General features: G+C 42.9%; 2 protein-coding genes, 1 long non-coding RNA gene and 1 pseudogene across 6 annotated transcripts; 2 read left to right on the top strand and 2 right to left on the bottom strand.

The window, feature by feature from the left end:
* Positions 1–37956: 37956 nt before the first annotated feature.
* On the bottom strand, positions 37957–43245 carry LOC132657882 (uncharacterized). The gene is made up of 2 exons (XR_009596654.1): positions 43137–43245; positions 37957–41044 (listed from the first exon to the last, which is right to left on the bottom strand). It is a non-coding gene; the product is annotated as an uncharacterized LOC132657882 (long non-coding RNA).
* Positions 42554–247333, top strand: LOC105602333 (uncharacterized). 4 transcript variants are annotated; one of them, XM_015101100.3, is made up of 5 exons: positions 42554–42842; positions 96574–96665; positions 96786–96913; positions 136452–136695; positions 246894–247333. In XM_015101100.3, exons 4-5 carry the CDS (start codon positions 136478–136480, stop codon positions 247276–247278), a joined length of 603 nt encoding a protein of 200 aa, XP_014956586.2. In that variant the 5' UTR covers positions 42554–42842; positions 96574–96665; positions 96786–96913; positions 136452–136477; the 3' UTR covers positions 247279–247333. The 4 variants fall into 4 exon arrangements, with proteins under 4 accessions (XP_014956586.2, XP_014956588.2, XP_014956589.2 ...); XM_015101102.3 differs by lacking the exon at positions 96574–96665; XM_015101103.3 differs by lacking the exons at positions 96574–96665; positions 96786–96913.
* Positions 56777–57165, top strand: LOC114118447 (translation machinery-associated protein 7-like; annotated as a pseudogene).
* A 6041-nt stretch (positions 247334–253374) lies between the features above and the next one.
* Positions 253375–266270, bottom strand: RCN1 (reticulocalbin 1). The gene is made up of 6 exons (XM_027979591.2): positions 265715–266270; positions 261062–261255; positions 259896–260074; positions 258177–258237; positions 255412–255611; positions 253375–254550 (listed from the first exon to the last, which is right to left on the bottom strand). The coding sequence occupies exons 1-6, from the start codon at positions 265966–265968 to the stop codon at positions 254443–254445; spliced, it is 996 nt and encodes a 331-aa protein (XP_027835392.1). The 5' UTR covers positions 265969–266270; the 3' UTR covers positions 253375–254442.
* Positions 266271–273226: the final 6956 nt, after the last annotated feature.

Here is a 273226-nt window from a genome sequence, read left to right as displayed (position 1 = left end):
GACTATAGCCCCGCAGGCTCCTCTGTTGATGGGATTCTCCAGGCAAGAGTACTAGAGTGGGTTGCCATGCCCTCCTCCAGGGGATCTTCCCCACCCAGGGATCGAACCCACGTCTCTTTCATCTCCTGAATTGGGAGGCAGGTTCTTAATCACTAGTGCCGCCTAGGAAGCCCTGTGACTGGATAGCTGGACTGAACTCTGAATTTGCTCATCTCTAAGGTGGGAAGGTAACACTGACCTCAGGGACAGTCGTATGGGGGTAAACCTGATGAAGTGCCTGGCATGGGGCTTGGCACATAGTAGGAAGTTAGTTAATAAACAGCAGCTTGTGCTTGTAATTTTGTCTTTGACACGGTAGACTCCCATGGGTGTTTGGCTTGGCATGCCCTGGAGAATCTCTTGTCCTTTCCTGGGCACCCATTGTCTGCTGGTCAGGGAGGGGAGCCCAGGAGAGCCAGAGGATGGTCGGTGTGGGCAGGGCATTCAGTCCTGGTGGATCTGACAGCCCCTTTCCCGCCACAAGCATTCCTTGCTGACTGAAGGCGGAATGCAGACCCCAGGCGAGTTTGGTACCATGCCCCAGCCTGCCAGCACGCACTCCTTGAAGCAGATACGTGCAGACTCCAGCCCATCAGAAGAATTCATTAGGACAGTCAGTGATATGGTGCTGAAACCGGAGGCTCATTCGGGTGGGCTGGGGATAGGGAAGTCTTGTCCCTGCTGAACCTCTCCAGCTGATAAAGGCAGCCTCCGCTGGCAGATTTCATTTTTCACTGGGCCATCTGCATCCAGTCAAGGATAACTTGTCTTTCTGAAAAAGCTCCTCGTCAGCATCAGCCCTGCAGAGCGTCCCCCTCTGTGAGTCAGGCACCGCTCCTGCCGCCTGAGGTCATGGGGATGGGGTGGTGTCAACAAACCAGTGTCATCGTAATATACACGGAAGCATTGAAGTGACCGAGTGTTTATGTGGTTGATGCCCTGTTGCTTTTTATCAGCCCGAGTTATTGCCGATTTAGCTCTGTGTTAGCTGGCCTATAAATCTTCAGAGCAGTGTTTTTATTTTCTTAATTTTGTCATTGCTGTTATCAGCTTTTATCACCTGTTTATGTAGAGAGCATTACTGCTCTCTGCAGTCATTCTTATTCTTTATCCTTCCTCTCTCACTCCTCCCACTGCCTTTCATTCCCTCCCTCTCTCTTGCAGGTTGGAAAGTCCCAGTTTGAGAGAGTCAGTCTAGCCCTTCCTCTGATGCTATGGTTCTCATGTCAGTCCTGAGAGGACATCTTAGAGGACACAGTCCATCCTTATGGAAGGCTCATAGGTTTGAAGGGAGCTTAAGGGAACAATCAGGTTCTGGCCTTCAAATCCACTCTGTCCTTCAAATTCACTCTGTCCTCTACCTTTTTGTGATTGCCAAAAAGTTTAAGACCAATTGTAGTGGTTGGGTCTCCCAAACATCCCTTTGGAGCCAAGGTTGACCAGAGATGCTCTTGCCCTACAGCGGGCACTTCCTGTCCACAGCTAGAGAAAAGACATACCCTGCTAGCCACTGTTGTCCAGTCACTACCATTAGAACCGCTTTTATGGACCTTCTGGAAACAGGGACATTTAAACTAGGTTAAGGAGTGATGTCATTCACGGCCTGACTTAAGGTCAGAGATAAATTTATTACATCATTCATTTAGTAGTCACATATTATGAGCCTTTTATGTGTCTGACCCCTAGTTCAGAGATGAAGCAAGCATGATCTTCTCCCGAGGGCCTCACAGTCTAGTAAGAGAAGCAGAAACTAAAGCAGGTAATACAGGTGTGGGGGAAGGATCAATAATGAATTTTGCCTGAAGAGGCTAGGGAAGGCTGAGCTGTCGGAATAGTTTTCAGCCTGGACTTGAAGGATGCATATGAGTTTCTGAGAAGGAAAAGAAGGGGAAGAACTTTCCAGGTGGAAGGATCTACAAGAATTAAAAGGACCAGGAGGACTTCCCTGGTGGTCTAGTGGTTAAGACTGAGCTTCTAGTGCAGTGGGCATGGGTTTGATCTCTGGTCTTGGAACTAAGATCCCACATGCCGAAAGTAAATAAATAAATAGAATACACATGTTGAGTTGTGTCTGCCTCTTTGTGAACCCATGGACTGCAGCCTGCCAGGCTCCTCTGTCCGTGGAATTTCCCAGGCTAAGAATACTGGAGCGGGTTGCCGTTTCCTCCTCCAGGGGATCTTTCTGACCCAGGGACTGAACACACATCTCTTGCATTTCCTGCATTGCAGGCAGATTCTTTACTGCTGAGCCACCGGGGAAGCCCATGTCTGTACTCAGAGTCAACTACTCCCTTCTCCCAGAAGCCCTCACTGTGTGCTTCTTCAACAGCTGCTCCTTAAGAATGAGGTCAAAGAGAAACAGAACAACGATCTCTGATTCTTTCTGTTTTGAAGATGGCTTGGTTTGCCAGGGCTATGTCCCTGCCCATATTCTTGTACTTCCTCCCCCATGCCTGTTCTTTTTTTAAAAAAATATTTATTTATTCATTTTATTTATTTGGCTGTGCTGGGTCTTTCTTGCTGCACGTGGGCTCTTTAGTTGCAGGACAGGGCCTGAGTCTCTGGCCCTGGAGATCCCAGCACAGCCAATGGCAAGAAAGGAGTGATTTTTAAAGAAGTATTTTTTTTCTACCTTTCACTGAGTTTACCAGTCATTTCTTTGCCAGCTGTCATAGCCTTGGCCTTGATAACCTCTGACCACAAATAGTTGTCCCAGTGCAGTGATAGGAGGAGTGAAATGTAATATATTCAGACCACTGCTTTGCTGCTGACCAGTGGTGGTAAATGTATATGAGTTATTTGGACTTCTCTGAACCTCATTTTCTTCATCTGTATAATGGGAATAGAGTGACAAGCTCACTTAGAGTTTCTGTAAGAATTAAGCTAGACTTTGTATACAAAATGCCTGGCTTTGCTGCTAATCAGCTAGTTGCCCTGACTACTCCTACCCCCTGCCTTAGCCTCATATAGTGATAGAGGTGATGATAACTTAAAAAAATGACGCATCTACCTACAGTTCTGCTGGATCGCATTCATCAAGTTAGGGGAACAGTCAGTGACCCACCTGGAGAGAATACTGTAGCTGTGGCTTTGTTATGACTATGCTCCATATGCTGTAACATTGAATAGCAATGGGTTTGCAGTGAGAATCCTAAGAGACAATGCATTTAAGGTGCTTAGCAATTTTCCCAGTACATTGAGAGCCCTCAACAATGGAAGCTGCTCTGATTTAAACTGCTCTGATGAAATAAGGCTGAAAGGATTCTGAGTCAAAGGACCATAGCACTGGAAAGGAACTTAGAATCTAATCTTCTTGTTTCCAGAAAAACAAAGGGCCACATAATGAGTGGCACAGGCAGGACTCAAATCCAGGTAGCCTAACTCATAGTCCAGAGTTCCCTACATCTAGTCATCTAATCCAGCAGGAAATGGTTAATCCTTGCACAAGGCTTTGTTTTTCCTACAAAGCTGGAAGACCAGAACAGCCCTCAAGGAAGATAATTATTATTGGGATTTTGTTATTTTGAGGCTAATTAGGACTCACATTGCTGTGTTTCCCAAGGGAGAAACTGTAAGAGGAGGCTGGGGCTTCGTTTCCAGGAATATGGAAGCTGTTCCATGTTGCCTTTAAGCAAAGCCCCAGTGGGGATCAGAGTCCCTGGGAGCTAAAGGGACATACATCATCCAGAAATCTGGCTGCCTTGAGCCAAATATTAATACAAATACAAGCAAGACCCCAAATTGGGATTTCAGCTCTCTTTAGCAAAATGAGGTATTTTAGCAGATAAGACAAAGCTGGGGAAATTTGGCAAAAATCAAATATCAGCCTCAAAACAATTGTATTTGGAGCAGAATATTGACCAGATGTACAGAGTGTAAAAGTGATTTTTAAGTAGAATTTTTTCTGTTTTCTTTTCCTGTGTGTTTACTTTGGCCATTAGCTCAAGATGACTATTGAAAATCTTCCTCTAGGAGCTGGCCTCATTTTCACATTTTTTTATCCTTGTTTTAATCTGAAACACCCAGGATCCATAAGCATAGGAAAGGAGAGGGTGAAGGGAGGTGAGCCCATTGCTCTGTGTCTCATTGGGTGTTTTTATGTTGACTCCTAGTTAGTGGAGCAGATGGTGAAAGTCAAAGGTTTTAGAGCCCACAGTCCTGGGTTTGTATCCCACTCTGCCATACCCCTCATATGATCCTGAGCAAGTCATGCAGCCTTTCTCACACTCATTCCCTTATCTTCCAAAAGGAAATAATAATAGTACTTGTATCCGTTTAAGTCCAATCAGGAGACAAAAACCACACAATGATTTGGACAGGGGTGGCTTGCTCTCAAGAAGTATTAAACTCAGATATTGGTGCATTCAAAGATATGAAGAGAATCCTAAAGGGTAATCCAAGGCTGAGGGAAACTGCTCAAGGAAGGACAAACATGGGCTGGGAGGCCTTCCTGAGGCTGATATGCCGACCTGGTGGGAGAAGGTGTGGCTGGAGCCCACTGGGCGGCAAACAAATCTGCAAGGTTGTTTCGTCCAGAGCTGGTCCACAGTGGCCAGGCAGGAGAAAACAGCCCAGGTACAGGTGAGCCAAGGTGGGTGGGCGAAGAGAAGTAAGGTGATGGGAGTCCACTTCCTGGCAGGTGACACTTGTCCTGGAATCAGTGTTGGTATCAGGAGGCCTTGGGAAGTGATTGTCCAGGGCGCAGGCAAGCAGAGGCTGGTGGGCAGAGGTAAGGGGATTAGGGAGCCTGGGAGGGGCCTGGAGTGTCTGTATGAGGAAGATCAGAGGGAAGTGGTCACTGGGCTCTGGGTGGGGCTCCAGGTTGCTGAGGGACTAGGCACCCTGGGTGGGATGGAACACCAGTGGACATCTCCACACATGCATGAGCAGAGCAGCTGGAGCAAGCAAAAGCAAAACAAGCTCAAGAAAGATTTTCCCCCGGTAATGTCTCTCTGTTGCCCTCTGTTGACAAAGCTTAACCAGGTGCTCCGTGTGAAAAAGAAATACTTCAAGAATCCCGTCTATCATTGCAAAGCAGGTACTGAAGGGTGAATTTGGAGTTGAGAGGCAATAAACTGATTAACTAGAACAAGACGTCAAAGAGTTGTTTGCGAGATTAAATGAAAGAGATCATGGAAGGTCTTCGTCACAATGCCTGGTAACTTGCAGTAAATGCAATCTGTTCTTGGATGTGAGAGTTGGACTGTGAAGAAGCCTGAGAAGAATTGATGCTTTTGAACTGTGGTGTTAGAGAAGACTCTTGAGAGTCCCTTGGACTGCAAGGAGATCCAACCAGTCCATTCTGAAGGAGATCAGCCCTGGGATTTCTTTGGAAGGAATAATGCTAAAGCTGAAACTCCAGTACTTTGGCCACCTCATGCAAAGAGTTGACTCATTCATTGGAAAAGACTCTGATGCTGGGAGGGATTGGGGGCAGGAGGAGAAGGGGACAATAGAGGATGAGATGGCTGGATGGCATCACTGACTGGATGGATGTGAGTCTGAGTGAACTCCGGGAGTTGGTGATGGACAGGGAGTCCTGGCATGCTGCGATTCATGAGGTCGCAAAGAGTCGGACATGACTGAGCGACTGAACTGAACTGAACTGAAAGGGTATTCATCCACATTTTCCAAAATGTAAATGGTCTTTAATTTATTTAGTAATAAACTCCACTGTTTAATGAGAAATCAGCACAGAAGGACAGCCTCAATATCCTATAAACACTCTAGATGAAAGCATTCCCATAAGCTACAGGCTTTGTATGGTGAAAATTAACAAGTAACACCTTACGGATGCTTTTTGGGTGGCTGCCGCCTGGCTACTCTGGAATAGGATTGCAATGACCTGTCTCCCATCCACCAAGATTTACAGAGGTGCTGAGGTGTTCCCAAAAAGTGACACTTGTTTGGCCCCATTTATACCCTTTCCCAGCCTGTTCCATGTCTCCTGATGGCTCATTTTCACATTTCCTTCCATGAAAGAAGCTTCATTGGCCCCCAGAATCTTGGGACTAAAGTGAACTGGATCTTAGAGGCCACCTGTCCAGACTTCATTTTTCGGACACATTTTCCCAAGCTTGGAAAGCTGAAGTGGATTTCCCAAGACCAGCCAGCTCCAGGCCAAACAGCAACTAGAATCCAGGCTGTCTGAATGCACCACGCCATCTACAAAGGGCATGCAACAAATGAAGCACGTATTTTATAACCCAAAATTGAGTTCCCCAAAATGAGTGGATGTAAGTATGTGTATTTGTTTGTGTCCTCCCTGGCATTCAGAATATGACTTTATTCAAAAATAGGGGCATTGCAGATGTAGTTGGTTAAGATGAGGCCATACTGGAGCAGGATGCATCCTTACCAATGTGACTAGTTCCTTATAAGAAGAGGAGAAGAGAGGCAGAGACACAGGGGAGAATGTTATGTGAGGATGGAGGCAGTGACTGGGGTGATCACAAGTCAAGGGACATCAGGGTTGCTGGCAACCTCCAGAAACTAAGAGGCATGCATGAACAAATATTCCCCCTGGGCCCTCGAGAAGAGCCCAATCCTGCTGACACCTTTATTTCAGACTTCCGTCCTCCAGAACTGTGGGAGGATAAATTTCTGTTGTTCTAAGCCACCCAGTTGTGGGAAACTGAATACAGTGGGCAAAGATGAATGTCCAGTGATGCTGTGTGCCAGCAGGTCTTGCGCCCAGTGTAACTCCACCATTGCTTGTCTCATTTCACAGAGATTTTTATCTCAGTTCCTCAGTTTGACCATCCAGATTCACCAGGTGTCCATCTTCTAGGGTTATTTGTTCTGTCCTGTGGGAGATGCTGAAGCTTAGAGAGACAGAGTAATTTGCCAGCTTGGAAGGCTGGTGAGGAGCTGAATGATATTTGGAGCAGTTCTGTTTTCTTCCCAAGTCAATGTTTATTCTACTGCACCATAAATCGTCTCTTTATAACATAAATATCAGCAGTGGGAGGGATGATCTGGTAACTGAGATTATTGTATGAATTGAATTCGGTTTTCTCCTTAAATCTGACAAGGACACAGCACCGCCTTCACCAAATAATTTAAACTTATTATACTTGGGAAAAGATACAAAACCTGTGTAACAAATGTACCAATTAGAATAAAGCAACACCTATTTAAAGAACTGTCCAGCATGGTTATATAAGTCTTATTCTGGCAATGGAAGATGTAATTTGTAGAAATTAATTGTTGTTGTTCAGTTGCTAAATTGTCTGTTCAGTTTCTAAGTTGTGTCCGACTCTTTGTGACCCCATGGACTGCAGCACTCCAGACTTCCCTGTCCATCACTGTCTCCCAGAGTTTACTCAAATTCATGTCCATTGAGTCAGTGATGCCATCCAACCATCTTGTCCTCTCTCATCCCCTTTCCTCCTGCCTTCAGTCTTTCCCAGCATCAAGGTTTTTTCCAATGAGTTGGCTCTTTGCATCAGGTGGCCAAAGTATTGGAGCTTCAGCTTCAGCATCAGTCCTTCCAATGAGTATTCAATGTTGATTTCCTTTAGGATTGACTGCTTTGATCTCCTTGCCATCCAAGGGATTCTCAAGAGTCTTCTCCAGCACCACAGTTCAAAAGCATCAGTTCTTTGGCACTCAGCCTTCTTCATGGCCCTACTCTCACATCCGTGCATGACTACTGGAAAAACTGTAGCTTTGACTACATGGACTTTCACCACTAGCGCTGCCTGGGATGCTGGAAACTATTAATTTCTTGTTTAACAGAAAAGAATACTTATTACTTACTTAATATTTATCTAGTAAATACAACCACCTTGAAAAATTGTTATTTTCCTTGGTCAAACTCTTAAAAATTTCATAGGAAGCGTTTCTTCATACATCCACACACACCCACATACATACACATGCAAATTAGTAAAACAATTGAGATAACATTTCACATTTACCAGAATAGAATAACACCAATTAATGGAGATGATGTGGAACATGGGAATTCTCATATACTGCTAATAAAAGCATAAAACAGTAAAGTCATTTGGAAAACTCTTAGTCCATTCCTTATAAAGTCAAATATACATCTACCCTGTGACACAACAATTCCACTCCTTAGTGTCTATTAAAAAGAAATGGAAGCATAAATCCACAATAAAAGTTGTACAAGAATGTTTATATCATCTCTATTCACAACAGTAAAAAACTGGAAACAGCTTAAATATTTATCAGTAGGAGAAGGCACAAAGAAATTAATTAGGACACATTCATACAATAGAATGCTATGCAGTAATAATAAAAGAATGAATGAATGATCATTGCAACAAAATGGATGAATTTCAAAAATTTTTTAATGAAAGAAGCCAGAAACAAAAGTGAATGTATTGTATGATTCCTTTCATATGAAGTTAAAGATAAGGAAAAACAACTCATAGAAACCAGAATTGTTGTTGCCTATGGAGAGTGTCAGACTTTATTTTTCTGGGCTCCCAAATCACTGCAGATGGTGATTGCAGCCATGAAATTAAAGGACGCTTACTCCTTGGAAGGAAAGTTATGACCAACCTAGATAGCATATTCAAAAGCGGAGACATTACTTTGCCAGCAAAGGTCCGTCTAGTCAAGGCTATGGTATTTCCAGTGGTCATGTATGGATGTGAGAGTTGGACTGTAAAGAAAGCTGAGTGCCGAAGAACTGATGCTTTTGAACTGTGGTGTTGGAGACGACTCTTGAGAGTCCCTTGGACTGCAAGGAGATCCAACCAGTCCATCCTAAAGGAGATCAGTCCTGGGTGTTCATTGGAAGGACTGATGCTAAAGCTGAAACTCTAGTACTTTGGCTACCTCATGCGAAGAGTTGACTGATTGAAAAAGACCCTGATGCTGGGAGGGATTGGGGGCAGGAGGAGAAGGGACGACAGAGGATGAGATGGCTAGATAGCATCATTGACTTGATGGACATGAGTTTGAGTGAACTTAGGGAGGCCTGGCATGCTGCGATTCATGGGGTTGCAAAGAGTCACACATGACTGAGCGACTGAACTGAACTGAACTGATGGAGAGTGGGGAGAGAGGATCTCAGGGAATTTCTAGGGTGAGAGAGATGTTCTATATCTTTACTGAGGTTTTGATTACTTGGATATATACATTTATCAAAAGTCATCAAATTGTGTGCTTAAAGTTGGTGCATTTTATAGATTTTGCCTCATTTAAAAAATACTCCAGTCTACCCAACAATCTTTGAGGAGGATGAAGAGAAAAGAATATTTGGAGTAAGGGTCAGTAAATAGAATAAGAATTTTTATTGTTTGTTGTTCAGTTTTACTAAGTCGTGTCCAACTCTTTATGACTTCATGGATTGCAGCATGCCAGGCTTCCCTGTCCTTCACTATCTCCCAGAGTTTGCTTAAACTCATGTCCATTGAGTCAGTGATGCTATCCAACCATCTCATCCTCTGTCACCCACCTCCCCTTGTCCTCGATCTTTCCCAGAACCAATGTCTTTTCCAGCTTGTTGGCTCTTCGCATCAGGTGGCCAAAGTATTGGAGCTTCAGCTTCGGCATCAGTCCTTCCAATGAATGCTCTGGAGGTGTGTTAAAGATTGTTGAGGCTGGATGTTGAGTATATGGCAGTTTAGTGTCCTTTTCTCTCTACTGTTATGCATGCTGAAAATTTCCATGATGCTTTTAAAAAATTAAGTGCAAAAGCCAAGGCATCCTCAGTGTGGAAGAATCCAAGAAATTCTCTTTCAGAAGGGAAGCAGACAAGAATGTCTCTCATTACCACGATTATTTAACAGAAATTAGTAACATTGGCAAGAACTAGTCAAGGAAAGATAAAGACAAGAGATATGAATAATAGAGATAAGACACAAAACACAAAATAAAAAAATTTTGAACAAACATTTCATCAAAGAAGATGTATGGGAAAATACATCCAAAATATCACTTATTTGTATTAATAGATTATATAATTATATATTTTGCTGATCTCAGGAAAGCATCCACGAATGATTAGTGAGAGAAAATGAGTCCAGCAGCTGAAAATATAAGAAAATTCACTAGAATGGATTTTATTTGTGCATTGCATCTGAAATGCGACTTTAATAGAACAAATACTCTTCAACATTACACTTTAAATATCAAGACATACAGTTGTCTTAACCCCCAAATTGTGGTATTTTTGTCGATTCTCTTGCCTTTTCTATACTTAAGCTTATCAAGTCCTCCAGTTTTTGAATTAAGGAAGATTTTACCCTCCAAAGAAACAATTTCATTATCCATGTTTGTTCATAATAAGTTTGTTCACAACATACATTTGTTCATAACATATGTTTGCTCATACAAACACTTCGGGGGTTACCTTTGGTGTGATTGAGTCTAAGTATAAGACTTTCTACAAGACTGATGAGACCCAGTGAGCTTTATTTATGTCCCTGTATCTCAGGGTTCCCTGAATTCAGGTTGCACAGTTCCTAGTTTGTCTCTACTCACAGAGGTCTGTATACCTCACAATCTGCTACTTCACATGACTGGCTTTTGCGTTTCTTTGATTCGTAAGATATTTAAATGTCTCTGGTCTAGTATTAAAGAGCTCTAACCCTAACCCTTACGGCAGAAAGTGAAGAGGAGCTAAAAAGCCTCTTGATGAAAGTGAAAGAGGAGAGTGAAAAAGTTGGCTTAAAGCTCAACATTCAGAAAACGAAGATCATGGCATCTGGTCCCATCACTTCATGGGAAATAGATGGGAAACAGTGGAAACAGTATCAGACTTTATTTTGGGGGGCTCCAAAATCACTGCAGATGGTGACTGCAGCCATGAAATTAAAAGACGCTTACTCCTTGGAAGAAAAGTTATGACCAACCTAGATATCATATTGAAAAGCAGAGACATTACTTTGCCAGCAAAGGTCCATCTAGTCAAGGCTATGGTTTTTCCAGTGGTTATGTATGGATGTGAGAGTTGGACTGTAAAGAAAGCTGAGTGCCGAAGAACTGATGCTTTTGAACTGTGGTATTGGAGAAGACTCTTGAGAATCCCTTGGACTGCAAGGAGATCCAACCAGTCCATTCTAAAGGAGATCAGCCCTGGGTGTTTTTTGGAATGAATGATGCTAAAGCTGAAACTCCAGTACTTTGGCCATCTCATGCAAAGAGTTGACTGATTGGAAAAGACCCTGATGCTGGGAGGGATTGGGGGCGGGAGGAAAAGGGGACGACAGAGGACGAGATGGCTGGATGGCATCACTGACTCAATGGACGTGAGTTTGAGTGAACTCCAGGAGATGGTGACGGACAGGAAGGCCTGGTGTGCTACGATTCATGGGGTCGCAAAGAGTCGGACATGACTGAGCGACTGAACTGAACTGAACTGAAACTGGGTAGAATCCTGCATTCTTTTAATATTTTTCCAGTGTTGGAGTCCAACGACACAGAAGAGATATTGAAACAACACCCAACCCAACTGGATTCTGGATATTTCTCATTGCATTGTCTGACCTTGTGCTCACAACTTCCAAAGTTATCCTATTGATGAGGAACATGGGACAGGAAATTTGAAATGTTGTAACTCTTTAGAGGGAAATGTTCCTTGAATTCCGTTTTTCTCTTATGAAGTTGCTATGCTCATAATGATAATATTTAAAGGAAATAAACTGCGTCTGTTACCTCATAAATCAAAACTTTCCCTTGTAGCAAATGGTACTTTTGCCCAGGGAAATTAATTCCTCTCTCTGAGGGACAAGTACTAATTAATTCCTCTCTTTGAGGGGAAAGTATTAATATTAAAACCCTAGGAGAATTTGCCCCAGACTTCTTACATGTACTTGTGTGCGCAGATATGTAGATGGAGAACTCTCTTTGATGACAGTACAAGATTGAAATCAGAGTGAAGAAAAGAATCAACTCATTGCTTTTGTTGCTGCTGTTGATATTGCTGAGAAAGAGCTGCCCCCACCTCTGACGCCCACCCAGCTTCCCATCAAAAACAAACCAGCCTAGACTTAATCCTAGCAATCGACCCAAGTTTCCCTCCTGGCTCCTCCTGGGGATACTGGCAAATTCCTGAAAGTGCACTCAGGGTAGTTTTCTTTTCTCTCTATTTGCTTAATGCTAATTGATGCCTCCACTTAAGCAAATGGCCATCCTTCCTCTGTTAATCCAAGGGACTTGGAATAAAAGCATGGACATGGATAAGCTATGGATCACTCTTTTCCTTGCTCTGCCTTCATTTATTTGCCCTTTTTTGTTCCCCTCTACCCACCCTCCAATGACTCTCAGAGCATGGTTTATTGAAGCATAGCCCAGATTTGAATATAAAACTAAATAATAATAATAATAACACCTCATTTATTAAGCACATAATTATGTGCCACCTACTAGGCTAACTGCTTTCCATGGACCGTTTAATCCCCACAACCCATTGACAGGCTGCTTCCCAGGCATCTCCACTTGGGTCTTCCATAGGAATCAGCAAATCAATATGCTCACAATGGAACCCATCACCTTCTTTCCCAAGCCCCCTCCTTCTCCTCCTCAGTGGCTCCAACCAGAAATCTGGGAGTCGTCCTGGACTCCTCTTTCCTTATGCCCCTACCTGACATTCAATCAAATATGGAGCCCTAAATCTAAGTCTAAACCTCTCTCCACTGCCTTCCCCTGTCTCCAGCCCCCACCCCTAGGGTCTGTCTCTCGATTATCATTACAACCTGATAACTGCTCTCTGCATCTCCAGTCTTGCCCTTCTACAATCTACACTGGATCAGCAGTCAAGAGGGACTCGTCTAAAAATGCAAGTCATCTCACCTCATGGCCTGTTTCCCTTAGGATAAAGCCTAAACTTCCCAGGGGTTTAACAGGCCTTTGAACACCTGGCCCTTTCCTTGCCCCCAAAGTCATAGCTCCACGAATCTACCTTATCCTCTATCATCTTTGAGCTTTTGTTCTAAAGTGAAAGTGAAAGTCGCTCAATAGTGTCCGACTCTTTGTGACCCCATAGACTATACAGTCCATGGAATTCTCCAGGACAGAATATTGGAGTGGGGAGCCTTTCCCTTCTCCAGGGGATCTTCCCAACCCAGGGATAGAACCCAGGTCTCCTGCATTGCAGGTGGATTCTTTATCAGCTGAGCCACAAGGGAAGTTTTTGTTCTAAACTTTGTCTGAGTTCTGAATTCCTCTCTCTATAGCTTCCTCTTCCCATTTCTCCCAAATCCCATAACTCTTATTCATCCTCCAGGTCTCAGCCTAAACAGAGAGGCACTTCCTGATTTCCAGCCTTCTATCTATGTGACCCCTCACAAATACTACTTTCCTCCTATGATTGCACCTACCATACTACTCTAGACTTTAAACCCCCTACTGCAGGCTGAATGATGGCTTCCCAAAGATGTCTCTCAATCCCTAGAACCTGTGAATATGTTACTTTATGAGGTGAATGAACTTGGCTGATGTGATTAAGTTAAAGAGTTTTAAATGGGGAGATTATCTTGGAATGGGCTTCCCTGATGGCTCATAGGGTAAAAAATCTCCCTACAATGCAGGAGACCTGGGTTTGATGTCTGGGTCAGGAAGATCCCCTGGAAGAAGGGAATGGCAACCCACTCCAGCATTCTTGCCTGGAGAATTCCACGGACAGAAGAGCCTGGTGATCTGCATACAGTCCACAGGGTCGCAAAGAGTCAGACACGACTGAGTGACTAACACTTTCAAATTTCTTCATCTTGGATTATTGAGGTGGGATCTGCATATAAACAGGAAAAGAGACAGGAGAAGAGACAGGAAAAGAGAAGGAGATGTAGTAAAGGAACCAGAGCTCAGAGTGATGTGCAGCCACGAGCCGAGGAATGTGGGCGGCCTCTTCCTTCCTTCTTTCAGTTGCTCAGTAGTGTCTGACTCTATGCGACCCCATGGATTGTAGCCCACCAGGCTCCTCTGTCCGTGGGATTTCCCAGGCAAGAATTCTAAAGTGGGTTGCCATTTCCTCCTCCAGGGGACCTTCCTGACCCAGGAATCAAACCCGCATCTCCAGTATTGCAAGCGGATTCTTTACCTGCTGAGCCTTCAGGGAAGCCCATGTGGGCACCCTCTCAAAGCTGGAAAAGGCAGAAGGAAAGCAGTCCTGATGAATCCTTATTTTAGTCTAGTGAAAACCTTTTTTTTTTTTATTTTTTTAATTAAAAAAAAATTTTTATTTTTACTTTATTTTACTTTACAATACTGTATTGGTTTTGCCATACATTGACATGAATCCACCACGGGTGTACATGCGATCCCAAACATGAACCCCCCTCCCACCTCCCTCCCCCAAAACCATTTTTGACTACTGATCTTCAGAAGGGTAGTATAAAAAAATTATGTTGCTTTAAGCCACTAAGTTTGTGGCAATTTGCTATAGCAGCAACAGAGAACGAACACATCTTCTGTGCAGATTTTGTTCCCCTCTATATCAATAACATGTTCAGTTCAGTCCCTCAGTCGTGTCCAACTCTTTGCGACCCCATGGACTGCAGCACACCAGGCTTCAATATGCCAGTAACATGTGGCAGGATGCTATTTTGGGGAAATTTATCCTCATTTTTCTCCTAGCATTCTGCTCTCCCTCTTTCACTCTAGCATCTAGTCCTTTTCGTTTCTTCAGGATAGTATGACTATAATAGGAAAGAAATTTTGTGTTCTATTACAAGTTAATCATTAGAGGGGTGTCGCTTATAAGCTTCAATTATACATGATGGCCTATCTCTGGGAACCCTGCTTTCCAGGTAGTGAGCATTAAGCTAAAATACTTTAAAAACATTTAAATATTTATTTATGTATCGCCGTGTTGGGTCTTCTTTGCTGCACGGGCTTTTTCTAGTTGTGGAGAGAAAGGGCTACTCTCTAGTTGTGGTGTGCAGGCTTCTCCTTGCAGTGGCTTCTCTTGTTGCCCCATGGAATGTGGAATCCTTCTGGACCAGGAATCAAACCAGTGTCCCCTGCATTGCAATTCCTGACCAGTGGACCACGAGGGAAGCCCCCTAAAATCCTTTTGTTTTTCTCACAGGAAACATCCTGACCAGCCCCACCAGTGAGGGACCGCAGGGAAGAAGAAATGAACACATCGCCATGGGTGGCTGATGGGAACCAAGAAGTGTGTTTGACTTGACTCTCTCTCCTTTTAGTGAAAAAGAGCCTGAATTCTAACTCAGGCAAGAAGGTTCCTTGGGGCATGAGCCCACCATCTTCTCGGTTTGCTGGCTTTTCCGAATAAGGTCATTATTCCTTGCCCCAGCAGCTCATCTCTTGATTACTGGCCTGTTGTGAAGCAAGTGGTATGAGCTTAGACGCAGTAACATGACGAAAGGAAATGGCCAGCTGGTCCCTCTTTTGAATCTTTATGTATTTTTATGTTTGTATTTACCAAAAAAAAAAGAAAAAAAAGAAAAAATCATGAAGGGAATGACTCTAAGAGGAAATTACAAGGTTTAAAAGAAGAAGGGATTTCTCTTGAAGACCAGAAAAACATTCCTTCAGGCAAGAGGAGGTATAAAGAGAAAAGCGCAGCTTAAGAAGAGAGAAGGCAAGACCCCAGGAAAAGGAGTGATGCATCTTAGGTAGTCAGGGTGGTGGAGTGCCCTACGTAGCCCAGCTGAATATCTAGTGCCCTATTGGTCTGGAGGGGCCAAGCAGACAGGGGAAGTGTCTCAGTGGATACCTATTATAAATGCACAGATTCCTGTAACACCAGAAAGACCACCTTCCAGGCTTTGGCAATGAGTTTTCTGAAACATAGACTAGGATTTTGAACATTGACCAAGGTTAGACCTCAGTGATGTGGGAGTTTGATACAGGAATTAAGTTCCATTCTAGGAAAATAAAGTTATATTTCTTGTGCTCTTGAACGTGTGGGTTGGAATCCAAACCCAACACATGCATCCATCAAAGGAGTGAAACACCCCCATGGTTTACTGTCTGTGCTTATTGCTTTCACATATCTGCAAAAGTCAACCTTGCTATGAGCTTAGTAACTATCCTGCCACAAGGCCAAATTCTTTCTTAGCTGTCAAAGAAAATATCTTTTAATATCCCATATGATAGTAAGTGTTCTAAGCCTATTTTCTTGAGTTTTGAAATGAAAATTTGCATCTCTTCTTCATTCGCTCAATGAATTCAAATATCAAGGTTATATAGTACATTATGAGCAAGTACTCTGTTAGACGTAAATCCTTTCTCTGACTCTTGCTGGCCGTGTGACCCTGGGCAAATCTCTTAACCTCTTTACAAGAAGCCCATGAGTTAGGCTGGGCTTCCTGGATGACTCAGCATGTAAAGAAGTGACCTGCAATGCAGGAGACGAAGGTTTGATTCCTGGGTCAGGAAGATCCCCTGAAGGAGGGCATGGCAACCCACCCCAGTATTCTTGACTGGAGAATCCCATAGAGGAGCCTGGCAGGCTACAGACCATGGGGGTTGCAAAGAGTTGGACACAGCTGAGTGACTACACTCACATACACATATGCATGAGTTAGGCTAACTCAAAGGTTTCTTGTTAAGATTATTTGAGTTAATATAGGTAGAATACTTCATTTGGGTATGCTATCTAACATACTTTGTGTTGAATCTTTTTAAAAAAATCTGATACGTGCATAGAGATTAAACTAATGTCTATGTTGTAATTGGAGATAAAAGAGATGATAACTTGATATGAAAAGCACCCTGCTATTGAGTTTGGATAGTTGTTTTTGGCCTGTGCAGGCTCTATTGTAGATACTGGGAATTTCAATGAACAAAAAAAATTCTGCTCCTCTGGAGCTTACATTCTATTGGGGGAAATAGGAAAAAACATGAAGAACTAAACTAAATGAATATTTGTACTAAGTCAGGTGAAGAACAACACATCTGGGTAAAGGGGATGTGTGTTCTGTTTTAAATAAGGTGGTTATTTGGACAGAGGCTGGAGGGAAGTGAGGCAGGAGGGAAGAGAGCTCCAGGCAGAACAGCCAAGTGCAGAGGCCTGGGATGGGGCATCATTGTGTACCTGAGGACCAGTAAGGAGGCCATTTAGCTGGGGCGAAGTGGGCAAGTAGTGGATGAGAAGTTGCAGAAGTCAGATCGTGAAGGGACCTTGCAGGGAATTGTAAACATTTTCGCTTTCATTCTGCCTGGGAAACCACTAGAGTTTTGAGCAGAAGAGTAATATGATTCGACTTGGAAATGAAAAGGATTGTGACTCAGCAATTCCAATGCTATGTATGTATGAAAAATATTGGAAACAGATATTCAAACAAAAATTTGTATGAGAATGCTCATAGAAGCTTTGTTCACAGTAGTTAAAAGGTGGAAATAACCAAACATCCATCAGCTAATGAATGGATAAATAAAATGTGGTCTATCCAGAAAATGGAAAATTATCCAGCTATAAAAAAGAATGACATGCTAATACACGCTATAACATGGATGAGACATGAAAACGTATTAAGTGAAAGTCACATATTTGTGATTCCATTTAAATGAAATGTCCAGCATGGGCAAATCCATAGGAAAAGAAAGCAAATTAGTGGTTTCCAGAAGTGGGGGAAAGGGAGGACAGGCCGTGACTGGGCGTCGGTTTCCTTGTGGGATGATGAAATGTTTTAAAAAGGGATACAGGTGATAATAGTGCAATGTAGTAAATGTACTAAAAGCCACTGCCTTGTGCACTTTTAAATGTTTAATTTCGTCTTATGTGAATTTTAACTTTTTAAGAAACAATTTAAAAGATCCCTCAGGCTTCTGTGTGATGAATAGACTAAAGTGGGATAAGGACGAAGGTCAATGAGGAGGCTCCCGTGATAATCCAGGAGAGGTGGCTTGGAGGAGCCGGTGGTGATAGAGGTGGTGAGCAGGAGGCAGATTTGGATACATGATCTGAAAGGAAGTTTCCTCAGCGTCCGCTCAGAGGCTCTCTCGGTGAGAGCTCTGGTATTTACTCAGCACTGAGCAGGACTAGATGTAGGAAGCCTGAGTGGTGCTCATCTCAAGGCAAATACTGGGCCCGAGGATGGCCACAGTGATGGGGTATTGTGGGCCACAGAGACCTTTTATCTGGGACAATATGCTGGGGTCCCATTACCCCAGATAAAGGATTACACTCCACTTAAAAGTGGATTCCGTGCTAAATCTCTATATAAACTGTTTTCTTCTGACCCATCAATAAACATCGCTGTGAGAGAGAGTGCACCAAATGAATGCTGGATCTTAATTGTCCAGAACAGTGACTGAGCCCCACTTGGTCAAGATTTTCTTGACTTAACAGCTGTCCAGAAAGTGACAAATTTATGATTTGAGAGCTGCTTCGTTTTTCTGCCTGAATCACACAATAATTTGTGGGAATTAGCTCCCTGATAAGATAAGGGGGTGGGAGTGGGGAGCTGGGGAGGGGAGGGCAGAGGGCATTCAATGCCCCTCAGTGTTCCAGGGAGGGCTGTGGAATTTTCGCTGCAACCCTGGACGTACTGCAGGGACCATTAAAGGATTAACCAGCCCTGGTGGGGCGGCTGTGCAGCGGTGAGGTTAGTAAATCACGGGAGGCCGGGTCATTATCCTGGGAGTTCATTCAAGTTGTATCCGCAGAGACACCGGCGATCCTCTGGAGTCTCCAGGGAGAACAGCAAAACCCCAACCTGAACTCCGGGACTCGAAGGGCTGAGACTTCAGGTCACAGGCACCGGATTGCTTTCTCTTCTTGGCACAAACCCTCTCCCAAGTCTTCCATCCCACCTTCATTATCAGCACATTTTTGTGGGGGCAATCCACTGCAAGTTGACTTCTCTCTACCAAAATTGTATCAACTTTACATTGAGTTGCTTTAGGAAAAAAATGTTCTTTTCTGAAACACAAGGACAAGCATATTGAACAAAAGGAAGTTTTCTTTCCTGGCGTTTGTCAACAAAGGCTTAGGTGGTTGCCTTTCCTCTTTCTTTGTCTGTGGTTTTTCTTTTTATCAGGCAGAGGCAGGAGTCTTATTTCACTTAAACATGCAGCTATTAAACAAAGAACTCTAATTCATCTGGCACTATGGAATATGGAGGTTCTTGACAAAGGCAATAAGTGAAAATAAAAAATGAATTTGAATTGCTTGTGTTTCACTCCCCAGATGCCCAGCAAAACGGCAGCAAATCTTTTCCCCTGACCCTTTTCGGGACATTTATTAATTATGCTGCCGAGTGAGACTCTGTTTGAGAAATCTGTCTCTGTGTCCTCGTGGACTCTGACCGACATCTGAAAGATCAATTTTGCAGAAAGAGGATTTTGCGTTGCCGGTTTAAGGGCTCTCTGGGCCCTAAACGCGCCACTGCTGAAGGGGTGTTAACAGATGAGGAGGAAGTATTCTGCTCGATCCAATCAACTAACCTGCTACCAAGCAAAGGTCCTGAGGGCATCGGCCTGGGGTGGGTGGCCTGATAAATGAACTGAGGGACAAGCCCGCTGGGAGTGAGAGGCAAGTGTGTGGTTAAGAGTCCCACAGCCTGGATGAAATCCTGAATGCCACCACTTTTTGTCTGTGACTATCGGAGAAGGCAATGGCACCCCATTCCAGTACTCCTGCCTGGAAAATCCCATGGACGGAAGAGTCTGGAAGGCTGCAGTCCATGGGGTCGCTGAGGGTCGGACATGACTGAGCGACTTCACTTTCATGCATTGGAGAAGGAAATGGCAACCCACTCCAGTACTCCTGCCTGGAGAATCCCAGGGACGGGGGAGCCTGATGGGCTGCCGTCTCTGGGGTTGCACAGAGTCGGACACGACTGAAGCGACTTAGCAGATGGACAAGTCGTTTGATGCTTCTGAGCCTCAGTCTCTCCATTCATAAAGTGAATAATAGTACTTTCTATTTAGGGTAGTTTGAGGATCTGTGTCTGACATGGAGTAAGAACTATGTAGCTAGGTATTATTATCTTTGCTTGGGGAGCACAGGATTGCTTCCTTTACTGTGTCCAGGACAAATGCAGACCATCCCCAGGGATGCTTTCTGGTTCAGTGCTGGACTGTTCTTTGCCTGTGGTCCCTTGCCTATTTCATCTAGTGGAGGAGAAAGAACACTGGACTTGGGGGTCAGAACTAAGGAGATAAGTACACTTGGGAAAAATTCCTTATTCTGTCCAAGTCTCAGTTTCCTAATTTGTCCAGTGGCACACTCACCTGGGGCTCACTGATATATTTGTGAGACTCAAATTAGATAACTAATTTATACTGCTGTGCTGTGTAGGCTGGGAAGCACTCTATGGATGGAAGATGGTGGTAGCAAGGGATGAGATATTGGATAATGGGCTTTTGATGTCAGGGGCTGTCCCAGTCCCTTCTGATAGCCTTGGTCTCAAGGAGGAACTAGGAATTAAAGATAGAAGGGGTCAGAATGATCCTGACTCCATAAATGCTTCACTTTCTAGAGGTGGGACAGAAGCGTCATCCTCACCCGAGATGCCAGGTTGACCTTTGCAGGACTAGGCACTGACTTACAGCAGCTCTGCTTACATCACTAAAATCACACCGTAATAGCTAACTTTCACTGTTCACTTTCATGCATTGGAGAAGGAAATGGCAACCCACTCCAGTGTTCTTGCCTGGAGAATCCCAGGGACGGGGGAACCTGTCGAACACAACTGAAGTGACTTAGCAAGCAAGCAATAGCTAACTTCGTCACCTCATTCCCCTGCCTCCCCTGGAAGAGACATTCTGAAGTGTGATGATTAACCCTGTCCAGATTTAGCTCAAGAAGCCTGGCTACATGCACACTAGATGGAGTGGCTCCAATAAATGTAGCTGGATTCCATTCCCCAAGGCCAGAGGAAACAGCAGGGGCCCCACTCTTGCTCTCAGGAGCTCATGGTTTCTCAGTGGAAGGAAAGCAGCAAAGACAGACCAGGAGTTAATTTAGAGGACGGCCCGGTGTCTGTCTTCTGTGCCCGGCTGAGCTCCCTTTTATATACTGTGTGATATGCTAAGCTGTATGGTTTTGCAAAAACCCGCCCTCAGAGCAATAAATGATCCCTAAATGCACAGTGCCTTTGTTCAATGCTTTACTGTTGGTTGGTTTGGCCTTGCTGCACAGCATGTGGGATCTTAGTTTCCCCACCAGGGATCAACCAGAGTGCCCTGCATTGGGAGCACAGAGTCTTAACTATTGGACCACTCGTGATGTCCCCTTAATACTTTTATCTGTTCTACTCACCACCTTAGCAGGGAGCAGCTCTGGGTTAGATAAGGGTCGGCGGGGGCGGGGGCGGGGCGCGGTGCAGAGAGGGATCATGGTTTAAAACATGAGATACCCAATTTCTCTACATCATCAAACACCCCCAGATGTGAGCCTTCCCTGGGAACTGTGCCCAGGTTTGGAACTGTGGAAGCTGGGTTCACCACCCCCTTGCCTGTGTCAGCTCTGCTGCTTTCTGATGAGGACTCATCCTTGGCTTCTCCTGGCACCAGTCTCTATGAACAGAGATCTTTGATCAAAATGCTTTTGTGTTATAGACCTCCGCAATGTAACCTAAAATGATCTAAGGAGACTGTTCTACATGATTAAATTGCTCTTTCCTCAACTTAGGCAAATATGCTTGGAAATGTATTTCCAAGTTATTCCATGGCTTCCCAACTGAACTCTTTTAAATCCAGCAACCCTCTATCTAAAGCGCCCTGAGATAGACCATCCACATGACCTCCTATCCATCCCCTTCTATTCTGATCCACACCACAGCTTCCTGTATGTACTGGTTCTCAGTCAAGATCAGCTGCCCAGAAATGGTAAATGAGCATTGTCTGATTCAGTCACAGGCATGATTCCTATTTTTGAAGGCTATATTTTAAAGAAAATTACTTACAAAAGTAATGTGTCTGCTATCTGAAATAATTCAAAATAAAGTATATAGAATAAAAGGTAAAAGTAATTCTTACCCTTTATCCCACTCCCATCAGGTACTGAATGTTCGTGAATATATAACATTTAAGTGAAAATGGAATCATGCTGTATATCCTGTCTGCAATTTATTTTTTCATTAAAAATACCTTGGATATCTTTCCATGAGTATAAATTTTAGAGCAGGAAACAGGGGTCCGTGGATCCCCCGGGAAATCCATGGATGGACTTTAGGAGTTCATCCACCCTGAAATTTTATGTGAATGCACGTGTATTTTCCAGGGTTCATGACACCTCATAGGTCTCAGAGGGTTCAGTCACCCCCAAAACGTATAAACAAAAATATCCCCACCCCATATTCAAGGCTGTTTTTGTACTGGCTGCTCTAAAATCACAGTTAAAACTTTTAGACATCATTGTTGAATTGCCATTGTGATATATTAGGCTAATGATGACTTTTATGAAATTGCTTTTAAATGCTAAGTATCTTCAAACATAGAAGCTTGCTCTAACTCAGTAACCTGCTCAGTAGATCACATTGTACCTCTCTTTGCTCTGTAAATTTTGCAGCAGCCTTGGGCCAAAAGCAATAAAATCTGACCTGGACAAATCTGTGTAGTAACAACTGAGCTATTAATGGGGTCTCTGTGCTGGGAGGCTGTGTGACGTTCCATCCAAACAAAATGGAAAGTGAAAAGCGAGTGAAAGATAGTCCTTAAATCAGGTAACTCTTTCAGAAAAGAAATGGTGAAAGAGCTTGAAGTCTAGGTTGCAAATCAGTTTCTAAGTCTTTACTTTCTCCGACCATAGCCCAGGATAATGCTTGTTAAAAGTCTCCTAGCAACTGTCCAGCCCTGCTTCATCACAACTGGAAATTATCTCATTAATTTATGCTTCCTTGTGTATTATTTGTGGCCACTGGCACCTTCTTGGTGGTTGCTGTTTCCTCAGTTGCCTAGGAAAGTGCCCAGCAAACAGAACTTAATCAAAATCAGTTGAATGAATGAATAAATCAGTGAATGAACACTGCCCTGCTCTCATCAGTGAGAACTGAACACCTGGAAAGCGAGGTTAGCGTTCTGCACCCTTTCTAATTGTCAAGACACAGGCCTGCATTCCCAAAGGAACAAAAAAGAGAAGGTTGCCCGTTTGCAAGTCCACAACTGCAGCTCAAACCTCAGGAAACTGTCAACTTCAGCTTTAAGGGGGGTAACAAGGACGAACATCTTTTCCATTCCTTGATTACGGAATGGGGGAATGATGCTTTTTTATTTTTAACCTTGTCTTCGTTCTAAGATGACAAACTGCACCAGTGTGTACCATGCAGTGATTTCTGCCCCTGACACAAGTGGAAAGGGCTGAGTGGAGACACGAAGCAGCTGTTCTGCTCTTCATTGGCACCCTGACCCTGTTCAGACCCAAAACAGTCAGCAGACGGTCCTCGGGGCCTGCTAGGTGAGGAGCCAAGGCTCTGAGTCAGGGGGGAGAGAAGAGGCTGCCCCCACCACCCTCCCCAACTCCGGCCCTCCGCCACCCCCTCGCTAGCACAGCCCTGTCGTATCTGGGACTCATAAATCCCAAGCCAGTATTTGATCCCACAAAGCAAGATTGCGGTTATCTGGGTGGATGGGCCTGTCATGTGGCCTGTAGACAAACCGCAGCCAGGCCGGGCCGCCGCCGGATCATTAGTCACCAGGACAGAAGTTCTGTACCGGGTCAGCCCCAGGGCCAGTCCAGCTCGGGCTTCAGACGGGGCCCCCAGAGGACAGCTCATTATTGTTCTCAGGGACTCAAAGTCAAGCCTTCCCGTTCTTTGGGAGGTGAGGCGGGGTGGTGGTGAGTAAATAAATCTCCCGCATCTGTCGGCAGGGCTTTCTCAATGCTGGTGTGCATAGGAATTGTCCTGGAGAGTGTGTTATACCTGCAGATTAGTTGACTCCATCTCCAGAGATTCTGATCATCTTGTTCCAAGATGACCTGCCACCTCAAGGCTTTCTGTGCTGTATCCCAAACACTGGTATCATGTTGTCTAGGCATTCTCCCCTCCCTCCACCCACTCCCCATGCCCTGGGTGGGAGGCTGCAGGACAGTGACAGTGAAGGGCTCTCTGGACTTCTGGCACAGGGGCAGTCCACACCTCCTGGTTTAGCTCTCCTGCCCTGGCCCGGACTGAGACCAAGGAGTAAAGAGGGCCAAGCCCGGAGCTGGCAGGGCCAGACCGTGGGAAGCAAGTCAGCTTCTCGAATGATAGCATTATGAACAATGATAACACTGGTAACTCTTTGGGTTGGGAAGATCCTCGGGGCAAGGGAGTGGTAATCCACTCCAGTATTCTTGCCTGGAGAATCCCATGGACAGAGGAGCTGGCAGGCTACAATCCATGGAGTTGCAAAAAGTTGGACATGACTTAGAAACTAAACAACAACAACAACATTGGTTACCACTAACTGAGTGCTTTTACACACCAGGTACTGTGCCAAGTGGTTTCTGTGAATTATAAGGCACCGACCCTATGTGATAGGAGCCACTGTGAAGCCCGTTTATCAGATGAGGTACGGATGAGTCACTTAAGTGACCTTCTGACCTCAGCACTATGATTACAGAAACTGTGCTAAAGCCACTCTCTTTAGGTATGGGCAGGGGAGCTGTCACAGTGGTATTTGAGATGGTTTTCAAAATATGTCCACTGAGTGTTGATTCTCTTGATACCAAGGAGTGGAGCTTAATTCCTCTCACCTTCAGTGTGGGCTGGAGTTAATGACTCTCTTCCAATGAACAGAATATGGCAGGAATGGTGGTCTGTCACTTTGGGGATTCTGTGTTAAGAGATTGCGGCTTATGTCTTCCGGGAAGCCAGACCATGAGGGGCCCTATGGCTCGGCCACATGGTGAAGAACTGAAGACTCCTGCCATCAGGGACTGACTGCCTGAGCCTGGAAACAGAGGGCCCGGTCCCTTCGGAGACTGTTACTTGCCACCACTTCATGAGCTGGCTCGTCACTTCATAGAAAGTAACAAGCCACAGTCTTCCTGCTGAGCTGCTCCCAGATTCCTGACCCTCAGAAACTGCGTGGGATATTAAGTATTTGTTGTTTCATACTGCTGAGTTTTGGAGTAATCCCTTAGCCGGCATAGATAACTAACATAGCATCCTCCGGGAGCCTTCAAGAAATGCAGGCCTCAAGCCTCACCTCACAGTTGCTGCATCAAAAGCTGCAGTCCTGCAAGGCCCGCCCCTCCCCAGGTGATTCACATGCACCTTAAGTTTGAGAAGCATTGTTCTAAGCCACCCCATTCCCAGCCAAGAATGTTGTCATTTAGTTGCTGAGTCATTTCCAACTCTTTTGCGACCCCACGGACTGTAGCTCATTGGGCTCCTCTGTCCATGGGATTCTCCAGGCAAGAATACTGGTGTGGATTGCCAGTTCCTCCTCCAGGGGATCTTACCCAGGGATCGAACCCATGTCTCCTGCATTGGTGGACAGATTCTTTACCACTGAACCACCTGGGAAGTGCTCAGTCAAGAACAGAAAAATTATGAATGCACACTTACCTCTCCCAAGGAAAGTCTTTTAATTCCCCTCATCTTATGTCTTCTCTTCTGCCCTTTCTCATTTCCCTAAGCAAAGTCAGTAGCTCTGTGTATCGCTCCATCCCTGCTACGGTGTCCCCTTATCCTGCTGAGAATCCTACCCTGCTGCTCCAGACCCAGCAGGTGACAAATGCCTCCTGGCACAGAGAGCTCAGTAACCCTTTACAGGAAAACCCCCAGGGGAGTACTTTAGATGGGAACCCCTGGGAGAATCGAGAATCACAGAGGCCAGATAACACTGGAGTTGGGAAAAGTCCCCGAGGGTTGAGGGTTGTGTTGCCATAACAAAAATGTGTGAGCTTGATTCATTTCCTTGATATGGGGCCAGCTTGCCTCTAGGGGTCTCCTCCCTTTGGGGGAGTTTTCAGTGACTTCAAAGGCCAGGTCAACAAATGGGAGAGGTAGTAGAAAGAGGGAGGAAGCGGGTGTTTGGATTTCAAGTCGTGAACGTGGGGGCACCAAGAGAACCTGTATCTGGGTGGTTTTCCTTGCGTCATGGCTGACGGTGTGCGCCTGCTCTGGGTGTGGGGCGCAGAGACTTCCTGGAGGACTGAAACCAGCCAAGTCAGGCCTTCAGACTGGCGGTGGGGGCGGGCAGCCCCACCAGCAACGGGAATCGAGGAAGGAGCCCTGGCTGCTTCTGAGTCCACGAAGGTGGCGCACGTGATAAAGCACTGTTACTATTGCAAACAAGGCTTTTTTCTTGAGACCTATGCTAGTAACGTTGGAGTGTTCTGGCTAGTTCAGGAACCCCACAGACTAGTTGGAGCAGGTGGGTGATACTGTGGCTTTAGTTAGCCTTTTTACCTGTGTTTTTAGCTAGTCTCTACTGGGCACTTGGAAAAAAAAAAAATTGAAGTGTAGTTGTGTGACAATGTTGTGTTAATTTCTGTCGTACAGCAAAGTGATTCTGTTTTCTTTTTTTTATATCTTTTCCATTATGGTTTCTCATAGGATACTGTATACAGTTTCTGATGCTTGTTGCCTATCCACCCTATATATAATAGTTTACATCTGCTAACCCCAACCTCTCACTCCATCCCTCCCCCTCACTTAGCAACTGCAAGTCTGTTCTTTGTGCCCATGAGTCTGTTTCTGTTTCGTAGATGGGTTCATCTGTGCCATATTTTAGATTCCATATATAAGTGATATCGTATGCTATTTGTCTTTCTCTTTCTGACTTATTTCACTTAGTATGACAGTCTCTAGTTGCATCCATTTTGTTGCAAATGATATTATTTCATTCTTTTCTGTGGCTGAGTAGTATTTCAGACTCTTCGTGACCACATGGGCTGTAGCCCACCTGGCTCCTCTGTCCATGGAATTCTCTAGGCAGGAATATTGGGGTGGGTAGCCATTCCCTTCTCCAGGGAGTATTTCACTGTATGTATGTACCATGCCTTCTTCGTCTGTTCATCTGTCAATGGACATTTAGATTGTTTCCAGGTCTTAGCTATTGTGAATAGTGTTGCTATGAACAGAGGAGTGCACATATCTTTTTGAATTATAGTTTTGTCTGGCTATATGCCCAGGAGTGGGATTGCTCATTCATGTTGTAACTTTATTTTTAGTTTTTTGAGGAACCTCCCTGCTGTTTTCCATAGTAACTGTACCAACGTACATTCCCACCAACAGTGTAGGAGGGTTCCCTTTTCTCTAAATCCTCTCCAGTATTTGTTGTTTGTAGACTTTTTAATGATGGTCATTCTGACTGGTGCACTTTTGTTTATTTATATTTTTTACTACAGCCAAATGGAGCTGTTTTCCATTCTTCAAAAACATTGTGCATTTCACATCTAGACCTTGAAGCCACTATTTCTTCTGCTTACTGTCTCCAATTTACATGACTAACTTCTACTCAACCTTCAATTCCTGGCTCTCTACCTCTGGGAAACCACCCTAGATTCTACCACACTGGTCAGGTATCCATCCTCTATGCTTGTTTGTTTATTTAGCTCTGCAGAGTCATACCTGCAGCATGTGGGATCTTTAATTGAGGCATGTGGAATCTAGTTCTTGGTCCAGGGAACCAAACCAAGATCCCTGCATTGGGAACCTGGAGTCTTTGATAGCATTCTCCCTTATATAGGTCCGTCCCATAGTTTTCCTTAGCCTGGAGACAGGGTACTTGTCTTAATCACCCACAGGCAGCACCTTGCTTTGCAAACAATAGATTCCTTTTTCTTTAATGAATGAAAGAAGATACCTTTATTCTTTCCTTCTGATTATAAATTATTACATATTTATTATAAAAACTTCAAGTTTCGTAGAGATGTTTCAAGAATGAAGTCCTTCTTCTGAAAGTCCCTATGCTGTTTTCTCTCTGTAATTGCTGCTCTACTTATCTTCCCTCCTAGACTGGAAGCTCTGTGAGGGGCGTGTCTCAGCCATGTTCCATTCATCAGAGAGCTGGTGCTAGTGGTAAAGAACCCACCTGCCAGTGCGGGAGACATAGAGACGTGGCTTCGATCCCATCCCTGGGTCGGGGAGATCTCCTGGAGGAGGGCACGGCAATCCACTCCAGTATTCTTGCCTGGAGAATCCCATGGACAGAGCAGCCTGAAGGGCGGCAGTCCACAGGGTCGCAAGGAGTTGGATATGACTGAAGTGACTTAACGTTCACGCAAGCTGGCACAGAGTCAGTGCTCAATATTCATGCTTGAATGAATACATGAATGAGGAGTCTTTGTGCCTAGAACAGTTCCTAGCTCCTAGGTACATGTTCCATAAAGGTTTACGGAATGAATCGTCTGCTGATCATTTGTCTGGAGAGGTGGAGAAGTGGTGGAGCTCTTGAAGGAAGACCCCAGAAACCTAAGGAGGCCCCTGGAAAACGGAAATCACTCTGCCTGGGTCCCTCCATCTCACACTGGAGTCGCTGTAGGCTTAGCTAGTGCCCTGCTTTCATCATGCTTGTTGCTTCTCTCACTCCTCTTTGACTTGATAAATAGAGCTGAACTTTCTGGTCTGAAAGGTGCTGCGTTATTGATTCAAAAGCTGGCAACAGTGACCCCCGCACAGAAACATTTCCTGGGGATCAAATAACTGGCTCCTTTCAGCCCTCATCAATCTGCAGCCCGGCTACACGTCCACTTACTCTAGGACTTACTACCTGAACCCTAACCCTAAGTCCCCCAGGCCAGGGGATGGCCTGAATAATTTACTAGCATCTCGATTTCCCAGGGCTGTAATTTAGAAGGGCTTGCCGTTAGAGGGAAAACAAAGCTACACTTTGGTTCACTCGAGGTTCTGAGTGGCGCTATGTTCATGGAATGAAAATCACAATCCCACATCAAAAATGCTTTTTACATAATTTTTCTTATCTGGCTTGCATAAAAAGCTAGAGATAACCATTAATATCTCCAGTTCATGAATAAGGAAATAAGGTGAGAGAAGCTAAATAAATGAGCCTCAAGCCACAGATACAATACTACTGCAGGTGATAATAGTAAATAAAAGAGTGATACTAGTGTTTTTTTAGTGTTTATTGTGTGTCACACTGCATTGAGTACTTTTTTTTATAGATAATCTGATTAAATGATCACACCATTCTTATAGATTATACATGACTAGTATGTTCATCTGACATTTGTAGGTACTGAACCTCAAGAAAAAACTTAAGCAACTTGCATGGGAGAGTGAAGTTCTGGTTCCCCTAATTGCTACTCTGTAAACTCCATTAGGAGAGGGACCACATCTACTTAGCCCTCTACTAAGCCCTCATTGGCAGCACAGGGCTAGACGTGATAGGGAATAAGTGCCTAGTTCTTCTGCTTTTGAACCTGAAATTCTTTCTGATTTTCTTTTCTGCCTCAAACATGAAGAAGGCACATTAGTGCCATGTGTCCGAAGGCCAGTCAGACCCATTTTCTATCCATTGCCAAGGCTCTTTATCTTCTCAGCCTCAGCTTGCTCACCAAGAGCACGGTCACAGTCCACACGCAGTACTGTGCAGGCACCCTGTGGGCCTTGACTGGAGCCCCCACGCCCCCCCTGCAATGGGGGCACGACTACTTCTGAGACAGGTCAGCTATGGTTCATAAAGTTGATAAGCGGCTGGGTCACAGTCTGAGATGGAAGCCACATTATTGCCAAAAGCAGACTCCACAGTGTCATCTTTCTCTCTCTCTCTTTTTTTTAAAAACTTTATCGTGTACAATAAACCACACAATATGCCTATTTGATGTTTAAAATTCACTGGCTTTTAGCATAGTTACAGAGTTGTGCAGCAGTCATCAGAATCAATTTCAGAACATTTCACTACCCAGAAAAGAGACTCCTTCCCTTTGGCCACCTGATACTCCAACCCTACTATGCTCACTTAGCCTTAGGCAATGGCACGTCTACTTTCTGTCCCTATAGATTTGCCTGCTTTTGACATCTTGTATAAGTGGAATCATGATATATGGTCCATTGTGACTGACTTCTTTCAGTTAGTCGAATGTCAAGATTCATCTAGGGTATAGCACATATCAGTACTTCATTCCTTTTTTATTGTCCAATAATATTCCATTGTATGGATATACCATAGTTTATTTATCCATTCATCAACTGTTGGACATTTGGGTGGTTTCTGATGTTACCTCTCTTACCACCCTATTTGCCTCCCAGGGATGTTCTGAAGACCAAATAGAAATTAGACAAGAAAGCATTTTCTATTCTAAAGTGCTGTCCAAGTAGGAGGCAGCAATTCTTAGTGAGCTGATGGAAACAAATGAGGGCAAGTTGGCTTATGTTTGTTTGTTTCCAACGAGGCACAGTGTATCCTTCAGTAGTTGGAAATTTAGTGAAGGACTAAGAACTGTTTGTGTTCTTATCATTGCTAGTGCCTCTTCAGCATGCCATTCTGTGATAATAGTTTCTATCTTGACTTTTATTTTTTGCTATAAAACAAATGATAGCAAGTGACTCTTTAAGGGAATGTTTTTTATTTGGAGTGATTCAAAAGTCTGGCATTTCACTTTTATGGAAAACAAATCTATCTTCTGTCACTAAATGAGGGAATTGTTGACTGGAAATAATCTTACTAAACCAATTAAAAAAAAAAAACTATTCATGGATCTTTCTCATCAGCAGCTCAGCAATTCATATATCTTTTAGATATCAGAAAGGGCTAATCATGTGTGTGTTACTAAGGAATCCACTGAGTATATTTTGTAAACACACTTAGATGAATCCAAGAGGAAAACCAGGACAGTTGGGAAACTTGCATCCTCTTTTCTTCCTTATCCTGGGGTGAAATGAAACAGAAGTGAGAGATTACGTTCTTTAACTCATCTTAATTTAGCGAACTAGGAATTGTTTCAACTGAGTCCATAAAGATGGCACACGCTGCACAAATATTCATCGTATATAACACAATTTCTAGTTAGGTGGGTTTTTTTTTTTGGCAGTCAGTATGAAGGCAGTGTAAAAATGTTCCTGTAAAATCCTTCCTGTTTTCAGCTAAGGCTGCTTCCACTATTTTCAAAGGAGCCTCTACACAATTCAACAGATTTATTGGGTGCCGACTGTGTCTGACAAAGGACATGGAGACAGACATATGAAGAGATACCAGCTGGAGCATGAGGAAAGTGATCATCAAGACAGGAAGAAAGAACTAGAGTGGGGCAGAGGGAGAGAGAGAAAAGAGGAGAGGCTTTGTTGGGATAGCAAGCAGAAGGGCCAATGAGATGTGCAGAAAACACTAACAGCTAATATTGTTGTTTATACGTTTACTGTTTGCTAGATACTATGCCAAACACTCTACACATATTTTCTCATCCAGCTCATGACAAGTGGATATCACAAGTTGGTATCATTATTAATGCCCCCTTTAAGATGGAGACTTACTTGTCCAAGTCATACCCTTGTGAAGTCACGGGATGCAGGCTGAGTTCCTAACCACTGATTGAAACCACCTCTAAGACAGAAACCTGCCTACTCAGGATGCTCCATGTAAAAGAGTAGATACTTTCTTTTTAAAGGAAAATAAAGTCCAATTTTCTCACTGTAAATTAGACAGTCTAGCTTGGAGATCTGGGTGTTGAATATGAAAAGATTGGAGTTTTACACTTTTACCATTTGAGTCTTCTTGGGATGCACGTGTTATTTTGGTGGCCCTGGGTAAGGCTTGGAAGAGGGTGACTTTTATTTCCAGTGTTCAGAACTGCTCACTCATCCTCTACCACCTTTCAAATGACCATTTGGCTGCCCGTTACACCCAAGCTGTCCTGTGTCTGGATCTGATATTTATTTTCTGAGGTTGTAGAGGAAGTAGGATCCGGAACTGGAAAAGACTGATATTATCTGGTCCAACTTTTCCATTTTGCAGATGAGGAAAACTGAGGCTCAGATGAGTGAATGAGCCCAACTCACAGTTGGATAATAGGTCTTCAGTGGTTGTTCCTTCTTACGTATAACTATTGCTGCTTTTTGGAGAAACATGGAAGAGACTCTCAGAATCCCGCAATGTCTGAGATGAAGAGCACTGGCAGTCCTCAAGATGATTTAGGTGATGTTCAACAGCATTTAACTTCCTGTCGATCCTGGTTTAAGTCAAGGAGATAATTTCCATTTGGCCCCTTGTTTAACACCTAACACTTGGTAATCTCTTTTCATAACAAAGAGAGAACAAAACTCAGGCTCAGAACCTTTCACAGGCAACTAAACAGCAAGATTCTCATAACCTTGCTTTGTTTTCATTGTAGTTATTATTATGCTACAAATTTGTGGCAAATGATACTGACTCTCTGCTTACTGTACTGATACAAAGTTTCCCCTAAAATGTATCTATTGATGTTTATAAACATTGATTTAAACTCTTGAGCAAATTATATTGCAGATGGTTTGCACATATGATAAAAATCTTCATAATATTGAGTAAATGACTTAAAATCAGGAGACATTGCTATACCATTTGAGTGGCAAATAGTAAAGATGTGGGGCTCTGAACAGGCCCCTGAGGGCAGGCCTATCTCAGATCACACTGCCTAGCTCTTGCCTACTATGAGAAGGGCCATCTTTGCTTGAGGATTAGGGATAGAGTCATGTCGACAAATTACTTAGCCCCAGGATCCTAAGGTTCCCATGGTCTGGCTTTTCTCTGGTGTGCCCATTTGTTCCTCTGCTCCCTCACTCTCCGATTCCCTCCAGTCTTGCAATAACCTCCAAGTTTCCCTCTCTTCCCACTGTAGACTCTGACGCTAAAGATGCTGGATATCTCACAGGGAATTACTTCACACAGGAGAACGGTGAGTCACTGTGGCCTCTGGGACCAGGCTTCAGTGAATGAAAAAATGCTGTGTGGGGCAGTGGAATGATGTTGGCCTGGGGGCTCCTGGCCCTGCCTCTCAGGAACGTGGGGGGCCTCCGTCTCCAGGACTGAGTTTCCTCAGCTCTACAACTGCCCCACCAGCCAGGAGAACTGTGAGTTCAGACAGCTCCGTCCCCCATTTATCTTACCTATCGGCTCACAGGGAAGGTGGGCTGAAGAAAGCAGGAAGGAGCAGAGAGGAAATGGTGAGGGCACGGGGGTCTTCCTGATCTGTGAAATGAGACAGACACGTGTAAATCAGAGGTCGAAACTCACAGAGGTGTTGTGAGGATTAATTAAGACAGTGTTTGAACATGCCATGCCACAGCGCCCAGCACACAGTAGGTGTTCAAACGTGGTGGCTCGTCTCATTGTCATGGGACTGGTGAAGAAACGAGCCAGCTTCTAGACACAGTGGAGGATGCTGAGAGGCCACGGGCTTCACCCAGGATCCTCGAGTGGTGGAGTCGCCCCTTACCTGGACCTGATGGAGAATGGGCCTGTCCCCTTTCCCCGGGTCTGACCAGGGACAGAGGGCACAGTCAGAAAATTAACATCAGGAAGACAGTGAGGGGTTTGGGGGCCCCTGTGTAGAGGAAAAAAAAAAACAACAACTAGAAGCCAGTCAAAGGTCAGGAAATCCATTTTATTTTTCTCCTCACAGATCTATAAGTTGAGAGGTTTGTAAAGGTCAGTGTTGTTTTTTTAAAGTACCTTCAGGATTTACATCCTGAGTAACACTTGGTTTCCTCCGTGGTAAACATGAAGATCCAATTAGTTTTCCCTATAATTCAAAGAGATCCGAGAAACAGGGACCTTTCCGGTTGGAGTCAGTTTGGCTATAAAGTTTCTTGCTACATTATTCTGAGGATGAACTTTAATCCATATCTTATCTTCTGTTTGAAAATGAACATCCCTTCTCTTCTTATCATAATGTTTCTGCTTTCTTTTCCACTTTTTCCCCCCTTTCCTTAGGAGCCTTGGCCGTGTTCCTTTTTGGCAGTTAGAGTGAATTCTTCATACTTCGTCATGTGCTGCGCTCAGTTACCTTAAGAATTTTTCTCCCTGTCTTGACTCCAGAAGGCATTTTAAGGTCCTGTCAAAGCAGAATGTTGCTGGAAGCCGAGCTTTCTGGGCCTCGATTCTCAGTCTTTTACAGCGATGTGAAATGGTGATCACTGAATATTTCTCTTTTTTATGGCATCTTTGGCCAGGGATGAAATCACTATGCAGCCGTTCCGTGAACCCTGATTACAAAGGCTGCTTTTCGGCCTCTGGGTTTCTCCTTTTCCCTCTGGGCTTACTAAAACCATCCTGGTCTTTCCCCAGGGGACTGTGGGGTAAGGTGGGCAATCGCCAAAAACAGACACCTTCCAGGGTGAGATTTCCCCCTACAACGGGCTGTTGTGCTGCCCTGACCAGGGCTAGTTCTGGATTCCGGGGGTGAGAGGATGGGGGTATCCTTCACCTCCTTTCATGGAGGGGGAGAGTCAGTGTTCCAGGCCCTTCTGAAAGGCAGGACTGACCTTTGAGTAAGAGATCTGTCTGTGAGCTAAGGAGCTGAAGGGCTTCGAGCTCTGTAGCCATCTTATCTTATTCTCTTTTGAGCAAGAGAAGAGGCATGAGCTCTTCAGTTACTGGATGGTGTCTTGTACAGACATCATTTGGAAGATTTGATAGGAGACACGGGTCCTCTCTAGCACAATCCCTAACTGACCTAAGATCCTGATAATCATAATAATTAGCGTCTACCGAGCGTTTACTATGAACAGGCCCTGGAGAGGCACTTTACGCATATTATCTCATTTAATCTTAGATCAGATACTATTATGGTTTCCATTTTGGGCATATAGAAACTAAGGCACAGGCAGGTTAAGTAACTCATCCAAAGCCCAAAAGAGTAAGCGCTGGAGCATGGCGCACGTGGCAGTTCAATACATCATATATATATATATATTTCTTTGATGAGGGAAGAAAAGGATGGATGACCATGTGAACACCTAGCTAACATGGCTCATTTACAGAGTTTTTACTTTGCCTCTAAAAAGATTGCCATTTGGTTTTCCTCTTTGCCTGTCGCCTAACGGTCTGGAGAGAAAGTATATCAAACCAGAATGCATTCTGAAGTTGCAAAGAACAGAGAATCCAACTCAAACTGACTTTAATAAAGGAGATTTATGAACTCATGTAATGGCGAGTCCAAAACTACAGTGATCCAGCATCTCGATGATGGGTTAGTTTTTTTGTTTTTGTTTTTTTTTTCTGTTTTTCTGTTCTGCCTTCCGAAATGTGTACTTCCAAAGGCTGATTTTCGTCATGGTGGCAAAGTGGCTATAGCATTCTAGGCTTCCTATGTGAGTAGTTCAGAAGGGAAGAGAGCATTTCTTTTTCAGTATTCTGAGCAAGACCTGAAGGTTCACTTTTGTTGGACAACTTAAGTTGCAGCTAACCCTTGAATCAATCTCCATTCAATGCCAGGGGAGTGGGATTTATTGACTGAACTTAAGCCAAACACTGATTACCCCCGTAAACAAGGGCCGAATCTATTTCTACTTCCACCACGTGGGATACACAGAGAGGTTGGATACCCAAATAAAAATCTGGGTATGGTCAAAAGGGGGAGAACATTGAATGAGCATTGGGTAAATAATTCATATCTTTGAATCATTTAAAGATAAAGCATGCCTTTGGTTGAAAGTGACAGAATGCCAAATGACTGAAATGTATGAGGTGATTAATCTCACTTTGTATGAAATGTAGAAACAGGCCATTCCAGTGGGTGTAGTGGCTTAATGATATCTCCTGTGCCTTGAGCTTTTTCTCGCTTTCATATTCAGCAATGGTCATCAATGGCTGCTGGAACTCTTGGCATTACCTTCTCAAGTGTGACTTGAACAAGATGGAAGCCAGAAGGATGGAAATAAAAAGTCTCTCTACCTATGCATCTTGTCTGTCACTGAGCTAAGAAAACCTTTCTCCCAAATCCCCCAGTCATCTCTCTCTTCATTGCTGCTGACCCAGTCTGGATCACATGGCCATCACTAGCTATATAGGAGGCTGGGAAGGAGAATACTTGAAATTTTCAGTCTCTATCACGGGAAGCTGGCGAGAAAAAAAGTTAGCTGAGAATGGCCTTGGGTAATCATCTAGTAATGTCTTGTTTTGGTAATTTTGAGCAAATGAAGTGAAAGTGAAAGGAAGAAAGTGAAGTCGCTTAGTTGTGTCTGATTCTGCGGCCCCATGGACTGTAGCCCACCAAGCTCCTCCACCCATGGAATTTTCCAAGCAAGAGTACTGGAGTTGGTTGCCATTTCCTTCTACTGTCCTAAGATTTTACTAGTTAGAATAATACCGAGATCTGGCTTAATCCATTAAAGAGAAAATACCAATATCTGGCTCAGTCTCAAAGTACTCTTTAGCAAAACTCAGACTCACAGTAGTTAGCATTCAACCATACTATCTTCAAATACAAAGTTCAATGCAGCATTAGGTATTCAAGTGTTGAAATCAATGAGAGCTTTATCAGAAGCACATTTAGGCATCAGCCTGCTTCACATTGTCAGCAGTCAAGGAACACCTCACACCTAATTAAAAATCAGACGTCTAAAGTAGGCCTATAAAAACTGGAAATTCCAATACAGACTGTTAATTAATCTGGTTTGCTTTTTCAAGATGGCAAAAATATTTCTCTACTAATTAACTGCCTCATCTTCAGGGCTATAAGCTCAGTCTCAAAGTACATTACAAATATCCTATCACTCAATAAATTGCAGCTAGTATCAGCAAAATATTTTTGGCTTATTTGAGGACTGGCGCAACAAGGCCAAGAAAGTGACTCAATAGATTAGAGAAACGGTAGAGTGAAAGATGCTGAGAACAATCTGATTACACGAACATACATCCATTATGTTTTCAGTTTCGAACTATTCCAACTGCGGACATTTATTTTTTTCCTCCTGACTTCCTTTCAAAAACGACATGAACAAATTTTTCACTGCAGTTGGAAGCAGACTCTGTTAGAAGAAAGAGGCCAATACCCGGGGAAACTGTGACAAATGAATCTGCTAGGAAGAAAGAAAAACTTAAAACATTCAGAAAGCTGAGCATCCAGGAGTAATTGCAGTTTGGCTGGGCAGGGCCAATGTAGACTTACATTTAGTACTGACTTACAACCAACATTTCATGGTGCTTCAGCATTTATGAGACATTTTTACTTACTCTGCCAACTGGCCCAGGTTCTAATAAATCTCCACTAGAACATATTTGGTGTGTACAATTAAACTGGATGTAATAGGTATTATTTTTGGCAGCCCAGCAGTTTATTCCCCATCTTCCCTTTTCTGGCAGCCAGCTCAGGTCTGGCCAATCACAGTGTCCATTCACCTGGACCCATTGAGGGCCAATCGATGTCTTCCCCTGGGATTCTGATATACAGCCAATAGAGTTATTCACCCACCTCATCACCACCCCATGCTGCAAAGCTAGAAAGTGAGACTGGAGCTGCAGAGGAGAACAATGGGAGATGGAGAGAGCTTAGCAACTCTTTTGGAACTAGGATCAACATTTGCCTGATGCCAGACCCCTTGGGATATCTTAGCTAGGTGAGCCAAAAAATTTCATTTCAGGCTTAGCTAGTTTGGTCTGAGTGTCTGTCACTTACATACAAAATCCTGATTGATGCCACCATTTAAACTGTGTACAATCCATCTTTGCAGGTTGAGCTTGAATTGAGACTCTTTGACAAAGTCTTCCCTGATGACTCTCCCTGACCCTTCTTCTTTCCAGTAGCCACATCACTCACTGATTGTACCAGCTGGCACAGTGTCAGATGTAATTGCAATATTCTATGATTTTTCAAATGTCTTTTCAGCTGTGTTGTATGTAAAGTCTTATGGGAATGGATAATACAGTCCCCAATCAACAAACAGGAGAAGTTCTGAAAGGATTTTTGGAAGTTGTTTGGTTTGAACTTGAAATACATGTCTCCAGAGAAGTAATATAAGCAATGGTTAAGTTCCCAGGCTAGCTCACAAAAGCCTATTTTATAAAAATGTGTATACAATGGCAGAGAATCACAGAGGAGTCGTGCAGAAAACTACTGCTTGGAAAAAAAGTAGGTTTGATTGGAGAAAACCAGGAGGTAGAAACAGACTTTTCAGGACTATCTGGAAAAGCTTTAGAATGGTATTGGTCTTCTTTCTTAAAAATTAGTTTTTATTTTTACCAAATTATACATCCACATTGTTCTCCAAGGTTTACCACAAACAAATAGCAGTTCCCAAGCTACTCCATCTCCTCAATTTTCTGATTTATTTTTGGAGGGAACTACTTCGAATCTTATAGTTGTTTACTTTGGTATTTAACACATATGTCTAAACCACTTCTTGAGTTTTCTTTTTTAGGCATTTTCTGTTGATTTCCATGAAGGCATATAAGCATTTAGCGTCCATCTTCACCTGCCCACCCTGGTACACAACACTCACACCCTCATCTTCTTGATGCAGGTCTAGCATAAAAGTTTGGTTAGATCAATATTTAGTGTTCACATTATCATGACTAGATAACACACAATTCACTGCTGAGCCATGTAGTACAAAAAGTATGAAGATCACTTTTCCTTTGACTCACAGCTCTAAGTTGTCTTAGGAATAATAATTACATTATTTTCTGTTTGTTTGCTGAAGTTTTTATGTAATTATTATGGTAGCCTCAAAATTTCCCCCAGTTGGCTCTGTATCTTGCCAACAAGTTTGGTAAACATGATATCATTTCTTGTTACCTATATCTTTTATCCCTTAGTCCTTTTTTTCCATATAGCTAATGTCCAAGAGCTCTGCTTTGTTCTCATTTCTGCTTTGTATTTTTTAAATAGCTTGTACTATTTTAAATACCTTTAACTATTTCCTCAAATTCAGTTCAGTGCTGCGTTTGATAGTACTTTTTGATAGCTCATGGATGCATATATTCTTTTATTTCTCTGAGAATTTTAATGAAGAAAGCATACTGGTTTTCTTCTCCCTCAATAGCCTTTGTCTTTTCTGTTTGTTCTTACCATCTCTTTAACATTAGAATCTTTCTTCTAACAGCAAGTGATTCTTGGTATTCAAGTGGGGGGAAAAAAAAAAAAAGAACTAATTGGGAATTGTGAGGATAGGGCTTATCAACTAAGGGCTTCACCACAGGGTGATCTTATTGGATCTGCTCATAAGCCTGTCCTGTCAGCATCTTTTCACTTTGTTCTTTTGTTGTGGACCATTAAAAAAAAATCTTTATTGAATTTGTTATCATATCCCTCTGTTTTATGTTCTGGCCACGAGGCATGCGGGATCTTAGCTCCCCGACCAGGGATCGAACCTACGTGCCAAACCCACATGTCCTGCATTGGAAAGCAGATTAACCACTGGACTGCCAGGGACATCCCTCTTTTCTTTTTGGCTGGCCAGATTCATCAGAGAAGAATTCTGCAACCTTCTCTTTAGAAAATATACGTCAGGCTTTCAAACTACTAGAGATCAGGGCTTGGGCTGTATCTAAATTTTCATTTAATCCTCTTGTTTTTAATGCACTTAGCTTCCCCAAGGAATAAACCTCCAGTATTTTGCTGGTAAGACACAGTCACCCAGGTGTAATGACCTGGAGAGGTTATCAATTTACTTCTTCAATAGATTTCCAACTACAGCTCTATGTTCTGTTTCCCAGTGCTGCAGTGCAAATTAGGATTCTTTCCAAAGCTCACTATCATCAGCTTGCGAGTCTGATTTCTTGGGTCTTCTGTTGGTTATCACTAGACTTTTTACTTTTTTAAAACAAGAATGGAGCAATTGTTCATGTTGCAGTGTTCACTTTACTCACCAAGAATATCATTCCAAACCAATAAATAGTCCCTAAACTACACTCATGGTTCTCTTGTATTCCTTCGTATAAATGTACCACCATTTATATAACCCACTTTCTACTGCTGGATAAATCTGGGTTATTTCCAGTTTCTTTATATTATAAGCAACTGAGTTTTGAGTTTTTTTTGTTGCAAATATTCTGTCTATGCCTTTAATTATTTCCTCAAATTCAGTTCAGTGCTACTTTTGACAGTATTATTTTTGATAGCTCATTAATCGCACAGGATGTTTCATGAAATAGGTTCTGCAAACAAATATATTTGGAACTGCTGAGATTCTGTGTGTATCAGTATTTTAAAAGCTCCATAGATGCTTTTGTTGTGCAGTTCAGTTTGGAAACCATCTTGATCACAGACTCTGCTTCCATTTTACCCAAGAAAAGCTGTGCTAATTGAGGCTGAGTGAAGCAGTAGAAGAAAAACTGGCAGGTATCTTACTCCCTTTGGGCTGGTATAATACACCACCATAGACTGGGTGGCTTATAAATAACAGAAATTTCTCACAGTTCTGGGGGCTGCAAAGTCCCAGATCAAGACACAGGCAGGTTTTGTGTCTTTCGAGAGCCCAGTTCCTGGTACATAGGCAGCCATCTACTAGCTGTATTCTCACACAGCGGGATGGATGAGGAAGCTTTCTGGGGCCTCTTTTACAAAGGCACCAATCCTACTGGGCTCTGCTTTGATGACCTAATCATCCCCAAGGTCCCACCTCCAAACACCACTGCACTGGGGTTGTTGTTGCTGTTAAGTCACTAAGTCATGTTCAACTCTTTTGTGGACCTATGGACTATAGCCTGCCAGGCTCTTCTGTTCATGGGATTACCCCAGCAAAAATATTGGAGTGGCTTGCCAGTTCCTCCTCCAGGGTACTGTCCCGATCAAGGGATCAGACCTGCATCTCCTGCACTACAGGCAGATTCTTCACAGCTGAGCCACTGGGGAACCCTACCCTGGGGATTCAGTTCAGTTCAGTCACTCAGTCGTGTCTGACTCTTTGCTATCCCATGGACTGCAGCATGCCAGGCTTCCCTATCCATCACCAACTCCTGGAGCTTGGTCAAACCCATGTTGATTGAGTAGGTGATATCATCTAACCATCTCATCCTCTGTCTTCCCCTTCTCCTCCTGCCTTCAATCTTTTCCAGCATCAAGGTCTTTTCCAATGAGTCAGTTCTTCAAATTGGGTAGCCAAAGTATTGGAGTTTCAGCTGCAGCATCAGTCCTTCCAATGAATATTCAGGACTAATTTCCTTTAGGATGGACCGTTTGGATCTCCTTGCAGTCCAATCGGGACTCTCAAGAGTCTTCTCCAACACCACAGTTCAAAAGGATCAATTCTTCGATGCTCAGCTTTCTTTATGGTCCAGCTCTCACATCCACACATGACTCCTGGAAACACCATAGCTTTGATTAGACGGACCTTTGTAGGAATGTTTCTGCTTTTTAATACGCTGTTTAGGTTTGTCATAACAAGGAGTAAGTGTCTTTTAATTTCATGGCTGCAGCCACTACCTACAGTGATTTTGGAGCCCAAGAAAATAAAGTCTGTCACTGTTTCTTCCCCATCTATTTGCCATGAAGGGATGGGACCAGATGCCAGGATACACTGGGGATTAGTGAATTTGTGGAGGGCTGGGGGCGGAGGTGGGGCGGTGGTTGGTGGTTAGGAGGCAAATCACAAAACATTAAGTCTCCAGCAGCAGAACAAGAATATCTGTGGTTCAGAATGATGAACAGCCCAACATTAGTTTTTGTTCACTCACTAAGTCGTGTCCGACTCTTTGCAACCCCATGGACTGCAGCATGCCAGGCTTCCCTGTCCTTCACTATCTCCCAGGGTTTGCTCAAACTCATGTCCATTGAGTTGGTAATGCCATCCAACCATCTCACATAGTATCACCCATCTACTTTATTATCAGTATGTGCTCAGAGCTCTATACAGTGGGACGTAATGCTTTCGGCATAATTTCATTTTAAAAATTCATGAAATAAGGAAATAAAGCACAGTTTGTTTGCAGCACAAACTTCATACTCTACACTTGGGGGAAAAAAAGAATGCGTAATACTGTTGAGAGGGAGGGTTCCAGATGGGAAAACAAGCACCATTTTAGCAATGTCAAATAAGAGCCAAGTCTAGTAGTTCTCAAATTATAGTGAGCAGACATTTCACAAGGCAAGCTTGTTAAAAATGCAAATTTCTGGGCTCATCGCTCTTAATCTAACTTGTCAGCTACAGTGTAAGCTCTAAGCTCTAAATCCTGAACATACAAGGATTCCCCCAGGAATCTAATGGAGGTGGTCTGTGGGCCAAAATTTGAGAAACTGGTGTAGGCAGTATTTTGCCAGAAATCATTAGAGTAGCTTTAATCTGGAAACTTCTCTGAAGTTTACTTGTTAATTGTCACAGGATCTTGGGGTTAAGGCTGAGAACACTTTTTCCCATCAAACAGGGCACCAAGGCCAGAAGATGTGCTGGAGTGATCCACTTTGGAGTGATTTTTACAGAGCCCAGTGTATTAGGCAAACATTTGGGATGGGCTGGGTTTTCTAACCTCGTCTGTTTCCTGAGGTCACTTAAAATTCATGCAGTCCCTCAGAAAGCAAGGCTGTCAGGCTGAAAGGTTATTAAGACCCTGGTAACTGGGCTTTAAAAGACAGCAGTTAGAGAAAAAGAGAAAACAGGCTGGTTTGATGTTTGGTCCAAGGAATAGGAAATAGCCACTCAAAAATCGGAAGTACATATTTTGGGGTCTCTGTTCCCCTCTGCCCCTTAACTTTTTGCTACCTGACAATGCTCCTCTATCTCCTGAGGCCTGTTTCTTAGTCTGAACACTCTAGAGTCGGATCAAAGCGCCAGTACGCCAATCTTTGACCCAACTAAGTAGCCAACGCCCTCTCAGAGGCTGGGCCGGATTCGAGCTTCAGGTTGCGGGGCGAGGCCCTCAAGCTAAGCCCCTTGCTGGGCTCCCTAATCTCTCGGATCAAGAGTCGCGGGCAGAGAACCGCACAGCGACCCCGCGCCGGGCAGCCCCGCGCCCCCGGAAGCTCGGGCTCTCCGGCGCCGGGCTGCGGCGGCCTGGGCGGGCGCGCTGTGCGCTCCGCGGCCCGGGTCACCGCGTCACTCACGACCGGTCGCCACAAGGGCCGTCCCGGTCTCAGGAGACTCGAGCGACACCGGCCACCGAGGGTAAGCGCTGCGCATCCGGCGGACGCTCTGCAAGCAGGCGCGGGGCTGCGGGCGAACCCCGGGAGGGAGAGTCGGGGTCTCCGGCGGCTCCTGCGGCGGTCTGGCCCGAGTCCGCCGCCAGCCCGGGTTTCAAGTTCAAATGCACGGGGCCGGTGCGGCTTCCCTCCGCTCTTCTTCCGCCAGGCCTGGGGGCCCGCGGTCCCCGCTCCTGCGTGGCATGGAGCGGGAATGACCCAGGTCCCTGGGTGTTTACCCCCCTCCCCGCCCCCAGCCTCACTCTCTGCCCTTGTGCACCTTGCCCTTGCACAGCCAAAGCCGCGTGCCCGTCTCGACAAGGTCACCCCCGCTTGCCCGGCCAGGACCAGTTGCCTGCTTTCTCTTTGCTCTGCTCGGAGTTCCCGCTAGAAAACACACCGGAAGGGGGAGCTTTGGGCCCAGAGAAGGCTTTTCTGTCCAAAAAGGCCCGCCTCCCGCGCACCTGGTTTTAATAAGAGCCTAGGGAGAAATATGGCCGGCGGGGCGGGGTCGGGGGGGCCCTGAGGGCTCCCCAAGAAATTCTGTCTAGAGTGAGAAAGAAGGGTGCACATGGATCTTACGTGAGCAGGCTCACTCGCTGCACAAGGGTGGGTAAAGACCTCGTGCACTTTTCAACTTTGCGGCTTGGAGCAGATGTAAGATAGTAGTGATGTTAGAAATGGGATATAAACAACAGTGAAAAACACGTTTATTAACATCGAGGACAAGAAGATCGCACAGTGGTGCACAATGTATTCTTTTCTCCCCAGTTTCAACAACAACATTGAAATGTTTTAACAACAATATTGAAAACAACCCTACCCCTGTCCTATATCTCCCACTGCCTAGGTCCATGTGCACACATACTTTTTACATAGTTGCATTTAGAGGTACAGGGCATTCTTATTTCAAATTCTAGAACAGGGAGGTTAATTACATCCTAAGAAAACAGACGTCTTCATTAGTTCAGAGAAAAAGATCGCTCAATACATGAGCTAGAAGTTAAAGATTGTATCACACTTTCAACCTATGTTATAAAAATTTAAAGGATAAAGGACACGAAAGGCTTTCTTTAAAGACCCTTGTGAGACATGTAAATATATATTCACACACATTCTTTTTGCATCATAAAGCCGAGAACAAATTTTCCAGTATAGCACTTTGATCTTTGCACTCTAAAGAACTCAACTCTACCTAGTACTAGACTTTAGAGAACATAATTTTTTCAGAAAACGTTTCTTAAACCCCCAATCAGCATTAAATCAGAGACCTCACAGTTGTACTGATGTTCCCTCTGCTTGGGGTGATTATTTCTTGCCTTTGCTTTGCTTGCTTGTCCTTATTCAGATCTCTGCTTTCAAAATCCATTTCCCTGCCCACCCTCACACAGCAAGGATATTTTATTTCTTCAAAGCACTTATCATGATCTGAAATTATTAATTTGATTATTGCCTGCCCCCACTATGATAATTTAAGGAACTTTGCTGTTTTACTTGCTGTTATTAATAACATCCTAGTACCATACCAGCCACCTCCCAGGGTCTGCCAGGACTCATTAGTAAATATTAAAAAAAAAAAAAAAAGTTCAGAGTGTAGGGCATTTGCCTTGGGAGCGTTTGCTAAGTGAATGTGACCCTCAAGGAAACATCTCCTGGCCCCTCTACCCCCACCACCTCCTTTTCCCCTGGGTAGCTTGTGTGCAGATGCTGTGTGACCCACTGGCTCTTCTAAGGGCCCCACCCATGGTGACCCTCCCAGTCTCAGGAAGTAGGCCCTGGTGAAGCTGGGGCTCAGGCAGTTTTTTGGGGGCCCAGATTTTGGACTAGAGAGCAAGTGGGATTCTCCCCCAGAGGCCTGGGACTGCAGGCCGCTCACAGCCCCTGACCCTTTTAGCACTTCCTAGCGCTTGGCTGCATGCGAGGTTCCCAAGTTCACGGTGGGAGGTGCCCGTGAAAGATGCGCTGTTATTGTTGGACTCCCAGCACAGGGAGTAATTAGGGGAGTGACATGCGCTTAAGTCGAGGCCTTTCCTTGTGGGCTGGGTCACTTACGAAGCCGCGCCTGGCCTCTTGCTGGCAAAGGCTGTGGATTCCTGAGGATTCCTACGTGGTTCGCTTCTCGGAGGAAGCCTTGATGAGGAAGAGGCTGGGAGTGGGGGCAGAAAAGTTTGGAATTTCCCGTGGTTCCTTGGGGATTGATTGTTGTTGAGAACCACCCTGGGCAACACCAAGGTGGAGTGTCTGGGTCTGCTGGCCTTTCTTCAAGGCCACTCTGGGCTCCCAGGGTCTGTCAGGCGGCCCTGCACGCTGAGGGGTGGGGTTAGAGACCGTTGCGCAGGGAGGAGCCGGGGGAACTGCAGTTGCCCTCAGAGAAGCAGCTTTTACTTCAGCTCTGTGGTGCCCAGCGTGATGTTCGGCAGGTGGTGTATGTTTTTAATAAATGTTCATTCAAGTACACAGCATGAGAGTGCGCTTCAAATTGTGTTTCAAGCCTGGCTGTGTCGGTGGACAGGGACTCTGGTGGCCCACTAGGAAGCAGGGATTGTGTTAATCACTCGGTTGTGTCCAAATCTTTGCGACTCCATGGACTGTAGCCCACCAGGCTCCTCTGTCCATAGGATTCTCCAGGCAAGAATACTGGAGTGGGTTGCCATTTCCTGCTCCAGGGTATCTTCCCGACCCAGGAATCGAACCCAGGTCTCTTGCATTGCAGGCAGAGTCTTTACTACCTGACCCACTAGGAAAGCCCTTAAAACCAAGGAAACAGTGGCCCACTTCCTGGGTTCAAATCCTGGTGCCTCCACTTACAGACTGTCCCTCGGCATCTCTGTGGCCCATGGTCCTCACGTTTAAGAAAGAAAATGTTATCCACTTCATGGAGTGCTTACGATGGTTAAGTTGGAGTAAATTTTGGAAAGTACCTAAAGCCTGGCATATATTGCTGCTAAGTCGCTTCAGTCGTGTCAGACTCTGTGCGACCCCAGAGACGGCAGCCCACCAGGCTCCCCGGTCCCTGGGGTTCTCCAGGTAAGAACACTGGAGTGGGCTGCCATTTCCTTCTCCAATGCATGAAAGTGAAAAGTGAAAGAGAAGTCACTCAGTTGTGTCCCGACCCTTCGCGACCCCATGGACTGTAGCCTACCAGGCTCCTCCGTCCATGGGATTTTTCCAGGCAGGAGTACTGGAGTGGGGTGCCATTGCCTTCTCCGCTGGCATATACTAGTGCCAGGGTAAGTGCTAAAAATGAAAAAACAAAAAACAAACAATGTGGGAAAGGTAACAGTTACCTCGTAGGGGAGAAAAGGTGTGGGAAGGGCATGCTGGACATTTCAAAAGTAACTGTCATCTTTCTCTTTCTTAACCTGGGTGGGTATGTGGGTTTTGTGATGTGGCTATTTTTTGTACATCTTATAAATATTTTAGTAACTGCTCTATATATGATAAAACATTAAGATTGCATACTCTGATTCTCTTATATACTATGTTTTAACACACAGGACCATTAAAGCATTAATTTGTGTGACCCATCATCTTTTTGCACAACCTTATGAGGGAAGAATTATTTTTATTTCCAGTTTACAGATGTGGCAACTGAGGCCAAATAAGTTGCTTAAGGTCTGCATGGATAAATAGGATATCTTCGTTTTAAATCAGAGTCTGTGTTCTTAACTGCTATGAATGGCTTTTTTAATGTGTTGCTGATATAACAAGTTATATTTGCACTTTAAAAATGAAATTCTTTACCCTATCAATGATCCACTAGCGTAAAATTGCACACTATGACTTATCTATGTGACTTGGGATAGTCTCAATTGTGTGAAACCAAGTCAAAATACAGAAATAAGCTGGATCCAGAAATGACTGATTGCAAACCCTCTACTTCAAATTTTATGTTCATCAAAACTGCCTACTATTCTCAGTACACTTAATAATGAGAGATGCTAAAATGCTGTACATTTTAATTTAAAATAAATGCATATAAAATGAGATGCCACTTATATGTTTTATTTCCTCTTTATCTAAAAACACATATGAAATCTTTCCATAAAACATATATTGAGATTCCATCTAAGATTTCAACAGAAGAATGGTCCAGGATGCAGGGAAAAGAATATTGATGATTGCTGGCTTAAGACTATAATAGAGATTTAAGAATTTGATAGTGTGAAACAGGGCATTCAACAGACATTTATTAAACATTTTTATGTATAAAGCCTTGTGTTAGGCACTTAGGGAAAATACAGAGATGAATAAGACAGTTTGATATTCAAAGTTGTTTGTAGTCCTTCAGTGTGTAACATGTGGATATACTATTGATTGTTTTGAAACGTGACACTAATCAAAGCCGGTTGTATTATGAGATTCCAAAAAGTGAAGTGTTTGGGAGAATGCAAAGAAAAGATCAGTGATTTCACAGTGATTCTAGTTTCTGAGCTGGATTTCAGAGTTCATAGAAGAGCGCAAATAGGGGGCTGGTAAGAAATCTTGAGGCCTGTAAATAGTTGAGTTGACTAGAATGTTGGGTGGAAGATAAGACCAGGAGGACAGCTTGGAGTGAAAAGCACAGAGGACCTCACCGAGGGGTCTGGCCTTCCTTAGCCAGTTGGCACTGGGGAGCCATTGAGGGTTCTTAAGTGTAGTTGTGACATGCCCAGCACTTTGACTTGACCTAGAACCATTCCTCTGATGGTGGTTGTTACGAGGGAAGAAAACAAGATGTGGAGACCAGCGAGGAGGCTTTTGGGACAGTCAAGTGGGATGATCATAAGGATTTCAACTAGCATGATGGCAGGAGGTATAGGAAAAAAGAAGTTTTGATGGGAGAGGTGTGGCTGGAGCCAAATTTCTAGTTTGAGGACTGATGGTATATGTTGGCTAAAGGAAGAACAAAATAATAAATAAATAAAAGACTCTGAAGATTTGAGATTGGATACCAGTGACAAAATAGAGAAGAAGAAGAGCTAGGGACATTTTTAAATGATCAGTGGGTGAGGATGTGAGAAAGCTGGAGTTGAAATTTCTATTCTGCAGGACTTCTCTGAGCCTTTACAGAATGTATTGTGCAGCATTTCCCGAGCTGACCCCAGAAAGCCCCTTTCCTCCAAACAGAGTTTGGAAATGTATCAGGAGGCCAGGCCTGCAGGGAAAGAGCAAACAGAGTACTGTGGACCTTTAACATCAGTCCCACAGCACAGCCAGGCCACAGCTCCCAGGCCACCTCACACCCAGGACACGGGGTCCTGTGGACCTTTAACGTCAGTCCCACAGCACAGCCAGGCCACAGCTCCCAGGCCGCCTCACACCCGGGACACAGGGTTCTGGGGCCCAGGTCAGTGAGCACTTGCCCCTATCTTCAGGCTGCTATTCTAGACACTCCCTGCTTCGCCATGCCTCGGACTTATAGCAAAGGGAAAGTGCAGTATCCAACTTTGAATGGAAGATAAGTGGGAATTTCACACTTGTTCCTGATGGGCTGGGAAACTTGGGGGAGAGTTTGAATTTCCTTAGGAATACTTTACGCTTCCTTCTGATAGGGCTAGAAGAGGAGGAAGCCCTGTTTCTATTATTCGTCCACTTATTTAGACACTTTTATTTAGAACAGGGGTTTTGAAACTTCATGTATGTGTTTAACACCAAGTCATCCAAATGGACTCATCTCTCGGTTTACTGCAAGCTCTCCATGTGACAGGGACATCAGTGTGCCTGCGTGCACAGTCATTCAGTCATGTCCGACTCTTGGCGATGCCATGGACTGTAACCAGCCAGATCCCTCTGTCCGAGGGGTTTTTCTGGCAAGAATACTAGACTGGGTTGCCATTTCCTCCTCCAGGGGACCTTCCTAACCTAGGGATTGAACCCTCATTTCCTGTGACTTCTGCATTGCCAGGAAGTTTCTTTACCATTGAGCCCCCTGGGAAGCCTAACATTTAGGGACATAGTCTGTGCTTAGTCATTCAGTTGTGTCTGACTCTGTTCAACCCCATGGGCTGTAGCCCGCCAGACTCCTCTGTCCCTGAGATTTCCCAGGCAAGAATACTGGAGTGGGTTGCCATTTCCTTCTCCAGTGGATCTTTCCAACCCAGGGACATGGTTCCAGTTAAATCAAAGGCTCCCCTTACCATAAAAATCATCTCCATGATTTTTAAAAAGCTAATTTTAAACATAAACTTATTTTAAAGTGTACAATTCAGTGGTATTAAGGGCATTTACATTGTTCAACAACCATCACTATTATCTAACTCCAGAACTTTTCATCTTCCCAAACTGAAACTCCATACCCACTAAACAATAACTCCTCATTCCCACTCCCCACTCGAGCCCTTGGCAACCGCCGTTCCATTTTCAATGACTTTAATCTCAGGGGACATCATGTAAGTAGAATCATACAATAATTGTCCTTTTGTGTCTAGCTTATTTCACTTAGCGTAAAGTTTTCAAGGTCCATTCATGTTGTAGCCTGGTCTGTACTTCCTTCTTTTTTAGTCTGAATAGTACCCCATTGTATGTGTATGCCACATTTGTTGCTATATATGGATATTTGGGTGGTTTCCACCTACTTGTTACATTAAGTTCTTTAAGCAGTTCCTGCACAGAGCTTCCTTCCGCACAAGTGGACGATGACTTTGGGGTTTGTTTTAATTATATTTGAATTGATAATAGAAAATCACCAATCATCTCATTAAATCAAGATGTGAAACTGGATTCATTCAACTTTGGAGAAAAAATTCTTCTTAGTCCCCATTTCAAGTGGATTTGGATAGTAGCAGTTCTTGAACTTGATTGGAGGGCTTGGTCCCAGGAGCTAATTGGTGATTCCTGGCAGGGGAAAGTTCTTTTCGATTTGGAAGGGACCAGGGCTGGCTCATTAGAATCTCCTTAGATCTTTGCAAAGCCTCAAAACAGTTGGGTAGAGAGATGGAAAATTCAGTAGGATATTTGGAGATTCAGGCTCAGAAAAACATGGAGAATAATTTGGGTGTTTCCCAGGGACATGCTGCTTTGGAGGCTGCTCTTGGTACTCAGTTTTGAGTTGGAGGGAAGAGATTAGAAGAGGACTTCGGTGGAATGAAACTTTTAAAATGGGGTGTTGGAGAAGTCTCTTGAGTGTTCCTTGGACTGCAAGGAGATAAAACCAGTCAATCATAAAGGAAATCAGTCCTGAATATTCATTGGATGGACTGATGCTGAAGCAGAAGCTCTCATACTTTGACCTGCTGATGCAAAGAACCACGGAATCATTGGAAGTGCTGGGCAAGATTGATTGAAGGCGGGGGGTGGGGGGGGCGGCGACAGAGGATAAGATGGTTGGATGGCATCACCAACTCAATGGACATGAGTCTGAACAAGCTTCAGGAGTTCGTGATGGACAAGGAAGCCTGGTGTGCTGCAGTCCATGGGGTCGCAAAGAGTCGGACACAACTGAGTGACTGAACTGAACTTGGTGGAATGGGGACAGGTGGAAATTCTCAGCCTGGAGGTCAGCTCAGCTTCCCACACCATCCTATTACCTTCCCAGAAGACTTTGGTTCAGAGAAAACAAAGTAATTTTGACTGAGCTATTAGGTTGGAATCGTTTCAAGGAAAATTTAATGAGGTTTCTTCCCCTTTCACCAGCCTCACAGAAAACTACCAGCTTTATCTTGTGAATCTGATTGCCAAATTGTGCTCTTCGCTGTTTTGAGCTGCTGCAGTGCAGGCGCAGGGTGCTGTGAGATATTTTAAATTTTTAAGGAAAACAGAGCTATACTGTGCAATGCTCAAGAACCACTAGCTCGAGGTGTTCATAGTTTCAGCATTAGATCGTGCTGCATTCCTTTAATGATTTATCTGCAGAGCTGGGTTTTTGGTGGCTGCAGTGGTAAAGTCGGTCATGAGGTGGAACCAGCGTGGAGTAGGAAACGAGGGGAGCAGTGTCCAATCTGATTCCAATGTTTAAGAAGTTGCACAGTGTGCAGTAGGTGTACAACAGTCCATGAATAAGTGATTGTGCTCATTTAAGAAGGAAATTCATTTTTTTCAGTCTATGCGTATTATTCTTTTAAATGGCTATTAAATTACTAGGACATAACTAATAAGTTGTTTGAACTCAACGACTTAACAAGTGTTACCTGTTAGGTATTTCTTTCATTTCAGGGGTCCCATGAAAAATTACTGAGATACCACTGACACAGCATATCAAGAGATTTTGAAAATCTTTGCTTTAGTACATCAGAAAATTCTCAAAGTTGTGTATTTACTTTCAAATACATCAAATATGGAGATGGAGATGAGATGAAAAGAGAAACAATAAAGTAAATAGGTTTATTTTTCAATTATAAAATTAATATGTATTGATTATTTTAAAAATCCAGAAAAGTACTAAGTGAAAATAAAATCCTCCATATTACTACCCTCTTTTCCCCCCTCCCCTGCTAGAGATAACAGGTCATAACATCATGATGGATATTCTTCCAGACTTTTACTTTTCCTGTGAATGTTTAAGAATGTACTGTATGCATGCTAAGTTACTTCTGTCATGTCTGATTTCTTTGTGACCCCATGAACGGTAGCCTGCCTGGCTCCTCTGTCCATGCGATTCACCAGGCAAGAATACTGGAGTGGGTTGCCATCCCCTCCTCCAGGGGATCTTCCCAACCTGGGGATCGAACCCATGTCTCTTCCATCTCCTGCACTGGCAGGCAAGATTTTTATCATTAGCTCCACCTGGGAAGCCCAAATAGATTTTTATAAAAATTAGACCATATAAATTCTATTTTGCTTATTCCTTTTAAAAATTCACTATATTGCACCTATCTTTCCATGTCAACATGAATAGAGTTGTAATCACACATAATGCATATATATTTATTTTAAACAGATTTACAAATACACTTTCAAGGGAGAAAAACCTTTCAATTCTAAAGACAATATTACTGATTGTAGGCTGATTCCACCGTTAAGAGTAGCTCAACCATGCCCCCTTGTGGCCTAGAGCAATACTTAACATTTTTCTTCAAATCTGTGTTTAAAGCCTTGTATTCTGACATGGAGGATACAAAAATGAATGAAATCAGATCTTTTTAAGGAGCTTAGAGTCTGTTAAGAGAAGATGAAATATATAGTTAAATAACTATGAAAGGAAATAACATGTAATTATGTGTATCTTAAGACAGCTAAAATTAAAAGAGGAAGGGGTTGGTTCCGTCTTTGAAGATTAACGACTTCATGGCAGTAACAACAATGATAACAGATAATATTTATTGAGTGCTTATGAACCAGGAACTGCTCTTTGCACTTTTTATAGAAAAGATGGAATTTCTCTTCTAAGCCTTTAAGCATGGATCGAATCTTGTCTTAGAGGGTTGAAAAGGAGATGTAATGAGGACAGGGAACAGTACTCCAGGTGGGGGGACTGCAGGGAGTCTGTACTGAGAGGGGTGGGCCTTGCAGATTGCTTGGAGTGATGTAGGAAGCGACACTGGAAAGGGGCAAGTGCCTTGAATCCCAGACTAAGGAATGTGATCTTAATTCTGTTGATAGGCAATGGGAAGCAATGATTCAAGTTTTTTGATCAGGGGAGTAATTTTATCAGAGCTGGACTTTGGGAAGATTAACTTTTCAGCGGTGTGAAAAATGAGAGACTCAGGGCAGAGGGGCCAGTTTAGAGGCTACTGCAATGGTCCAGGCAAGATACAATACCACTCTGAAGAGGTGCAACAAGAAATGGAGAGGAGGGAATGAATCTGAGCTTGGTTTGAAAGCCAGCAATGATAGAATGTCTTTCTAGAGTTTGACATTTTTACTTTTAATGTAAAGCAGCACAGTAACATTTGGTGAACTTCGAACGAGGTCTTCATACCCAGTGGGTTTATTTCTACATGAACTAAACGGATTGATTCATCAGCGTTCACATGCCGATTTCCTCCCTCTCCTCCAAGAAACTGCTTCCCTTTAGGACACCAGGTAGAGCGCCTGATTCAGCCTCTCCTCTGGTAATTTTGGCAGTCTCAGGTCCTCTGGTAGGGTCCACTATTCCTAGTCATTCTCTAAGTTTGCAGTGGTGGCATAGTATTTGGAGAATGGTGTCACAAGATACTTTTCCCCCCAAAGAATATAAAACCAGAGGGAATCTGCTGAGCCTAAGCAAATGGGATTTGGATTAGACCTGAGGAGTGGAGTCTGAGGATGGAGCTGCTTGGAATTACATGATCTAGGGGGCGGCAGCACACTATTCTGTGGCCACTTAAAAAGATGAGACAGTTAATCGTGATGATTAGAATTTAGTGTGTCTTCCAATATAATTCATTTAAATTACATTTATAAATGCTTATAAAAGAAACCCTGCCTGTAATATTATTCATACCTAGAGCAGTGGTTCTCAGAGTGAGGTCACTAATTCATTGGTGAGCCATCTTCTTCTTGATGGGTTCAAGCTGGATAAATGTTGTTGTTGCCCAATTGTTGTTGTTGTTGCTCAATTGCTCAGTTGTGTCTGACTCTTTGCAACCCCATGGACTGTAGCCTGCCAGGTTCCTCTGTCCATGGAATTCTCCAGGCAAGAATACTGGAATGGGTTACCATTTCCTCCTCCAGGGGATCTTCCCAACCCAGGGATCAAACCCTCGTGACTTGTGGCTCCTGCGTTGGCAGGCGGATTCTTTATCACTGTGCCACCTGGGAAGCCCCATCCCATAAATGTTTAGGGTGTTATTTTACAATAATGAGTAAGATGCATAAGCTCACATTTACCTCTTATAAAAATAATGATAAATGGATGAGACATCTTCCTTCCAGGTCTTTCTTATCACTGACTTTCCTGGGCCCATGTGGGCATATCTCTGTGGAGTCTGATATAGAGAGAGGTGATTCTTTTGTTGTTGTTTACTTGTTTACTTACTTTGTCTTTGGCTGCGCTGGGTCTCTGTTGCTGCGCCGGCTTTTCTCTAGTTGCGGTGAGCAGAGTCTACTCTCTAGTTGCAGTACGTGCTCTTCTCATTGTGATGGCTTCTCGTTTCCGAGAATGGGCTTAGGGCGCCTGGCCTTCAATAGTTGTGGCTCCAGGGCTCTAGAGAACAGGCTCAATAGTTGTAGCACAGGAGTTTAGTTGCTCCATGGTGTGTGGGATCTTGCTGGATCAGGGATCGAACCTATGTCTCTTGCATTGGCAGGTGGATTCTTTATCACTGAGCCACCCGGGAAGCCCTGGAGAGAAGTGACTATTCTGATGCTCCTTGTGCATTTTCCCAGTAACCAGTGAACATCTTTGTACTTCATCACTGTAGTTCAGGCACTCAGTTGTGTCCGACTCTTTGTGACCCCATGGACTACAACACACCAGGCTTCTTCGTCCATCAACTCCTGGAGCTTGCTCAAACTCATGTCCATTGAATCAGTGATGACACCCAACCATCTCATCCTCTGTCTTCCCTTTTTCCTCCTGCCTTCAGTCTTTCCCAGAATCACGGTCTTTTCCAGTGAGTCAGTTCTTCGCATCAGGTGGCCAAAGTATTGGAGTTTCAGCTTCAGCATCAGTCTTTCCAATGAATATTTAGGACTGATTTCCTTTAGGATGGACTGGTTGGATCTCCTTGCAGTCCAATCGGGACTCTCAAGAGTCTTCTCCAACACCACAGTTCAAAAGCATCAATTCTTCGGCACTCAGCTTTCTTTATAGTCCAACTCTCACATCCATACATGACTACTGGAAAAACCAAAGCTTTGACTAGATGGACCTTTGTTGGCAAAGTAATGTCTCTGCTTTTTAATATGCTGTCTAAGTCAGTCATAACTTTTGTTCCAAGGAGTAAGTGTCTTTTAATTTCATGGCTGCAATCACCATCTGAAGTGATTTTGGAGCCCAAGAAAATAAAGTCTGTAACTGTTTCCATTGTTTTTCTATCTATTTACCATGAAGTGATGGGACCAAATGCCATGATCTTTGTTTTCTGAATGTTGAGCTTTAAGCCAACTTTTTCACTCTCCTCTTTCACCTTCATCAAGAGGCTCTTTAGTTCTTTGCTTTCTGCCATAGGGTGGTATCATCTGTGTATCTGAGGTTATTGATATTTCTCCCAGCAATCTTGATCCCAGCTTGTGCTTCATCCAGTCCAGCATTTCTCATGATGTACTCTGCATGTAAGTTAAATAAGCAGGGTGACAATATACAGCCTTGATGTACTCCTTTCCCGATTTGGAACCAGTCTGTTGTTCCATGTCCAGGTCTAACTGTTGCTTCTTGACCTGCATATAGATTTCTCACGAGGCAGGTAAGGTGGTCTGGTATTCTCATAGCTTTAAGAATTTTCCACAGTTTGTTGTGATCCACACAGCTTTGGCATAGTCAGTAAAGCAGAAGTAGATGTTTTTTCTGGAACTCCCTTGCTTTTTCAGTCATCCACCGGATGCTGGCAATTTGATCTCTGGTTCCTCTGCCTTTTCTAAAACCAGCTTGAACATCTGGAAGTTCATGGTTCACATACACGGTTCAGGAAGCCTGGCTTAGAGAATTTTGAGCATTACTTTGCTAGCGTGTGAGATGAGTGCAATTGTATGGTAGTTTGAGCATTCTTTGGCATTGCCTTTCTTTGGGATTGGGATGAAAACTGACCTTTTCCAGTCCTGTGGCCTCTGCTCAGTTTTCCAAATTTGCAGGCATGTTGAGTGAAGCACTTTCACTGTACTTCATGGGCCCTCTTAAATATTTTCTTGAGCAACTGTCTTGAGTTATACCATGTTTTAAAGATAAGTTGAATAGAGAAAACTAAGTCGGGTTTCTAGGGCATTCAGGTCCTAGAATTTAAAAAGATTGACATGGCCCATTTTTTGAATGTTTGAGAATGTGTTTCTGCTCATGGGCAAAGAGGTGTGAGTGAGTATAATATATAACATAATATGAGGCAGTTCTTGAATTTGTGGATCACTAATTATCAGGCTTGAGCTATTTCAAACTTTGCTGGAGTCATAATCCAAAACTGATTTGTCATTGGTATCCAGCAGTATCATATTCCAAACCCTATCAGATTATAGTTATGTACTTTATCACTTTTTAACCATTTAAATTACATTCCTGTTAATAGAATCTATGTTTTAAAGTCAAGGGCGAATTGGTGGATTGCATGGTTCATGTCTAGTTGAGTTTTTATGGCTAATTGGGCACATATGTACTAAGCTAACCCCTCTATTTAGAAGTGAAGGATTTTACTAAAAATGAGCATATTTTTATTACAGGCAGCTTAGTTTCATCTGCTTAAGTAGTTTTTAAAACATGAACCATTTTTCAGTACAACTGTATCGTAATGTGTTAACTGTATTTTTTAAATGCAGATTTTTTTTCTCACTAGCTTAATGGGAATTCAAAGAAATCATAGCCTTTTAATTAAAGCCAATATGTTTTGGTGCCAGACATTCTGAAGGATTCCAATGAACCAAAAAAGAACACATTTCTGCACTGCAAGTGTGCATATGGGACCCTTCAGAAGCCTGACAGAAATGCCTGATGGAAGGATTCGAAACAGGAAAAAGATTAATAAAAGAACGTCACAGTAGGTTTCAGAATAGCTTAAATAATGTGTGTAGTGAAATGATTTTCTACACCAAAGGATGGTTTGATTGAAAAATTGTGACTCTTGCCTAGTCTTAACATTATTAAGTCTAAATCTAACTTCAATCCATTTCAACTAAAAAAGAGTTATATTTTTCAAACCTAAATGCTGATACAAGTGACTGTATATTCAGAACTAGTTCAAGCGGTCTGACAAGCAAAATTTGGTAGACAAAGGAATGGAATATTTGAAACTGAAAAGATCCTTGAGAGTCTGGGCTATACATTGTACGGGCAGCTGGAAGGAAATCGCAGGATACATTCGGTTGCAGTTTGATCAAACAGAAAAAGCCTGGGACCAGAAGTCAGATGATTTAAATTTTAGTTCCTCCGCTTCCAGTGGCAGGGTCTGGGGAAGGGGCGGCAGGCTCCATGTCGAGCCTCGAAGGTGGCAAGAAGCAGCCTCGAAGCAGCCCAAGAAGCAAGCCAAGGAGATGGACGAGGAAGATCAGGCATTCAAGCAGAAGCAGAAGGAGGAGCAGAAGAAACTCGAGGAGCTAAAAGCAAAGGCCGTGGGGAAAGGGCCCCCTGGCCATCGGTGGAATTAAGAAATCTGGCAAAAAAGTAAGCTGCTCCTTGTGCCTGAGGCAGTGATGGCCCTTAGTTCCATTCCTGTTTAAACACCTGAATTCCCTGCTATAGTATATGTTGCCACCGATAGCTAGAATGAAGTGTTGTCTTGGAACCTATTGTACATTTAAGAATAAACTTTTGTAAAAAAAAAAAAAAATTTTTTTTAATTCCTGCCCCGTACTCAGCTATCTGTGGGACTAGACAAGTCATTTAAGCTTGCCGTGCTTCTGTTTTTTCAGGTGTAAAATAGTGATTATATCTACCATAACAATCTTACGACTGTGAGCATCCTAATGAACTATTGTGTATAAAAGGCTTCTTGAAAAGTAATGCTAAAGTTTTATACAAATGGAATTATTTCTGTGGTTTTTGAATACCCATGGCCAGACAGAGAGCATGCTTTATTTGTCATTGCCTTGCTCGAGTGCCCCTGGTAAGGAAAGGTTCTATAGGCAGAGCTGAATGCATGCATGAGTGAATGAATGGTTTTTTTCGCTCGTTTCATTTTCTCCGTCAGAGACTTGGGTCAAAAAAATAAAACTAAATGTGTGGCTTGGGATTCTTTAGAGTTTTACACATGTGTACGTTCTGGTACCCATCCAAGTCCAAGCCACATGTATAAACACAAACATAATCTGGTAGACATCCTAGTATTACATGTGTGCAGGGTGTTTGCTGGAAGTCCCCCCGCACCACCACCCTCCCCCCCCCCCACCATAGTATTGGACTTGGCAACTAGAGCCCTAGTTGAAAATGCAGATTTTAAATTAAGTCAGTGAGAGCTGTGGCCCCTCCCTTTCCCATCTCCATTCCTTGCCTCCCCTTTATCCCCTCCTTCGGGGCAGCCTACTTGGTCCTTTACCTTCACTCGCTGACCCCGTCTCCTGTCTCATCCTCAAGGCCTTTTATGGAGGTTGTGGGGGAAGAGAGAGAGGGCGAGAGTCTTTCTGATTGCAGCCTTTTGGAAAAACAAAATTCATGATTTTCTCTTCTTTCCAAGAGGGAGAGACAGAGACTTCCTTCAACAAATTTAGTGAGGGGGGACATTCCTTCTTGTTTGCAAGACAGGAAAACTGGCTTTAGGTTTTCCTCCTGGACACCTGCTTGATCTTGCTCTGGAGCAAAGCAGAGCAGAGGGCTGGAGAGGCACGGCAGGATGCTGACGGGGGACTGAGGTGGTGAGGATGCCCCAGTTTGTCTTGGTCAGGTGCGCACTGTGCTGAGGGCTGTAGCGTTTGACTCTCTTGCTGGTTTTCCTGCCTGTGAGGATGCCCACTGGGTGAGGAAGCATTCTGAAGAGTCACGCTTCCAGCCTCAGCCTGCCCTGCAGGGGAGGGAGGTGATGAGGTTCCAATTGAGTCAGTTTGACATTGCAAACTGAACTAACTAGCACTCGGTGACAGGAACACAGAGGTGATGGAACTTGCTTGAGATCCACTACTCTGGTTGAGAAGGGAGATTTGGCAGCAGTGATGAGAAGACAGAAAACAAAGCAAAGCCTAAACTGTTTCATGTTTGTCTGGCACTGAGCAGAGCGTCTTCTATTAAAGTTATTACACTAATTAGAAACGGTCCTCATGTGGTTTGATTTCGATTACTTAATCACAGAATCCAGAGTCTGAGCAGAAAAGATCTTAAAGATAAGACTCCTAGGCCAGTAGGCTTCAAATGATGTTCCAGGAAGTCCTGAGTGGGAGTGGGAGCCCACGGAGGTTACCAGGACCCTCTGGGGAGGGGTGAGGATGGCTTTAGGCAGGAGGGGGTATGGAGGAGGGTAAAGCTGCTGAGAAGGTACATCCTCTGGTCTCTCTCCTCACCTCAAGCTAGAAAATACATTGCTTTTATCTGCTTTCAAGGTCAGTTTTTGTTACAAGATTACTTTTGTCCAAAGAATTCCCCAGTTAGAAAAAGAAGGGCTTCATTGAAATCCATTTCTGAGATAAGTAAACTGAAGCTCAGACTGTGGAAGTGACAAGCCAGCTAACAGAACCCTGAGTGGCAGAGCCAGGACAAAGGTCGTCTCGTTTTGACACCCTGCCCCTAACAGGGGTAGAGTTAGCCTTGCAAATTCGAGGTGCATTTACTAAGCAGCTACTAGACAAGAGTCACGCTGCACGGTTTTCTTCTTCTTCTTCCTAAAAGATTAATGCAGTTATTGCATCCATTTGGTGCCTTTACTGCCGGAAAAATAACAGCCAGCAGGGGCTTTCTTGGGTTACCTCGGTAAGAGATCTCTGCAAGTCAAACACTATTAACTTTAATGAAGCGGCTTTGATGGTGGGGAAGAGACAGCTGACACCACATTTCCCTAACAATAAACCACTCTGACAGATAAAAACAAACAGGCTCAAGATAACATATAGCATTTCGAGAACAGGGCCAATAATGAATGCAGACGGATGTGAGTTGGGGTTTCCTCTAGGCCGTGTCCCTCCATCTGTTGTGGAAACTTCTAAAAGGCAGGGCAGGACGATCTAATCTGGCTTTTACAGAAACCACTGCCTGGGTTATTATAAGGATGGCCCTGGGAGGAAATTTTAAATAAACTGAATCTTACCCTGAGCTCTTACTGAAACCCTCTTTGCTCTGATTTAGCCATCAGATCTGAGCGCCAGTGGTGTGTTTATTCAGTTGTAGTAACCTGGGTCATATATATACTCCTCCACCGTCCCCGCCCTGGGGTGACCCAGCCTGTTGCCATCCGCTCCCTGGGACTGAACTGTGACTGGTGAGCACTACCCATGGGGCTGCCACGGCCCATTGCCTCTTGGGCAGTCCCCATGGAGAATTCCACCTAAAACAGAAACAGGAACAACAGCACCCAAAGCAATCAGGGTTAGACAAGGTTTGGTGCTAAAGCCTGTTACCAGCAACACAGAGGAAAATGGTGTATAATTTTGAGCTCTGACACGATTTGGTCATTAGTCATTAAATCTAGGTTTCGGTTAGATGATGGTGAGTAACACATCAATTTTTAAAGACTGTTTTTATTTCAGTTTCCTCACCAGACTCTGTCACTTTGCAAAACACCCTATATGGTCCTTTCACTGGGGACTGCTTTAATGTGTGCAGTGGAGGAGTGCTGTGTGCTTACTAAGCTGTCGTGTCTGACTCTTTGCAACCCCATGGACTGTAGCCTGCCAGGCTCCTCTGTCCATGCAATTCTCCAGGCAAGACTACTGGAGTGGGTTGTCATTTCCTCCTCCACGAGATCTTCCTGACCAAGGGATTGAACTCGCATCTCCTGGGTCTCCTGAATTGCAGGCAGATTCTTTACCACTGATGCATCAGGGCAGTAGAGGAAGGATTGTTATAATTATACTTTTGAATTTGTAAATCATTTGCTACATGTATTTTCTCATTGGATCTTTACAACTTCTCTATTGATGGAGATTTTTGATAGTCTCACTGATTTGCCCAGGTTCATCTAGGTGCCCTTAGAGTCAGCACTGGATGGATTTCAAGTTTTGTTCCAGTCTGATCGGAAACTCTTAGAGTTTTCTCCAAGTGTGTGTGTTTCTTGGGGGTGGGTGTGGATATAGTGGCTAGAAAGCAGAAGAGCCTGCCTAAATTACTTATTGCAATCCACTGGTAATTCCAGAACCCTAGTGTAGCCTTACACGTGATGCCATTTTCTCTGTTAACAAGTTACCCAAGTACCTGTTTGCATCACAGTGATAACTGTTACTCAGCCAGTGTCCATTTTGTTAGGTACTTATGCAAATACATAATCATATCTTTACTATTCACACTAGTTCTAGAGATGCTCTTAGTACCTGCCTGTTCTCCATGAGGAAAATGAGAGACATTAAGTAACTTGTCCAAGGCTGTGGGCTTCTGAACCAGTGTTTGTGCCACTGTACCACACCATGCTTGGGTTTGGGTGTGACTATATGGTCAAAGCTGAACAACAGGAGAAAACGAGGCCCTAAATTGATGAAACTGTACATTAATAATAATAAAAGCAATAATAGCAGTAGTTGCCATATGCCAACTCCTGTGCTAATGTCTCACCCACACGATCTCTTTCACTTTGACAGTGTGCCTTGCGGGTGGAGACTCCTACTATCCTTCAATGCCTTCTACCCCGTGGTATTTAGCTTTAGATAAGTACCCCTCTTCCTTTGTGATCTGACCATGAAAAGATATTGTTTGTTAACTGCATATAGTTCACCCTGGACATCCCCCTCTCCCTGCAATCTAGAGATTTGACTTAAACCTGGGAGAGACTCAGACTCAACTGGAGATTCAGAGTGATCCAAACAGGCTGAAAGGTGCACTGATACCTGTAAGAAGAAAAATATACTGTTCTAAATTCAGGGCACATTTTCATTTCGAGGCAATGGAGGCCTGCTTTAGGATTAGCCCCTGTGAAAAGATGTAGGGCTCTTAAGTGTCCACAAGCTTAAGATGGGCTAGCAATGTATAAGACATGGCTGATGAAGCAGCAGATGGCAGTCCTAGGAATAGTTTTGAACCATGAATTGTCCTGGGATCCCTAAGGAAACTAGGGTAAAATTTTGTATTATTTTACGGATGAAACCAAGCATCTATTTATGAGGTCACAAGATTAATTTGGAGTCCTTTCCAGGTGATGGGCAGAGATAGACTTGTTTAGGTTAAGGTCACCCTCCTTGACCTCACAGTTTCTGGTGGAAAAGCAGACCATCCCATGAGATGATGGGCAGACAGAGCCTGCAATTAGAGGCTGACCAAAAAGTAAAGCGGCACTTTTGGCTTTCCAGGGATTACCGCATGACCACATTCTGGCCTCTTGGAGATCCCATGACATAGTCAATCTTATTCTTACCTTTTAATAAATTGGGAAACTGAGGCTTAGAGCAGTTGGACAGAGGCTGCGGGTATGAAAATTTTAATTATACCTGGTATGGGACTCTAATGCAGAGTTTGAAGGACAGAGAAAATTCCCATTGCCCCTTCCCACACCCTTAGCTGAGATCAGATTTCTCTGATAGATACGCTAGGAGGGCATGGGTTAATGAGGACCCTGACTGCAGGGGTGGTCAATAATCACTGGGAATTAGTTCTCACCCTGTGTTCAGGTCCCCAGGCAACGAAGGGACTTGGAGCGCCGGGAACATATTTCCTTGTCTTCCGGCGTAAGAATGCCTTGTAGGGGCCAGAGTGACCTCTGGGTTTTGTGGGACTCTGTGGGAGCCATCGTGGCAGCTGAGGACTGATTGAGAGCTGCCCACTCAAGACTTCTCCAAAAGGCACCGTTTTCTCTGTATCACAGCCGCCCTCAGGATGCGGCCTCCAGCCTTGACTCTGGCCGCTCCAGGCTTACAGCCCAACAGAGGCCAGTGAGAGTTTGAGATGAGGGCTGAAAATACGGGTGGCATTAGGCGGGGAGTGGATATTCCTGATATCCTGGCTTTTCTCACCCAGTATTTTTATATGCAGATAAAATGACAGTAAAATGGACAGCAAGGCCTTGCTGAAGGCGGGGAAGGACTGCTGTGAAAAGCAGTCCCAGGCGCGTGAGTGGAGTGATCGGTGGGCAAGGTGTTGTTCCCCAGGCAGCGGAGGAAGCCGGGGCGTCCTGTGTCTGAGCCTCCGCTGTGTATTGCTCCCCTTCGGCTTGCAGCGCCCCCTTCTGGCCTGCCCTGTGTCAGGCAGTGATTGAGCTCCCCGTCACCGTCCTGGTTTCCTTCCACCAGGCTTCCCTGGTGGTTCAGAGGGTAAAGCGTCTGCCTACAATGCGGGAGACCGGGATTCGATCCCTGGGTCGGAAAGATCCCCTGGAGAAGGAAATGGCACCCCACTCCAGTACTCCTGCCTGGAAAATCCCATAGACTGAGAAGCCTGGTAGGCCCCAGTCCGTGGGGTCGCAAAGAGTCAGACACGACTGACCGACTTATCTTCACTTCACTTCCATCGGCATGGTTTCCTTCCACCAGGAGGGATCCTTCAAGGGTCTCTTGCCTGTTTTGTTTTGTGTGGACTTTGGCCCAGGGGAGACAGTCACAAGCTCTCCAAAAGCGCGGTCACAGCCATTCTTGTGATTACCCCCTCCTAGACGCCCAGAAACTGGGCTGGTTGCGCAATTAACTAATTTCAGAACCTCACAAAGCTCTGCCCTCTAGTGGGTCTTTGGGAAACACTTCAATTCCCCGGAGAAACAGAAAGGAAGAAAGCAACATTTAATGCTAACATGCTAAGGGTGTTTTAGATAGAATGGCCGGAGAGCGGGAGCGCCTGGAACTTGACAATTGAAATCTCTTTCTGCTTCAGTCACCCTTTCCTGGCACTTAACAAGTTAGGGAACTGTCCAAACCAACTTAAACTATTTTAATAAAAAATGAAATGACACGTCCCTAAAAACAAAACTTGGTTTGGATTCCTTGTTCTTGCTCAGGACACTGCCTCTGCAGCCGGTTAACTTGTAACTGTGGTTCGTTTACATTACTGACTGATAACACAGTTGATTTTTGGATTGCATCAACTTCCTCTCTGTTTTCTTTATGAAACATCCCATTGACATTTTTCATCCTATAACAATTTATCTATTTTCCTGTATGTAGAGCAGAAAATGCCTTTTGTAACATATGTATGTTAATATTTAATTTTTTTTCCATTTTTTCAAAGTGAGGGCAGATCTTAATTTATATGGCAAGCTGAACTGTGTGCTCCCTTCCTAAAGTTTTTAACTTTACCCTTAAGTTGACTCTTGCCTACTCAGTGACCTCACACCCTAATTTTTCCGTTTACTTCCTGTACTGCATTTGAAGTGCCTATAAATCACATCTTAGGTCAACCCTTTCCTTAACATGAATAATATTTGTATTCTCGCTGTGCAACACAATTTTACAGCAATGCCCGTTTATTTTTTGGCAGTCTAGACTTTTATTCTTTTTTCTTTTTCAAAACCCTGTTAAATTTCAAGCCTCTCTTTTAGCACCAACTTCTCGCCGCTCAAGGCATATCTGGAAAATGCCACACGCGAGGTACTAGATGGGCTGACCCGATTTCATAAGGGCTCAAAGCAGCGTTGGGCCCAGTCAGGCTATGATGTGGAGGCAGAAGCATGAGAAGGGATTGGTGAGCCAGACCATGGAGAGTGGATTCTTACCTGGTACTTGGGTTGGCTGCTAACTGGGTTACTACCCGTCCCTGCTCCACGTAGCACCCTCCTTTAATTAAAATGACATACTTTAATGATCTGTAATCATTGGTTTGTTTCCAGAAGCTATCAGGTTGCATGTGGAAAAGTCAGTGGAGCAGAAACAAGATCCACTGACCTCATCGCCCCAGCATGGAGGAGGGAAAGTCAGCATTTGGCATAGGGAGGATACATGCAGTTAGAAATTTTATTTCAATCGTATCTTCTGAGCTTGGCTTTTATGATAAACTCTGGCCAGTTCCTTTCTTACTATTCCTCCCCCTTATGAAAAATCATTCAATTGTACCCATTTTTACTTGTGTTCTTATGAGCAGTGTGTGTATTGGATGTTCTCCGTTGAAGGTCTTAGAGTTCTAGTTATTTGTGCCCTTAGATGGTGTAAAGTCAGTTTGCACCTACCCAGCAGTCGGTCAGCAGTATTTACAGATCTGTGGGAACTCAGGACTTCAGAGTATTATGCCTTCCATAAAGTCATGAATGTGGCCCAGTTTTTTTAAAAATTGAAATATAAGGACTTCCCTGGTGGTCCAGTGGTTAAAACTCCACATTTCCATTGCAGGGGGCACAGATTTAATCCCTGGTTAGAGACCTAAGATCCTGCATGCTGTATGGCACAGCCCAAAGAAAAAGAATAGTGGACTTGCAATAGTATATTATGATTGTGGCCCAGTTTGCCTTTCAGGGAGACGTAGCAGAGTGCTAAGGACCCTTCAGTCAGATGAATTTTCTCTGACCAAGAGTATGTCACTTATCCTTTCTAAGCATTATTTTTTAATCTGTAAGATGGAAAGGAACAGTGTGACATTGGATGAGGATTAAATGAGGTGCATATAAAGCTCCTGGAGAAGGGAAGGGCAATCCAGCCCAGTGTTCTTGCCTGGAGAATCCCATGGACAGAGGAGCCTGGAGGGTTACAGTCCATGGGGTCGTACAGAGTGGGACATGACTGAAGCGACCTAGCGCATATAAAGCTCTTAGTACATAGTGCTCAATAAATATTAATTATTATATTTGAGGATCGAAGATCCTTTATCGGATCAGCTTGTGTGGGATGAAGCTGGACTGAGGGATGAGAAAGGCCTGACTCTGGACTCCTAACTCACGCCTGTTACCGCAGTGACTCTGGACACCCCTACGGCCACCTGAGCCTTTATGTTCTCATTCTCTAGTGAGTGACCATATCCCACCCTCCAGGGGTATTGTGAGCTGCAGGATGTACTAGGCTTGGCACTCAGTTCAGTTCAGTCGCTCAGTCGTGTCCGACTCTTTGCGACCCCATGAATCGCAGCACGCCAGGCCTCCCTGTCCATCACCAACTCCCGGAGTTTACCCAAACTCACGTCCATCGAGTTGGTGATGCCATCCAGCCCTATCATCCTCTGTCGTCCCCTTCTCCTCCTGCCCTCAATCCCTCCCAGCATCAGGATCTTTTCCAATGAGTCAACTCTTCACATGAGGTGGCCAAAATATTGGAGTTTCAGCTTTAGCATCAGTCCTTCCAATGAACACCCAGGACTGATCTCCTTCAGAAGGGACTGGTTGGATCGCCTTGCAGTCCAAGGGACTCTCAAGAGTCTTCTCCAACACCACAGTTCAAAAGCATCAATTCTTTCGCACTCAGCTTTCTTCACAGTCCAACTCTCACATCCATACATGACCACTGGAAAAACCATAGCCTTGACTAGACCGACGTTTGTTGGCAAAGTAATGTCTCTGCTTTTTAATATACTGTCTAGGTTGGTCATGACTTTCCTTCCAAGCACTAGAACTTAAGAAATGTTAGCTGATCTCCAAATCCCTGTCTCCTAAGGTCACGTGTATTATCTCCAATGGACACTTCAACTTTGTTTTACTTGATATGGGTCAGAGGTAAAGAAAAGACAACCCCTTAGAATGACACCCGCTCTCCAAGTTAAAAATAATCATTTAGCACTTCCTTTAAGACACCTTCAAAAGCCCAGGAGTCTTTGGCTCCACAATTTAAAATGTTAACTTAACTGAAACAAATATTGCTGTTCTGTTAAAATTCAGCGCTTGCATATCTTGTTACAAAACAGTGGATTGAAAGTTTTCCTAATCATTCTGCTGTGGAATGAAACTCCTTGGTTGGGAAATGGTACACAAGTTTTTGGGGCACCGAGTGCTTTGGACATTAGCACTCTGGCTGGAAAGATGTCATCTGCCACGTACCTGGCTCGAATGTACTAGCACAGCTCTGGGCAGAAGTTTTGCTTAAGAGCAGCCCAAAGGACTTTTTTTCTTTTGTAAATAAAGAATTCAGCTGATAATCAGTGCTTTCTGGGGATTGTAGCGGTGAGAGAAGGGGTTCAATGATATGGGATCTACATGAAAGCTGTTTTCTGTCTGCTCCATGAGCAGGTCTGTGAGAAACGGACCTGCCAGAACACCCGCCCTTGGTGTGAGCGGTCTGTTTTCTGCTTACATACACAGACTTGATTTATAATCCCAGTCCGGACAGCATCTGAGTCTAATTACCTGGGTATATGAAAGTTCAGGAGATCGCAACTAAGTTAGCAATTCAGGGATGCGCTTTACCAGAAGCAGATGGAAAAAATAAAACACTTTAGTTTATGACTATTTTTCTATTTGGGGGAAGGAGAAAGAACAAAAAGAGTTGCCAAATTGATCCTTGTCAAGCACTAATTAAATATTATTCATGATTAATTTTGATGTTGATGTATTCAGCGTTTTAGCGGTGTCATAAATATCTGAAAGAATGAAATAACTCACTTTGTGTAGCTGTAATAAATCATGCATACCACAGTCCCCACGTGGCCTCCTGAGCCAGCCCCTTATTATTATTTTTTTAGATACATATACTTTTAGTGACTTTTATGGTATGTTATTAGAGATGTGAGGAAATAATTTCCTAATTGTGCCTTGCTGCCATTACACTTAATTAAAAACAGATATTTGTTAAATTACAAAGAATGAATAGTTTCTATTGTTTAAAGATAGTTACTGAAATATTTACAGATGAAATGATATAAAACTGGGGATCTGCTTTAAAAGAAAATCCAGGGTGTCTGGAAGAGGAGTGAGGGGTTGGGGATATAAATGAAACAAGCGTAGCCATGAATTGATTATTTGTGATGCTCAGTCATGGGTCCATGGAAGTTCATTTTAATATCCTCTATTTTTTGTATATTTTGTAATTTTCTATAATAAAACTCTAAATTGTATTTCTTTGGGAAGAGGCTCACGTATATCCCTCAAGAGTGACCTAGTGGGTTTTCACTGTAAGCATGTATTCTTTCAGTTACAAACCATGGCTCAGAAAATGGGGTTGATAGACTAATAACGATACTAGTGATGAACATACCAATACTAGCTTCTGTTTAATTGAACATCAGCACGATGCCAGGCACCCTGCTATTTGCTTTACACATTTATTTATTATGCAGTTTAAGTATTTTTATCCTTATTTTGTAGATGAATAAACTGAGACTTAAAGAGACTCAACTACTTGTCAAAAACTACTCTGTAACAGTAATGAGGTCTCCAAGTTTTCAAAACTAATCTTATTCTCTTTCTCTTTTCTAATTTATGAAGAGACTGCTTAGTGAGGCAGTTTGGCTAGAACCATGAATTTAAGTAATCTGAGCAGGAAGGGACTTTTGCTCACGAGCTCAGTCATTCTATTGTATCTAACTCTTTGCAACCCCATGGACTGTGGCCCACCAGGCTCCTCTGTCCATGGGATTCTCCAGGCAAGAATACTGGAGTGGGTTGCCATGCCCCCCTCCAGGTGTCTTCTCGACCCAGGGACTGAACCTGTTTCTCTTATGTCTCCTGCATTGGCAGGCGGATTCTTTACCACTGAGCCACCTGGGAGGCCCACAGAAGGGACTTTAGAGACGGCAAATAGGTGACATGCCTACTCCCTGCTCCTGAGCCTGTAGCGGCAGACGTTGCTAACAGATTGGGGCATGCATTGTGTCCCAGACCGCTCAGAGCTGGCATTCAGATCGAGGTCTATCCATCCTCTTATTCTCTCACCACCAGATGAGAAAACTGGTACCCAGGGAGAGGCAGGGCTCACTCAAGACCTCCTAGCTGGCAGGGGGCAAGGTCCTGATGTACGTCCAGGGTTCCTCCCACCATAATGGCCGTGTCCTTCCAGATCAAACTTTCAATGATGCTCCATATGTTCACACCTGGAACTGTTTAGAACAGTGCTAAGTGCATGAGTGCTCAATCGTGTCTGACTCTGCGACCCCGTGGACTGCAGGCTGTCAGGCTCCTCTGTCCATGGGATTTTTCAAGCAAGAATACTGGAGTTGCCATTACCGCCTCCAGGGGGATCTGGGACTGAACCCGCATCTCCTGTGCCTTCTGCCTTGGCAGGCAGACTCTTTGCCACCAAGTCATCTGGGAAACACGCGAAGTACTGGATCAATGTTAGCTACTATTACTATAAGGGGGGAAAATGTAAAATATACCAACTCTAAGATATAAGGGCTGTAAACAAAGGCACATCCATCTTCAAAAGCATCTGCTGGTGTCCTAAAAGCATAGCAAAGCCCTGAACTGAAGCTGGCCATGCAGCTGCAGCCTCAGGCCCCAGGGCTCCCAGCAACACAGGAGCTCCCCTCAACTTCAGTTCCCAGACAGTGCTCCTCAGGAATGGGCATGGAAGGTACCCTTCTCAGGGCTCTGTCCAGTCTAGATTGATGACGTAAAGCAGCCGACCTTTTAGCCTCGCCTTTGTACGGCGCCCCACCATCCTCACCAGCACAGCCTTGGCAGACCCATCCACCACTGAGTTCCTGCTCTGATGTGGCATCCTGGTTTGAGCTTCTTTCATAATCTCAGGTGTCGCGCTTCTGCTCTGGACGACTTCTGAGTCCTTGGACAACTCTGACTAACACAGAGTTTCGTGTTTACCTACACCTGCGCACAGCAGAATTTTATGCAAACAGAAAATGTTCTTCCCGCAGCCTTTGTTCTTCAGTGGCTTTGTGGGTTGGTTCTGCCTTCCCGAGGAGATCCAGGGATGATGCAGATATTGTGAATGGAATTTGTGGTTGTTGTTTTTTAATTTGTGAATTAAACAGCTAATAGAAGCCCGTGTAATTTGTGTGACAAGTGACAGCTTGTGTGAAAATAACTTACCCAGATCCTGTTACGCATTTGCATCCATTATGCTGGGGAAAGCCGTATGTCACTGGTAGACCATTAAGTCTTAGTCACCAGTGTTTTCCTAGGTGAAAGGGTAATTATTTTTGCTGTTTGTTCGTAATTTATTAATAGTGAAGAACATTAGGGTAAAGGATTATTTCAAACAAAGTGACAGATCAGATGTGTGGAAGGCATAGTGATCCAAAGGTTGATAAGAGAAGCTATTAGTGCAAAGATAAGCTTTAGTTTGGGATCTGCTTGTGCTACCACTGATTGGCATTTCAGATAAATTAGGTGAATGCAGAAGACTGAACAGAAACTACAGAGAATATTTCCTCTTTGGATGGAATCAGCTGTGCTCTAGAGTAAAAGCATGATTTCCTATAATGTTACATGCATACTACTGGTAGTATACAAGGGGATTTGTTAATGGGACACAAAAATGTATTTTGTTTCAATAATAATGTATTCATCTTAATATGCTAGGAAGACATGAAAGCATACCAAGTCTGTGATTTCTTTGCTTATTTATTAGTTATTTCGCTTAGGCTTAGGTTAAGCTAGATATTTATGTTTTAAAAAGTGAGTTAAGTAAAAGGGAGTCAAAGTAAATATATCAATAATAAAGATGGTGTTCAAATATGACAAAAATTGAGGTAATAATATGCAAAGCAATGATGTTTAAGGAACATTGAATATATGATTCAAAGCAGGTATTGGGAGAAATTTACTGACTTTTTATTCTGAGTGTGAGATGAAAAGATTCAAGTCTTGAAGGTATGATTGGCTTAAATGTGAGCTGAGGTTTTGTCTGAACGCTTCCAACTGCTTCCTAGTTGAGCTCTGGAATGACTTCAGCCTGGACCTCAGTTTCCACATCTGTAAGCTGGGAGGTTGAGATGATCTCCAAGTTAACTTCCAGACCTGCGTTTTTGGTTCTGTCTGGTAGACTGAACCAAAGATTCTGGGAGACAAGAAGAGTGTTGTCACCCTTAGTGGTATGATGTTCTGGGAAGTTTAATGTATTTCTTAGCCTTCTAAGAGGGTTACTAACACCATAAACCCAACTGAGCTCTTGAGATGGACTAATGACTTCTTTAAAGGGGACATCACTCATTTGGAATGTAAATTTATATGTGCTTATTAAAGCAATGATGGTGCCCCTTCTTCTCCATCATACCCAGAATCTTCTTGGTAACTGGCATAACCCGCTCCAGCTCAGAGAGAGGGTCAAAAATGATTTCCCAAGTGAGAAGAACTCTAAAGCTGATTTTTTTTTGAAGAGAAGGAGTTAGTTAGAGGAATGGGAAAGACACTTCGATCGGAGAGGAAGAAAGAGGACGTGCCTCATTTAGGGAGATTCAAGTGTTCAGTGATACGGCAGATGATGATTGCATTGCCTCTCTGGGCGGGCACTGTGACTTAGAGTGGGGAGGTCAGGGTGGACACTGGTTTGGTCAGGCTGCAGTCCTGGTGGTGGGGAGGGAGAAGATGGGTGAACTGGGTTGGTTCATGCCGTCATGAGGCCCGTCTTCATGAAGGAGCCTCACGAAGGGGCCTCAGAGGCCTTGCTGAGGGTTGGGACTTCCAGCCAGCCCCTGTGCCAGTGAGGAGGCAATGGTTAGGAAAGCTCTGTGATCAGAAGAACTGTGGGGAAGATGGAGGCTTTGTGATGCACTGGCCTTTGTTTAAAGGGTGGATGTCTAGACCTCCTCCACCAGCTCGGTGCCTGAGGGGGCCTTTCCTGTGAGGGGATCTTTCTACCTCTGGTGACTGGCAGGCCCACTTCAGCCCCTGATGATAAATGTCCTTGTCCCCCTGGCGGGGGCAGCAGGAAGCAGTAATCCCACTGCCTCCACCGTGGCCTCAGCTGCTGATTCAAAAATCACTTACTAAACAATTTTTTTTTTTTGAAAGAAAGCTGACATTTTCCTTTGAGCTTCTCTGCTTGGAGATATTTCTCTGGATTAAAAAACAAAACAAAACAGGGGTGTGTCTCCTCTTACAAAAATACTTCAACTTGTAGTTGGTTTGCACAGACCATGTAAGGTATGGCTCTAGTGACAAGTAGCTTATTCCTTCTGATGGTTTTAGACACAAGCAGCCCATTCTTTCCCATCAGGCAGATCTGGATAAGCCATTGCCAGTTTGATGAAAATGCAACATGGGGGTGTAGGAGACAACTGCTGAGCAGGCTGCCAGAAGTGGGCTGGGCTTTCCAGAAAGAGTATCTGTGTTACGGAGAGGGGATAAGAGAACCTGGGAACACAGCCTTGTCCTTGATTCACACAGTGGTTTAAAACTGCAGTACAAAGGAATGCACCACCGCCAAGACCAAAATAAAGTTTTCCCACCACTACTCATTTTAAGCTTTGCATTAGATATCCATCATTTGAAGAATTAAAACGGAAGGATGACTGCTTGTTTGATGCACTTGATGGATGCCTAAGTTCAAAATCAAGCTCTGCTGCTTACTAGCTGTGGGGCTCTGTGCGAATGCTTGAATGTTTTTTTATTTCATTTCCCCTCTGAAGATGCAATGATAATACACCTTCCTTATAGGATTTTGGGAAGGAACAAATTTTAAAGAACTTGGCAAAACTCTTGGTAAAGTGTTCAAGGAATGCTCTTATTATTATCTGGTGGGCTTTTTTTTTTTTTTTTTTTTTTAGTAACTATCACTCTTCTCATAACCCTACACAGTGTAGTAACAGGAACAATTTACATTCATAGGCTACAGAGTTTTGCAATGTTCTTTATTTTATTTTATTTTTTTTACAAATGTGAGCTCAGCTGAAGCTGGGAGGTAAGACATCTTAACTGTCTCTTTTGTTTTACAGAGGAGTCAATGGGAATCAGAGCACTTAACTGATGTGATCGAGTTCCCAGGGGGAAATAGAGGAGAATTAGCACATGGTTATTTGATGGTAACCTTGTTCTTCTATTGCACCAGTGTCACGTTACACCATGATGTCTTCAAGTGACATTTCCGTATAAACTCGACCCAGTTCCTGTAGGTAAACTGTCCTTATTCCTGTGAATCAAACCGCCATCAACCACCTGTGTCCTGTCACAAGCACTTGCTGGGGCACACGTGGCTTCCTAGTTTCAGGGTCAGTTAGGCAGGCAGAGGAGTTTCCGGGGGGCACAGCCATGGGGGAGCTGGCAGGAGTTGTTACAGATCACGCCTGTGACAAAAGTCAAAACTCTCAAGCCCACTATTCCACTCCATTTGAGTTCAGGGAAAAGCTCCTTGCTGTTGCCTGATTGCCTTGGAAAGGCAAGCTCAGAGAGGGAGAGTGATTACCTCTTTGTAAGGGCAGAGACAGCTTAGCGATGCCCCCTTAGTGCCTCCTGCGTAATTCCCAGGAGCTGAGAGGCTGGGGCCTGGGAGGGTTAGTAAGTCATCTCGCTCAGAGACTCCATTCAAGCCCTGTCTTCCAATATTGTTCTTTGTTGCTTCATGATGGTTTATGGAATAGGTTACCTGTTCTTTGTAGATTTTTAGTCTTGCAGACTTCTTGTAGATTCCTTCTTGTTAGAATGAGCCTCACATTCTTTAGTTTGAGGTATAGCTTAAATGCTATCCCTTTGTATCTGCAGAGATTAATGTTACTACAACTGCAAACACAGTGTAAGCTCTTCTTACAGAAATGTCCTAGATATAGCAGAGAGAGGCCTGGACTGTGAACACACCCTCCTGGTTCTGATCCGGGTGGGCCCACTAGATGAGCAAGACACTTCATCTCTGTGGCTAACAATGTTTCTTGTCTGCAGCGAGATTGCTGAAGGAGTATCCAAGGTGCTTCAGCTTTTAAATTCGATGATATTTAAGCAGTGGTTTAGGAATTATTTAGAAGAATTGATTGGGATACCTGACTAAAACTGAAAATTGGTAAGTTGTGGAGACATGAATATTTTTATTCTTCTAAAAGTTAATTTTGCAGTTATACCAGGGATTACAGAGACATATGTTAAGCAGTTTAGGTATATTCTCTTTGCATGAAAGCTAAAGATTTTTTTAAATTAAAAACATGTTTATTCTTATTTCTTTTAAAAAGTATTTTAGAGTGCTATCATTCATTTCAGAAGTTCTCGTGCCTGATTTATAGTCAGAAACATGGAGGAAACCTCTAACGGGTACAGGGTTCCTAACTGTCTCCCGGACCTGTGGGATCAGACTATCTGGGTTGTGGGGCCCAATAGTCTATGTTCCAAAACCAGAAAAGAGTCCAGCGAACTCCCTGGGCAATCTGATGATCAGAAATCACTAGGCAGTTACTGCTGAGTTAGCCTGAATTATGTGATTATGGTGGAGTCAGTTCCTGATTCCTGACTCTGCCTTTCTCACTCCAGTATTTTCCCAGTGCCTAAGCCGAGCCATGGGGAATAATTGGGTTTGATTCGTTCATTGTAAAAATGCTTGGGTATGTGTAGGAGAGGAAGCCAGACCTGTGCTGAGGACCAGGGCTGACTTTTCCAGCCTGTGCAGGTTGATCCTTCAGCTGCACATCACACCCTGCCTTTGGTACCCTGAAGCCTCTTTGCCGTTGTCTTCCTCTCCAGGGACTTCTGACCCCTCACAACCCAGAGTTGCTCCCTCCTCTTACAAGTCAGCAGTGCCACCCTTCTCAGATTGCTTTCTTCCCTGTTTGTGGGGGGAACAACTTTGTTGTTGTTCAGTCACTAAATTGTGTCCGACTCTTTGCGACCCCGTGGACGATAGCACGCTAGGCTCCTCTGTCCTCCACTGTCTCCTGGAGTTTGCTCAGATTCATGTCCGTTGAGCCAGTTATGTTATCTAACCATCTCATCCTCTGCTGCCCCCTTCTCTTGCCCTCAATCTTTCCCAGCATCAAAGGCTTTTCCAATGAGTATGAGTTGGTTCGAATCAGGTGTCCAAAGTGTTAGTGCCTCAGCTTCAGCAGCAGTCCTTCCAATGAATAGTCAGGGTTGATTGCCTTTAGGATGGACTGGTTTGATCTCCTTGCTGTCCGTGGGACTCTCCCCAGCCTTCTCCAGCACCACAGTTCAAAAGCATCAGTTCTTTGGTGCTCAGCCTTCTTTATGGTCCATTTCTCACATCCATACATGACCACTGGAAAGGAACAATTTTATTGAGATACAATTGATATACCATATGATTCACCCATTTAAAGTGAATAATTAAGAGGTTTTTTATATGGAAGATGGTATGGAGATTCCTTAAAAAACTAGGAATGAAACCACCATATGACTCAGCAATCCTACTCCTAGACATATACCCTGAGGAAACCAAAATTTAAAAAGACTCATGTACCCCAATGTTCACTTCAGCACTATTTACGCTACCTAGAACATGGAAGCAACTGAGATGTCCAACGACCGATGAATGGATGAAGAAGTTATGGTACATATACTCAATGGAATATTACTCGGCTATAAAAAGGAATGCCTTTGAATCAGTTCTAATGAGGTGGGTGAAACTAGGGCCTATTATACAGAGTAAATAAGTCAGAAAGAGAAAGATAAATATCATATACTAACACATATATACAGAATCTAGCAAGATGGTGCTGAAGAATTTATTTGCAGGGCAGCAGTGGAGAAACAGACATAGAGAACAGACTTATGGACATGGGGAGAGGGGAGGAGAGGGTGAGATGTATGGAGAGAGTAACATGGAAACTTACATTACCGTATGTAAAATAGAGAGCCAATGGGAATTTGCTGTATGGCCCAGGGAACTCAAACAGGGGCTCTGTATCAACCTAGACGGATGGGATGGGGAGGGAGGTGGGAGGGAGGTTCAAGAGGGAGGGGACATATGTACACCTATGGCTGATTCATGTTGACGTTTGACAAAAAAACAACAAAATTCTATAAAGCAATTATCCTTCAATTAATAAATAAATCTATTGAAAAATATATTTTTTAGTATGTTCACATACAAGTATAGTCATCTCCACAATTTGAGAACATTTTCATCACTCCACAGAGAAACTTGTACCCTTAAGTTGCCATCTCTCCATCTCTGCATCCCCCAGCATTAGGCAACCACTTATCTATCTCCTGTGTGTCCTTATATATCTGTCTATTCTAGACATCTCATATAAATGGAATCAAATGACATCGGTTTTTGTGACTGCTTTCACTTAGCATAACCTTGCCAAGGTTTATACATGTAGTATGGTGTAACAGTATTTCATTGCTTTCTATGATCAAATAATATTCTACTATATAGATAGCCCACGTCTTATTGATCTGTTTGTCCGTTGATGGACATTTGGCTTGTTTCTACTCTCTGGCTATTATGCTGTGTGAACGCTTGTGTACAAATTTTGTGTGGCTCTGTGTTTTAATTTCTCTTAAATATGTGCCTAGATGGGGAGCTATGGGTCACACAATAGCGGTATGTCAGAGATTTTGAGCAATTGCCACACTGTTTTCCGCTGGCTTACATTCCCACCAGCAGTGTAGGAGGGTTCCAGTTTCTCCGTGTCCTTGTTGACACTAGTTATTTTTCCTTAAAGAAAGACAGCCATCCCAATAAGTATGGAGTGATACCTCATTGTGATTCGCCTTCTTCCATTTTTAAGCCGATTCCTACCAAATATAATTTATTTAATCCTGCCAAGAAATGGCTTTTCATCAAAATTAACTTTTAATTTTTCACTGTAAAAAAGTTAGAAAATACAAATAGATAAAAGTAGAAACCCCAAATCAACCACAATCCCACCACCTACAGAAAACCAGTGTCAAACTGTGGAGCATCTCTTTAGAATCCTTTTCTATGGAATATTCACTTGTGAAAGGAGAACTTTGTAGACTCAGTGAAACCAATTGGTGGGATTATGGGGAGCTATTTTTTGAGTAAGAATCCTGACTTTTTCCTTCCCACCTGAGATAAGACCAGGGCTTAACCTCCTGCTCCACTCCTGCAAATGTTCTGACCTTGAGTAGTAGGTGGAAGGAATGCACTTCTCTCTGACTCCAACAGTCCACTGAAAAATGTGTTTAACTTTCAGCCATGTAGCTGTTAGCTGTCACTGAATGAAGATCCCTGATGCCACTTAGACTTTGAGGATGGCCTTCGGTGGGCGTTGAGGATGGCTGGGTTCTGTCATACCCTAAACCGAAGAAACTTTTGACATGATGCTGTGAGAGGCATACATTAAAAAAAAAAAAACAAAAAAAAAACACAAAAAACATTGATCACACTGGACTCATTGGACAAAGAAAAGGATGTTGCTTGTTGCAACAGCATCTTTGGTGATCAATACCACATTTTTGCATTGATTTTGAAAAGGCAATCTTTTTCTAACATAGCTAGCTGATTGAAATTTGAATGGGGGCTTCCCTGATGACTCAGTGGTGAATCTGACTGCCAGTGCAGGAGACATGGGTTCTGTCCCTGGTTTGGGAAGATCTCACATACCATGAGGCACCTAGGCTTGTGTACCACAACTACTGAGCCTGTGCTTTAGAACCTGGGAGCTGCAACTGCTGTGCCCATGTGCCCTAGAGCCCATGCTCCACAACAAGAGAAACCACCGCAATGAGAAGCCTGCATTGCAAGCTAGAGAGTAGCTACTGCTCTAGCAACTAGAGGAAGCCCACATAGCCGCCAAGACCCAGCACAGCCCCTCCCCCCGCAAAAAAGTTGAAAGTTGAATGTTGACTTCCTTTTTTTTTTAATAACAACTCAAATTGTCAAAAGTTGGTTGTAAACCTGTGTTTTGCATCTTATTAATAGAATGTATTTTCTCTTAGCAACAGTGGCATTTTAACTGGCAGCCAGGTTCTGAGGCTAGCACAGGTCTGTTTTAGCCCTAATAATAAAAACTAGTTAATATTATGGAGGACTTACTTACTATATGCCAAGCTTTCACACGGATGATTTCACTCTAGCTCACCACCACCTTAAAAGTTACAGTTGATCACTCTCCCCGTATAATGGATGAAAAACCTTAGGTTACACAATGTAGTCTGGTTGGAGTCTGGAGTGCCAGTGTTCTCGAAAATGGTGCTGGTCTGTAAATCGTAACTAAACACAACAGGAAAACAACATGATTGAAGAAGAAGGAGAGTTTGCTTATCTGGACTGCCTGTGCCAGTCGGCCACCCTGTGTAGATGTCCATTCTGGGCTTCCTCAAGTGTGGCCTCCCTCTGATCTGTGTGCGGGTGTGCTGAGCTGCTTCAGTCGCCGACTCTGTGACCCTATGGACAGTAGCCCACTAGACTCCTCTGTCCATGGGATTCTCCAGGCAAGAATACTGGAGTGGGTGGCCATGCCCTCCTCCATGGGGTCATCCCAACTCAGGGGCTGATCCTGCGTCACTTAACATTTCCTGCTTTGGCAGGTGGGTTTCTTAGCACTAACGCCGCCTGGAAAGCCCTCTGTCTTCCTGGCCTTACTATTAATATGTGGAAAGGAGGTTAAGAATTAAGTGAGGCCAGCCTCTCCTGCAGGGGACATCGCTACAGCAACAGTCTTTTGGCCAGTTAAGCACTTGTGAATGCACTTGAGGAGCAAGAGGAGAGCCAGGATGGTTTCAACTCCTTTTTCTTGATTGCCACCCCAAGGTCATGAAAGGAATGAAGAACTGGGGAGAGACAGGCACAGCAGTGCAGTGGGAGGTGGCTCTGGTGGTTCCCCCACCACTTGGAAGGCATTGTAGGAGGGCTGGGGGGATCATGAGTGATCCAGGGCCAGGGGCAGGGACACGTTTACTGCCAGCCCATCGTGAGCCAGGCTCCATGCTGGGCTCTTGGACAGTCTTTCAAAACAAGCGCTGTTGTCATAAATGGGTAGTAAAGTCACGTTTTATTCTGACCACCTGTCAGTAACATAGGTGTTAACTTGCCTCCTTAAATCCTTTAGGAACAAAGCTGGGTGTGAGCAGTTAAGGGTGTCATTCCTTTGTGATGGAGGAGTTTGCAGGCTCAGAGAGGAGAGATAACTGGTTTAGTGTCATACAATCCCCAAATGACAGAGCCAGAATGCAGTTCTGCCTGAATTCCAGAAGCGTGAGAGTATTTATTTAGTTTATTTTCTGGAGCTTAGGATTCTGTGTCCTGTGCTCTCTTGTGGAACCTTGGGGTGGGGTCAGAGTGAGCAGCCTGCTGGCCTAGCAGGAAGGAGGCCCAGACCCCAGCCTGGTTCTTGGCCCCAGGGCCAAGTGAAGGCTGACTGCTGACCTCATGTCCCACCTTTTGCCAAAACATAACTGGAGTGAATTAAGAGTTTTATGAAATGTTTCTAATGCTTCTTTCAAGCCTTTAGCGCTTTGGGTTGAGGGTCAGACCTGGGTTGGAATTCAGATCTTAGGCTGCTTATATAAATTCCGTTGCTGCTGCTGCTAAGTCCCTTCAGTCATGTCCAACTCTTTGCTACCCCATGGACTATAGGCCGCCAGGCTCCTCATCCATGGGGATTCTCCAGAAAAGAATACTGCAGTGGTTTCCATGCCTTCCTCTAGGGGATCTTCCTGACCTAGGGACCGAACCCACATCTCCTTCGGCTCCTGCATTTCAGGCGGATTCTTTACCTCTGAGCCACAGGGAGAAGCCCATAAATTCCATTAGCCTTCATTTCTGAGGAGCGGATAATACTGACCATTTAGTAGGTTTGCTGAGAAGAGAATGCTTGGTACGTGGTAAACTCTTAAGAAATGTTATCTGTTACTCTGTTACCACCTGTCTTCTTCCCCACTTTCTTATTCAGCCCTGAAAGGGCCCCCTGTCACCCCTCTACCATTCACTCCTGTTGAGACCCATTAGGTTCAACTACTCTATGGAAAGTTATTCATGGATGCTGCCCTTGTTTGGAGTTTACTGGTGGATGGGGGCCTTCCCCATCTAACTGGGAGACTCATTTGCTACGTTGGATCTCCCAAGGCTGTGTGTAGCCTCCCCATTGACACCTATCTGGGACCAGAGCTGCTCTATCAATTCTTTATTAAGACCAGTTATTTTTTATTTATGATGCTTGCAGATTCATTAAAAATGGCATTCCCTATAGGGGATACTGCAAGGCTTTTAGCCAGTTTTTATCAGGTTGTTAGAGTAGATATGAATATTTTAATAGAGAGAAAGAGCAAAGCCTTCAGCAAACTTAATTTGTTCTGGAATCTAAGTGACAGGCTTAACAGGGGTGCCAAGTAATTCGGTATAATCAGCCCCACTAGTGGCATAAGGAACACAACTGAGTGGATGGGGGGCTTTTCCAGAGGGGCCTTGGGGGCACTCTCCACCCCTGAGCAGCTGTAAATCACTGTGTCCCGGGATCCTTTGCGTCCAGGTACGGCCTAGTGTAGCCACCAGCAGCTTCCAGGCCCAGTTAAGTTCCCCGGAAGCCAGAAGGAGTGTTTTTGCACAATCTCTTTTAAAATTTATAGAATTCTTTCTCCAAGATGCAGATCTTATTAAATTATGTACAAAATAATGGATAAGCCAGGTCATTGCTGCTTATCATTTGGGGCCTCAGTGTTGATCACCATCCCAGTTACAGTGGCTGGTTTCTTGATGTAGTTTTATAAACATCCACTTGGGGGAGCTTTATGATTGACTTTTATCGTCTATATCAGCTTTTATATGCAATGTGAGATCCAGATGACTGCCTCCCCTCACCCTCAACACACATACAGTGACAAGCCAGTGAAGCAAGCAATGGCTGCAGAAATACAATGATAAATCAACGTGAATGGTTTCACTTTATTGGCAATTCCTCCCTCTGGATTTTGAAGTTATTCCTGATTTTTTTAAAAAGCTTCCCCTTGAAACTAAAATAGTTAAAAGATTAAGAATAAAAGTACTTTCTGCTGTTTCTTGGATGAGTGTTCTGCGTATGCCCGCAGACGCAATACATATTTAAATAAATGTATGTCCCAGTTAATTTCAAATAGCCAAGGCACCAGATTTAACTCAAAATCTCCTTTGAAGTTTTATGAACATGGTCACTTGCAAGGAAGATAAAATCACAAAACCAAATATCTGAGCAAGAAATCCTGTTTCCCAGTGTGTTCACCACGTAACTCTCCATCACTCTCTCTCTCTCAGTTAGCTGGGGCGTGGAGAGGTCTAATGAAGGACAATCCCTTGCTGCCTGGGCAGAAGTCCAGGTTCCAGATGGTCTTCGGGGTCTACCCAGATTTGGACAGTTTTGAAATAATGGAAAGCTAGTTAGGGTTCCTAATTAGGACATTTGCTAGAGAATGTTGTCACAATATGGATGTACCATTAACCCATTTTACTGTGGAATAAAATGAAACCAATTATAAACCCACGCATACAAGCATGACTGTATGTGTCCACCTGTCCCCACAGAGGGAGCGGGGTTGTTTCTTAGAGGGGGATGGCTTGGTTATTGTCTGAATCTCGGCCTTATCCTGCCCTCTTCTCATCTGTCCTCTTCTTTGAGCTGTCAGGGCATCGTGAAGTCTCTTCTCATTTGCTTAGCATCCAGTTATTGTACTGATAAGACTTTGCTATTTTGACAAAGCCTCGTTCTTATTTTTCCGGCTCTCTCCGGAAGAGGAAAGAAGAGTTCCGGAGGCTTGCTTTTCAGCCTTGTGTTCCTTTGGTGAGGGGCAGTCCCTGTACCCGAGCAGCTCTGCCTCCTTCTGCATTTGCTCCCCTCAGCGCCCTTCCCTCCCCCTGCACACAGCTCCTCTCCCCTCGCCCCACCTCTCTCTTACCTGCCAGCCTGGCCTGTCTGCACGCAAGCGTCACGCTCGGTCGATGTCACTCTCCTGTGAAGACAAGTCTTAGGTACCTGCTCCAGCGAGGCCCAGTCTTCCCCTCCCCCAGTCACTTGTTCACCATCTTCATTGGTCACATCGATACGGCTGTCACTCTCTGCTCAGTGGAGGAGAAATCTCGCTTCCTCAGGAACCCTGTTGCTCCTGCAGGAAGACTTCTTTAGGAGAAAAATAAATGCTTCGCACTCCTGTGTTCAGAGTGTTTTCTGAACTGTTGGCTATCATGGAGTGGTTTTCAAATGCTTCTTTTAAGCCCTGGACTTATTTTTTTTTCTTAAGAAACAAACCATGTTCAGAAGCCCAGGCCCGTCCACGCCTGACTTCCAAGGGCTGGATGGCAGGTGGTCTCCTCAGATCGTCCCTGCACACCCCTCGGTGAGAGGACTTTGCTGCTTCTCTGGGTGGAATTGATTTCACCTCCCCTTGTGTCTGGTGGCCTTTTGACTTGCTTTGACCAGCAGAATGTGTGGAAGTGACATTGTGCCAGCAAGCCCCAGCCCTGTCTAGACGCCTGGCAGCTCTCACTTCTTCTCCTCTTGGTTCCTTGCCCCGAGACCACCAAGACCACCAAGAGAAGAAGCTGCTGTAGTCGCCAGGGGATGGGAGGAGACACGGAGGAGACGTGGAGACCTGAGGCCACCGGCCAGCATCCTGCCCGGAGTGCCACGAGGCACGTCGGACCTTCCAGCTCAGGAGCCCTCCAGCTGACTGCAGCAGAGTGTGCAAGCCCACCAGGAACTCTCCAGCAAAGTGCAGAGTCAGGAGAGATGGGCAGTTCTCGGTATTTTCAGCTACTAAGTTTTGGAGTAGTTTGTTATGTTAAAAAAGGTGCCCTTCAGGGAAACCTTTTGTCAAGTCTGTTTTGTGTGCGGAAAAGCCAGCTTATTTTAAATTGTGAAGCTGGGTTCTTGATGATGACAGTGTAAGCAGGGAAGAGACAGCTCCCAGTTGCCCCTTGTTGCGGCCTGCTCCTGCCTGCTCCCCAGCCCCCTTCTCCCTGCGCAGTACACATCATGGCTGAGTTTGTTGTGTATGTTTGTGCCCTGTGAACATTTTGTAGATGCTTTGTGGAAAGCGTTGCATAAAATGGGATTTATGTTCATTAAGTCTTAACATTGCTTACAGTAGCCGAGAGACGCCTGCGTCTGAGGGCGCAGAACGGCCCATCTGCTCCGATGACAGCAGAGGCAGGGTCTGGGCCCTCAGCAGCCCAGCCTAACCCCACTCCCTTGAACCTGAGGCACCCCAGTGAATTCCAGAACTATGGATTGGAAGTGTCTGCTGGAAAACTTATAGTCACTAAGATCCCAGGTTGACTAGGTATGCCGCTAGGTACATATGTTACTTTCCTACTCCTTAAGTCCTAAGGAGACAGCCCCTAGGGCTAATGTTGAACATTAACCTAGTCTTGAACCGTAGTGTCCATTTTCCTAGTATTATCTGGATGATAATAGCACATTCTCACTTCTTATCATGTGCTGGTTCTGTGCTAAGCACTTCACATACAGGGTCTCGTTAGTCTTCTTATAGACCCCACGAGGGAGATATGATTGGACTCTTTTTTACAGATGGAGAAATAAGGACTCAGAGACGTAATGGCGTTTATCCATCAGGGCTGGGGCATTGCACAACTCCAGGGGGCGCCATTCATTGTCGTTTGTGTAGCTAGTGCCCTTTGGTGTCGTGCAGTTCACCTGGCGGCCCTGCCAAGGTAGCTGTCTAAGGGTTGGCAGAGCTGGGATTTCAGTCTCCCAAGTCTTCATTGTGTATAGCTTCATTAAAACTTTTCACTTCACTGAGTAGCTTTATTTCTTCTGTCTCTGTTTATATACTTGAATGTCAATCTACCCAGCCGCCTGTTCATCTGTCTGTCCATCTACCCATCTGTCCATCCATTCATTCATCTCTGCCTCTGTTTGCCCATCCTCTCACCCAGTCATCCATTTAGTGAAATCAGTGAAAATATTGAACATCTATAAAAGGTCTGAATATTCAGTTTCTTGAAATATACCTGGAAACACAAATTCTGTAATACCTATTCTTATTTATAAGTTCCCTTGGCATAACATTTTAAATTATTGTATATCTGAAACAATTAGAAAATAAAATAATTTTCTAGAAACCACATACCCACAGTTCAGATCTCATATTTATTGTGTCATATTTACTTCAAATTTCCTTTTCCTCTCTCTCCCTCTCTTTTTTTTTAAAGAAATAGAATACTGAAAGTCAAAACCCTATCCCCTGTCTTTGACCTCTTCTCTAGCCTAAAGATTCCTGCATCCTCAGCTACATGTGGCATTATCTAGAGGCTATCAAATGGTATCTCTATTTCCCTGACAATCGTTGTATAGTTATATAGGTCATTCAGGTTTCTCTTTCTGTGAAATGGCTTATTCATAATTAATATCCTTTGCCTATTTTCTACTGGGTAGTCTCTGGTTTTCTTATTGATTCATAGTATGGTTTTTTCTTTCTTCTTTTTGAAAAATCTTTTCTGGAAACAGATCCTTTGTTAGTTAATTCAATTGCAAGTACCTTTTCCTGAAAGTAAAAGTGTTAGTCACTCAGTTGTGTCCACCTCTTTGGGACCCCATGGACTGTAGCCCACTGGGCTCCTCTGTCCATGGAATTCTCCAGGCAAGAATACTGGAATGGGTTTCCATTTCCTACTCCAGGGAATCTTCCTGACCCAGAGATTGAACCTGGGTCTCCTGCATTGCAGGTGGATTCTTTACTATCTGAGCCACCAGGAAAGCCCACCTTTTCTAGTACTTGCTTTCCTTTTAATTTGGTTTTGCCTGTTTCTGTAGGTCTTGCCACTTAATTTTATTCTTGGACATTTTAAAAGAGATAAATCATTTAAGTGTAGTGCCCTTTCACAATATAATGGCGGTATATAGGCAAGACCTTTCTATAGGAGAGACTTTCAGAAGACCATTTATTGAATTCTTACTATGAGCAACACCTCTCATGAGACTTGCATGTATTCTGCAATCCTTTTAATAATGCAAGGAGATAGGCACAGTTGTTATGCCCATTTTAAAGATGAGCAAATTGAGGCCCAGAGAGATTAAGTTATTGCCCTAAATTATGCAGAGATATAAAGAGATAAACCTGGGATTAGAATCCAGGGAGTCAGTTGCAGGGCTTGTATAACCACTAAAAGGAACTGCTTCTTAATGCCAAGTTTCATCTTTCCAGAGCTTGCTAGAAGAGAGACGCACATAAACAGGTTCCATTTTGCAGTGAGACAAACTTGCTGTTCAGTCACTCAGTTGTGTCTTTGTGACCCCATGGACCTCAGTGTGCCAGGCTTCCCTGTCCTTTAACATCTCCTGGAGTTTGCTCAAACTCTTGTCCGTTGAGTCGGTGATACTATTTCGCCCTCTGTCGTCCCCTTCTCCTCCTGCCTTCAGTCTTCCCAGCATCAGTCTTTTCTACGGGCAGCACATATTATTATAGGAGGTGGAGGAGGGCTTCCTGGAAGGAAAGGCCTTTGAGCTCAGTGAATGAGAATGAGATGTTTGTGCCAGAAGGTGATGAAGGCAGTGGTGTGTGTCTGTGTGTATACTCCCTGTGGAACGTGAGGAAAGGTATTCCAGCCAGAGAGGGAACAGCATGTGTTGAGGCCTGGAGAGAGCAGAGCATATTCTGAGCCTTGTGAGCAACTTGGTATATTTGGAAGGTGGAATTTCAGTTCAGTTCAGTTCATGTCAGTCGCTCAGTCGTGTCCGACTCTTTGTGACTCCATGGACTGCAGCACACCAGGCTTCCCTGTCTACCACCAACTCCCAGAGCTTGCTCAAACTCATGTCCATCAAGTCGGTGATGCCATCTAACTATCTCATCCTCTGTCGTCCCCTTCTCCTCCAGCCTTTAATCTTGCCCAGCATCGGGGTCTTTTCTAGTAAGTCAGTTCTTTGCATCAGGTGGCCAAAGTATTGGAGTTTCAGCTTCAGCATCAGTCCTTGAATATTCAATGAATATTCAGGACTGATTTCGTTTAGGATTGACTGGTTTGATTTTGCAGTCCAAAGGATTCTCAACAGTCTTCTCCAGCTCCACAGTTCAAAAGCATCAATTCTTCAGCGCTCAGCTTTCTTTATAGTCCCAACTCTCACATCCATACATGACTACTGGAAAAACCGTAGCTTTGTTTAACCGTAGGTGGGCCTTTGTCGGCAAACTAATGTCTCTGCTTTTTAATATGCTGTTTAGGTTTGTCAGAGCTTTTCTTCCAAGAAGCAAGTGTCTTTTAATTTCATGGCTGTAGTCACCATCTGCAGTGATTTTGGAGCCCCCCAAAATAAAGTCTGTCACTGTTTCCATTGTTTCCCCATCTATTTGCCATGAAGTGATGGGACCAGATGCCATGGTCTTCGTTTTTTAAATGTTGAGTTTTAAGCCAGCCTTTTCAGTCTCTTTCACTTTCATTGAAAGGCTCTTTAGTTCCTCTTCGATTTCTGCCATAAGGGTGGTGTCATCTGCATATCTGAGGTTATTGATATTTTTCCCTCTTGATTCCAGCCTGTGGTTCATCCAGCCTGGCATTTTACATGATGTACTCTGCATACCGACTTCTAGTGACCCCACGGACTGCAGCCTACCAGGCTCCTCTGTCCATGGGATTTTCCAGGCAAGAGTACTGGAGTGGGTTGCCGTTGCCTTCTAAACAACAACAAAATTATTTAATATATGAATGAGTAAAAAGTTTAGTGTTTTTGCATTAGTGTTACAAATACAATCATGAGGCAATCTCTTAATTAACTGGAATGCTCAAGACATTGTCCTTTATAATTAGGAGGACTGTTCCCTGAACCTCTTTGGTTTCAAACTTTGTTCCTGAGTATATGAGGAAATGTGTGAGTCTTAACTTCGATTCTATCAGTAAACACAGTTTAGTGAGCCCAAGTCAGTCTTTTGTAACTGAGGCTTCTTCAGGTCTCCTAGGTAAACCTTCAGATGTTTTGGTCATTACCAATTACTGGTCATTACCTATTACTAGATCATTATCTATAGGAGCTGTTGATGTGGCTGGTTGAAAAATTCGAGTTAAATAAATGTATTCCCTCCACAAGACACATGTGGCGTATTGTGGGTTATTTATGCTTAGGACTGGTTTGTTTTCAGGTGTGAATTAATGTTTTTTTCATCGATTCAGCTCTTTAGTTAACACCAGGAAGAGACAGGACTTCTGGCTCCTAGTGCTGACTTAGCAGTCTCAAGAGTGTAATTTTGTTAGACAGAGTTCAAAGAGAAGAGAAATACAAGTCTGGTAAATGAAGTAGTTAGTGATGCCTTAGTTCTTACTGTGGTGTATTTTTGGCCATGTCTGGTTGGGACACTGTAGTCAGGAGGTCAAGGTTGCCACGTGGATCTGTTTTAATCTGTGTCCAGGGATAACTCCACAAATGCTGCTCTTCCCCAGGAAGCATGTGACGATCATAGCTAACTCCGCAAAGCAATTCAGAGCACATTCTCTAAAACTCACATGGCAGTGGGGCAGTAGCTTCCTCTCTGTGTCTGAAATGTTTATTGGGGCCCTTAGTGGTAGAGCCAAGGGTCTGGTTGGGGGGAGTTTCCTGAGCCCAGAGCACCGATGTGTCTGGTATACTGCTGCTGTCCCTTTTCATTGGACCATCTCCAGCCCTTGTGGCCACTGCAGGTCGTGAATAAGGGGAGAAGGGAGGGACTAGAGATTCCCTCCTGGCTTCAGGGAGAGTTTCCTTTATTCCAAGCGAGGCATCCCTTTAGTCTTGGGTGTGGGATTGGAGGTATTCTGGCAAGCAAAAACAGATCCCATCTTGCTGCTCAATCAGTGGGAAGTGGGAAGGTGCGGAGGGAGATGTGTTTTTGCCATCTTGAATTCATATTTTCCCACAAGATCCATGTTATAAATTATATTTAGATTTTCAGGGTAGCCCACAAAACTCTGTTTGTCTAGAATGTAACTGAAGAAGAAATGTGTTTGGGTTATGTTATGGTTCTATAAAAGGCATTATTTTTCAAACTTTTCCCTCCTGAATTGGAACCTTTCATTCAGATGAATATACAAGGTGTATATAACAGATAAATGCAGAACTACTCTGGTTGAAGCAGGATTCAGCCTCATAGTAGCTGAGTCTTGGTCCCTGAAGTCTTGGTCACTTCCCTTTAGGGCTGACTTCACTAATTACTGCGGCAATGGGCTGACTTCACTAATTACTGCTGCAATCACCCGTTCTCTCTTTAGGGGGCGCTGTCCACCTCGACTGCCATATTGCAAAGAGGCGGAGTGGATGCACAACTCTGTGGTCAAGTCCCTAAAGCCAGAAAGGATAGCAAAAGGAAATAAACTGAGCATCAGGAAAAAATAAATAAATAAAAGGAAAACTAGTGGTTCTGAAAACTAGTATGTGAATCAGTATGAGCTGGTTGCATAAGAATAACTTGAGAAATATAAAACTGATGAATTTAAAAAAAAAAATCTGGGACCATTCCTCAAAATTCCAATTCAGTTGCCCTTGAGTAGGTCATGGAATATGTATATTAAAAAGCTGCTCCAGAAAAGTAGGATAGTTGGAAACCAGGCCTCCACTGTGGCTTCAGCTCCTGACTTCCTCCTGGGGCAGAGAGTGTCCCTCTCAAACACAGCAAAGGAGGACGGTCTGGATATGAGAAGTGGATCCCAAGGAGGGACAGGGGTTTCTTCCCTGCCTAAGGCTTGGCCCCTACAGACTGGCTTCCTACTGAAAAATCAGTCTCATTCCCATTGAGAGCCATCTGGAGTCTTTACAACCCTCTCCACACATAGGGCTGTGGCCTCACCCTCTGGCTTTAACAGACACAGTAGAATATAATTCATTTAATCTCCCCCAAAGTGAAACTACAGATGGGAGCCTTTGGATTGTTTTCTTATTATTAACACAAATCTGGGCACTCCCTGTTTCCTGATGTCTAAAAAAATTTTTTTCCCCTGTAGAAATGTGCTGTAACTCTAATGATCCATTTAAAGGAACAGTCATAGCCACAAAACCTCTTGGCAAGGACCCTTAAGACTTTGTGTGACTCTGTGTTTTGTTAACGTTGTCAAGATGACCCTCCCGATCCTAGGTTGTTCCAAAATCAGGCGACAGGAAGCCCAAGGGTGGGTCTGAAGGAGAACGTGAGCGCTCTTGATGCCAGCAGCGCTGCCTGACTTCTGGAGTGATTGTGAGGACAGTGGGTTGATTGACAGTTTTCTGTGCTGCCTAAGCTAAGAAGGCATTGTGTTGAGATATGTTTTTTAAAGTTTCATTTTAACAAAGTGACAGGATCATCTTAATCCTTGACTGCTATAGTTTTTCAAGGAACACAGAGCCTGCAAAAAGGGGGCCAGTTTTTTAAGGGAAAACACTTCTGGCCTTTCCTTCCTGTAGATCCTGTTTCCAGAAGGGCTAATGGATGCCTGCACCCTTTCCGTGTTGCACTCTGACAGTCTGTGATATGGAGCCTGTCATGGGCTATAGAACAGACTCCTTGCTGGGGGTAGCCTTAACTCTCAGCCTAAACCCATGAGTTTTGACTGCCTAATCAGTCAGGAACTGGGCCCCAGATAGATGATAATATTCTTGTTCCCTGACTTACTTGGCCTTCTTTTCGTTCTTTACCCCATTCTCTATCTTTCACTTTGAATTCTTTCTGTATCCATCCTGTCACTTGATGGCTGTGTGACTTTAGCTTTGTCCTTTAACCTTCAACTTTCTCATCTTTAAATTGGAATTATAATAGTGTCCATCTCATAAGGTGGAGTCAGGACTAGTTACATAATTTGTGAGGCCTAGTGCAAAATGAAAATGTGGGGCCCCTTGTTTAAAAATTAAGAATTTCAGAATGGTTATAGCAGGATAGTAAACCAAGTATAGGGCCCTTCTGAGGGCTTCCCCAGGTGGCCCAGTGATAAAGAATCTTCCTGCCAAGCAGGAGACTTGGGTTCAATCTCTTGGTTGGGAAGATTCCCAAGGAAATGGTAACCCACTCCAGTATTCTTGCCTGGGAAATCCCATGGACAGAGGAGCCTGGTGGACTTCAGTCCATGGGGTTACAAAAAGTCATGGCTGAGCACACGCACGCACAGGGCCCTCCTAAATATAAGATCCTGTGTGACTGCACAGATCACACACCCAAGATACCATGGAATCAATGAAATAAGAAGTATTGTCATAGCTCTTCTTATTCTGTCTTCCTATTTATACTCTAGATTTGTCAGTAACAGCCAAACATGTCGTCCTCCACTGAAAGACACACACAAGTATTATTCAATCATTCTTAGGGTCTTTTAGGTCTGTGGAATTTGTTTTTTTTTTTTTTTTTTTAATGTCTTGCTTGAACCTAGTGAAAGAATCATTAGGTGTTAGGAAAATCATTCCGAATGTCTCCATTTATATATTCTACTTTTCCTTTGATCCTTTTCCATGTTTATACTTTAGTGTAATTATACCAGTTTATTTTGTATTCTCCTGTTTTTTACCTTGTTCCACAGTTTTCCTAATTTAGTTTTAAAAAAGAAAATCACTTTAAAAATTAATGAAATGTTAATGCATTATTAACAATCAAAGCGTAAGTTCTAGGTCCTGAAGAAGGAAATAGGCTAGGGAGGGAGAGAACAAGAAGGAACCTGGAGAGAAAGACAGAAGAGAGATTTCAAGGGATTAAGGGTTTTTGGTGAGTGACATTTGGGGTCTTAGATGAGTGAAGAGCATACTGGTTTATAATGATGATAATAATAGCTAACATGTTGTGCTGAGTTCTTTACAGAGCTCATCTCATGATCTTCACAATAACCTAAGACAAGAGATGTGGTTGGTGTCACTAGTGAACAGAAGAGGAACTCAAGGCATTGGGAAGTTAAGTAACTTGTCATATACCTAGTAAGTGTTGGATCAAAATTGGAGCTCCTCAGGCAGGCTACTGCAGAACTTATACACTTGTGTGCTTTGTGTCTTGACATTATAGCTGTTATTGTTACTGAAGTATTTTAAAGCAAGTTCTAGTCCTTAGGTCATTTCACCCCTACATTATTATTCATTTCTAGAAAATGTGGATGTTTTTTATTTCAACTATAGTACCATTATGATACCTAACAAAATTAGCAGTAATTCCTTGATATTACATATAATCTAATCATATTCAAATTTCCTTCATTATTTCAAAAATGTCTTCCTTTAACCTTGATTCATATACCTGAGGATGCAAATAATGATCTATACATTGCAGTGGGCTGTTACATCTCTTAACATTATTTTAATCTATAGCAGACTCACCGTTTAAAAAATGCCATTAACTTGTTGAAAAAACCTGGTCAACTGTCCTACAGAAGTACCCAATTTGGATGTGTCTGTTTGCTCTTCCGTGATGTCATTTCAGAATGTGTGATTCCACACTGCATGTGGATCATCCAAAGCAAATCTTTTGTTATCACCTTGAAAGATTAACTGGAAAATGTTAATTTATTTCTCAGTGCCTTTGCTTTGGATTTTTGAAATTGTTTTTAAATATCGGCCTCGTATTTCCCCTCAGGATGAACCATCATTGTATTTAACTGTTTTTCTCTACTGTTTCACATTTTGTTTACAGTTTTCCCCCCTTCTTTAGATATGCTTCAGTGAACATCTTTGCAAATATAATACTATTTATCATTTCATTAAAATAAGCATTCAGATGTGGTTTGGTGTTAAGAGTGTCAAAAGTTGAGGATCATTTTAGTGGATCTTTAACTCTATGAAAACTACTTTCCACAATAATTTTTTTTTTACATTAAAAAATTAAAGCTTAAGTTTTCTTAGATTCAGTTTAAAGATCCCAGTTGGATTCTTTGGATAACCTGGGATAGGTATATAATTGAAGATTGGCCCCTATAATATTTCCTGATATCTTTCAAAGAGATGGCAAAGGAGATTGTACTGTATGACCCAGAACATTCTAAGAGAGGTAATAGGCAGTGTAGAGATGAAATTAAGATAATTGAAGTGATGTCAATATGGTGACTTAGTACGTCCCATATTGTGACTCGGGCTCATTTCAGTACACCTGTTGTAGTAGGAATTTTGTTTTTCTATATTCTGATGGATTCTAACTTGATTGTTCTAAAGAATTCTGGCCCCTCCTATTCTGAGGTCCAATTCATGAGAAAGAGAAAGAGGAGGTCTGGGATCATGGGGTTCCTTGTGTCTTAGAAGTTGCACATGTCGCTTCCACTCATATTCCTTTGGTAAGAACTTAGTCAAATGGCCATACCTAACTGTAAAGAGAAACCCAAGTAAGATGGTAAGTGTTGCAAGAGGGCATCAGAGGGCAGACACACTGAAACCATCCTCACAGAAAACTAGTCAATCTTATCACGCTAGGACCACAGCCTTGTCTAACTCAATGAAACCAAGCCATGCCTATGGGGCAACCCAAGACGGGCGGGTCATGGTGGAGAGGCCTGACAAAATGTGGTCCACTGGAGAAGGGAATGGCAAGCCACTTCAGTATTCTTGCCTTGAGAACCCCATGAACAGTATGAAAAGGCAAAATGATAGGATACCAAAGAGGAACTCCCCAGGTCAATAGGTGCCCAATATGCTACTGGAGATCAGTGGAGAAATAACGCCAGAAAGAATGAAGGGATGGAGCCAAAGCAAAAACAATACCCAGTTGTGGATGTGACTGGTGATAGAAGCAAGATCCGATGCTGTAAAGAGCAGTATTGCATAGGAACCTGGAATGTCAGGTCCATGAATCAAGGCAAATTGGAAGTGGTCAAACAAGAGATGGCAAGGGTGAACGTCGACATTCTAGGAATCAGCGAACTAAAATGGACTGGAATGGGTGAATTTAACTCAGATGACCATTACATCTACTACTGCGGGCAGGAATCCCTCAGAAGAAATGGAGTAGCCATCATGGTGAACAAAAGAGTCCGAAATGCAGTACTTGGATGTAATCTCAAAAACGACAGAATGATATCTGTTTGTCTCCAAGGCAAACCATTCAATATCACAGTTATCCAAGTCTGTGCCCCAACCAGTAATGCTGAAGAAACTGAAGTGGAACGGTTTTATGAAGACCTACAAGATCTTTTAGAACTAACACCCAAAAAAGATGTCCTTTTCATTACTGGGGACTGGAATGCAAAAGTAGGAAGTCAAGAAACACCTGGAGTAACAGGCAAATTTGGCCTTGGAATGCGGAATGAAGCAGGGCAAAGACTAATAGAGTTTTGCCAAGAAAATGCACTGGTCATAGCAAACACCCTCTTCCAACAACACAAGAGAAGACTCTATACATGGACATCACCAGATGGTCAACACTGAAATCAGATTGAGTATATTCTTTGCAGCCAAAGATGGAGAAGCTCTATACAGCCAACAAAAACAAGACTGGGAGCTGACTGTGGCTCAGATCATGAACTCCTTATTGCCAAATTCAGACTTAAATTGAAGAAAGTAGGGAAAACCACTAGACCATTCAGGTATGACCTAAATCAAATCCCTTATGATTATACAGTGGAAGTGAGAAATAGATTTAAGGGTTTAGATCTGATAGATAGAGTGCCTGATGAACTATGGAATGAGGTTAGTGACATTGTACAGGAGACAGGGATCAAGACCATCCCCATGGAAAAGAAATGCAAAAAAGCAAAATGGCTGTCTGGGGAGACCTTACAAATAGCTGTGAAAAGAAGAGAGGCAAAAAGCAAAGGAGAAAAGGAAAGATATAAGCATCTGAATGCAGAGTTCCAAAGAACAGCAAGAAGAGATAAGAAAGCCTTCTTCAGTGATCAATGCAAAGAAATAGAGGAAAACAACAGAATGGGAAAGGCTAGAGATCTCTTCAAGAAAATTAAAGATACCAAGGGAACATTTCATGCAAAGATGGGCTCGATAAAGGACAGAAATGGTATGGACCTAACAGAAGCAGAAGATATTAAGAAGAGGTGGCAAGAATACACAGAAGAACTGTACAAAAAAGATCTTCACGACCCAGATAATCATGATGATGTGATCACTAATCTAGAGCCAGACATCTTGGAATGTGAAGTCAAGTGGGCCTTAGAAAGCATCACTACGAACAAAGCTAGTGGAGGTGATGGAATTCCAGTTGAGCTGTTTCAAATCCTGAAAGATGATGCCGTGAAAGTGCTGCCCTCAATATGCCAGCAAATTTGGAAAACTCAGCAGTGGCCACAGGATTGGAAAAGGTCAGTTTTCATTCCAGTCCCAAAGAAAGGCAATGCAAAAGAATGCTCAAACTATCACACAATTGCACTCATCTCACATGCTAGTAAAGTAATCCTCAAAATTCTCCAAGCCAGACTTCAGCAATACGTGAACCGTGAACTCCCTGATGTTCAAGCTGGTTTTAGGAAAGGCAGAGGAACCAGAGATCAAATTGCCAACATCCTCTGGATCATGGAAAAAGCAAGACAGTTCCAGAAAAACATCTATTTCTGCTTTCTTGACTATGCCAAAGCCTTGACTGTGTGGATCACAATAAACTATGGAACATTCTGAAAGAGATGGGAATACCAGACCACCTAACCTGCCTCTTGAGAAATTTGTATGCAGGTCAGGAAGCAACAGTTAGAACTGGACATGGAACAATAGACTGGTTCCAAATAGGAAAAGGAGTACGTCAAGGCTGTATATTGTCACCCTACTTATTTAACTTCTATGCAGAGTACATCATGAGAAACGCTGGGCTGGAGGAAGCACAAGCTGGAATCAAGATTGCCGGGAGAAATATCAATCACCTCAGATATGCAGATGACACCACCCTTATGGCAGAAAGTGAAGAGGAGCTAAAAAGCCTCTTGATGAAAGTGAAAGAGGAGAGTGAAAAAGTTGGCTTAAAGCTCAACATTCAGAAAATGAAGATCATGGCATCTGGTCCCATCACTTCATGGGAAATAGATGGGGAAACAGTAGAAACAGTGTCAGACTTTATTTTTCTGGGCTCCAAAATCACTGCAGATGGTGACTGCAGCCATGAAATTAAAAGACGCTTACTCCTTGGAAGAAAAGTTATGACCAATCTAGATAGTATATTCAAAAGCAGAGACATTACTTTGCCGACTAAGGTCCGTCTAGTCAAGGCTATGATTTTTCCAGTGGTCATGTATGGATGTGAGAGTTGGACTGTGAAGAAGGCTGAGCGCCAAAGAATTGATGCTTTTGAACTGTGGTGTTGGAGAAGACTCTTGAGAGTCCCTTGGACTGCAAGGAGATCCAACCAGTCCATTCTGAAGGAGATCAGCCCTGCGATTTCTTTGGAAGGAATGATGCTAAAGCTGAAGCTCCAGTACTTCGTACACCTCATGCGAAGAGTTGACTCATTGGGAAAGACTCTGATGCTGGGAGAGATTGGGGGCAGGAGGAGAAAGGGACGACTGAGGATGAGATGGCTGGATGGCATCACGGACTCGATGGACATGAATCAAAGTGAGCTCCGGGAGTTGGTGATGGACAGGGAGGCCTGGCGTGCTGTGATTCATGGGGTCGCAAAGAGTCGGACACGACTGAGCAACTGAACTGAACTGAATTGTAAAGAAAGTATAGAAGTCTAGTTTTTGGCTAAGCAGACTCATTCCCAGGAGGAAGAGAACAGATTTCAATAGGCAAGTAGCAGCCTGTAACATATTATCTATGAAAGAGGGCTCTAGAGTCAGATAGACGTAAGTTCCAATCTTGGCTCTGCCACCTAGGACAATGGTTCTATCTTCTTGATTTTCTCATTAGAAAACTGGAAATAATAATTTCACTTTATTGGGATTGTTATGAGACTCGAATGAGTGAGTTCATGCGAAGTGTTAAGGAAAAAGCACTTGTGTATGGTTAAAAGCACAGAATTGGGAATCAGACTGGCAGGGTATTGGCTCTGTGTTTGCTAGCTGTGTGATTTTAAAGAAATTACATAAAAATTCTCAGAAATCTACTTTCTTCTTCTATAAAATGGAGATGCTATTAATGCCTACCTCTAGAAAGAACTTGATGAAGTCTTCCAATGCTTTTATTAAAGGCTTTATTCATGCTCAATAAATCATGATGGTCTTTTTGTAGTTACTATGTTTGTTCATTTTATGAACTCCTGAGTTTATCTCCAAAAGAGAAGTAGTAAATTTATAATTGTGTAGGCATGCCCGTGTCATGAGTTGCTGCATTTTCTTATACCTCTTGTTAGTGCTTTGCTCTTTCATCCTGTTAACATGTTTATGTATTCAGCTTGTATACTAGCTCCTATCTGATTTTTTGGGTAAACATCTACTGATGACTTATATTCTAAGTCACATAGACTATGCAATTTAGTGTGACTTCTACAGCTTGTCCCAAAGTTGAGTACATTTATTTTTCAAAATGTCCTCAATCTCATGAAACCATTTTGAAAAGATTAAGCTGGCTAGAAGAAATCTCTGTGGATAGCTAAGCAGTGTAATAAAAATGGAAAATGGAAAACTCAGGTTTTTATGATCCATGGCTGCTTTAACTTCAGACTCTCTCTCTTGTATCATTCCCATGACCCTGAATTATATTTTTCAGGTCTAATTTTAGGATTTATTTCTATATCTCTGATTTTATGCAGATCACCTAGAGCCCTATGATTGCTCCTCTTCCCTTCTAGGGACCCTTCCACGATTTCCATGTGACTACAGGAACTCTTTCCTCTTCCCTGTCTTCCCACCCACTACTTACAGAGCTGACATGCTGCTACGCTGTACAATTGTGCTATCCTGAATACTGTGGCATTCAGCCTGGCTCCAGTGATATAAAATGAGGGGGTATGGATGCCTTTTTCAAACTTGAAACTAGCAAAAGACAAAACCCCCTTTTGTTTGAAACCACTGGGAGTGTAGTCCTGAGTTCTTGTTCTTTTAGGGGAAATGTGGGGGTGTCCTTTTCTTCTCCATACCTGCACTTTCTGGCTGCTGTAGTTTTGCCTGGAGTAACTGAGCAAATGAAATACCAAATGTATAAAAAGTAGCGTTATGAAAGTGAATGAATGAACGCTCACCTAGCAGAGCTGTAAGACAGGGAAAAATAGGATGAGTTAATGATCTAGAAATTGTGTAGCTTTGCTGTCTTAGAATCATGGCAAATGGAACATATGGTATTCGGTCATTTTTTGCATTCATATGAAAAGAAAATGAGTTTATTTTACAAATAAATGGAGTTTGTGTTTCTGTTTGTTATTCATGACTATAATGTTTACTTCTCTTGAAGTAGAAATATGTCACCTAAACATTAAATATAAAGATTTTTTTAACTATTAATGAATAGTTTTTCTTTATATGCCATGCCTTCATCCACTTCAATAAACATTTTAGGCTTTTCTCTTCATTTGCTATTATTTTGTCTGATAAAGCTGTGAACAGAGGCATCTTAAGGAAACAAAGAAAAGACAGACATGTTAAAATTATTATTTGCCCAAGTATTAGAATTTTAGATTAAGGCCTCGAATCAAATTCACTTCGTATTCTCATGTACTTAGGGACTTCCCTGGTGGTTCAGCAGCTGAGACTCTGCACTTCCACTGCAGGTTTGTGGATTCAAGCCTTGGTTGGGAAACTAGGATTCAGCATGTTGCACGGTGTGAGCAGCAATAACAACAGCAGCAACACAAGCAAAACGGTACCATGGTGTTTCTGTTTCCTATTTTGAGATTCATAGAAGGCCCAGAAGTTGCCATTAAAAAATCTACTGCATTTGTTGTGTCATTGTAATGGACATTTATTATTTTTATCTTCACAGCATCTGTACATCAGAAGCTTCTCTTCCTTGTGGAAACCATTTGTGCCCTGTCCTCAGTTCATGTGAACCAAGCTGGTCAATCCAAGTCCACAGTAATTGGATAAACAACAAGCTGTGTTTGAAGTCAGGTTAGTCCAAGTCAGCTATAAGACTTTTGAGTAAAAAAGAGTCCTCTGTCCATTGAAATTTCTAGGCTAGGGAATGACGTATGAAGCTGACTGAGGTGGTCTAGGCTTCTCCATGGTAAGAGTCTGCCTGAAGCCAGCTTGGAGAGAATTGATCCAAGAGGTGGAGAAAGATTCTGACCACTCTGTTTGAGTTTGAAATGAGATTTACCCCTGCCATTGAATTTCTTATTTCAACTACCCAGACTAGTCTAAGCTGGTTTCATCCACTTACAGGTGGAAGAGTTCTGGCCACTACAATCATCATAATTTTCCTCAGGAAGCATTTGTTCAACACCTGGATCATTGCATACTAACTACTTTACATGTAGCAGGAAAATACAGGATTAATAGCGCAAGAAGAATGGAAGAGCCACCTGGGTCATTTTCCTATCCAACGCAACCTCCTTATTCTTCATTGACAGTTGTCTTAGAATCAAAATGACTTCATTTTTTCAAGGATTTGAAGATACAATGGAGTTTTCATTTTCTATCCTGAGTTTCAGAAAAAGTCCTGGTCCCTACTTTTAAAAAGATCCACTGCCGTGTCAGATAACTCCCTACCTTATAAAGAAGTGCATTACAGTTTTGGAAAATTCTAGTTTTCAGTACGTTTTTTCCTTTTATTGAGTTGAAATATGTTTTATTTTACTCATTAGTTCCAGTGCTTGAAACCGTGCAGATTAAAGCAAAGTCCTCTTCCACAGGCATCACTCCACCTGTTTGAAACACCAGTCACACATTTGTTTCCTTTGCTCCCAGATACATAACCCCAGTTCCTTCTCCCATCCCTCACAAAATGGGAAGTCCAGATCACCTTGGTTGTTGTATAACCTCAGTTTACTTCTGTTTGTTAAATGTCTCTTTTACCGGGAGACCAGCACTGAGCTAGGACCTCCTTTGTTTTCCTTTAGACCTTTACATGAGGGCAGCCTTACACTGAATTATATTTTGGGGCTTCTGTTTCCCACCCATACTCTCTGATTCATAGCAAGCTAGCTGTGAGCTAGTACTTCTTTCCTTCCCTCTCATCCTTTTTTTTTTTTTTTTTTTCTGTACAGTTTCTAAGTCACGTCTGTGATTGAGTTTTGATTATCAGAATCTGTTTTAGGACTTTACAAACAACCATAAGCTTTTGTTCCCCTTTGTGCCTCATTTGGGACCTTCATTGTGTAGAGTGATGCAAGAGTCAGTCATTGTTATTTGGGTCATTGATACAGCCCATTGGCTAGAGAAGAGTATTTGTTTTATCAGTTAGGAACTGTGTTCAGATGTGAAAGAATGGGTTAAATATACAAAAAGTAGTGTGGAGAGAGGCGCCCAGAGCTGGCACGGTGTTTGCATAAAGCCGCAAAGGATTCAGGCTCTGGTCTTTATTTATGCTCCACCATCCCAATGCCTGACTTCCATTCTCAACATTGCCTCCTAGTCCCAGATGACTTTCTAATGTCTTGCCCACATTCTATTCAGTAGGAAGGACAAAAGGTTGCTTCTCCTAATAGGATAAGCTCTTTTTAAGGAGTTGCCCCCAACCCCTCAATCCTTTCACTCATATTTCATTGGACAGTAGTAAGTCATGTGGACGCAACTAGCTGCAAGGGAAATATCCTGGGCAGCAGTATAACCAGCCAAAAGTTGGCATTCTGCTGCTAAGAAAGAAAGGCAGATGAATATTGGGAGATTACCAGCCCCATTCCTGGAAAGTTATTGAAATATTTTCCTTCTGGCCATGGAAGTAAAGAGCAGTAGAAAGAGCTACTTAACTTGGACAATCTCTTTCCTCACTTTTGTTTGACCTTTGGATTTGGTGTGTTCTATTTTCCTCTAGGCCTTTGTGGAAAGGTTAAAATGCAGGTTTTTGTTTTTTCTTTTCCAGTCCTTCCTCCTCCCCTCTGGTTTGCTTACACTTAGTACTAATCTTCGCACCTTGCAATGGCAAAGATGAAAATTGTTGGGGCCTAATAGTGATTGAATTAAATTGAACTCCTTCTTTAATACAGTAGAACTGAGGTCTGCTCTTTCTCTCTTTAATAACAACTGTGGCAATAATTAAACTCAACGTCATCTTTAAAATGGTTTGCTTTGCATAGTTCTATATGCACACATTTCAGTTACCACAATTTAAATAACATCAGTTTCCTAGCAACATGGTTCAAATTTCAGTTACCAAATATATTCACTGAGAAGTTGTGTAAAGTACAAACATTGCCACTAACTCTTTGGTCCACAAGTCACTACATAAGTGGCAGATGCACATTTACAATCAGTGACCAATCTTGTCACTTCTTGCAGTGATTGATACTACGCACCTGTTACAGCTCACAAACGGACAGCAAAGTGTGTATTTGTGTTGCCTCTTTGTTTCCCAGCGATAAACTCATGTGACATTTTACAAATATGAATAGTTAAAAGAAAGAATAGTCCAGCAAAAGTGAAAGTTCAACAAAGAAACAAAAGTAATAATGCTGAAAGTGAAGTTTGAATCAAACATAAATGGAATGTAGAAAAAAGAGTTGATTGTGGGAATGTTGATACTACTGCCTTTTGAAGGACATGCATCCAGAGGAACTTAGTGAAGGCAAACTTACTGACATAGATAAGGAAAGAGGTTGTATGAAAGGATAAAAATGTCTTAGAGGCAGTGACATCAGCAAAAAAATTCACATAAAAGAAACTCTTGGAGACATTTTGTGACCCTGAAAATATAAGGGATAAAATGTTGGAAAGCAGATGCTAACTTAAAAAGCAGTGTGACAATTTGCCAAGGCATAGAAAAGATCCTCATTCCACATTATCAGTTATATGATGACAAGAAGGCAAACACTACCCAAGCTAATCTTGATCATTTTTTTTTTACAAATAAGACACTTTATTTTTAGTGTTTTTACTAGTTTAAATGATAGCATACTAAGCAAAAACAGTTTTGTTCTTTTTTTTTTCATTTCCTGATACATTTATAACCAATAGTGAAAGAGGTTGTAGTGTTTTGACAGAAATGTTTAGAGGTCATGGAACAATTATAATGTTTTCCATTAAGACAGTTTTGCACAGTATCAACTTGTGTGATCATTTTATGGTCCTGTACTACAGTACAAAGTGAAGATTTCCTGTGGTTCACATAGTTACTCTATTTCATATCTACCATAATATTTGCAATTCAGGCAGATCTTATCACTCCATTTCATCCATCCATTCATCCATTCATTCATATATGTAAATGAAGTCACAGAGATTATGTAGGTTTAAAATTATGTAACTAAGTAGCTGGCGAGACTTGAAACATGATAATTTCACTTTAAATTCATTCATTCTTACAGTCCCGTTACCATGATACCACATTATTTCCAAATAATCTCATTCCTATGTGAGATAGAAACAGGGAAAATGTCTTCAATGTTGAGGCCTTCCAAATCTAATGTGTTCCATGTCCCATTATACAGATTGATGGACTAGTTATCATTCTTAGGTTGCAAGCAACAGAAATGAACTCTACCATGGTAAATTCATACAGTAATAGTCCCCAATGAATCATGTCTCCCTTTATCCCCTTTACCCGGTAAGGTTTCTTTGTTACTCCTTCCATTAACAGATGAAGTCTCTTTTCCCACCCCTTAAATCTGGGCTGGTTTTAAACTATCTGATCACTAGAATGTGATGTGAGGGAAGTTGCCGCTCTGCTTTTGTTCTCTCTGAGCATTCCTCCAGTATGGCCTACTGGAGGGTGAGGTGCCACGTGGAGAACTGATGTGTTCCAGCTGATGGCTTCAGCCAGCTTCCAAATAAGTGAGTCAGTGAGGCAATCCAGGGTCAGCCCCCAGCAGATCTTTCCACTGACTGCAGATGTTGAAATGAACCCAGCTGGTACCACGTGGAGCAGAGACACACCATCCCAGCTGAGCCCTACCCAAACTGCCAATCTGTAGAACTGTGAGCAAATAAATGGTTATTATTTTAAGCCATTAAGTTTTGAAGTGAATCAGTATGCAGCAAACCACTATCTTAAATAGAAAAGAGAATTTATTGGGAGGGTACTGTGTTGTTTGTAGGATTTAACGGAAAACTTCAGAATGAAAGGATAGAAAGCCTTGTTGCAGGAGTTACTCCACAGTCTTGCCTAGGTCTCACTTCTGGAGTGAATGAACTCCAGCTGTTTCTCTTGTTCTTGTGTTGTTCTGCTAAAGATTCAGAGTCCTGCAGGAGAAAATTTGATGGTCACACATCCATCCTATGGATGTACTGATTTATGAGAGGAGACTCTGGCAGAAGGAAATTTCCAGTTTCTTCTTAAGCTTTTACAGTGGGGAGACAAACACTTGGGCTTATCTCCCCTCAGGTGTACACAGATACTTCCCCCTAAAGCAATCCAGGTGCTGCCAAGGAGGGGGAATGGATGATGGACATCTTCAAAATGACAGCTGTGCACTATAGTCACTTCTTTTCCTTGATGAGGATTTTAAAATATTTATACCAAGGTTGTTATTTCATGGTAAATAAATTTGTGGAAAATAAAAAAAAATTAAGCCCTTATAACTGGCATATAAGTCAATATATGGAGAGAAACTGAATCTTAGATTGAGAGGATTAAAAGTAAAAAGGGCTTTAGAACTCATCACGGCCAAGGTCCTCATTTTATAAATGAGGAGAGTGAATCGAAGGTGATTAAGCCAAGGGTACACAAAACAAGACCAGAGCTAGAACCTAGGTTTTTGTTTTTGTTTTTTGTTTTTTCCTCCCTAACTATCCATAGCTTCAGATGAATTTGGGGAGGGAAAAAAATTGACCCGAAGTATTTGAAATGTGCGTGTTAACTTCCATTCTCTTTGGAAGGCCTCTCTGCCTGTTGGGGGCACCCTGCTTATCTTCCCTCCCAGCACCCATTCTCTCTTCCCTGCTCCCAAACACTCAGGCCAATACAGGTTTAAGAAAGAGAGCGTTCCTAAGAAAACTTTCGTGAGCCTAAGCGGCTTAAGTGAAAGTGAAGAAGCAATTAACTTAGGATACATGTTGCTATTGGATGCACGAAATACACAGATAAAGCACAGACACAGTTCAAAGCTACTGCAGCTTGGTGCTGAGACACCCAGCCTATTTCCTGGGAAGGAGCTTGACTGTGCCGCTCTCCCTGCTCAGGGTTCGAGCTGCCTTGGTAACAGCTACCTACAGCACAAACACTGAATGCTAGTTTCTCTTTTTGTCTTTTTCATAAAAGTGAAAATCCTCTTCGAACTTGTTTTTGTTAGCCCAAACAGGTACTAATGTAGGTCTTCTGTAAAAGCAAACTGGTGTAAAGCAAATTTTGTAAAAGTAGAACTGTATTGCTCTGGACCAATCTAAACCTGAAAAATCAGATGAGGTCGGATGTTTCAAAATCCAAGGCAGCTGGCACTTGAATCAGGATATGACTGTCCTGTCGAGGCTCAAACCCACTTAAAACTTTGGTTTGGTGGCTGTTCCATGTTGTATTCCCATTTGTTTTAAATCTCTTGGGTATATTTGAAGGGTACCTGCATAAAAATAGCATCTTTGCATTCTTGTCAGATCCTGATGCATACTGTTTTTCTAAAGTCCTAATCCTGTTAGTGAGACATGTCAATTAGACTGTATCATGGGGGGATTATGAAAGCTGAGAAGAAACAGCCAATTGGAGAATCTCAAACTATATGAACATAGACCTATGAAGGAGAAAAGACTTTGATTATTATTAATGAAAAACTTGCAAGAAATAAAAACAAGGTAATAGGCAAAAACATATCAAAGGAAAATTATTATAAAATAAAATATAAAAATATTTAGATTTCTGGTCTGGAAGAAAACAAGAAACAGTGATTATCTCTGAGAAAAGGGATGGATGGCTGGAGACCTGGGTAGGAGGGAGACTTCTCAATTTTGAACCATGTTTTTGGAGCCTTATCTGTTGAAAAGTAACTTAATGAAAACCAAAAAACAAGTGTGATGTGTTACAAGCAATTTCTCTACCAGAAGCAAGTGTTTTGAGAACTTCCGCTGTGCTTTTAATGCTTGAAACAAGTTTCAGGGAAAGAATTAAAAAGACATCTGTCTTGGTCTTATTCTCTTGACTTATTAAGTAATATAGGGTTTTCTTTGGCTAAAAATTTGGTTGTTGCTGTCCTTAGATTTTTTTTTTCACTCAACATACCTTATTTCACTGTTTTCTAACCTGGTATTAATTGATTTTTATCGTCCTAGAGACTTTGGTACATAATATTCTATTTTCCATCTTTTTAGCCTTTTTGCACAATATTTGGTATTTTAAAAACAGCTCCCAACATTCCCTCTTGTTTTCATCACGTTTCTCTTATCCTCTTAAAATATGGTTATTATATTTAATGGACCAATTTTGCTTGCCCTAAAGGTAGGTTCAGATTGCCATTTGTTGGCTGCTTCAGTGTGTAATCCACTAAATCCCAGTTTGTGACTAAAGGTTTCACACTGGCATATTCAGAGACAGCAGTTCTCAGCAGCAGCTTAATGGAGATTTTTCCATTTTGAAAGACATGATTTTTGATGTTTCTGCCATGGTTTTGCCTTCTCTGGCAATAATACCACGGTTGCCGTTATTGTGATAGGAGAGAGACTGTATTAGAAAGAAAGGATGTTGGCTTCAAGGTAAAGGTTTTGGCAGATCCAGCGCTATCTCATTGGTTACAAAGCCTTTCTGGAAAGCACACAATTATTCAGCTTGCACAGCACAATTAAGTAAACAATCCGTTTAGCCTCTCTATTGATACTCCATTGAAGAGGAACTGGGTGGCTCCGGAGATTGGAAATGGGAGCTGTAGCCGTTTCCCTAGACGTAGGTGCTTTAGATCTGTTTGCTAGGGTAGTGACCACACAGTGTCTCCATCTGACGGCCGTGCAGCAACGTAGGTGAGACAGATTGGTGGTTTCAGGTCCATGGAGAGATGGTCACATCTCAATATCCAGGATCCCAGCTGGCAGAAATATGTGTGGGATTATACCGACATGATTCAATTTGCGCTTTAGTGAAATTCATATCCTGAAAATCCTATTTGCGCTAATGTGAACTTTAGAATATTTTCCTAAAGCTTTGAGTGGAGGTCTTAGCCGTCTCCATTTGCCCGATGATTAGCACATTTGGCCTGTTTACTTTGGCTTAGAGGTTTTAAGAGTCTTTAGGGTTATAAGATTTCTCCCAGCTCTCCCACATCTGTGAATATTGGGGATAAAAATCTACTCACAGTACAGACTGCCTGAAGAAGCACAGAACTTGGGTACAGAATTCTGTTTTCAATTTGTACTAAATTATGACTCATCTCAGTAGTTTTAGGTGTAATGAGGCTTTTTATAAAGAAACACATGGGCTTATAAAGATGGGGTTATAAAGTACCATTTAGATCTAAGATATTTCTTAAAGTAGGGCTAGGGGGTTGTGTTGGAGAAGGCAATGGCAACCCACTCCAGTACTCTTGCCTGGAAAATCCCATGGACAGAGGAGCCTGGTGGGCTGCAGTCCATGGGGTCGCACAGAGTCGGACACGACCGAGCAACTTTACTTTCACTTTTCACTTTCATGCATTGGAGAAGGAAATGGCAACCCACTCCAGTGTTCTTGCCTGGAGAATCTCAGGGATGGTGGAGCCTGGTGGGCTGCGGTCTATGGGGTCACACAGAGTCGGACACGACTGAAGTGACTTAGCAGCAGCAGCAGCAGGGGGTAGTGTTAATCGGCCCACTAGTCTTCCCTAGCATTTTTCTTGTCCATTCCTAACATCTAACCACCTTCTCCTACACATATATGCGCATGCGCATACACACAAATTGACTAGTTCTATTACTTTTTCTATTAAGAGGGAGGAATCCAGACCTGGACCTCCATTTCCTGGAATTTGATTTGTCAACGTCTGGCATCCTCTTTCAGATGAGTTCCTTTATCCACGTGTGTAACAGGTGGAACTGATGGGAGAACCCACAGGTGAAACTGATGGGAAAGCCCACCGGTGAATTAGTGCTGTGGCAGTTGGCAAGTGCTTGGGTTACACCCCTCTGCCACACACTGTGAGCCACACACTGTGAGCCACACACTGTGAGCCACACACTGTGAGCCACACACTGTGAGCCACACACTGTGAGCCACACACTGTGAGCCACACACTGTGAGCCACACACTGTGAGCCACACACTGTGAGTTGTATTCTGCCGAGGAACCACTGTGGAGGCGTCACTAGAGGGCGGTCCGTGATTGGCCACCTGGTGGACTACTTTCGTAGAGCCATGTTACAAGTCAGATCAGTGCGCACCGCCTTGGGTCCCAGCGGCAGACTGGGAGGTTGGGGTAGGGTGAAATGGGGCTGCAGGTAAGGGTTGGGGTAGGATTAAGGGGTGCTAGCCCTTGAGTGGAAAACCAGCCAAGTAAATAATAAATGTGTATGTGGAAGAGGCACTCACCTAGCACTGACTAGCAGTAGTATTTATGTCTTTATATTAAGAAGAATCACGGACTCTTTATTTTGGGTCCCTGTAAGTAGATTTCTAACATGAAAATATTTTTAAAACCCTTTTGCTTTTTTGGCATAAAACGAACACACTGGAGATAGGCAAGTAGGCTTGGACCTTTCATCCTGTCCCTTTCTCTTTTCTCCCCAGTCAGACATGATTGGAGAGCCATGAATCCCTTGGCTGTGGATTGGTCCTGAAATAGTATGGGTATGTGGTGGGATTGAATTGTTTATGACATAATAAAATGCCAGGGGTTGCCTTGTTTCATTACTTGATTAAGGTTTAGTATTTAAACTGCACGATATCACTTACATACAAAACTGAATTGGAAAAGAGTGAAGTTGGGTCTTTCTCTTGACAAGAAAATTATCAATGCTCATAAATTCATCAGTGAATTACAGAAACACAGTGGGATGTTTTTTCAACTTCTTTGGCAAAGGCTGTGCTAATTCTTTTGCAAATTACTTGAGAAGAATCTTGTGGGAGGTTATAGAACTGATTCACTGACTTGCAGAAAGACTGATTTGACTTTTATCTCCTGTGGTTGGCAGTAAATGATTTTATTTAGTTTAGAGGAGAAAGGTTTTATAACCTCCTCTTTTCCATGACTCATAACTTTCTGAACAGTCACATTGTGCTTTACAATGAGGGGTGTTTGGAGGAAAGTGTTATCTAAATTGAGCCAGCCATTTTGAGTATGAGAGCATGAAATAGAAGCAATTGATCTTTTCAAACTTCAAATTTGCTGTGTGCCCAGACCTAGAGAATTAACTTTCCTTTTAAGAGAAAAGAGGTTTGGTGGCTATCTTAAAAAAAAAAAATTAATTCTGGCTTTTTAAAACTTTCAAATGGACATTTTCAACTTGCATAGAGTATCCATAATTTTAGGAAAAGTGGGTAGCTTTAGGCTAGATTGTTTTCTCTGTTGGTGGGTGTAAATGTGTATGAAAGCTATTTGTTTTTCATGAAAAATTGGATCTGTTGACATAAGCATGTTTTTTATTAAAGCTTGGAGATGGTAAGTCTGCATGAAAGACTTCAAAGTTGTGTTTTTCTGAGAACTTGAATTTAGTCAAACATGTGACTGAGATGAGTAACAATTTGAATTATTTTACATAGATTTTTCTCTGAATTTGTATCAGAATGGGTTTGTAAAGGAGAGTTAAAAGTAAATGTCAGTGAATCGGGGAGTGAGATGAGAAGCCTGTATCACTGAAATGTCATTTGGGGAGGGAATACTAGAGCTAAAATCATAATATCTTGCATTAATCATCTTTCTTTCCATTTGTTGCCTATTTCTGAACTGATAATCTATTCTTTTCTTCATATTGGGAAAGAACTAGAATTGGAAGCCTAGAAAAATGTAAAAAAAGATTATAAAATTAGATTCTTAGACTTAGGAAATTGAAATATTAAAAGTTTTCACACAAATTTCATATCATTTATAACCTAGTACTGCAAAGGAGGCTTTACATCAGTGTTCATATAGGGTCCAAATTTGTTCATTTTCTACAATATAATTTGAGGTTAAAACTTTTTACTTTCTCTTTCCTCCCTCTCTCCCTCTGTCCTTCCGTCCATTCCATGCTTCCCTCATTTTCTTCAGTAACATTTAGACTGTTAGGGGAAGCACACTGATTGAAACCCCCCACCCTGGCCAGGCACCATAGTAACCATTTGCATGAGCTGTTTTATGACAGGAGGTCCTGATAAGGAATACGGAATTAATAAGCCACCACCAACTGGAAGAGTTCCGGAAAGGTTGAAAGGAGACACCGTGTGTCTGCCCACTTTCTGGAATCCCTCTCGCTAGCATCCATCTTGGCTGAGCAATGCGTGCACCACCAGGAAAGACTCTAAATTAGAATGGCCAAAGACCACCCAGAAACTAATCCCATCACCATAAAACCCGAGACTGCGAGCCACCAGGCAGAGCAGTTCTCCTGGGTTCCCTTACCCTACTGCTCTCCACCTGGGTGCCCTTTCCCAATAAAATCTCTTGCTTTGTCAGCGCATGTGTCTCCTCGGACAATTCATTTCCGAGTGTTAGACAAGAGCCCAGTTTCGGGCCCTGGAAGGGGTCCGCCTTCCTGCAACAAGATCACTACAGTAGTGTCCCATAGCTTATGCATATGTTTAGCAGGCTTTCTTAAAAAAATGATGCAAAATTTTACCTGTCCCCATCCCCTTGCAATTTGCGTTCAAATGCCATACCGCTTCCTCCAAGGATTGGAGGATGGAAGATAGGAAATTAGGAAAACATGGCTATTAAGTACATGTAATCATTGTGCCCATTTGTCGTATTGCTTCATTTGTATTTGGACCAATCAGAAGAACTGGATTCTAGCCTTGGTTCTTCCCTTAACTGATAGTTAACTTGGTCCTGCTCCTTAACTTCTCAGAGTCATGCTTTTCTCATCTGATAAAATGGTTAGAATATGTGGTCCATAAACACACTTTCTGGATTTTGTGTATACTCTTAATTTCTCAGCCCTCTTTCTGGAGGCATTTTAGTTTGTTTCCTGTCTGACTTCCCAGTGAATGGAAGCTTTCACCTGTGGCTGACAGGATAAACACAAGTGAGAACTGGGTTTTGCAGAATATTCCATGAGGCAAATGGGAAGTTCTTCAGTCTGTCTCTCATTTTCTCATTTTCTCTCTCCACCTCTTTCTCACCCTCCTATCCAATCTCACTTGTTGTTTTTACATCGTAAGTATTTCTGGCCTCTAACTTCTGTTTCCATTAACAATACTCCAGATTGAGCCACCATCATCTCTTACCCAGATTCCTCCAGCAGCCTCAGAACAGATCTGCCCTTCCTGCCCTGTCCATTTCCCTCACAGTAGCTGGTGTGGGCTCATTTTATTCCATTCTCTGCTTCATCCAGAGCTGGCCTTCTTTTGATTCCTGTGGTATGCCAGTGTCCTCCTCTTATCAGGAAACACGCAGTCCTCTCGCTGCTGAAACCTTGGCCTCTGTGCAGTGGTGCTGAATCAAATCTTGGAGACAAGAGTTTGGGGTGAGTCAAAAAGAATAGCTTTATTGCTTTGCCAGGAAAAGGGGGACACAGCAGGCTCCTGCTCTGAAAAACTATGCTTTCCAACCTGGGAGGACTTAATGAGGAATTTGATAGCAACGGTTCAAGAGTGGGGTTGCTGACAAGATTAGGTTGTATGCAGGGTCTCAGGTGGTTGGTCTCCTGATCTTGATGCGCTCCTCTGGTCCCTTTAATCTTGCCTCAAGTGGTTTCTTGGCTGCTTCTCCCTTGATTAGCAACTGTTCAGATCTGTCCTTTGGAACTCAGGGAAGGTCATGGAAGCTGGAGTCTTGCCTACAAGAAACGAGGGACCAAAAGGCTTTCATGCCCAGGAGCCCCACAGGGCCCTGCTTGGTTTCACTGTCTACCTGGAGAACTCCTTGTCCTACTTTTTGCAGCCTGGAATCTTCTCCTGTATGATGTCTCAGCTAAAATATCAGCTCTCTAGAGAGCTCTTTCTCAACTAAGCAATTCTTCATCACTTACCCTCTATCATTCCCCCTCTTTTCTTCTTGGCACTTATTGCAGATTTTATTTATTTTCTTGTTTAAGGGGTCTTTTTCAAAAACTTAGGTGTGCAAAATGGAATGTTATTTCTCTATAGTTGAACCTAAGCCAGCTCATGAGTTCCTATTTTGATTGGTGATGGGGCGAGGGGAGGAGTCTTGCCAACTCAAGGTAAATTCAGGTAATTCTGTATTTTCTCACTTTCTTTTTAAAACATTATTATTTTATATTGGAGTATAGTTGATTTACAATGTGTTAGTTTAAGGTGTACAGCAAAGTGACTCAGTTATACATAGATCCATTCTTTTTCATATTATTTTCCTGTATAGATTATTTCTCAGTTTCTTTTTGGTAAAATTTCTTTCAATTAAGAATATGTTCCTGGCCCAGTGGTTAAGACTCCATGCTTCCACTGCAGGGGGTACAGGTTTGATCCCTGGTTGGGGAACTAAGAACCTACATGCTGTGCGGCACCGCCAAAAATAAACATATACACCTTTCTTTACAAAAAAAAAAAAAAAAGGAATGTTTTTCGTTCACCCTTCTCATTTTCTTCTCCTTGAGACACTTAAAATTCTGGAGAAGCTAAAATGTTTTCTTAGCATCAACGACAAGTTGTCTGGTTTGTACTATTTACTGTTGATGGCCCCTACTTAATGTATGTTGAATTATGAATGGAATCAGTAAATAATACCCCTCTTCCTCTCCCAAATTGTGATCAGTTGAGCTATAAGATAGAAGAGGAAGGCATATGGAGGTGGAAATAGCACTGTTCTTGTTATTAAAGCTGATGTTAGAGAATGTATTTTATATCTGTGGGCAAGTTTTGCTTGTCACTGCTCTAGCTTCAGAAGACATTCTTAAAATAGTCTATAACAGTAAATGCTGAGGTGGTTTTAATTAAAAAAGAACAATGGTTGTCTTAATCTTTATTCTCCCGTGTTTCTGCCTGGGGTGGGTGGTGGCAGCGGGGAGGGAGTGGTCTTGGTGAGTTTTTACAACACAGGTTTAGTTATTTCTTTTGTTCTATAACAGTGTCGGTCATATTCAGTTCAATTGACTCAGTCATGTCTGACTCTGAGACCCCATGGACTGTAGCACACCAGGCTTCCCTGTCCATCACCAACTCCTGGATCATGCTCAAACTCATGTCCATTGAGTCGGTGATGGCATCCAACCACCTCATTCTCTGTCATCCCCTTCTCCTTCTGCCTTCAGTGTTTCCCTGCATCTTTCATATCTGGTTGTATTAGGCACATTAGCCATTCCATAAATACTTGTTGAATGACTTTTCCTAAATGTGTTCATTTAGCTTTAAAACAGAGATGTTGGGAAATAAGAATTATTTTATAGATTTTATAGGTTTCATTTCGATGAAATAGATTTCATTTCATATAGATTTTATTTATTTTGTAGATTTCATGTATGTGCCCTTTAGGGGCACAAAAATTCAACAGTGGAAGTAGGTAGGCTGCCTTTAAGAGTCGCCCCCAATGGTCCCTGATTCCTGGTTTTTAAACCCTTGTGTAATGCCTTGTCCTTGAATGTAGGCTGGCCCTACACTCATTTATAGCACATAGAATATGGCAAAGCTGGTGTGATGTCCAGCTCTTTGTGACCCTGTAGACTATGCAGTCCCTGGAATTCTCCAGGCCAGAACACTGGAGTGGGTAGCCGTTCCCTTCCCAACCCAGGGATCAAACCCAGGTCTCCCACATTGCAGGCTCATTCTTTACCATCCGAGCCTCAAGGAAAGCCCACTTTGGAGAGTAAGTGACATAATAGTGTGGTTTCTATCTTGGTCTCCCTCTCTCTGAGGGAAGTCAGATGCTACAGTGGGAGCTGCCCTGTAAAGAGGAACCATGTAGCAAGGAACTGAGGGTGGTCTTTGGCTAACAGCCAGCAAGGAATTGATGCCTTCAATCTAACTGCTCTTGAGGAAATAGATATTGCTGACAACCATGTGAATGAGCTTCAGGGTAGATCCTTCCCTACTTGGCTTGAGCCTTCAGATGAGGTTGCATCCCTACCTGACAGCTGGGCTGCAGTTTCATGAGAGAACTTAAGCCAGAGACATCCAACTAAGCTGTGTCCAAATTCCTTACCCACAGAAACAGTGAGAGAATAAATGTTTATTTTTTTAAGCTTTGAAGTTTGGGGGTCATTTGTTATAGTACAAATAAATAAATAATACAGTATTTATGTGAAGTAGGGATAACAGAGTGTATCCTATCCAGCACCTAGTAAGGGGGGGGGCGGCACTCAGAAGGTGCTTAATGCATGCTTATTAATATCTATAAGTGATGTGTGTGTGTGTGTGTGTGTGTGTGTGGTCAGTCAGTCAGTCGTGTCCAACTCTTTGCAACCCCATGGACTGCAGCCCATCAGGCTCCTCTTGTTCATGGCATTTTTCAGGCAAGGACACTGGAGTGGGGTGCCATTTCCTACTCCAGGGGATCTTCCCAACCCTGGGATCAAGCCTGCATCTCTTGCATCTCCTGTATTAGCAGGGAGATTCTTTACCACTAATGCCACTTGGGAAGCCCTTGTAACTAGTAGATAGCCAGAATATTCGTGAAAGTTTTCTAGAATTGACATGTATACACTGCTATATATAAAATAGGTAACTAATAATGACCTAAAGTGTCACACAGGGAACTCTATTCAATACTTTGTAATGGCCTATTATAAGAAATGCTGGGCTGGAGGAAGCACAAGCTGGAATCAAGGTTGGTGGGAGAAATATCAATAACCTCAGATATGCAGATGATACCACCCTTATGGCAGAAAGTGAAGAAAAACTAAAGAGCCTGTTGATGAAAGTGAAAGAGGAGAGTGAAAACGTTGGCTTAAAGCTCAACATTCTAGAAAACTAAGATCATGGCATCTGGTTCCATCACTTCATGGCAAATAGATGGGGAAACTGTGGAAACAGTGGCTGACGTTATTTTTCTGGGCTCCAAAATCACTGCAGATGGTGATTGCAGCCATGAAATTAAAAGACGCTTACTCCTTGGAAGGAAAGTTATGACTAACCTAGATAGCATATTAAAAAGCAGAGACATTACTTTGCCAACAAAGGTCTATCTAGTCAAGGCTATGGTTTTTCCAGTGGTCATGTATGGATGTGAGAGTTGGACTATAAAGAAAGCTGAGCACCAAAGAATTGATGCTTTTGAACTGTGGTGTTGGAGAAGACTCTTGAGAGTCCCTTGGACTGCAAGGAGATCCAACCAGTCCATCCTAAAGGAGATCAGTCCTGGGTGTTCTTTGGAAGGACTGATGTTGAAACTGAAGCTCCAATATTTTGGCCACCTGGTGCAAAGAGCTGACTCATTTGAAAAGACCCTGATGCTGGGGAAGATTGAGGGCAGGAGGAGAAGGGGACGACAGAGGATGAGATGGTTGAATGGCATCACTGACTCAATGGACGTGGGTTTGGGTAAACTCCAGGAGTTGGTGATGGACAGGGAGGCCTGGCATGCTGTGGTTCATGGGGTTGCAAAGAGTTGGACACGACTGAGCAACTGAACTGACTGACTGAATGGCCTATATGGGCAAAGAATCTAAAAGAGTGGATGTATGTATATGTATAACTGATTCACTTTGCCTGTATACCTGAAACTAACACACCATTGTAAGTCAACTATACTCTAATAAACATAAAAAAAAAAAAAAACAAACACGTACACTCAAAGCAAAAAATTTCATGTTGCCTTGAAGGAAAATGAGGTCTTTGAGGGAGAAGGCAAACAACTGTAGAGAGGTACTTATTTGTCTTTTGTCTGTGTTTATTGTTGAATAGAGCTGTCTGTAGTAATTGCTGCTCCCAAAGTGATGAGACGATTGAGGAGGGAATATAAACAATTACAGTGTATCACATTACGTAGACTATTGGAAATGACACCCTCAAGAGAAAATCACATTGAAATATAGGCGACAATGTGGTAGAGGAAAAGAGGGCTAAGCCAGTGCAGAGGGACCTTGGCTTTTGATGAAGTTTACAGATTTTAGTTCAGGGCTTGTCTTTATCAACATCAGTTATGACACAGTTCTGCCATTACTATATATTTGGAGTATTAAGGTGAAATATTTTCATCATGTCTTTTTCCACTCTGGAGGGGCCAAGAGGATCTGATATTGTTGTATATAGATAAGGTAAACATGCAAGAAGTGGGAACGGATAGTGGTTGGGAGCATGAGCCCTGTAATCAGATTGGCAGAGTTCAAAACTGAGCTCCTTGGCTTTACTTACTAATCATATGACCTGTGGTATGTTGCTTAGGATCTCTGAGCCCCAGTTTCCTCAAGTTAAAATCATAAAACAGTACTTGGCAGGAATAGATATCCATATAAAGATTTCTCATAATATCTGTCACGTAACTGTTTACTCTCACTGATTATTACTGTTAAAGGTACGAACCCTCTGGCTGGCATGTAAGTAGGCACGCAATTAACATCAAGTTTCCTGCCCCTTCTTTTTTCCCCTTACTTCCTAAAATCTAGCCCATAATATTTTCTGAGTTCTGTGTGTGTGTGTGTGTGTGTGTGTGTGTGTGTGTGTATTCAGTTGTGTCCAACTCTTTGCAGCCCCATGGATTGTAGCCTGTCAGGCTCCTAGGGCCATGGAATTTTCTAGGCAAGAATACTGGAGTAGCCTGGCATTTCCTACTTCAGGGGATCTTCCTGACCCAGGGATTGAACCCACGTCTCTTACATCTCCTGAACTGGCAGACATATTGTTTACCACTGGCGCCACCTAATTCTGCCTGTGGATTATCTATTCTCCCAATTCAAGAAACATTTTGATGCAGGAAATTTTTAAAATGCTCTGCTTATTTAAGGTTCATTTCTCCTTTTCCTCTTAAGGGTTTTAATGTTAGCAAAGCCTTCTAAGATTTCTCAACATAAACCTGTGATCATTAGCTTGAAATCACTAGGTAACAGCAGATTTTTTTTTCTGTAAGTTTAGAGATTAGTAGCCAGCTGAGTTAGAGGAGAGATTTCTGTCATCTAATTATTCTGGATATTTAAGAGCCAGTGCTAGTTCTTTGTATTCCCCATGAGTATCTAATTAGCGAGAAGAGTTGTAAGTGTCCAGAACTGTAGGAGGAAGACCATGAACTCAGTGTTGTATCAACATGATGGAGTGTTGCAGGAAAATCACAGAAGGAAAATGAGCAATAAGGGATTGTTTTAGACAAAGTGCACAAGTGGTAACCTACATTAAAATAACTTTTTTTCCTATTAAATAAAACTTTAATTTCAATTTAACAAGTTTCACATTGAAATTATTAATAAACTCTCAAAATCTGCCTTTGCGAGCTTTTGCACTTAAAATAATTCTCTTGAAAGGAGTAATCTTTTTATTCTTATCACCAGCTCAGTGCCTACGACTGAGCTGAATTCATTACTCAGTTCCTAGGAAGAGATTAAGCTTATCAAGCACAAATAAATTAGGATATTGCCAAGGAGCTGAGAAGTTTACAAAATTCAGCAAGATCAGGTTTTCATGATCTAAAGGAAGAGGGGACTGTTTAGAATATTGAACAGTAGAGAAGAGTTTAAATGCAGAATAAACTTAATATCAGAAAATAGCATCTTGAAACGGAATCCCTCCAAATTCAATGTTTGGTTCAAGTTCAGTTCTCCCTGAGTGTTGAGGTGATTTTGTTCATTCGTTCTTTACCTCTTGTCAGTGTCAGGTTCAGGTACCCGAGCGTTATCTCTAAGCAAAACCACTATGGATTTACTTTGCTCATTCATTCACTCATCCCTTTGATTCATTCATTCAACAAGTACTAATGAGTACCTACTATCTGCCAAGCCCTACATTAAACCCTGGAATATAGTGATGAAGTTTTGGGTTGGGTTTTGGGAAATGCTGCCTTTTATACTGAACCCCATCCTCCTCTATGGGAATATTCACAGTACCTGTTAGCACATGAAAGGCTCTGAGAAGTCCTGCAGCAAGGAAGCCTGTTTAACCTTCTTCGACGTAATGTTTCCTAGACTATTTTATCCTCAAGGGGCACACACTCTGGGAAATCTAGGTTAAGATGAAATATGCTGCCAAGAAAGATAGGATGACATTGAATAACAAGGCAAGGGAAGCACTGTTTTAATTCATACTTGTTGATGGCAGGAACTCTGTCAACAAGAGCTTGGCACTTGCACTTAGTGAAGAGAGAATATGTTACTGCCTTGATTTGGTTCAAGAGCCTTTCTATTCTCCATTCTGCAGTGGCCACATTTTCCAGCTTAGGAAATCATACAAGTGCAATATGATCAAAGAAAAATTTCAATTTGTTAACAATGGTTGTGGAGCTAGCTGCTTGCCAAATAGAACCTCCTTAACATTCATGACTCACCATTTTGGGGTTAAGTGATGTGGTTGAATTGGATTCTGTAAAAAAACATTCCAACAAATATAACTGATCTGAAAGAAGAGGTAATCTGCCTTCTTTAAGAACTGCATACTTTGATAAAGTTAAAATATGTACCAAAGCTATTAGTGCATTGCGAAAAATAGAAATACATGCAAAGAAATGTAAGCGCATGGTACTTTTAATTTTTCAGTGGCCCCGGGGCACTGTTATCTGCTCTTTTCTGGGAAATCACTCATCATGTAGCTATCGGGAAAGAGAGCACTTCGGCCTCCTTTCTGGGAGAAATCCAATGCAGTATGGATATTAATTAAATTTATTAAACAAATAACACAGCGACTCAGGGAAGCAGGGGTCCATCTGCCAGTTCTGCAGACAGATCTCTGCAGAGACGCGAGCTGAATGGTAGTTAAAGTGAAGTTGCCGAGCTCAGCAGATGGGCTCTCGTCTCCAGTGGGGGAGATTTGGTGGCGGTCCAACAACTCTTTTCCCCCTCCAGGTTTTTGTTCCTTGCAACTGTGATTGAAGAAGCCCTTCTCTGTCTTTTCCCAGCCTTGTGCCTCTCTCCCCCCACCCCACCCCCTTTGTTTATGTGAGCAATGTTTAAATCTGAGTGATTTGTTAGAGAGGCAAGTCCCGGCTGATCTCATTTTGTGTGTGTGCTGTAAAGCTCAAGCAGAAAATAATTAGGAAAATGTAATCCCATTGACTTTACACCCCACTTGTGTACATTACAGCAGCTCAGCCTCATGCCCTGGAATAAAGTCTCTGAACAGATTTGAATTTAGTAAGCATCCCCATTCTCCGCATTTGGAGGTTCTCATTATTCTGAGGTTTAGATGCTTATTATTTTTGAACTTGTTCCTTAGATTACTTTTAGATGTATATGCCTTTTAAACAATGCATTTTAAGGATTCTTGTTTAGTTTTTTTTTTTCCCCCTAATGTCTTCATATTCTGTTAGCAAGTATCTAGATGCCTTAAATCCCAGTGTCTCCTTCACTTGCCATCTGGGATGAGATGTCATTGACAGTGTTGGATCAGCACATTTGTGATCTGCTGTGTCTTTTATAAACTCACTTTCCTACCTTCTCTTTCATCAAAAAGATGTTGAATTTGAAACTCTTCTGTAAGGAAGGACCACTTTACTTTCAATTGATTATCATTTCCCAGCATTTGGAATGCTTTTTTTTTTTTTTTTTAACAAAAGCCCACTTGGACAGAATTTAATGCTACAGTGTTAGATTCATGCAAATCATCTCTTATCCCCCATTCCTTATCACTACCTGAACCTTTGCAAAAATTATTTTCTAGAAGACTCTCTCTCTTGTCTCTGGCTATGTGCCCTCACCTGGGATCAGTGCCTTTCACTGGGAAAGGAGTTGGGGGTGAGGGGACCACACAAGCCCTGCTGCGCAGATTGTGAGCTCTATTGTTGGCAAACTTTTGGACTAAATAGGTGCCACCTTGGGCTGAGTCCTGAAATGCCTTTGCCTTGGAGAGATAGGTCTGGTTCCAGCCAGCCTGCCAGTGGGAGATATTTGCAGAGATAAAGGCACCTCTGTGGAGTAGAAATTCCTCCCATCAGAATGTGTTCCATCCCTCCCTACTAAACCCTCAGTTTTCTGCCAGTAGAGATCTCAGCTGGTTACAGAAGGCAAAGAGAAGAATAGGTGAATCTGGGATCATGATTAATCCCCAGGTGTACTGACTTTTATGGGAATGTGGAGGTGAAACACTTAATCCAGTTTATAAGAACCACCATTGAATGGATCCATTACCAATAGCAAAAAGAAGTCTTAGCTGGCCAAGCCCCTGTTCAACCAGGATGATCAGGTCCTTTCTGCTACACATGAAGCTGTTTGGCCAAGTCCATCCTTGAGGTTGATATTGGTCCAAATTTGTGCTTTTTGAATCCAACTTGAAAGTGGAATCTCAAGAGTTGCAATATTTTAGCTTCTGTTGTCAGCCTCTGCCCCTCACTGAGGTTCTAACTCTTCCTCAGGCCATGGTAGTATCAATAATATGAAAGCTTCCGTTACTATGGCAAATTGTTGGAATTAGGTGGAGATTTTTGGTTTTCATTAGAGCCCTGCCAAGGGTTCTTGTGAACTCCAAGAGTTACCGTTACAGCCCAGTACTTTATGGAATTTAAAAAGGCTCAGCTCAAAAGATGGTCATGAAATAGCTGGTGAAATATATTTGTTTACCAGGGAATTGTAGGTGAACTGCCAATTTATTTCTCTAATTTGTTGGAAGTCAAACCTGGCTCGGGGCAGGAAGAAGGCTCTACATTTTGAATTCATAGGCTATTTACCAGTGTCTGTTCTGCCTCTCCTTCCACCCTAGTGTACCTGGGCTAATTTTGTCCTCTGATTTAAATCGCAATCTAGTTGCTCTGGCATCTCAATTTAAGGGAAGATTGGACGTTGTTTTTCAAAGGGAATTGCGAGTGTTTTACTCTTGTCTGAAAACAGATTGTGGCTTCTTTCCCAAGGATAAGCTTAGAAATTACATATAAATCTCAGGGTTTCATTCTTAGCAAAGTGTTTTCAACCCCCTTTTCCACACGAGTATAAATGAATAAAACAGAGAAAAAGCCAGGAAACACCCTGACAGGGTGTGAATACTCCTGATCTGCTTCCTGAGCCCGCCAGCCTCCTGAACACATTTGTTTCCTCTACGGTTTCTAATTGCTTTATTGCAGATTTTGTAGGCAGCAGGACAGTTTGGGACTAAATGCATAAAAAAGCTTTTGATTGGTAACCAAGTTAACATTCATCTGCAAGGAACTGGAAAGTAGTTTTTACAATGACAATTTATTTTAAAATTCTGACAGGGCCAGGTATTTTTCAGATTTTTAAAATTTGGATTTGATGTACTTTTCTTCCAGGAGCTTGGGTACAAACTTTAAAAATATTTGGTCCAGAGGCTCCTCTGTTACTCCTTACTCTCACTCTTCTGATCTATATATTTTGCAAAGGAACCATTTTTGGGGGGGAATAATACCACCAACCTTACAGTAACTGTCTGCAGAATTAAGTGCTGTGGCTCTTCAAAGTATGTGCTCCCCTGTCTAGGAGAGGAACCCCAGAGTGGTATCTTTGAGCAAATGTGAGTGAGTTCAGGCCTCAGAGGACACAGTCCAGATCCTGAGATTAAAAACACAGGCTCACAGTCACTGTCATCCTTAACAATAACATATTCTATTTCCAGTGCCGTGTCTGGAGCTTTTCATAATGCTAGATATGATAAATATTGATTGTTGGTTAGATTTGCATTTGGTTTCCAGGAACCAAGCAAAATAATCCAGCACTTTTTGTTTTGGCCTCTAGCCACATGAGTCTTCTCAGGCCAAGGAATCCCTTATCTTTGCAGTGCTTCAGAAAACTGCCTTCAATTCTCCTCATCTTGTCTTCTGAGGTCAAGCTAGCATGATTCTTTTGTGCTCATTCTAAAGAAGATTTAATTCAAATTCAGTGTCTTACAGTAGGAAAGAAATGTATAAGACAGCGAGCCCATCTCCCTCCCAATGACAATCATGATGGAGGGAATCATGCTGTTTGTACACTTATAACAGCAGAGAGTAGACCCCCATATTGTAGCAGTTTTTAAAGTCTTGGTGATTAGAAACCTTTTCTATATTCTAATAAAAAAAATCTCTGTCTGAGGAAACCTAGAATTTGTTTCTAGAGGTGATGATAAAGTCACAATTCAACTCATTGGTGTCATGATTTCCTTTTCTACATAGTATGTCTTAAAATATGCTTTCATTTAATGATAGCTAGCGAACATTGCTTTGAGAAGGCGATGGCACCCCACTCGAGTATTCTTGCCTGGAAAATCCCATGGATGGAGGAGCCTGGTAGGCTGCAGTCCATGGGGTCGCTAAGAGTCGGACACGAATGAGCGACTTCACTTTCACTTTTCAGTTTCATGCATTGGAGAAGGAAATGGCAACCCACTCCAGTGTTCTTGCCTGGAGAATCCCAGGGACGGTGGAGCCTGGTGTGCTGCGGTCTATGGGGTCACACAGAGTCGGACACAACTGAAGTGACTTAGCAGCAGCAGCAGCAAACATTGCTTAGGCACTTACTTTGTGCCAGTTCCTGCTGCAAGTGCTTCACATATATCGTGCTATTTAGTCTTCAGAATATTTGATATTCTCATCTTAAAGATGAGGAAATTGATGCTAGGGGATGTAAGATACTTGCCCAAAGTTTAATCTTAGTTATCTAAATGAATCTAAAGTCAGTAAATACAGACAGAAGTAAATGAAAGAATGAACTTGCTAGGCAGTGTCCAGATGACCCCAAAGTAAAAGAATAACATTTAATTGGTGTCCAGTTCTGACCCCATTGGAATGAACTTTTACTGATGTGAATGCCCTTGGATGTATTAATATTTGCTAATAATCTCTTACTAGCTGCACGGCCTTTAATACATTGCTTAACCTGTCTGAGTCTCACTTTCTGGTTATAAGGATGTCAATAGCTACTGTCTAGGATTGTTGGAGAATTAAATGAAATAGTCCATGAAAGAGTTTCACATAGTTCTTGGAGTTGAGTAAGCATTCATTAATGGTTGACCATTAACCTTTTATATTAATGGAGAGGAATGAGGTACTTGGATCAGACCTGATAAGTATGTAAACATTGATGGTTTCATTTACTTTAGATTAAGTCAGAGTAACATGAATATGGCCCATTCCATTATTTAATAAGCTGGTAAACTTTTCCTATGTGCCAAATAGTACTAATGGAAATATAGAGTAGAATTACAGAAAAAATGTGGTTTTCCAGTGACCCATAATGACCAAATGCACCATGTACTGCATTTCTCTTACATGCTGACACTTTGAAATAAGGTCTAATAAAGAGAGCTGGTTACGCTGAGATGATAATAACAAAGGCAAGGTTGTAGGTTTGATGCCTGAAATGAACCAGTTAGTGTGATATAAGGAAATGGTCTGCATTTTGTTCCAGACAATGCTGGAATATTGAAAATGACACAGGCTGAAAAGGAAGAAAGGGGACTCCTCAGCCCTGGAAAGGCCCCTGAGACTCAAGTTCTACAGGTTTGTCAGTATCAGCTGAATTTTTGAATCCTGATGTGTCAGGCCCTGTGCTAGGCCTTTCTCTCTGTCACGCGAGTGTATGTTCCTCGGTTCTTTGTCTCGTCACAGCAAAGATTTGGAGTGACGGACATTAAAGCCCCCTCGGCACGTCACAGCTCTCAGGTCTTGGATAGACCGTGTTATAGCTCTCAGGTCTCGAATGGACCATGTTATAGCTCTTAGACAAATCAGTGTTACAGCTCAGTGTCACAGCTCTATTTTATTTAGAAGATAGCAGGAAAATCTATCTTCGAGGTGTGAGGGCACATCGATCCAAAGACATGAGGAGAAAAGCGCCCCAGCGCGTGGGAGAGGGAGAGAGAGAGAGAGAGAGCTTTGGCTCCTCTATTTATGTGTTTATCTCTCTCTGGGCCTGTCCTATGTAAATTGGGCCAGCCAGGAGTGTTGTTTGTTTTACCTGAGGTCCTCACTCCAGTCCTCAGACCTTCTTTTGTTCTATTTTCATGGGCTTTTCCCTTCCTTGTCTTTTAGCCACCGCCATTTTGGACTCCTTTTTCCTATTCTACCTACCTAACATATCTATCATCTTATTAAATGTAGTATCAATCAGCAATGTAGGTATTCTTTCCCCAAACATTAATCATTTATGAATCTTAGAGAAGTGAGGAATCTTGTCCAGTTTCCCTTGGAGAGCAAGTGGTGGAGTTGGAACTTGATCTTGGTATTGCCACCCTGAATTCTTGACCTCCCAGCTATGCATTTTTGCTTCAAGGTGGTTATACGGTGTTTACAGCTTTGTTAATGAAAGCCATTTGACTCCCTTCTGAACATAAGATGTGTTTTTGCTTAGTACTCAAAACGTTTAAAGACTATGAAATGCTAGCAAAATCATGAAGGTGACTGACAACCATCCACTGAATGAGTTTAGTGCTAGATTATTCTCTCATTACCCTGTTTGCTCATTCAAATGAACCTTTAAAAAGTTTCATATATTCATTTTTCTACTGACTTCATAGACAGGGTAAGAAGTAACAAATTATTTAAGTAATTCACCTACTCCTCTTTATGATGTTTTGCCTTGAAATTTGCATACAATATGCATAATTCATGTGTCATAGAGTTAAAATAATTTCTAAATTTTCTAGTTTCAGGTAAGTATACCTTATAGTAAAAAGTCAGTTTAAAAAATCAGTGAAATGATTATTTGAGTCATAACCAGATATCAGATACCCGATACCCAGATTACTGTAGTTAAAATATTTCCTGGAGCAAAAATCAAGCATTTTAGGAATGGGCATTAATTCTGTTCAGTTCAGTTCAGTTGCTCAGTCATGTCAGACTCTTTGCGACCCCATGAATCGCAGCACACCAGGCCTCCCTGTCCATCACCAACTCCCGGAGTTCACTCAGACTCATATCCATCGAGTCAGTGATGCCATCCAGCCATCTCATCCTCTGTCATCCCCTTCTTCTCCTGCCCCCAATCCCTCCCAGCATCAGAGTCTTTTCCAATGAGTCAACTCTTCGCATGAGGTGGCCAAAGTACTGGAGTTTCAGCTTTAGCATCATTCCTTCCAAAGAAATCCCAGAGTTGATCTCCTTCAGAATGGACTGGTTGGATCTCCTTGCAGTCCAACGGACTCTCAAGAGTCTTCTCCAACACCACAGTTCATAAGCATCAATTCTTCGGCGCTCAGCCTTCTTCACAGTCCAACTCTCACATCCATACATGACCACAGGAAAAATAATAGCCTTGACTAGATGGACCTTTGCTGGCAAAGTAATGTCTCTGCTTTTGAATATGCTATCTAGGTTCATCATAACTTTTCTTCCAAGGAGTAAGCGTCTTTTAATTTCATGGCTGCAATCACCATCTGCAGTGATTTTGGAGCCCCCAAAAATAAAGTCTGATACTCTCATTCAAAATAATGTTTTAGCAGAGTAATACTCAGTGGTTCAAAAAGCCCAAAACATCTGATATTTCTAAAAGTCCTGGACATAAATCTGGGCTGTAAATTGGCTTGATTCTTAAATGATCACTTTCCTTCATGCTATTCCCTGGTCCTTGACAGGCTCCAACCTTGACCAGGTATTATCTACTTGGTTTTTGGTTTCACAGAGGATCAGATGAAATCGAATGAATTGCTAATGCAAATTTATCAGTGCTTCCCAAAAAAGAGAGCACCCCCACCCCCAACACATACACATTGATTGATAAATTTAGCAACTGTTCTTAGTAATTGACAGGAAAAATTTATATAATGGGCTAAAATGTAGCCTTTGTTTACTTAAGCAGTATTCAACCTTAGTAAAAAACACTGCTGGGGCCCTTTAAAATTTTTTGGTCAGATTTTTAATTCAACTATAAAAACAATTCAAGTGAGAAACTTCAGTGCATTGATTTTGTTCTTTGAGTCATGGCACTGTAATTAGCTGAGTTGAGTTTTAAATGCAGCACAAGAACATCTTTCTTGTCTGTTTATGTCAGAAAAAAACGGCTAATGAGCACTTATCAAAAAGATGAACATTTTTTCATTAGATTAAGTAAAATCAAAACAGATTTATAATGTACTATTATGTTTCAGCTTGGAATCAATTGAGTCAAATAGCTAATATCTTCACAGCTTCCTGAGAATTTCTTTGCATGGCAGGATTCTCCTCCCCCACACATTTAGACTTGAGCAAAGTGCCCACTTGTGATAACTTTCTTTGTGGAGTCAAGGCACTTTCCCAGAGGATTTAGAATTCCATTAATATTATTTGGAAAATCTGAATATTTGTGAAGCAGTTGTCAAAATTGATTGGATTATGCCAGTATGCTTTGCTACTTAATGATACAGTTCTTTAAAATTGTTTTAAGAAATGATTTCCCTCTACTTTCTCTTAGTGGTCAGTCAAAATGCCAACTCAGTACCATGCAGAGCACTCTTCACTTTTCAGATTTTTGTATTGCTTAAGCGGATGAATTTTGGCCTGTGTGTTACCAAGAGGAACAGATGTTGCAGGCTGATTCCTTAAGAAAGTTTCATGTAAAGATGTGCAGGTGAAGAAACTTCTCTTTTTCAGTGTCACTTGGATGGCAGTTTATTTTCAGGTCATCGAAGATTCTAAGTAATTTCTTGCTTTCTACTGCTGTTGCTGCTGCTAAGTTGCTTCAGTTGTATCCAACTGTGCAACTCCATAGACGGCAGCCCAGTAGGCTCATCTGTCTCTGGGATTCTCCAGGCAAGAACAATGGAGTGGGTTGCCATTTCCTTCTCTATGCTTTCTACTAGGTGATAGTTAAAGTTCATTTTTATCATTGCCTGCTTGTGGCTGTGTAATTATGTGCATATCCACAAAACAATCAACATAATAAGGCATTAAGTGAATAAAGAAGAATCTTGACTCCCTTAAGTTTTCTGAGTTTGCATGAAGGTGAATGGACAAGAGATAGATTCCTTGTATACATAAAAAGGAAAAATAAATTGTTTTGGACACTAGAGACTTAATTTAGAGTAATGAAGTAATTTTTGTTCATATTACACTCTTTTTTGAAACAAATTTTGAAAAGTGAAAGTGTTAGTCGCTCAATCATGTCTGACTGTTTGTAATCCATGGACTGTAACCAACCAGGCCCATCTGTCCATGAGGTTTCCTAGGTAAGAATACTAGAGTAGATAGCCATTCACTTCTCTGGGGATCTTCCTGACTCAGGGATCGAACCCAGGTCTCCAGCATTGCAGGCAGATTCTTTACCGCCTGAGCCACCACCTGCTACCATGCTGATGCCATAAGTATAACACCTTTATAGATGAAAGAAGCTTGATGAATTTCTCTAAAGTCATATGCTTGTGTAAATGCCACCCCAGACCAAGGTGTAGCACATTACTAACCCCACAGAAGCCTTCTTTATGTCCCTTCCCTCGTCCCAAAGTAACCATCATTCTGATTTCTAACATTGTAGATTATTTCTGATGTTTTGGGAATCTACATACCAGGAATCATACAGTAGCTACTCTTTTCTCTTTGGCTCCTTTCATACAAAATTGTGCCTGTGAGGTTTATTAATGTGATTTTAGGTAGCAGAAAGTCATTTTTTAAGGCTGTATAGTATTCTGTTATATGGGTATCTGCTTTTTGTTTATCCATTGTACTACTGATGAATACTTGTGTTGTTTTAAGTTTGGGTCTGTTATGAGCAGCACTGCTGTGGATGTTCCTGTATGTGTTTTTTTGGGGGGGACATATGTAGGCATTTTTACAAACTATGTAACAAAGAGTGGAACTGCTGGGTCATAGTATATAAAGTTGTACACTTTTAGTAAATATTGTGAAATAGATCGGTAAATTCTATTAATATCTATCAGTTTATACTTCTACCAGCAGAGTATTAAAGTTCTAGTTTCTCCACATCCTCCTCAACAAAATTAAATTTTAGCCATTATGAGGGGTTTAGAAGTGAAATAACTGTGGTTTTAATTTACATTTTCTTGATGGCTCATACTCATACTCTTTCCTGGTGGCTCAGATGATAAAGAGTCTGCCTGCATTGCAGGAGACCCAGGTTTGATCTCTGGGTCAAGAAGATCCCCTGGAGAAAGAAATGACAACCCACTCCAGTATTCTTGTCTGGAAAATCTCATGGACGGAGGAGCCTAGTGGGCTTCGGTCCATGGGGTTGGAAAGAGTCAGACACAACTGAGCGACTTCACTTTCTTTCTTTTCTTCTTGATGGGTAATGATATTTAGTACCTTTAATTATATTTATTGGCCAATTGAGTATCCTCTTTCATCATGCGCCCATTCAAGTCTTTAACTTTTTCTTTTAAAATTTGGGTTGTATAATTCTTTTTCTTTGATTTGTAGGGTTTCTCTATATATTTGGGATATTAGTTCTTTCTGGATATATGTATTGCATAACTCACTGGTGTCCTTTGATAAACACAACTTCTTAATTTTAATTTAAAAAAAGTTAAATTTATTAATCATTTCTTTTATAAGTGATTTTTATATCCTTTTGTATTAGGAGATTCTGCTTACCCCAGTGTTAAAAATATAGTCTATAATACTTTCTAGAAACTTTATTGTTTTTCTATTTACATTTAAATCTATAAATCATATAGAATTGAGTTATGTGCATGTTTTGAGATGGGATAAAGTTTCATTACAAAATACAAATTATTAAAAATATTATCCTTTCCTGATTGCATTTCAGTGGCACCTTTTTCATGAATTATTTGGTCTTATTAGGACGGCCTGTTTCCCAGACCCACTATTCTATTGCATCAGTGTGTTTATTGATCCTGCGCCAACACCACTGTTTCAGTTATGCTATGCTTTATAATAAGTCTTGATAATTGATAATTAAATTCTTCAACTTTATTCTTTTTCATGTTTGTTTTGACTGTTCTTTTACAGTTCTATGTAAAATTTATGATCAGTTTATTAGTTTTCATAGAAGAGCCAGCTGGGCTTTTGATTAGAATTTATTTGAACTTAAATAGATCAATTGGGGAGACCCTCCCATTACTTGGTCTTCCAGTCCATGGTTATGATATATCCCTCCATTTATGTCATTCTTAATTCCTCCTGGCAGTGTTTTCATAGTTTTCAGTATATAGGTCTTGCACAGTTTTTAATACTTCTGTTTCTAGGTATCTGGTATTTATCTTTTTGATGATAAATATTCTTAGGTAGCATATGTTTTACTAATAAAAATGGTATTGTTTTAAATTTTCCTTTTCCAGTTGTTTAGTGTTAATATCTAGAAACACAATTGTCTTTTAAGTATGATTTAAAGGAATTTTGCTAAATTCACTTTTTAATCCTTAACAGATTATTTTGAATATTTTAGGTGTGTACTTATATCATCTGTGAACAGTGGTGATTTTTTTCCTAAAAACAATCATTTAAATTTTTTTCTCTTGGACCACAGTATAATGTTTAATAAAGATGATCGCAGTCATCCTGATTTCATTTCCAATTTCAATGGTAAAACTTTCACTATTTTACCATTAATATACTTAATATAGATTTTAAAAAAGGTATTCTTTATTAGTTAAGGCAGTTTCTTTTGTTCCTACTTTGTTAGGATTTTAATATGAATTGGCATTGAATTTTATCAAGTGCTTTTTTAATATATTAGTGATGATATAACTTTTGTTATTTATTTAGTTAATGGGAGTAAATTATATTGATGGGTTTTCAAGTTTTAAATCAGCTTAGTATTATAAATTAAGTTGGTTGAAATCTATTCTGTTATATATCCCCAGCTTTGATATGCCAATATTTAATTTCATTTTGCCGAATTATTTCGGCTGTGTTCATAAGAGAGATTGGCTTATACTTTTCTGTTCTTGTAGTATTTTTTCTTTATTCGTATGTTTTCTTATCAAGGCTGTATAGGCCTCATAAAATCTGTTCAGAAATGAATTCATTTTATCTATTCTTTGGAATAATTTATATAACATTGGTATTAGTTCATGAAATAAAGAACTTACTGACGAAGCCGTTTGGTCCTAAACTTTTCTCTGTCAATAGGCTTTTAATTATAGGTGCATATTTGAATGGATATAAGGCTATTTGAATTTTCTATTTCTTCTTGTGTCAGTTTTGGTAAGTTAGTATCTTAAAAAATGAATTATGCATTTCACCAAAATTACCAAATTTTTTGATCTAAAGTTATTTATAACATCTTATCTTTTTAATTCCCCAGGAGATCTGTAGTGATGTCCCTTTTTTGTTTCTTATATTGATAATTTGTACCCTCTTTTCTCTTTATACTCTTACTGTTTTTTTAAATCAATTTTGTTTGTTTTGTTTTATTTTCTCAAAGAACAAACTTTTAGCTTTATTATATTTTCTGCTGCAGGAAGTGATAAAATATGGCCCATGGGTCAAATATAACCCATTACCTGTTTTGTAAATATAGTTTTGCTGAAACACAGCTGTGTCCATTCATTTTGTATTGACTATGCCTGCTTGTGCATTACAATGGCAGAGATGAGTAGCTGTAACATATGGCCCACAAAATTTAAAATGTTTACCATTTGTCCCTTTACAGAAAAAGACTTCTTCTCTACTGTGTTTTTTTTTTTTTTTTGTCTATTTTCTTGCCTTTTGTTCTTATCTTCATTATTATTCTTGCACTTTCTTTGAGTTCAATTTGCTGCTCTTTTTCAAGATTATTGAGATGGATCCTTAGATCATTCCTTTTCATCCTTAGATTTTCGTTTAATTATTGTGTTTTCTCTAGCTAAGGTTAGGTATATCCCATAAGTTTTTATATGTCATATTTTTATTACCATTCTGTTGAAAATGTTTTCTCATTTTCCATTGTGATTTCCTGTTTAACTTTATTTATTATCTGGCCTTTTGGGATTTTTATATTGTGTTTTTGTTGTAGTTATTGATTTTTAGATTAATTCCACTGTGGTCAGAGAACATACTCTGATTTTAATTCTTTAAAATTTGTTGAGACTTGTTTTATGGCCTAGTGTATGTTTTATTTTGGTAACTTGTATATATACCTGAAAATAATGTGTATTCTCCAATCAGTGGGCCCTGTGTTAAGTTTTTAATCATGTTCAATTTTCTATAGATTAACTTATTTTCTGCTTCTTCTTTGAGTTATTGAGAGAGGTGTGTTAGAGCTACACATTGCAAGTGGGAATTTATTTATTAGCCCTTTTGTTTTGTTAGTTTTTTCTCTATTTGAGGCTATGTTATGAAATCTTCATGTTGAATTGACCTTTTTATCTTTACCAAAGTTTCTCTTTTGTGTGTAGTAATACTTCTTGCCGTAAAATCTGTTTTGTCTGTCATTAGTATATCTACGTTACCCTTTTTCCTTGTTTATGTTTGTATGTTTTCTGTCATTTTACTACTGACTTTTCTGTTTCCTTGTATTTAGGTTGTGTCTATTATAAATAACACGTAGTTGGGTTTTAAAAATATCCATTCTTAAAGTCTATGCCTATTATTTGGAGTACTACTACTACTAAGTCGCTTCAGTCGTGTCCAACTCTGTGCGACCCCATAGACGGCAGCCCACCAGGCTCCGCCGTCCCTGGGATTCTCCAGGCAAGAACACTGGAGTGGGTTGCCACTTCCTTCTCCAATGCATGAAAGTGAAAAGTGAAAGTGAAGTCACTCCGTCGTGTTTCACTCTTCGAGACCCCATGGACTGCAGCCTACCAGGCTCCTCCATCTGTACTTCATTGCAATCCATGTAATTATTGCTCATTTTTATTCTTATCTACTTACTATCTTACAGTTTTGGTTTTTTTTTTGGTCTCAATCTGTTTTGGTCCTCTCACCTGACATACGGTTTTCTTTTGGCTTTGAAAAGCATATTTATTGTTTAATTTTCCCTTTGTCAATTAAATATTCTTTTTCTGATTATCCTAGAGGTTATACCATGCTTCCTTGGCTTATAGTCCATCTTAAATTAGGATTACTTATATCTTCTACTAGATTCACCAATATTTTACATTTTTTCCTCATTTACTTTATCATCTTTTCCTTCATGCCTGTGTATTATCCCCCTACCTACCCAACACACACACAGTATTCTTTCTGAACCATATGGCAAGACGTTGCAGATGTCATACTTCTTTATTTCTAAATTCTTCAGTTTGTATCTACTAAAAACAAGGAATTTATCTTATGTAACTAAAGTACAACTACAAAATTAGAAAATTTGGTATTGATACAATACTGTTATCTGATCTACAATCTAAATTAAAATTTTGTCAATTACTCCAATAATTTCCCTTATCAGTTCAATTCTGTCACTCAGTCATGTCCAACTCTTTGCGACGCCATGAATCGCAGCACGCCACGCCACCCTGTTCATCATCATCACCCGGAGTTCACTCAGACTCACGTCCACTGACTCGAGTCAGTGATGCCATCCAGCCATCTCATCCTCTGTTGTCCCCTTTTCCTCCCTCCCAGCATCAGGGTCTTTTCCAATGAGTCAACTCTTCGCATGAGGTGGCCAAAGTACTGGAGCTTCAGCTTTAGCATCACTCCTTCCAAAGAAATCCCAGGTTTAATCTTCAGAACCGGACTGGTTGGATCTCCTTGCAGTCCAAAGGACTCTCAAGAGTCTTCTCTAACACCGCAGTTTAAAAGCATCAATTCTTCGGCACTCAGCTTTCTTTACAGTCCAACTCTCACATCCATACGTGACCACTGGAAAAACCATAGCCTTGACTAGACGGACCTTTGTTGGCAAAGTAATGTCTCTGCTTTTGAATATGCTATCTAGATTGGTCATAACTTTCCTTCCAAGGAGTAAGCGTCTTTTAATTTCACGGCTGCAGTCACCATCTGCAGTGATTTTGGAGCCCCCAAAAATAAAGTTTGACACTGTTTCCCCATCTGTTTGCCATGAAGTGATGGGACCGGATGCCATGATCTTCATTTTCTGAATGTTGAGTTTTAAGCCAACTTTTTCACTCTCCTCTTTCACTTTCATCAAGAGGCTTTTAGTTCCTCTTCACTTTCTGCCGTAAGGGTGGTGTCATCTGCATATCTGAGGTGATTGATATTTCTCCTGGCAATCTGGATTCCAGCTTGTGCTTCTTCCAGCCCAGCGTTTCTCATGATGTACTCTGCATATAAGTTAAATAAGCAGGGTAACAATATACAGCCTTGACGTACTTTTCCTATTTGGAACCAGTCTGTTGTTCCATGTCCAGTTCTAACTGTTGCTTCCTGACCTGCATATAGGTTTCTCAAGAGGCAGGTCAGGTGGTCTGATATTCCCATCTCTTTCAGAATGTTCCATAGTTTATTGTGATCCACACAGTCAAAGGCTTTGGCATAGTCAAGAAAGCAGAAATAGATGTTTTTCTTGAACTCGCTTGCTTTTTCCATGATCCAGAGAATGTTGGCAATTTGATCTCTGGTTCCTCTGCCTTTTCTAAAACCAGCTTGAACATCTGGAAGTTCACAGTTCACGTAGTGCTGAAGCCTGTCTTGAAGAATTTTGAGGATTACTTTACTAGCATGTGAGATGAGTGCAATTGTGTGGTAGTTTGAGCATTCTTTGGCATTGCCTTTCTTTAGGATTGGAATGAAAACTGACCTTTTCCAGTCCTGTGGCCACTGCTGAGTTTTCCAATTTGCTGGCATATTGAGTGCAGCACTTTCACAGCATCATCTTTCAGGATTTGAAACAGCTCAACTGGAATTCCATCACCTCCACTAGCTTTGTTCATAGTGATGCTTTCTAAGGCCCACTTGACTTCACATTCCAAGATGTCTGGCTCTAGATTAGTGATCACATCATCATGATTATCTTGGCCGTGAAGATCTTTTTTGTACAGTTCTTCTGTGTATTCTTGCCATCTCTTCTTAATATCTTCTGCTTCTGTTGTTTTCCTCTATTTCTTTGCATTGATCGCTGAGGAAGGCTTTCTTATCTCTCCTTGCTATTCTTTGGAACTCTGCATTCAGATGCTTATATCTTTCCTTTTCTCCTTTGCTTTTCTCTTCTCTTCTTTTCACAGCTATTGTAAGGCCTCCCCAGACAGCCATTTTGCTTTTTTTGCATTTCTTTTCCATGGGGATGGTCTTGATCCCTGTCTCCTGTACAATGTCATGAACCTCAGTCCATAGTTCATCAGGCACTCTATCTATCAGATCTAGTCCCTTAAATCTATTTCTAACTTCCACTGTATAATCATAAGGGATTTGATTTAGGTCATACCTGAATGGTTTAGTGATTTTCCCTACTTTCTTCAATTTAAGTCTGAATTTGGCAATAAGGAGCTCATGATCTGAGCACAGTCAGCTCCCGGTCTTTTCCCAGTTAAGTATGTAGTCTAGGGTTATGCATTGCATTTAGTTGTCATGGTTGTTTAATCTCCTTTAATTGAAACAATTCTTCTCCCTTTGTCTTTCATGATCTTGATATTTTTGAAGAATACAAAGCAAGTATTTTGTAGAATTTTTAAATTTTGGTTTCTCTGGTGTTTCATTATGATTAGATTCAGATAACACAAAAGTGATGTTGTGTCCTCAGGCCATTGTATCAGGAGGCAGTTGATGTTCATTTGATTCAATATTAGTGATACTAACTTTGATAACTTGCATAAGGAGATGTCTTACCAGTATGAGCCATCATAAACTTAATATTATTAATTTGTAATGAATATGTAATTTGTGGGGAACTATTTTGAGATCGTGGAAGTTATCTGCTTCTCACCAAAACTGTACCCAGTATACTTTATCATCCATCAATGATTGTTGACTGAATCAGTTATTACGATGGTATTTGCAAAATGATGATTTTTCTAACTCCATTATCCTTTCTACATTTATTACTCAGCATCCTTCACCCCCATTTATTAATTTGGTAGACTTAAGAATTGTTATTTAATTCAAAATGTTATAATCCATTGATCTCGTTTTAATTTGATACTCAGGTATTTCAGATTTGGCCCTTGGGAACCCACTCAGACAAGCTCCCCGAACTTACGACATGCTTATCATTCTTTGTACATTTCATTACTTTCTGGCACAGTGAGATATTCCAGGATCATCTTTTACTTTATCTGCCCTAGCAGTGTAATCAGTTGTTTCCTTTGAGGAGCCTTGGTTCCTTTGTGTGGAGGTGGGTATTTAGAAACTTATATCTGGGAACTTCTTTGGTGGTCCAGTGGTTAAGACTCCGTGCTTCCAATGCAGGGGATAAGGGTTCAGTCCTTGGTTTGGAAACTAAGATTCCACATGCTGCGTGGCATGGCCGAAAAAAGAAAACGAAACTTAAGTCTAGACACCAAGTGAAGTGAAGTGAAAGTCGCTCAGTCATGTCCAACTCTTTGTGACCCCTTGGACTATACAGTTCACGGAATTCTCCAGGCCAGGGTAGCCTTTCCCTTCTCCAGGGGATCTTCCCAACCCAGGGATCAAACCCAGGTCTCCTGCGTTGCAGGTGGATTCTTTACCAGCTGAGCCACAAGGGAAGCAGACACCAAGTGTGCTGATTTTCTACTGCAGTAGAAAATGTACTATATTATATCTAGTCTCAGCCATTATATCTAGTCTCAGCTGGATTAGGAAATCTCAATGTCTGCCTCTAACCATGGAGTTCATATTGATGCTCCCAGATCTAATCTAACACCAGAATGTTCAGTTTAGTCTTTTTCCTTTCTATATTTGTAAATCCTTTTTACAAGTGACGAATCTAGCTAAGATTATTCTCAGTATATTTTACTCACTTGCCTAGGTTTAGATTCACAGAGAGTGTTTTAGATTTGCTAAGGAGATCCAACCAGTCCATCCTAAAGGAGATCAGCCCTGGGTGTTCTTTGGAAGGAATGATGCTAAAGCTGAAACTCCAGTACTTTGGCCACCTCATGCAAAGCATTGACTCATTGGAAAAGACTCTGATGCTGGGAGGGGTTGGGGGCAGGAGGAAAAGGGGACAACAGAGGATGAGATGGTTGGATGGCATCACTGACTCGATGGACGTGAGTTTGAGTGAACTCCGGGAGATGGTGATGGACAGGGAGGCCTAGTGTGCTGCGACTCATGGGGTTGCAAAGAGTTGGACACGACTGAGCGACTGAACTGAACTGAACTGAACTACTATAAAAAATCATGCTGATTAACTAGTGTTAAATGCTTGTAAAAAGATTTTTGTTTCCAAACTGAGAGTATATAATTAAAACTCTGCATTCAAAAGTAATTATTTTTCCCTTCAGTGTGATTATGTTATTCATTTGAATTTTAGTTAGGCTCATTTATTTCTGTTTGTATTCCATTTTTGGTTTCTTTCCCCTCCATCACTGTTAATTTAACGTCATCATCATCATTTTGTATGAGTATGTAAAGCATTAACATGCTTCCAAAACTCAAAATTACACAAAAATCTATATTCAGAGGAGTATTACTTCCTCTTTCCCACCCCATGCACCTTAATGCACTCTTGTAAATTTCTGGTTTATTCTTCCTGGATTTGTCTTTTAAATAAAAGTAAATACATTTATATTATCTTATTTCCTCTTCTTTCTTGCACAAAAGTATCATTCTATATATGCCCTTTTGCACTTTGCTTTTATTGATTTTTTCGGGGGGCTGTGCTGGGTTTTCACTGCAGCACGTGTACTCTGCAGAGCTTGGTTTGCCCCCTGGCATGGGGGATCTTAGTTCCCCAAGCAGACATTGAACTCATGTCCCTTGCATTGAAAGGTGGATTCTTAACCACTGGACCACACCAGGTTAAAAACCACTGCTTTTATTGATTGACAACAAATATATTCTGTAAATCACTCCATATCATGTCTTATTTAGTTTTTATTTACAGTTACATAGTATAGTATTGGGGCTTTCCTTGTGACTCAGCTGGTAAAGAATCCGCCTGCAGTATAGGAGACCTGGGTTTGATCCCTGGGTTGGGAAGATCCCCTGGAGCAGGGAAAGTCTACCCACTCCAGTATTCTGGTCTAGAGAATTCCATGGACTGTACAGTCCACGGGGTCACAAAGAATCAGGCAAGACCAAGCAGCTTTCACTTTCAGTATACTATTGTGTGAATAAACCATAGTTCTTTCAACCAATCTCTTATGTGTGTGTTTTTTCACAATATTTTTTAGTTACAAATAAGGTCCTTTGTTCATATGGTTTCTTTCTTTCTTTCTTTCTTTTTTTTACATTCTTGAAGGTGTATTTTCAAGGAAAATTATTAGATGCAATTTAAAAGGCAAGCTTACTTGTGGTTTTGTTAGATATTGTCAAATTCTCCTCCCATAAAGGTGTGGGAAACATTCCCACCAGCAATGTATAAAAGTCTCTTTCCTCATGCCTCTATCAATAGAATGTGCTATCAAGCTTTGCAATTTTTACCAAATCTAATAATTGAGAAATGGTATCTCAGCACAGGTATAATTTCTAACTAAAGTTGTCCATCTTTTCAAATGTTTAAAAGTCATTTAAAATCTTTATCTGTGAATTGTCTGTGACTTTTGCTTATTTTGGTATTGGGTTTTTGACATTTCTCCTCTTCAGTTTTAGAGTTCTTTATATGTTGGGATGGATATTAGCCTTTTATCTCTGATGTATGTTAATCATAGCTATTTTTAAATCTGTGTGAGTCTGTGGGACTGTTTCTATTTTATTAAAATTAATTCTTCTGTTCCTCTTTGCTAGTAGACTTGGTATGTTTGAGTGAAGGCCAGTCTTTGTGTATAAAATGATGATGTACAGGCTCTGGATGGTAGTGTTTCCCTTCAGAGATGATTTCATTTTCTACTAGCTGACAGATGATATATGGGGAGATAATCTTGATCAAGGTTTGTCAATGTAAAGTTTGCCTTCATTCTAAGGGAGTAATACTTCTTGGGTCGAAACTGAAAGTCTGTAGAGTCTTCGCCCGGTCCTCAATGTAATGAGACTGCCGTCTCCTCCTGAGACTTTAGCTGCATACATTTGCTTCAGCTGATTTCTCTCTTTTCTCTGAGCATGTGCAGCTTGAGAGTCAGCAAAGACCTTGAGAGGAATTTGCTCACTTTCTCCAGGATGTTGGGCTTTTCAATTGTGTCGACTCTGTGCGACCCCATAGGGGGCTGTTATTTCTTCAGCCTCTATTCCCCGTGAGGCAGATGAACAAACGCCCTGATGAGAAACAGCAGTGGCAAGAGTGTTGCCCTGTCCTCGGGGGTGCAGGCTGGAGAGTCCTGCTGCCTTGATTTTTCTCTTCAAACTTCCACTCAGCTTTCCTTGTACGTTTCATCCAGTTCCTGTAGTTGTTCTCAGAGGGGTTATTCTGATCCTGGTTATTCCATCATAGATGGTAGCAGCAGTCATCTTTCCACTGAGCACATCTCTTTAAATTTGTATGGAAATGAGAGAACACAGTCAAATTGATAAAACATTTTAAAATTGACAAGAAAATTGGCCTGCTTATACACTGCTATGGAGGATATAAATTGGTACCACCTTTCTGGAGGGCATTAACTTATATCAAAATCCTTAACAGTTTACTCTTTGACCCAGCAATTCTGCTTCTAAGTATTTATCCTAAGAAGATAATCACAGATGTGTGTGAAGGTTTATTTACAAAGATTCCAATCCCAATTAACAAAACTTGGAATCAAAATCCTCAGTATGCAACAAAAGAATATTTGATAAATTGTGGTGCTTCTATACAATGGAATATAATAGAATCCAGCATTGCAAGTGACAAAAGAGAATGTTTAAGCGTATTTATTACTCTTTCCTAGAGAAGGGCATGGCAACCCACTCTTCTTGCCTGGAGAATCCCCATGGACAGAGGAGCCAGGTGGGCTACAGTCCGTGGGGCTGCAAAGAGTCGTACATGACTGAGCGACTAAGTACAGCATAGAATAGACACTCTCTATTTAACATTAGCGAGTATTGTTAAGCACAGGAGATGACAAAGCAACATGAGCGGTATGATCCTGTTGAAGAATGTGTATGCAGGTATATAAGACTGGAATAATGCACATGGAAGTGTTAATAGCTGGTATTGTTGGGTTTTTTCCTCCTTTGTTTGTCATCTAAACATTTTCCATAGGACGTTACTTTTGTTCTAAAAGAAAATTAATGCCCTCAAAAGAAAAAACCTTACAGTTGATAGTCCCAGTTGATAATATTTTCTAGTAAACATTTTATTTTATGCTGGTTGCCTAAACTCTGTCTTGATGCCCTTAGTGATGGTACAGATTTTGTCAGAAATGGTGTCCTCCTTGAAATACTTTGTGGAGCAGAGCACCCCTGTAGAAATGTACTTTAAATTCTTACTGGTCAAATTCAAACAAAGGCTTCACCTGTTTCTGTCAGTGTGTGTCAAAACCTTTTAAATAAGGCATCCTATTTAAAAAGTCAGTAGGTTTGTGGTAAGGACCTGGATTATCAAGGAAGATTTATTTCCTAGCCAAAAAAAAAAAGTCTTATTTCCTTTTGAAACCAATGGTCAAGACTTAATGCAATTGCCTTTGTAAAACTAAAATCAAGATTTCTGAAGACCATTCTCATCCTCTCATGCTTTTTCTCTTCAAGGTACTGTGCAAGGCAGCAGCCCCACTATGACCTCTTGGGTTTCGAGGCTGCTTCCTAGGAATGGCCGTTCCTTGGCTACAGCATCAGAGAACCAGCGAGCTGAGGATCGCCATCGGCACCAGGAGGCCTATGGGTACTTCTTGCCCATCCAGACGAGATGGCAGGACAATGACCAGTATGGCCACGTAAACAACGTTGTGTACTACAGCTACTTCGACACGATTATCAACCAGTACTTGATCAGGTAGGTGCGGGCTCTGCATCCCCCATCCTCACGTCTCCTTTCTGGCATGTTCTGGTGGGGGCAAGTGCAGGGCATTCTGGGAGGAGATGCCCATTTTCCTCTAGTGTTTTTGCTGGTATGGCTCCTTTGTTGAGCCAGCTTGAAGTCAGGTTATTCTGGAGAACAGCTGGACCACTAGGTGAGTGAGGAGGGAACTGTTGCCCTGCTGCTCCTGTAGTCACAGGTGTTTGTCTATCTTGGTCCTTTGCACTAAATTGTCAGCAAATGTGCAGGCTTTGAATCTCAATTAAGCAACTACACAACAAGCCATGTAATATCCAAACCCTGAAACTTGAGCAGACAGTAACATCAGCCCTCAAGGCCTTTTTGTGAGGAAAGCAGCTGCTTCCCTCACCGAGAGCACAGAACAGGGAGGAGAGAGAGACTAAAGAGTAAAGATGCATATTGTATCCTCTGAACACCATGATGACAGGATTGCTGCCTGAAGTGTGTTTGCAAGATTGGTTAGTGTATGTTTGTTAATATCATTCTCTATATGAAAAACTGGGCTGCACAGAGTGCTGTGTAAATCCCAGCTCCAACTTGTATTGGCTGTGTAGTTTGGATCAAGTTATTTAACCTTATTGAGTCTTTTGTAAAAATAACTCACATATACTGAGAGTTTTCTCTGTGTCCAGCACTGTGAAGCCTTTTGCACAGCCTTTCTTGTTTAATCCTAAAACAACGTGATTAGAGAGTAGCAGATTGTCGGTCCACTGCCTGAACCCCCTTGCCTGTACATTTCAGGGCATGCTGGCCTAACTGTCAGCTATCAACACTAACATTTCTTTGCCTAAGGACTTTCTCTGGCCACCAGAGCCCCTTTTGCAGGCAGGCCAGAAGTGCAATGAATCAGTGCTCCCTAAAAGCAACCTTCAATCACTGACTGATGGGAGTTAGTATATAATATGAATACCCCAACTTCCTTACTCCTTGGATACGTTACCTGAGCTACATGCTGTACACAGGCTCCTAGGCTTGCCTAATGGGGTTAGGCTCCATTTCCCAGATTGGTAGCTTGAAAAAAACTGAGATAAAATTTACATACCATAAAATGTGAAAGTGAAAGTCGCTCAGTCGTGTCGGACTCTTTGCAACTCCATAGACTATACAGTCCATGGAATTCTCCAGGCCAGAATACTGGAGTGGGTAGCCTTTCCTTTCTCCAGGAGATTTTCCCAACTCAGAGAGCAAACCCAGGTCTCCCGCATCACTGGAGGATTCTTTCCCAGCTGAGCCACAAGGGAAGCCTGCCATAAAATGTGCTATTTAAAAACCATTTAAGCATACAATTTGGTGGTTTTAGTATATTCACAATGTTGTCTAGCCATTACCACCATCTAATTCCAGAACTCCATCACCCCCTCGCCTTAAAAGAAACCCCATATCTGTTAGTAGACATTCTCAGTTTCTCTCTCCTCCCATCCTCTGTCTCCATAGATTTGCCAATTCTGGACATTTCATATAAATGGAATCATACTATATGTGATCTTTTGTGTCTAGCTTCTTTCACTTAGCATTACGTTTTCAAGGTTGGTCAATATTGCAGCTTTTATTAGTACTTTGTTTCTTTTTATGGCCGAATAATAGCCCATTGTATTGTGCTGTATTTTGTTTGTTCCTTTGTCACTGGGTGGACGTCTGGGTTGTTTCCACTTTTTGGCTATTATGAATAATGCTGCTATGCATATTTGTGTACAAGTTCTTGTGTGGACATGTTTTCAGTTCTTTTGGGTATGTACCTAGAATGGAATTGCTTGAATCATATGGTAACTCATATATTTAACTTTTCAGTAGCCATCAAACTGTTTTCCATGATGACTATACCGTTTATATTCCCACCAAAATGATGAGGATTTCAATTTCTGCACATCCTTGGCAATACTTGTTACTGTCTTTTTTGCTTATCGTCATCTTGGTGGATATGAAGTGGTATCTCATTTTGATTTGCATTTCCCTGATGACTAATGATGTTCAGGATATTATCGTGTGCTTGTTGGTCTTTGGTATATCTTCTTTGTAAACACACCTATTCAGATCCTTTCCCCATTTTTCAACTGGAGTATTTGGATTTCTGTTGTTGGGTTGTGAGAGTTTTTATATATTCTGAATACTACACCCTTATTATATCTGATTCACAAATACCTTCTCCCGGAGATCAAGATGTTGGAGTAGAGGGATGTGGAGCTCACCCACTTCCACAAATACATCAAAATACATCTACATGTGGAATAATTCTCAAGAATATCTACTGAAAGCCTGCAGAAGATCTCATGCAACCAAAGCTACAAGAAAGATCCCCACCTGCTTGGGTAGGACTATGGGAAAAAGGGAAAAAACAAATACTTTCTCCCATTCTGTGTTTTTTTTTTTTTTTTCACTTTCTTGGTAGTGTCCATTGACATGCATGAGCTTTTAATTTTGATGATAGTGGTAACTTCTTAAATAGCAAATGCTTTATTGGCTACTTTCTCCTCTTGTCCCTTCCCCACTTCTGCAGGATGATTTAATCTATAAGATGTACCTTATAGTTTGCGCTCACAGTGCAAATTTGCTATGTATAGAGAAACTAAATGTCTTCTTTCTTCAAAAGAATAGAGCAGCTTGAGACTGCCTGGTTCTCCCCTATGCTGTGTGGCCCTGAACTGTCACAGTAATTCTACTTTGTATGCACCTGTCAGTGAGTCCTCTAGAACTGGCTTACACTTGCTTACTTATGAATAATAAATGTTTTTTTCAGCACTCGTGTTAGCTTTTAGGAGAATGTGTGGTTTATACTTTAAAATCCACAGCAGGAGGTAAAAACAGTATTTGAGGCTTTTTGTAATTTCACATCATTTGTCACATAGGGGAACTTGACAATGAATTTTCCCAACTCACTCCAGGGCTACTTACTCTTTTTAAAGGAAGGATCAGCCTTGTAATTTCTTTGGGTTGACTCTTAACTTTATTGCAGTTGAGAGCTAGTGGTGTGTCTTAGTCAGTTTAGGTTGCTAGGTTTGTGTGTGTGTATGTGTGTGTGTGTGTGTGCAAGTTGCTTCATTCGTGTCTGACTCTGTGATCCCATGAACTGTAGCCTGCCAGGTTCCTCTGTCTGTGGAATTCTGCAGGCAAGAATACTGGAGTGGGTAGCCGTTTCCTCCTCCAGGAGATCTTCCCAACCCAGGGATCAAACCTGCATCTCTTATGCCTCCTGCATTGGCAGGCAGGTTCTTTACCACTAGTGAGTGCCACCTGGGAAGCCCTGGGTTGCTCCAATAGAAATACAAACTACTGACTTGAATAACAAGTTTTTTCCTCCCAGTTCTGGATGCTGGGAAGTCTAGATCAGGGTGCCAGCATGGGCGAGTTCTGGGAAGGGCCCTCTTCTTGGTTTACAGATACCTGCCTTCTCGCGGTATCCTCTCATGACCAAGAAATGAGAGACAGAGCCACCCTCATGACCTCATCTCAACCTGATTACTTCCCAGAGACTCCACCTCCTTCCTAATACATTCCATCAAAGGGTAGGGTTTCCATATTTGAGTTCGAGGGGGAACGCAGACACGCAGTCTAGGACATCGCTTTTGTGCCTTTTGAAGTCTTCCATTTGTAAATGGGCCTTCTAGAAAGGCAGTATGCAGATAACGGTTGAGTCCTTCACCCAGTGGAGATTATGTCTGTGTGGTCTCAATTCGTTATCAACCATTTCTTCCAGGTTCTGCTTCTGCCAGGCTTGGGGGTAGGGAAGGGGGTTGGCAGCATGTGAGGAAGAATTTCTGCCACGGTAGTGTCCTGTTTCGTGTAGAAACCCTCAGATATTACGCATTGACTCCAAAACTGTGACAATACCCTGACCATTGTGGCCAGAGACGTCCTGATCCTAACAAAAAAGGACTCACTTTCATATGTTTCCTAAGAGATCCGAGCGTTGTGTAATAGGCTGCTCACTCGACTGTCAGAAGCCAAGCCAGCACCAGAGAGGTGTGAGGACCCTGGGAAGACCAGCCAGGGAGAGGCAGGCTCATTTTGTCAGTGCGAGGGAGGCAGCTGGTCAGGTGGAAGCGATGCCTCCCAGCCTGGCCTGCTCGCTGGCCCTCTTCCACCTGGCTTTTCTAAGGATGGGCGGCTCTGCACATGTGCCAAACACTGTGGGATGATCAATGAACCACACCCGTGTCTAGAAGATCCCCTCTTTGAAGAGGGTTTTCTCCAGGAGAGAGAACCAGGGTGTAATGGAGGGTGTGGAGGGGGAAGGAGAGAAAGAGTAGAAGAGGCCACTCAGACTGCCCAAAGTTCCCATCACTTTGACACGCAGAAGGGGTTAAGTCATTCTTGAACAGTTTATCGCTCATCAATTGTAATTAAATATGTTTATATTAAATTATGTTCTGTAATTAATGTAAAATCCTTTAGCCTATGCTGTTATTAGAACCAGATGCTGAAGTACCAACAGTATTTCAACATGACTGTGCTGCCTCGCCAGCTGTCTAACTGTAATTACTTTAATCTCAGCTTGTTATCTAATTATCACCTTTGTAAAGGGAAAAGTACTCTCTAATGCTTACTGATTGTTTCAGATGACGATGAAGAGCGGGGAACAGCTGTCAGAGATCGTGGGCCCTGCTTATCACCACGAAGGAACTTATCTTGAAACCTAGTCTGGGCCAAACTGCTGAAAAAAGATGTCCCAGGCAGGAACTAGGGACTGGCCAGTAAGGGGAGACAGTTGGTGTGCTGGTTAAGGGTGTGCCCCTGTGGATAGAGTGTCAGTGACATCTGCCTCCTCCAGTGATGGCTGAGGGGACAGGTTAGTTAATCTGTTTAAGACTCAGTTGTCCCATCTGTAACATGGAGACATTAATAATACTAGAATCTACCTCGAGGATTGCTGTGGAGACCAAATGAGATACAGCATATGAAGCCATTAGTGCAGGGTCAGATAAAATATACATACTTAGTAAATGTTAACTATTTTTTCTTTTTGATAAAAGTCAGTGTTGGTGTTCAGTATTTCCATCTTGGTCTTTGAAACAATTGAAATGGGTGTCTAAATGCCAGCAGCTTGACATGACCTGTGTGTTTTCCAAGTAATGCTGAAGTCTGTCCTTTTGGGGCTGAAATTTACCTTTGCATTGCTTATTAAAAAATGGTTCACCCAACCAATGTAAATAAGTATTGTCAGGGAGATCTTGAAGCTCTTGAGGGGAAGTAAACTGTTTCGGAGTATCCTTCAGTACTTTATGCATGAGCTTGCGTTTCAGCAATTGATTTGGTAACTGTATTTCATTCGAAAATAATCATTAAAACAGACAGTCTTAGCATGTTTATTAAGCCTTTACTATCCTCTCGGCTTTGGCTCTCAGGGCTGCACTCGCATCAGAGGGGAGCTGGCAGTCTCTTTCTGCTGTGAAATAGAACCTCTGTCTGTCCAGTTGACTGTGAGGTCCTTGAGGGCAGGATAGGACCTTCATCATTCTTCTGTATCCTGAGTAGATTGCCCTGCCTGGCAGGTATTTTGTTCTCCCTTAGTAAGTATTCCTGAAAGAACTAAACAAAAGAACTCAACCTCAGACCATGCTGATCATCCAGGGTTTTTCCTTTCCCAGTGGCAGGAAGAAACACTGCCTCCTGGGGCTGCAGGGCAGGTCTCAGTCTCCCATGCTTGTTTTTGCCACCTATTACTGGGCTTTCGTGGTGGCTTAGATGGTAAAGAATCCACCTGCAATGCGGGAGATCTGGGCTCAATCCCTGGTTGAGAGGATCGACTGGAGAAGGGGATGGCAACCCACTCCAGTTTTCAGGTGGCTGTAGTTGTAAAGAACTCGCTTGCCAGTGCAGAAGACGTAAGAGAGACAGGTTCAATCCCTATAACTTTCTCAGGGTCAGGAAGATTCCCTGGAGGACTGCATGGCAACCCACCCCAGTATTCTTGCCTGGAGAACCCCATGGACCGAGGAGGCTGGTGGGCTGTGGTCCATAGGGTTACAAAGAGTCAGACGCAACTAAAGTGACTTAGCATGCACACACTGCATCCTCATGCCAGGAAACCACAAAGCAGGCCGGCAGGGAGAAAGATCAGAGCGGGCAGTGGGGTCTGACCTTCATGGTGACACATCGGCCGTGTGTGGTTCAGCAGTGAGAGGAGCAGGAGGCCTGAACTGACCCACCCCAAGGCAGGCCGCCTGAGAAGGGCAGAGTAGCGGGTCTTTATTGTCAGGAATGCCCAGGTGCAGAGAGGGCTGCTTTGCGAGAAGGCTCCTACTATTCATCAGAACAGAAATACTACGAACTCCATATAATTTAAAAAAATAAAATAAAATAAAAAAATAAATAAACTCCCTTCAGTAGAAGACACACACCCAACTCTGGAGTTATTCTTGGTTACAGTATATTTGGTGCTTCCCTGATGACCCAGTGGGAAAGAATCTGCCTGCAATCCAGGAGGGGCAAGAGACATGCGTTTGATTTCTGGGTCAGGAAGATTCCCTGGAGGAGGGCATGGCAACCCACTCCAGTATTCTTGCCTGCAGAATCCCATGGACAGAGGAGCCTGGTGGGCTACAGTCCATGGGGTCGCAAAGAGCTGGACATGACCGAAGTGACTTAGCACACATGCCCACACAGTGTATTTGGGTATTGAAGGAAATAGCCTAAAATGAGAGAATCAACCCAGCAGCAGATACCTTAAGTCTCTGTCTGAGCCTCATCTCCCATCACTCCTCTCACGGTTTCTTTGTCTCTTGCGATGGTAAAACCCCCTGGGGTTGCTCACCAGCCGTGTGCTGATTCGCAGCTCTGTGCATTTGGTTCAGCTATTACCTCTACCTGGAACACCCCTGCTCCTATTCTTCAACAGTCCACCCTCCCAACCGCCCATCGCAGATATTAATAGGACTCGTGGCCATTTTCTGTATCCCCGTAGGATCCTGGCTTTTCTGTACCAGAGACCCAGAAACTTTCAGTAAACAGCCAGATACGAAGTATTTTTGTCCTGGTGGTGGGCTGTGTAGCAGCTCTGAGACTCTGCAGCTGTGGTGGGAAGGCAGCCGTAGACAGCATGTGGTTGAATCAAGGAAACCTTAGTGGAGTTCCCTGCTTGTTCCTCTTCTCCATGCTCTTGTGGTTTCACAGTCCAAGTGACCCTTCTGGCTGCTTCGTCATGGTCCTTAATGCAGTGTCACTGAGTTTTTCCTCTCCTGATGACGTGTCACCCAAATTTGAACTCCTCAGACTAGGGACTGCAGTGTCTTAGCCTTGCTTTCCTCACAGAGCAGAGCTGAGACAAGCTTGTGCGTACAGGTGGTTTGTTTTAGAAATGGATCCCCAAGGAGAAGAAAGGAGGCCCAGGAGGAGTGAACTCAAAGGAAGGGCAACCCAATATTACTGAGCTGATCAGCAGAGGGGGCAACAGCAGCCAGATCCCACTGAGCATCACCTTCCCCTCCAGGAGCTGCATAGAATGGGTCTCGGAGTTTTCTGCCCACAGGACAGAAACAGGAGCATTTATCCTCTGGCTCCATCCCTCCTTGGTCAAGGTTTGACCCATGGAGTGTTAGCTCCTTTCTCCTCCAAGGGTGTACATGTGTTAGATTCACTGAGCAGATTTCTGTAACCCTAGGTCAGAAAGTGGGAGACTCTCCACGCTGTCCAGGCAAGGGGCTGCTCAGTCATGCCTGAGCACCAGCAGGGTCGGTTGTTGCAGCAATGGCTGGAATTCAAAAGGGGGAACTAGAGGAGGTGAGGCCACTCAGCAGAGGTGTCTGAATATGTACTGTACCTGTTCTGTTGCCCAGCATAGTTAGTTGCATGTCCAACAGCAGTGGTTAAGAGGGCAGCTGTGGGTGCCAGACTGCTCAGGTTTTGTTCCTGGTGCTTCTTCTTACTGATTGTGTCATCTCAGGCAGCCTCCTTATCCCTCACTTCTTCATTACTCTCTAGAGTGGGGATTATAGTGCTTACTTCAAAGGCTGTTGTGAGGGACAGGATGCTTAGAAAGGGGCCCATGTTACGTGCTCAGCCAATGATAGTAAAGTAAAGTCGCTCAGTCGTGTCCGACTCTTTGCCACCCCATGGACTGTAGCCTACCAGGCTCTTCCCTCCATGCGATTCTCCAGGCAAGAGTACTGGAGTGGGTTGCCATTGCCTTCCTCCAGGGGATCTTCCCAACCCAGGGATCAAACCCAGGTCTCCTGCATTCCAGGCAGACACTGTAACCTCTGAGCCACCAGGGAAGCTTTCAGCCAATGACAGGTACCTAATAAATACTGAAGGGTTTTTGACAGTGGGCTTTTGTAAGCCAATACTTCTATCTTTGTTTGTTTTTTAATGTTTGAATAAATACATTTAATACTCCTTTCAAAAGAGTATTGAAATACTGAAATACCTTACCAAATAAAAAGCATTAAATAAATCTTTTTCATTAGAAATGGAAAAATAGAAAATAAGAAAGAAAAAGACACAGAACATCAACCTACTGCTGAGATTGAGTATGATATTAACCTCTGAGCTGCCTAGCACCCAATAAAACAAGGGAAACAAGCTGTATAGTTCTTATTATCTGATAAGAAAAAACATATTATTTCTTCCAGAAAAAACAAATTTTTTTCTCTCAAATTAAGTTCTAAAGGGAATTTAAAGAAATTTACTAAGGAGGCTTGAGAAACAAAATCAAAAGGATGTAACTAGTGTGGAAAGAGAGATTTTTATCTGTTGCAGGTCTGATTGGTACTTGCCATGTGTGGGTGCTCACTGGACAGATGAAAAATGGAAAGTGTTTTCAGGGGCAGATTTTCTTTCGAAAGAGCTGGTATCCTACCTCTGATAATGGGTATAAAAGCGTGACTCTTAAAGAATCTGCTTGCAATGCGGGAGACCTGTGTTCAATCCGAGTTGGAAGGGCATGGAGGAGAAGAATACCCATTCTAGTATTCTTGCCTGGAGAATCCCATGGACAGAGGAGCCTGGCAGGCTACAGTCCATGGGGTTGAAAAGAATCGGACATGACTGAGCAACTAGGCACAGCACAGTGTAAGATTTGGAGCCAGCGTGGAGGACAGAGGTGAGTGGGTCTGCCCCTGGGGATGTGTGTGGGGGACTGGGGGGTAGGCGGCAGGCCTTTTAGCTGCCTGCTTGCTCAGAAAGCCGGCCTGACCCCACCAGCCTCTGCTGCGTCCTCCTTCCAAGTCTCCTTCCTTGGTCCTCCACCCCAGGCTTACTGAGCAGACTCTTTCTGCATCTTCCTGAGGACAGTCCTGCCCGTCCTCCCAGCGCGAGGCTTCCCTGGCTGGGGTGGCCCTGGGTGTCCCAGTCAGCCAGACACCGCACAGGGCTCTGCCTTTCTAGTCTCATCTCTGAGACCCTGTATGGACCGTGTGCCCTCTTGAGTACATTTGTATCTCGGGGTCTCTGTTTCCATATAGTTTCTCCATCAATGTGAAGTTCTCAGTTCAAATATTATGATCTACCTCCCCGAGTCCTCAGAAATCTCATTATAAGTAAGATAATCTCATTTGCGGGTATGTGCTATAACCCACAGGCTCGGAAACGTCCAGATCCAGGATGCCTGGGAAGTCGGGCTGTCAGATTAATATACTGTGTGAAAATTGGGGCCGGAGGTCACCAGTCTCTTGATACACAAATCTCCCTCTGAGAATCTCATTTCATTCAGACTATCAGTTAGATTAGAAATACCCTAATTATCCCACTGAAATTAAATTACTTTATGTTAGGGTGATATAATGAACAACCATAAAGAGTGGATATACAAGCAGTCATCTTATTAGTCACAGCAAGACCAGCCCATACACTAAGTGGACCTTGCTGACTATTGTCAGCTAGTCCTTGACTTCATAAAAAAAAGGCAAGGGAAAGAGGAAGATGAGCGAGTTCTTGTGATTTTGTTTGGTGGGCTCCTGCTGCATTTCTCCACTGAGCTGCTAAGAGTTTCTCCCCAGAGGCACTGCTTCTGGTCATTAGTGGGGGGAAAGAGCTATAAAGCAGCCACTGTGCTCCTGACTTACTCATCCCCATGGCATTGGGAGGTCTCATGACTTACACGACAGGACCAGGCATCCACAGTCCTTCACTTCCTTTTTAAAATTTTTTTACTTTTAATTTCTATCAGAATATAGTTGCTTTACAATACTGTGTTAATTTCTGCTGTACAGCAAAGTGAATCAGCTATGTGTATACATGTATTCCCTCTTTTTCAGATTTCCTTCCCATTTAGGTCAGCACAGAACCCTGAGTAGGGTTCCCTGAGCTAGATGGTAGATTCTCATTAGTTATCTGTTTTATACTGTCAATAGTGTATTAACATATATGCCAATTCCAAACTCCAATTCATCCCATCCTCCCTTTCCCTCTTTGGTGCCTATATGTTTGTTTTCTACATCTGTGTCTCTATTTCTATTTTGCAAATAAGATCATCACCATTTTCTAGATTCCATGCATATGTGTTAATATGCAATATTTGTTCTTCTTTTTCTAACTTACTTCACTCTATATAACACTTTCTAGTTCCATCTGTGTCTCTACAAATGACCGAATTTCATTCCTTTTAATGGCTGAGTAATATTCCATTGTATATATGCACCACGTCTTCTTTATCGATTTCTCTGCTGATGGACATTTAGGTTGATTCCACGTCCTGGCTATTGTAAATAGTGCTGCGATGAACAGAGGGCTGCGTGTGTCACTTTGAGTCGTGCTTTTCATATGCCCAGTGATGGGATTGCTAAGGAACTTCCATACTGTTCACTTCTTAATTCCAGAAACCTTCCCAGTACCTGTCAAGTGATATGGCTCTGTTGCCAGGGTGCATCTGTCCTCCTAGAAGGACTAACCTCTATCAGTTGTATTTGTTAAAGTAAATAATGCTAGCAACTATAATGAATTACCTCCAAATCTCAGTGACTTAACACAACAAAAGTTTAGTTCTTGTTTAAATCACTTCAAATGGAGGTCTGTGTGTGTGTGTGTGTGTGTGTGTGTGTATGTGTGTGATGTTTTGTCCATTCAATTACTCAAGAACTCACCTTGTGGTTGTGAGCTCCCGTAGATCAGATTTCTCAAGAGCAGGACTGTTGGCATTTTGGGGACAGATGATTCTTTGTTTTGGAGGACTGTCCTGTGCATTGTAGGATGCTTAGCTGCATCTCTGGCCTCTACCTGTTAGATGCCAGCTGGACATCCTGCCAGTGTGACAGCCAAATATGCCTCCACATATTATCAGATGTCCTTGGGGGAGGGGGACAAAATTGTCCTGAGAACTACCAAATAGCCAGTACTATCATTTTAAAGTGCATATACCTTTCAACTTCTCTCTCAGGCAGAGGATATATAGATACATTTGGGAAGAGATCATTGTGTGTGCTGATGACCCGTCATTGGACTTGGTACCTCAATGCTTATTTTATCCGTGTTGTTGTCTGTGTCCTATGGGTCATTTCCCAGAGAGGTGAAGGGATGTACTGTCCGGTTTACTAACTTATTGCCCAGGTGATAACATCACACCTTAAAATTGTGCTACTAGGTAATTCTGTAGCAGAAAGAGTTTGGGGGTTGGACACTCTTGTCCTGAATTCCTGTGTTGGCTGTGCTATTGCCCTTGTGATTATGGGTGAGTCAGGTCAATGCCAGGGTAAGTGAGACTCTGAACACCTACTTCCCTTGACGGGTTTTGGCAAACAACTCCCCCTCCCACATGCCTTCTAATCTGGCTGACATGCTGCAGCCAGAGAGACGTTTTCTTAATTTTTTTTTCCGGAGAGACATTTTCGAATGGCCCTCATCCCCTTTACCACTTTTCCATGGCATCCACTTTGCATTTCAAATAAAGGCAAAGCTCCTCCACAGGTCCTGCAGAGCCCTGCAGGGTCTCCCCCTTTTCAGGCTCCTTTGGGGTCTGTTCCCCTGTTTTACCAAGCTTAATGTATCCTAGCCTTCCCCCTCCCCCACCCAGCTTTCACCAAGCCCCTGACCTTGTTGGGCTTTGCCTATGCTGTGCCCTCTGCCTCAAGGGTTTCCCTTCTCTCTTCTCTTGGCTCTTTCTGATCTTTTGGTTCTCAGCTGTATGGTCACTTTCTTGCGGATGTCTTCTGGATGCCCTGACCAGCTCTAATCCCCCTCTCCTGGGCTTTCTCTCAGCATCACTCACAGGATCATGTCGGAGTTGCAGTTTTACGTTCATTGAAACAGCCATTTGAATGCATCCTGTGTAATCACCACAAGAGCTGTGAGTCAGGTCATATCCCAGGGCCTGGCAGAGTGCCTGGCACATAGTAGGTGCTAATACCTTTTTATTGCGTGAATGAATTAGAGATTTGGGCTGTCTGGAAATATTAGTCAATCAGGCCTGACACTGAAATGCAACCTGTTTGAGTCACTGTAAAACTGCTGACAATTAAGAAATACGATTTCTATATTAAGCTCAAGGGGTACCCCCAAGAAAGCTAAGGTGGTCAGTGAATATGGTGTGGCATTCAGTATATTAGTCAGCCTGACTTAATCATTTCTACTGGAAATCTCATTAGAACTCAGAAACCCCACAGCCTTCCAAAACCTTTTATGTATAAATGCTCATGCCTGGGCAATCTGTAGGCAGCTAGCAACGCCTAGGATCCTGACTGTGGTTGAAAGTACAGTTTGCAGGTCAGCAGCCTGGTTTGGGGGAGGGGAAGACTACTAACCATGTGGCCGTGACTCCAGTGCTCTCAGTCCACTCATTCCCTCCCCAGGTTAAGGGATGGGGTGAGTAGTCCGTGAGTGTCTAGATACCAAAGTCAGTCGGAGGAAGGATATGCAGTCTCACAAGAGCCTCAGTCTCTTAAAATTCACAGCATGTGGCTACCTCTCAGCTCTGAACAGAGTGAGGTATGAAGTCATTTGCAAAGGGGCGTCTATGAAATTCCATTACACCATGCTTTTCAATTTAAAGGGAAAGACCTTTGCGGAAACTAATTTGCCATTGCTTTTAATCATGGAGCTTGGAGATGGCAGGCTTTCCCGTCGCTGCAGCTACAAAGGCTCACACTGGTTTGCAGATTTGGTCCTCCTTTGCCCACCCCAGCTCAGCTCCTGGGTTCCATCTGTGGTTGTTGTATGTCCTCTAATCTTTGCAGTTTTTGAGACAAAAATGAAGCCATTATGTGTAGCGTTCCTGATGAATGTAAATATTTTGCAATCAGAACCCACTTGAAGAGAGAGTCAAATCAAAGTAAATAGGATACACTCTTGAAAGGGGAACATCCTGGGGCTGTTTCTTCTCCCCTGTCAATCTCTCCTGCCTCCCAGAGGACTGTCTGATTCCTTTAGTCCTTTATTCACTCCAGCCCTGGGGCTGTTCCACATCCGGAGACTGGCAGCCAGGAGTTCTGCAAAGTGAAAAACACCTTGGTAAGAGTCAAGAAATCTGGGTCCAGTCTCAGCTGTCCTGTTCACCAGCTTGAGTGCCTTGGGAAATTCATTAAACCTTTATGGGTATCTCATTTATCAAATGAAGATAATTATACTTACCCTGGGGAGCATATGAGGTTTGGAGGGAAGATTGGGTTAGATCAAACGTAAGCATGTGGGTCTGCTCATGGATCTGGGGTTGTTAGGGAGTTGGTGATACCGATTTACCCCAGGTTACTTACTTAAGTGCGGTTGCCTCAGTCGGAAAACTGTGCTGACCAGAACCTCTCCAAGATAAATTTCACAGCTGCTTTAAATCCCTTTGGGCTGAACCTTTGCGGCCCCTGGAATCTCCTGGGGAAAGTAGGAAGATTCTGGAAAGAATCAGGCACTAATTAACCCATTTTCAGTCATCATCATTTAGCACAGATTTGTTTATCAGATAAGCATTCCCTGATAGCTCGTTGGTAAAGAATCTGCCTGCAATAGGAGACCCTGGTTCGATTCCTGAGTCTGGAAGATCCCCTGGAGAAGGGATAGGCTACCCACTCCAGTATTCTTGGGATTCCCTTGTGGCTCATCTGGTAAAGAATCTGCCTGCAATGTGGGAGACATGGGTTCAATCCCTGGGTTGGGAAGATCCCCTGGAGAAGAGAAAGGCTACCCACTCCAGTATTCTGGCCTAGAGAATTTTACATGGACTACAGTCCATGGGGTCGCAAAGAGTCGGACACGGCTGAGTGACTCTCACTTTCACTTTCTGGGGGGAGAAGAATAAAGAGTGGGATGTGGAGATAGGTGAGTGTTACAGGTTGGAAGTTTTATGGGGTGTTGGGGGCACCTGGGGGAAGTTGTGAATGTCTTTACAACACAGTGTTCTGGCACTGTGCTCAACCCAGACTTGGTAAAATAAGGTATAAGAGTGACAGATAACACATCAGGTCCTGGATTATTTCACTTGTCAGTGAATATTAATCATTCTTTTTAGCTGTCAGAAACAACACGTTTCCTATAACTGTAGGAAACTCCTCTTCCCCAACACACACGTGTAGAAGCTGAAAATGCCAGGTATTTATTCTCCCAGCCTCCTTTGCAGCTAAAATGCTGGCACAGGACCCAGGCTTTGTCAGTTCACCTGCCTCAGGCTGTGAATTGGCAGCTACCAATGTGTCGATGTAGAGACTGTGCTGATTCCATCCTGGCCGAGGTGCAGGACCAGTGGGACCCCACGTAAGATGGCAGCCATGACAGTGACCCCGTCCAGAGTGTTTCTGTGGATAAAGGCTGTGGCAGAGGTTTCTTCAGGGGATTCGTTGACTGAACAAGCTCAGCCTATGATGGGCAAAGTGCCCGTGCTAAAGAGTTTGCTATTTACATGCTAGCCATCACTTTGTAGAGAGAGAAAGAATCAAGTATTTTCATAATCAGCAGGCTTCAAGCTGTTTGAGTTGAGAAAACTATGTCACGTGGAGGTTCAGGACACTGGTTCTGGTGTCAGAGGTCTGAGCTCCCATCCCAGATCGTCCAATTAGCCGTGTCACTTTGGGAAATGTATTTAGCATTTCTAGGTTTCCGTTTCTTTATCTCAAGAATGGGGGTAGGAATAGTCCTACCTCAGAGATTCATTCTGAGGATTAGATGAGATAGGGATCATGAGACCAATGGGAACAAAATCGGAAGAGAGAGGTGTCATGAGGATGGTTTCAAGGAGGGAAGGAGAACAGGGTGAACTCTGCTGTGAGGCCAAGAAGGATGAAGATTGGACTTCTCGATCCAGCATCGCTGGAGAGATTAACTAGTGCAGTGTTGGGACACAACTCCTATGGGGTTGGTGGGGAGTGTGGTTTGAAGAGGAGATACCAACTGAAGAAACAGAGACAGAAAGCACAGACAGCTCTCTTTAAGGGTTTGAGAGTACAGGGTGGTGTGTGATCAAGAGAAGTCTTAGTATTTTTTTTTTTTTTTAGTAATATTAAGATGAGAAAATCATGAACCTACTGTGGATGGAGTTGAGAGGGGGAGGTTGAATTATAAAAAAAGAGAGAAGACTGAAAATGAGAATTCTCTGAGGATCAGAGAGGATGGGACTTAGAGCCCTGATAAAAATCCTGGCCAGGACAGGAGGAGGGACATTGCCGTGGAGTCAGAGCAGAGCAGGAGGAGCGGGCAGGGTGCAGGGGTCACCTAAAGCGGTAGTGAAAGCTGAGAGAGTGTGCTCACTTCCTTTCTTTCTGAAATAGTAGATCAAGTCATCTGCTGTGACTGTGGGGTCGCAGGTCAGAGCAGTTCAGAGATTCGAGGAGAGTGGAGAAAGTTAAAATATCAAGGTCAGAGAGACCATGAATATGAGTCAGATACTGGCTAGGTGGCTGTAGCAGGAGATCTCCCCAAATGCTGGGCTTAAACAAGAGAGAGGTTTATTTATCTCTTATCAGCAGTGCAGGTGGAGGGTCTGGGGCTGACGGGGCGCTCAGCAGTATTGAGAGTGGGGGGAGTCAGCCAGATCACACAAGGCTTTGTTAGCCAAGGGAAGAACTTTTTATTCTGTTAGTAAAGATACTGGAAGAGGTGCAGGCAATGGGTAGAGTCATGGAGGGTGTTGGAGAGGGCACCAGGGAACCCCTGCCTGACTAGGGTCTAGAGAACTGAGACATCCTGGCAGAGTGGAAGGGGCAGGAGTTCCCTCTACCTTTGCCCTCTGAGCACAGAGGAGCTGTGGGCACTCGCCTGCATATCCTCAGTTATGTGGACCTGTTAGTGGAGAGAGGAGAAGGTTTAAGATTTTCTCATCTTAATACTACCAAAAAAAAAAAAATACTAAGACTTCTCTTGATCACACACCACCCCATACTCTCAAACCCTTAAAGAGAGCTGTCTGTGCTTCACTCTGTTCTGAGATCCTTCTTGCTTCTTGGACGTTTCTAACTGCCCAGAGTGCTTTGGATTTTATGTTATCTACTCACACACACACACACTCACACCACTCAGATACACATATACTCATGCACTTCCATGCCCACATACTGATGGGGCACTGGCTCTGGAATCAGACTTGGATTTAAACCCTGGTGATTGCACTTAATAGCTGTGTGTCCTTTTAGCAATGAATTAACCTTTTGGAGACTCCATTTCCTCCTCTTTAAGATGGTAATATGAATAGAATACTCTTCATACAGTTGTTGTGAAGAGCAAGTTAGAGAAAGCATGTAAAGCATAGTTACCGACATTTAGAAAGTGAAATGCATGCGTACTCAGTTGTGATCAACTCTTTGCGACCCCATGGACTATAGCATGCCATGCTCCTTTGTCCACAGAATTATCCCAGCAAGAATACTGGGGTGGGTTGCTATTTCCCTCTTCAGGGGATCTTCCCAACCCAGGGATCAAACCCACATCTCCTGCATTGGCAGGTGGATTCTTTACCACTGACCCACCTAGGAAGTCCTCCTAGTATGTATAGTAAATGCTCAATAAATTGTAGCTACCATTATTAAGCTTAATAAGTAGTAGCTGTCATCATCATCATTTACTTTTTTCCAAGAAATTTCCTTTATCTATTAAAACAAAATGTCTAACAACTCCAAAAGTACATTTGCCTTTCAAAAAATCTCTCTATTTTGAGCCAGCATTTCTCTTCCTCTCGGGGTCTGATCAGGCCGCTTGGAGTCTGGAGAGGAAGTTATGGGTGACGCTCTTCAATGGGAAGCCACCTGTCCACGCTTTGTGTTCCCCTCAGAGAAATCTGTTGTCCTGGGAAGTCTTTTCTTTGGATGGCAATCTGTCTGCTAAAATGAAGCTGGGCTCTTTTGTGTCTGAGCGCATACCGGTTCCAGGGCTCTGCTGGGGGTGGAACAGCTTGTTCTTAGCAGGTGATGCTGGAGCTTCCTGCTGGCGGCCCCTTCTCCTCACAGAGTTACGTGAAGCCATGCCGTCTGTTGGTGAGCTCTTCTGCGGGTGGGGGTCTGTGAGTGGAGCTCCTGACAGACTCTCTCAAGGATCTGATCTTAGAGTCTCGTCTCCCACCTTGAGAAGCTGTGTGACTGTGTGTCATGGATACAGACAGAATCACTCCTGTCTGAACCACCCTGCAAGAGGTCAAGACATTCCTCATCTCCCTGAGAAGGATGTGCGAAGCCCCAGATGAGCTGTTCCAGAGACTCAGGGACTCCCCTGCAGGGCATGGGGACTCTTGTCTGGGAGGCCATCTAGTGCAGAGAATCAGCGTTTGAGTTTCTGAATCAGACATCGTCAGGCTTGAATCTCGGGTCTCACCCTTAGTAGTTGTGTAACTTTGAACAGCTCACTTCTCTGAGTCCCAGTTTCTTGCTCTGTAAAATAAATTTCTGGCATATAGTAAGTGCTCAATGAACAGTAAGTCATTGATAAGATCTGGGTCCCAGTCTGGGCTGTGCCATTAAGTAGCGCAGTAGCCTTGCCTGTCATGTCACCTTGAAGTTCTGGTGGGTAGAATGTGTGGGGAACTCAGAAGTCTCTTCTAGCTCTAAGGTTCTATGATTGTACCAGTAGCTCCTATTCTATAGATCTTGGTACCTTTGGCCATTTCCTATCCCTCCTGAATTACTCTTCTCTCCCTCTCCAAGGGGTCATTCCTGCCAGTGTAGATGCTTGATCCACTATCTCCCATTTTTACTATATTTTCCCATCATCCTTTATCAATTATGTATCTTTCCCAGTAAGCATCCTGAATGCTTTATTTCCTCAATTTCATCAGGGCAGGGATTCTGGGGAAGCCAGAAAAGTGATGTGAAGGATAAAAGCTGCTCAGCAGTCTTACTTCCTCCAGGTCTTGGCCCAGGAGATGCTCTGAGATGATACCAGCTTTGTCACTCCTCCCGGCTAATGATTTAATTTTATGTGTCATCGTGGCTGGGCCACAGTGCCCAGATATCTGGTCAAACATTAATCTGACTGTTTCTGTGAGGGTGTTTGGATGAGATGTACATTTAAATTGTTGGACTTTGAGTAAAGCAGACTTCCCTCCATAAGGTGGGTGGGCATCATCTAATCAGAAAGTTTGAATAAATCAACAGACTTACTTCCCCTAAGTAAGAGGGGAATGCTGTTGCAGATGGCCTTCAGACTTGAACTATATCATCAGTTCTTCCTGAATCTCCAACCTGACTACCTTTGAATTTGAACTGCAAATCTTTCCCGAATCTCCAGCCAGAGTTTGGACTCACCAAGCATCTGCAATTGATTGAACCAGTATCTTATAATAAATTTCTTTTTCTATCTTTCTGTCTATTTACATCTGTAGATCTGTTGGTTTTGTTTCTCAAGAAAACTCTGACCAGTATACTATTCAACCCCAGCCTGTTCACGTTTGTCCTTCTCCCTGATTCTGGGTTTCTTCTCTTTTCATAGAACTTATTTCCTGACAGTGTTGTAATTCAGGAGAAAAGTGACCCAGTAAATTCAGCAATACCAAGGCAATAGAGACAGTTGTATGTCCCCTCCCGTGTGGGGCTCACCTGTAGAAGGGAAAGAGGGCAATGCTCAACACAGACATTACCAAGAATGGACACTCAGGCATCGGTAGAGATGTTACTTCACTTGTTTAGAAAACCAGATCTGGTACCAGTATAGCACTAAAGAAAAGTCATCTGCAATGAAAGAAAGATGAAAACCTCATTCATCTGGTCTAGCTGAGTGAGGTGAAGGAAAAGGGAAGGGGTTTAGGGTCTTAAGCCTGTGGCTTAAATCTTGCTTGCGTGTCTTTAGGCAAATCCCTTAACTTCTCCAAGCCTTAGTTTCCTCACCTGTGATAGGGCACAGGATAAATTTGCTATGAAGATCAAGCTAATAAAGACATGTAACCTGCCTGGCACATGGTAGGAGCTAAATCAACACTAGCTGCTGTATCCTCTTAAGAGAGAGATTTGTGGGTGTGCATGCTAGTGCGTGTGCGCATGCTTAATTGTATTTGACTCTTTGCGACTCCGTGGACTGTAGCCCACTAGGCTCCTCTGCCTATGGAATTTTCCAGGCAAGAATACTGAAATGGGTTGCTATTTCCTTCTCCAAGGGATCTTCCCAACCCAGGGATTGAACTCAAGTCTCTTGTGTCTCCTGCATTGGCAAGCAGGTTCTTTACCACTAGCACCACCTGGGAAACCGGGAAGGCAGAAACAGTGAGAGTTAAACCTGTAAGAGAGCTTGCAGCAACTGTGGTACAGAGTGCATCTTTCCATGACCACTTCCTTGGGTTCTGGCTTTACAGTCGTGGATTTAACTGCAGGAGCAGCAGGCCTATAATAAGAGTTGCTCATCTTTGCAAAGTGGCCTGGGAGAGCTTACCCTTGCACTCTCCCTCTGCCCTTTTTTCAGGGCATGGATAGGAGCAGGATTGCCTTTCCTCATAGTCTTTGAGGGAGACTTTTTTTTCTTTTGCTCTGCCATGGACCTCTGAGCCCAATGGGGTCATCCCCACATTGATCAGAGTAAGTCTGGATCCAAGGTGCTCTTCCTTCTGTGGTGCCCTTGGAGAACAGCATAGACATTTTGAGAATGGATATGCAACAAAAGCCTCAAGAACAAAGAAAAGAAGTGACACCCTTTGCCCTTCTGCTCGACTTAAAGACACGCAGTTTATATCTGTTGTCCTAATGAGTAGCTCTTGAGAAATTTCATTTTGCTCTGGGCTAATCTTTCTGATTCAAAACAGTCCATGCATTCAAAAGGAAAATCCCTTTTCTGCAAGTATCTGGGAAAGTGTAAAGATTTCCAGCCGTGTATTCTACCTGGTTTGACACTCTTCAGAAAGCCTACCTCGATTTGGGAATGAAGAAACTAGCCTTATCTCAGATCTGGTTGTATTTTTTCCCCCCATCACATTGCCTGGTGTAAGTTCCCTGTACCAACTTCTCATCTCATATGGGATTGACAAAGTAATGTATGTGCATTTAGTGAGAGGCTGCCATGTTTCCTGATGGTTCTGGGTACCATGGGAAGGAAAGAAAAGAATAAGTCATGGCAAGCAGCTCTCAAGGAGTGGGGAGAGCTTATAACTTTGAGAAAGCTTGTAATCTCACCATATCTACCTTTCACCCCATGGCACCCCACCCACCAGGTGGTCATGTAAGTTATCAATTGTGGGATACTTTCAAAGTGAAAGTAGATGCTATTAGTCAGTGTGTCAGGACAACAGATGTAACATACTCTACTTAGGATTAAGAGCTATCTAGATGCTTAATAAGTCTGAGGAGGGTGAGTGGAGACCTGATTTCTCTTTTTAAAACTTAAGTATAGTTGATTTCCAATGTTGTATTAATTCCTGGTATAGAGCAAAGCAATTCAGTTATATATATATATTCTTTTCCACTATAGTTTATCTTAGGATATTGAATATAGTTCCTGTGCTACACAGTAGGCCCTTGTTGTTAAGACCTGATTTATTTATCTCTCTTTCTCTTAAGTATTTAGATTTTGCTCTAATTTCACCAGTTAGAGAAGTGGGGATGGAGTTGGGTGTTCAGAACTTGATCAGACATTGGGCAAACTGGAATCACAGATGGACAGACTCCAGTCAACACCTATCATAACACGATACATGTGGGGCTGAGTCAGCTAGATAGCAGCATAGATGGAATAAAGGGCTTCCCCATTTCTCTGAAAGTCTCTCAGTCCTGTCCAGCTCTTTGCGACCCCAGGGACTGTAGTCCATGGAGTTCTCCAGGCCAGAATACTGGAGTGGGTAGTTTTTCCCCTTCTCCAGCAGATCTTCTGACCCAGGAATCAAACTGGGGTTCTCCACTGGAGAAGGGATAGGCTACCCACTCAAGTATTCTTGGGCTTCCCTGGTGGCTCAGTGGGTAAAGAATTCGCCTACAATGCGGGAGACCTGGGTTCGATCCCTGGGTTGGGAAAATCTCCTGGAGAAGGAAAAGGCTACACCCTCCAGTATTCTGGCCTGAGAATCCTATGGACTGTATAGGCCATGAGGTCACAAAGAGTTGGACATGACTGAGAGACTTTCACATGGCTCTGGCCTTAGAACCCTGGGCTCAGAAGGAGGATGACTGAAACAAGCCGTGACCTCTGGTTGAGTTAAATAAGAAACTCTTTGCGCCCATGAATTCTAGAAGCATTGGTCCCGAGGACCCCACTCGAAAGTCAACCAGCCAAAAAGCTCTGAGAAGTTCATTGGTACCGTAAGCACAAGACAAGTGTAGCAAGTGGCTGAGTACTTTCGCCCTGTTTTGGATGACGGTTTTTGTAAGTGACATTTTGTTGCAAAGTCTTGTCCATCCATCAATCCTTGTCCATCCTTCTGTTGCCTTCCCAAGTCAGCAGTGCCTCTTCCCAGCCCACCTGGCACCAGATGTTCTGTCAGCCACCACTGTGTGTCCCGCGTCCTCCAAGTGGCAGAATGCGAAATCTCCGGCGACGTTCACCTGGAAGCGCTTAGCCCTCAACAGCTGCAGCCCCTTGATTGCCTTGCCCGCCTCGGCAGCTTGGTGCCTCCACCGTATCAATTGCTTGTCAATTCGGTTTAGCCATGACTTTGACTGACTGGATTGAGGGGAGTGGAAGTGGGGTGTAGGCGAATGGTTAAAATTAATTGCTACATAAGAAAAAATTGAAAGATAATTATTCCTGCTTTCCTGTCAGTGCTCGAGGGTAGATGACCTCATTAACTTGCAGCTTGTACACAATTCAATTACTAGGAGATGGAAAATACATTTTTAATTACCTCGGTGGCCTGCGTACCATTTATCTCCATTTGCATGGCCTTTTTTTTTTTTTTTCAAACTGTTGTGCTGTGAAGAAGTAGCACCATCTTAGAAAGGTTGTCATGAAAGCCAATTCCTGGCTTCTATTATTCCTGTTTAAGGTGGGGTATTAAACATGTGAGATTAACCCCTCGATGGCCCGTGAGTTGCAAGGCAAGCAACCCCTGCGGTAGTAATGTATTTTCAATTAGCTTCTTAAGTCAGAAAATTCCCAACTTCTAGTGAGAGAGAATTAAGAAGGGTAAAATTCTGTATTTGGTTTCCAATCATTGAAAGGAAAAATTAAAAGCCATGGAAAGCATGGAATTCAGGACGGTGGCCAGTATCAATATCCATATGGATCCCAAAGGAGAATTCCAGTCCTATTTTGATATCTGTTATTTTGTTGATTGAATTAAATGATGACTTAATTACCTAAATGTGTTGCTTGGCATTCTTCTTTTCATTTTTTATTTTTTAAAATTTCAATCCATTTATTTTTAGCTGCACTGGGTCTTCAATGCTGTGTGCAGGCTTTCTCTAGTTGCGGTGCACAGGCTTCTCATTGAGGTGGCTTCTCGTTGCAAAGCATGGAATCTAGGCCCATGGGCTTCAGTAGTTGCAGTGTTTGGGCTCAGCAGTTACAACTCACAGGCTCTGGAGCACAGGCTCAGTGGTTGTGGTGCATGGGCTTTGTTGTTCTGTAGCATGTGGGATCTTCCCAGACCAGGGATCAAACCCATGTGCCCTGCATTGGCAGGCAGATTCTTAACCACTAGGCCACCAGGGAAGTCCCTTCTCTTTTAAAAAAACTGGTTCCATACACAACTTAGAAAACTGTCTAAACTATGGATGTTTTTGCAGCAGTCCCTGTGTGAGTATTGCCTGCTGTTGCTCTCAGGATCAGTAGTGTTCTGGAGAATAGCTTTCACCTCTCAACAGCTCAGTCTTCTGTCCCCAAAATGCCCTAGACATGAGTTCCTATGTACTCTGAAACAGGTAGACAAGATATACCCTGGATAAAGTTGTACATGTGGGACCTGCTTCTACCATACACAGTCACACACCATGGGTTATTGTTCCCCCTACTCTACAAATACAAATCTTCAAGAGGCAAGTCTGTATTGTACTTGAACAGCATCTTTAGTCCATATGTTTGTAAATTGGGGAGTTATAAAGGCAGCTTATTTGTTTCTATGATTTCCATGGATATTGTTCATTAATTACAATCACTATGGATCTTATACAGTAGGAACAATGAGTAAATATTTAGTATATTTTGAAAAAGTTGGATGACTTGAATTGACTTGCTATTGCATCTATTTGGATGTAGCGTCACAGTCAGAACATTGCTCTTGAACCATGCAGGAAATACCTAACAAACACAGACAGATGTTAATTCTGCCAGCACCAAGTTTGTAAAGGAAATCCTTCCTCCCCTCTCTGCCTTCCTCTCTTTAGGCCTTCATGCATGAGCTGTAGAACATTGACTGAACTCTAGCTGAGCATGGGATGAATAATAAACACCCCAGTTTTCGTGGAGGTCATGGTCTAACAGGGGAGATTGACATGTAGATCAGTAACTATACCACGTGTTAAATGTGACAGTGAAATATTCTCATGTAACCACGAAGAGGCTGTGATTAAGTTTTCCCAAGGTATCCAGGATGGCTTTTTGTTCCAAACCAGCTTATTTGTTTCCAGCTTATGATCCAGGTGGCTCATATGGTAGAGAAGTCCAAGTCACTCAGTCGTGTCCGACTCTTTACAACCCCATGGACTGTACAGTCCATGGAATTCTCTAGGACAGAATACTGGAGTGGGTAGCCTTTCCCTTCTCCAGGAGATTTTCCCAACCCAGAGAGCAAACCCAGGTCTCCCGCATCACTGGAGGATTCTTTCCCAGCTGAGCCACAAGGGAAGCCTGCCATAAAATGTGCTATTTAAAAACCATTTAAGTCCATGGGGTTGTAAAGAGTAAACGAAGATCATGGCATCTGGTCCCATCACTTCATGGGAAATAGATGGGAAACAGTGGAAACAGTGTCAGACTTTATCTTTTTGGGCTCCAAAATCACTGCAGATGGTGACTGCAGCCATGAAATTAAAAGACGTTTACTCTTTGGAAGAAAAGTTATGACCAACCTAGATAGTATATTCAAAAGCAGAGACATTACTTTGCCGACTAAGGTCCGTCTAGTCATGGCTATGGTTTTTCCAGTAGTCATGTATGGATGTGACAGTTGGACTGTGAAGAAGGCTGAGCGCCGAAGAATTGATTTTGAACTGTGGTGTTGGAGAAGACTCTTGAGGGTCCCTTGGACTGCAAGGAGATCCAACCAGTCCATTCTGAAGGGGATGAACCCTGGGATTTCTTTGGAAGGAATGATGCTAAAGCTGAAGTGCCAGTACTTTGGCCACCTCATGTGAAGAGTTTACTCATTAGAAAAGACTCTGATGCTGGGAGGGATTGGGGGCAAGAGGAGAAGGGGACGACCGAGGATGAGATGGCTGGATGGCATTGTGGACTCGATGGATGTGAGTCTGGGTGAACTCCAGGAGATGGTGATGGACAGGGAGGCCTGGCGTGCTGCGATTCATGGGGTCGCAAAGAGTCGGACACGACTGAGTGACTGAACTGAACTGATAACATATTTATTGTAAATCTCATAGAGTCAGCTGATTATCACAGAATGCTTTTGTTGATTTTTGTTGAACTCTTGTATCTGTAGCCAACCTATAGTAGCAATCCAACCATAGTTTGACAAAATTGGACTGCAAATGAATGTCTGATTACAGTCTGATTCAGCAAAGAAGTTGTTCTCGTCATTCATGAATGAGTACAGTTCAACATGAATGACTCAACAAAGACATATATTAGTACTTTATTCATTTGTCAGTGATATGAGATAGTTCTGCACTGAGGCAAGTATTAGATATTGGAAGAATGTTTTTTTCATATTTTTTTGTACTACTCATGGTGTGACAGCCAGACTATAGCACAGTTTAAGTTTATTTTCTTAAGTCTAGTGAACAAAACAATAAATCAAGCCTTGATTCATAGGTTAATTGTTAATTTCCACGGTGTAAGTACTCCACCATAACCAATTTCAGGCTACCAATAAGGTATCACGGAATGCAGAATTGGGAAGAGATATGCAACAGGACACCTTTTTATAGTATTTCTGGTGGCTCAGAGGTTAAAGTGTCTGCCTGGAATGCAGGAGACCCAGGTTCGATCCCTGCATCAGGAAGATCCCCTGGAGAAGGAAAGGGCAACCCACTCCAGTACTCTTGCCTGGAGAATCCCATGGAGGGAGGAGCCTGGTGGGCTATAGTCCATGGGGTCACAAAGAGTTGGACACGACTGACGACTTCACTTTCACTTTCACCACTACACACATAAGAGTATACTTAGTAGGAAAATGTAGTAAATTAATGAGGAGATGATAAGGTTTGAGTAGTACATTTAATACCTTTGTTTTAAATATAATTTATTGTCGCATTTGCCACCTATTACCTCACATTTGACAACTTCCTGGGTGAAGATTTTCATTCCAGTCCTAGGATATTTGGAAGACCTCTTTCAACACATATGTATTCTCTATAAAGATTAATAAATGAATTCCTTTCAAGGACAGAATCACATAAAGATGGAAGAAAGTTTTGGATTCAGACAGAACAGAGTTTAAACCTGACTCTGTCAATTACTGGTCATTAGGAACTGAGCTAGTAACTTACATCTCTGGGCCTCTTTTTCCTTGGCTGTAGAATGAAAATAATTGTACCTAAGTTTCACAGTTGTTGAAGGATTTAATGAGGTAATTTGAAGGTATGTAACACATACTGCATGGAAGTAACATAATTAATGACAGCTCTTACTATTAATAACCTATGCACATTAGGAATGCACTATGTATTAAGTCACTTCAGTCATGTCTGACTCTTTGCAACCCTATGGACTGTAGCCTGCCAGGCTCCTCTGTCCATGGGATTCTCTAGGCAAGAATACTGGAGTGGGTGGGTTGCCATTTCCTTCTCCAAAGGATTTTCCTAACCCGGGCTCGAACCCGAGTCTCTTACATCCCTTGCATTGGCAGGCAAGTTCTTTAGCACTAGCACCACCTGGGAAGCCCCATCCCCCCCATCCCCCGACACACACTAGGAATGAATGGACTCAAATACTTTTTTTTTTCAATTAAATAAAACAGTGGTGATCGAATGGAGAGGTTGAGAAGCCTATGCTCCAGTGGACAGGGGCCATGTGAAGATTCAGTCTTTACCTTCAGATACTCAACCTTGAATTCTGTGCCTGGGAAAAAGCCAACTCAGAAATAAGAGCCAGGAACCACAGCCAGCACTGTACTTGTTCTGGGTCTTTTTCCTGGGTGGCAGGAACATTTAAAATTGACTTCTTCTATATATGACAAACCCACAGCAAACATTATCCTCAATGGTGAAAAATTGAAAGCATTTTCCCTAAAGTCAGGAACAAGACAAGGGTGTCCACTTTCACCGCTACTATTCAACATAGTTCTGGAAGTTTTGGCCACAGCAATCAGAACAGAAAAAGAAATAAAAGGAATCCAAATTGGAAAAGAAGAAGTAAAACTCTCACTGTTTGCAGATGACATGATCCTCTACATGGAAAACCCTAAAGACTCCACCAGAAAATTACTAGAGCTAATCAATGAATATAGTAAAGTTGCAGGATATAAAATCAACACACAGAAATCCCTTGCATTCCTATACATGAATAATGAGAAAGTAGAAAAAGAAATTAAGGAAACAATTCCATTCACCATTGCAACGAAAAGAATAAAATACTTAGGAATATATCTACCTAAAGAAACTAAAGACCTATATATAGAAAACTATAAAACACTGATGAAAGAAATCAAAGAGGACACTAATAGATGGAGAAATATACCATGTTCATGGATCGGAAGAATCAATATAGTGAAAATGAGTATACTACCCAAAGCAATTTACAAATTCAGTGTAATCCCTGTCAAGCTACCAGCCACATTTTTCACAGAACTAGAACAAATAATTTCAAGATTTGTATGGAAATACAAAAAACCTCAAATAGCCAAAGCAATCTTGAGAAAGAAGAATGGAACTGGAGGAATCAACTTGCCTGACTTCAGGCTCTACTACAAAGCCACAGTCATCAAGACAGTATGGTACTGGCACAAAGACAGACACATAGATCAATGGAATAAAATAGAAAGCCCAGAGATAAATCCAGACACATATGGACACCTTATCTTTGACAAAGGAGGCAAGAATATACAATGGAGTAAAGACAATCTCTTTAACAAGTGGTGCTGGGAAAACTGGTCAACCACTTGTAAAAGAATGAAACTAGATCACTTTCTAACACCGTACACAAAAATAAACTCAAAATGGATTAAAGATCTAAATGTAAGATCAGAAACTATAAAACTCCTAGAGGAGAATATAGGCAAAACACTCTCAGAAATAAATCACAGCAGGATCCTCTATGATCCACCTCCCAGAATACTGGAAATAAAAGCAAAAATAAACAAATGGGATCTAATTAAAATTAAAAGCTTCTGCACAACAAAGGAAAATATAAGCAAGGTGAAAAGACAGCCTTCTGAATGGGAGAAAATAATAGCAAATGAAGCAACTGACAAACAACTAATCTCAAAAATATACAAGCAACTTCTGCAGCTCAACTCCAGAAAAATAAACGACCCAATCAAAAAATGGGCCAAAGAACTAAATAGACATTTCTCCAAAGAAGACATACGGATGGCTAACAAACACATGAAAAGATGCTCAACATCACTCATTATTAGAGAAATGCAAATCAAAACCACAATGAGGTACCACTTCACACCAGTCAGAATGTCTGCGATCCAAAAATCTGCAAGCAATAAATGCTGGAGAGGGTGTGGAGAAAAGGGAACTCTCCTACACTGTTGGTGGGAATGCAAACTAGTATAGCCACTATGGAGAACAGTGTGGAGATTCCTTAAAAAATTGCAAATAGAACTACCTTATGACCCAGCAATCCCACTTCTGGGCATACACACCGAGGAAACCAGAATTGAAAGAGACACATGTACCCCAATGTTCATCGCAGCACTGATTATAATAGCCAGGACATGGAAACAACCTAGATGTCCATCAGCAGATGAATGGATAAGAAAGCTGTGGTACATTTGAATCAGTTCTGATGAGATGGATGAAACTGGAGCCAATTATACAGAGTGAAGTAAGCCAGAAAGAAAAACACCAATACAGTATACTAACACATGTATATGGAATTTAGGAAGATGGCAATGACGACCCTGTATGCAAGATAGGAAAAAAGACACAGATGTGTATAACGGACTTTTGGACTCAGAGGGAGAGGGAGAGGGTGGGATGATTTGGGAGAATGGGAATTCTAACATGTATACTATCATGTAAGAATTGATCGCCAGTCCATGTCTGACGTAGGGTGCAGCATGCTTGGGGCTGGTGCATGGGGATGACCCAGAGAGATGTTGTGGGGAGGGAGGTGGGAGGGGGGTTCATGTTTGGGAACGCATGTAAGAATTAAAGATTTTAAAATTAAAAAAAATAATAAAAAATTAAAAAAAATAAAGTTAATAACTGAAAAAAATTGACTTCTTGATTTCTTATTTCAAAAATAATAAATGTTTATTGTAGAAGCTTTAGAAAATATAGATAAGTCAAAATCACCAGTAAGTCCATACTCATCAATAATCATATAACCTCTATGAACACTTTGGTGTTTTTCTCCATACATTAATATTTTTTTCTTTTGCAAGAATTTAATAATACTCTAGTTCATACTTCAATTTCTTTGACTTACCAAATAGCATGGACATCTTTCAATGTTAGTAAGTACTCTCTCCCAGCATTAATTTTCATAGCCATATAGTGTGTGATTATAGGAAGGTACCTTCATATGTGTACCAAGCACACTAGTGCTGGACATATATATTATTTATAACAACATTAATATTTTCCATAAGCAGATCTCTTCTTCAGAAGGAGAATTGTCTAGGTCAAAAGGAATGCACATTTTGCATTTTATATTAAAAACAAATCTCTCTTCATTTTGAGGCTCTTCTGACCTCATCTTCTGGAAGGTGTTCACACCTGGTTCATGAGAATGAATTTCAGCAAGGCTGGCAGGTACAAACCTTCTTCTAGCTTCCAGTCATCTTCCTCACTGTGACAAGGGGAACAAAGGCTACTAGAGCTTTGACTAGAGCTGGTCTTGGGATTCCTTGTCCCTGAAATGCCCCCTCTGGGTTCAAGAGTTCCTCTCGGTGCTCATGACATAAGGACGACTTTCTATCCCCTGAACACTCACCTTACACTATGCTCTCTTCTGCCTTTGCTTTCTTTTAGCCTCTTGGTGAAAAATAAATCCCAGAACCCTCTCTAACGTGTCTTCAGCAAAACCTCAGAAAATGTTGCCTTGTTTGTTTCCCTCTCTCCTTCACCTTCCCTTTCCCTGACTTTGCTCTGTCCCGCTCTCGTTGGCTAACACAGCTTCTTGGTCTTAGCTTTCTACTTGGAAGGGGTCCAGCTGGTGAGGGTACTGGTGCTCCCTGACCTCTCCTGCCGTTGTATGCCTGGAATCTCCCTGGCCCCACGTCCCCCCTTCCCTCCCTCCTATATCCCCTCTCCCCCCACCTCTTCCCACAACCCTGTCCAGCCCTGGGCCATTTCAGGGATTCTCCTGTGTCTGATGGAGGAGGGGTGAACTGCTGGATGGAAGCATGAGGGTTTCCAATGACCTGCTATGTCTCTAACTCGTACTGTTTTTATTTTAAAGGTGTAAGTGTCCCTTCTGACTTAGAGACAAGTCCTGTGAGCTGGCTACTATTTCTGTCTGGGGACATTAACTGTACCTAACAGGGGCTTCTATTACTAGTGGTTCAGTGTAGTGGTTAAGGATAGAGGCTTTGGAATCAGAAAACCTGGGTTCAAATCGTGATTGTGTGTCTTAGACCTGTATTCTTTCAGAATTCACCCAAGTCCCCCTGCACAGGTTCCTCCATCTGCAAAGTGAGGATTGTAATGGTGCCAGCTGTGCGAGGTTGTTGGGAGAATGAGAAAAAGTGTGTTTAACAAATATTACCATTTTTTCAAAAAGTAATCATATTTCAAAAATACTACCCCACTATTCAAACACCACTATTCAAACTAAATGACAGCCTTCACCTCAGTCAGTTCAGGTCAGTGGCTCAGTCATGTCCGACTCTTTGCAACCCCATGGACTGCAGCATGCCAGGCCTCCCTGTCCCTCACCAACTCCCAGAGTTTACTCAAACTAAAGTCCATTGAGTCGGTGATGCCATCCAACCATCTCGTCCTCTGTCCTCCCCTTCTCCTCCCACCTTCAATCTTTCCCAGCATTAGGGTCTTTTCAAATGAGTCAGTTCTTTGCATCAGATGGCCAAAGTATTAGAGTTTCAGCTTCAGCATCAGTCCTTCCAATGAATATTCAGGACTGATTTCCTTTAGGATGGACTGGTTGGATCTCCTTGCACTCCAGGGCACTCTCAAGAGTTTTCTTCAATACCATAGTTCAAAAGCATCAATTCTTCACCGCTCAGCTTCCTTTATAGTCCAACTCTCACATCCATACATGACTACTAGAAAAACCATAGCTTTGACTAGATGGACATTTGTTGGCAAAGTAATGTCTCTGCTTTTTAATATGCTGTCTAGGTTGGTCATAGCTCTTCTTCCAAGGAGCAAGCATCTTTTAATTTCACCTAGTCAATGATAAATGCACCCAGATGGCTCATCTGCACCCAGATGGCTAAAAGAAAGCAAAGGAGATATCCATGTAGAGGTATCCAACCAGTGTTAGCTATTGTTATTCTGCAAGTATTTATTAGGAACTTAATAATGATACATTATAATGCAATACAATGGATAAATTACACTGTACAATAAATAAGTGCACTGTATTCAAATATATTTACTATAATATAAATAGTTGCATTGTGCAATAAACAATTGTATAATTGAATTAACCAAAAAGATGCTCAAACACATGAGGATAAAAATGGGGATTAAAACAGTGAAATGGTACTTTTTTTCATTTTGGCCAGGATTAAAACGGTGGTAGTTCCAATGTTGGTGAGGACCTGGAAAAACAGGCATTGTTTTTGGCACTCTTGCTGGGAGTAACTAAAACTGACATTAAGTATACCCTTTTGAACTGTCACACTACTTTTCAGAATTTATCCTAAGAAAATGATCATTTTTCTAAGCTGTAATCTCAGAGCTTGTCTTTGCAGCATTTCACGTGATTATAAAAAAATGTAGAACAACTTGAAGGTTCATCAGTATGAGAATGATTAGGTATATTTTGATATATTTTGATATATTTTATATATATTTTGATATATGTTTGATATATATTTTGATATATTGAAGAAGGAATTCATAGGGCCTGGACTCCATCTTAGGCCTGTTCATGCTGATCATGCTCAGCCACCTTTCCAATGGACTCTGAGCTCTGTGTTTAGTGCCTATGAAAACAACAGAAGGATAAGACCCCCTCCAGACCGGGGAACCTTGAAGATCATATCTAGGTTACTCATCGCCTAAGAGAAAACATACACTAATCACCCCTTCCTCCAGACAGGCCATAAATTTTTCTGTATCTATCGGAGTGTAACCTTGGGTTTATTGATTATTGGCTAATTGTTTGTGCACATGAGCACATAGCACGTGAATGGTGGATTATTGGGATTGTATTTTCCTTGGTTTATGTAAGTCTCAAAGAATTTGGAGTGGTGGGTTCAGACATGTACACATGGGGTATAAAAGATTTTCACAAATGCTGGTCGGGGTCCTTGGCTAAGAGGAGACTCTGCCTTGGGCCTGCCAGTGTAGTAAACTGCGCTCCACTATCTGCATTGTCCTTCTGAGTGAGTTTGTTTCCCAGAACGCGTGGCTACAACAATATTTTGATATATTTGAAATATTTTGATATATTTGATGTATATTTTGATATATATTTGATATATATTTTTATATATTTGCTATATTTTGATATATATTTTGATATAGGTATATTTTGATATTCAGTATCAAATGCCTTTAACAATTATAATATGAATTTGTATTTTTTTACATAGAAAGAGTACATAATTTATTAAGTGATAAGATCAAGTTACAAAACATGTTATGGCATAATTGCGTATCTCTTTAAAATGTACCTCAATGTATATGCCTGTGTATGTACATATATGAGTATGTATGTGCTATGTGCACATAATAAAAATTCTGAAAGTAAATACATGAAAAATTTAACAGTGGAGGAGTTTTAGGAGGTGGACTTTATTCTTGAAACATCTCTATGAAATTTGAAGTTTTTACAATGAATATGTAATAATTTTATAATCAGAAGAAAAGAATACAGTGTTTTTCTCTAATTCATTAAAGAAAAAGGAAACTATTGTTTGCAAAGCAAGGTGCTGCCAGTGGGTAGTTAAAACAAGCACGCTGTCTCCAGGCTAAAGAAAACAATGGGAGACGGACCGCGGTATGCAGTGGGAGCTAAGTGATGAGAGAATTATTCCAACTACGTGGGGGAGGGGCTTCAAAGAGGAAGGGCCATTTGAACTTGGCCTTGAAGGAAGAGAATCAAGGGGACATAGGAAATAGCTTTGGGATTGATAAAATTATGCATAAGCTGTTTATAGTCTGAACTAAAGTGCTGGGTTTTCTCAGCCATAAAAAGGAATGCAAGTGGGTCATTTGTAGAGACATGGATGGACCTAGAGACTGTCATACAGAGTGAAGTAAGTCAGGAAGAGAAACACACATTATATATTAATGTACATTGTGGGATCTAGAAAATGGTATAGATCTTATTTGCAAAGCAGAAATAGAGACAGATATAGAGAACAAAAGTATGGACACCAAGGGGGAGAAACAGGGTGTGTGGGATGAATTGGATGATTGGGATCAACATATATACACTATTGATACTATGTATAAAATAGATAACTAATGAGAACCTACTGTATAGCTCAGGGAATGCTTCTCAATGCTCTGTGGTGAACTAAATAGGAAAGAAATCCAAAAAAGAGGGGATTATATATATATATATAGAGAGAGAGACGCACACATATAGCTGATTCATTTTGCAGAAAGTAGTCATGTATGGATGTGAGAGTTGGACTGTGAAGAAAGCTGAGCGCTGAAGAACTGATGCTTTTGAACTGTGGTGTTGGAGAAGACTCTTGAGAGTCCCTTGGACTGCAAGGAGATCCAACCAGTCCATTCTAAAGGAGATCAGCCCTGGGTGTTCTTTGGAAGGAATGATGCTAAAGCTGAAACTCCAGTACTTTGGCCACCTCATGCGAAGAGCTGACTCATTGGAAAAGACACTGATGCTGGGAGGGATTGGGGGCAGGAGAAGAAGGGGATGACAGAGGATGAGATGGCTGGATGGCATCACCAACTCGATGGACGTGAGTCTGAGTGAACTCCGGGAGTTGGTGATGGACAGGGAGGCCTGGCGTGCTGCAATTCATGGGGTTGCAAAGAGTCGGACACGACTGAGCACCTGAACTGAACACAACAATGTAAAGCATCTATGTGTGTGTATGTGAGTGCTCAGTCACGTCCAACTCCTTGTGACCCCATGGACTATAGCCCATCAGGCTTCTCTGTCCATGGAATTTTCTAGGCAAGAATACTAGAGTGGATTGCCATTTCCTTCTTCAAGGGATCTTCCTGACCCAGGGCTCAAACCCACGTGTCTTGCATCTCCTGCATTGGCAGGTGAATTCTTTACCACTGTGCCAAAGCAACTATACTCTAAAAATTTTTTTAAAAAGATGTGTTGAGTTTCCGCCCCAGAATTGCTCCTCAGAAAATAAGTTGAGGTCTTTCAAGTTCTCTCATCTTATGGGATTCTGTTTGAATTGTTTTACTTTGAAAAATCACATTGGCCTGAATTGACCTAAATCAACATTAGTTTTCAGTGCTTAGGGAGGTTCCCAGCGCTGATTTAGGAATTACTCCTTTGGGTATGATTTCACAGTGACAAGAATTAGAATATATCCTGGGGCTTCCCCAGTGGCTCAGTGGTAAAGAATCTGCCTGCCAGTGCAGGAGATGCAAGAGACAGAGGTTTGATCCCTAGGTCAGGAAGATCCCTTGGAGGAGGAAATGGCAACCCACTCCAATATTTTTGCCTGGAAAATTCCATGGACAGAGGAGTCCAATGGGCTGCAGTCCTTGGGGTTTCAGAGTCGGACACTACTGAGCAACTGAACGTGCACACACAGAATTGATCATAAATGCGCCTTTTAGAAATCACTTTACAAAGCAATGTGATTATGTTGTGAAAGTCATGAATATACATATAAGTACAAATAAATGGAAAAATCCACAACAGTTATAACGGTATGTGAAAATAGGACTGTGGTTTAGGATAAGCTTTTCATATCAGCATCATACACAGACTCAAAACTGCGCCATCTCAAATAACTTAGATGGAAATGAAAATGAAGTTCTCTTGAAAATGGACTCCAAAAAGTCCTAGGTGATGAAAACTGATGTTCGAATAAAGTTATTTCATGAAATATGGCAATGGGAAAAGCACTGTTTCTAAGTCAACGTGTGATTTTTAATATATGTGATTTTGCATGTGTATATGTCCCTCAGTTACACTGCATATTATAAGCAGGCATTTGGCTAGTTTGTCTCTATTCCCTCAAAGTTAGTTCCCTGGTTATTTCATTGAAAGAAAATGGGAAATTGGTATTTAGGGAGTTGACTTATATTCAGACAGTAGGATATTTCCTGTGTTCAGCATACAGGTACGTCTGATATCTTATGTTATTTCAACTTGTGATATTCTAATAAGCAGTAGGAACAACAACTATCAGCTTTGCCACTTCTTGTAAGCTGTGGAATGTGTCTCTTATAACTTCATTTTGATTTCTTGGGATAAGCTTATAACGCAGATGTATTAGTTTGCTGTCGTGACAAGGTACTACAAACAGTGGCGTGCACAGCAGAAATTTGTCCCAGTTCTGTTGGAGGCCGGATGCCCAGCATCAAGCTGCCTGCAGTCTTGGTTCCTTCTTAGGTCTGCGAGGGAGATCTGTCTACTCCCCACCCTAGCTTCTGGTGGTTTGTTGGCAGTCTGGTGTGTCTTGGCCTGTAGAAATGTCACCCCGATCTCTGACTTCATCTTCACCTGACGTTTTCCCTGTGTGCCTGTCTGTCTCCAAAGTCCCCTTTCTGTAAGGACGAAAAGGAGTCCTGGAGTAGGGCCCACCCCAATGACCTCATTTAAACTGGCTTACCTCTGTAAAAAGCTCATAAGGTTGCCTTCTGAGGTAATGGGAATTAGGATGTCAACATATGGATTTGGGGCAGGGAGTATAATTCAGCTCAAAGCCAGCAGGTATACCCTTGCCCTTCTACAGATGAGAAAATTGAGACCTGAAGTTGCACAGTTAGAAAGTGGTGGGACTGAGACTGGAACCCAGCTTGGTCGGGAGCCAGCCCTCTCAGCTGCTCTGCTCTGCCATCCTGTCTTCCTGGTCTGACTTCTGGCGGATGCTGCCTAATGGAAATTCTCTCAGCACCTACAGGGTCTGCAAGGTTTTATCTGAAGCGTTGACACTACAGTGAAATTCTTTCATCCTGCTAGCTTTATGTTCAGTTGTGAACCAAAGTACAAATAGATAAGCTTTCATGTTTGTATAATTAGTCTTCACCCTTAGGGAATCTGATAGCTAAAACCCGAGGTTATGGTCCTTTCCTCTGTTCATTAACTATTGATTAGGTACCTGCTGTAGGTAGGTAATGCTGAGAAAATATAAAAAGATAGGACCCTGGCCTCATCCATTCCTCTTGCTAGTCTGAAATGTGCATAATCAAATTAAAATTTAAAGTGGGAAGCCCACATGTGAGAATAAATTTGGCTTAGAAATCATGGCAGAACTTTTGATTTTTGATTAGTTTCAGAAAAATAAACCTACCCCAGCCTCAGTGCTTTAGAACTTCCTCTGGCTTGACAGTGCTTCTTTGAAGAACAGAGGGTTTGGTGAGGAATTCATGATAGCTTTCAGGATTCTGAGAGAACTAACAGATGGTTACTAGTTTTCAGATGGAGGGATAGCAGCCTTCACTGAACTGTGTCCAACCCTGCACTGGGAGCTTGATCTATATGGTCTCACTTCACTGCATTCTTGAAACAACTGCTGTCCCAGGTGCTATTTTCTCCATCTTACAGATGAAGAAAGTGAGTCTGAATGAGGTCAGAGAGCAAAAGAGTGTAGTCATTCCTTCCACAGACATGTTCCCTCACTTTTCAGGCACTGAATATACAGTGGTTGTGGCACAGTCCAGTCCCTGCCCATGGGGTGCACAGACACGGACCACTGGCAGGACAGAGTGCACTCTGGCTTCACCCGTCTCCAAAGCCTATGCATCTAACTAGTATGAAAGGACAAATGCCATTCAGATTAAAAAGGAGGGTGAATAGGACCAATCCCAACAAAGCCCCATAAGTTGGATAAAAAATAAAAGGCATCTGACTGGCAGAATGGCTTGCGCCTGATCTCTGCCAGCACTGTGGAACTACAATCTAACCCCACCTAACACAGTAAGTGGAGTCTCAAACTCCATCCCATAAAATATGGGGTCGCATTATTGCTCATCGAGAGGAGAATGCAAAGGCTGGGTGAGTTTTCTGCCAATTGTTGATTACTGTATCTCCAAATTAGCATTATCTTGTGGTTCAGGACCACAGGGATTCACAGTTATCTTTCTAAAGTCATGAATAACCTTCAGAGGAATATAATCTAGCTGAACCTTCCATTTCTAACTATGTGTTATTGTGGTAAGTGTATTCCTCAAATCTTGTTTCTTTTTATTTTTCTTACGGCTCTAACCCAAAGTCTGATAATTCTTTATTGTGGGGAGGTTGTTGTGCATTGTAGGAAGTTTAGCACATCCTTGGCCTAGACCCTCTAGATGCCAGTAACACGTCCCTCCAGTTGTGACAAGCAGAAATGCCTCTGGACATTGCCAAATGTTCCATTTGGGCAAAATAGCCCCTGGGGCTGCAGGTGAGAATTACTTCTCTAGCCCTATGGTACTTTGCATGATCAGAAGGCTAGTCAACCAGCAAATATTTGGTTTCATTGTGTTGTACACAGGGCTCTGTGTGAGAAGGTACTAGGCCCACAGCATGACTGGAGTTGTGCTGGGCAGACAGGACTGTGTTTGAAGGCAAAGAAGGAAACAGCAGATCGGAGAGGTCACAGGTGGTGAGCAGCACCTGCCAAGGGAGGCATCAGGAAGTGGGTGAGTGGGCATGGGGCATGGAAGAATGTGAGCAGGAATGCTCGAGCTCTTTTTGGGTCCCAGGAGTGTTGTGTGTAGCGCAGAATAGAACAGAAGGGAGGGCAGGTGTGTTGGGATCAGAGAGCTTTGAATGGCTGCACACAGCTAGGGGGAGAAGTCTTAGGAGCTCTCTCTGTTAAGAGAGCCTTCTGGTCGGGATGGGGATTTGGAGGGAAGTAGGAAATTTCATGGGATTCACCATCGTCCTGAATCCAACGCCTCTTCCTCACCGCCTGGAGTTAGAGATCTCCACCCCTGCCCTCTGCCAATAAGGGAGAAGCTGCCCCTCTCTTCTCTGCATCTCTTTGGCTGTTTTCTTCTTTTTGCCCATCATTCCCATTGGTTTGCTTGTCTCCAGTTTTCTAGAGGGAGACTCTGAATCTAATTGGCTTAACTAGCTGCCATAACCCTCACTGGGCATAGCTTTTTGTGCTGGCCACATCACAGGTCATGGTCAGCCTGTAGTTGGACTGCTTTTGAGTCAGGTGCCTAGCTCTTTTCCAGTGAGTGGCTCTGTCTTACTTGTGGATCACCCCTAAGCTGCTTCCCATAGTAAGGGACATGAAGATGGTACCATGGTTGACATGTCTGGGGTAACACGCTAAGGAGTCCAAATTCTAACTCGGAATAATCAGAAGACAGAGACTTAGGTCTCTAGGGTTATGAAGGAGTAAAAACTGAACCCTGAGGGCTCCATGTTGAAGGGGCATGGTGGCCTGGTGAAGTCTTAGCTGGGTTCACACCATAGCCTGTTCACTTACTCATAAGGAATTTCAGGCAGATTTAATCTCCCTAAGTCTCAGTTTCAAGATTGAGGATGGTGATAATAGATCACACATCTCTGAAGAATGGGGACTTTGTCTTCTTTGCTGCTGGATTTCCAGCAACTAGTAGAGTGCCTGGCACACAGTACGTGCTCAGTTCAGTTCAGTCGCTCAGTCATGTCCGACTCTTTGCAACCCCATGGACTGCAGCACGCCAGGCCTCCCTGTCCATCACCAACTCCTGGAGTTTATTCAAACTCATGTCCGTTGAGTGAGTGATGCCATCCAACCATCTCATTCTCTGTCATCCACTTCTCCCACCTTCAGTCTTTCGCAATATCAGGGTCTTTTCAGAAGAGTCAGTTCTTCGCATCAGATGGCCAAAGTATTGGAGTTTCAGTCTCAACATCAGTCCTTCCAATGAACACTCAGGACTGACCTCCTTTAGGATGGAATGGTTGGATCTCCTGCAGTCCAAGGGACTCTCAAGAGTCTTCTCCAACACCACAGCTCAAGAGCATCGATTCTTCGGTGCTCAGCTTTCTTTATAGTCCAACTCGCACATCCACACATGACTATGGGAAAAACCACAGCTTTGACTAGACGGACATTTGTTGGCAAAGTAATGTCTCTGCTTTTTAACATGCTATCTAGGTTGGTCATAACTTTCCTTCCAAGGAGTAAGCATCTTTTAATTTCATGGTTGCAATCACCATCTGCAGTGATTTTGGAATCCCCCAAAATAGTCACCCACTGTTTCCACTGTTTCCCCATCTGTTTGCCATGAAGTGATGGGACTAGATGCCATGATCTTAGTTTTCTGAATGTTGAGCTTTAAGCCAACTTTTTCACTCTCCTCTTTCACCTTCATCAAGAGGCTCGTTAGTTGTTCTTCACTTTCTGCCGTAAGGGTAGTGTTATCTGCATATCTGAGGTTATTGATATTTCTCCTGGCAATCTTGATTCCAGCTTGTATTTCTTCCAGTCCAGCGTTTCTCATGATGTACTCTGCATAGAAGTTAAATAAGCAGGGTGACAATATACAGCCTTGATGTACTCCTTTTCCTATTTGGAACCAGTCTGTTGTTCCATGTCCAGTTCTAACTGTTGCTTCCTGACCTATATACAGATTTCTCAAGAGGCAGATCAGGTGGTCTGGTATTCCCATCTCTTTCAGAATGTTCCACAGTTTATTGTGATCCACACAGTCAAAGGCTTTGGCATAGTCAGTAGAGCAGAAATAGATGTTTTTCTGGAACTCTCTTGCTTTTTTAATGTTCCAGCAGATGTTGGCAATTTGATATCTGGTTCCTCTACCTTTTCTAAAACCAGCTTGAACATCAGGGAGTTCACGGTTCACGTATTGCTGAAGTCTGGCTTGGAGAATTTTGAGCATTACTTTACTAGCTTGTAAGATGAGTGCAATTGTGTGGGAGTTTGAGCATTCTTTTGCATTGCCTTTCTTTGGGATTGGAATGAAAACTGACCTTTTCCAGTCCTGTGGTCACTGCTGAGTGAGTTTTCCAAATTTGCTGGCATATCAAGTGCAGCCCTTTCACAGCATCATCTTTCAGGATTTGAAACATCTCAACTGGAATTCCATCACCTCCACTAGCTTTGTTCGTCGTGATGCTTCCAAAGGCCCACTTGACTTCACATTCCAGGATGTCTGGCTCTAGGTGAGTGACCACACCATTGTGATTATCTGGGTCGTGAAGATGTTTTTGTACAGTTCTTCTGTGTATTCTTGCCACCTCTTCTTAATATCTTCTGCTTCTGTTAGGTCCAGACCATTTCTGTCCTATATCGAGCTCATCTTTGCATGAAATGTTCCCTTGGTATCTCTAATTTTCTTGAGGAGATCTCTAGTCTTTCCCATTCTGTTGTTTTCCTCTACTTCTTTGCACTGATCACTAAGGAAGGCTTTCTTATCTCTCCTTGCTATTATTTGGAACTCTGCATTCAAATGGGTATATTTTTCCTTTTCTCCTTTGCTTTTCACTTCTCTTCTTTTCACAGCTATTTGTAGGGCCTCCTCAGACAGCCATTTTGCTTTTTTGTATTTCTTTTTCTTGGGGATGGTCTTGGATCCCTGTCTCCTGTATAAGTAGGTGCTCAGTACCTGTTAATTGATTAAGAAAATAAATAACATTTATTGAGTGTTAATAACATCCCAAGGGCTATTCTAAGCCTCTTCTATGTCCAACTCATTAATCCTCACATGAGTGGCAAGAAGTAGATATTGTTCAGTTCAGTCCAGTCACTCAGTCGTGTCCAACTCTTTGCGACCCCATGAATTGCAGCATGCCAGGCCTCCCTGTCCATCACCATCTCCTGGAGTTCACTCAGACTCACGTCCATCGAGTCGATGATGCCATCCAGCCATCTCATCCTCGGTTGTCCCCTTCTTCTCCTGCCCCCAATCCCTCCCAGCATCAGAGTCTTTTCCAATGAGTCAACTCTTCTCATGAGGTGGCCAAAGTACTGGAGTTTCAGCTTTAGCATCATTCCTTCCAAAGAAATCCCAGGGCTGATCTCCTTCAGAATGGACTGGTTGGATCTCCTTGCAGTCCAAGGGACTCTCAAGAGTCTTCTCCAACACCACAGTTCAAATTCATCCATTCTTTGGCGCTCAGCCTTCTTCACAGTCCAACTCTCACATCCATACATGACCACAGGAAAAACCATAGCCTTGACTAGACGGACCTTAGTCGGCAAAGTAATGTCTCTGCTTTTGAATATGCTATCTAGGTTGCTCATAACTTTTCTTCCAAGGAGTAAGCGTCTTTTAATTTCATGGCTGCTACTCCCTTTTTGCAAACTCCCTTTTTGAGAACCAGAAAGGCTAAGTCACATAGTGGAGATACCTACAAATAATACAGGAGACCTGGCTATATGAGTTTAAGCTCTTAGCTACTTTTCTGTGGTCCTTTTGAATACATGATTAATTTATATACATACTCTATAAAAAGAGGAAACCTTAATGGATGGTAGCCACTTAAAAAAACAACAGCAGCAACAATAAAAACTTTCCGTTAAAAGTTAGCCCCTAAAAACAATGAGAAGGAATGAAGAGTACCTCAGCGCTATCTCGTGTGTGCATGCTCAGTCATGTCTGACTCTTTGTGACCCCATGGACTGTAGCCCACCAGGCTCCTCTGTCCATGGGATTTTCTTGGCAAGCATACTGGAGTGGGTTGCCATTTCCTCCTCCAGGGGATCGTCCTGACCCAGAGATCTAAGCCGCATCTCTTGCGTCTCCTGCATTGAGCAGGCAGATTCTTTACCAACTGTGCCACTTGGGAAGCCACCTCAATTCTAGGTATTACACCAAGGCTTGTAAGCTATACAGTCTCTCTGTCCATCTCTGAAAAGTTGCTGTATTTAAAAATAATAGTCAATGTTTGCCATATGGGTGCTGTGTTCTAAGAACTTTATGTGTTAACTCAATTAGTTCTCCCCCAAATCCAGTGAAGTAGGTATTTATTATGCCTTCCATTTACAGGGGACTTCCTAGGTGGCTCAAAAAGTGAAGAATCTGCCTGCAATGCAGGAGAACAGGGTTTGATCCCTGAGTCGGGAAGATCCTATAGAGAAGGAAATGGCAACCCACTCCAGTATTCTTGCCTGGAGAATCCCAAGGACGGAGTTTAGCAGGCTGCAGTCCAAGGGGTCGCAGAGTCAGACATGATGGAGCAACTAACATGAGCACAAGCACCGTTTACAGAAGGAAAAACAAGAGGCATAGAGAGCTTAAGTCAGTGCCCAACATCACACAGCTAGGAAGTGTTGAAGCTGGAATTTTAATTCAGCTGATCTGGCTCTTCATCATGAGGCTACACTTTGCCAGAAGAGTCCCTTGTTTGGACAGATCACGGCAACACAATCTAAGTAATAATACTAAGACTTTTCGGAGGTCTTCATTTCCCCAAACAAAGTCGGTAGTATTTTAAATCCTAGATGTGATTCAGTCTGATTCTTTCATGGCATGAAAATACCTCCACAGACTTTATAAGTTGTGTGCAATCCCTGCTTCATTTTGCACGCATGCTTGAAGAACATTGTTTTTCTTTACATTACTTTGTGGCTTTTATTGTCTGGACATTCTCCTGTATTATCTCAAATATACTATAAACTCCTTGAGAGCCATTTTCTCTTCCAGAGTTATTTCACACCATGATCCTGATCACAGAGTCTTTCAAATTAACATGAACCTATTTAAACACAACTCACTTCTTTGATTCATTTTCAGTTAAAGGAAATACACTGATCATCTGTTGTGCTTCAGGCAACGGTGGAAGATTACAGAGGTGGAAGAGGCAGGATCCTTACACCTGAGAGCTTGCAGTCTAGCAGGGCCAGTGCAATGCAAGAAGCCAAGTGTAATAAAAGGCAGAAGGAAGGAGTGCCCATCTAAGATAGGAAGTGGGTGTTGTGCCAATGCTGGGAATGGAGGGATTGATTTTGCCCAGAGAGAAGGGGATATTGTACCTGGATTGAGAGAAACAGTGATAATTCTATTGAGAAGGAGGGCAAGGTCCTTGTAGGTAGATGCTCAGAGATGAAGTGACAGAAGCAGGTGGGGACTAAATCATTAGAGAATCTTAAAGGGCAGGTGAAGGCATTTGAACTTCATTCTGTAGGCAGTAGGGAGCCGTGGAAGAATTTTGAGCAGGAGAGGGACATTATCACCATATATTTTAGGAAGATAAGTGTCTCCAATGTGAAGATAGACAGAGAGGAAGGGACTGGATGTTGGGAGCTCACCTCATAGGTCACGTCAGTTGCCCAGGTGAAGGGCGACAAGATCCCACTTACGGCAGGGGAAGCTGGGCGGAGAAGGGGAGATGACTGTATGTGCCTGTGGATGTAAGACTGATACAACCCAGCTGTCAGAGGTAATGGAGTTGGAGGGACTGAAGATAAGGAGTTCAGTTTCATTAAGATGAGTTTGTAGTAAGAGAGGACAACCCAGTAGACCAGATCGGATTCTCCTTTCTCCTAACCCAGGAGCACCTGACAGTAACAGCCCAATGCCACGTGACCTGCATCGAGGCACTCATCTTGTCCTTGGAAGAATACTGGTAGAGGAAGGCATCAGTCCTTTCCCATGGAAGCTGAGTTACTCAGAGGCAAGGTGCAGACCAAGGTCAATTCTACCAGCACCAAACCCACAGCCAGAAAGCAACTGGGGACAGGGGTCGTGTGAGCAGTCAGGTGAGGAAGATGTTTGAAGAAGCAAGTTCAGAAAGGGGAAAGGTGTGACCTGGGAATGTGAGTCATCTGCCCAGAGGAAGTGGGAAATCTCCAAAGTTCAAGCACACCAATGAGGGCTGGGTAATCCCCCAAAGACCTGTCTCTGGAGGGCGCGCATGCTGAGGAGCGTGAGGGTCTTCCTGGGTATCTCAGGTGAGTTTTCTTCCTTCACTGGAGCCTGGCTTCTAGGCTGGTATCTGTGCACATAGTCTGCTCTTCCCTCTTACTGTCATTCACGCCTCAAAACTGCTGGCCCCTACATGGCTGATAGGCCTTATCAGTGCTGGAGAAGCAAAGATGGATTCACACCAGGCTGTAGACTCGGAGAGCTCACAGTCCCTTGGGGGAGGCAAAAAAGGAAGGAAGGAGTTATCGAATGCAAAGGAGAGAGTCATTCATTCAGCCTGGAGCAGGCAGTATGCAGCTACGTGGTCTCCATCCCAGAGTGGGTGATGTGAACTGGGTTTTGAAGAATGAGGAGCACAGGAAACCAGAGAGTGGGGAACAGGCTCCAGGGGCGACACCTCACAAACAGATGTGCAAGTGGCCTTAGGGTGGAGGAACTCAAGAGCGCGGTGGGGAAGGGGACTCGCCCAAGATGAAGAGGAGGCTGCTGAAGTGTGTCTGGGTCAGCTTGTGGAACTAAGTTGGCTGTGGGGGAGATATGATCATGCTGTGCTGTAGGGCTGCAGGGTGGAGGGAGATGAGAAAGGGAGGAGAGATGGCAGCCATTAGAACAGCCCAGGCAAAAGACCTTGGAGGCCAGTGTTTCTGGTGCCAGGCATAGAGAAGAGGCTGTGATATAGCCGTTGGAGATGTGGTATTCATGGAGCTTGGTGACTGTGGATGCATGGGAAGAAGGAAGACCTGGGAGATGGTGGGTTTCCCTGTCCCCAGCCTGTCCCGTTCCTCTCCAGGATGCTGAGGTCTCATGCGGCCACTGATAAGACCGACGACAATCCTGCTCCATGTCCGTGGCAGAGCTAATAGCTACCCGCAGACACACAGCCTTAACCACGGCAGCCTTACTAATAGACTGCCAGAGGAGAAGGGACTTCGTTTTCATTTCACAAATCGAACTTGCACTTTCAAGAATGCTAGATTTTAGCCTGCAGTTGGCTCAGGAGTCAGAGATAGCTTCCATGGTCAAAGGAGGACTAGCCATCAGGTACCAACCCCATCTAGCCCCTCACAGAGTGACAAGGGGTGGCTTTCAAGAGGATGCTTTTTGGAGGAAGAAAAAAAAAAAAAATGAAGTGGGGGTGGGGTGGGGGGAGATGTCAAAAATCAGAAACAAAAAAACTCAGGCATGACTCCAAGCCCGGCTGTGGCGTTGCCAGGAGGCCAGGTGCTGCTGCTGGCAGGCGTGCTCCCACTTGGCAGGGCCCCCGTCGTGGTGCCCGTTCCCTGTGCCTGCCCCCCGGGACCCAGGCTCCCCCGCCGAGGGCACCGTAGCCAGAGGCACAGAGGGGCTCACTGAGGGGGGTGGTCCGAAGGCCCAGTGGAGAAGCTCTTTCTGGGGGCTCACAGGAGGGGAGGCCACAGACCTCATCTCTCTTTCTCCTGAATCTTCAACTTCCTGGTCTCTAAGAGTTTGCTGAGCAGAAATAAAGCTCTTCTCCTGCCCAACTCTGCACATCCTCCCAGGGCAGAAACTCGGGCCTGGTGTGGGCTGGAAACTCAACAGGGGGCAGCGTTGGCCCTGAACAGAAGTGTAGGCTAGCGCTGGGTGCTGCGGGACACCAGGACAGCCTCGCTGTGGGGCCAGAGAAGAGCCTTGCTGGTGGGTGGTCTCCGGCCCCAGCCTCTGCTGGATCTCTGCCGTGAGGCTCTGGAGCTTCTCTAAGGACACCCTCTGGATCCTGTTCTGAGTTTGGAGCCACTATCTCCAGGATTTAGAGCGCAGGCCTGGGCCAGCCTCTAGGGTGCTCTTCCTTATGCGTTTTGAAGCTGCTGTTGGTTGTTATCTTCTTTCCGTGTAGAATCGTGAGAAAGTGTGGACTCTTCCCATCCTTCAACAGTACGAGGATGCATCTTGAAATGAGCTTCCATTCTCCATTGTGGGTCGCACTTCCCATAAAGGGGCTTCTCAGGTGGCTCAGCAGGTAAAGAACCCAATGCAGGAGACATAAGAGACGCGGGTTCAATTCCTGGGTTAGGAAGATCCCCTGGAGGAGAAAATGGCAACCCACTACAGTATTCTTGCCTGGGAAATCCCAGGGACAGAAGCTGTTTATTGCAGGCATGGAGACTAATTCTGTTTCATCTGGTGATTTTTAACCCAAGTCGGTGTATTTGGATAGGAACAAATGGTCACTGGAGCAATCAGTTATTCTGCTGACACTTATTGAGTACTTCCAGGATGCTGAGCACTCCAGGGATGGGAAGTACTTAAGTGTAGTGAGAGGCTGCTTCTGGTTTTTAAGACAGTATGACTTGGCCTCTAGAGCCTGATGAACTGTTGGATCATTACTTCCTGATCTTGGGATCATAACTGAAAAGTCTCTGGTGAGTTGCTAGCTTCTCTAAGCCTCGTATCCTCATTTATAAAATACCTGTGCACCTACCTCACAGGACTGTTATGCGGGTTAAATGCGGCAATCCACCTGGAGCACCAATTAACACAGCACCTGGTGCCTAATAAGGACCAGTAGGTGGCTGCTGTTATGAATGGTGAGCAGTAGGTGTTACGGGAACACTGAGGACAAGGCCCTAATTGAGCTCTGCTTGGAGGAGGGGATACCAGATGAGAATCCTGAAAGATAAGAAGTAAGTCAGGTGAGAGGGAGGTACCTGAAAGCTTCACTTGGGCGAAGAAAGAAAGAGAAGTCGCTCAGTCGTGTCTGACTCTTTGCGACCCCATGGACTGTAGCCCACCAGGCTCTTCTGTCCATGGAATTTTCCAGGCAAGAATACTGGAGTGGGTTGCCGTTCCCTTAGGGGAAAGCTGTGGTTAAAAAACTCTCCTTGGAACTTGGCCCAGCAGCAGTGCTGACCCATTCCGTGACAGACAGACAAAATTGCACATCCTTCACGGGGTCTTTCTTGGGAGTGAAGCTTTGCTTTTTAGGGGCTGCAGCTCTTGTAAACTAATGGAAGGACTAAACCATCACAAAGGCGGTAAGCTTTGTGGTGGTTTTCTGGCTTGTAATTTGCATTAGATGTAATTACATTTCCTAAACATAAAAGGAAATATTTGTGATCTGCAGAGAGGAGGCCCTAACACACAAAGGCAGGTCTCTCTTGGTTCCCCGACCCATTAACTGACAATTATGGTACCTGTGTTAAACATTTTCTAAGTGAAATAACTTGCCATAGCTCTGTGCTGTTAATGCTTGAAATAATGGCATTTCCTCCCTCAGTTGCATAAATGTCAGCATTTATGATTTTAAATAATATCACATAAAAGCCCAGCTCTGAAATATTTGCTGGCTTTCTTTGCCATCCTAATTTAGCATTTCAAGTCCTTTTACTTCCTTCATTTTTCCTCTTAGTAACTGTTGACCCACTGTTTAGCAGTGGGGAGGAGGAAGGGCTATGTATGGCAGAAAATCAAATAATGGGGGCGTAAACAAGAATGTAAATTTTTTCATATGAAAGAAGTCCAGAGATGTGTAGACATGGCTGGTATGACAGGGACCCAGGCATCTTCTACCTTTCGGCTCCACCGTTCTATCATGAGGCCTCCAACTTGAAGCCATCTATGATTTAGGAAAGCTGTTGGAGTGTCAGCCACCCTGGCAACAAGAAGAAAGGAAGGAGGAAGAATAGATGGATAAAACTTCCCATGGATTCAGCTTCCTTGAACAGTTTTCCTGGGAGCTCCACAGAGCACTTCTGCAAACGTCTCCTCAGGCAGTACTTACGCTCAGGGCCATGCCATCCATACAGGAGGCTGGAAAAAGTACCCATTTATCTGAGTGATTATTACCCAGCATAACATTCAGGTTTCCTTACCAAAGAAGGGGAGAATGGGTGCTGGGTGGCAATCAGTCTTAGCCAAGCAAGATCACAGTTTCCTAAAATCTGAGGATCATATTGCAATGAAGAGTGAGAATAGCTTACCACTGCACATTCAGATTTCTAAAAAATAATTTAAAATAACTCTTTTTTTTTCTTTTACAAAAGCAGCACAGTTTTATTGTTAGAAAATGAAAGACTGTGGATTCACAGAAAGGTTACAGTGAAAAAGTACCGTGACTCCATGACATAGTGAGAACTATGGAGAACATCTTGGTAACCATCCTTCCAGAACTTCCTCTGTGCAGTCACATATTTTTAAGTAAAATGGGATTACTCTGTAGAAATTGTTTTTTTTTCCTGTGCCTTTTTGATTTAGTAAGATAGGAGGGACATTTTTTCCTCTGTCTGTAATTATTAATCGACTTTAGACTTCTGGTATTCCATTGACTGGACACCGTAATTTCATTAAGAAACCTAATCTCTTGTTGAGCATGTTCCCAGCTTTCCCGAAGTAATACTGCAATGAATGTCCATACAGCTGCATCTCTGAACACACTTGCAATTACTTATTTGGCATAAATTCCTAAGTAAATGGAGAGTCCTAAAGATGCACAGTTTTGTGACTTCAGGTGAGTGTGCCAAACCTCCCTGAGGAAGTCCCTCCCCAGCAGTGCGGAGGGTGCCCTTTGGGGTGGTCAGTTCAGACACCCAGAGAGCTGTCCTGCCTCCGTGCCTTGGATGAAGAGCTGAACCTGTATAGCTGTGTGACTGTCTTAGCTCCAAAACACTCTTCAATGGCGATGAAGTGTGCCTACATTTATTCTGTAATAACATAGCACGGTACGGGGAGGGGCCGGGAAGGAGGGGTCAGAGTGTGAACTCCAAGCCGTGACAGGACCAGCCTCTTCTGTTGAATGGTTCGGGAATCAACATGCCGAACAAAAGAGGCCCAACAGAGAAACTAAAGCCAGAGGATTTGGTGTGTGCCTCTGAGCAGCAGTTGCTCCTCTGCCCTCAGGCAGGCCTTCCCGGGTGGCTCAGCAGTAAAGAATCCGCCTGCCAATGCAGGGGACACAGGAGTTGCAGGGTCAGTCCCTGGGTGCGGAAGATCCCCTGGAGAAGGAAACGACAACCCACTCCAGTAGTCTTGCCTGGAGGATTCCATGGGCAGAGGAGCCTGGCGGGCTACAGTCCAGGGGGCCTCAAAGACACGCTCTCAGTCAGTATTGGAAAAACTTCCTCATGAGCATAACTTGGCTGAAAATGTTGCATCTTCTGATCCTTGTGAAGAAACAGAGTGAACACCAAGTGGTTAATGGAGAAAACAGGAGGAGCAGAAGCAGGCCAGGGTCACTGGGACGTTAAGACGCCATCTCCTCTCTGATGGGGACCAGCTGCCAGCCTTACCCAGCCTGTGAGCCCTGTCTTCCCCAGGCTTCCCCAGGGAGCCTGACACACGCGAAGTTCCCAGACCCCAGCTCTCCTGCTCAGAAGTCTCAGTCCGGTCTCCATCACTCTGACCCCAGCCTGTCAGAGTGACCTGACCACTGGTCTGCTCACTTTGCTGAAGGACTGGGCTTTAGTATCCTTTGACCTTGGGCCTCTTCCAGCTCCAGGAATCAAGGCCAACTGGGTCCAAGTAAGTCTGTGTTCTTTGGGTCTTCTCATCCATCAGCTTTTTTCTCTGTCTGGTTTCATGTACCTAAATAAAGTCTTTGCCAGGCTTCTTTGCTGAAGAAAAGCCTACGAGAGAAGAGAGAAACGGGAGAGGAGGCAGGCAGCCAGTCAGATGGTCAGACAGACAGACAAACAATGAAAGGTCTTCCTACCACAGCAAGTGGAGATTGTGACCACTTTCCCCTGACATGGGGACCAGCACGAGGGACACCAAGAAGCAAATCCCTGAGACCCGGTCACCTGGGAGATGTAGGTGAGGACCATTGAGTGATTTAGTTCAACTAGCATATCCTGAGCCCTATTAAGTGCTAGGCACCATTAGACACAGGAAAGAAGGAAGGAAGGAGGGAGAGGGGCAGGGAGGGGAAGTGAAGGGAAAGAAAGGAAAGAAAGCGCACTTAAAACACACTCCTTATCATCAGGGAGCTCCCAGTGTGGCAGGGGAGAAGGAAGCTGACCTAGATATTCGCAGTCAACCTTACTGAGTTCTCAAAGAGACGGGGGCAGGCACCTTGGGAGCAGAGGGCAAAGGAGACTAACTCTGCCTGGAGGGTTGGAGCAGCTCCACAAAAGGGGTTTCAGATGGTCTCGAAGGAGGAATGTGTCAGGTTGAAAGAGGAGAGACAGCAGGGCAGAAGGATGGTATGAGCAAAGATGCAGAGATTTGAACATGGCGGTAAGCTTGGCGAAAAGCAGGAGTTCTGTAGCCTGATGCTTGGGGCACGCAGAAGGTAGTGGAGGGAGCAGGGCTGGGGTCAGATAGTGAAGGGTCTTGATTTTTTTATCATGCAGAAAATTAGCCTTTGAGGCGAGTAAGGAAAGGTTTGGTGGAGAAAGAAGGATTTGAAGAAGTAGAAAAGGCAGAGGAAGGGCAGCCCAGGGCGGGATCAGGGGACGGCTTGTGCAGGGCCCAGAAGCCTGGTTGGAAGTTGGCTGGAGGATTCATGTGGGGCAGTGTTGAGAGATGAGGCTGAAAACAGACCTGTGTGGGGAGCAAAGAGGCACTGAGGGTTTTGAGCAAAGATGGGTATATTAAAGTAAATGTTTTAGGAAGATTCATTTCTTGGCCCAGTAGAGATGATGTGAAGAGGGAAAGAGACTAAAAGCTACCGGGTCAGTTATGAGGTTCTTATAAAACCCTATAAATTCTGTGTGAGAAAAGGTGCTTTTTCCTTCCTGCTTGTCTGGGTCCTAAAGCCACTGTTATCATAGGAACTCAAGAAAGATGATCAGAAAGCATATACCTGGACTGTATTATTTTAGTTCCCTATAGAAATGGCTTTGCCAGTTTCAGTTTGAGGCTTGGTGCTTGCCTTTTATGGAGGCCTAACACAAGAAGTACTTTCAGAAGAACATCTCCGAATCTCTTGCTTGTCAGTAATTAAGCACATTGATGATCTCCTTTTTTTTTTTTAATTAAAGATTTACTTATTTGCTTATTTTTATCTTTGGCTCTGCTGGGTGTTTGCTCTGTGCACGAGGGCTGTCTCTAGTTGCGCTGCGTGGGCTTGTCATTATGGCGGCTCCTCTCGTCGCAGAGCGTGGGCTCTAGGGCTGGGGCTTCAGTGGTTGCAATGGGCAGGCTCCGGCGCGCTGGCTCAGTCGTTGTGACGCGCTCGCATAGTTTCCTCGCAGCAGGAGGAATCTTCCCAGAGCTGGGATCGAACCCGTGTCCCCTGCGTTGGCAGGGAGATTCTTAACCACCAGGCCACCAGGAAAGCCGCTGATCATCTTCTATTACAGTGACTTTCTGAAAGTAACCACACAATTTCTCTCAAATTCAACGTGAAGAGGGACATGTGTCTGTCCAGAAAAATATGCTACCATAAGGACATCAGATAATGAGAAGTATATACCCCAGTATACTTAGCATTGTTTCCTTGGCCGCCAGGAAGCTCAGAACTAAATATGCTTTGCGAATTGGATAATTACCTTTTCTATTACTCTCTGCTCTCTTTTCTCATGGACTGCATACCTTTTTTTTTTTTTTAAACAAAATTATATGCTTTTTATTTATTCTTTTACAATGTGTTTGAGTAATGTGAATGCCTCAGATGCTTCTGGGAATAGGCTGGGCACGAGTACATCTAAAATGAAACAGTTTCCTCCTCCCTGGGAAGGTAGCTCGTACTGTGTTTTGCTATGCAGCCAAGAGCCGTCTCCTTGCTCCTGCCATCGCCCCGGCTGCTTCCTGGTTGTGGTGCCCAGCTCATCCTGGCCAAGCTCCTTGGTGAGATGCGCTCACTCCAAGCCCATCCGCCTCTGTTCGCCGGCCCTTTTGGCTTGAGATGTTTTCTATCTTTTCTATATTTCAAAGCTTTGTGGTAAATAATCAATTCAAACCAGCACCGAGTCTCTCTTTCTGTAATTCTAAAAACCCATTAAATTATATTGTTGGGAGAAAACAATAGCTGTGCTAATCATGCCCTCTGCATGCGCATCTTAATTTCCCCAGAGGCCTGAATATGAATTTTTACTAACATGTTAATTTTGTGTGTTAATCAGTAGCTGTAGGCCGAATGAATGGATTGACTATGTAAAACTGTTTGATATTGAAACAACTCCTTTTGACCCCCTCAAATTGGCTTCATTCCCCTAAAGACGGTTAAAGTTAATTAAGCACTCAATAGGTTTATGGTGTTTAAATTAAAATATATTACTCCTCATTGTGTAGTCATCAAGTGAGAAAGACATCCTCCTCCTGGCTGCCTGGCTGGCTAATGGGCTTATCAAAATTCATGATGTAATAAGAAGGCCGACAAGTGCATAAGAGACTCTGGCTGTCACTCAAGGAAAAACACTGACCACCTCTGCCCACTGGAGGGCACAAGAGAGCCACGAATGCCCATGGCTTGGTAGGTTGGAGTGAGAATGGAAGAAGGCCCCTTGTAGGCTTGATTCTCGCGTTTGTAAGTTTATGATTCCTTTTTCCCATCAGTGCTGAGCTCTCTCAATTTCTCTGATTCCCCTCTTTTTCTTTCCTTCTCTGTTCATATTTTACACCCTTCTTTTACCTTCTTGGATTTATTTATGACTCTGTTTACAGAACCAGCATGTGGAGACAGCAGACCAGATAGATGCCTCTCAGAAACAAAAACAGTGCCTTCCTTAGTCTGGATAAGTTTTCCATGAAATTTTCATTGTGGGGGAGAAAAAGCCCGAGGCTTGTGCTTTCCGAGAAAATCACTGACATGGTGCAGAGAAAATATATAAAATAACACTTAAGTCTTCTCTGCAGAAAGACACATGAAAGCTATAATTGAGCCTGCTGACTTTCCCTCTGGGCTTCTCGGGGGTTGGGGGTAGGGAATGCGGCTTTGCAGCCTGCCATGACAGTTAGCATTTAGATCTGGGAGAACTGCTTAATGAAATCGGCAGAGTGCAAAAAGGGGGAGTCAGTGGTGACTCCTGCAGGAATACTTTGAATTAAAACCAGGCCTAAGCAGAGCTGAGCCAAGGATCTCTGCTAACATACCTGCTCGCCCCTCCTCTGTCCAGCAAACTCCATTCTTGTAGACAGGGACCTTAGCCATGGGCAATTATTGGTGGTCACTTTTGGAAACATGTCTGGTGGTGGGGGACCACTGGGGGTTCCGAAGGGCTCTTATTAATGAATCTGTAGCTCATTTTTCTTAGACTGGTTTTAAGAAACTTAAACTTGGCTATTAAGAGAGAGAGAGAGAGTGTGTGTGTGTGTGTGTGTGTATATGTGTATGTGTACAAGTGAGTCATAAAATGGGCAGAAGTTACCTCCTAAAGGATAAACAGCCATAAGACATGAAGGGATCAGGGTGATACAGTCATGTGGTAAATGGAACAGTAGGCCCCATGAGGAAGCTTAAACTACCCCAGGTTGTTGTAATAAGTTTATACTGAAATGGGTGGGAGTCAGCCCCATCCTGAACTGGTAACTGTCAAGGTGAATAAACATTTGAAGGGCATTGTCCATCTTCCATTCCAGTTGGTAATAGCATGGGATTGTATTTTCAAAATACCTGTGCTTAGTGATTTAGTGGCTGTGACCTGAGGGCAGTGGTTTTCAAACTTTTGAGTCAGGGAGCACAACCTGGAGGAGGTGGCCAAGGGGGTGGGGGCTCTGCCCCAATCCCCCAGAACCCTCCGCTTTTCTTCTGTGTGCAATTAGGATGTCATTTGGAAAAGAGGCTGCCTCTGCTAAAAGAGAAAAACCAGATTTTTTAAATTTCTAGTTTATTGTCTTCTAGTTTATAGAGTTTCCATTGTTTCACTTGAACCTCATAACAGATTATTTTTTCCTCTGTGATCTATTTTCAGAAAAGGAAGCCAAGTTCAGAGAGGTCAAGAAATGCACCTGTTGTCACACAGTGAACGGCAGAACTAGGACTGGAGCCTGGCTTTTCAGATTCCAAACTGAGGATCCTGCCGTACAGCAGGGTCGGGTGGGGGCCTAAGAGAAGTCCTGAGCGGGGAGGGAGAGGCCTGAGACTTGGGAGATGATGGGCGGGACAGCACACGACAGGCAGCCCGGGAAGGGAAGGAGGGACCGGGAACCAGCCTGGGCCGGATGGCTGGCCAAACCCATTCCCACGCCCACCTCCACCTGCCTCTGGGTGTCTCCCCTCACTATCATTCCAGTCCTTTGGCAGGTGGGGAAACTGAGTCACAGAGCACTGGAGCCTGTCAGGAGTCAGCTCTGCAAACCTCAGGGCCCAGTCACCAGAGACTGCTTCTCTTTCTGGGGGAAATGATCGACTCGGGGGTTGTTGCTGTTCAGTCGCTCAGTCATGTCTGACTCTTTGCGACCCCTTGGACTGCAGCACACCAGGCCTCCCTGTCCTTCACCATCTCCCAGAGTTTGCTCAAAACCATGTCCATCGAATCAGTGATGCTCTCCAACCATCTCATCTTCTGTTGCCCTCTTCTCCTTCCCTCAGTCTTTCCCAGCAATGGGATCTTTTCCAATCAGTCGGCTCTTCCATTCAGGCGATGTGAATGTGATGATTTGCTATCAGCTCCCCATGCCCAGGGATTGCCCCTTCAGGGATTGCCCCTCCCGACGGCCTCTTTTCCAGAATTAACTCCTACCGCCAACACTTTGACAGACCTGTTGATGGGGCCAGTTCATTCACTGTATTAAGATGCTGCCCTTGCCCTAGTTGTCTGGCTCTTTCTGAAAGTTAACCAGTAACTGGTCTTTTTGTTGTCCCATTTCTATGTGAGGGACCTTTCCAGCAATTCTCACCAAGGGAGCACTTGTGGGTTTTGTTTCCTTTTTCCTTTGGGTCTGCATAAAACCTTTCATGTCGCTTTGTGTACAGTGAACTTCACATCCCCCCCAACCCCCGCACCACCAGCCCCTCCCTCCGTCACCCCATCTCCAATGAGCTAAGCTGCCTCGTTTTTCTCAGCATCGCTGATGCTGGTCTCAGCTGGTCCCTTAACATCCCGACTCTGGCAATAAAATGGGCCGGGAGAGCCAGGGCTTCTCCGCAAGATGTCCTTTTAGGAGACTCTCTTGGGAACAGCAGTAGGAAGAGAGCAGAGATAATTACATTTAAAGTTTGTTATTCATTTGTGTACTTTTCTTCCTTTGTGTGGAGTTTTTCCCCCCAGAAGATGGGCCTGATAAACAGCAGAAAGCCTACAGAACCAATTAGCTGGAAAAGAAATGACAATAAAAATCACACAGAGTAAAGTCTTCTGTCAGCTTCCACTTAAGTAAAACAGGTTTACAAGTTGCAGCAGAGAATTAACCATTTGATTTGCCATAAGCCAAGAGGATTTTCAACGCTTAGAATGAGAAAGTTTTTTTATTTTACACTTAATTCTTATCTTAAACCATCCTCTCCCACCCCAAAGCAAGACCTAATTGCGGTGTTTTCCCCATCGGGTCAAAGGTATTCATGGGGTAGTCCGAAAGCGCGGTCCTCAGGCTCTCTGGAAGGGTCTGTGGTTTGCAGCCTGAGAGTATGCTCTGTTGTATAAACCTCTCCATGTCATCTCTTCTAATTTGTGCACTTAATTGACAGCTTGTTAACAGTTCATTAGGAACACTGAAAAGTGTGTGGCAAAAGCAGATCTATCTAGTGGAGAGGATGTGGCTGCTTCTACTGAACCAATGTTTATTGAATTTCACCAGAAACAAAATAGCATTGGAAAAACAACCCACCGCCTCCTTTCAAAGCAAGGACTTTCTGTCCCTCCGTGCTAGACTCCTCAGGACACTGTGTCATCTCCTAGCTGGGGCTTTATTCTGGCAGACTGGGAACCTGTGGGCCCGTGATGGGGACATTACGCAAAGGTTCCTGGGGGCCTAAGAGGGAGGCCTTGCCCATCTGTGAAGACAAATTGGCTGCTTTTAAAGGCTCCAGGGATAGCAGGGCACCTCCGATCTTCCTATCTCCCACTCACCATTCCTCTGGGGCTTGGCAGACTTTAAATATTGTCTTTGTGGAAGCTTCTGGCAGGGCCAGTTATAATCCCAAATTCTTCCCTGTAATCCTGCTTGATCTTTCTAGGGGAAATTAATTGTCCTTCCATCTTCATGCCTCCATCACTTTACGTTGCCTCCTGTTAGATGTTGTCACATCGTGCTGCTGCTACTTCTGTGTCCCCTCTCGCCCTAGACATCTATGCACTCACGTTTTCTCCATCTCTGGATCCCCAGCACTGCGCCAGCCAGAGTTGGCTTGTTGGAAAGATTGCTTTTAGGTTATGTTTAAGTACTTTTACGTTCTCAACCCCTCTCCCTCCCTACCACCACCGTCACCACCTGCTGCACCTCAGCCTAACCACGTAGAGTAATTGCATTAGAATACACGGAACAGACTTTAGACTGAATCTCTGTGTTAAAACAGGCGGGCTTCTACAAAATAAATTCAATCTAATTTCTCTGCATCAGATATTTACTGAGTGCCTACTGTGTTCCAGGACTTGGGTACACAGTGGAGAACAGAACAGACACAGTTCCTGCCCATATGGATGTCACCAATTATTAATTACAGTAATTGCTATAGATTATAAACGTAGGTGAAACATTCCATCTTTCAAATGAATGTGATATTTTAAAGACCTCTGGAGCAGAAATATACCAAGGGATGCTCCGGTGTCAAGAATTATTCTTTTTCAAAGTGCATCCCTTGCTTTCTTATCCCTAGAGACCCTCTCCAAGTTCCACCACTTATGCACATGGGGGCTTCTTTGTCATCAGAAGGAGTGGGCACAGTAAGCTATGAGTTTAAGAAAACAAATGGAAGAGCCCTTCACATAAAGTTGACATCACACGCTTCTTTCATTCTTTTATTACATGTCGAAAGACATGCCACCCTCATGCTTGACCAGGTTTTATTTGTGTAATCTTAGGGTAATATTAATAGCTGATAGTACTTGAGCTTTGTTCATAAAATCTTTCTGTACTGTTTAATTCTTATGAAGCATCTATGTCTTCATATCCCCTGATTGCATTCAGGATTTCAGTAGAGCAGTCTCAGGGATACTTCCCCCATCCAGGAAGGGGGACTTTGTTTTCTTAAAAACATTGTGCTGGGGAGATTTTTCTCCAGCCAGAGGAGTGCAGTGGTTATGACAGTTCTCTGGAGGGATTGAAATTAATTTTGTGTGACATGGTTGAAGCTACCAGAAAATTCACAGTTCCCCAGTTGAATCCCCACACATCAGGCAAGATAAAGTAACAGCCTTGGACATGTGTTGGGGACTCTCCCTTATTTACCCCCAGCTTCTCACACTGAGGGACTTGGATTTTTCCTTAAGGGACTGTACCATCCCTCCATTCTCTGCCATACAGTTTGGGTGGAATGAACCCTCTTCCTGCTCCTGGGATGGGCCCTGACTGGCCTAAGCCAGTTAGGAAAGCCAGCAATCACTTGCAGTGATTGGTTCCAGAATGGACATGTGACCTAGTTCTGGCCAATGGCAGAGGATGATTCTCGCATCTGTGGAAGCTGGAGAAGAGGCTCTTTTTTCCTTCCCCTGGATGTGAGATGAGCTACTGTTGAAGTCACTCTGAGACTTCAGGGTGGTTTCCTGGAGCTACTAAAGAACACTGTGTCATACCTGAAGCTTATGTCCACATGGAGGAATGCAGAATGGAGAGAGTGTGAAGTCAAGTCCTTGATGAAACTGATGAAGCCTCACCTGAAGCTTACCTTCTCTGGCTCTTCTAGTTAGGTGGGCTGATAATGCCCTTTGCTTATTGTTTACTTGAGTTAATTTGAGTTGGTTAGTCTGTCACTTGGAGCTGCAGAGTTTCTAACTGATAACTTTACCAGTATCCAAAGTGCCTTATATACTAGAATCAACTGTTCAGAGATCAATAATGGAATGGAATTTAGTCAGAGTCAAGAGTTGTGAAAGCCTTTGGGTAGGGTAGTTCAGCTCCCTGCCTTTCAACGAGCTCTCTTTACACCTTGTTAAAAGTAGCTGTAGCAGGAACCTCAAGGAGGTGCTGTCTGGGGTCAGGCAGTCTGGGTGCTATCTGTGCCAAGCAAGGGCTGTGATCTACTCTTTCGTGTCTGTTCCTTTGCCTGGCACAGAGCACTTAGTCCGCAGGTGTTAAAGGGTTGCCTAAGGACCTGTCACCAAAACCATTCACCACCAATACTTTGGCCACCTGATGTGAACAGTTGACTCATTGGAAAAGACCCTGAAGCTGGAAGGATTAAAAGCAAAAGGAGGAGAAGGCAGCAGAGGATAAGATGTTTGGAGGTCATCAGCGATCCAATGGACATGAACTTGGGCAAACTCCGGGAGATGGTGAGGGATAGGGAGGTCTGGTGTGCTGTAGTTCATGGGGTCGCAAAGAGTCAGACACAGCTTAGCAACTGAGCAACAACCACAAGGACATTCATCCAGAAAATCCCTGGGCCACTATCCTCACGGTAAGGGAGAGGATGGATTCTGAGTCTGAACATCACTTTACATGGAGAGGTGGTTAGAGAGAATGGGAACATCTTCCAGCTCCACTGGACTATAAGCTTCTGCACCTGCACTGTCCAGTACAGGGGCCAGTAGCTACCAGTGGCCATCAAGGAATGTGGTAGTCTGAATTGAGATGTGCTATAACTGTTGACCCTACACATGGACATCACCAGACGGTCAATACTGAAATCAGATTGATTAAATTCTTTGTAGCTAAAGATAGAGAAGCTCTATAAAGTCAGCAAAAACAAGACCCAGAGCTGACTGTGGCTCAGATCATGAACTCCTTATTGCCAAATTCAGACTTAAATTGAAGAAAGTAGGGAAAACCACTAGACCATTCAGGTATAACCTAAATCAAATCCATTACGGTTATATAGTGGAAGTGACAAATAGATTCAAGGGATTAGATCTGATAAACACAGTGCCTGAAGAACTATGGACGGAGGTTCGTCCAACATTGTACAAGTGGCTATGATCAAAACCATCCCCAAGAAAAAGAAATGCAAAAGGGAAAAATGGTTGTCTGAGCTGGTCTTACAAATAGCTGAGAAAATAAGGCAAGAAAAAGGCAAAGGAGAAAAGGAAAGATATTATTTGGAACTCTGCATTCAGAGTTCCAAATAATTGCAAAGGGAGATAAGAAAGCCTTCCTAAGTGATCAATGCAAAGAAATAGAGGAAAACAATAGAATGGGAGAGACTAGATATCTCTTCAAGAAAATCAGAGATACCAAGGGAACATTTCATGGAAAGATGGGCTCAGTAAAGGACAGAAGCAGGATGGACCGGACAGAAGCAGGATGGACCTAACAGAAGCAGAAGATATTAAGAAGAGGTGGCAAGAATACACAGAAGTACTATATAAGAAAGAGCTTGCTAAGTCATGTCAGTCGTGTCCGACCCTGTGCGACCCCATAGGTGGTAGCCCACCAGGCTCCACCGTCCCTGGGATTCACCAGGCAAGAGTACTGGAGTGGATTGCCATTGCATTCTCCAATGCATGAAAGTGAAAAGTGAAAGGGAAGTCGCTCAGTCGTGTCTGACTCTTCACAATCCCATGGACTGCAGCCTACCAGGCTCCTTTGTCCATGGGATTTTCCAGGCAAGAATAACCCAGATAACCACGATGGTGTGATCACTCACCTAGAGCCAGACATCTTGGAGTGCAAAGTCAAATATGCCTTAGGAAGCATCATGATGAACAAAGCTAGTGGAAGTGATGGAATTCCAGCTGAACTATTTCAAATCCTAAAAGATGATGCTGTTAAAGTGCTGTACTCAATATGCCAACAAATTTGGAAAACAGGACTGGAAAAGGTCAATTTCATTCCAATTCCGAAGAAAGGCAATGCCAAAGAACAATCAGACTACTGCACAATTGCACTCATCTCACATGCTAGCAAAGTAATGCTCAAAATTCTCCAAGCCAGGCTTCAACAGTACGTGAACCAAGAACTTTCAGATGTTCAAGCTGGATTTAGAAACAGCAGAGGAACCAGAGATCAAATTGCCATCATCTGTTGGATCATAGAAAAAGCAAGAGAGTTCCAGAAAAACATTTACTTCTGCTTCACTGACTATGCTAAAGCCTTTGACTGTGTGGATCACAACAAAATGTGGAAAATTCTTAAAGAGATGAGAATGCCAGGCCACTTTACCTGCCTCCTGAGAAATCTATATGCAGGTCAAGAAGCAATAGTTAGAACCAGACTTGGATCAATGGACTGGTTCTAAATTGGGAAAGGAGTACGTCAAGGCGATATATTGTCACCCTGCTTATTTAACTTCTATGCCGAGTACTTTATGCAAAATGCTGGCTGGATGAAGTACAAACTGGAATCAAGATTTCTGGGAGAAATATCAATCGCCTCAGATATGCAGATGACACCTCCCCTGTGACAGAAAGCAAGGAGGAACTAAATAGCCTCTTGATGAAAGTGAGAGAGGAGAGTGAAAAAGTTGGCTTAAAACTCAACATTCAGAAAACTAAGATCATGGCATCCAGTCTGATCGCGTCGTGGCAAATAGATGGGGAAATAATGGAAGTAGAAACAGACTATTTTGGGCTCCAAAATCACTGTAGATGTTGACTGCAGCCATTGAATTAACAGACACTTGCTCCTTGGAAGAAAAGCTATGACCAACCTAGACAGCATATTGAAAAGCAGAGACATTACAAAGGTCCATCGAGTCAAGGCTATGGTTTTTCCAGTGGTCATGTATGGATGTGATAGTTGGACTATAAAAAAAGCTGAGTACCAAAGAATTGATGCTTTTGAACTGTCGTGTTGGAAAAGACTCTTGCAAGTCCTTTGGACGGCAGAGATCAAACCAGTCAATTCTAGAGGAAATCAGTCCTGAATATTCATTAGAAAGACTGATGCTAAAGCTGAAACTTCAGTACTTTGGCCACTAACCCTAGCCCTAACCCTAATATTTTTTTTTTTTTTGGCCACTGGATGTGAAGAGCTGACTCATTGGAAAAGACCCTGATGCTGGGAAAGATTGAAGGCAGGAGGAAAAAGGGACAACAGAGGATGAGATGGTTGGATGGCATCATCGATTTAATGGACATGAATTTGAGCAAGCTCTGGGTGTTGATGATAGACATGGAAATCTGGCGTGCTGCAGTCCACGGGGTTGCAAAGAGTCAGACATGGCTGGGCGACTGAACTAACTGAACTGATAAGTGTCAAATACATGTGGAATTTTGAGGAGGTAGTACCAAAAAAAATGTTAAGTATTTCATTCATAAATGTTGATATTAATTGCATGTTGAAATTTATAATATTTTTATATGTTGGCTTTTAAAAAGTATACTATTCATTTTAATTTCACCTGTTTCTTTGTACTTGTGGCTACTAATATGGAAAATTTAACCTTACCTGCGTGGCTCATGGTATATTTCTTTTAGTGTGTCTTTCCAGGAGAAACAACATTCCCATTCCATTTTTTGTGTGGGTCAGTGTTTGGCCCAGAGAGAGTTCTTCATGCTGTTTTTAAGCAGATGACTCAGGACTGAAATCTGCTGCTGAGGCCCCATCAGCAGACACCTGCTCTGTGTGCCACTGTGTCTCTGGCCTTTGTGTAGGTATCGTATTCTGACCTGGTGGGGCCCCGAGCAAAGCCCAGGCTGGGAGTCAGAGGCTAAGTCACCCCTGTGAAGAAGATGGCCACTCTAGAGCTCAGGAGAGAGGGGGCCGCAGACTGTGAAGAGGCCTTGGAAGCTGGAGGAGGGAGTCCTGTCTGTCCCTGACCTCCCCTTTTGGAGCTAGACAAAGCGGGTTCCAGGTATGCCTGAGGACACTGATGGAGTGCGGACAGGGAATGTGGCTTTGGCCACATGGAGCTGGATGGATGCAGTGGGGGAAGGGGACTTCAGGGACCCAGCGGGGGATGAAACAGCTCAGCTGCACAGTCCACGCATCTGTGTGTGTTACTCTGTGGGTGTCCTTTAAGCAAAGCCTGATTGTGTCATGGTCTGGACTTTGTTGAGCGGGGCCCACTGGTCTGGGACGGGTTGAGCCCTGGTCACAGTAACAGAACTGAGTGAGACTTCCTAGGAGAAGGAGAAGCCTGAGACCCACTGCCCCTCCACATGTAGAAGAACAATCCTGGTTGAGATCAAAATGGCAGTTGAGCAGTGGTAGGTGCTTTGCTTTTGGGTTTTCTGAACCTGCCTACTTTTAAAGTTGGTGTAGATAGATGAGTGACCCAAGTCATTGCGTGATCCTGGGAGCCATGAAGCCAAGGAGTTCCCTATTTTGAACTCCCCGAAGAAGGATCAGATTTTAATCCTTTCCCTGGCTTCTCCATTAATCCCGAAAGAGCGCAAGTGGATTGGTGACACAGGAGTTATCCTTTAGGGAAAAATGATTTGGATGGTGTTACTGATTTTTATCAAGGTCTTATATTTTTTCAGATTGCCAACAGGGCCATTCTCACCATTTTTCACAGTGCAGGGCTGGGGAATGATAGGTTTTAGTTGTTGTGGCCTCTAGGGAAATCAGTACCAGCTATTTATTTTAAAAATATTTCGCAAGATTAGATGTTTGCTGAAAATTATTCATCAAGTAAACAATTCAGCGGAGCTTGTTAGGAACATCAGGATGATGGCTGCACTGAATGGCACCAGAAACTCTGGAAATTCTGGGTAAGAGCCTGATGTTTACTCTGCAAGGAGAGCTGTTGAAACTTGCAGCTTTCAGGTTCACTGGTGCATTCACTGAATCAAGATCTTTAAGGGTAACGCTAAGAAAGATTGACAGTTTAATAAGGAGTTGGCATTGATTCTCGAGATCAAATCAAGCACTGCTGTCATTTTTTTATCCATGCCAAAAGACCTAAAATCAGCCCTGTGTCCCAAATTCACTTTAGAGGGCTACTCTTTTCTTGCCAAAGATTGTTCATCTTCCTTGATTTGGTGTTTTAGCCTCTGTCCTTTTCTCATTCAGCCTGTCAGGTTTTTTTTTTTTTTTTTTTTTTGCTCTAAAACTGGGTGAACACTCTTCCATTTCCACTGAATCCCATTGAGACATCTCAACATCACTTTCTGGAATAAATGACCTTGTTTCCTGATCTTTGACTTGCAGCCTCAGAATCTCAACTTACTTCTAAACTGATATTGTCTTGATGCCATCCTGACACTCTCTTCTCCTTGGAGTATATGGTCTGGTGCTAAGCTTAGCACCTCTAAAAAAAATTCCCTTGCTTTCTAGTGTTGGTTGCTTATTACTGCTTGTTTATTTATTAAATAGGAAGTGTCAAGCATACTGTCCAGAATGCAGGAATTGGTAACCTTGATCAGTTTTTAGCTGCAGCCCAAGAATTTCAGCACTCAAAAAAATTATTGCATTATCTTCTGTCTATAACTCTTCATAGTTTCTATTTGTCAGCACTAATAACATGTGGCTAGAATTGGAAAATGTTTACTCTGTAAAGAGTCTCAAGTTTTTACTCATAGTTGTCCATGATGTTATTCCTATCTTCCCTAAACCTCGCTTAAATTGTTTAGGCATTATCAAACGACATGTATTAATTGTTGAGAACTATGGTTGGGAATGAATCCTGGGCTTTTCTTAGTGAGTCTTTTCACGTATGCTCTTAAGTGAGAATGGTATGGACATATTCAAATACTTAGCTGTCTGGTATAATGGAATTGACCAGACTTCACATCTACTCAGTTAGTTACATGACTGAACTTAAAACTGGTTTCTTTGTCTCTCTGAGCCCGTTTCCACAGCTACTAAATAAGGATAATAGTATTTACCTTATAAAATTATTCTGAGGTTTATGTTAGCTTTGTACTAACGTGGGAAAAGTGACGTCAGTAAAATTAGATCTTTTCAACCTAGTTTCTTAACCTTGTATTCATAGGAAACTCTAAGATAAAATTTATTTACATAGTGATTTAAAAAGACTCCAGATAGCCTTTAGAGAAATAATTTGTGAAATCTGCAAACTTTGGATTACTGAGATGAGAAAAAGTGAAAAAGAGGCAGAAATTTTAGATATTTTTATGGAGTTTGCAGAACATTTTGGATTGAGCTGTGTATAAATTAAAATTTTAAATCAGAGTAAAATTAGAAATGGAAATTTTAGGAAAATTTCAAATGTTTAGGCAGAAGCCAAACTATATACCATTTGGCAAGTTTGAAAATTTTAAAAGACCCATGCTTACTCAGAACTGGTCAGAATCACTGCTTTGGAATGTCAAGGTTTGTTTCAAATTTTCATTGCGTATCAAAAACAAGGACTAACAAAGTGTTTATAACACATGCTTATTTTAACAGAAGAAAGATTATATCAAACCATCTTTTACTGTAGTATCTGCTTAGATTGTACAAGGAGCATCACCCACTGACCCTGTTACCTGTGGTACCAGCTGCTCTCCACGTTGTATCGTCTGTAGTATGATAAGGTCAAGGCAACCAAGCCCTGGTTGCGAAGGGATTAGGAAGGACTGACATTTTGTGATCCTTGGTGTGGGACTTGGATGCTTAAATTCGTTTTATCCATTTTACCCAGGGGCAGTTTTTGTGGGGCTTGAAGTTTATGCATTTGGGAGAACTCATTTGTAAGAAAAAGAAACAGAAAATTAAGTCCATGGTCTTAAAAGAGACCCCAGTGAGTGAAGGGCCCTGAAGCTCAGGCTTCAATAACCCCACATCAGTTTGCCCCTTCTCCAGATCAGCATGAAACACGTAGGGAGATGAAATCCTAGAGATTGTTGGAAGGTTGAGTTTAAAGATAGGAATGGTTGATGGTCCTCATCTCCAGTCGCTGAGCAGTTGTCAGGAAACTAGGAATTGCAAAAGATGATTTCGAGAATGAACACCAAAGGTGTTTTCTAATTATAATTCGTGTTTCATTATACTGCAAAATGTCAGTGCTAAAATCATTTTTAAGCTGATAGACTTGCCAAGATTTACCACATAATTTGTTTTCTGTGTTTAATTTATCACACTACTATAGATGCATTTGAGTGTCATATGTTGTCTTTCAAAATAATTTGCAAACTATGTGTGACATAGTAGAGTATTTCACTAGAGATTGTGATTTCAGGGCTCATTGTGATTTCTAAACTACTGGCAATGTTTTTTGTAAAAGGTGGAACATAATTGTTCCTGTGAGTTCTGATAAACATCAGAAGGATGATTTTTAAAATTTCTATTCAGACTCAGAGTTAGGGGTTTAATATTTGCCTATTCTAAACCTCATGCTTAAATTGGTGTGTCAACTATCATTGAGGTCTTTGAACTATTTTAACAATTTAAAGGGTGTATTTCCCTTTTCAAACATCCTTTGAATATAATCATACATGAATTCTGGAGTTTGATGATTCAGGTTTATTTTGAACACCCACATGGGATTTTAGAAATAACATACATTTTCTTCTTCTTCATGTTTTCTTGTTGGAACCCTTGCTAAATGCCCTGAAACAGTTAATTTGGCCCCCAGGGCAGCACAAGGCAGTGGTTTCAGAGCTACAAACTAGGTTGCCCCTTGTTCTTTTCCACTGGCGTCTTTCCCTTTGGTCCTTGTCTGGATTCCATGGAACAGTGGCTTGCTCTGAACACCACCCCCCTCCCCGACTCCTGTTTGCCTCACAGGCTGCCTGCATACAACCATTGTAATGTACAATTAGCACTGAAGCACATGCAGATAATAAGAGAATCATCATAAAAGCACTAAACAGAGCAAATAACATTTCAAGCTGGATTTAATCCCAAATACCTGGCACTCTGAATCAGTGAGGTACAGAAACCCAGAAGCCAAGGAAGATAACACTCTGGTTAGCTATGGAGGATTGGAATTGTATGTAAGATACATATATATACACACACACAACCACCATGGTTGAAATTGGACATTAATCAGAGCTGCATGCAGAGTGAGTGAGTAAATATTGTAAATTTAAAGCTAAAACGGGCTGGGACAAAAAGGTAAGCCTTTTAGGTTAAATGTAACATTAAAATGGTTCTTCTGGCCTAAGGATACAAGAGAGACATTGAGATTATCTGGGAAGAATGAAACTTTCATGTGGTTAGGACCCTGGGGTCTTGGATAGGACTTTAAACCAGGGTCCTGAGATACCATCTTGACCTTGGTCTGGCTGTTTATATCTCTGCACATCCATTTCCTCTGTAGGAAATACAAATAAAGATACTGGCTTGCATTGCTGAGCAACTTCTATTAATACTCAGCATCCTGGGATGATCTGTTCTTGAAGAATCAGAACCCACCAGGAGGTGTTTCCTGGGGGGAGTGGCTATTGCTGCTCTGAGAGCTAATGAGTTCCTTTTAATCATCATAATAGCTAATAATTAAGTCCGTACTTGGAAGTGGGACAGGAAAGGTAAGAAACTCCCCCAGTTCACAGGGCAACACAGAGACTGGACCTGACCCTGTTTGTTCTGATTTGAGGGTGCTCTGTTCCTGGAGCTCCCCAGCCAGGCCTGCTCCTTCCCTTTGGTCAGACCCTAGAGCCCCCTTGAAGAGTTCTGTTCTTCAGCCTCTCCCTCTCTTGTTCAGGCTAAGAGTTTGAGATGTGTGAAAAGTCTGAGCTTGGGGATCCGATGGTTGGAAAGAGCGCGGACAATTCTATGTGCTTACAGGAGAGAGCCGCGTTTCTTCACGTAAACCCAAGCACTTTGTTTTCCTGGAGATCCAGGGATACTTAAGAAAGTATGCAAGCAAGGTGGCACTGGGGGCCAATACATAATAAATATATCTTAGCCTTTCTCATTTTTTGGGTACACTTTCTAAGGCAGCGTGCAGAGCTGAGAGCTGATGATTTATTAATTACATTTTCCAGATGGAATAGCAGCCTAAGGGATGACTCTCTACCTAAAATAGACACTGAAAATGCAGAGATGCTCAAGACCCAGTAACCAACTTGAATATGTTCATCTTTGCAGCTAAACTGGAAAAGGCTGTTCCTTTTCCAAAGGCTGGCGTTATACTATGGAGAACATAGTTCTTTATGAACAATCGCCAGCCTCAGGACTTTAATTTTTACAGAATTCATTCACAAAGCTGGATGATATGAACAACTTACTACTGCATTTATATCAGAGTTAATTTTTAACAGAGCTCATTAAGAGTGAAATGAGAATGGAGTCCTTTATTTTGGTAGGGAAACTGTTTGAAATTGTGCGTGATATTGATACCTTACATGCACAGAGAGGCATTTTTGCCTAAACAATTTCTAACTTATAACTGGACCTGACTTTAGCACACAATGTTGTTACACTCAAAGTAAATGGAGCAATTTTGCAAAGCTTAAGTGTGTGTGTGTTTGTGTTTGCACCCTTTCTAATCTCCTAGTAAAGCTTCTGAACTTCAGAAAACAAATCACCAGCTTCCAAGTGGAAGTTATTATTTTTGTTTTAGCAACATGAAGATTGCTAATCCTCCAACACATCACATTGTGCGTGTTTTTGTTCCCTCATGACATTAGGGTATTAGTCTTCAGTACAATATATACTTATTACCTCTTTTTCCAGTTTTCGTGGTGTGTATTTTAATAGCAGAAGCGGATTTGCTGATGATTAAGAAGGAAAATAGAGGGAGAAAAGTTCTTATTACATAAAATGATGCTTTGCTTGCATAAAGAGGATTTTCTGGCACTTAATTAGGAAAAAAACAAACAGGAGGTAAATGTCCTAGATGTTTATAGGTTAAACATCCCATAAGTGTCTCAAAAATCAGCCCTTCCTGGCAGTCTAGAGGTGGCTAATTGCTGAAGCATCAAAACCGTTTGAGCAACTTCATTTTCCCCAGGGATTGACACTCACAACAGGATAATGCTTACCCTGATAGAAGTGTCACAGTGGGGATTCAGAGTAATTTGCTGATATGATATCAAAAATAGCATTAAGGTAATTACATTTTTCACTTGTAATATTTCACAGGTAATAATACAGTTGAAAATTGCACCCTTTTTTTTTGGTACCCTGGTCATTTAAAACTTTTTGTTTTAGTGGAGCTACAATGAAGCTGATATATTTGATGAGTTGTTTCTTAAATGTGCACTCAATTTATAATTGCATAAATGCCGTCATTAGTTCAACCATTTGACCAGGGTTAAAAGATTGAGTAGTAAATGGGAATTGTTTCAAAAGGTGTCTTTTTAATTGTAGCAGCAAAGAAATGATAAGAACCTCCTTTGCCAAGGGCAGCTGGTTATAGTAGAAACCCTGCCCTAAGACGTCACAGACAAGAGGTCCAGGCTCCCTTCCCATGCTCGTGCTGGGTGACCTCATGCAAATTACTGAACCTCTCTGAGCAACTATTTCAAAGAGCGGTGCTGGATGGACTGATCTTTTGCAGACCATCGCAGTGTTAATATCTATGAATCTAGAAAATGTAAAATTTGTAATATTTGTTTATTTAGGAAAACATTTTCCGGGTTATTGTTTTAAATCCTGGATTTTATTTCACCACAGGGATAAATTTTCTTTTCGTCTAGGGAACATCATTGCCCTTTGAAAATCAGGATTCACACAATTTTCTTTGGACTATTGAAAATTTGGCAGTGACTTCCGGTAAAAAAAAAATGTTACTGATTTAATCTTACCAAAGAAACCCTCATCTTTCTGTTATTCTAGGTGGGCCTGATGAGGAGTCTCAAAGGCTGCCACTTTCTCAAATCATGCATGTCACAACTTTCTCATCATTCATTCATTTGGCAAATCTTCATTGCTGCTGCTGCTGCTAAGTCACTTCAGTCGTGTCCGACTCTGTGTGATCCCATAGACCGCAGCCCACCAGGCTCCCCCGTCCCTGGGATTCTCCAGGCAAGAACACTGGAGTGGGTTGCCATTTCCTTCTCCAATGCATGAAAGTGAAAAGTGAAAGTCAAGTCACTCAGTCGTATCCGACTCTTAGCGACCCCATGGACTGCAGCCTACCAGGCTCCTCTGCCCATGGGATTTATTCATTGCCAACTCTGTGTTAGGCTCTGAGCATGTAACAGTGAACAAGATCCAGCCCCTGCCCTCCTGCAGCTTAATCACAACAGGATATTTTTAATAGAAACCTACTCAATAAAACCAATGAAGGGAGTTTATTTGAAGGATACTACGATACCTACTGCTAGCCTAGGGCAGGAAGTAGAGCTGGGTGTTGTAGAAACTGGTATAAAGTGTTTGATAGTGTTCGGGACCCAGGCAGGTTCTCTGTCCATCTCTTTCTTTCTCTCTGGGGCTGAATATCTCTCATCACTATGGCCATTACCTCTGTTCTTATCTTTGCCAACCATCTTCTCTACACACTTATCTATTTACACACCGGACACACTGCTAGCCTACATGACAATTGTGCTGATTAGGAGAAGGAGCCCCTTCCAGGGCACAGCATGGCATGCTGCATTTCAGTGCTCACTTGCCTCTCAGTTGGGTGCCCTTTACATGATGACCCTGCTTGCACACAGCCTTATCCTGGCAAAACCTCAATGGGGTCTTCAGCTCCCAATTCCATGTGGCCTTATAGCCAAGCTCCCCACAGGTAAATGATCATGTCTCTCTGGCCCCAATCCAGTTTCTCATAAAGAAGTTAGTGGGGCCAAGGGTCCATTCATCATCCAATCGAATGTGTCTTGGGTGGGTGAGAAGCAGACCCATGATGAACCAGGCTGTGGGAGGAGATGCTGTAAATCTGTAGGAGACGTGCCTCTGCCTGGGCTGGGGCATTCCATAAAGGATGCTTGGCATCTGAGTCAGATGGAACTGTGTGGGATGTTACATGTACCAGTCCTGGTCTTACACCTAAGACCTTACACTTACACAGACCCAGTAAGTTTGGGAGAACAAGATGTTGGCTGATGAAGACAGCTGTGCTCCATCTCATGTCAGAGAACTTTAGGATGTGATGTGAGAAGAGGCAAAAAAAGATCATTATACAATGATGAAGAGGTCAGTCCTTGCCATGTGCCACTCCTATAATCTCATTTGAGACTGAGATGTATACCTTGGGCATTTTGTAGCTGTCTTCTTACTGTATATTGTAGTTCTCACTGGGTCACTGAGACACATGGAAGCAAGAATATAAGTCACAGGGGAAGGAACCTGTGTTTGTTGAAAGGTAACTCTCAGAAATCTCTGCCAGAACCCCCAGTGTCCTGTGTAGGAGAGGCTCCTATGAAAGGTGCAGGCATTCATTGAGGTTTTTAGATGACGATCTTTTTAAAGGCCTATTTTAGCTGCTGAAAAGTAACTGAGAAGATTCCATCTAGGAAGTGAAATCTCATTATACTGTAGGTTGTGTCAGAGCATATCACAAGATATCTGACATTTTTGTTGAAAAGAGAAACTTTTAAAAGGACCAAGAAACGGTTGATTCATATAGACTTGCTCCACCAGAAAGTTGGCCTGGATTAAGATAGCTCAGTGAGTTCATTCTTTGGGCCAGTATCTCTGTTTCAAATGTGTAGTAATGAGAGACAAAATATTAAAGTAGAAAACGGAAAAGATATAAAAGGCCTGGCTCAGAAATGAGCTAATTCTATGGGCAAGAAATGCAAAATGAATGGGGATAAATTCTGGGGCCTGTTGACTTTGGGTCTGGAAGTCAACCAAGATGAGTAGAAGTCCACTTCTGAGGGGTAAAAAAAGTTAACTGTACTCACTCAGCCACACTGACTGCTGCTTAAAGCTGGGGGCTGATACTATTAACTCTTCCAGTCTGATGATTCTTTGCAGTGGGGTTGTTCTATCTATTGTAGGATGTTTAGCATGTCACTGGCCTTTACCCACTTGCCGTTTAGTCACTAAGTCATGTCTGACTCTTGTGACTCCATGGACTGTGGCCTGCCAGGCTCCTCTGTCCATGGGATTTTCCAGGCAAGAATACTGGAGTGGGTTGCCATTTCCTTCTCCAGGAGATGTTGCTGATCCAGGAATGGAACCCAGGTCTCCTGCATTGCAGGCAGATTCTTTACCAACTGAATTATGAGGAAAGCCCCCTTTACCCACTAGATGTCAGAAATAGTAACCACCTCCTTCTGGTTGTGACGGCCAAATATGTCTCCAGACATTCCCAAGGGTATCCTAGGGGAAAAAGTAAGTAAGCCCGCATTAAGAACCATGAGACTATAAAAATGATAGAGATTGGAGAACAGAAACCCTCCAGAATTAGGAGTTTAACCAAGTTGCTTATTGTCTCATGACTGGATCTCTGTTTTCCCAGTAATACATGGAAATGGGTGCCCTGAGAACGCCTTTAAAAGATGTGACTGGGGGTAACCTGCGTGGAGGTAATTGTAAACTCTTAGACAACAGAAACTGAACGAGCAATGAGAGGCAAAACAAACCAGTAAGTGAAACAAAAACTAATTACAAATCTTGGAAATAAAAAATATTCTCACTGAACCAAAAAAAAAGTATAAGACAAACTCTAGATTATACACAATTGAATAAAGAATTAGTAAATTAAAAGATAGCACTGAGAAAATGATTCAGAATATGGTACTGATGGGAAGGATATTTTAATAGAACAATACAATTTTTAAAAAGTTAAGAGACATAGAGGATAGACCAAGGACTATAGCACTGAAAATGGCAGAAATCAGAAAAAGAGAGGAAATAAGCCAAGAAAAACAGAGTAGCATCAGAAAAAACAAAATATGAAGGCAGAAACAATTCCTAAATGTAACTATCCCACTAAATAAGAGACTATCAGATTGGATAAAAATGAAATTAAAAATAAAACACCTCAAAATCCTGCTAGATTTTGGTCCCTAGTTTTAAAGAACCATCATCAACTGCATTGGGAGGGAAGGACTTTCAGATTATTCCTCTGCTCTAGTTAATGTCCAGTTCTGCAAAAGATTTAATATCTTGTGGTTAGATAAATTCATCTAATCCCTTCCCTGAACTGATAGCTCAAAAGTGAAAGAACTGGATTAATAAGCACCTAAGTTCTTTTCAGCTCTAAAGCTCCAAGACTTGAGGCTTTTCCTGATATGACATCTTTGTGGGCAGAGCTTTGTGCTGGCATTCTGGAGAATCAAGGAAACTGGATGCTACTGTCCACTTGACGGAGGCTGGTGTTGTCACTTGGCCATTTAACATTTCGTTTGCAGTCTCAGTTTTCACATTGTCACTGCCCTATGTTAAGGAGCCTTTTGCAGATGGACAGATGCTTGTTATTAGCATACGCTTATAGGCAGCTTGGAGATTGACCTGTGAGAAGCAGGAGAGGGCTTTTTACTCCTAATATGTTATGAAAGTTTGATCACAGTGGGAATTTTCTGTCATGGGTGATTAGTATCAGCTCAGATTAATATTCACTTTCCCTAATTCAGTATGAAAAGTGCCACAATAAGAACACTTTGCTAGGAGATAGAGAATGCAGAATGATGGCACTCACACAGTCCATGGTCTCTTTTTTGAAAGATGAGCAGCTTCTCCAAAAACCCTTGGTTTTTCTTTTCCGTAATAGCTTATCCTCCTTTTTTTTTTATTACTAGATATTCCCTTTAGCTTTATTGAGATATATTTGGCATATAACATTGTGTAACTTTAAGGTGTACAACACAATTATTTGATATCAGTTCAGTTCAGTTCAGTTCAGTTGCTCAGTCATGTCCAACTCTTTGCAACCCCATGAATCGCAGCACACCAGGCTTCTCTGTCCATCACCAGCTCCCAGAGTTCACTTGGATTCATGTCTATCGAGTCAGTGATGCCATCCAGCCATCTCATCCTCTGTCGTCCCCTTCTCCTCCTGCCCCCAATCCCTCCCAGCATCAGAGTCTTTTCCAATGAGTCAACTCTTCGCATGAGGTGGCCAAAGTACTGGAGTCTCAGCTTTAGCATCACTCCTTCCAAAGAAATCCCAGGGCTGATCTTCAGAATGGACTGGTTGGATCTCCTTGCAGTCCAAGGGACTCTCAAGAATCTTCTCCAACACCACAGTTCAAAAGCATCAGTTCTTCGGTGCTCAGCCTTCTTCACAGTCCAACTCTCACATTCATACATGACCACTGGAAAAACCATAGCCTTGACTAGATGGACCTTAGTCGGCAAAGTAATGTCTAACAATAAGATTAGTTAACACATCCATCACCTCACATAGTTACAATTATATTTGTGATGAAAGCTTTCAATATCTACATTCTTAGCAACTTTCAAATATATGTTGATAGCACTGTAAGCTATAGTCACCATGCTGTATATTCCATCCCAGAATTTTTTCATCTTGTAACTGGAGGTTTGTGCCCTTTGACCACTCCCACAAACTCCTGCTTCCTGCTCTCTCCTTGCAGCTATCAGTTTACTCTCAGTTTATATGAGTTCGGTTTTTTCATATTCACATATAAGTGAGATCATATAGTATCCATTTTTCTCTGACTTATTTCACTTAGCATAATGCCCTGAAGGTCCATCCAGGTTGTCAAAATGACAAGATTTCCTCATTTTTATGGCTGAATAATATTCTATTTCATATATACACCATAACTTCTTTATCCATTCATCTGTTGATAGACACAAATTGTTTCCATATCTTGACTATTGTAAGTAGTGCTGCAATGAACCTGGGGGTACATATATCTTTTCAAGTGAGTGCTTTCATTTCCTTTGGATAAATACCCGGAAGTGGAATTTCTGGATCACAGACTAGTTCTATTTAAAAAATATTTAAGGAAACTTCATAAAGTTTTCCATAACTGTTACACCAGTTTTCATTCCCACTAATAGTTCCCTTTTCCCACATCCTCACAGCACTTGTTAATTCTTGCCTTTTTTATAATAGCCATTCTAACAAGTGTGATGTGGTGTCTCACTGTGGTTTTGATTTTCATTTTGCTGGTGATGAGTGATGCTGAGAACCTTTTCATATGGGCCATCTGTATGTCTTCTCTGGAAAAATGTCTATTCAGATTCTCTGCCTTTTTTAATTGATTTTTTTTTTGACTATTGAGTTGAGTTAATCTTTGATATTAACCTTTTATTAGATATTTGGGTTGCAAATATTTTCTCCTATTCCCTAGATCACCTTTTCATTTTGTCAATGATTTCCTTTGCTGCACAGAAGCTTTTTAGTTTCGTGTAGTCCCCATGTTTATTTTTATTTTGTTGCTTGCATTTTTGATGTCATATCCATGAAATGATTGCTAAGATCAATGCCAAGAAGCTTTATTCATAGTTTTCTTCTAAAAGTTTTATTGTTTCAGGTCTTACATGTAAAACTTTAATCCATTTTGTATTAATTTTTGTGAGTGGTGTGAGAGAGGAATCCAGTGTTTCATTATTTTGCATGTGAACATCCCGTTTTCCCAGCACTGTTTATTGAAGAGAATATCTTTTCTCCATTGAGTATTCTTGGTTCCCTTGTCAAATATTAGTTGGCTGTATGTGCATAGGTATATTTTTGCCTATTTGATTCTGTCCCATTGGTCTCGTTTGTTTTTACGCTAGTATTATATTGTTTTAATTATTAGAATTTTGTAATATAGTTTGAAATTAGTAAGTGAGATGCCTTCAGATCTGTTCTTTCTCAAGATTGTTTTGGCTGTTCAGAGTCTTTTGTGGTTCTGTACAAATTTTAGGATTGTTTGCATTATTACTGTGAAGATGCCATTGAAATTTTGACAAGGATTGCATTGTATCTGTGTGTGGCTTTGTGTAGTATCGATTTTGTAACAATATTAACTCTTTCAGTCCATGAACACAGGATATTTTCCCATTTATTTGTGTCTTTTTCAGTTTCTTTCATCAGTGTTTTATAGTTTTTAGTGCATATATCTTTCACCTCCTTCATTAAATTTATCCAAAGTATTTTGCTATTGTTGATGCTGTAGTAAATGAGATCGCTTTCCTTATTTCTTTTGCAGAGCACTGTTAGTGCGTAGAAACACAACTGATTTTGAACATTGATTTTTCTATCTTGCAACCTTACTGGATTCCTCTATTAGTTCTAATTTATGTTGTTACTCTTTCCTGTGTTTTTCCTTCTTTTCTACTAATATTTTTCATTTATTTTTACTCTAATCTTCATTATTTCCTTCTTTTTGCTAACATTGACCTTAGTTTGTTCTTATTCTTCTAGTTCCTGAAGATATAAATTTAGGTTGTTTATTTGAGATCTCTTTTTATTCAAACTTTCCTCTTAGAACTATTTCGCTGTATCTCATAAATTTTGATATATTGTTTGTATTTCATTTGAGTCAAGATATTTTAAAGTTTTCCTTTCGATTTCTGTTTTGATTCATTCATTATTGGAGAGTATGTTTTAAAAATCCATGTATTTATGAATTTTCTTGATTTCTAGTTTCATAACATTGTGGTCAGAAAAGATAACTTGATATAGTTTCTGCCTTCTTGAATTTTTTGAAACTTGTTTTGTGGCCTATCACATGACCTATTCTAGAAAATGTTTCATGTATGCTTGAAAAAAATGTGTTTTCTGCTGCTGTTGGATAGAATGTTTTTTATATGTTTGTTAAGTCTGTTTGGTCTCCAGTATTGTTCAAATACAAATTGTTTGTCTGGAATACCTACCCTACTTTCTTCAGGTTACCATTTGCTTGAAATATCTTTTTGCATTCTTTCACTCAGTCCATCTGTTTCCTTAAAGCTAAAGTGATTCTTTTGTGGGAAGCATGTCATTGGATCTTTTTTGAACCCATTAAGCCATCCTGTGTCTTTTGATTGTATAGTTTAATACATTTACTTCAAAGTAATTATTAGTAGGCAAGAATGTTCTGTTGCCATTTTGTTATTGTTTTCTGACTGTTTTGTAGCTCATTTGTTCCTTGCTTTCTCTCTTGCTGTCTTCCTTTGTGATGTGAGGATTTTTTTTTTGGTGGTAGTGGTATGCTTTAACCTTTTTATCATAAACTTTTGTGTACCTACTAAAGGTTTTTCCTTTGTGGTCATCTTGGGGCTTACATAAACTATATTTAAAATTAATATTTTAAGCAGATAACTTTGATAACATACAGAAACTTTTAGCTTTCATTCCCCTTACCCTATATTTTAAGTTACTGATGTTATATTTATCTCTTTTTTATGTTGCAAACCCAATAACAAATTATTGTAGTTATGGTTGTTTTTTAATATGCTTAATATGGCTTTTAAAATATATTTGTCTTTAAACTTTTAAACAATAGTTGCAAGTAAATTATATACCACCATTACAATATCACAGAATTGGACTTTTACTATATATTTTCTATTACCAATGAGTTTTATACATTCATAAGTATTATGATGGTAATTAGAATCCTTTTATTTCAGCTTGAAGAACATTCTTTAACATTTCTTGCAAGGTAGCTCTAAGTGATGATTAACTCCCCCAGCTTTTATTTGTCCAAGAAAGTCCTTATCTCTTAAGGACAGTTTTGCCAGGCATAGTACTCTTGGTTGACAATATTCTTTTTTTTAGTATTTTGAGTAGATCATATCTCTTTCTCCTGGCCTGCAAAGAAATCTGCTGATAGTACTACTGGAGCAGAGAAAGGGGAAGCTCTCTTATACATGACTAGTGGCTTTTTACTTGCTGTTTTCAAAATTCTGTCTTTATCTTTTGACAATTTTATTATAATGTGTCTCAGTGTAAGTCTTTTCAAGTTCAACCTATTTGATGTGCTTTAGACCTCATGAATTTGAGTGTCCATTTATTTCCCCAAGTTTAGGATATTGTCAGCCTTTCTTGTTTTAAATAGACTTTGTGTCTTTTTCTTTTTCTCTTCTTCTTATGGGATTCTTGTGTGTTTTTTTTTTTCTTGAAATCCCATTAGCCCCATAAGTTTCCTTCATTCTTTTTCATTCCTTTTTTCTTTTTTTCTCCTCTGAATAATTTCAAATGACCTGTGTTCTAGTTTACTGATTCTTTCTTCTGTTTAGTCAAGTTTAATGCCTAAGTTCTCCATCAAATTCTTTAGTTTAGTCATTGTTTTCTTTGGCTCTAGAACTTCCATTTGTTTTTTTCTTTTTTTTTTTTTCATCTTTTTTTCTTTTTTATTTTTAAATTTTAAAATCTTTAATTCTTACATGCATTCCCAAACATGAACCCCCTCCCACCTCCCTCCCCATAACATCTTTCTGGGTCATCCCCATGCACCAGCCCCAAGCATGCTGCATCCTGCGTCAGACATAGACTGGCGATTCAATTCACATGATAGTATACATGTTAGAATGTCATTCGCCCAAATCATCCCACCCTCTCCCTCTCCCTCTGAGTCCAAAAGTCCGTTATACACATCTGTGTCTCTTTCCCTGTCTTGCATACAGGGTCGTCATTGCCATCTTCCTAAATTCCATATATATGTGTTAGTATACTGTATTGGTGTTTTTCTTTCTGGCTTACTTCACTCTGTATAATCGGCTCCAGTTTCATCCATCTCATCAGAACTGATTCAAATGAATTCTTTTTAACTGCTGAGTAATACTCCATTGTGTATATGTACCACAGCTTTCTTATCCATTCATCTGCTGATGGACATCTAGGTTGTTTCCATGTCCTGGCTATTATAAACAGTGCTGCGATGAACATTGGGGTACATGTGTCTCTTTCAATTCTGGTTTCTCGGTGTATGCCCAGAAGTGGGATTGCTGGGTCATAAGGTAGTTCTATTTGCAATTTTTAAGGAATCTCCACACTGTTCTCCATAGTGGCTGTACTAGTTTGCATTCCCACCAACAGTGTAGGAGGGTTCCCTTTCTCCACACCCTCTCCAGCATTTATTGCTTGCAGATTTTTGGATCGCAGCCATTCTGACTGGTGTGAAGTGGTACCTCATTGTGGTTTTGATTTGCATTTCTCTAATAATGAGTGATGTTGAGCATCTTTTCATGTGTTTGTTAGCCATCCGTATGTCTTCTTTGGAGAAATGTCGATTTAGTTCTTTGGCCCATTTTTTGATTGGGTCGTTTATTTTCTGGAGTTGAGCTGCAGAAGTTGCTTGTATATTTTTGAGATTAGTTGTTTGTCAGTTGCTTCATTTGCTATTATTTTCTCCCATTCAGAAGGCTGTCTTTTCACCTTGCTTATATTTTCCTTTGTTGTGCAGAAGCTTTTAATTTTAATTAGATCCCATTTGTTTATTTTTGCTTTTATTTCCAGAATTCTGGGAGGTGGATCATAGAGGATCCTGCTGTGATTTATGTCGGAGAGTGTTTTGCCTATGTTCTCCTCTAGTAGTTTTATAGTTTCTGATCTTACATTTAGATCTTTAATCCATTTTGAGTTTATTTTTGTGTGCGGTGTTAGAAAGTGATCTAGTTTCATTCTTTTACAAGTGGTTGACCAGTTTTCCCAGCACCACTTGTTAAAGAGATTGTCTTTACTCCATTGTATATTCTTGCCTCCTTTGTCAAAGATAAGGTGTCCATATGTGTGTGGATTTATCTCTGGGCTTTCTATTTTGTTCCATTGATCTATATGTCTGTCTTTGTGCCAGTACCATACTGTCTTGATGACTGTGGCTTTGTAGTAGAGCCTGAAGTCAGGCAAGTTGATTCCTCCAGTTCCATTCTTCTTTCTCAAGATTGCTTTGGCTATTCGAGGTTTTTTGTATTTCCATACAAATCTTGAAATTATTTGTTCTAGTTCTGTGAAAAATGTGGCTGGTAGCTTGATAGGGATTGCATTGAATTTGTAAATTGCTTTGGGTAGTATACTCATTTTCACTATATTGATTCTTCCAATCCATGAACATGGTATATTTCTCCATCTATTAGTGTCCTCTTTGATTTCTTTCATCAGTGTTTTATAGTTTTCTATATAGGTCTTTAGTTTCTTTAGGTAGATATATTCCTAAGTATTTTATTCTTTTCGTTGCAATGGTGAATGGAATTGTTTCCTTAATTTCTTTTCTACTTTCTCATTATTCGTGTATAGGAATGCAAGGGATTTCTGTGTGTTGATTTTATATCCTGCAACTTTACTATATTCATTGATTAGTTCTAGCAATTTTCTGGTGGAGTCTTTAGGGTTTTCCATGTAGAGGATCATGTCATCTGCAAACAGTGAGAGTTTTACTTCTTCTTTCCAATTTGGATTCCTTTTATTTCTTTTTCTGCTCTGATTGCTGTGGCCAAAACTTCCAGAACTATGTTGAATAGTAGCGGTGAAAGTGGACACCCTTGTCTTGTTCCTGACTTTAGGGGAAATGCTTTCAATTTTTCACCATTGAGGATAATGTTTGCTGTGGGTTTGTCATAGATAGCTTTTATTATGTTGAGATATGTTCCTTCTATTCCTGCTTTCTGGAGAGTTTTTATCATAAATGGATGTTGAATTTTGTCAAAGGCCTTCTCTGCACCCACCTCAAAACAGGGGACACATACAGACTGAAAGTGAAGGGCTGGAAAAAGATATACCACGCGAATAGAGACCAAAAGAAAGCAGGAGTGGCAATACTCATATCCGATAAAATAGACTTTAAAACAAAGGCTGTGAAAAGAGACAAAGAAGGCCACTACATAATGATCAAAGGAACAATCCAAGAAGAAGATATAACAATTATAAATATATATGCACCCAATATAGGAGCACCACAATATGTAAGACAAATGCTAACAAGTATGAAAGGGAAATCAACAATAACACAATAATAGTGGGAGACTTTAATACCCCACTCACACCTATGGACAGATCAACTAAACAGAAAATTAACAAAGAAACGCAAACTTTAAATGATACATTAGATCAGTTAGACCTAATTGATATCTATAGGACATTTCACCCCAAAACAACGAATTTCACCTTTTTTTCAAGTGCTCATGGAACCTTCTCCAGGATAGATCACATCCTGGGCCATAAATCTAAACTTGATAAATTCAAAAAAATCGAAATCATTCCAAGCATCTTTTCTGACCATAATGCATTAAGATTAGATCTCAATTACAGGAGAAAAACTATTAAAAATTCCAACATATGGAGGTTGAACAACACACTTCTGAATAACCAACAAATCACAGAAGAAATCAAAAAGAAATCAAAATATGCATAGAAACTAATGAAAATGAAAACACAACAACCCAAAACCTGTGGGACACTATAAAAGCAGTGCTAAGAGGAAAGTTCATAGCAATACAGGCATACCTCAAGAAACAAGAAAAAGTCAAATAAATAACCTAACTCTACAACTAAAGCAACTAGAAAAGGAAGAGTTGGAGAACCTCAGAGTTAGTAGAAGGAAAGAAATCTTAAAAATTAGGGCAGAAATAAATGCAAAAGAAACAAAAGAGACCATAGCAAAAATCAACAAAGCCAAAAGCTGGTTCTTTGAAAGGATAAATAAAATTGACAAACCATTAGCCAGACTCATCAAGAAGCAAAGAGAGAAAAATCAAATCAATAAAATTAGAAATGAAAATGGAGAGATCACAACAGACAACACAGAAATACAAAGGATCATAAGAGACTACTATCAGCAGTTGTATGCCAATAAAATGGACAACGTGGAAGAAATGGACAAATTCTTAGAAAAGTACAATTTTCCAAAACTGAACCAGGAAGAAATCGAAAATCTTAACAGACCCATCACAAGCACGGAAATTGATACTGTAATCAGAAATCTTCCAGCAAACAAAAGCCCAGGTCCAGATGGCTTCACAGCTGAATTCTACCAAAAATTTCGAGAAGAGCTAACACCTATCCTACTCAAACTCTTCCAGAAAATTGCAGAGGAAGGTAAACTTCAAACTCATTCTATGAGGCCACCATCACCCTAATACCAAAACCTGACAAAGATGTCACAAAAAAAGAAAACTACAGGCCAATATCTCTGATGAACATAGATGCAAAAATCCTCAACAAAATTCTAGCAATCAGAATCCAACAACACATTAAAAAGATCATACACCATGACCAAGTGGGCTTTATCCCAGGGATGCAAGGATTCTTCAATATCCGCAAATCAATCAATGTAATTCACCACATTAACAAATTGTTTTTTTTTTTTCCAATGGTGTCTATTTCTTTGCTTAATTTCTCATTTTGATCATGCATTGTTTTCCTAATTTTATTTGTCTGTAAGTTCTTATAGTTCACTGAACTTCTTCAAGAGATTGTTCTGATCTGTTTCTTTAGAGTCAGTTATTAGAGCTTTGTCAGTTTTCTTTAGTGGTGTTATATTGACCTGATTCTTTGTAATCTTTGATTTTTGTATTGTTATCTGCACATACAGTAGGAGACCTCCTCTTCCCATCTTTAAAGATTCTCTTTGTCAGGAAAGGACCTTTACTAGTCAGCTCAGCTTGGTGTACTAGACAGGTCAGCTAGTAGCATTTATGAGCAAACAGGATTTGCTACCTGGGTCTCTAGTTGGGTGAGGCCATTGCCTGTGCTCTAAAGTTAGGGAAGTGTCACTGGCTGGATTCCACGTTCAGGAGATCCTGCTGGCTGGGCTCCACATTCATGTCTAAATTAGGTGGACTCTGTGATTGGGTAAGACTGTTGGCTATGTTCCACAGTCAGGTAGGACCACTAGTTAGGCTGTGTAATCACCTCTGGTTGATCAAGGTCTCAGGCTATGTTCCCTGCCAGGATGGTACCACTAGATGGACTCAGATTGGACAGGGATGTGGATTGAGCTCTGTAATCTCTCCTGATCAGATGGGGTCTCAGCAAGCAGCAGTATAAGACCCCAACTCAGCAAGCAGGACTGGGATTCAACTATGTAGAGCCCTGTTGCCCCTACTGTGGATGTTCAAGACAGTAATTTTTTCAGGATCTTGTATGTTCTAGATACAAAACAGATATTCACAACCCAGCTAATCACAATGGTGTGATCACTCACCTAGAGCCAGACATCCTGGAATGTGAAATCAAGCGGGCCTTAGGAAGCATCACTGCAAGCAAAGCTAGTGGAAGTGATGGAATCCAGTTGAGCTATTTCAAATCCTAAAAGATGATGCTGTGAAAGTGTTGCACTCAATATGCCAGCACATTTGGAAAACACAGCAGTGGCCACAGGACTGGAAAAGGTCAGTTTTCATTCCAATCCCAAAGAAAGGCAATGCCAAAGAATGCTCAAACTACCGCACAATTGCACTCATCTCACATGCTAGTAAAGTAATGCTCAAAATTCTCCAAGCCACACTTCAGCAGTATGTGAACCGTGAACTTCCAGATGTTCAGGCTGATTTTAGAAAATGCGAAGGAACCAGAGGTCAAATTGCCAACATCCATTGGATCATCGAAAAAGCAAGAGAGTTCCAGAAAAACTTCTATTTCTGCTTTATTGACTATGCCGAAGCCTTTGACTGTGTGGATCACAATAAACTGTGGAAAATTCTGAGAGAGATGGGAATACAGACCACCTGACCTGCCTCTTGAGAAATTTGTATGCAGGTCAGGAAGCAACAGTTAGAACTGGACATGGAACAACAGACCGGTTCCAAATAGGAAAAGGTGTACTTCAAGGCTGTATATTGTTTACCCTGCTTATTTAACTTCTATGCAGGGTACATCATGAGACACACTGGGCTGGAGGAAGCACAAGCTGGAATCAAGATTGCCGGGAGAAATATCAATAACCTCAGATATGCAGATGGCACCACCCTAATGGCAGAAAGTGAAGAAGAACTAAAGAGCCTCTTGATGAAAGTGAAAGAAGAGAGTGACAAAGTTGGCTTAAAGCTCAACATTCAGAAAACGAAGATCATGGCATCTGGTCCCATCACTTCATGGCAAAGAGATGGGGAAACAATGGAAACAGTAAGATAATTTATTTTTCTGGGCTCCAAAATCACTGCAGATGGTGATCACTGCAGATGCAGCCATGAAATTAAAAGATGCTTACTCCTTGGAGGAAAAGTTATGACCAACCTAGACAGCATATTAAAAAGCAGAGACATTACATTGCCAGCAAAGGTCCGTCTAGTCAAGGCTATAGTTTTCCAGTAGTCAGGTATGGATGTGAGAGTTGGACTATAAAGAAAGCTGAGAGGCAAAGAATTGATGCTTTTTAACTGTGGTGTTGGAGAAGACTCTTGAGAGTCCCATGGACTGCAAGGAGATCCAACCAGTTCATTCTAAAGGAAATCAGTCCTAAATATTCATTGGAAGGACTGATGTTGAAGCTGAAACTCCAGTACTTTGGCCATCTGATGCAAAGAAATAGCTCATTTGAAAAGACCCTGATGCTGGGAAAGATTGAAGGTGGGAGGAGAAGGGGACGACAGAGGATGAGATGGTTGGATGGCATCACCAACTCAATGGACATGAGTAACCTCTGGGAGTTGGTGATGGATAGGGAGGCCTGGCATGCCACAGCCCATGGGGTCACAAAGAGTTGGACATGACTGAGTGACTGAACTGAACTGAGGCTCTAGATGAGGATTTCTCAACCTCAGCACTATTGACATTTCAGGCCAGATAACTCAGTGTTATGGGAGCTGTCCTGTGTCTCATAGGATGTTTAGCAGCATCTCTGCCCTTTACCCATTAGCTGCTAGAAGCACCTCTCGTTGACCCGAGTTGTAAAAACCAAAACTATCTCCAGAAGTTGCTTTGTCATTGGGTGGCAAATCTTCCCCAGTTAAGAACCATCCCTCTAGACCCTCTCCCACCCTCTGCTGGAGTTTCTCACACAGTCTCATAAAAGTCCACTTCCTTCTTGCACTTATACATTTAATAGGGGCTGTTGTTTGCAGAGATGAGTGTGACACTAAGTTGTGTTTCCATTGAGGGTGGGCTTCCTGAGTCCTGATATTTGCTGTGATAAAGGCATCCAGGCTTCAATAGTACAGTAAAAAATTAAAGACTCCCTCATCTCTTGTGGCAGCCACACAGAATCGTCCACCAGATCCTCTTTCCTGGGAACTGTGATATGCCCCTCATCAGCCATGTGCCTAGCCATAGCTGAGGGCTGAGGGTAGACATGGTATCCAACTGGCCCAGGCAGTCCTGTGTCCCAGGAAGTGGCCAGTAGGACTAGGCTAAGTCTCTCCTGGTGGCTAGAGCTGTGACCTTCAAATGCAGCAACTCTGGGGGCCGTTTTCCCGCTCAGTGCACTGACTGGTATAGTGCAGTGGTTCTCAAAGTTGGTGTGTGGACCAGCAGTAGCACCATCTTCTGGGAACTGATAAAAAAACACAAATTCTCAGGTCCCTCTTCCAACCTTCTGATTTAGCATCTCTGGAGAGGAGCCCAGCAATGTACATTTTAACAGGTCCTCCCAGTGATTCTGACATACACTATATTGGTATCAATGGGAAAAGAGACCTAGAGAATATGACTGATGGGAAAGAAAGAGGAAACTTCTATGGATGAGGTAACTTGCCACCTCTCAATTCCTGATACCCAGCCATATTCCTGTCCTTGGCTTTGGTGAGATACTTCTAGGTCCTAGTAACAAAATACACCCTGACTTACTGTTTTTGCCTTAAGTTGATTAAAGTTGGGGTTTGTTTTTTTTTTTGCTTGCAACTGAAAAGATCCTTACTTGTTCACTTCATAATATGACAAAATACAATTCATATAGAGAATTATGTGGCATGATATCACCCCAGCTGCTCTGGAAAAGACTGTACTTTACCAAGGCTCTTGGAAATATTTAGAAGCTCCAGAGAAAACACCTCATGGCTTTTTCTTATTGTCAAGAGCAAGTATATATGCCTGTGTGTTTGTGTACTTTAAAAAACTTACCTACTGAAAACAATAGATCTATTTTTATAATTCCCCGCCTCTCTTTTTGTAGTTTTTATTCTTCAATGCTTTAGTATTTTCTTGACTTTTCTCTCATTTTCATCCTGGTGGCTCAGATGGCTCAGAATTTCCTGCAATGCAGGAGACCCAGGTTTGATCCCTGGATCAAGAGGATCCCCTGGAGAAGGCAATGGCTATGCATTCCAGTATTCTCGCCTAGAGAATTCCATGGACAGAGTAGTCTGGTGGGCTACAGCCCACAGGGTCGGAAGGAGTCAGACACAACTGAGTGACTAACGCTTTCACATTTTATGTTTTCAGCCTAGAAATAAGGTAAAACTCGGAAAGCTGACAAATATTTATTGATGCCCACAAAATGCCAGGTATTTGGAGGGTCCATCAGACATGGTTCCCAAATAGTCTCCCATCAAAGAACTTACAGTTTTGGAGGAGAGAACGCAATGACATTACTACTGTACATTACAATACAGTGTGATAAATCCCAGAAGTTCCACCTGAATTCAACTTGGAAATATAATTAGATACCCATCAGGTAGAAAAGGCAAGTGAGGTAGAGTATTCAGTTTGTAGTATGAAAGCATCACAAGGGAGGAATTTGATGTTTTATTGCTCATACCATTTTTGATTCTGAATGACTTGGAGGACTGCAGTTTGTATAAACATAGAAAACAAGGTAAAGGCTTTTCTAATTTCTTTAAGCCTCTGGAAACTGCCTCTGTTATAGCACTGGCAATTCTTCATCCCAAACATAATTTATTAACTGGACTTTCAACATGATGTGGCTGAACATAACTAGCCTTTCACATTCATCCTTATAAGGAGAATAGACTGTGTGTTGGTTTATCTTGACTAGGAGAAAAATAAAAAGTATCAAGGGGAAAAAATTCCCTATTAAATTTTATAATTATAATATGAAAATTCAGTTAATTTCTTTTATCATGGTGAGTCATTAAAGACTGAAGTAGGTTCTCAGTCTTTTGTTTCCAGAACAATCCCCTAGAGGCTTAGCGCTCTGTCATCCGAATGGGCCTGATTAAAGCGGGAAACCTCTATCTTCAGATTACTGCCCTCCGTCATTAGCATTACGTTATCTTGCTCTTCAGACTGATTTTTAATTTTTATGCTTGCAATTATAAATGATTTACAGGGACATTCATCGCCCGACCTGTCCTGAGTCATTAAATTCACCTAGGTTGAATGGCCTGATGTGCACCTGAAATTAACCAAATCAGTGACGTTATCTTGCTGGATTTTTGAGAGGCTTTCAAAATAGAGAAGAGACTCCTCTCTTTCTCTCTCGCAACTTCTTGGCTTAATGGGAAAATATTTTTAATTGATGAAAGAGGTAATTAGCCAAGGCTAAGAGGTGCACACTAATTGTGCAGTATATCTTGCAGAGTCAGTTTGGCCACCGTTTCTGGAATAGAAGGGAAGATGATCCAAATATAGATCTGGCTATAGGCACATGGGGCTAATTGGAAAGAGTTTAGTCTCCCTCAATCAAGACCAGGGAAAGAACTGTTCTAGCTGCAGAATCCCAGGGATGGGGGAGCCTGGTAGGCTTCCATCTACGGGGTCACACAGAGTCGGACACGACTGAAGTGACTTAGCAGCAGTAGCAGTGCTTACTGAGTGCCTACTATGTGTCGGGAATGGGAATGCTCACAGTGGTCCTTTTGTTCCTCTTGATGTACTGTTTTGTATTATTTTGATACAAGGAGTGGACAGGTCCTCAAGCTGGCTCAGATAACAGAATGTTCAGGAGCCATGTTACTATTCTCATCCCACTTCTCTCTTATAGCATCTATTTAACTCCCAAAACTCTCTCTCTCCTCAGCATCCTCTACTCATCTATTTTATGCCTGGGCCCAAACAGCTGTTCCAGCTCCCATCACCAGAGCCTTTCATCTCAAGCACCCACCACTGGAAAAGGGACAGAAGTTATGGGCACAATAAGAAGAATGGGGATAATAATAACTTTTTGGTGCATCTTGAAAACCAGTGTGGGACTTCTCAGGTGGTGCAGAAGTTAAGACTGTGTTCCCAGTGGAGGGAGCCTGGGTTTGATCCCTGGTCAGGGAAATAGATCCCGCTTGCCATGACTAAGAGCCCACATGCTGAAAGAGAGATCCCAGCTGAGGAAACTGAGGCTGACAGATGTTATTTGTGACAGTTCATTCAGCCAGCACGTGTCAGAGGCAGGAATTAGGAACAAGTTGGGACTCACTCTGGGGCTTCCTAGAGTCAGTGGTGCTAGTGGTAAAGAACCCTCCCATCTGCCAATACAGGAGAAACAGGAGGCTCAGATTCAGTCCCTGGGGGACTTCCTTTTTGACTCAGACAGTAAAGAATCCACCTGCAATGCAGGAGACAAGGGTTCAATCCCTGGGTTGGGAAGGGCCCCTGGAGAAGGAAATGGCTACCCACTCCAATATTCTTGCCTGGAAAATCCCATGGACAGAGGAACCTGGTGGGCTACAGTTCATGTAGTTGCAAAGAGTCAGAAAACACTGAGCTACTAACACTCAGTGGAACTGACCCTATCCCCTGCTGACTCTACAATACCCATGTTATTTGTTTCACAAGGTATAAGAAGAGGGAAGCTCCACAGCCAGGCTGAGTGCTGGTTAATTTTCTCGGGGGCCCCACGACCACCTGTGCAGTGAAAACAACATCATATTACCTCCTTTATTTTTTTTACTTCTTTCTGTGTCTGTTCAGGGACATTGGCATAGAACATCCCATCCTCCCCAAATCAGATATGAAAGAGGAGACATCTTGCTACATCTTGAACTTTGGCAATAGCCCAAAGAAAATGTGTTTGAAGGGACATAAAATATATCTGTAGGGCTTTGACAGTGAGGTCTGATAAGACAGGGGACCAGGTATCAGCACTTTCCTCACTGACAGAGGACGAAAGCCTGGGCCTCCATCTATTGGCTCTGATGCATATTAGCTGTATGACTTTAGGCAATTACTTAACCTTCCACTCCTGTCTCCTTATCTGTAAAGTGAGGATGACGTAGTAACAAAAATTAGATGCAGCAAGTGTACCGACAAGTCCATTCCCTCACACAGTGGCTACCCAATGATAGTTAACCCCTCCCTCCCTCCCTTCCTCCTGTCTTGTCAAGATACTGAGTCCCTTGCCTCTTAATAATTGCAGCCTTGATATTAGCAGCTGTTCTGTGTCTGAGAACCCCCTGCAGAGTTCTGCTAATCAGGGGACTTCAGCTGTTATTTATCTAGCATCCCTTTCCTCCTTTTACTGTGCTAGCAGTGCAGTATCAGGAGAAGAGATTGAACAGACAGTCCTCAGACAGACTATAAAGGGCTGTATAGGCCATTCATGGAAATTTGTTCTTAACATTATCATTTGGGGGCTTTTAAACAATGGAGTAAAGTGATTTGATTACTTTTTTAAAACATTATTTTGGGCTTCCCTGATGGCTCAGATGAGAATCTGAACTGAAAGAATATGCCTGTAATGCAGAAGACCTGGGTTTGATCCCTGGGTCGGGAAGATCCCCTGGAGAAGGGAATGGCTACCCACTTGGTGTGCAGGCCAGGCCCCTTCTTTCCACATGGTTCTGGTGAGGCCACCATTCAGCATCACACCAGCTTGGGCAGTAATAATATCCCTTTGCCTGGCCTCACTGATGAACCAGAGAAGCACAAATGGCTGAAGATGGACCAGTGAGAATTTATATTCAGGTGTTGGCAGGCAGGAGCTCTTTCCCTCTGGGGTGAGTGTTAAGCTGAGGTGATGTGGCCTTGAGTTGTTTCAGTCATGCCTCCTGCCTGCTGCAGGAGAAAGTGTCTGCAGGGGCAAAGAGAAGCAGAGTCAGAGTGGAAGTGTGACAGAGCTAATTTATAATTGGTTCAGTCCTTAGTATCCTGGGGCTTCCCTTGTGGCTCAGATGGTAAAGCATCTGCCTGCAATGGGGAGACCTTGGTTCGATCCCTGGGTTGGGACGATCCCCTGGAGAAGGGAATGGCAGCTCACTCTGGTATTCTTGCTTGGAGAATTCCATGCACAGAAGAGCCTGGCGGGCTGTAGTCCATGGGGGTCACAGAGAGTCGGACACGACTGAGAGGCTAACACTTAGTGTCCTGAGGCCGCAGTTAAACTTCCCAGTGGCACAAGCCAATAAGTTCCCCTTTTCTACTTAAGCCACTGAGCTGACTTTTCATCTCTTGTTGCTGGAAGAACCTTGAGGAAACAGGGACTCAGTGTCCCCTTGTCAGGTGCTTGGGTGAGGCATGATTTAGGTCCTAGCAATGACCTCTCCCAGCCAGGGTCATTAGACCGTTGGAGGTGCTGCCACAAAAGCTGCTGTTTTCTCTTGCTCACGTTCTGCCAGAAAGTAGCCATGAGTTCTAAGGCCTACTCACACGCTCTTACTTCCTTACCTCCCAAGCTGCAATGTCAGCACAAATGCGCTGGACCTTACAACCCCTTAGCAGTACTCCCAGCCGTGGCCCGGCACCTCCTATTAATCTCTGACTGTATACCACTTAAAAAGCACGCTCCATTTCCTATCACAAAACTATTTAATTGGATTATAGATGCTTGCACTCACAATTTCTTCATCAGTACAAACCACCATTGATGAGGGGAAATGTGCTTACTGTTGCAGCCTGACCCTGGAGAGCCTTCTTCCTCGTCTTTGTGTCCAAATGTTTGCTCTCAGTCACATTTAAAATCTGTACCCATGCATGTGGCCCCATCATAGCCACTCTTCCTTTTCCATAGGCCTGCCTGGCCTTCACCTGGGTATCGACTTATCTGGAATTTATCCAGCCTCCTCTTAAGTCATTTCCAAACTGAGCCTCACAACTTCCCTACGTTCTTCTGAGGGCTTCCCATGTGGCTCTCATGGTAAAGAACCTGCCTGCCAGTGCAGGAGATATAAGGGATGCAGGTTTGATTCCTGGGTTGAGAAGATCCCCTGGAGGAGGGAATGGTGATCCACTCCAGTACTCTTGCCTGGAGAATCCCATGGACAGAGAAGCCTGGCAGGCTACAGTCCAGGGGGTCTCAAAGTGTCGGACACGACTGAAGTGACTTAGCACATGTGCATATGGTCTTCTGAACGAAGTGAACTGAAGTCACTCAGTCATAGGTCTGACTCTTTGCGACCCCATGGACTATAACCTACCAGGCTCCTCCATGCATGGAATTTTCCAGGCAAGAGTACTAGAGTGGGTTGCCATTTCCTTCTCCAGGAGATCTTCCCGACCCAGGGATTGAACCTAGGTCTCTTGAGTTGCAGGCAGATGCTTTACCATCTGAGCCACCAGGGAAGCCCTCTGAACCAAATACATGGCTTTTAATGAAGCAGTCTCCAAGGGTAGGCTGTGGAGTCAGATGGACTTACCTCTGGATTTCAGTGCTGTCAGTCACGAGTTATGTGACTCTAGACAAACCTGGGTTTTCTCATCTGTGAAATGGAGATGTGCTGGGGTCCCCAGACAGACCTGAGAGAAGGTGCAGGTGTAGTTGCTTTGTGATACGTGGCAACAGTTCCCTCCTCCTGGATCTAGTTACATCTACTGTTTTTCATCAGGACTGGGAGCCTTGTGAATAGTGTGCTGGTAAATGTTTTAAGTTCATTATAAATTTTACTGATAAAAAAAGGTGCTAGCCACACAGTTTACAAATTGCAATAAAATACACAGTCCTCTTTATGGTAAATTCCATAGAGTCAGTTGGTTCTCACAGAATGTTTTCATTGTTCTTTAGCTGGATTCTTCTATCCTTAGCTAACCTTTAGTTGCATTGATAAGTATAGTTTCTGGCATGAATGTTGGTTGATATTTTTGTTCATGTTAACAAGTAAGAAGTATGTTGTGAGCTGAGAGAGAAAATAATTTTTGAATACTGCGAGAATATTTCTTCATTTTTTGCACAATTCACACTACAGACATTATGCATTTAAAATTTTTATCTGTATTATTAACATGGTCTTAATGTTAACATGGCCTTAATGTTAACATGGCCTTAATGTTAACATGCTCTCAGTCACATTTAAAATCTGTACCCATGCATGTGGCCCCATCATAGCCACTCTTCCTTTCCCATAGGCCTGCCTGGCCTTCACCTGGGTATCGACTCATCTGGAATTTATCCAGCCTCCTCTAAGTCATTTCCAAACTGAGCCTCACAACTTCCCTACGTTTTCTGAGGGCTTTCCATGTGGCTCTCATGGTAAAGAACCTGCCTGCTAGTGCTAGTCTAGCCCAGGGATCAACAAACCACACCCCTTGGGCTAAATCTGGCTTGCTGCCTATGTTTGCAAATATAGTTTATAGCAGCACTGCCATGCCCTTTCATTTAGGTATTATCTATGATGCCAAGAACTGACTCATTGGAAAAGACCCTGATGCTAGGGAAGATTGAAGGTAGGAGGAGAAGGGGATGACAGAAGATGAGATGGTTGGATGACATCACTGACATGATGGACATGAGTTTGAGTAGGTTCCAGGAGTTGGTGATGGACAGGGAGGCCTGGCGTGCTGCGATTCATGGGGTCGCAAAGAGTCGGACACGACTGAGCGACTGAACTTAACTGATGGCTACTTTCATGATGCAAGAGTGGAGTTGAGTGGTTGTGACAGGGACCAGAAAGCCCACAAAGCCTAAAAGGTCCACCCAGCCGTTTACAGAAAATGTTTGCTGACTACCTTCCCTGTCATGACAATCAATAAAACAATAAATCAATGAGTTAAAACAGTAAAATTTTTTGCTGATTTCCATGGTGTAGATACTCCCACTATAGTCAATATGTTCAAGTACTAGCTTGATGTTACTAAAGACAGAGCTAGGAAGAGATGTGAAGCATCCTGTTATATAGCATCCTCACTGAGAGAAAGTCCCCAGAAGGAGTTTCAGTGGGATGACCCTGGCATATCTGGAAACAGTGAGTGCTGAGCAGATATGGGCAGCACACTGAGGGTATCTGCCACAGCCCCTTACATGCAGACTTTGCCCTCTGCTGACTTCTCTGCTTACACTCAATGTGTTCCATGTGCGATCTCATATGCTTTGTGACTTCAGCACCAGGAATTGCCAGGAATTCCCAAATTCCTATCCCCAGCTGCACTCCCCTTCAGAACTCTATCTCCCACTGTCCACTGAGCTTCTTTCTCCACCTCCATGTTCCATCAGCATCTTGAAGGAAACCCTTCAGAAGCTAACCTCACCACCCTATTGATACCACCCCACCCCAAACCAGACATTGCTTTTATAGTCTCATTCATGGTGGATGACATTGCCATATTTTCATTCTCCGAAGCTAGAAATTTCAGCATCATCTTTCTGCAGTAGCCCTATGATTAGTCTTCCTGCCATCAGATTTTCCTGCTCCAATGTATCCTATGTTTAGCTGCCAGTACTATTTTCATAAAATATGTTTACATCAGTTTTCTGTTAAAAAAAAAAAGGGCCTATTATTTGTTGTAAAAGATGTATTTTGAAGTATCAGTCTTGCTTCTATTGATTCTTGTAATTTACCCTGATGCTCACAAAAGTGGCCCTGTAGCAGCCATATTATCCCTAAAGACTATTCCCACCCCCACCATAAGTTAGACAAATTGCATTAATCAGATGCTCTCTGAGATTTTGAATTGGCACTAAAAAGCTCTTGAATAGAAAAAGTGTAACTTAAGCTGAGGGTGGCAACATTTCTCTTCCCATACTGACTGAAAAGACAGAAAACTGCAGAGAAGAAGGAGCGTGTGATGGACATGTTTTGATTGCCCAGTATCTGCTTGGGAAATCATCCTTCTTTCATTCTACATATTCAAGTGGAACCTTTGTCAAAAGACTCTGCTCCCCTCACTACAGAGATTGGTTCAAGGTTGGACACATGACCCTGGCTTAGCCAGTCAGAGTACTCTACTTCCTGGCTACAATGATTGATTCAGGAATGGTTCTGTGATGCAACACGAGGCCAGTCAGTCATCTCGGGAAGTTCAGCTGTAACTTTCAGGGAAGAAGCTCTTTTTTGACTGTGGTCCTTACTTCAATGGGCTTTCCTGGTGGTTCAGTGGTGAAGAACCCATATGCAATGCAGGAGATGCAGGAAACACAGGTTGGATCCCTGAGTCAGGAAGACCCCCTGGAGAAGGGCATGGTAACCCAATGGTAACCATGGTAACCCATGGTGTTCTTGCCCAGAAAAATCACATGGATGGAGGAGTCTGGCGAGCTATAGTCCATGAGATTGCAAAGAGTTGGACACAACACAAGTGCATGCTTAGTTCTATAGATGATTTAAGATGAGAGTGGCATTTTTCACCTCCATTAAACTTCCTTAAAAATGAAGCTGACACAGAAAAAAGTGGAACAAAATAGAGAATGGCAGAATTTCAGTGCTGTCCCTTGACTCTTGAATCTCACAGTGCCTAAAGTTGTATTTACTCCTAGGTTTCCCACTTAAAAAAAAATTGTTAACATATACATAAGAAAAAAAATGCAACCACTTTTAAGTGCATGGTCCAGCAGCATTAAGTGTCTCCACATTGTTGCATAACTGTCATCACCATCCATCTCCAGAACTTTTTATCTTCCTAAACTGAAACTGTTAAAACAGTTACTCCTTATTTCTCTTTCCAGCCCCTGATTATCACCATTCTATTTTCTGTCTCTACAAATTGACAACTCTAGGCACCTTGTATAATATTTTTCATTTGTGAGTAGCTTATTTGACATAGCAAAATGTCTTCAAGCTGGTAAGAGCTGGTTCATTGAATAGATAAAATTAATAAACCTTTTAGCTAGACTTATCAGTAAAAAAGAAGACTCAAATAAAATCAGGAATGAAAGAGGAGCTATTACAATTGATACTACAGAAATACTGTATGAACAGTTATACACCAACAAATTAGACAGCCTAGAAGATATGGATAAATTTCAAGAAACATACAACCTACCAAGACCGAATCAGGAAAAAACTAGAAAAGTAATCTATAGATTCAGTGTAATCCTTATCAAAATTTCCAATGGCATTTACCTAGAAATATTACAGACAACCCTAAAATTTGTATGAACTGCAGAAGACTCCAAAGAGCCAAAGAAACCTTGAGAAAGAGCAACAAAGCTGGAGACATCAAGCTTTTTTATTTCAAACTCTATTACGAAGCTATAGTAATCTTTAAAATAGTATGATTCTGGCAGTGAAACAGAATAAAGCCCAGAAATAAAGCCATGCATATATGATCAATTAGTTTGTGACAGAAGAGTCAAGAATATATAATGGGGAAAGGACAGTTTCTTCAGTAAAATTGGACAGCCACATTTGAAAGGATGAAACAGGATCACAATCTTATACTAAACAAACAAAAAAATCAACTCAAAATAGATTAAGGGCTTGAACATAAGACCTGAAACCATAAAACTCCTTAAAGAAAACTTAAGTGGTAAGTTCCTTGAAATAGGTCTTTGCAATGATTTTTAAAATACGACACCAAAAGTAAAACCAACAAAAGCAAAAATAAATAAATGAGATAACATCAAACTAAAAAGCTTCTGCACAGCAAGGAAACCATCAACAAAGTGAAAAATCAGCTGACCAAATGGGAGAAAATATATGCAAATCATGTATCTGGTAAGGAGTTATAATATCCAAGATATATAAAGAACTCATATAACTCAATAAAAAGAAAATCTGATTATAAAATGGACATAGGCTCTGAACAGACATTTTTCCAAAGAAGATATGCAGATGACCAACAGGTACATGAAAAGGTGCTCAACATCATTAATCATCAGGGAAATGCAAATCAAAACCACAATGTGATATCACCTCAGACCTGTCAGAACAGCCATTATCAAAAAGGTAAGAAATAACAAGTGTTGGTTAGGATATGGAGAAAAAGGAACACTTGTGCATTGTTGGTGGGAATGTAAATTGGTGTAGCCACTTTGGAAAACAGTACAGAGACCCCTCAAAAAATTAAAAATATAATTACCATATGACCCAGCAATTCCACTTCCAGGTATCTATCTGCAAACAGAAACACTAATTTGAAAAAATATAATATGTGCACCCCATGTTCATTGCAGCACTATTTACAATAGCCAAGATATGGAAACAAACTAAGTGTCTGTCAGTGGATGAATAGTTAGAGGTTGTGAGATATATATATATATATTCTATAAACTTTATAAATTCAGTCATAAAAAAAGAGGGAAATCTTGCCACTTGTGACAACATGGATGAACCTCGAGGGCATTTTGCTAAGATAAATGAATCAAACAGAGAAATGCAAGTCCTGTATGATCTCTCCTATATGTGAATCCAAACAAATAGTAACAAAAAGCCCAAGCTCTCTTAGATACAGTAAACAGATTGGTGGTTGCCAGAGGCAGGAGGTAGGGGTGTGATGGGGGCACCGGTGTGGGAGAAGTGCGTGAAAGGGATAAAAAGTTAAAAAACAAAGTTTCATATATGTTGTAACGTGCCTAGACTTCTCATTTTGAAGAGTAAAAAAATTCCCTTTTTGGCTAGAACTACTTTTATTTTTGTCACTTGTAACCAAAAGAATCCTGGCTAATATAGATTTAGAGAGAGAAAAAAGAAAGCCAAAAGGTGGAAGAGAGTTCCTCCAGCCTTCCTGTTCTCAACTCCAGCCCTTTCCTGGGCCTGACTGCATAAAGTCTGTGAGGGCTCTACAAACAGCGCTTGCACTCTCCCTCTCTCTCTTTCTCAATCTCTCTCTCACTTCTTTAACAAATTCATTTCTTCTAAAATGAAAGAGTTGTGACCAGCACAGTCCTTCATACCCTCTAACATGGAGTAAAGGACTTCCATCTTCGGGTCCTTTCCCCTCCAGATGAATCCTGTTCTTAATCCTCACTGAACTCTGGCCATTTACCAAACAATCCAGCTTTCTCCTGCCTCTCTGTTTCATGCCATCCTCTGCCTAGAAGGTCCCTCTTTTCCTAAGCAGAGAACTCCTACCTAGCCTTCAAAGCCTTCCTTGAGTGTTACCTCCTTCCTGTAGGCTGCTCTTTTTTGCCATTCTCCCAAGCCGTGGACACTTTGTATTGCAACTGTTTACAGATTTCTTATTCCTTAGGCTAAGAGCTCTAAGAACGCATGGGTTCTCTTTGCTTCTTTATAATCTAGCGTCTAGCACAGTTGCTGAAGGTGGCTTTTTTTTGAATAAATGAACATAATTGCTTCATAAGCCTCAGTTCTTGATATCCAAATAATTAATGCACTGCAGGCTTTAAAAAGTATTTACTGTCTAATTAGGTTAAATATGTTCCCTGAAAGCTTTTTAAAATTATTATTTTCACTATTAGTGAAAATTCAGAGTGAATCCTCAACCCAGTACAGACAGATGTAGCAAACATTTCCAAGAGTGGAAACCCAGAGTAATGATTCTCAACCATATTTGGTCAGATATGGAATAGCATTTTCCATGGCTTAACTTGTCCTTTGCAGTATGTACTCTTTTTAAGGATATGCAATGCAGGTTACTTGCTAATTATGTTGGATTTTTCTTTAATCTTTATACTTCTGGGTGAACTCAAGAAATAAAAGGTCATGACATCATGTAAAAATTCACCTCTTTTGCTGTCTGGCATTGTCTCTTCCTTTTCCTGGTTCCCTGCACCAACCTCCCACTGATGTATTTGAAAGACATTTGAGCTGAACAGTCCGGCTAAATGATGCGTTTTGTTAATATGGTGCCTTTTCCATAGATGGCTTTAACTTAGATATTTTTATTTTTGTGGAGCATATAAAATCACGGTCCCCTCTGGTCTATCTTAACTTCTGAAAGAATAGAGGCTCTTTTTTTGTCATTTGAAAAGTGCCGTGTCTTTGATTTTTTTTCACCCACTAGTCTTAAAGTTCATAAGTACAGACTGTTTTCTCCAGATTTCTTTGTGTATCTAACTCTTTTTCTGCAAAAGTAGCTTTTTTGATTTAGATAGTATAGCCTGCTCATTTTGGACAATTTGGAAAATTCAGAAAAGGATGAGAAGAAAAGAGTCCTTGTTAATAATTCCACCATCCTATAATCAGAGACTGATTTTGTTTAGATATTAGCATATTTGCTATTGCTAAGATATTGTAATATTTCTTGTCATTGTATTTTTCCAAACAGCTTTGACAAAATAAGCTGCACATATTTAAAGTGCACAATTTGAGGGGTTTTGGCATATTTGTACACTCATGAAATCCTCACTTCAGTTAAGAAAAGGAACACCACGCGCAGTTCCCTGGTGCTCTCTTGGTAATCCCTCCTGCCAGTCCATTTATTTGCTTTCTTTCACTAGAAATTAGTTTGCATTTTCTAGAAATTTATGTAAGTTGAATCATACAGTATGTACTTTTGTTTTGGTCTGACTTCTTTGACTCAGCGTAATTACTCTGAGTTTAATCCTTGTTGTATTATGTTCATTTCCTTTTGTTGATGAATAGTATTCTACAGTATGAATGTACCACACTTGTGGTCCAACATTTGGGCTTTCCAGCTACTACAAATAAAGCTGCTGTGAATATTCATGTATGAGCTTTTGTGTAGAAATGCTTTCATTTCTCTTGGATAATTACCTAAGAACCGAGCAGCTGTGTCATATGGTAGGTGTATTTTTGCCTTTTCTTCAGGAAACTGGCAAAGTATTTTTCCAAGCAGCTGTATCTTTTTCCATTCCCATCATCAGTATATGAGAACTCCAATCCATCCTCTGCATCATTGTCAACACCTGATACAGTGTATCTCATTCATTTTAGCCATTCTAGTGGGTGTTCAATGGATATCTCATTGTGGTTTTAATTGTCTTTCCCCTAATGACTAATAATATTGGACATCTTTTCTTCTTCTTATTGCCACTCATGTATCTTCTTTGGTGAAGTATCTATTCAAATCTTGCACATTTAAAAATTGTCTTGTGTGTCTTATTATTAACTTGTAAGTATATTTTATATATTCTAGATCCAAGTCCTTTGTTGGATAGGTTTGTCCAGTATTTTCTCCCAGTCTGTGGCTTGCCTTTTCAGTCTTGTAACAGTGTGTTTCCGTTGTGCTCTGGGCCACCTCCATGCCCAGAGTGCCCACACTGCATTGTAGGTACCATTTGTGTGTCTCCCATCAAAATGCAAGCAGCTCAAGAGAAGGCACTGTTGCTTTATCCATTTTTATTTCTTGACATCCAGCATAGAGCCTGGCCCAGAGTAGAGAACCAAGAGTTGTTTGAAGAACTGAACATGATACCAGGAAAGGCATGACTATTTTTGTAAAGAATTATAGCAGTTTAGTGCAGAAATGGCTGTTGGAAATCATCCAGGTCAGCATTTCTCTCTCCAGATCCAGAGCCAGCAACTAGAAAAACTTTGTGCCCTTGTCTGTGGAATGAGGGGAAGGCAAAGGGGAAAGGGCTGGGGTTAATGTCAAGACTTGGTCTTTAATCTCAGCATGAATCATCAGTGAGCCCTAGATCGAGAATTAGGAGGTAGGAGGAAAGGATATTAAGGACAGTATTTGAGCAGGAGACCAAGATCATCTTCGTGTCTTTCCACAGATTACTTGTTAAAAGGAAATATGAATATTATAGAGCAGATGCATAAAAATATAAATGTATCAATACTTTCTGCCAATGAACTGTACCCTTTAAAAATGTCCAAAATGATAAATTTTGTGTTTACCACAATTTAAAAAATAGACAAAAGGGAAACTATACAATAGAAAAAGTAAGCAATAAATATTTTAATGAAGTGATCAAATCTACATCACCAATAAGGACAAATGGACATCTTGTGGCTCTGGATATGAAGCCTGAAAAGGGCCCATTGATGTATGTATAGTGTTCCAACCTGAATCCAACCATGAGGGGGTCATCATACAGACCCACATAATGGGTCATACTATACAATAACTAGCTTGTATTCATCAGAAAAATACCAATGTCATAAAAGATCAAGACAGACTGAAGGACTGTTCCAGATTAAAAGATGACCAAAAAGCTATGATAACTAAATGTAACACATGATCTGGGATTAGATCTTGCACCAGGAAAAAGAAGTTTCTTCTTTTAAAACCATTATTTATTTATTTGGCTGCACTGGGTCTTGTTTGCTACATGTGGGATCTTTTCTGCCTTAGGTGGGATCTTTCTTTGTGGTGCATGAACTCTCTAGTTGTGGCATAGGGCTCAGTTGCTCTATAGCATGTGGGATCTTAGTTTCCCCACTGGGGATCAAACCTATGTCTTCTGCTCTGCAAGGCAGATTCTTAATCACTGGACCACCATAGAAGTTCCTCTATGAACTTTACCTATTGAAACAATTGGTAAATTTGGAATATAAACTATAGATTACCAGAAGGATTAGACCATTGTTAAATTTCCTGAATATGATAGTTCTCCTGTAGTTATAGAAGAGACTATCCTTGTGTTTAGGAAACACACATTGAAATATTTAGGGAAAAGTGGCATGACATATACAACCTACTCTCAGGTAATTCAGAAGTAATAAATGTTAATGCTAAAGCACACGTGACAAAATGTTAAGAATGGATGACTCTGTACAGTAGTTATGCAGGAGTCTTATACTGTTTTTGCAAACTTTTCTGTAAGTTGAAAAGCACTTCAAAACAAGTTTTTAATTGCTTTGGGGTTGATTTACTAAATATTACATCCATACAAGGGTATACTTAGCAGTCATTAAAACTACATATATCGGCATAGAAACAAATTCATAATATATAATTGACTGAAGCAAGCAAATTGCAGTATGATCTGTTTTATTCAGAACAAAACAAAAATCTCCTTTTCTGGAAAAGAGTCTGAAAAGATGTGTCAGTTCAGTTCAGTTCAGTCGCTCAGTCGTGTCCGACTCTTTGCGACCCCATGAATCGCAGCACACCAGGCCTCCCTGTCCATCACCATCCCCCGGAGTTCACTCAGACTCGCGTCCATCGAGTCAGTGATGCCATCCAGCCATCTCATCCTCAGTCGTCCCCTTCTCCTACTGGACTGGTTGGATCTCCTTGCAGTCCAAGGAACTCTCAAGAGTCTTCTCCAACACCACAGTTCAAAAGCATCAATTCTTCAGTGCTCAGCCTTCTTCACAGTCCAACTCTCACATCCATACATGACCACAGGAAAAACCATAGCCTTGACTAGACGAACGTTTGTTGGCAGAGTAATGTCTCTGCTTTTCAGTATGCTATCTAGATTGGTCATAACTTTCCTTCCAAGGAGTAAGCGTCTTTTAATTTCATGGCTGCAATCACCATCTGCAGTGATTTTGGAGCCCCAAAAAATAAAGTCTGGCAATGTTTCCATTGTTTCCCCACCTATTTGCCATGAAGTGATGGGACCGGATGCCATGATCTTCGCTTTCTGAATGTTGAGCTTTAAGCCAACTTTTTCACTCTCCTCTTTCACTTTCATCAAGAGGCTCATCACATCAAAAGATGTGTATCAAAATGTTAATTCTGGGGATCTCTGAGTTATGCAATAACTCAGCAATAACTCTCTGAGGGCTTTCCATCTAGAGAAAACAAAAGTTGGAGAAGACTTAGAATGGAAGATAAGGAATTTTTCTTTTCTTAATTCCACAGAGTGTGATGTAGGAAGTTGAAAGAACTTTGAGCTTTGGCCACAGAAAGAGATTACTGAAGAATGCATGTACCCAGCTCAGAGGATTCCCAGTCAGTCCATGCACTTGGGTGCCCATAACTGATTGGAAGAAGTTGTATGTTAGGGACCTCATGGAATGCATAAACACCTTTCTTAACTTCTGTTCTCCTTTTTTTTAATGGGCCCAGGAACTATCACCATATCCCTGGTCTGCTTAATTTTGAGAAACTGGAAGATCTAATAGTCACTTTTCAAAGATGCTTCCTTTGAACTCTCTCACTCAAAGAGCAACTCTAACAAAGACAAAAAGCACAGCAGTAGTAGTATCGTTAGTGTGTGGAGTCAAAGTTGACCCTAATCTATTTTCTCTCGGCCTTCGCTCACAGTTGACTCTGCTTCTGGACATCTAACAAAATTATCTGACCATCATCTATTACGTTTACCCTTTGAGACTGTGTTTTCCTGTGAATTGAGCATCATGTCACAGTCTTCTAATTTTTATTCAAAATGTTTTAATGAATTTGTTTCACATCCTTCATTTCTGAGTCTTGAATTCTTCATCAAATCCTTTAATATTGTTTCTGAGCACGGCTTTGAGGACTTTTGCTTGTTATAGATTGTGGCTCTTGAGATATGTTGGACTTTCTTGTCATCTTGACACTGATTTACCAGAATGAACTTCTTGGGAGAACACGGTTGCAAAGAAATTGTTCTGCTCTAACAGCAGATGATTTTCATTAGTTTTGCTGAGTTTGGGGACCCAGTGCGTGCACTTTGAAAACTGCGATGATCTGCAGGCAGCTGCGGCTGAGCATTTTCCTAATGTGAGCTACTGCCAACTCATTATATCAGCTTTTTATATTCAGAGATAGGCAACCCAGTTTATTTATATATATTTCAATTTAAAAAAAAATATTGCCAAGTGGCAAGAAAACATAATGTGAGGTAAAGGCTTGTTTATTTATTCAGTCTCACATCTTACTTGACTTTAAAAGTCTAAGAAATCCTTCTTGTTACTTATTATATCATTTGTCCTTTTTAAAAATCATTTGTCCTTTAAAATAAAGCCAAAACATGCTTAAAAGCAACATGAAACTAACCAAAGGAAAACTCAGTATTCTTCAGGTCATGCTTATTCAAACTGTGAGGCTGTCAGAAAATATTTCTTCCTATTTTTATCTTAACTGCCTCGCTCTCCCTTTCAGGAGCAAAATAGCTGAAAAGTTTGCAAATACATTCATTTGTCTATGTAGTCATTTCCCCTTGGGTTTGGAATAATATTCCTCAACTACTTGGAAAACCTAAAAAACCTAGTGAGACAAGACCACAGTACTGCCATGCCAAATGACAGTTAACCAAGGCAGAAATCAACCTGGGGAGGGTGGTGTTACAGTGAGGAACCCAAGGTCTCATCATAGTCTCAAAGGCTATCTGAATGGTGGAGACCCCTGTTTCTGCGGTAGGTGCCGTTTGTGAGAGGTGGAAGCCAGACAGCCAGGGAGGCCCAGCTGTGGGTCCTTTGAGCCCCATCTTGAATATCTTTGGCACCACAAGCCCAGTACCGCCCCCAATCCCAGCTCTCAGTTGCCTCCTGTACCTCTACCTCCACTCTTGCCTTTCCCATCCATTCCCTGAAGGGTTAATCTTGAAATGCTGACATGATCACGACTCTCCCTCCTCTTTAAACCTCAACAGTGGCTTCCCATTCTGTTAGGTTAAAATCTGATCGGTACAGGATCAGACCCAGCCTTTCTCCCATACCTCACCCGCTTCCATTCTCCCCTCCTGTCCTGTGGTCCAGCCACAGGGCCTCATTGGCCTTCCTTCAGTTCCTCAGGAGCTCTGCACTCCCATCTGCCTCCACCTGGTTCAGACTCCCTTGTTACAGCATCTCATACAGCCATGTCTATCTCCTGCAGAGCACCTCCCCTCAGCTTATATTTTTTATGGCCTTTCTTTAACTGTAAGCTCTGCCAGGGAAGAGGACCCAATGCTACCGTATCACCAGCACCAAACCCAGTGATGTGGTTAGGTCAGTAAGACTTAAGATGCAGCGAAGGTTGGTTTACCATTTTCTGCTGAGAAGGATTCACTTCAGTTCAGTTCAGTTGCTCAGTCGTGTCTGACTCATTGCGACCCCATGAACCGCAGCATGCCAGGCCTCCCTGTCCGTCACCAGCTCCCAGAGTCCACCCAAACCTATGTCCATTGAGTTGGTGATGCTATCCAACCATCTCATCCTCTGTCGTCCCCTTCTCCTCCTGCCCTCAATCTTTCCCAGCATCAGGGTTTTTTCCAGTGAGTCAGCTCTTTGCATCAGATGGCCAAAGTATTGGAGTTTCAACTTTAACATCACTCCTTCCAATGAACATCCAGGACTGATCTTTAGGATGGACTGGTTGGATCGCCTTGCAGTCCAAGGGACTCTCAAGAGTCTTCTCCAACACCACAGTTCAAAAGCATCCATTCTTTGGCACTCAGCTTTCTTCACAGTCCAACTCTCACATCCATACATGACCACTGGAAAAACCATAGACTTGACTAGACAGACCTTTGTTGACAAAGTAATGTCTCTGCTTTTTAATATGCTGTCTAGGTTGGTCATAACTTTCCTTCCAAGGAGTAAGTGTCTTTTAATTTCATGGCTGCAGTCACCATCTGCAGTGATTTTGGAGCCCAGAAAAATAAGGTCAACCACTGTTTCCACTGTTTCCCCATCTCTTTGCCATGAAGTGATGGGACCAGATGCCATGATCTTCGTTTTCTGAATGTTGAGCTTTAAGCCAACTTTTTCACTCTCCTCTTTCACTTTCATCAAGAGGCTCTTTAGTTGTTCTTCACTTTCTGCCATAAGGGTGGTGTCATCTGCATACCTGAGGTGATTGATATTTCTCCCGGCAATCTTGATTCCAGCTTGTGCTTCCTCCAGCCCAGCGTGTCTCATGATGTACTCTGCATATAAGTTAAATAAGCAGGGTGACAATATACAGCCTTAGCATACTCCTTTTCCTATTTGGAACCAGTCTGTTATTCCATGTCCAGTTCTAACTGTTGCTTCCTGACCTGCATATAGATTTCTCAAGAGGCAGGTCAGGTGGTCTGGTATTCCCATCTCTTTCAGAATGTTCCACAGTTTATTGTGATCCACACAGTCAAAGGCTTTGGCATAGTCAGTAAAGCAGAAATAGATGTTTTTCTGGAACTCTCTTGCTTTTTTGATGATCCAGCAGATGTTGGCAATTTGATCTCTGGTTCCTCTACCTTTTCTAAAACCAGCTTGAACATCTGAAAGTTCATGGTTCACGTATTGCTGAAGCCTTGCTTGGAGAATTTTGAGCATTACTTTACTAGCATGAGAAAGATTAGCTCCGCAAATTGGTATGATTGCATCATTGGCACAGAGGGACTAAACAGCTTCCATTTACCTCTTGAGTAAATTCTTGTCTGTTATGACACTGCAGCAATCATTAAATTCTGTAAATTTTCTATGCAAAGTACACTGGCTCAAAGTTACTTGGTTCAGTTGCTAAACCTGTTCTACGTCCCCTTCAAAGCATTTCTCAGCCTTTTCTCGAAGTTCCTAAAGTGCAGTAGTTGCCATGTCTCATCCATCCTGTCCTTGCTCTCTTGCTCTGCTCACCTGATTCTCCCCTCTGCTGCTCTTAAAACCACTTGAAGAAACAATACACTGGCCGTTTTGATAGTTCTCCTGTGAGAACACCATGTCTACAGGCAGGTTGGCTGCCAGGGTTTTGATACAAGCGGTCTTCCCTAAATAAAGGAAACATTTGACCCAAAAACAGATGTAAATTTCTACCCCTAGAGGCCAAAATTGTTTAAAAAGTTTAAAAAACAAACAAAAATAACGACAAAAATCTTTAAGTTGCAGTAATTGGCCAAGACATATAAGATATGCATTGCCTTATATAATCGTCACAAAAAATCCTGTCATGTCTGTGTTGCTGTCTTCGTTTTAGAAATGAGAAAAATTGAGCCTCTGGGATGTTGAGTGACTCTTTGAAGTCACACAGCAGCAGAGCTGTAATTCAAACCCAGGTCTAATGACTTGAGCTCTTAACCAGTGTTTTACACTGCGGGCCAAGGTCAATAGAAATGGTTGACATAGGGACTTGCATACAATTACTTTCAATTAGCCCCTGTAGACCAAAATCATTCTGTAAAGGCAATATCCAAAGAAGCTTGACTGAAGATAAATTATTTATATAAAGACATTCAGAGTATATTCCTAAGTGTGAGCTTCATCAGCTTAATCTTTTAGCTCTATACATGTTCACATTTAAGGCATTTTTTCCCCAGGTCTGTATTTCTAAATATGTGTTTCTCCTTGTAACCACATAACCTCCTGACACCACCCAAGCCAGGGCCTCTCTGTGCAGATTCCCTTGGCCCGAGTCTCTCTTCAGCAGCTTACATGACGCTCCCTCAGGACTCGGCACAGTCAAGGGGTCACGCTGCCCAGCTTGTGCTTATTCTTAGTTTTAGGGAGTGTGGGGATGGACTTCCTGCCAGAATCCTGCCTTGACATGTCAGGTAACTGACCACAAGCCGTGGCCCATCCTATGCTATTTATGGCAAGTGACAAAAATAGCCTCACCTCTCTGAAAGGTGTTATTTGTGCCATATGCCCACTGGCCTCCTACCATCTGACAGGCGCTTCTCTCCAGACCTCAGGAGGCAACAAGACTGTGTGCTCACACAGACCCAAAGGCACCATGTCCCTCAAGTGTGCACAGCTCCTGCTCTGGAGGCAACCAGGGAGGCGAGGCACCAAGGCAGGCCTCCGCACTAGGGTCAAGGCAGAACATAGGCGTAGACTCAAGGAAGGAGACAGGAGCTTGGCTAAGGGGAGTAAGAGACGACCAAGCCCAGCTGGTGGAGTCGGGTGCAGTGTCAGGGTGAGATCGTGGACAGTTGATCTGATTCTGAGCCGCAAATGTCCCAGAGACACACTGGCCTCCAAGCCTGGGCTGGGGCTGTGTCTGGGGCTGAGGAGGTTAGTGGAAAGGGCTGGAGTGACCACAGAGTGTAGACAGACCCTGTCCTTTTCTAGCTGTGTGCAGATGAGCAGCTTACTTCATCTCTTTGGGCAGTTTCCTTATCTGAGAGGGTAGCCCTAGAGGAACAGCTCCATGCTAGGTGTGCATCAGAATCACGGGGACTTTGGCAGAATCGGGATGCCCTGTATATGGATTCAGGAGGTCTGAGGACGCCGGGGATCTGGATGTTGTGCAGGTTCCCCAGGAGATTCTGAGCCCCATGCTAGTGTTGGGGAGCCCCTGTACCAAGTGAGTCCCAAGGGGCCTTCCAAGTCAAACCTCCCTTTATGCTAAAAGTTACTTTATAAAGCAAGTGTAAGAAAGCATAGAAGATGGGCATTCACCTCACTCAATTATTAGGCAGCGTCACAATCACTTTATCAGTTGTTTGTGGTATCCCAAGAAATATCCATTGAGAACGTATTCAAAGACAGGTTTTTTGTGTGGCAGGCTGAATCTGGGCTTGATTTCAGTCCTCACCCCCCACCCCGCTACATCCTCTTCTAGGCCCTCCCTCTCACCTGATTTAGTCTCTCCCACGGGTCACAAACCAGGAACCAGAAAGACAAATCCAGACAGTACACACATGAATTTTACTTAGTCTGCCCAGTGTTAAAAAAAAAACAAAAACAAAAACAAAAAATTCAACTGAGTAAATTTGAAGATCGAATTGGCTTTATTCACCCCATCTAGTTAAATAGAAAGAGGCTCTGACGAGTGGTATAAAATGGAAGATGTTTATAGGTTAAAGGAGGATGGGTCAAGAAGGTATCAGCCGAAGAGAAGAAAGGATTGTTTCAGGCCACAGTGTCTTCTTTTGGGGGCAGGGAGCAGCAGGGGTCTTTATCATGCAGACCAACCTCACTCCCGTAGATTGGACTTCTCAGATTGACTGTTTCAAAGGTCACGTTTCTAGGAGGGATTGAAATTGCAGTGCAGTCTTGGTTTGCTGTCTGAAGGAGCCATGACTCTATTTGAGCCTGAGTATTTCTTTTTAACATCAGTATCTTTTAGAGTCTGAATTTGCGTGAGGTCAGACTGGGCATTTGCTTTCCAGCTCACCACAGGCCCGCCACAATGAGTGTGTTATGCTAGTGGCTTCCACTCTTCACCCTCCCTGCCTAGACCCTGATGTTAGATCTGAGCTCTACTCCTGTCTGCAGCCCAAACCTTTTTCTGAGCATCAGACCCATAGATTCAGATGCCTCCTGAATATATAATCCATGGAAGGCCTCGTGTGTCGTGCAGGGCTAAATAAATTGTAGCTAGGGCTTCCTTGGTGGCTCAGATGGTAGAGAATCCTCCTGCACTGTGGGAGACCTGGATTCAATTCCTGGGTTGGGAAGATCTCCTGGAGAAGGGAATGGCTACCCACTCCAGTATTCTTGCCTGGAAAATCCCATGAACAGAGGAACCTAGTGGGCTACAGTCTATGGGGTTGCAAAGATTCAGACACGACTGAGCAACTTCTACTCACTCACTCAGAGGTATTGTTATCCCTATTGTGCGTATCATCTTAGGATCTCACAGGCACCTCAGCTCAACCTGTTCAAAGCATTAAGTCTCTGCTGTCATCATCCTAGTCCCAGGCACCATCATTTTTTGCCAGAACCCTGTAGTTATCTAATTATTCTTCTGCACACATCACGTTTCCATCTAATCCATTGTTCAATTTGATTCAGTTTTACTAAATCAATCTGATCTTGCCTCTCCCTGCCTGCCTCTTGAGAGGAATCCTTTGGACAGCAAGGAGATCAAATCAATCAATCCTAAAGGAAATCAACCCTGAATATTCATTGAAAGGCCTGATGAAGCTGAAGCTCCAATCCTTTGGCCAGCTGATTCGAAGAGCTGGCTCATTGGAAAAGACCCTGATGCTGGGAAAGATTGAAGGCAGGAGAAGGGGATGGATGATAGAGGATAAGATGGTTGGATGGCATCACTACCTCAATGGACATGAGTTTGAGCAAGCTCAGGGAGATAGTTGAGGACAGGGAAGCCTGGCTTGCTGCAGTTTATGGCGTCACAAAGAGTCAGACTTGACTGAGCAAATGAAAAACACTCTGCCTTCAGTGGCTTCCCAATGCCCCAGGATAAAATCCAAATTCCTTACCAAGACCCTCCCCAGTCTGCCTCCTGCCTGCTCCCCAGCTGCCTCTTGCAGTCTGTGTTGCAGCCATCTGGGACTTGTGTTGTCTCTGGGACATGCCCCCAGAGGTCTCTGGCCTCTGGGCTATCACATAGGCCATTCCTCTCTCTGGAAAGCTGTTCCCCCAACTGTTCACTTGAAAAGTTTGTACATTTTCTCCTTAGCTTATTAGCTTAGCTGTCACTTCCTCAGAGGGTCTTCCCTGATACCAAGCAAGGAGCCAGCCAGCATGCTACAAGCTCCCAGAGCCCCTGCTTCCCCTGCCTAGTGCTCGTCACCCTGAGTTCTGAGTGTGCCCCCTTCCAGACCATGGCCATGTGAGGGCATGGACTGTCGCCTGCTAACTGTTCATGGCTCTCTCTTCTGTGCTTGGAACACAGAAGTGGACAGTAAATGTTTGCTGAGGAAAGGAAGAAAGGGAGACAAAAAGAAAGTGGAAGGGGAGCCAGAACAAAACAACAGGCACCTTCTGGCCAAATAGAGGTCAACAATGGACACGTCCGGCCCCACCACTGCCCTGAAATTGAGAGCTCCTGAGGACAGGAATCCTCTCTTACTCAGTGTTGTAGCCTCAGCATCTAACAAAGAGCAGGTGAACTGTGGAGGCTGTGGAATGAATGAATTTACTAACAGCCCCTGACCTAGACTGTAACCAATGGTATAAACAGCCAGAGAACCACTGGTTTTGTAATAAGCTGCAAGCAACAGTTTGACTTTTTAATGTTCATGTGTATAAACTCTGATAAAGATTAAAACCTAAAAAAGATGGAATGGTGGGAAAATTCTTACTGAGTACCCTGTGGTCATTGATGCCCAGTCGTGTCCAACTCTTTGCAGCCCCATAAACTGCAGCCCGCCAGGCTCCTCTGTCCATGGAATTTTCCAGGCAAGAGTACTGGAGTGGGTTGCCATGCCCTCTTCCAAGGGAGCTTCCGGACCCAAAGATCAAACCCGTGTCTCCTCTGTCTCCTGCATTGGCAGGTGGATTCTTTACCAGTGAACCAACTGGGAAGCCCAAATACCCTATGGTCACCACCAGTCAAATCAAATTGGTTATGAACTTAACAAACAGGAAGTCTGTTATCCAAATGTAATGAAGCCATCACTCAGCTCTTAAAGAAAATATCATTTTTAAAGTCAAAGGAACACGTAAAGAAAATGCAATTCATTCACGGGACTAAAATGTAGATTTTGGCTTCCCCTACTTTATCTACTAAGCCAGAATGAAGGACAAACAAGTGCTTTGGCTCTCCAGAGCCTAATTTTGGGCCTGGACTACCACTTAACTGTACAAATGCATGCCTTTAGGAAATTCATCCAGCCTCCCTGCTCTACTTTCTTTCCTATACAATGGGGAAATAAGATCTACCTTGGAGGATGGTTTTGAAGATGAATAACAAAATGTAAAACACTCAGTGCAGCCCTGGTGACCAGGTGCTCATCAATTTCATTGTTTGAAAGTACTCCTGCATTTTAATTATTTAAAGGTTTGGTGGCCTGGCTCAGAGTTGCAGGGAGCTCAGGAAACGCTACACCCTCAGTGGGAGGAGGCACTATTTCTTTACTGTCAGTGCCTGAGAAGAATGAGGAAAAGGTGGCAGGGAACTAGGAGAGCAATTGCAGAAAAGAAGCCTGGGAAATAAAAATGGGAGAATTTGGTTCTCACTGGATCTCAGTCACACTGAAGAGCTGGGTTTTCTTCTCCTCTTCCCTTTTCCTTCTCTCTCGTTCAGGAGGGAGGCTCCTCAGGCAGTGCAGCCAGGGGCAGGATCCCAGTGGGAAGAAGAAGGAGCCTTACTTCTCCAGCCTGCTTGTCTCTCCAGTGCTCCTTTGGAGAAATGAAATTCATATTCAGACATTTGAACAAAATAGCACTTTAAAAAAATTCTTTCAAAGGCAAATCATGTTCATTCTGGAAAATTTATACAAACCAAAGGAAGAAAAAAATATCCAAAATTCCACTGCTGGATCACTACTGAAACTATTTGGGAGTCTATCCTTTCAGAGTTTCTTTCTAGGCAATAAGGACATAAGCCAGTATGTTCCTATAAAAACAAACGGGATCAAATGCTACATGCTGTTCTGTAATATGATCTTTTCCACTAATGACTTTCCATGTCAATAAACGAATGTATCTAATGTCGTGATGGGTGACACCAGTGGATGCTCAGGTGGCTGGCCCCTGGCACCCACGGCGCCCTCCCTGGAAGGAGACGCGTAGCTTGCTTCTGTGAAACACGTGAGCAGCTTTGTAGGCAAACCTTTATAGGATCCACAATTGTTTTCTTACAGCAAATTCTCACATTCAGTCTTAATTTTCTCAAAAAGAAAAAAAGACAACATGATTAACCTGTTTAAATCATAAGTAGACTTCTTTGGAGAAGAAGGAAGAGATAACCAAGTGTGGTGCTGTTTATTTCTGACTTTGCTCAACCTCTGCATTTATCTCAGTAGTGCCCAGTTGCTCAGCTGCGTCTGATGGTTTGTGACCCCATGCACTGTCACCCTCCAGGCTCCTCTGTCTGTGGGATTTTTAAGGCAAGAATACTGGAGTGGGCTGCCATTGCCTACTCCAGGGGATCTTCCCCACCCAGATATCGAACTCCTGGGTCTCCTGCATTGTCAGGCAGATTCTTTACCCAGTGAGCCATCTTTTATCTCAAATATAGCCTTATTTCTAGTCAACAAACTTAAGACACAGTCACTGTCCTTAAAGAGATTACAAGCTCATAGCAGATGTAAGAGACACAGTAATTCTCTCATTTGCACAAAAATACCCGATTTTTTACCAGGGGAAGTGAAGACAAGAAGGACACAATATTAATAATAATAGCTAGTGTTTAATGAGAACTTACTATATCTGTGAACTGTTAGTGTCTTACATTTTATACTATTATATGACACTTATGATTTAATTCTCAGTCAGCCTATGAAGTAGGTACCAGTGTTGTGAACAAAACATTATTGTGGGAACTGGAATAAAGAGAAGTTAAGTAACTTGCCTAAGATAACCCAGCCAGTGAGGGGCAGAGCTGGGATTTGATTCTAGGCCCATTGAAGCTGGGTCCCACTAGGCTGAAACTCAGTGGTTGGGCTGGGAGACAGCACTGTGGTGACCTGGAATAAGCACTGTAATATAATTTCCCAGGTACTGTGGCCTGAGAACCGGCTTGCTGACGTCCCCCATGGTGGGCTTCATGGTGACCAACCAGTGCACCTTCCACACACCGGTCAGCTTTCCTCAGATCCCAGTGGCCGCGCTGGCCGTGGAGAAAGTGGGTCGCTCCAGCGTGCACTACCGCCTTGCCCTGTTCCCCCCTAAGCCCACCAAGGAGACGCCTTCCGTCAGCCACTGGGACCTCAGCGATGGCTTCTTCTTCGGCCACCCCAAGCTGGCTCACTTTGCCTCTTCGGCCTGCACCACAGGGTCTTCAGTCCATGTCTTTGTCAATCCAGCCACCAGCAAGCCGGTGGGCCTTCCCGAAGACTTCCGGAGGGGCCTCCTGCGGCTGATGAGCCCGGCTCCAGGGTGAACGTCTGTATGGGAGTCACGCCTGCCAGAAAATAAAGTGTAGACGATCCTCTTAACAGTTTCTTCTGTTTAATTGAACTACATTTGATTTATTTATGCTGTGTTGGTTTCAGGTGTACAGCAGAATGATTCAGTTATATATATATATATAATATATATGTATGTATGTGCTTCATATTATCTTCCATTTATAGGTTATTACAAGATGTTGAATATAATTCCCTGTTCAGTTCAGTCAGTATAATTCCCTGTACTATACAGTAAATCTCGTTGCTTATCTTTTTGGGGCGTGGGGAGGGCTGTGCCATGCAGCTTGCAGGAGGGATCTTAGTTCCCCAACCAGGGACTGAACCCAGGCCAGGTCAGGGCAGCCCAGAATCCTAACCACTACACCACCAGGGGACATCCCATGTTGCCTATCTATTTAATGCTCAGTAGTTTGTATCCGTTATTCCTATACTCCTAATTTATCCCTCTCTATTCCTTTTCCTCTTTTGTAACTAAAAATTTGTTTTCTCTGTGAGTCTGTTTCTATTGTGTATACGGATTCATTTGTATTATTTTTTAGACTCCACTTATAAGTGATATCACATAATATTTGTCTTTGTCTTGCTTTGCTAAGTATAATGTTCTCTATGTCCATCCTGTTGCTGCAAATGGCAATATTTCCTTCTCTAGATGATTTCTTTTTATTCCTTAGCATGTTTTTTTCCACCCCAAGGAGAGGGTATTTTTTACCCTTTATGAGTGTCACCTTGCTTCACCAATCAAGCATCCCTGTGAATCAGGCCCAGGGCAAAGTGCTCCACACCCAGGGTCTCACTGAGCCCCCACACCACCTAGCCAGGCTGGTGCTGCTCTTCCCTCCTTTTTCAAAGAGGAAAACGAGGTTTGCAGGGTGCAAGTATCGATAACTGGCCTAAAGTCATTCAGCTAGTGAGTGGGGTTGTCTCTCAACTCAACTCACCTGGGCATGCTGGCTACAGGCATCTTTATCTCCAGCAGCATGGCCGCATACTTGCTGTGATTTAAAACCACTAATCTGATGAGAGTCTTTAAATGTCTTTAGCTTCTTACAGTTAATATAACCACATGAGGTCTTTTTTTGGTAATATGTGAACTTTAAAAAAAGAAAGGAACAACTTTCTTTTTTGTATTTAAAACAACAAACACACCTTTAACAATTTTCTGATAAATTCATGACCTCCATCAGTCACTAATGGAATGTGCTGCAATCTAAAAATAAACCTTTGATGCTGAAATATGTAAGAACCCTGCTTTGATATAATAATGAAAATGCTTACCATTTCCTGCGCACTGGCCACACAAAGTGCTTTATGACCGTTACCTTAATTCATCCTATTTCTCTTCTATAATGTAGGATTTATTGTTGCCATTTTTCACATGAGAACATTGAGGTTTTAAAAAGAACAACTGGAGTTGGGGAAGGTGTTCTAGTCCAACCTCTGTCTCAGTCCTGAGATAGGGAACACACAAGCTTAATCTGTCTGGGCCTCAGTTTCTTCCTCTGAAAATATAACCTTTCCTGAATGTTTCTGATTGTACTAAGACTCGACCTGCTTTTGAAATGAGTTTCAAATCACCACCACATACAACTAGCTTTGGAATACCCTGACCATGATAAAAACAACATTAAAAGCTATTCCTTTGTCATTTAATTCATTCAATTTCACCTAGTGATAGATTGATTTTTAGGTTTTAAAACACTTCATACAAGAATTCTTAATCTTGGCAAGACCATTAAGCAGCAGCCTGGTTGGCAGGTGTTGATTTATCTGACCTCTGGCATTTGACCTCCTCAGGAAGGGCATCGGGGAAAACCCCCTTTTTGTGTGTCTCACTTCTCTGCTCTTGAGTTCTTGCGTGTGCATTGCTCACCTTGTCTGTTGGCTGTGGACACCTCAGTTCAGGAGGAGGAGGAAGAAGATCCCAGCCAGAGGAGGAACAGAGAGGGTCAGTAAATCCCAAAGCGGTCAGTGCAGGCTGCTCAGGATTTAGGGAGGTGTTGATTAAAACCCTCCTTTCATTGGCAAAGGTATTCTGATCTGGCCAATCAATCATATAGTCACCTAACTTATGAACTGTGTTATTTTGGATATTAATTCCCCTTAAAATTCCCTCACTTATAAAATGGAAAAAATCATACTATTACCACTGGTTACCCAGGAGTGCCAGTCACCAATGTTTTTAACACCCTGACCCCTCTCGCAGAGCAATAGTAGGATTGCACTTCCTACTCCCCTGAAGTTAGATGTGGCCACATGACCTGTTTTGACCAATGAATGGGAGACATGTGCCCACATGACTTGTTTTGACCAATGAATGGGAGACATGGGTCACCTTCAGGAGTGGCCATGTTTGTTTGCCTGTGCTCCACTCCTCAGTGGACATGGGTGGCTATAGAGACACCCTGCTGAAACCCACACCACAGCTGCCATGGACAATTGCTCAGAACCAAAGCAGAGTTTGAGAAAGGAAAAATTAATTGTCTGTTGCTGTAAACCACTGAGATGAAATGATTTTTACTGCAGCTTAACCCAACATATCCTCTTTATTACAAGTACCAACCTCAGAGGGCTGTTGTGAGGGTTCAACAGTTAGTGTATGTAAGTCCTGGGCACGGTGCCTGGTACAGGTATTATTAGTATTTACGTAGGAGAAAAGAAATACTGTGTGCTCCCACTACACGAATACCTCCAAGGTAGGAAAGTAACCAATCCTCACATTCATTTTCTTTCATGAGTCTCTGTGGGAAATTGGGCACTATTTTATAGGAGAAGAATCAGAGAGGCACTTAAAGCACACGGGATGATGGAATGCATTATACCTAGGGTGTGTTTCCCCAGTCCCGGACCCTGCAAATGACCATATTTGAGAGTGCAGGTGGATACTTGGAAATGGCTCCAAGTTCATGTAAATCTCATGAGTTTGAGTGCTGATGACACAGTCTTTCCACTGCTCAAAATTGTAATGCTTCAACATGAGCCAAAGTGTTAGATGTTATGGTACTCATTGGTTTTTTGGTGGGAAATGCTAGCACTATGAACTTGCTTTAAGACTACAGAGAGAATTTTTTAAAAAATACAGAAAGAGCCAAATTTTAGTTGCATGTAGTTGGAGGAAGCTGACTTTTACTGTAAAGGTGGCCAAATAAATCTAGAAAGACTTTAAAATGCAGTCAGCCATTCACCACTCTGCAAGATGTTTTTGCTGAGCTACTAACAAGTGGCCATGCATGTATCTGCTGTTTGCTGGGCACTTCTGAGCAGTTAGGACTCCTGCATTTGCTAACAAGGAACAAGTACAGTAATCCGAGCAGGTGAAGAAAGCCTTCAGGTGTGCAGATTTTCTAACTACATCTTTGTTACACTCGAATTCATTCGAAAATCTACAGTAAGAGACAAGAGATACAAAATACATGTTCATGTTTTGCTTGGACAGATTTTGGCTCCTAGCAATTAATGCTTTCAGTCACATTAAGCATATAGATAATGCTTTGTGACATAACAGTATTTCCCATTACAGATCAATTTTGTAGCATTTGTTCATAATCAGACTTGAAATGTTACCTAGAAACAAAATATGTTTTCCTTGAAACAGTCAGACCCTATTAGAAATCTAAGGCTTTACAAATCACCATGTTAACAGCTATGTCCCCTAGCTAAGGTTTTCTTTCCTTAAATAGTGTTAAATTCAGCCCCAGAAGCACTAGTCTCTTTGAGGGTTCTCGTCTATGTGCACTGACTTGAAAGGGAAAAACTTAGTGTTCAAAATATATTTAACATCTGACTGTGTATAACTTAATAAACCAGCCGGTATTCCCTTTTGGGGGAAAAATAATGTTAGCACCTTTTAAAAGTGTTATGCTTATAATTAGGTTACACTATATTATTTTCTCATATTTTTAAAGACAGGTTCTCATTGCTTAAAAAAAAGTGTCAGCCTATTTCTAGGTAAGTGAGTTATTCTCATTTCCTGACCACATAATCATATACTGCGAGTGAGCAAAGAAATAAAGGGGACATACATCAGATTCAGAGATTTGGAGCAGTAAAATTTAGTATTAAACAACAGAGATTTTGGAGCAAGGAATACTTGGATTTGCATTCTGGTCCTGCCATTTGATCACTCTGGAATCCTGGCAAATTACTTTTCATTCAGCAAATTTTAGCTATTTAAAAAAAATTTTTTATAGAATCCTGCTGCCTCCCCGCCCTGACCCCAGAAGTATTCTCTTTCACTAAAGGTAACAATCTCTCATTCATTCAGCAAATAATTACAGAGTATTTATTGTAGGCTAGGCTTTACTGCTCTACTGTTCTAGATCCTGGGAACCAGCAGTTAGTTAAACAAATCAGAGTGTTGTCATAGAGCTTGTGTTCTAGCTCAAGGAAGATGGACAGTTTACAAACAAGATGTCAGGCAGATGTTGATAGGTGCCCCCCGCAAAACATGTCTCCCTCCCAACTCCTGGAACCTGTGAATATGAGCTTACTTGGGAAAATGGCCTTTTGCAGATATAATTAAGGATCTAGAGATCAGATCACCCTGGATTATCTAGGTGGGCCCTAAAGCCAATTTCAAGTGTCCTTGTAAGAGACACACAAAAGAGAGACACACTCAGAGAGAGGGAAAAAAGGCCGTAAGATGGATGCAGGGTGGAGTGAAGCAGCCACAGCAAGCACACCTGGAACTACCAAAAGCAGGAAGAAGCAAGAAAGATTGTAGGATTCTCCCCTAAAGCATTCAGGAGCACAGTCCTGGTGAGGATGCAATGGTCTGATGACATCACTGGCTCAACAGACATGAGTTTGAGCAAACTCCAGGTGACAGTGAAAGACAGGGAAGCCCGGTGTACTGCATCCCATAGGTTGCAAAGAGTAAGACATGACTTAGCTATTGAACAACAGTTCTGCCAACGACTTGATTTCAGACTCCAGCCTGCACTGTTAGAGTTTCTGTTGTTGAACCATACTCTTCTATGGTAATTTATATAGCAGTCCCAGGAAACAAATATAAATGGCAATATATACATACCAAACAGAAAATAAAACGGAGGAATGTGGACTCAAATGTTGTCATTGTTTAGTTGCTAAGTTGTATCCAACTCTTTTGCAACACCATGGACTGTAGCCAGGGGTTCCTGGTTCCTCTGTCCATGGATTCTCCGAATACTGAAGTGGGCTGCCATGCCTTCCTCCAGGGGATCTTTCTGACCCAGGGATCGAACCTGCAGCTCCTATATTGGCAGGCAGACTCTATACCACTGAGCCATCAGGGAAGCCTGAGGGACTACTACAAATAATGGAGTCAGGAAGGTCCCCTTTGAGGAATCGTGAGTTACCCCAGGATGTGTGCAGTGAGGGTTCCCAATGGGAAAGGACAGCAAGTGCAAAGGGCCCAACTTGGAAATGAATTTGGTGTGTTTGAGGACCAGAAAGTCAGTGAGGCTGCTGTGGGAGGTGAAACCGAGTGATACTGACGAGGTGGGAAAGGACCAGATGCTGCAGGGCCTGGTAGCCTTGGGAGTCCCTTGGATACCAAGGAGATTGAACCAGTTAATCCTAAAGAAAACCAACCCTGAATATTCATTGGAAGGACTGATGCTAACACTGAAGCACCAATACTTTGGCCACCTGATGCAAAGAGGCGACTCACTGGAAAAGACCCTGATGCTAGAAAGGCAGAAGGGGACAACAGAGGATGAGATGGTTGCATGGCATCACCAGTACAATGGACGTGAACTTGGGCAAACTCTGGGAGATAGTGAAGGACAGGGAAGCCTGGCATGCTGCAGTTCATGGGGTGGTCAAGAGTCATCAGGCACGACTTGGTGACTGAACAACAAGCCTTTGTAAGAAGCCTAGATTTCCTTCCAGCTGAAACTTGTCTCTGAAAAGGCCTTACAGTTAAGATGATCTGTAGTTTCTCTAATTATCATAGAGAAGTATATATTAAATAAGTAAATATGAGTATGTCCTGAACATTCTAGTAGTTGGCTTTTTTAAATGCAGAACTTCTTTAACAATAATGTCATAGATGGTACGTGTGAAGTCAAACACCACAGGACACAATAGAAAATCCTCAGAGGGATCCTTTATTCATTTACTTTCTACTTATAAGGTGGAATTTCAACCTGTAAAAGTTCTTTCTTCCAGTTTAGCCAGTGGCTTGGAACACTACTTTGTCAACTCCATGGTGTAAGTGGTCCCAGGGCAGGTTGGAAGGCTGTGGATTCACCAGACTGGAAGAGATGGGTTCCAGAGCTCCACTAGGCAGGCTTCCCTAGGACCCCACTCTCTATTCCTGTCAGAGGTCAGCAAGGAAATGGATTGGATTTCTAGTCACTTTTTCAAAGTTCAGATCTACTTCATTTACATGTCAAGAAGAATTTCTCAAGTATAATAAAGTATTTACCATTTTCCTATAGTTCTTCAAATGCCTGACATTCATCTTTTCTCCCTACCTTTAAAATTCCTTTCTTTTTCACATTATCTTTCTTAATTGCTTCTTATTGTAAAAAAACAAAAAAGACAAAAAACAAAGATGGGTGGATCCGTTGTGCACATTAGCAGGTTCATACAGAAAAATGCACAGAGGTTTATATGCCATTTACAGTAACAGCTCAGAGTACATCAAGAAGGAAGAATTTGAATAATCAGCCTTGCTCTGAAAGAAGCCTGTGTAGGAAGAGATACCACTGAAGCTTAATCAGAATTTTCCCTTACCAACTATTAACGGTGGCAAATGGAAAAAAATCTGCAGTTAAAATGCACAGCAGTCACTCCATATACTGCCCTCTCCCCACCTACCCAACTTCTGAATAATAGGGCTTTTCAAATTTCATTCTTCTTTAGTTCAAATTTCACGGAAAAAGCTAAAAAGTCATGTTTTAGTAATGTATCCCCATAGAGCATTGCAATTTACCAAGATTTTAATGTGCTTGAAGAGAAATGTTACTCAAAGAATAGTGGTGAGTATTTTCCAGCAAATATTGAGTAAAAAACAATTTTAACCCCAATCTGAGGTGATAAATTTGCTTTCTGTGGAGACATAACTGCTGTAAGTGAGACAACTATAGCAACCATCCAGGACAATAAAAGAAAGGCTATTATGCAGTCTGTCATGTTACGCTGAGTGTGCATCAGAGCTCATCGTGGTTTTTGGTGAGGTCTTCCCCATAATTGGTAGCTTGGCTTCCAACAAACATGTTCCAGTTGTCTAAGATCTCCTCTTTAGTGAGCTTTTCATCCTAGAGGAGAGAAGAAAGCGCTTTGTCACAGAAACCCTGAGTAAATAGCTCAGCCTGACACTCATGTCATTTCATTGATCTGCAACATTTAAAATATTACAATTCATAATTAAGAAACTGCTGGGTGCCTCTTTCATCTACCATCACTGCTCTGCAAAACCCTAAATGGAACAGCTTCCTGCTATAAACACTGTGCTGAAATATATCGGAAAAGTCCTCAAGGAATTCAGAAGCCAGAGTCTGGTTATGTCTACATGCAGTGCTGGCATTCCCAAAACAGGCCCTGAAGAATTCCACTTCCCTTTTATGGCCTGACTGCAGAACCTGACTGTCTCCCGAGAATTCAGAGCAATGATCAAAATAGGAAGAGGCAGGACCTCTTTCCACATCTTATATTTGCATATTGACCAGTGGATGTTGGCACTGGAGCCGCACAGGAAGCTGGCCTTCTTGTGATGGGATCCCTTCTGCCTCACATGCGGCAGATGTCTGATGAGAGTCTGCTGAAGGAGTGAATGGATTTATGAAAAGCTGGTCCTAGGGTGATGCAGGGCATACCTCTTAGATCCATGCCTGCCTACAGCCAACAAAGTGACCGGCTCTGCGATCCTAGGAGATGTCAGTGAACCCAAGTGCAACCCACAACAGGCTCTCTAGGAACAGGAACATCTGGCCTAATGAGCTCACTGCGGGTTATCGCGATGTCCGCCAAGTTCACAGGTCTCAGATGTAGGGCAGGAATGAGAGAGGCCAATAAGGGCACAGCCGCACGGGCCAAGGCAAACATCAAAGAAGCAAACAGAACCAATCTTCTGTAAACTGTCTCCCTTCAAGGAACGGTTCCAGAAGACTGCGAAATACCTTGTTTTTGTCTGACTCGTACACCAGGTGCCTGGCCTCGGCCTGCGCGTGGTCGTAGTCTTGGGGGAGGATCCAGTGACGAATCTCATCTTTGTCCAGCTTCCCGTCCTTGTTCAGATCCCGGAATTCATTAAACTGCTCCCGTTCTGACAGCACCCAGTCTGGCTCAGGGCCACTTTCCTCGTGGGAAAACATATCAGCTAGAAGGGAAGGCTGTTCTTGGTTAAGAAGACCAGTGGGAAGGTAAATCTAAGAAAACCTGACCTCCAGCAGTCAAGAGACCTAAGCAGATACCTAGGGGACAATCACCTCTTGGACAAAGAATACAATGATTTATCCACTCTAAGGGCCAGTGAGTGGAAGAGAAAGAACAGTGCTTGGAAGCCAGAAGGTGAATTCTGACCTTTGACTTAGTCCAGTGCCTTGTCTAAAGTGGAGACAGTAATTTATTATTCAAAAGGTTATTATCAAGGTCAAGCCCTCTACAACCCAGGCTGGAACTATACAGGTGAAAACTAATAATAATGACCAATACCAGCACTTTCTATAGTCCAGATGCTGTACAGAATGCATACTTTTTAAAATTTGAGTTTTCAGTATAATCCTATTAAGTAGGTGGTGTTGTTCCCACTTTATAGATGAGAACACTGAGGCACAGCCTTAACCCAAGGAGAACCCACAGCTAGCATAAGAATGTACTTGACTATACAGGAACACGAGCACTCTTGCTTCCAACCCACAGTCTTAACCACTGTGTTTATTACTGTTGCTGTTTATATCATTTCCAGAGGGCTTTCACATATATTTTGCTTGCCCTTAAAGCAATTTTATAAGACAGATCAATAACCTTGTTTTACAAAATGGCAGGGAAAAGGAAAAAGGCAAAGCTTATCTACTGTTTGTTAAGCTATTAGATTTTCTAGGAAAAGAAAGATACCTTGTGGGCAATTTCTCTTTGATGGAAACAGCTTGGAAAGGTCAGGTGGTAGAGACAGTAGATAGTGAATGAAGGAAAAAGAGAGGTGAGACCCTGGTTGGGTTCAGCTACAAGTAGACTCACACCATCCTGGAAAAATGGGTGCTGTGCCTTCCCGTTTTACAGATGAGGAGACTGAGGCTTATAGGCTTATATGGAATGATTACATGACTCCCACAGGATCACAGAGCTAGTAAGTGGAGAAGCCAGGACTCTTAATTCCAGCGTTCTCCCCACTGTACCATGTCACCGATTGTCCCTGCCTGTAGGGAAGGCTCCTCCCTAAAGGAAGTAGCTTGCTAGACCAGGCACCTGGTCTCCGACAGCAAGTTGCTCAGAATTCTGTTTTCAAGAACAATGCCCCCATCAGCCTCTCTGCCAGTGTCCGGTGCAAAAAAAAAATGTTTCTTTTAGGCAAAGTCACTCAAGAGTTTTGCCCCCCACCATGCATCTTTTCAATGCGGATCAGGAAGAGAGTGAAGGAGAGCACACACTTGAAATCAGGAGAGCTGCACCATCTTAATCACCCTGCCTTCCCTTCAAGTCGAATTCCCTCACCACTGGGTGTGCGGGGCTCACACGCGTGTGCACCAGGCGTGAGACAGGAAGCACTGTGCACTCTGGCGACGGGGCTGTCAGCACCGATTGTTCTACAGGGGGAATGCCACCGAGATGGCTTCAGTTACTGAGGCGAGAGCTGCCGTCACGACAGACAGGAGAACAGCGTCTGCTGCTTCAGACCAAATGTAATTCCAAATGGCTCTTAGAAACTCTGCTCTTCTTTACAGCAGGTACTTGTTCTTGTGTTTGGGAGGGCACAGTTAAGCACGAACTGGAGACTGATGGCAACGTGGGTGCTGCTTTTATTCAAGATAACTGACTGCCTCTATTAAATATCTATCTGCACAAAAGTTATATCCATCCCACCCCTCAAACGATTTTCCAGCTTTTACTTTACTGACACTTGGGAAGAGAAGAGCTATCCTGAAAAGGTGGCCTGCAGCTGGGGGCATGTGCCAAACCTCCCAAGCAGCAACCGCTGAGGATCAAATGAAAATATTTCTGTGCCGCCTCCTTCAGTCCCTCAGGCTGGAAGGGCTCCTGGGAAGGGCTCTAACCAGGAGCAGTGGCTTCTGACCTGGGGGCTTAACTGGAGCCTCCTTTGACCAGGGCTCGGTCACCTGCAAACACAGTTCTGGATGTTGCTCAAGTGGAACCCTTCAGGACAAAAAGCTGGGAACAGTACTCCCAATGAAAGACCAAAAGCCAGAGGCGTAAAACAGCCGTATGTGGGGAGACTATGCATTCTGTAAAAGGTTTACCTAAGAAGGAATGCCTTTCTGCAGACAGCTTGGGCCTGTAAACAGTTCTGCTGACCACAGCTCTGTCTGCTCCATTTCTAGGCCCCGCTGGCGAACAGTCTGCTGTAGAGTCTGTCCTGGGACTGTCCGCACTAGCCCGCTTCCCCAGCTCTGGGATCGCTAGTCCCGTCTCGCAAAGGGAGAAACTCCACAGTGTGATGAAGAGCGCCTCTCAGAGCTGTGGGGTCAATGGCTGGCCTCCACCAGGAATGCCTCCCTGAGGCACTGTATTGCCTGCAATGCACTGCATTGACCCTGCACCCCGAGGACTGGTGTGACAAGTCCTTCTCACTGGGAAGTCACAGGAGTGACACCAACAGACTTGCAGTTGCTGCTAAAGGAGACGTCTGAGGAAAAGTAGCCAGACAGGTGGGGGAGGCCTGGTGCCCAGCTGGGACAGAGGAGCAAGGCTCCAGGCCAGCACTCACCAATATACTCATCCTGATCCACAAAGCCGTCCCCATTCTTGTCGATGTCCTCCAGAGTTTCCTAGGAAGCAAAGGGGGAAGAGATGCAAGATAGCTCCGTGCTCTCAGTAAATCTAACTACTGTCCTCCTTTGTCTGGCTTTTATGGCTTGAGGACTTCTGGCTCGTCTCCTGACCTCCCTGGGCATTAGTTTGTGATCCGTAAAAAGCAGGCAATGGCTTCTGTCCCTCCTCCCCCAGCCTATCATTTTAAAAGCAGAACACTCTTTGCAAATGAAAATGCACCTATAAGCCCAGATGTTCTCTTATTATGAAGCCTTGCCAGGCTAACCACCTCCACTCTCCTGCCTAATTGTCTCTGTGTACTGTGAGGAATCCAGCTTGAAAACCACTGGACTAAAATGATCACCAAGATAGATTCCATTGCTAACTGGACCATGAATACCAAGGTGATGTCAGGAAAATATGGAACTGTGAACAACTGGAAAATAAAAGTATATCTGACTTGAATACATTTGGGTGGCCAGTAAGTAAGAGCTTACAGAAAATCCCAAATGAACTTTTTGGCCACCCAATATTATTTTGTGTATTTAGTACATTTGGCCTCTAAACGAGGGGTTTTGTTTTTGTTTTGCTAGGGTAAGTTAATTAAATGAGTCTACTGTCCACTGTCACAGAAACTCAAAGGCATCCTGAAGAAAACAGCCAACCTGAGAACTGAGTCAATCCAGAAGCACATAATCCACTTTCCCATCTTCACTGTCTTCTGGCAAATTAGCCATCACTAAGTGGACGTTGGGTGTTAAAGGAATGATTCTTAGAGCCATTGCCCAGTCCTCAGGGTCACTGTGGTCATAAGGATGAAGCATCCATAAGCGAACCCATCCAAGACTGGAAAACGGAAACAGTCCAGGGCTGGTTGTTTCCCAGCAGCAAAACAATTGGAACTGCCTCAGGATGCCTGCCCTGGAAACGGGATCGGGATTTGCTTTAATGTCAAGGAAAATGAAGACACTTGGGACCCGACAAGACACTATGGAAAGCAAATACACTCCAAGGGGAGCACCCTTTCTAGACATGGTCTGATCTTACGTTTCCATATGATTTAACAGTCCAGTGCATTCCATTTCTGAGTCTTATTCTAGTTCCCTCAAAGCTGGCAAATGAGGCAAGCTAGTTGCTCACTAAACCCATCTGCTCTTTCTGGGCACACATCTAAACTGTCAGTGTAGGAGCCCATGGCAAATGTAGGAGCTCACGGAATGTAAAAGGAAGGGAGGTGTCATTTCCTGGCCAGTACAGGAAATACCATGCCTTTTCCTCAGTCCTTCTCTTCTTCTGTCTATTGGATGAATACAGGGGATTGGACAGGATGACCTCAAAGCCACGGGACAAGATGGAGATGGCCTGGGGGCCTGCCAGCACTTGAGAACCGCCCAAAAGATCCACTGATGGGGAACATCTGCCCTGGACTCAGTATAAGCAAGAACTAATTTTCAGTTATTGTGTTGAATAGCTGGGTTTGGGGGCTACTTGTTATAGCAGCTCCCCTCCCCTGACTCATCTCCTGAGTACACAGGCATTCCAGTATATTCCACTTCAGAGTCCCTGTCCAGTTCCCCTTGGGCTGAAGAACATTCTCACTTTGCAAGAAAGGATAAGGTTTTGGTGCTGCTTTCGATTTGGTCTTTTCCCAGTCCAGGCTCTTTGGATATCTTACCAAAACCACAATTTCCTTCATATGCTCAAACTCCTCAGGATGCAGAAAGGCGGTGAACTCCTCCCGGGTGGCTGTCTGGTCACTATCGAGGTCTGCAGCCTTGAACCTTCTCTCATCCCGTGGCAGCATCTTTTTAAAGGTGTGATGATCTGAGGTATCCTGAAACTCTGTGGGGTTTCCTGCAGGATGTGCGCAGAAACATGAATACTACCAAGGAAAGAGTTCCCCTCCAGATCATGCCCCGTGGTATTTAATACGAAGGGCAGAAGGTCCTGATGTGTCGAGTTTCTGAAACATTTTATTTCAGAATGCCTCCAGTGTCTGTCCCTCCAGGCCACCCTACAGTCCAGGCCCTAAAGGCTTGTCAGGGGCATTAGAGCAAGTGGTGGAAAACATAGGCTAGAGACCATATTAATATCCTACTTCACTTTGTAGTACCCTATTTTCATCATATTCTTTGACACAGAACATACAAAGGCTCCCTCATACCTAGGACATCTAAGTTCCTGCAAATCTTTCAAGACCTCTCTTAATCTAGCTGGGAGGGTGTGTCTTTGGTTCTCCTCAGGCTTGTCCTGTTACATATGGCCTCTACTAGGCAGCCATCTAACATGTCTGCACCCCATGCTGGGCATACACCCCCTCCATCATTCCTCCCAAACAAGCATGTCTTATGTCCAAACCTTGCCCACTGCTGAAGGCATCATTGCACCTTTGTCCCTCCAGCTGACACACCTTCCCAACTCGTCTCCATCTCTCCAGATACAAATCCATTCTTTAAGGCCCAGTTCCTAAACCACCCTCCACCAGGAAGCCTTCTGAGACTGTTCTAATTTACCCAGTCCTTGCTATCTGAAATTCAGCACACATGCTTCCTCTCTGCTTTGTTCTCTGGACATGCCTCTGAGATCGTAAGCTCAGGCTGGAGAGCAGCTTATTTTTTAGTAGACCCTCACCCCCTTCCACCTACAAGTTCACTCAAAGAAAGCAGCCCATTGTGTTGTTAGTAAGCAAAACAGGATGTTACACTGTTCTACTTAATCAGGTTCTACTTAGCAGACTGTGACATCTCCCTGAAGTGGGTAGATATGATGAGAGAGTAATTTCCCACAAGAAGCTTGTTACTTCGGCCCCAGCTGTGTAATCGCTCCTGCAGCACCTCTTACCTAGGTAGTAACCATAGGTGGCTTGCTTGTATTCTTCCCAGGAAATTTTATCGTCTTTGTCCCGATCATAATCCTTCCAGACTTTGGCGACATTATCATAGATGTACCTTTTCTGCACCCGTTTGATCCAGGTTTTCAGCTCCTCAGTGGTGACAAAGCCGTCTCCATCACTGTCGATTCGATCAACAATTTTCCTGTAGTTAAAAAAAACAACAACAACAACCCATGAGGCTTTGTGTGATCCTGACCCAGAAAGAGATCAAACACCTGCAGAATCTAAAATGCTTAAGTGCTAAAATAAAATCAATGACCCGGTGATGCTTGAAAGGACCTTAAAGTTTAAGTTTTCCAAGAATGATATGTCTCTCTCCACCCACCCAGTGCCAACACCAGACACTAGTGGATCAGGCCGTTCTCTCCTCATAGACCTTGATGTGACCTCAGAATCCTTTACAACACAGTGCTCTGCAGACAGACACTGCCAAGTGAGTGAGCTGATTTGTAAGATGAAACCTAGCAGTTTTCCCTGATGTAGTTTAACTCCCTCATTTTTAAAGTATGAGGGAATAATTGGTACCACTGGAGTCAGAGTCCATGTCCTCTGGCTCTAAACCCAATTCCAAGATGGAAGAGTCTAGCTTTCTAACTAACCCAACAAAAAATAAGTGAGATTTTTATTTTCCTTTATCTCACCACTTTGGATTCAAAGACTTGAAACTTAAAGCAGGAGACCAGATCTCAGACAAAGCAAAAAATGTCAGGGATGAAAGGGCCTTGACATCGTGGAACCTAATCAAGAAACCCGAGCAGCTGCAGGAACCTCAACCTCCTGCTCTTAGGGTGAAGGCAACTATGTACACTGGCATATCCTGCTTCACAGCTGGCCCGGGTTCCAGAAATTCCCCACTGGACTTCACTAGGGCACCGCATACCCCTGTGCAGAGTAAATGTCAAGCTGGGAACCTCAACAGTGTCCATCTCTTAGGCCAGAGGGCCCACGCTGGGGATGCCAGCCCTGAGAGGAACTTCAAAAACTCCTGAAAGCTACTTCCAGTGTTTAAGAAAGTTTTACCATAGTAGTTCATTTACCTGAAAAGAGGTCATACAGGCTAATTAGGTACTCTTTGATCAGAAATGGAAATGAGTTCATTAGTACTTAAGTCTCCATCCCCTACCTGAACCTGGGTAGCCCAAGTTCCTCTTTCTCAGGAACTTGTCCCTTCCTTGCAATTTTGACAGGTCTCAAGACTACAAGACTAAACCTCAAGTATCTTGCTTCCAGGAAGTGACAGCCAAACACAGCAGAATTCTTTCAATACTGTCAAGTGTTTAGCCTACCTACTATGTGCCAGGCACTGCTCCAGTCCTGGCAGTGGTGACATGCCCATCAGTTATCCAAAGCCAGCTGAGAAGCAGAATCTCAAACCAGCAAAGACCAAATGACATCAGACAGTATACAACCTGCTTTTTGGAAAGGACAGCATCCAACATATGCCAAAGAAACATCCAGGACATAGCTCAGCCTGACACATAGTAGGAGCTCAATAAATATTTGCTGGAAGCATAAACCATTCTAACTTATCTCTTTAAAAATCTCAAAGATGAGCTATGGGAAAAGGCAGCTATGATGCAGATAAACCAAATGCTACAATCAGAACACCAGGATCCTAGTCCTGAGTGATCTCGGGCATATGACTTGAGTCTCTGTTTCTCCATCTGTAAACTGGACACCTATTTCACAAGGAATGTTGGGAGGGTTAGAGGAGACGGTGTGCACCTTTCCTCACTAAGGACGATAATCCCAAACACAGGTGGATGGAGAACTCAACAAACAGGTAACAGAAGTAAGCAAAGCAGGATGTCCCAGGTGACAGGTGTCCAGTGACTAAGACTCTGATGAGCTTCCAAAGTAGGGACCCTCAGTTTGATCCCTGATCAGGGAACTAAGATCCCGCAGGCCACAACAAAGACCCAGTGCAGCCAAATAAATAAAAATGTAAAAAAAAAGAAGCCAGCGAAGCATCCAGGGATCGCCCACCAGCTGCCAAACAAGGCTGCCCAGCTCTGCTCCAGACAATGACCTCCACATGGAATAACAGGCGATGGGTATCAACAGAAACCAAAAATCAGGGTCTGTATGTGAAGTCACTCCGATGCTAAATGTTGGCAAGTAATTTATATTTTTTTCTAAGACTGTGCACCACATTTGCAACTGCCTGAAGCCTATGGGTCCCTACTTCTTTTTGTCTTTGGGGGCCTTAGATCTGCCACGTTTTCAGAATCTATGCGCAGACGGTGGTGACGAAGCTGCCTGGATCCAGCCACGCTCCCCCGCCCTGCAGCCCAGACTTGGAGCTGTGGACAGAAAGATGGCTTCTCACACTCAGCCCATCCCATATCACGCCCACCCTTCATCTCCAACCTTCCAACCCGCGCCCCACCCGCCCCAGCCCAGACTTACTTTGTAGGTGAGCAGTGTGTCTACTGTCCCTGCAGTGGCTCAGGCCAGAGACCAGATGCCACTCTAGATTGCTCCCTCCTCTCCCCGCCCCCGCCATGCTGAGCCAAGAGCAAGCACTGCCAGTTCCACCTCCAACATGGCTCAGGGTTCGCCCTCTCCCACTGTGCCTGATTCAGGCACTCACGGCCACCCCTGCCCCGGCCTCCCCTTCTGTGCCTCGGTTACGTTCTCTGCCCTGCTGCGAGTCCAACTTTCCTAATGCATTTTGGGATAATAATTTCTACCGTGTACAGGATAATGTCTAATCTCCACCTCACAAAGGTCCCTCTGTCCTGCCTTGGCCTCCTTGCCACTGCTACCTCCCACTCCTCCTGCCCCGTCCCTTTACTGTCCCAACACCCGGAATCCAAAGGAACAAATTTTAAAACTGTCTGCAAGCAGGCTACTCTCTTCAGGAATGCCTTCCCCTGTTCGTAAGCCTGGTGACCTCTGAGTCATGCCACAAGCCCTGGTCAGGTGAGATCCCAACCTCCCCATCCCCCACCTCCAGCCCCAGTCTCCAACCTGAAGCTTTAGGGGGCAATTATGCGTAGCATCTGCTCCAACCTCTCTTCTCTGCATATGATTATAAGTACTTTATGGCCTAAAGCATAAGGTTTTATCTTTGTAGTTGTCAGGTATCTAACACCCTGCTGAGCACATAGCAGTCTTTCAGATTTTTTTTTCATTAGTAAATGAATGCAGCAAAAGTCTTCATCCAAGGGTCAAATGCATCACCACTAGGCTTACTTGTCCTGCTCTCACCACTAGGCTTACTGTCCTGCTCTCACCACTAGGCTTACTAGTCCTGATGAAGGCATTAAACTAGAAGCTTTAGGACATTAAACTAGAATTTCCCTACTCCAGTTCCTCTCCTCCTCCTCACTGGTGACAAATGGCTGCCACCCAGGGCCCCTGAATAAATCAGCCTCCAAGTGCCTCAAAGCAATACAATGGACTGAACTCATCAATGGCCCCCATTGTTAAGGCTCAAACTAGAAGAGAAAGTACTTCTCTGCAGAATAAAACGTAATTGTTAGGAGGTGACTTTGAAGTTCAAAGATCCTTTCTATCAGCGCAGGCAGATGGTGCACCTACACAATAGGTGTAATTTAGCCTCACAGTCTGTCCAATCACACTGGCCTTTGGTGGCCCCATCCGCACAGGGACGGCTGTGTTCTTTTTCCCTGTAGCAGAGCAGAAAGACCCTCCACCCCTGGGAAGCAGATTCCTGGAGGCCTGGTGCCCAGTAGGCAGGGCTCTTGGGACCCTCCCCAGCCAGGTCTCCATCTGGGCTCAGGCTGGATGTAGACTCCTCTGTGGAAGGGTTTCCAGAGAACCTCTGACGGCGCCCAAGTGTCTCTCCAGGGCCTGTGCTGCGGGTGCACTGAGATGTACCCACGTTTCGTTGCCCAGGCTTGGTTCCTGACTCAGCTGCCTTCAAGGGTGAAATTCACAACCTGCCACCGCACCCCCCTCCAGCCTTTTGCCCTCGGCTGCCAATAGAAGATGCTGGAGACAGAAACGAAGGGACCAGTTTCCATTCCCACCCCTCCATCCCTATCTCCTACTGCCCCTCCCTTCTTAACAGCAGGATTCTTATACTCCCTTCTTCAGATATGGGGGCGACTGAGCAGAAGACAAGAACACCTCAGTCCCAGCCCTGGGACACGGTCCAGGAATCAAGCCTCCGCCTGCCCCTTCCTTTTTGATCCATTAACGATCATCCTTGAGACCTTAGCAGTGTCTCCTGCCTCCCCACTTGGAATGGGAGAAGAGAGAAACCAGGAGGGTGGGGGAAGAACTCCTATCACTAAAAGGCCACCGTGGACAAATTCTTCTTTTGTACGCTCCCTCCCCTCCCTTCTGATGCAACCCGGGGGAGGGGGCGGGCCCTGGCCGTCCTGGCTCCGGAGACCGCTGCCACGTTCTCGCCTCCCCGCGGGAAGCCACCCCGGCCCGGGGCGGCGATCGGCATGCAAGGTTCCGGCGCCCGCGGGCAAACTTTGCTTCAGCCCCGCCGCCCGGCCCGCCCGGCCCACGCCCTCGGGTCCCGGCGCCTGATTTCGCTTTCGCTTTGCGGCCGGTGGCCAGCGCGGCTCGGGCCCGAGGGGCCCCGCCGGCACCTGCGGCGTCCCCGAGCGCGGCCTCACCCCAGCCTCTCCTTGCTCTCCTCCGAGGTGAGCTGGTCGAAGGTCTTGGAGTCCTCCTTGCCCAGGAAGGCCTCGTGGTCGTACTGGAAGCTCTGGTTGTCCTCGGCCGGCCGCTCGCCCAGGTCCGAGTCGGGCCGCACCACGCGCTCCTTGCGCACGGTGGGCTTGGCCCGCAGCGCCGGAGGCGCCAGCAGCAGCGCCAGCAGCAGCCCCAGGGCCAGCCCCAGGTGGCGACCGCGGCCGCCGCGCGCCATCGTCCGGAGGAGAGCGCGGCCCGCGGGAAGGCTCCGAGCGAGCGACGAGCGGCGGCTCGGGAATGGGGGCTTAGAGCGCGCGCGGCGGCGGCGGGGCTGGGGCCAGGGCCGGCGCCGGGAGGGAGGGGACGGGCCGGCCCCTCGGCCAGCGCCCGCCCCGTGCCAGAGCGGAGGGGCGCGCCCCGGGCGGCGGGCAGGGGAGCGCCGGACGGCCCCTTCACGCGCCCATTGGCCGCCGGGCTGCGGGGGGAGGCCGGAGCCGCGGAGCCACGTCGCCCGCCGGGGTGGTGGGCGCGGGACTCGGGTTTCGCCTCGGCCCCTCCCCGCGATCTCGTCGCGAGGGGCGGGCCCAGGCGGACTGGGCCGGAGACTGGAGGGCTCCTAAGAAGACCGGGAAGTTCTTTGTCGAGCAACAGATGTTCGGGGTAAAACTCCCTCTCTCTTTTTCCAGTTCCGGAGAACTGAGAGGAGGGAGGCGCTGCCCCCCGCCCCCGCCCCAACTTCCAACTCAGCCCTAGACCCCGCCTCAAGATGTGCTCTTAAAACAAACTCAACCCCACTTACCCAAACTTGGGGTTCCCTGGTGGCTCAGATGGTAAAGAATCCTCCTGCAATGCAGGAGACCTGGGTTCAATCCCCGGGTTGGGAAGATGCCCTAGAGAAGGGAATGGCAACCCACTCCAGTATTCTGGCCTGGAGAATTCCAAGGACTGTATAGTCCATGGGGTCGCAAAGAGTCAGACAGGACTGAGCGACTTTTACTCTCCTAACCAAACTTGGGAGTCTGGTTACAGATTCAAGAGACTGGAAGGAGACCCGGGTGGGCAAGGTCTTCTGGAAACCAGGGTCACAAACCTGGTGCAGGAGGAGGGCCAGACAGATGACTTCAACATGGTGTGGGACCATCTACCTTGAGCAGCCCTGTGCACTCCCGCTGCCAGCGGGAAGTGCAGGCCCCAAGCAGATCTCAACAGAATCAGGATCTTGGATGTCCGCTTTCATTTCTAAAGGATGGCAACTCACTTTACAACAGTACCGGTGTCTTGAACAAATCTTATCTGTATCTTTTCATCACTATGTGTAGTGATGAAAACGTTCTGTATCTGGGCTGCCCAATAGGGAGTGGCTAGTGGTTACTCAGTAAAGAATCTGCCTGCAATGCGGGAGACCTGGATTCGATCCCTGGGTTAGGAAGTTCCTTGAGAGAAGGGACCGGCTATCCACTCCAGTGTTGTTACCTGGAGAATCCCATGGACAGAGGAGCCTGGCAGGCTACAGTCCATGGGGTCGCAAAGAGTTGGACACCACTGAGCGACTTTCAGTTACTTCCTTTGGTGAACACACCAGACCCGTAGCTAGTGTAACTGAGGCATTGATAGTTGAACTTAAATTGAAATTTAAATAGTCACACGTGGCTAGTGACTATCATACTGGACAGTTCAGGTAGACCAATAATTCTTCGTGTGTCACAGCCTTTTGAAACTCATTGGAAACTGTGGACCTTCTTGCAAAAAAATGTACCTAGAGCTGCTGGCTTGAATGTTTGATTGAAGTGAAAGAGGATGCATGGCTCTTTGGAAGCCCCACTTGTGTGCCTCAGGTTAAGAATCCCTAGGAAACTAAACTTACTTGTGGTTGAAGAGGACCCCCACCCCCCATTCTCACCTCCCGCTGCCTGGGACAGCTGTACTCCCAGAGCTTTTCCACCACCTTGCTCTGTCCCCCATCCCTGATTCTCTAGAGTCCACTGGGCTGTGTTTCTTTCTCTTACAATAAGGATGTCAGGACATTACCAACAACAGTATAGATCCAAGTACCCATCTTCTGAAGGCTTCTTTCAATCGGTTAGTGAATAATGATTGTGTGCCCTCCATGACCTAAGCCCTGGACTGGCTGCTGACGATACAAAAGGGGAACATGACAGTCATGGTTTCTGTAGAACTGTAGTGTATGTGAACAAATATTCATTCACCCACTTAATCATTCATTCAATATACTGAGCAGTCAGGCCTAGGCTGGGTACTGATTTACTGAGTAGCCACAGATTGCAAATCAGCATGACAAGTTAGGAAGGTAGGTACTCAGTATCATGGACTATCGTGGAGTGGATGGATTAGGGAAGGCCTTCTGGAAGAAGGGACATTTAAACAGGGACAGAAGGTGAGAGGGATAAGCCAGACAGTAGGGGTCTGAATATATGAGAGGATAAGGTCTTGTGTGAATTGACAGCAGCAGAACTTGAGGAGATGTCCCTGTGATCCTGTACCTCCCATCAGCTGGAAGAGAGCCCTGGCAGTGGGACATATTCTTTGGTGCCTCACCCCACCAGCACTGCCTTTGCATGAGACAGAAAGTGCTGTGCTTGAGTAGTGAGTCCCCCACTGCCTGTCCAGAGGTTAGGATTTCAAACAATAGAGAAGCATTACTTTGGGTTTGTAAGAGCTCCCAATGAAAAGGCATGGCCCCTGAGGTAGGTAACTTAGTACCTTCTGTGCTCCTGGGACAGGCAAGATGAGATTTGTTGAGTGGGGTGGGGGGTGGGGGGGTTGGGGGGTGGAGGCGGGCCAAGAGGAGGATTGGGAGGAAGCACAGGAAAAAGATCAGAGCTAAAGAAAGAGAAGGATAGTTCAGTTGAGTTCAGTCGCTCAGTCTTTTCTGACTCTGCAACACCATGAACTGCAGCACGCCAGGCCTCCTTGTCCATCACCAACTCCCAGAGTTTACTCAAACTCATGTCCATTGAGTTGGTGATGCCATCCAGCCACCTCATCCTCTGTCATCCCCTTTTCCTCCAGCCTTCAATCTTTCCCAGCATCAGGATCATTTCAAATGAGTTAGTTCTTCACATCAGGTGGCCAAAGTATTGGAGTTTCAGCTTCAACATCAGTCCTTCCAATGAATATTCAGGGCTGATCTCCTTTAGAATGGACTGGTTGGATCTCCTTGCTGTCCAAGGGATCTCAAGAGTCTTCTCCAACACCACAGTAAGGAAGGAGGAAATGAGAAAGTGGGTGGAGACTGGAGACAGTCTTTACTTGTTTGCAGCATTGCCAGCGGCAGGCCCTGACCCCAGGGATTGAGAATTGCACATCCTTTGCCCCCATTCTAGTTGGTTTCCTGCCAGACGCTAGTAGTTTCCAACAGTTAGATTGTTCCAGAGGTAGTCTTGGCTCCCATGGGAATCACAAGAGAATTCCAGCACTGCTGTGCAGGGGGAAGTTTACATCATTTCCCCTGAGCTTGCCTACATTCTCTCTCTGTTTGGTATCTATTTATTATGTATTTATTTGGCTGCATAGGGTCTTAGTTGCATCATGGGGGATTTTTTACTCCAGTGCACAGACTCTTTAGTTGTGACATATTGGTTCGGTAGTTGGGACACACAGGCTTAGTTACTTCATGGCTTGTGGGATCTTAGTTCCTCGACCAGGGATTGAACCCATGGTCGCCTGCATTGCAAGACAGATTCTTAACTACTGGACCACCAGGGAAGTCCCCTACATTCTCTTCTTTTATATTTTCATCCCTCTACTATCCTATGAGGGTTAAGTCCTCCCAACCAGAGAGTCAGGAGTAAGTGATGATATTAAATAGTCAAGATATTTCACTGTGTAATTGCTTTCTTTCATCTTAAAAATTGCCTTCTATTTCTTCCTATGTGCACATATTGGCTAAGTGTGCTGTCATTTTTAATCTTTATTCTTGATGAGGCAAAGGAACCAGAAGCAAGGGGAGTGACATTTAACAGCAGGTTGTACCAGTGGAAAGGAAAAGCAAATTTCAAAAATGTGAGCTGGTATGCTGATCTGCTATTTCTGGCTGCAAATAATGTCATCAAAACAACAAAATCCAGCCAGAAGTTATTAAAACAATAGGAAAACCTTGTCATCTATGGAACAAAAAGTCTGTTAGATCAATTTCAGAGTGTTTCATTCAAGTGGTTTGATGACATCGGTAAGGAACCAGGTTTTCTGTTTTGTTTTTTTCTCTGAGAGGCATGGGGGGGAAAAGTGTTACCTCTCTTTATTGGGAAGAAGATTTTTCCAGCAGACATCCCTTCACATCTCATTGGCCAGAAGTGTGTCACAGGCCTATGCCGGATCCAGTGACAGGCAAGGGGACTGGAATTTCCAGGGCTGATTTAGGCAAATCATGATTCACTTCCTGGGGATGGAAGATATGTAGCTTCCTGTGAACCACGTGGTTAGAGTTCTGTTGGCAGGGAAGAGCAAGTTGATGGCTGTGTCTACTAGGAGCAATCATGATTAACTGCTTTCAGGTTTAAAAGCACCTTGAGCATTCTACCTTTTTCTACTTCTCTGCTCAAAATTGCACACATTCTTCAAGGCTCAACTCAAATGTCATCTTTCCCTTGAGATTTTCCCTTTTACCTCCAGTCAGAATTTATTACTCCTTTCTAAATATGCCCAGAACCTTTGTCTCTCACACATAACACTTTTTACAGTCTGCATTGGGTTAAGAAATTTGCCTTCTTTGTCTTCCCTAATTCTGAATTCCTTGAGAGGAAGGACCACATATGATTCATGTTTATGTGCTAACTCCAAGGACCAGCACCTGTATTGCCTTTCGCCACAAGTTGATCCCCATAAGACAGATTCACCTTGAGTCTGGGGACCATTATTGTTGGTTCATCGTATACCCAGCACCTAGGGCAGTACCTGGTGCATGTAGGGGCCCAAAAGCTATTCTGAATAAATAGTAGAATAATAATAACTACCAATCTCTACTTCTGGTCAAGGTGGATGAGAAAAGGGGCTGGATTTACACTTCCACTTCAAACAGATAAACAAAAAAAACAGACAAAATATATAAAACAACAGTTTCAAAGGCACTGGTCACCAGCAATGAAGGACACTAGAAATAAGTAAGGTGACTCCTACCATGGTCCCAGTTTGCTTTTGTTCACGTATTTTCCAGGGTACAATTCAGAGAGGAGAAACTAAGATGAAGCCTGGCAGATGCCCCGAGTTGGAAAGAGAAAGGTGCGTGTCCAGGGACCAAATCAGCCACATTTCTTAGGAGACAGAACCAGACAGCAGACAGCTGCAAAGAGAGAGACCCCAAAGATCAGCAGAGGGTCCCCTGGAATATTCAGTAGAGTAGATCAGTGCCTGAGGAGGGAACCATCTGAAAAGGTGAGAAGGAATAGTGAGAGTCAGGAATGATGCCTGTTCCCAGCAGCTGGACTGGAGAGACAGCTCCTGGGGCACTGATAGAGTGTGTTCTCAGGAAGGTCTTGATTCAGTGGTGGGGAATAATTAGCCGCAGTCAGAGCACTACTCCAGAAAATGCATAACGAGCACAAAAACTACCCTTGGGAAGAAAAACATTTCCAAGTAACTGAACTTCATCCCAGGTAAAAAGCTCAAGAAAAACCTTAGAGGAATGCAAAAAATATCCAGCACCCAACAAGATAAAACACAGTTACTAACATCCAGTCAGATACAAGAAGGCATGGAAATGACCTGTAATGAAGAGAATAATCAATCAAATAAAACTGGCCCAGAACAGACACGGATGTTAGAGTAAACAGGGAAGAACATTGAAAGTTATTATAATTGTATTCAGTATGTCTAAAAAATTCAGAAGAGACAATGAAGATATAAAAATGACTTAAATTGAAACTCCGGAGGTTAAAAATTATACCTAAGATGAAAAATACACTGCATGGTTATAAAGAAAAACTATTGCTTTCATTTACATCACATACTGAATACTCTCTGAATACCACTATATTTTGTCGCCTTTGACGCTTCCGACCACCAAGTGCGTCTGGGGTTTTCCCAAGCAATTCTGCAGCATCACCAGGGTCCACTCAGCTCTGGCATATCTACCCAGAGATGTCAGATCCCACAGGTTAAGTGTTCAATCTTACGTGACTGTCTCCCCACCAACTTCAGATGTTGGTTAGAAGTCCAAGTTGTTACATGTGCTTCTGACTGACTGCCTATAGATTGAATCCCCTCCTTGGTCCAATTAATTTCCTAGACTTTTTCACAGAACTCAGGAAAACATTTTATGTACTTGATTATAAAAGGGTATAACTCAAAGATGGCCAGATGGAGGAGATGCATAGACCAAGGTAACGTATGTGGGAATGGACACGGAGTTTCCATGTGTCCTCTGGACTTACCATTCTCTGAGGACTTCTGTGTCTTTGCTGTTGTTCAGTCACTAGGTCGTGTCTGAGTCTTTGCAGCCCCATGGACTGCAGCACGCCAGGCTTCCCTGTCCATCACCAACTCCCAGAGCTTGCTCAAACTCATGTCCATCGAGTCGGTGATGCCATCCAACCATCTCATCCTCTGTTGGCCCCTTCTCCTCCCGCCTTCAGTCTTTCCCAGCCTCAGGGTCTTTTCCACTGAGTTCTTTGCATCAGGTGGCCAAAGTGTTGGATTTTCAGCTTTAGCATCAGTCCTTCCAATGAATACCCAGGACTGATTTCCTTTACACTTGACTGGTTGGATCTCCTTGCATTTCAAGGGACTCTCATGAGTCTTCTCCAACATCACAGCTCGAAAGCATCAATTCTTCAGCGCTTAGTCTCCTTTATAGTCCAGCTCTCACATCCATACATGACTATTGGAAAACCCATAGCTTTGACATGCAGACCTTTGTTGGCAAAGTGATGTCTCTGCTTTTTAAATGTTGCCTAGGTTTGTCATAGATTTTCTTCCAAGGACCAAGCATCTTTTAATTTTCATGGCTGCAGTTACACTCCGCAGTGATTTTGGAGCCCAAGAAAATAAAAATCTCTCACTGTTTCTACTTTTTCTCCATCTATTTGCCATGAAGTGATGGGACCAGATGCCATGATCTTAGTTTTTTGAATGTTAAGTCTTAAGCCAGCTTTTCCACTCTCCTCTTTCACTTTCATCAAGAGGCTCTTTAATTCTTCACTTTCTGCCATAAGGGTGGTGTCATCTGCATATCTGAGGTTATTGATATTTCTCCCGGCGATCTTGAGTCCAGCTTGTACTTCTTCCAGCCCAGCGTTTCTCATGATGTACTCTGAATATAAGTTAAATAAGCAGGGTGACAATATATAGCCTTGATGTACTCCTTTTCCAATTTTGAACCAGTCCATTTTTTCATGTCTAGTTCTAACTGTTGCTTCATGACCTACATACAGGTTTCTCAGGAGGCAGATAAGGTGATCTGGTATTCCCATCTCTTTAAGAATTTTCCAGGTTGTTGTGATCAACACTGTCAAAGGCTTTAGCATAGTCAGTGAAGC

Source organism: Ovis aries, chromosome 15 (assembly GCF_016772045.2).
Source record: "Ovis aries strain OAR_USU_Benz2616 breed Rambouillet chromosome 15, ARS-UI_Ramb_v3.0, whole genome shotgun sequence".
Taxonomy (NCBI): Eukaryota; Metazoa; Chordata; class Mammalia; order Artiodactyla; family Bovidae; genus Ovis; species Ovis aries.
This window is presented reverse-complemented; position numbering and strand designations above follow the sequence as displayed.

Bases quoted from the DNA above. Each gene is read 5' to 3' on its own strand.
- LOC105602333 (XM_015101103.3), top strand. From the start codon at position 136,478: ATGACCTCTTGGGTTTCGAGGCTGCTTCCTAGGAATGGCCGTTCCTTG. The intron at 136,696-246,893 runs GTAGGTGCGGGC...ATAATTTCCCAG, and splicing joins ATCAACCAGTACTTGATCAG to GTACTGTGGCCTGAGAACCG.
- RCN1 (XM_027979591.2), bottom strand. From the start codon at position 265,968: ATGGCGCGCGGCGGCCGCGGTCGCCACCTGGGGCTGGCCCTGGGGCTG. The intron at 260,075-261,061 runs GTAAGAGGTGCT...CACATCCTGCAG, and splicing joins CACCTATGGTTACTACCTAG to GAAACCCCACAGAGTTTCAG. The intron at 254,551-255,411 runs GTATTTCGCAGT...TCTCTCCTCTAG, and splicing joins ACGAGTCAGACAAAAACAAG to GATGAAAAGCTCACTAAAGA.